The sequence below is a fragment of the Narcine bancroftii genome, chromosome 8 (genome assembly GCF_036971445.1).
Source record: "Narcine bancroftii isolate sNarBan1 chromosome 8, sNarBan1.hap1, whole genome shotgun sequence".
NCBI lineage: Eukaryota > Metazoa > Chordata > Chondrichthyes > Torpediniformes > Narcinidae > Narcine > Narcine bancroftii.
Window position 1 is genome coordinate 76,464,520 of NC_091476.1, and position 286,747 is coordinate 76,751,266.

Below are 286,747 nucleotides of genomic sequence, written 5' to 3' on the forward strand. Positions count from 1 at the left end.
CCAAGCACCCACCACAGAAAGTCGGCCAGTCACCAAACACCCACCGCAGCAACGTGGCCCATCCCAAAGCACCCAACACAGTAATGTGGTAACAAGGCCTATCCACACGCATCCAACACTCTAACATGGCCAATCGCCAAACACAGAAAACAGTAACACGGGCAATCCCCAAACAGTCACCACAGTAATGCATACACTCCACAAACATCCAACATGGTAATACAACCAATCTACACACATCCAACACTCTACTGCAGCCAAGCCACAAACACCCAACACAGTAACGCAGCCAATACCCAAACACCCAATACGGTAATCCGGTCAATCAGCAAACACACAACATGGTAATGCAGCCAATACCAAAACACCCAACACAGTAACGAGGCCAATACCCAAACACAAAACATTGTAATGCAGCCAATCCCCAAACACCCAACAAAGCAACATGGCCAATACCCAAACACCCACCGTCGCAACGCGCCAATCCCCAAACACCCAACATGATAATGCAGCCAAACCCCAACACACAACACGATAATGTGGCCATTCGCCAAGCACCCACCTCAGAAAGGCGGTCAGTCACCAAACACACACCGCAGCAACGTGGCCCATCCCAAAACACCCAACACAGTAATGTGGTAACAAGGCCTATCCACACACATCCAACACTCTAACATGGCCAATCGCCAAACACAGAAAACAGTAACGCGGACAATCCCCAAACACCCAACATGGTAACGCGACCACTCCCCAAACACACACCACAGTAACGTGACCAGTCACCAAACACCCACCGCAGTAACATGGTCAGTCCCCAAGCACACAACATGGTAATACATCCAATCTACACACATCCAACACTCTACCACGACCAATCCCAAACACCCAATACAGTGACGCGGCCAATCCCCAAACACCAAACATGGTAATGCGGCCGCTCCCCAAACACCCACCACAGTAATGCAGCCAATCCCCAAACACACTCCACATTAATGCAGCTAATCCCCAAACACCCAACATGGTAATGCGGCCAATCCCCAAACACCCAACACATTAATGCGGCCAATTCCCAAACACCCAACACAGTAATGCAGCCATTCCCCAAACACCCAACATGGTAACGCAGACAATTCCCAAACACCGAACATGGTAATGCAGCCAATCCCCAAACACACACCACATTAATGCAGCCAATCCCAAAACACCTAACACAGTAATGCGACCAATCCCCAAACGCCCACCACAGTAACGCAGCCAATCCACAATCACCCAACATGGTAACACAGCTAATCCCCAAACACCCAAAACGGTAACGCGGTCAATCTCCAAATACCCAACATGCTAACGTGGCAAATCCCCAAACACCCTATACTATAACGCAGCCAATCCCCAAACACCCAACATGGTAACGTAGCCAATCCCCAAACACCCAACACAGTAATGCGGCAAATTCCCAAACACAAAAATCAAACATCATGAAAGATGCAGAGTTTCCGAGCCATTAAGCTACACTGTTTGACGAGTACATTTAATGAGTGAGAACAAATTTACCCTGACTGTAAATATCGGAACAGGCCCCCTTCACCAAGTTAATTAAGCCCCGACTGGTATTTAAGACTTTGAGCAGATCAGGAATGTTTTACGTTGGGGATTGACATCACCGGTGGTCTCTGCACATAAAGCTGGATTTGGAAGCCAACGAGGCAGACAGGGCACCATCGATTTGTCATTTGCAAAGACTTCCCTGGGTTTGTGGGGTGAGGAAAGGAGTTTGGCAGACCTGAAAGCTTAGTCTGCACTTCCTGATTGACCTCCTATCCAGGCAGTGTTTGATGTTGTCATTCTCACAGTGTGTATTCAAGTTGACTGTTATTCGATTGTACAAGTACAAACCGACAAAATAGCATTCTCTGATCCTCAGTACAAAACAAGCAGACACACACCTAGATGTAACCTTCATATACAGACACACAGTATGTACACAGGACAAGTATCTATCTATACAAATAAATATTGTTTCGTGAATATGAGAGTCTCGGAGGATCAGTGCAAGCAGTTCCTTTGGTCATTCAGCGTTCTCACTGCCCGTGGGAAGAAGCTGTTCCTCAGCCTGGTGGTGCTGGCTCTGATCCTCCTGGATCTCTTCCCCGGTGGAAGCAGCTGGAAGATGCCATGTGCAAGAGGTGGAAGGGTCCTCAATGATTTTTCACGCCCTCCTCAGACAGCGATCCTGGTAGATCACGTCGATGGGGGGAGGATGGAGACCCCAGTGACCCTCTCTTCCACTCTTATGGTCCTGTGGATTGACCTCTGATCCATTTCTCTGCAGCAACCGTCCCCACACCATGACACAGCTAGCCAGGACACTCTCGATAGAGCCCCTGTAGAAGGTTAACTTGATGGTGGCCGGTAGCCTCATCCGACTCAGTCTTCTCAGGAACTGCAGTCCCTGTTGAGCCTTCCTGACAAGTGAGGAGATGTTGAGGGTCCTCGATAGATCACTAGTGAAGTGAATTCCGAGGAACTTGGCGTCTCTGCTATCTTCACCACAGAATTGTTGATTTGTGGTGGAGGGTGATCGTCCCTGGCCTTAGTAGTATGTATATGGTGATCCTTCAGTTTGAAGAAGACACGCTGTTGTGCAGTTTATCTGTGTACACGAAAGGACCTTGCAGTCCCCGTCACTGTGCAGAGTCTAGCACAACGGGGGCACTGGAGGTCCGTGGTTGTAATAACCATGGCTGCTGCTTTGTGATGCCGTTCACGGCCTAGCACCAGTTTTTGGCAGCGCCCGGGTTCAAAACTGGTGTTGGCTTCATCGGCTCGCCAATGAGATCTCTCAGCAGCGGCAGCTTCTAGCTCTCTTGGCTGGATGTCACAATAGTGGAGGGTTTCCTTCACAACCTCTTTATAGCACTTGTGGATGACCTCGAGGCCCCCTTCCTATCTGCAGTTTACTTTAGAGCAACTGGCGGGGCCTAATATGGTCGCCCATACTGATGACATGTCTCACCCACCACATCTGGGCTCTGGTGATCAGCGACTCGATGCTGGTGGAGCTTGCGTGACCCAAGACACGGTCTTGCCAACAGATGCCAAGGATGGAACAGAGGCTGCGCATGTGGAATTTCTCCAGTTGTTTGATGTGTCATCGGTGAGAATCCAGGTCTCACATCCATGTCGGAGAGAAGGGATGACCACAGCTCTGGAGACTTCCAGCTTTGTGGAGATGCGGACGTTGTGTTGATTGAGCACTCTGGTACGCAGCCTCCCCAGAGCCTGGCTGGCCTTGCTGATCCAGGAGTCAATTTCTTTGTCCAAAGACCCAAGATGATGCTCCCCAAGTATCTGAAGCTGTTTCCATTTGTCGGCTTGGTGTCGTCAGCAGTGATTTTTTTGGTTCTGTGATGCTGGTGTTTGGCACGGACTGATGGAGAACCTCAATCTTGATGGTCAGGACAAAGAGTGGAGTAGCGTCTGAGAATTTGTTCAGTATTGACTGTAGACCAGGGGTTCTCAAAATTTTTCTTTCCACTCACATCCCACTTTAAGTCATCCCTGTGCCATCAGTGTTCTGTGATCGGTAAGATGGTCTGTGGGTGGTAAGAAAAAGTTTGAAAACCACCGTTTTAATCATCCCTGGTTTCAGAACTCCAAGAGAAATGGGCCAATGACAATTTTTCTCAAGCAAAATATTTCAGTAACAATCGGGTCTAGAGCAGTGATTCTCAACCTTCCCTTCCCACTCACACCCCAACTTAAGCAACTCCTTACTAATCACAGAGAACTGAAAGTGGGGCGTGAGTGGCAAGTTTAAGGTTGAGAACCACTGCTGTATTGAAGGGCCAAATGGCCAACTTCAGGCTATTTTCCCATGTATTCCAATCAAGATACAAATGACCACAGAACCACTCCTCTCTATCATTCATGTTCCCTGCTTCTCTCTCCTCTCTCTCACGCTTTTTCTCTCCCCTTTCCTTGACTCACTCCTACTCATTGTTCCACTCCTCCTCCTCGCTGTCTCTCAGCTAACCAGTTTCTTCCCCTGTGTACACCTCCGCAGCCCAGAATCTGTGGTTCTGTGTTCAAAATTTGGTTGAGTGAAAGTCTGCCGCTGAAATTGGTATAAAAACACACAGAGGAGGCCAGCTGGTCTCGTAGCACCTGCAGCAGGTAAACCATGTGTCGGGCCTAAGCCCCTCCACAAGGTCTGAGTAAAAAGCAGGCAGGCGTCTGGGTAAAGACTGGGGAGAGAAAGGGGGTAGAATGGGAGGGGTAGTGGTCCAGACCAACAGACACAAGGAGATAGTGAGGATTTAGGGTTCAGGGTTCATTCGATCTGCCGTTATCTATCTCGTGATAACCGTCCCAACATCTCACTTTTATTTACATCAGATATCTGTCTCCTTGTCTGGTGAGTGACACTTACGGTATAATATTTAATAATGACTTCCCTCAGGAGCCTGGGAGGTTGAGATTTTTTTTAAACCCAACTGCTCAATTTGAGAAAAAATTTTGTTGCGGCCTCAGTTCCCCAGAGCGAGATTCATTAGGCAGCAATGGAAAGTCAGCAGTTTAACATAAACCATCATTTAACCTCCATAATACAATTATATCTGACATCTTACAGTTCAAACAGACAGACTTCGCCAACTCAATATCGAGCGGGCAAGAGATACTCACACACACACACTCTCGCACACACACACTCACTCACACACACACACACACACACTCACACACACTCACACAAACTCACACACTCACACACACACTCACACACAAACATACACACTCACACACACTCACTCACACACACTCTCTCACACACACTCTCTCACACACACACACTCACTCACATACACTCTCACACACACACACACTCATACACACTCTCACACACACACTCACACACCCACTCACTCACACACACACTCACACACACATTCACACTCACACACCTTCACACACCCACACACAAACACTCAACACACCCACAGACACACACGCACATGCTCACACATAAAATGCACACACACATACACACAAACAGGTACAAACACATACACACACACAAACACTCACACACAAACACACACACTCACACACACACTCACTCACACACACTCACACACACTCTCTCACACACACACACTCACACACACACACACACTCTCACACACACACACACACTCATACACTCACTCACACACACACTCACACACACATTCACACTCACACACCTTCACACACCCACACACAAACACTCAACACACCCACAGACACACACGCACATGCTCACACATAAAATGCACACACACATACACACAAACAGGTACAAACACATACACACACACAAACACTCACACACAAACACACACACTCACACACACACTCACTCACACACACTCACACACACTCTCTCACACACACACTCACACACACACTCACACACACACACTCACACACACACTCACACACACACACACACACTCTCACACACACACACACTCATACACACTCTCACACACACACTCACACACCCACTCACACACCCACTCACTCACACACACACTCACACACACATTCACACTCACACACCTTCACACACCCACACACAAACACTCAACACACCCACAGACACACACGCACATGCTCACACATAAAATGCACACACACATACACACAAACAGGTACAAACACACAAACACACACACAAACACACACACACCCACACACACTCTCACACACACTCTCACACACACTCTCACACACACTCTCACACACACTCTCACACACACACACTCACACACACTCACACTCACACACTCATACACATGCAGGAACCACAAATACAGGCGTGCACAGACACAGGTGTGATGCAGACTGGAATGTGTGCAATTCCTGCCGTATGCAAACATGATGAGTTCACAAACACATGACATTTTCACACATGCTCATACACATAGACTTGTGGCATAGAGATCTATCCCAGTCAACATGAAAGGGAGGAGAGGAGGGGGAATGAGGAAGCGGAAGAGAGGAGGTAGGAGAAAGGAGGGGAGGAAAGGTGTGGGTCAGAGAAAGAGTGTGAAGGGAGGAGAGGAGGGGGGATGAAGGGTGGAAGAGGTGGGAGAGGGGATGGGAGAGAGAGAAGTGAGGGGGTGAGAGAGGGAGCGGTGAGTGGGAGGGTGGGGGTGAGATAGAGGGAGGGTGAGTTGGAGAGAAAGAGAGGAAGCAATAGAGAGAAGGTGGGAGTGAGAGAGAGAGGGTGAGATAGTGAGAGGGGGTGAGAGATAGAGAGAAATCAGGGAGGGTGGAGGGACATAGTAAAGACAGGGCCCACTCGAGAGGCCAACCCCAATGATGATGTGCTTGTGAAGCTCAGGACTCCTTACATCCAACTTAGTTCAGGGCGCCTCTTCCCACCCACCACTCCCCTGTTCACACAACTGGTCAGGGAGCTGAGAGAGCAGGGGAACTCTCCCAACCATTCAGGAATCTGAATCCTCACCCACACACAGATCTTCCCAGATAATGACTCCCCCTCCCCTCCTGATCCCCCAATAAACACTGGATTGTGCACCTCTGGCTTTCTCTTCCTGAAGTCAACAACCTGCGGGAGGTGGATCTGCAGAATTCTCCATCCCAGAGGGATTCTCCATCACAAAGGGTGCTGGAGGATGTCATTGGGAGGGGTTCAATGAGCAGTGAGATAATCACTATGCCAACCTTGCCATCCATCTATGCCAAACTTGTTGCCCATCATGCCAACTTTGCCGTCCATCTAGGGCAACCTTGTTGCCCATCCATGCCAACCTCATTGCCCATCAACACCAACCTTGTTGCCCATCTATGCCAACCTTGCTGTCCATCTACACCAACTGTTCCACCCACAGAATAAATTGAGAGTGTCTTGGTAGGGGAGACATTGAGGTGTTGCCACCAATGGGGGCATCTTGAACAAGAGGATATTCTTTTCTTTCTTTGGCTTGGCTTCACGGATGAAGATTTATGGAGAGGTATGTCCACATCTGCTGCAAGCTCATTGGTGACTGACAAGTCTGATGCGGGACAGGCAGGCACAGTTGCAGCGGTTGCAAGGGAAAATTGGTTGGTTGGGGTTGGGTGTTGGGTTTTTCCTCCTTTGCCTTTTGTCAGTGAGGTGGGCTCTGTGGTCTTCTTCAAAGGAGGTTGCTGCGCGCTGAACTGTGAGGCACCAAGATGCACGGATGGAGGTGATATCAGCCCACTGGATATAATGTCAAGGCAAAGGGCCGATCTTTCCAAACTGACCCTTGGAGATTTTGGATTACGGTCACGATGAGGAATTCTCTGCCCTGAGATTGGAGGATGCTGGATTATTACATATGATGAAGGTAAATATTTGAAGGATTGAGAAATTGAAGGTTTTGTGAAACTGGTACTAAAGAGGGGATAAGGCTGGTATAGATCTACCATGACCACATTGACTGGAAAGGCAGTCTGTTCTGCTCCTGCTCCCAGTTTTGTGCTTTGAACATTGGCTGATCGACAGCAAACAGAGAGTGGGAATGAAGGGATCCTATTCTGGTCGGCGACCTGTTACCAGTGGTGTTCCGTAGGGGTCGGTGTTGGAGCCACTTCTCTTGACATTGTATAAATGCTCCTCAGAACTGTGTGCTCCTGACCCACAATGGAATCACCAGGTCCAGCTCCAACAGAGTCATTGAGTTTGTAGATGGCATGACCATCGTTGGCCTCGTCAGCAGCAACGATGAGTCGCGCTACAAAGGTGAGGTGGAAAATCTCGTGATGTGGTGGAGAGTAATGATGTGGACAAGACCAAGGAGATGATTATGGACTTCAGGAGGACCAGGGACGACCACCCTCCACTACACATCAACAACTCTGTGGTGGAGAGAGTGGAGACACCACATTCCTTGGAGTTCACTTCATTACTGACCTATTGTGAACACTCAACATCTCCTCACTTGTCGGGAAGGAGCAACAGTGACTGCACTACCTGAGAAGACCAGCCACCATCACGTCAACCTTCTACAGGAGCTCTTTCGGGAGCGTCCTGGCCGGCTGCATCATGGTGTGGGGACGGTTGCTGCAGAGAAGTGGATCGGAGGTCAATCCACAAGAGTGGCAGAGAGGGTCACTGGGGTCTCTCTCTCCACCCCACCCCCCCCCCCATTGACATGATCTACCGGGATCATTGTCTGAAGAGGGCATGCAAAATTATTGAGGACCCCTTCAACCTTGCACATGCCATCTTCCAGCTGCTCCCATTGGGGGAAGAGATACAGGAGGATCAGAGCCAGCACCACCAGGCTAAGTTTCTTCCCACGGGCAGTGAGAATGCTGAACAACCAAAGGAACTGCTCACACTGACCCTCCAAGACCTTCATATTCATTTATTTTTCTGTATAGATGAATACTTGTCCTGCGTATGTATTATGTGTTTGTGCATGTGTTATGTCTGGGTGTGTGTCTGCGTGTTTTACATCGAGGACCGGAGAATGCTGTTCCATCAGGTTGTACTGTATAATCGGATGATAATAAACTGGACTTAACTTGAGCAGATCCACAGATTTCATCCTGAACTCAGTGCTCATGACCCCATGCCCACCCTTTCCTCCTCCCCCGGCCCTGGCAGGCTGGGATCCTCTCAATCCACAGGGGTCTCTCCCCAACCCGAGAACGGCGGGCCTGCCTGACAACAGGGTCTTTGGAGCAGGCCTTGTCTCACTGCCCCCGCGAGCATTCCCATGGAGTAACAGCTGTCGACTGATGCATCCCTGGGACATATGTATCTCAGTGCCAAGTATTCTTCAAAAAATAATATTTTTGAATATATTTTGACAGCCAGTCTCCATCTGTCCACCCAGAGATACTTGCGTAAGAATTACACCATCTCTGCATCTTCTTCAGGATCTTCCTCCATCCACTCATTGTTTCCCACCTCCCCCACTCTCCTGCGCCAGCCCTCCCCACACCCCCACCCCCATTTTGGGATCTTGCTGTGCAACGGTTGGTGTCTCCTGTGTTGATTTCCTCTCAGCAACTGGAGGGGGTGGTGGGGTTTGCGTCATCGGAGAGGCAGGGTGGGCTAAGGCCATCAGACATTCAGGCCATTTGGCCCATCGGATCTGCCATCATCCATCATCCATCGTCCCACTCAGCCCCACTCCCTGTAACCCTGTCAGGCTTAAATGCACCCATCAATCTCAGTCCCACGGCTGCCTGTGGTGAAAATTTCCCTCTGGCTAAAGAAATCGTTCTGCATCCCTGTTTTAAATTGACGTCCTGTTATCCAGAAGTTGTGGTGGACTCCCCAACCATGGGAAACATCCTTATCCAGGCCTTTCACCATCAATGACCCCCCCCATCCCTCGATACCCCATTGAGTACAATCATTCCTCATACACTAACCCTGGTATCGTTATAGTAAAATCTTATCTGCACCCTCCACAATGCTGGCATGCTCTTTCTCAAATACCGTGCCTAAAGCTGAACACAGTCCTTTGCGTGAGGACTCACCAGCGTCCTGTTGAGTCTCATCATCACCCCCTTGCTCTTCTACCTTGCCCCTCTGGAACAGGACGCCATCGCTGCATTCGCCTTCATCACCACTGACTCAGCCTGGAGTTGTGATGGGTGGAGAGAGGGTTGGCCAGACGATCAGATCTACTATGGACTGGTGCACCTGAAGATGGCACCAATTACACAGCAAACAAAACCCAATAATATTTCCAATCAATTTACGCCAGAACCGATGATGCATCTCGATTATATTTTGTCACTCTCGATGAAAATAGAAGGCAAATAAATCAAATAGTCACTGCCAATTGTTGGAACACTCTGCATTGATGCAGTCCATGCTAATGAGGTTCTTACCCATGCAAATAAACACTTCACAGATGCAAATGAGCACTTTACTCCAGCAAATTAACACTTTCTGCATGCAAATGAGACTCTTGCCCATGCAAATGAATATTTTACCCATGCAAATGAGCATCTCGCACATGCAAATTAATACTTTGCCTATGCTAATGTGTACTTTGTCACTGTGATGAGTGCTTTAACCATGCAGATGAGCACCTCAGCCATGCACATGAGCACTTTGCACATGCAAATGAGCACTCCCATGCATATTTGCATAATGAATATGCAAATTGTGGCTTGCTGCAAGCCAATGGATGTAGGGAGGTGAAAGCAGAGACCAGGGACCTGCCCTGCCACGTTGAAGACATGTTTAATCGCTGGTCAGGTGAGCTGGCATCGTTGTCAGCAGCGGAGACAGTGGTGATCAGTTCCAAGAGCTGAGAGCAAGAGAAATCTATCAGATTGTCAAATGCTTTTTAATAGCCTCAAAAGATCAGCAAAATGCAAATCGGAATAAAATTGAAAATTTGAAAAACGCTATCAAGGCTCCAAGGCCATCTCAAAAATCTCAGACAAAGCAAAAATCCCATTCACAGCTTATCACCCTGCTGGGCAGGGGAGGAGCAAGCAGAGACTCGCAGAAACTTCCTGAGAGCACATCCATCAAGACCGGCATGCCTCCCGCCCTCCCGATCTCAGGGGTCTGAGGGTGGCTGTCTTCTTCGGCTGGCAAGCAGGCGCCCTGTTGCGAACACCTCCCCAGACGCCTCATTCCAGGCATTACATTCTAGTCGCCTCTCCACACCTGGACACCTCGCCCTGGAATGAAAATGTCCCAACTCTGGTCTGACGGGGGCTGGCACCACCCTGATCTAGATCGGACTGGGCAGCCTGCAGGACCATGGACAGCTCCATGGGCTAGAATCTGCTGCCCCCTGGAGGAAGCTCTGCTCTGCTGTGATCTGCAGTGATCATTTACCCACAAGGCAGGGTGCCCGTGTTGGAGGGGAGAGGGTGCATTGGGCATTTATCCACAGGGGTGCCCCTAAAGGGGAGATGGTACAGTCGAAATTTTCCCACAGGGCAGGGTGCCCGTGCAGGGAAGAGGGTGCAGAGAAAATTCTCACAATGATGCAGAGGAGACCACTCAGCCCACCAGGTTCATGTCCCCCCCCCCCCCCAGGGCATGATCCCATCAGTTCCTTCCTTCCATTCCTTTCCCAATAGTCCCCCTACTTATTCTCTCTCAGTCCATCAAACCAACCCCCACCCCCACCATATTCTTCTGATCACCGAGCATAACACCTGCCCTCACCTTTGGATATTTATGATCAAAGGGCCATTTGGCCCATCAAGTCATGGTAATCCCATCAATCCAGATCAACATTCAACATCACCTTCCCCTCAAAACTGATCAGCAAACTCCAAGACCTGGGACTCAATGCCCCACAGTATAATGCCTTCACCTCCAGACCACAGTCAGTGAGGGATCGGTGAGAACATCTCCTCCACAATCTCCATCAGTACTGGGGCTGCGTTCTTAGCCCCCTGCTCTACTCATATTACACCTTCGACGGTGCAGTTCGGGTAGACAACACTGCCATCAACAGATTTGCTGACGATATCACAGCACATTGAAATCCCTGGGAGTCACTATCTCAGGGGATATTTCCTGGACTCAACACTCTAATGGCATCGTGAAAAAAGCCCTTCAGTGCCTTTACATCCTCAGGAGTTTGCAGAGGTTCGGTACGACTGGAAACCCTGGCAAATTTCTCCAGAGGTGCGGTGGAACATGCGCTGACCGACTTCATCGCGGTCTGGTGCAGGAGACACTGATACCAAAAGGTGGTGGACACAGCCCAGGACATCACAGGCAAAACCCTCCCCTCCATCAAGACCATCTGTGGGGAACGCTGCCGTCGGAAAGCAGCAGTGATCATCAAGGACCCACCCCACCTGGCACACGGTCTGCTCTCGCTGCTGCCATCAAGAAAGAGGTCTAGGGGCCACAAGACTGACACCACCAGGTTCAGGAACAGCTGTTCCCCCTCCACCATCAGACTCCTCAACAATAAACTCAATCAGGGACTCTGACTTGTGCACTTGATGGATTATAGAAGATTTATTTTCTGCATTACACAGTCAGTTGACATTTCTCTCATTTGTATACAAATCTTTTCTTCAGTAGTTTTTGTTGCTCTACCAATAAGTGATGAATCTGCCTGACTCACAGAGAAAAGAACCTCAGGGACGCATGTGATGTGTGTGTACTCTGACAATAACTGAGACTTGCCCCGCCCCCACACTCCACTCCCACCATCTCCACTCTGATTCAACCCCTCGGCCAGACATCCCAGAGCAGGAAGACTATTTCCAATGGCTGATTAAACTACAGACCCCTCCCCCCACCCACCCACCCCCACCGCTCGTCTCTGGGGCATGGGAGAACACCAGAGCACTCAGGGGATAACCTGTGAGGACTCGGGTGGGGGGGGGCGTGAAAACTCCGTGCAGACAGCGCCGGAAGTGGGGATCGAACATCCGGGAAGACCATGGCCCTGCCTGCTGCACCACTTCATCGGCAGACTATGGCAAGATTAAAATGCAGTAAACAGCCTTGACAGCCATCAAGACAGGCGTCAATAGGTCTGTTTCAGGCAGACTCACTCTGAATATAATCAGGCAAAGCAATTTCAGCTCAGAAACCACGCTGGTTTAATTCACAGCAACATCTTAATTGCATTTATAAAGCACTTTTCCACCTCTTTACAAGGTCTCAAGGCCCTTGGGACTATTGATCAGCCGAGATGTGTTGCAAACACACCTACTGGCGCAAGAGCTCAGATCCATGGACATTGAGGAGAAACTGGGGAAGGGGGAGAACAGAGGAGGTGGTGAGCAGATGGACAGGGAAGACTGATGTCGCAGATGGAGAGAGAGAGAGCTATATCCACTGGTGGAGGGGGTCAGGGGGACGGGGAATGGGATGGGACGGTGCAGAGGGAGCTTCACTCTGTCTGACCCTGGGAGTGTGTGATGGGACAGTGCAGAGGGAGCTTCACTCTGTGTCTGACCCTGGGAGTGTGTGATGGGACGGTGCGGAAGGAGCTTCACTCTGTGACTGACTCTGGGAGTGTGTGACGTGTCGGTGCGGAGGGAGCTTCACTCTGTGTCTGACCCCGGGAGTGTGTGATGGGTCAGTGCGGAGGGAGCTTCACTCTGTGTCTGACCCCGGGAGTATGTGACAGGACAGTGCGGAGGGAGCTTCACTCTGGGCCTGACCCCGGGAGTGTGTGGCCCTGTGATGTTCATGTGCTGACGGGTGGAGATGAGAACTGTGATCTGAGTGAATCTCCTGAAGAGTTTTCATTTCAGTTCGGATTCTGCACTAGGATTGATTGAGTTATGAACAGTATCGGATACTGGTGAGCCTCCTGGTGAATGGGACTGGTTGGAGGTTAAACATTGCAGCCTCCAACGGTTTTGCTTGGACTTCTTTTTCTGAGCCAAGTGCCGCCAATTATTTTGCAAGGATGGGGACTCACCCAGTCTGGGCTGAGGCTGTAATGAAGTGTTTGATGGATGGTTCAATCCGTTAACCCTTCAGTGCCTCTCTGAGGAGTCTGAACTCCCGCTCCCATCAGAGGGGCTGGTTGGGAATATCAGCCTTCAGACCTGGAGATGGGGCACGAAGAAGGGAATCCACCCCTGCTCCATCCCACAGCATGGTGCTCTCCCCACACCACCTTCCCCCCCTTACCACCTCTCCTTCCCCACCCCTCCCTCCTCATCCCCTCCCTCCTCACCTCCCCTTTAACCATCCATCCTCACCCCCTCCCTCCTCACTCCCAACCCTCTCACCACCTCCCTCTTCATCATCACTCCCTCCACAGCCCCTCCCTCCTCACCACCCCCCGTCCTCAGAGTCAATGTAGAAAGGTTGTTCCCCATGGTGGGAGAGTCCAGGACAAGGGGCACAGCCTCCAGATTGAAGGGCGTCCACTCAGAACAGAGACGCGGAGGAATTTCTTCAGCCGGAGGGAGGTGAATCTGTGGAATTTGTTGCCATGGGTGGTTGTGAAGACCGGGTCATTTAAGACAGAGATGACAGGTTCTTGATCAGCTAGGGCATCAAATGATATGGAGAGAAGGCCAGGCAGTGGGGCTGAATGGGGAAATGGATCAGCTCATGATTGAGTGGTGGGGTAGACTCGATGGGCCTATTTCTGCTCCTATGTCTTCTGGGATCGCAGGTGGGGTCTGATCTGTCCAGTTCACAGCCGTTTTTTACCTTCCCATTGTCTCGACCCCCTCGCTAGTGGCCTCTCCCTCCACGTCTCCACAACTCGTGGCGTAAATGTTTACAGCAACTGCTTTTTCTGACTGTACGTTCTGCTAAATGCCCCTTGACATCAGGTTTGCACTTGCAGAACACGCTACTTCACAAAATCAAAATGTTGCAACAAAAGACCCTCAGCCCCCCCACCTCCTCCATCCCTGCTGTCTCCTCACCCCCCCCCCCCCCCACCGTTTCATCTCGAACTGACCATTTCTCTCCACAGATGCTACTCATCTCACATTTACCACTTTGACAGTGCGGCTCGGGACGACAACACCGCCATCGACAGATTTGTTGGTGATACCAATGGGAGGGGGTTGGATATAAAGGGGCCGTGAGCCAGCAAACAGGAGGGAGGCTGAAAACGAGGCCAAATGTTGAACCAACAACAACCTCGCACTCAAGGAGCTGATTGTTGACTCCAGGAAGGGAAAACCAGAGTTGAACGATCCACTGATTGTTGGGAATCAGAGATGGGGAGGTTGAGCACATTTAAGGTGGGAGTCACCATCTCGGAGGATCTTTCCTGGACCCAACACACTAATGGCATCATGAAGAAAGTACGTCAGCACTTCTACTTCCTCAGGAGTTTGCGGGGGTTCAGTACGACTTCAGAAACCCTGGCAAATTTCTACAGAGATGCGGTGGAAAGTGCGCTGACCAGCTGCATCACGGTCTGGTGCGGGGGACACCGATACCCCTGAGTGTAAAGCCCTGCAAAAGGTAGTGGACACAGCCCAGGGCATCACAGGCAAAACTCTCCCCACCATCGAGAACATCTACAGGGAATGCTATCTTCGAGAGCAGCTGTGATCATCGAGGACCCACCCCACCCGGCACATGCTCTGTTCTCGCTGCTGCCATCAGGAAAGAGGCCTAGGGGCCACAAGACTCACACCACCAGGTTCAGGAACAGCTGCTCCCCCTCCACCATCAGACTCCTCAACAACAAACTCAATCGGGAACTCGTTTACGGACTCTGACTTGTAAACGTTATTGATTTCTCTCTCTGATTTAGCGTAGTCAGTTTGTTTACATTTCTTTACCCGTTTACACGTGTACGTTGTGTAGTTTCTTTATGCACTGCCAATAAGTGGTAATTCTCCCTGGCCCGCAGGGAACAGAACCTCAGGGTTGTACGTGATCTATGTACGGACTGGCAATAAATCTGAACTGTCTGTTCGTGCAGGTCTGGGCTCTACCTGCACCTCTGCTGCCACCTGCTGCCCTCTTGAGATGATGCAAGAATTAAAACTCTCCTGCTTCTCGTAGACACCAGGGGTTTACAAATTAGATAGTAACACGAGTTTAACCTGCCTATTTGCAGGTTATCTACCCATGTGCAGGCCAATGAATGGGTGGAATTTTTTTTTAAACTGCACGGGTCGGCAATCCCTCTCGGAGGTGGATTGCCGACCCGTGTACACGCACCCTGTAGCAGTCACTGGTCTATTTGTGAGCGATCCTGGCTGCCCGGGTAGAACATGACGGCAGCGCTTGTGTGCAATGGTCGTCAGGCTCCACTCCATCGAGGACGTTGACATGAGGCAGGGTCTCTACCCCCCCATCCAGGCCCTCCCCTCTTCACTCTGCCCTCACCGGGAACGGGGTCCAGGAGCTTGAAGACGAGCACCCAGCGGCACAAGGACAGCTTCTTCCCCTCCGCCATCAGATTCCTGAATGGACAACGACCCCCAGAGACGGCCTAACTCTCTCTTTTCTTGCACCAATTTTAATTTTACATGTAATTTATAGTAATTTGTACACCTGTGAAGATGCTGCTAAACAACGAATTTCGTGACGTGGTCACAACAATAAATTCTGATTCTGATTGTGTTGAAGGGAACGCAGAGGGAAAAATGAAGAGATTCTATCATTCAATTAGAGAGACGGACCCCAGGGAAACAGGCCTCCCATCAACACTGACCCCATCTTATCCATCTGCCCGGGTTGGTAACAGGATGTCGAGAACCGTTCTATTGAGCTCCAGCGCACCTCAGGGCTGTGGGCTCAGCCCACTCCTGTTCTCCCCACTGACCCACGACCACGTCGTCCAGTCCAGCTCCAACATGTCATTGGGTTTGCAGATGACACGACCATCGTTGTCCTTGTTGGCAACAACGATGAGTCACGTGACAGAGACGAGGTGGAAAATCTCATGATCTGGAGCGAGAGGAACAACCTGAGTCTCAACGTAGACAAGATGAAGGAGATGATCGGGGACTTGGGGAGGACCAGGGATGACCACCCTCCACTACACATCAACAACTCTGTGGTGGAGAGAGTGGAAACACCAAGTTCCTTGGAGTTCACTTCACTAGTGACCGATTGTGGACCCTCAGCATCTCCTCACTTGTCGGGAAGGTGCAACAGGGACTCCACTTCCTGAGAAGACTGAGTCGGGCGAGACTACCGGCCACCATCACGTCAACCTTCTACAGGAGCTCTATTGAGAGCATCCTGTCCGGCTGCTTCACAGTGTCATTAATATATCTTCACCTCACGTGGTCGCTGAAAGACCGGCCAAGTTCCTCCAGAGTAAAGTGGTTGGACACACACTCGAGATTCCATTGAATGAGAAATAATCTCTCAACTCCAGACAATATTCTAAGGGGCATTAAAGGCTGAATTAGCCTGGGTTGTCGGGACTTGGTCGTGTCAGAATAAGGAGTTCTTGGTTTTGGATGGGGATGAGATGAAAACACCTCAGAATGGCCTGTTGGCAGAACAACCACATTTCAATGTAGACATACATCACTGGTCTTGTAAACTAGGGGTTGTGAGTTTGTTCCTCAGTGTGAGGGCACTGGACAAAGTGGAGACTCTCTGTCTTCCTTACGTTAGACAAAGAATTTCATGTATGTTACATTCTAAATGTAGTTTGACATAACAATAATGGAACCATTACCTTTAAAAGTCTTTCCTTTTGAAAATAATTCATTGTGAATGTAGTGGTACTCCACCAGCCTACTGCAGGGGAAAACCTCTGTACCTGCAGGAGTGTAAAAGGACAGGACAACACCTGTCCGTCTGTCAATCAGTCAGCCTGAAGAGATCAAGCCCCACCTGGGCGGGTGTCAATCACCCTCCGGGATAGAAGCCTGCGCCGGCCGGCCTCCTGAAGCCTCACTCAGAGTTGCAGCAGCTACAGCCAGCCTGGCTCTGTGGAAGTCTTTGTGGATTAAAGCCTGTTGTACAGTCTTTATCTTTGTGTGTGTCTGATTCTGGCTAACAGGGCACCACAGTGAATAAAGTCTATTTTTTTGTTTTTAAAAAAAAAGTACAAATCACCAAATGGAGCTACAGAAGTTCTCCTTCAGTGAATCTTTGTCTGTCTTGGGGCAGGGGAACATGACCCAGTCCTCATCGAGGGCTCAGCAGTGGAGAGGGTCAACGACTTCATATTCCTGGGTGTCAACATCAAGGATCTATCCTGGAGTCTCCGTGTCGATGTGATAATGAAGAAGGCTCAAAGCAGCTATAGTTTGTCACCAAAGACTCTCGAGAACTTCTACAGCCAGCTGCACTGTCTGGTATGGAGGTGCCAATGAAGGCTACAGGGGCCTGTGGTCACGGCCTGCTCCATCACAGGGACCAGACTCCACTACATCGAGGACGTCTACAAGAGGCAGTGAGTCTCTATCCTCAAGGACCCCCCACCACCCAGGCTGTGCTCTCTTCACTCTGCTAGATGCAGGAGACTGAAGATGAGTACCCAGTGGCACAAGGATGGCTTCTTCCCCTCTGCCATCAGATTCCTGAACGGGCAACGATCCCCAGACACGGCCTCACTTTCTCTGTTTTTGTACCAATTTATTTATGTTCCATTTTGTTATGAGCCCAGAGGACCCCAAACATCAACAGCAATAGATATTCACCAAAACAAATGGTTACTTAAACAAAAGTTGCTTTTAATGATCTTTAAACATGAAAACAGAATCAAACTTTAACTTATCACGATTGACTTAACCTAACTTGACCCCCTTCTAATTCTAAGCTCACGTGTATGTAATGTGTGTGTGTAAGTTCAGAAAAGTTCTTTGGTTAACAGTCCAATCTCACTTCTCATTCCTCCAAATTCTCTGGTTACAGGCAATTCTTATACTGTGCACAGAATTTAACATTTATAAAGTTCACCAGGTTTTGGTGCTTGAAAGGTAAATGGTTACTGCTCAGGAAGGTTCTTGTCAGTTTTCAGAGAGCGATTTGTTGTTCCAGGACTCCCACAACTGACTGTTTTTTAATCAGCCACTTCAGTGACTTGCTGACTAAACTTTCTCCCTCAGGGTTCTCCAGATGATCACCTCTTTCTTTCAGGTCACCACAGAGTTCCTTTTTGTTTCTCTTATTCCAAGTGAAACATGAGACAGCCAGTCCTCTCCTCTTGCATGAACCACAAGGGCTTTGACCAGGCTGAACTAACCCATCTTACAGAATGGGGTTTTGCGCAAGCTTGCTAGCTTGTCCTGTTCCATTCCCAGCTGCTGCTGACTGTAGAACTGATCTCTGTGTGTGTGTGTCTCTCTCTCTGAGAGAAAAGCCTGTTTGACTCTCCCTGCTTGCAAAACCACATGGCTCTCTTAGAACAGCAAGTTCCCCTCCAGACAGAAAGTGGTTCCAACAAGTTCTTTCATCTGTTGCCTTTTTGTAAACAACAATCCATTAGGAAGCCTCTTGGGCACTCTCCAAAGCTTCTGCAAAGGTTGTTGGCCCCGATATGTCTAGCATGAGCAGAGCTCCAGTATTTTAAGATCTGTTTTCTTTCAAAGACTGAGATGGGCAAGGGTACTAGCCATCATTCTATCAGCTTTCTATAGGAGCTTGATCAAGAGTGTCCAGGCTGGCTACATCACAGTGTGATATGGTTACTTTAGAGCACTGGATCAGAGGTCAATCCACAAGACCAGAGAGCAGCAGAGAGGATCGCTGGGTTGCCCTCCCCTACATTGTGGGATTTACAGGGTTCATTAATTATAGAGGGTTCATAAAAACCAAAGAGGACCCATACCACCCTGTACACAGTATCTTCCAGCTACTGTCATTGGGGAAAAGATGCAGGAGTATCAGGGCCAGAACCACCAGGTTAAAAAATAGCATCTTCCCATGGGCAGTGAGATTGCTGAATGACCTGCTAAAACATTTCTCTGTGGCTCTAGTATTTGTTAAGAATATTTATTTTAACTTGGAGATCCGACTCTAGTCTTAGTATTGAACAATGGAACAAGGAGATGCAAAGTTGTGTTCCCCTGGTGAAAATAACTTATAGTCTTAGAAACAAATACAGCACCTTCCATAAGATCTGGCAGCCGTACATGCACTATAGGCACCTGGCGGCGATTGGTTTCCCTGTCTCCTGCTGCAGCTTCCTCTCCCCTGCACTAATCCCAATCAAGGAAAGTCGAGAATGAGCACTGGCCCAGAGGCCCCCCATTGAGGTGTGACAGTCACTGCCCTTTATTTATTATTTATTTTATTAATGCTAATGTTTTGTTGATGATAGTAGTGTGAGTGAATCGTCTTGTTTTACATGATGGGGAGGGGGGTTGATAGAGACAAGGGCTTGTCATTAGATTCACTAGTCTGATATCAGGGATGGAAGGACTTGCATATGAAGAAAGGTTGAATAGACTAGGCTTGTATTCTCTAGAATTTAGAAGATTTTAGGGGATCTTATAGAATCATATGAAATTCTTAAGGGATGAGACAGACTGGATGCAGGAAGGTTGTTTCCAATGCTGGGAAAAACCAGAAGGTCACAGTTTAAGGATAGGGGAAAGTTTTTTAGGATTGAGATGAGGAAAAATTTCTTCTCTCAGAGGGTGGTGGATCTGTGGAATTCTTTGCCACAGGAAGTAGTTGAGGCCGGTTCCTTGTCGATGTTTAAGAGTAGGTTAGATTTGGCCCTTGTGGCTAAGGGGATCAAGGGGTATGGGGAGAAGGCAGGAACCGGGTACTGATCAGCCATGATCATATTGAATGGCGGTGTAGGCTTGAAGGGCCAAATGGCCTCCTCCTGCACCTTTTCTCTATGTTTCTATGTCATAAAGAAAATGAACATATGGGATTGTGATTGTACAAGCTTGTGTGAAAATATGAATAAAATATTTTTTATGAATATTTATTATAATATATGTACATATATCATTTGTTAAGCGTATACAGAGCCGTTGTCATACCCACACTCCTGTTCGGCTCCGAATCATGGGTCCTCTACCGGCACCACCTACGGCTCCTAGAACGCTTCCACCAGCGTTGTCTCCGCTCCATCCTCAACATCCATTGGAGCGCTTTCATCCCTAACGTCGAAGTACTCGAGATGGCAGAGGTCGACAGCATCGAGTCCACGCTGCTGAAGATCCAGCTGCGCTGGATGGGTCACGTCTCCAGAATGGAGGACCATCGCCTTCCCAAGATCGTGTTATTTGGCGAGCTCTCCACTGGCCACCGTGACAGAGGTGCACCAAAGAAAAGGTACAAGGACTGCCTAAAGAAATCTCTTGGTGCCTGCCACATTGACCACCGCCAGTGGGCTGATAACGCCTCAAACCGTGCATCTTGACGCCTCACAGTTTGGCGGGCAGCAACCTCCTTTGAAGAAGACCGCAGAGCCCACCTCACTGACAAAAGGCAAAGGAGGAAAAACCCAACACCCAACCCCAACCAACCAATTTTCCCCTGCAACCGTGTCTGCCTGTCCCGCATCGGACTTGTCAGCCACAAACGAGCCTGCAGCTGACGTGGACTTTTTACCCCCTCCATAAATCTTCGTCCACGAAGCCAAGCCAAAGAAAAAAAGTATGTGTGATTTGCATCATGAACCAGAGAATGCTGTTTCATTTCATCAGATTGCATTGGTACAATGGATGACAAATGAACTTGAATCTGAACTCCTGGTTCCTGCAGTCATGCATTCATCTGTTTTAAGGTGTTTGTACACTAAAATACCTGCCCCAATGTAGGGCACGACTAGTACCCACAGAGACAAGCGGAGGAAACGATACACAGAAGAACCCGGGTATAGGAATGGCGGAAAGGGAGAGGTGGCCTAGGACCATGGGGGAGGAGTCATAGGATATGGGTCATCCAAGGGCGGACCAGCTCCACATATACAACGGACAATGATAACTATATACAATGGAGGAAACATATCACCACACCCAATTTATCTCCCAAAAACAGATATACAATACAATTTATAAAAATGTTTGCTCCTCGACACGGCCGCAAACAACGACCTTGGGGATAAATCCTTATCCAGTTGCTGATGAATTAATTTGGAGGAGTTTTGGGCTTGGAGAGACCTTGGGGAAATGCCCACCCTAAGCCTGGCCACTGGGGACAGGAAGTGGGGATCCAGACGACGTCCGGTCCGAGAAAGCGCCCTATTCCCGGCGCAGGCGGCCCTCCCCCCCGCGTGACCGCGCGGTCTCCAGGAAGTGACGACACTGCTATGGCCGTCCGCGATGTGGGGCTTCTTTTCCCGGGATCCGGTGAAGGATTTTCCCTTCGAAACGGGTGGCGACGCCGAGGCCGCGGCCGGACTGTGGCGGCTGCACCGTGGAAAGAGGAAGGTGAGAGGCCGCGGGCCAAGGCCCCGAGCTCGAGTGGGGCGGCGGCGGCTGACGTGGCCTCACCGGCGGGACGGAGGAGGGTGGGCCGAAGGACCTTCAAATCCCCCCCTTCCCCAGAGGGGACCCTTCAGCCCCCCCCTTCCCCAGAGGGGACCCTTCAGCCCCCCCCTTCCCCAGAGGGGACCCTTCAGCCCCCCCCTTCCCCAGAGGGGACCCTTCAGCCCCCCCCTTCCCCAGAGGGGACCCTTCAGCCCCCCCCCCTTCCCCAGAGGGGACCCTTCAGCCCCCCCCCTTCCCCAGAGGGGACCCTTCAGCCCCCCCCTTCCCCAGAGGGGACCCTTCAGCCCCCCCCCCCTTCCCCAGAGGGGACCCTTCAGCCCCCCCCTTCCCCAGAGGGGACCCTTCAGCCCCCCCCTTCCCCAGAGGGGACCCTTCAGCCCCCCCCCTTCCCCAGAGGGGACCCTTCAGCCCCCCCCCTTCCCCAGAGGGGACCCTTCAGCCCCCCCCCTTCCCCAGAGGGGACCCTTCAGCCCCCCCCTTCCCCAGAGGGGACCCTTCAGCCCCCCCCCCTTCCCCAGAGGGGACCCTTCAGCCCCCCCCCCTTCCCCAGAGGGGACCCTTCAGCCCCCCTTCCCCAGAGGGGACCCTTCAGCCCCCCCCCTTCCCCAGAGGGGACCCTTCAGCCCCCCCCTTCCCCAGAGGGGACCCTTCAGCCCCCCCTTCCCCAGAGGGGACCCTTCAGCCCCCCCCTTCCCCAGAGGGGACCCTTCAGCCCCCCCCTTCCCCAGAGGGGACCCTTCAGCCCCCCCCTTCCCCAGAGGGGACCCTTCAGCCCCCCCTTCCCCAGAGGGGATCCTTCAGCCCCCCCCTTCCCCAGAGGGGACCCTTCAGCCCCCCCCCTTCCCCAGAGGGGACCCTTCAGCCCCCCCCTTCCCCAGAGGGGACCCTTCAGCCCCCCCCTTCCCCAGAGGGGACCCTTCAGCCCCCCCCTTCCCCAAAAGGGACCCCAGCCCCCCCCCTTCCCCAGAGGGGACCCTTCAGCCCCCCCCTTCCCCAGAGGGGACCCTTCAGCCCCCCCCCTTCCCCAGAGGGGACCCTTCAGCCCCCCCCCTTCCCCAGAGGGGACCCTTCAGCCCCCCCCCCTTCCCCAGAGGGGACCCTTCAGCCCCCCCCCCTTCCCCAGAGGGGACCCTTCAGCCCCCCCCTTCCCCAGAGGGGACCCTTCAGCCCCCCCATCCCCAGAGGGGACCCTTCAGCCCCCCCATCCCCAGAGGGGACCCTTCCCCTCTCCCTCTCCCTCCCCCTCCCCTTCCCCTCTCCCTCCCCTTCCCCTCTCCCTCCCCTCTCCCTCTCCCTCCCCCTCCCCCAAGGCCGCAGCTCATTCCAATACCCGCAGCGGTTTCTTCCCCCCCCCCCCCCCGCCAGCTGCTCCCTGCCCTCCCTCCATTTGCCTCCTCCACTCCCCTTGTTGACCTCGAGGCCCAAAACATCATTAATATGTCTTTACCTCCTCTGGACACTGCGAGACTGGCCGAGTTCCTCCAGCGTCTCGGTGTTTTTGACCACCGACACGTGCTTTGGTGCTTCACTCCCTTCCCCTCCCCCTCCAGGGTACCCATGAGCCGGTGTCCGTCTTCACGTATGAAGTCAAGCCTAACTCTGAGGACCAGACGCAGGTGGCGAAAGCCGCATTCAAGCGGCTGAAGACCCTGCGGCACCCGAACATCCTCTCCTTCGTGGATGGGTTGGAGGTGAGTGGCTGTTCTTGTACGGGGCTAATCTCTAAGGGGGGGGAGACGAGGAGAAGCAGGTAAGCAGAGGGGCGGCTCGGCTGTGTTGCCGACGAACAACATTAAATCATTTGAAAGAGGTGACAGGATCAGAAGCGATCGAATCATTTTGGGATGAGTTTAAAAAATAGGAAGGGTAGAAGGAGATTTTAGAGAAAGATTTACAACGTGTTTCGACGGAAGATAAAAAAAAAGACGTCGATTTGAAATGACAGTACGATTCGTTACAAACGTATCATTTGGAAAGCTTTTACAGAGGACTTGGAGTTAGGGGAGAGAGCTAGCTCTCTGGGGAGAGAGCTAACCCTATAAAGACTTAGCATGCCAGTTAAAAATGAAACCAGCATCTTGAACAATAAATGCTATTCGGCATCGTTCGAGGGTTACATATAAACCTGGAGATTAATGATGAGTTTTGTAAGTTCTAGGAGAAATTGTATGCGTCTGAGGTAGTGCAAGATGAGGATGAATTTGAAGAATTTTTATCTGGTTTAACCTTGCCCTCTTTAAATGATAAGGATGTTAAAGAATTGGATGCTTGTTTTAATGGTAAAGAATTAGCAGATGCACTTTGAACTATGTCGGGTGATAAATCTCCAAGTGATGATAAATTTTATAAGGAACTTCAAGATTTACTAGTCCCTTTGATGATTGAGATTCAAGATCAGACGGGGAAAACTAGTTCTTTTCTGGACTACTTTTCTAAAGCAATTATTACTGATAGGGATCCTTTGAAGGTGCGGTCTTATAGACCTATTCCTTTGTTAAATGTGGATTATAAAATAGCAGCCAAGGTTCTAGCTAATAGACTGTCTAACTGTTTACCTGATCTGGTTCAGGTCGATCAGGCAGGTTTTATTAAGAACCGTTATTCAGCAGACAATGTGGTCAAATTGATTTCTTTAATTAATATTTCTCGGAAGCAATCTGACCAACGGATGGTCATTTGTTTGCTGAAAAGGCCTTTGATCGAGCTGAATGGAGTTTTTTGTTTTTGGAAAAGTTTAACTTTGGGCTTCTTTTTACTGATTGGATTAAGGCTTTGTATAAAAATCCCACTGCAGGAGTGGTGACAAATGGGCAGATGTCTCTGCCTTTTACATTATCTAGATCAAACAGATAGGAGTGCCTTTTGTCACCAGCTCTGCTTCCATTGGTCATTGAACCTTTGGCGCAGATGATTAGGGCAGGATAGTCCTATTAAAGGTATTAAGGTGAATTCTGATGAATATAAGATAAACAGAAATGGGAAGGGTGAAAAGAGACTGGCTGTTATACAGTACAAGTCCAAAATATCCGGATACCAGAGGTACGGACCACCCGAGAAACTGGACCCTCAAACTTTTTAAATTTAGCAGTTTTTTGTGTGCGTAAGCACCACAGTTGCACAGTGGTCACAAGCACCCAGGCTTGTTAACTTTATTTTTCTTTATAACTGCTTGTTTTGATAAATGTCAGGGGTGTGCTGCTGTTTGTGGGAGCCACGTCTCCAGCATCACAAGTATTGAGCTGTGAAGCAGTTTCAGGAGCTTTGAACGTGCCTTCCATGTTTGCACCTGAGCTCGTTTTCCTGTGGCTCTGATCTGCTTTCCGCCTGCAGGGTCAAAGTTGGTCTTTGCTGCAAGTGGACTGATTCACCATGAGGGAGTTTGTGGAGTTAGAACGTAGAACACTACAGCAAAGGACAGACCCTTTGGCCTCAATGTTGTGGTGGTTTATACATATGTACCTACTAAAAAAAAAACTAAACCCTCCCTACCCTATAACCTTCGATTTTCCTTCCATCCATGGGCCTGTCTAAGAGTCTCTTTAATGCCCCTAATGTTCTAGCCTTCTCCACCACCCCTAGCAAGGCATTCCAGGCCCCCAAAACTCTGTAAAAACACTTACCCCTTGACCTCTCCCCTAAACTTCCCTCCCTTCACTTTGTACAGATCTCCTCTGGTGTTTGCTATTCCCGCCCTGGGAAACAGGTGCTGACATTTAATTTTCTAATTTCAACTTTATTGTCATCTGATTATACAATCCGACGGAACAGCGTTCTCCGGACCTCAGTGCAAAGCACACAGACACACACTCAGACATAACACATACACACAAGACAAGTGTATACAATAAAATCCCTGTTATCCAGAATTCAAGCAACCAGCAAAAAAAAATGGAAAATAAAATTTAAAAATAAAAATAAATTAAGAATAGAATAACAGATAACAAAATACGTAAGTTTAAAATTGTAAACATAGGTTGATGTATTACTTCAGAGAACATCTGTGATGAAGATGGGAGCAAACATCCAGCCAGCAGCCAGTGGAGACCTTGGTCAGGCTCTACTCATAGGAGCTGTTTGGATAAAGTCGTATGAAACAGTGATGGCCTCGCCCAGGATGAAGAGCAGGTCGATGCCGCTCGCTGTTGGGGCATCTCTCTTAAAGTGTCTCCTTTTCCCTGCTCAGTCGCCCCAGTCAGAGGCTTCATCTGTAAACTGGCGGAGGGGGGGGTTAATTATCTATTGTTGGTCTTTTGGGCAGCTCCGTGGAGGGGGAGGAACCTGCAGATGCAGCAACGGTTAAATGTTTTCAAAGAATGTGACTGAAAATCAAGTAAAATGCTTTAAGGTTTATATATTCATGCAGGTGAAGTTTGTTCAGTGTAAGGGCAGTCTAGTATTTTTGTCTTTTAAACTATTTTTAATGCAACTGGAAAATACATTTATCTGGCATCTACCAATCCTTTAGGTGCTGGATACCCTAATGTACGTATATATAAAAATAAATACTGTTTAATATTCCAAAACCAATCCCAGTGAGTGATGGCATTCTCACCGTGAGTTGAGCAGTGAGCATGGGTGGGAATCTCTTACCCTGCTCCTTCCCCAGCTGACAGGTGCCTTTCTGTGATGGGGGTGGAGCCAGGGAAGCCTCAGGGCATTGATTGGCCGTGCCTCAGCGCGAGTAACTGCCTCTGCCTTGACTTCACAGACCGAGAAATGCCTGTACGTGGTGACGGAGCCTGTCACGCCCCTTGGCGCCTACTTGAAAGCCAAAGAGGCAGTGGGTGAGCTGAGTGAACTCGAGATCTCCTGGGGCCTGCATCAGATTGTGGTAAGGTCACAAAGCTCTCTGATCCTTGCCTCTCTCAACATGGACTCTCGTCCAACCCACGAGCCTGTGCTGTCCAAGGCACCCATCTTGTTCACTCCAGTGTCATGAATCGCGTAAAGGAAATTTGGAAGTGCAGCAGGTCATCAAGTGGGACATTGGCCTTCATTGCTTGGGGGTGGGGTTGGATTTAGGAGCAGGGAGGTCCTGGTGAAGCCACATCTGGAGAACTGACTGCAGTTCTGGTCTCCTTACTCGAAGAAGGACGGACTGGCTTTGGAGATGATGCAGAGGAGGTTCACCAGGTTGATTCCAGGGAGGAGGGAGTTGGCCTATGAGGAGAGATTGAGTCGTCTGGGACTGTACTCACTGGAATTTAGGAGAGGTGATCTTATTTAAAAAAATATTTAAAATGATGAAAGGCAAAGATAAGATAGAGGTGGGTAAGTTGTTCCCATGGGGTGGGGTGGGGGGGGTGGGGGAGACCAGAATAAAGAGACATGGCCTCAAGATCCGGGGAGTAGATTTCTCCCAGGGTCAGGGGAAAATCTGTGGAATTCGCTGCCCATTGAAGCAGTGGAGGCAACAATAAATATATTTTTGAAGACCAATTTGGATAGTTTTCTACATTGTCAAGGAATTAAGGGATGTGGGGAAAAGGCAGGTCGGTGGAGATGAGCTTCTGATCAAATCAGCCATGATCTCATTGAATGGCGGGGCAGGCTTGACAGGCCAAATGGCCGACTCTTGCTCCTATTTCTTATGTTTGGGGTTCTCCACAGAGAGGGGCTGAGTACATGCAAACCTTTTGTTTACTGGGACCAACATAGGGTTTAACATCACCTCCTGTCTCGCAGAAAGCCTTGAGTTTCCTTGTGAACGACTGCAACCTGATCCACAACAATGTGTGCAGAGCAGCGGTGTTCGTGGACCGAGCAGGAGAGTGGAAGCTGGGCGGTCTTGATTACATGTACATGGCGCAGGGGGAGATGCCCCAGCCATCAAAAGGCATCCCAGAGCTTGACATGTACAACCCGCCAGAGAAGACGGACACAGGTGCTGGCAAAGGGGATGGGGAGAAATGGTAAGTTCGTACGGGGAGCTGCAGCCACCCTGTGTCTGGAGTCAAATGGGCTGCTTGGGACCCTGGATGATAGTGAAAGAACAGGTGTAGGAGCAAGTGAAATGATAAGTCCAAGTCAGCATGGTTTCCTTAAAGGAAAATCATGCCTGACAAACCTGCTGCAATGTTTTGAAAAGATCACAAGTAGGACAGACAGGGAGGATGCTGTGGATGTTGTGTATTTGGACTTTCAAAAGGCCTTTGACAAGATGCTACTGATAAGGCTGCCCATGGAATTACAGAAAGGGTACTCGCATGGCCAGTACCAACACTGGCTGGTAAAGGCATCCTGTTCTGGTTGGCTACCAGTTACCAGTGGTGTTCTGCAGGGGCCGGTGTTGGGGCCACTTGTTTTACATTGTATACTAATGAATTGGATTGAGGAATTAATGGGTTTGTGGTTAAATTTGCAGAAGAAACCAAAATAGGTGGTTGGGGCGGTGGGGCCGCGGCCACGGGGCGGTGGGGCCGCGGCCACGGGGCGGTGGGGCTGCAGAGAGATGAGGTAAACGAGCAAAAGGGGCAGATGAGCTACAATGTCCGGAAGTGTCCAGTCATGCACCTTGGAAGAAGAAATAGATGGGCCAAATATTATTTGGATGGGGAGAAAATTCAGAGGTGCAATGGGACCTGGGAGTCCTCGTGCAGGATCCCCTGAAGGGTGACACAGGTTGAGTCGGGGGTGAAGGAGGTGAATACAATGTTGACGTTCATTTCTAGTGGTGCAGGGATCAGTACTAGGACCATTGTTATTTGTTGTCTATATCAATGATCTGGATGATAATGTGGGAAATTGGATCAGCGAGTTTGCAGATGACACTAAGATTGGAGGCGTTGTGGACGGTGGGGAAGGTTTTCAAATTTTGCAGAGGGATCTGGACCAGCTGGAAAAATGGCAGATGGAATTTAATGCAGACGAGTGTGAGGGGTTGCATTTTGGAGGGACAAACTAAGAAAGGACGTACATGGTGAACAGTCGGGCACTGAGGAGTGCGGTAGAACAGAGGGATCTGGGAATACAGATATATAATTTCCTGAAAATGGTGTCACAGGTGGACAGAGTTGTCGAGAGAGCTTTTGGCACATTGGCCTTCATAAATCAAAGTATTGAGTCCAGGAGTTGGGATGTTGTGGTAAAGTTGTACAAGACATTGGTGAGGCCAGATTTGGAGAATTGTATGGAGTTTTGGTCACCAAACTACAGGAAAGATCTCAATAAGATAGAACGAGGGCAGAGAAGATTTACTAGGATGTTGCCCGGACTTCAGGAACTGAGTTACAGGGAAAGGTTGAATAGGTACGGACTTTATTCCCTGGACCGTAGAAGAATGAGGGGAGATTTGATTGAGGAGTTTAAAATTATGAGGGGGACAGACAGAGTAAATGTAGGTCGGCTTTTCCCACTGAGGGTGGGTGAGATATAAACCAGAGGATGTGGGTTAAGGGTGAAAGAGGAGAAGTTTAGGGGGAACGACTTCACACAGAGAGAGGTGGGGGTGTGGAACGAGCTGAGATGGTGAATGTAGGCTCAATTTTAACATTCAGGGAGAATTTGGATAGGTCCGTGGATGGAAGGGGGATGGACAGGGTGCAGATCAGTGGGACGGGGCAGAAGAATAGTTCAGCATAGAGTAGAAGGGTTGAAGGGTCTGTTTCTATGCTGGAAAGTTTTATGGTTCTATCTGCAACCCGCCTCAGTGGTGTCCGCAGAGACAAGGGAACTGTTGGCTTTATCCTCTTCTCCAGCTGTCTATGTTATGGCCTACTTCTGTTGTTGCTCTGACTCAGACATGGAGGTCTTGACCAGTTTCTTCCTTCAGGTCAGCTGACATGTGGCGCTTGGGATGCCTCATCTGGGAGGTTTTTAACGGCCCGCTGCAGAGACTGTCCTCCCTCCGCTCTCTCGGAAAGGTCAGTGATCATTCTCCCTAACCTGCAGTCTGAATGTCGGGGATGGTTCTGTCCTGGTCTGTAACCTGCAGTCTGAGTGTCGGGGATGGTTCCGTACTAGTCTGTAATCTCACGGGGAGAACGCACATACTCCTTACAGACAATGCAGGATTTGAACCCAGATCGCTGGTGCTGTAACAGCGTTGCGCCTACAGTTACACTATGCGTGCTGTCCACCAGGGGGGATTAAGTTCAGGGGTCGAGACATCATGTTACAACTCCACAAATCTATGGTGAGACCACACCTGGAGTAGTGTGTTCAGTTCTTGTCACCTCATTACAAGGAAAGATGTGGACGCTGTGGAGAGGAAGGCAGAGGAGATTCACCAGGATGTTGTCTGGATTGGGAAACAAGTCTCATGAGGCAAGTTGGCAGAGCTGGGACTTTTCTCTCTTAAGCGAAGAAAGATGAGGGGAGACTTGATAGAGGTCGACAAGATTCTGAGAGGCGTAGACAGGGTGGACGGCCAGTGCCTGTTTCCCAGGGCAGGATTAGCAAACACCAGAGGACGTCAGTACAAAGTGAAGGGAGGGAAGTGTTTTTACATAGAGAGTTGTGGGGGCCTGGAATGCCTTGCCGGGGATGGGGTGGAGGCTGGAACATTGGGGGCATTTAAGAGACTCTTAGACAGATGCAAGGAGGGATGAAAAATCAAGAGTTTTGAGGTCAGGAGTGTTTAGTTTCTTTTTTTGTAGGTATCTATGGGTCAGCACAACATCATGCACTGAAGGGCCTTTACTGGGCTGTGTATGGGAATGAAAACATGGGTGGTGGCCCTAGTTCTGTTTAATGGTATCAATCGAAGGCTCGTGTTTGGTGGGGGGTGGGGCAAGACTCCAGGTTCACATGACCAATCCCTTTTTCTTTGGACATTTGACATGGAATGTTATCTGTGCAGGATCTGGAGTTGTTGGCTTCATGCGGGGTTGGTGGCCAGGAGGTGCTTCTCAATCATTCCTCTCCCTTCCCTTTCAGATCCCCAAGTCGCTTGTTCCACATTACTGTGAGCTGGTTGGAGCCAATCCCAAAATAAGACCAAACCCAGCCAAATTTCTGCAGAATTGCCGAAAGCCCAGTGGTTTCATGAACAACAGTTTCGTTGAAACCAACCTATTCTTGGAGGAGATTCAGGTCAGTCAGATTTCAGATTTATTGTCAGAGTACAGACATGACATCACATACAACCCTGATAGCGTTCTGTCATGAGAGAGTGGGGCAGTGAGATCAGTGTGGGAACTGATACAGTGCTGTTGGGGAGAGAGTGGGATCAGTTTGGGGACTGGTACAGGGCTGTAGGATATCTGAACTCTATTACGTATTACCTTATGGAACCATGGACAAAAAAACTTTTGGAGTTTTGATCTTTTCGGATTTGGGGTATTTGGATAGGGGGTACAAAACCTGTATTACACAAAATTCACTTTGGTTTATTGTAAGGCAGGCAAATTCTCCATCAGCAGAAATTGCCTGAAAGTGCCTCTTTCGGTCAGAAAAAGAGAGTTCCCCAGATTCACCGGTTGGTAGTGTAAAAACAAACTACAGAACAAATAAACAAATAAAGGCATGTAAACAAACTGCAATACAGAGAGGAAAAAAAATCAATTGAGTGCACGAGTCAGAGTCCATAAATGAGTCCCTGATTGAACTTGTCGTAGAGGAGTCTGACGGTGGAGGGGTAGTAGCTGTTCCAGAACCTAGTAGTTGGAGTCCTGTGGCTCCTGCACTTATTTCCTAACGGCAGCGGCGAGAACAGAGCATGTGCTGGGTGGGGTGGATCCTTGATGATCACTGCTGCTCTCCAACGGCAGTGTTTCCCATAGATGTTCTTGATGGTGGGGAGGATTTTACATGTGAAGTCCTGGCCTGCCTCCACTATCTTTTGGAGGGCTTTACGCTCAGGGGTATTGGTATCCCCGAACCAGACCATGATGCAACCAGTCAGCACAAACTTGTTGCTCTGGCCAGTAGTGGCGATGTCCATGGAGATCTCACTGGCCTGAGGATAGCTCTTACACCCTGGTTGTGTGATGGAGCCCTGTGCAGGTATATGACCTGATAGGCAGTGGAAGTACTGAAGTGGTCAATACAAAGAAGCCGGAGGAACTCGGCCAGTCTCACAGAATCCACAGGAGGTAAAGATATATCACCGAAGTTTCAGGCCTGAGCCCTTCCTCGAGGTAGAAGCAAAGAACAGGAAGGCATCAGAATATTAACGGAAACTGGAGAAGTCGATGTTGACGCCATCCGAATGGATGGAGCACAGACAGAGGATGAGGTGTTGTTCCTCCCATTTGCGGGTGGTCTCAGTCTGGCCATGCATGAGACCACGGAAAGATGTTAGCGAGGGGGTGGGACATGGATTTGAAATGGGTGGCCTCTGGGAGCTCCCCGCCATGACAGTGGACAGAGCCGAGGTCCTCAGTGAAGCCCCACCCTCCAGAATAACATTCCTGTTCATACAATTTTGGGCTCCTTATGTAAGGAAGGATGTGCTGGCGTAGGAGAGGCTTCAGAGATTTACAAGAAAGATTCCTGGAATGAGGGGTTAGCATATGAAGAACGTTGGACTGGACTCATTGGAGTTCAGAAGAATGAGGAGGGACCCCATAGAAGCATTTCCAATGTTGAGAGTCGTGGACAGAGTAGATGTGGGAAGGATGTTTCTCGTGGACGGGGAGTCAAGGGCCCAACTTCAGGACTGAAGGGTGCCCATATAAAACAGAGATGCAGAAGAATTTCTTCAGCTAGAGGGTGGGGAACCTTTGGAATTTGCTACCATGAACGGCTGTGGAGGCCGGGTCGTTGGGTGTATTTAAAGCACAGATTGATAGTTATCTGAATTGTCCAGGGGAGAAGGCAGGGGAGTGGGAATGGATCAGCTCATGGTGGGGCAGACTCAATGGGCAGAATGGCCTACTCCTCTATCTTATGGACTGTTGGTCATTTTCTCTGTGTGTCGTCCCCCCCCCCCCCCCCCAGAGTGACTCTCCTACTGTTAGTGGTCTGTAACTGAGGGACTTCACTTCTCTCTGTGTGCCCCACCCCTCCTCCAGTGACTCTCCTACTGTTAGTGGTCTGTAACTGAGGGACTTCATTTCTCTCTGTGTGCCCTGCCCCTCCTCCAGTGACTCTCCTACTGTTAATGGTCTGTAACTGAGGGACTTCACCTCTCTGTTCCCCCCCAGATCAAGGAGCAGACTGAGCGGCAGAAGTTCTTCTCGCAGCTGAGCTCTCAGCTCGACACTTTCCCCGTGGACTTCTGCAAGCACAAGATCCTCCCGCAGTTGCTGACAGCGTTCGAGTTTGGCGACGTCGGTGCAGTTATCCTCACTCCCCTCTTTAAGGTACGTGCCTGTGTTCTGGGGCAGGGCGCACGTGCAGGAAGTGTAAATGCACCACCTGACAGGATCTGAAATGCAAGCAGCACTGCATTGGCTGTGCATGCCTTCAGAGATGGGGTTATTGCTGCAACGCTGGGCAAAGGTGATATGCTTCCGGGAACTTGGAGGGTGAGAGACGTCGCAGATTTGGTGAAGTTCAAGTTCATCGTCATCCAATTGTACAAGTACAACCTGACGAAACAACATTCTCCAGTCCTCACGCGGACGCACACCCGACATCACACACATACAGACACAAGACACATGCAGGACAAATATACATAAATTAAATTAAAATTGCTTCATAATATTAATTTCCAATCCATTCCAAATCATTAACAGGCATGGTGTTACCCCCGTGTCTGTGTGGGTTTTTCAGGGGGCTCTGGTTTCCTGCACCATTCAAAAAAAATGTACAGGGGTTGCAGGTTGATTTTGGTGGCCTGGTCTCATGGGCCGGAAAGGCCTGTTAGCATGATGAATGTCTATTGTAAATCTAAAATAAATTTAAGTAGTAGTATCTTGGAGAGTGAGTGTGAGCATGGTTCTAACCTTTACTTTCCCACTAACCACAGAGCAGCCATGACTTAGGATGACACAGGGGCTCTGTGGTTAGGAAGGGGTTACTTCAGGTGGTATGTGGTGGCGAACCACTGATCTAGTCGTTGAGCAGCGAAGGAAAAGGAGCCATGCAATGTTTTGGGTGCTAAAATTCGACTGGGACCTTCAGGAACATACAAGCAGTGGGAAAGGAATGGGAACCAGGAAGAATAAAAGGCTGGAAAATCCCAAGGGTTTTTATACAAGCATTAAATGCAGATTGGATTCAGAACCGACCTGGTCGTACTGCACAGAGGGTGGTGGTAATTAAGAGTTCATCTGGTACTCCCCAAGGGTGGTGTTGCCCAAGGATCAGTGCTGGGACCCCGATAGTGACATAAGATCAGTACGTTTGCAGGTGACGTAAAGGTTGCTGGAGTCGTCGACAGTGAGGAGGAATTCGGGGAATGGGCATCGTTGGGTGGGGGTAGGCCTGCAGGTAACCCTGTCCTCTCACTACAGGTAGGCAAGTTCCTCAGCCCAGAGGAATATCAGCAAAAAATCATCCCTGTGGTGGTTAAGATGTTTTCCTCAACGGACAGAGCGATGAGGATTCGTTTGCTTCAGCAGGTGGGTAACTGCTGTTTTTCCCCACCCCACCCTGCTCCTGTCTCCATGGCCAGCCGTGGCTTCACTGCCTGGCTGGCATGCTCTGAGGCTTTAATAGAATGAATGGGGATCTTACAGAAACTTTCAAATGTATGTCAAGAGTCGTGAGGTGATGTTGCAGCCTGACAAATCTCTGGTGAGACCACATTTAGAGTGTTCAGTTCTGGTCACCTCATTACGGAAAGGATGTGGACGCTGTGGAGAGGGACAGAGGAGATTCACCAGGATGTCACCTGGATGGGGGAACAAGTCTCATGAGGCCAAGTTGGCAGAGATGGGATTTTTCTCTCTGGAGCGAAGAAGGACAAGAGGAGACTTGATCGAGGTCGACAAGATTCTGAGAAGCGTAGATTGGGTGGACGGACAGTGCCTGTTTCCCAGGGCAGGAGCAGCAAACACCAGAGGACATCTGTATAAAGTGAAGGGAGGGGAGTTCAAGGGAGACATCAGGGAAAGTCTTTTACACAGAAAGTGGTGGGGGCCTGGAAGGCCTTGCCAGGGGTGGGGGTGGAAGCTGGAACATTAGGGCCATTTAAGAGACTCTTAGACAGACCCATGGATGGAAGGAAAATAGAGGGTTACAGTTTGGGGAGGGCTTAACATCGAACATGACAGTACAGTCAGCCGTCGATGTTGTGCCGGCCCACATGTTCCTACCAAAAATATTAAAACCCTTCAAACCTCATAATCCTCTATTTTTGTTGAGTTCTGTTCTTGATAGAAATACATAGGTCGGCACAACATCGAGGACTCTGTACCATGCTGAGGTGTTCTATGTGTGTCCTTCTTCAATCTCAAAACAAAGATGCGGGAGGAACTCAGCTGATCTCGCAGTGTCCATAGGAGGCAAAGATCCATCACTGACATTTCGGGCCTGAGCCCTTTAAGGTTTCTTTCTCACCGATGCCCTCTAGTTTTGGACTCCCATACCCTGGAAAACAGATGGAGCATTCACTGCATCCATGCTTCTCATCGAAGTGGGTCAACATGAGAAACGGGAGCAGGAGTCCGCCATCTGGAGCTTACTGCACCATCCAGTTGGTTCAGGCCTGACCTAGTCATGAGCTCTGTGGGAGACAGACAAACCCCCTGCCCATCCTCACTCACTAGCCTCAGCATCACCCAGACCCCATCCCAAACTGTATTATCCAAGCTCAGTGACATCCTAGCACACTCCTCCCCATCCTGAACTGGGTAGTGGGGCTCGTCCCCCACCTCCCCATGGCTGGACCTAGTTTGTCACTGATGGTTGTCTCTTCCTGCAGATGGAGCAGTTCATTCAGTACCTCAATGAAGCAACAGTGAACACACAGATCTTCCCCCATGTTGTGCAAGGCTTCATGGACACCAACCCAGCCATCCGCGAGCAGACCGTGAAGGTGGGTGGGGGAGAAAGGAGGGCAAAGGGTCAAGGTGGCTGGGAAGGGGTAGAGACATAGAAGGAGAGAGATGTGGGAGGAGGTGAGGGCAGGGATGTCTGGAGAGTTGGGGGTGACGGGGGCACTGCGTGGAGGGGTAAAGGGAAAGATGGACTGGGAGATGGTGTCGGTGGGAGGCAGATCAGGAGGTGGTGGAGAGGGACAGAGGCAGTGGAGCAGAGGGTGGGACACAGCTGCTCCATCTGACCTGCTGATGCACCCTGGCCTGGGGCATTGGGGAACTGCAGTGGAGCAGAGCAGAGGGGTCCCTCATGGGGACGGGAGGGGAGGGGTCCCGCACCGGGGCGGGGAGGGGTCCCGCACCGGGGCGGGGAGGGGTCCCGCACCGGGGCGGAGGGGAGGGGCCCTGCACTGGGGGAACCGTGGCTGGGTCCTGACGGCTTGTTCTTTCTTCCAGTCGATGCTCCTACTGGCCCCAAAGCTCAGTGACACCAACCTCAATGTGGAGCTGATGAAACACTTTGCCCGTCTGCAGACCAAGGACGAACAGGGCCCGATTCGCTGCAACACCACCGTCTGCCTTGGCAAGATCTCCTGCTATCTCAACACTACTGTAAGTTGGAGCCAGGTGTGAGGTACAGTCTGACCCTGCCCAGAATCTCCACTCCCCTCTGTTCCCTCCCCCTCCTTCTTACACCAGACAGCAAAGTTGCTTGCTGAAACAAATTTGGAGATTATGATAGACAATTTCAAGCTGAACACAAAGATAATTTCAGATTTGCTGAATCATGTCGGAGATTGTAGAAACATTAAATCAATTTTTATTGAATTTAACACATTTAATCACATAACGACGCTGACACATTGTGTTAGTTCAACCGACCTAAAAATGTTTTGCCGCTGATTTTCGTTTGTACTCAGCATCGGATGTTCCTCCTGTCAGTGTCCAACAGTAGTCAGCCGGCACTGACGGATTCCAGTTGTCCTGATCCCGCTTTTCCACGGTCGTAGTGTCCTGGTGAAACCTTTCACTGTGTTCGTCACTGACAGCGCCAAGATCAGCGGGGAAGGAGTCCGAGTGCGAAGGCAGAAAATGAATTTTCAATGTTGCACTTCACGGGTTTTGTCTGCTTGATGTAGGCTTAAAATATGAAAGGAAATCACAAAAATTAGTGATATCTAAAAAAAAAAGGTACTTGATTGGAAATTTTTAAGGTGATCAGCAGCTCAAAATCCATCAAAAACATTCAAAGGTCAGGTGGAGTCACGTGATGGAGTAGTGGCCGGTTGGGGAACTCCAGCCCTCTCCAGAAAAGTAAAAAAAGCCATAACAAAGTGAAAGTAAAAGTGTGGAGAAAATGGCAGCGAAGAAAGAAAAACCAAAAACAACGGGAAGAAAAGAAGAAGGAAGGACGTCGGAGGAGGAAGGTGAAGGCCTTACCAGTACAAGGAGGCCCGCCGTGGAGAGAGAAGCCCGCTCCCTGAGGTCAGTGGAAACCCCGAACTCAGGACTACAAAAATGGCTCACGGAGCCAAACAAAAGTGCGCAACTGCGCATGCGCATGCAAGACAAAAATAACACTGACGGGAGGGGGGGGAAACCAGCTGAGGAGTACATCTCCACAGCTGAAACAGACAACTACAACACAACAGCAAGACTCTCAACAGGAAAACATAGAAAATAACGAGAACAAGAAGGAAGAGAATAAAAATAAGAAATCAAAGAAACAACAAATGACCAACCCAGAGGAAGAAGACCAACACCAAGACACTTCTAATTAAAAATAAGAAGACCAAAAATACCCAACAAAATAAAACAAACAACCCAACAAGAAAACCAGAAGAGACAGAGGTAAAGGACACATCCTGGAGTGGACTCAGAAGAGGAGGAAGAGCACAGAGAAATGGAAGATGAAGGGAAGGGCAAGTACATGGATATATTTTTTTTTAAAGAATATATGGAAACAGTAAAAGAATGGCAATCACAAGAATTCAGTAAAATAAAAAGTACAGAAGAAAATGTGAATAGATTAGAGATGATCATGACAGATATAGGAAAAAGAGTAGACAAGGTGGAAGAACGAGAAACAGCCATAGAAATGGAAGTAGATGACTTAAAAAAGAAATTAGAAGAATCTGATTAAAAAAAGTTAGAGACACAGGAGCTGTTAGCTCAGAAGATAGATATAATGGAAAATTATAATAGAAGAAACAATATAAAGATAGTGGGCCTTAAGGAAGATGAAGAAGGCAAAAATATGAAAGAATTTATAAAAGAATGGATCCCCAGGGTCCTAGGAAGACCAGAATTACAGGAAGAAATGGAAATAGAAAAGGCACACAGAACATTAGCCCCTAACCCACAACCACAACAAAAACCAAGATCCATTCTAGTAAAATTCCTGAGCTTTACGACAAGAGAAAATATATTGGAGAAGGCAGTGAAAAAAAATAAGTGAAGACAAAAAACCACTGGAATACAAGGGTCAAAAATTTTTTTTCTATCCAGATATAAGTTTTGAACTCCTGAAGAAGAGAAAGGAGTTCAATGCAGCAAAAATGACCCTATGGAAAAAAGGTTATAAATTTATGTTAAAATACCCAGCGGTACTTAAAATAGTTATTCCGGGGCAGCAAAGAAAACTATTCTCGGATCCGGAAGAAGCACGAAAATTTGCAGAACAACTACAAAACAGACAGAGAGATTAAGAGATGTAACAAGAACAAAAATGACAACAAACTATATGTATGTGTGTGTATATATATAAGAACTAAGAAGGGAAAGAAAGGGAAGAAAGGAAGTAAGGAGGGAATTAAGAGAGTGACCTTTGTTATATATGAAGATTAAAATCTTTTCTGGGGGGCTGGGTGGGGAAGAATAACAGTCACTGCGAAATCAGTTGACCATTGCGAGCGGATTCACAAATCCAAATGGAGAGGGGAGATGTGGTTGCCCGACAAGGGACAAAGGGCAACTCAGAAAGGGGAGGGACTATTGGGGTTAAAGAAATTTTAGATATGAGAATAGTGGAAATATTTTATGTTTTAGAAATGTTGTCTTATAATGTGTTGAAAGGAAAGATAAACAAAGTGAAATGACTATGTTGAACTATATGACTTTAAATATTAATGGAATACATAACCAAATCAAAAGGAAGAAACTGTTAAATTTACTGAAAAAAGAAAAAAATTGATAAAGCATTCATACAAGAAACACATCTAACTGAAGTGGAACACAAGGAATTAAAGAGAGATTGGATAGGACACGTAACAGCAGCATCATATAATTCAAAAGCCAGAGGAATAGCTATATTAATCAATAAAAATGTACCAATCAAAATAGAAGAGGAAATAATAGATCCAGCAGGGAGATATGTAATGATAAAATGTCAGATATATTCAGAATTTTGGAATTTACTCAATGTATATTCACATAATGAAGAAGATCAAAAATTTATGCAAGATATCTTTTTGAAGATAGCAGATAAGCAAGGGAACATACTAATAGGAGGGGATTTTAACCTTAATTTGGACTCAAACATGGATAAAACTGAAAAAAAAAATAACAGAAAGAACAAAGTAACCAAATGTATAATTAAATCGATGCAAGAAATGCAACTTTTGGATATATGGAGGAAACAACACCCAAAGGAAAAGGAATATTCATATTATTCAGGTAGACATAAAACATACTCAAGGATAGACCTCTTCCTGTTATCAGCCCACATTCAAGGGAGAGTTAGGAAAACGGAATATAAAGCTAGACTATTATCGGACCACTCACCCCTGTTATTGGCAATAGAGCTAGAGGACATCCCACCAAGAATGTATAGATGGAGATTAAACTCCATGCTACTTAAAAGACAGGATTTTAGAGAATTCATTGAACAACAAATTAAAATGTACTTTGAAATAAATACGGAATCAGTGAAAGATAAGTTTATACTTTGGGACGCAATGAAAGCGTTCATCAGAGGGCAAATAATAAGTTATGTAACTAAGATGAAGAAGGACTACAATCAGGAAAAAGAACAGTTGGAAAGGGAAATAACAAATGTAGAAAAATAATTAGCAATAAAGGAAGATACAACTAAAAGAAGAGAATTCACAGATAAAAAAATAAAATATGAAACACTACAAATATATAAGGTGGAGAAGAACATAATGAAGACAAAACAGAAATATTATGAGCTAGGAGAAAAAATGCACAAAATTCTAGCGTGGCAGCTTAAGACAGAACAAACTAAAAGAATGGTACTTGGCATCAAGGAAAAAAGACAAACAAATTACATATAATCCAACGGAGATCAATGAAAACTTCAGGGAATTCTACGAGCAACTATATCAAACTAAAAACAAAGGGAAAGAAGACAAAATAGATGAATTTCTAACTAAAATTGAACTACCGAAATTACAAACAGAGGAGCAAAATAAATTAATAAAACCATTTGAAATAGAAGAATTACAGGAGATTTTAAAAAAACTACTGAACAATAAAACACCAGGAGAGGATGGATTCCCAATAGAATTCTATAAAACATTTAAAGACTTATTAATTCCTCCCCTCCTGGAAGTAATCAACCAGATTGATAAAACACAAAGCATACCAGATTCATGCAAAACAGCAATAACATACCAAAGTCAGGGAAAGATCCACGCACCAGCGTCATATAGACCAATATCTCTACTTAACACAGATTATAAGATAATAACTAAACTATTAGCAAACAGATTGGCCAACTATGTACCAAAAATAGTAAATCTAGACCAAACTGGATTTATTAAAAAAAGACAAACAACAGACAATATCTGTAAATTTATTAACTTATTACACACAAAGGTCTTCAGGAAGCAAGATCGTCGTTGTCCAGTGCGACCATTTCATTCCAGTGGTCATTCTCGTCAACCTCCACTGGACCCTCTCCAATGTCAAAAGCATATTGGGCAGAATAGTTAGCGTGGTGGTTAGCAATGCTGTTTCAGCACCAGCGATCAAGACCGGGGTTCGAATTCCACACTGTCTGAAAGGAGTTTGTATGTTTCCCCCCCGTGCCTGCTTGGGTTTCCTCCAGGGGCCCTACTTTTCTCCACCATCCAAACCAGCTTTCAGGCCGAGGGAAGAGATCACTAGGAGCAGAAGTGGCCCAATCAGCCTACTTTGCCATTCTAATCGTTAGCTGATCCATCCTCTCACAGCCCCATATCCTGGCCTTCACACCAAAACCCTTGGTGCCCTGGCTATCAATCTCTGCCTGTCGACCTCGCTTCCACCGCCGCCCGTGGCAACACATTCCACGACCCTCTGAAGAAATTTTTCTACATCTCTGTTTTAAATTGACGCCCTTTTATCCTGAAGTTCTGTCCTCAAGGATCTGTTCCCAGCGCGCCCCCCCCCCCCACGTGTCCCAGGTTAATGTTCACCAATTGCCCCCACAGACGCGACAGCGGGTCCTCATCTCTGCCTTCTCCCGTGCGATGAAGGACCCCTTCGCTCCGTCCCGGGCCGCCGGGGTGCTGGGGCTGGCCGCCACGCACAATTACTATTCCATCACCGACTGTGCTCACAAGGTGCTCCTGGTGCTGAGTCCACTGACGGCAGACCCTGAGAGGAACGTCCGTGATCAGGTAAGAGCGTGGTGGGGTGGGGGAGGCCGTCATCTGTGGAGGGAGAGAGGGGGGCATCCATGAAGTGGAGGTGGTGTGTGGGCAAAGTCCCCTGGCTGGGGAACTTGGAAGCAGGGGCGAGTAAAACACGAATGTCTGCAGATGCTGTGATTTAAATAAAAACCACACTGCCGGAGAATCTTAGTAGCTCTCGCAGAGTCCTGTTGTATAGCCAACCCGAAACTTAACATTTTCACCTTGACTGTGAAATGTGAACAACCCCGCGCTTGCCACATGGGGTCCATCCGACTGCTGTCGGCTCCGTACAGACTTTAAACGTCCTGTTACAGGATCCAATGGTGGTTGATCTTAAAATATTCAAGTAAGATGTAAACCTTTACTTCTTATTTGTTATTAAAATATTGTGATTTGGCTTAATAGCATCCACTGGTCAGCAATAAGGCCAGATTTTTTTATTGGCGGGGAGGGGGCCTTATACAAAGGGTATCACTCAAAACCAACATTTTGGGTGAAAATTCCAGGGTCGTCCTATACAAGAGCATGTACAGTACTTTATATAGCAAAATAAAAACCCCTGGTATCCAACATTCAAGCAACTGGCAAAATAATCAAGGAAAATAAATTTTATTCAAATAAATAAGAAAATAATTGGTTAAAAACAATATGAAAGTTTTAAATTGTAAACATTTCCTGAAGTGACACATCGACCTATGGTGAAGATGGGAGCAAATATCCAGCCAGCGGAGGCCTTGGTCGGACTTTGCTACATCAATATATAGAGGTAGCAACAAGAGAAGGGCCAGCATTGGGTCTGCTGTGAGGAAATGAGATGGGTCAGGGGACGGAGGTGTGTGTTGGGGAGCATTTGGATCCAGTGATCACAGTTGGTTTCAAAATAATTCTGGAGAAAGACGGGTCTGGACCCAGGGTTGTGATTTTTGATTGGAGAAAGGCTAATTTTGAGATGAGAATGGATTGGGAAGGTGTGGACTGGGATAAATTGTTTTATGGGAAGGATGTAGAAGGAAAATGGAGGGCATTGAAAGGTGACATTTTGAGGGAACAGATGGCATGTTCCTGTCAGGATGAAAGGAAAGGTTAAAGGTATGAGGGAGCCTTATTTTTCGAGGGTTATTGGAAATATAGTTCAGAAAGAGCGGTTTGCAAAAAGTCTAGACAGCATGAAGTAAATGAGGTGTTTGAGGAATAGAAAGAATGTAAGAAGAACCTGAAGAAGGAAATGAGAAAGGTTAAGGGGAGATAGAATGTTGTGTGGTCCTGTAAGGAGAAAATAAATCCAAAGGGATTCTACAGAGGAGCAAAAGGACAGTGAGGAATCAAACTGGTCCCTGAGAGGATGAGAGTGTACGGCTGTTGTGGAGCCAAAGAAGATGAGGGAGATTTTTTCTTCTTCAGTTTTTATTAAGGAGAAGGATATTGATCTGTGTAAGGAAAGGAAAGAAGTGGGGAAGTTCTGGAAACAATAATGATTAAAGAAGAGGAAGTTCTGGTGCTTTTAAGGAAAATAAAGGTGGTTAAGTGCGACAGGACACTTCCCACCTGCCTGGGGGAGTGTGGCTCTCCCAACAGTCCTCGAGAAGCTTGACTCCATCCAAGTGAAAATCCGATCGGCTCTCCGACCACCTCCATTTCCTCCTCTCCCTTCTCTATCCTATGGGTCAAATGCCGCGATGCTGGTCGAGCTGCGGACTTTATGTAGCAGAGATAAAGATACATGAGCAACACTTTGGGGTTGAGCCCTTCGTCAAAGTACAAGCAAAGTGTAGCCAGGCTGGAATGGTCCTTGCTAGAATTCAGAAGGATGAGAGGGGTTGCTACAGAAACAAATCAAATAATGAAAAGAATGGATAAGAGAGAAATGGCCAGTAGGGTGCACAGCCTACTGGATTGAGGACGGAGACGAGGATGAACTCGCAGAGAGTGGCAAGTCTGAGCAATATCCTATCCAAGGAAGTAGTACAGGCTGCCTCATGAAATATCTTCACGGTTAAATAGATTGGTGTGTGGGAGGGGGATTATAGGGAAAAGGCAGGTCAGTGGAGCTAAGTCCATGGCCAATTCAGACATGAATGATGGAGCAGGCTCGAAGGGCCACATGGCCAACTCATGCTCCTGTTTCTTGTAATATTTGAAGGATCAACAAATTGTGGGTTATGGTTTAGACCAGCTTAATGGTGAGTAGACTGGATGTTCCTACCTCAAACACGATGAATGGTTGGGCACTGAGGAGTGCGATGGAACAGAGGGATCTGGGAACACAGGTACATAATTCCCTGAAAGTGGCGTCACAGGTGAACAGGGTTGTAGAAGAGCTTTTGACATCTTGGCCTTCATAAATAGAGTATTGAGTACAGGAACTGGGATGTTATTGTAAAGTTGTATAAGACATTAGTGAGGCTAAATTTGGAGAATTGTGTGCAGTTTTGGTCACCGATCTACAGGAAAGATATCAATAAGATAAAAAGAGGGCAGAGATTTACTAAGATGTTGCCCGGACTTCAGGAACTAAGTTACAGGGAAAGGTTAAACAGGTACGGACTTCCCTGGAGCGTAGGAGAACGAGGGGAGATTTGATGGAGGTGTTTAAAATGATGAGGGGGACAGAGTAAATGTAGGTCGGCTTTTCCCACTGAGGGTGGGTGAGATACAAACCAGAGGACATGAGTTAAGGGCGAAAGGGTAAAAGTTTAGGGAGAACTTCTTCACAAAGAGAGTGATGGGGGTGTGGAACAAGCTGCCAGCTAAAATGGTGAATGTGGGCTTGATTTTAATATTTAAGAGGAGTTTGAACAGTTTTATGGAGGGACGTGGACTGGGCAAAAAAAATAGTTTGGCACAGACTAGAAGGGCCGAAGGGGCCTGTTTCTGTGCTGTAGTGTTCTATGGTTCTAAGACGCCTGAACAAAATGCTGTGGGGGGAGGGGCGGAGCCATCCCACAAGCTATAGGTCGATGAGGGAGGGAGAATAAACAGTGGAAGGGAGGGTTAGAGTTAAAAGGGGCAGGTGAGGGAAGGAGTGGAGGGACAGATGAGGGGAGGGGTGGATAGGTATGAGGAGCTGAGGGAGGGAGGGGTGGATGAGTGGGAGGGATGGTGAGGGAAGGGGTGGAGAGCTGGTGAGAAGGAGACAGTGGGATGGAGAAGTGGGGGGAACGGGGAGCAAGCTGGCAGAAACTGGCGATGTCAATGTTAATCCCGTCTGATTGGAGAGGGCCCACGCTGAATATGAGGTGTTGCTCCTCCCATTACAGGGGGGATGGGGGGGCACCCTGGGGACCAGGTTTCAATTTTGCTAGGTAGGTGGCTCATGCATCTGGTGTCAGGCAAGCAATCTTAGCGAGTTTAAACGTGCAAATTACACGGAGAAGCTTGAAGTGGATTCCTCCAATGTTTCTCCAGGCTTTCAAAGCCATCCGCAGTTTCCTGGCCAAGCTGGAGATGGTTTCGGAGGATCCATCCAAAGTTGGGGAAGTGGGTGAGTACACACGATGCCACCTGTATCTTGTTCACAGGGAGTGTAGGTGTAATTGATATGTCCATGCACGTAACATTACTGGAAGACATGGGGTCAGACTCTGTTGTCATGGGGCTAGTCACAAATTCATTGTTTCGCAGCAGCTGGCTATAAATTAGTCCGAAGAAAAGAAAGTGAGGCCGTGTCTGGGGTTCGTTGTCTGTTCAAGAATCTGATGGTTGGGGGGAGGGGGGGTGTGGAGAGAAGCCGTCCTTGTGCTGCTGGGTGCTTGTCTTCAGGCTCTTGGACCCCCTTCTCGATGGTAGCAGAGTGAAGAGGGCACGGCCTGGGTGGTGAGGAGTCCTTGAGGATAGAGGCTGCTTTCATGAGAGCCCGCCTCATGTCGATTGTCCTGGATGGAGTGAATTCTGTTGGCTGTGATGGTGCAGGCCGAGTTCACTACCCTCTGGTCTTTTCCTGTCCTGAGCATTGGCTCCTTCGTACCAGGCAGTGAAGCAACCAGACAGATTGCTCTCCACGGTCCACCTGTAGAAATCTGCAAAAGCCTTTGGTGACATACTGAATCTTGTCAAACTCCTCACGAAGTATAGCCACTGGCAAGCCTTCTTTGTGACTGCATCAACATAATAGATTTTCAGAGTTGTTGACACTGAGGAATTTGAAGTTCTTGGTGAGCATCTGAGGGACTAGTGAAGAAGAGGAATTGTTAGTAGTTGCTACAGTGGTGACATTGTGTTCCTTGAATGGCTAGTGTGGAAGGTGATAATTCCCCAGGGCCTGGTAGGCTGCTTCTCAGAGTCCCAGAGGAGTTGGCCCTGGAGATAGTGGATGTACCAATAATCGTTCAATTCCCTTGGAATCAAGGGCAACCAGCATTGAGGGAGGGAGAATATAGGAAATTGTAAACCAGTTAGCCTGACTTTAGTCAGGGAAAATGCTGAAACATTGAAGATGTGTTTGGAGGAGTGGCTGGTTTAGTCCAGGCCAGCATGGCTCTCCAAACAGGAAATCGTGCTTGACTGATCTTCTCAAGTTTTGTTGACGACAGTTGATGTATTGGGACTTTTGATAAGGTTTTGCACAACTGATTGGCGTTCACTAAGTTTAGAGAACGTGCTGCAGGAGGTCACGTGATTTTGTTGTCATGTAATGTTACACGATATTTCCCTTAGTCTACCAAAAGGCAGACAAAGATTCACCATCAGCAGAAATTGCCTGGCACCCCTTACAGTCAGAGAAAGAGAAGCAAAAAAGTCCTTCTCTCCCCCCACCCCCACCCCCAAGTCACTAGCCCCTTTTACAGAGCTCAAAAGCCAGGTTTTACCCATCATTCGAGCACTATGTGAAAGATTTGCAAGGTGGATTGGGGTGGGGAAGGGGGGCGGTGGTCCAGACTTGCCCATCTTTGCTCCATCTTGGTAGGTAGTCTCAGCGGTGGAGTGCTCATGGAGCTAGCTTTATTTGGCTCTGTGTGAAGCCAGCTTCCTAAGACAGGTCATATCTACGAGAATACCATGGCTTTGCGGTATAAAGGGAGCCACTGAGTGTCCGTGGATTCACCTCCTGTGCTTCTGCAGCTGCACATTCTTCAGTCCATTCCGTCAGAAACCTGAACCCCAGATCTGAACATCCTACGCGTTCGGGAAGCCTTCAGTGATCTTGGCACCCTCTTACACCCCAGTTCCAATGTCTGGCACCCGTTCAGCCAGTCTCCAGCAGTCCGTGTGTTCTTCAGCCTCAGAGCCCCTCAATGGTCTGCCACCGTGGTCCCGTAGGGTCATCCCCTCCTTGAATGGGGGAGAGATCTCCCTGTTTTCTAGTGCCCTGCGCCAGTCCTCCACTTCCCCAGTCTACAACCCCTCGTGGCCACTGCTGATCACGGGTGCCGCCATTTTGGGCCCAGACCCCACTTAAAACCTGTACGGAGCAGTTGGACACCGCGGGGGAGTGCTGTGTCTCTGCCCCCCCTCCTCTCGGCAGGTTAAAACCACCAGCAGTGGTGCTGTTTTTAAATAGAAATCTGGGTGGCAGAGAGCAGAGTGGGACAAGTGGAACAGATTCAGATCATCAGGCAGTTACTAGAGGGATGGACAAGATTCAGAGCTGGGATGGTATATAATCTCTCTCTGTACCTTCCGGCTTCCTCCCTGGCCGTTGAGGTGTGCACTCTGCCCTGCTGTGTGATGGCACCTTCCCCCTGACTAACCCTCCCTGTGTTCTCTCTCCGATCTGCAGAGAGGGACGTGAACTGTGCCTCGTCGAGCCCGGCCGGTTCCCTGGCCACGGGGTGGGCTGGCTGGGCCGCCACAGGCGTATCCACGCTCACGTCCAAGTTCATGCGGGGAAGCCCAGCCACCGGAGGGCAGACGACTGAAGGCCAGGCCGGCACGGTGCAGGCAACCGGAGCAGCTACTCGAACTGCAGGAGGTAGGGCCCCTGTCTACTCTCTACAGTCTGGGCTTTGGGTCACAGGGATGGGGGGGAGGGGTTTACTCCACATTCACTCCTACCCATTGTATGAGATCCACAAGGCAGTCTGATGGGGTGAACATGGGCCTAGGGACTCTGCGACCCTTCCCCGGAGAGCTAAGGTGGAGGCTCACCCCTGCAGGAGGGAGGGGGAAGGCGTAGTGTGAGCATAGTAAGGGAGGGAGCATTGTGGGCATAGAAGCAGAGGGAGAAAGGGGTGGGAGAAGGAGAAGTGTGGGCATAGGAGCGGGAGACGAGGGAGTGGCAAGAAAGGAGTGTGAACATAGGAGAGGACAGAAGGGCGGTGGAGGGAAACGTTGGCACCCGGGGTGCTGAACAGGGTGGGTGATAGTGATAACTAGGATGCCCTTGTATTGGTAGGTGAGGGGGCCGAGCCACCAGCCACTAGCATGGACGCTGGTCCCTGTGAAGGGTCGGCAGAGGAAGAGGCAGCAGAGAGGTGGGACGACGAGGACTGGGGCAGCCTGGAGGTAGGTACAGAGGGTCACCGGCACCCTTGGGTGGTAGACGGGGTCAGCAGCTCTCAAGGGCAGGAATATGGATTCACCAGCACTCAGGGGTGAGAATGCATTTTCACCAGCACCCATGGGTGTGTACACGGCGTTACCGACATCCTGGAGTGGGAACACAGTTTCTCTGGTACCCTGGTGCTTGTGCGTGGGGTCACTGGCACCCTGGGGTGGAAATGCAAGGTCCCTGGCACCCTGGGGTGGATACACATGTTCACTGGCACCCTGGGGTGGGTGGGAACAATGGGTCACTGGCACCCTGAGGTGGGAGCACAGAGAGGAATGGATGCAGGGTGAGCTTGCTGCTGGGAGGGAGTGGGCTGGTCTCGGGGAGACGAGTGATTTTCCCCCTTCCCATGACCTGCTGCTCTGACTGTGAACAGGAGCCAGAGAAATCGGAGGGGCCACGTGAGAAGGAGGCATGGGACGGAGGTTCAGAGTGGTCATCGGGGAAAAGCAGCAAGAAGAAGCCTTCTGACAGGACGGTGGGTGACTAGTGATGCTGGGCATGTGGGGGAGGGACATGGATGATTTGTAGGCAGATGAGATCAAGGATCTGGGATCATGGTCAGCACAGACTCGTGGGTCGAAAACGGACCCCATGTCCTGCAGCCTCCCCTTGGAACCTGAGCCAGGGTCCTGGCCGTTAGTCCAATCACCTGCAGATTCACGTTCCAACACCACTCATGGTGGGTGCAGGATGCCATCCCCCAGGTTGCTCCCAGTGGGTGCACAGGCACGAAAAATGGCAAATGCCACGTTGGAGCCTTGGGAACACCTCCTTCATGCCAAACATGGTGGCATTCTGGGCCATCTCTAACTGGATGGCTCCACCATGTCATCCACAACTTCCTCTGGTAGCTCTTTCCACGTACAGACCACCCTGGGTGCATTGTCCCACAGGTTCCCCTTAAACTTCAGCCCTCAGTAGCACCCATTCTCAACCTTATGCTATGGCCCCCGCAGGACTCTTTCTCTTCCTGTCTGTCTCTCCCACCCCCTCTAATTTCTCTCTCTCCCTCTTTCCATCTTTCTTTCTCCCTTTCTTTTCATTTCTCTCTCTCTTTCCATCTCTCCTCTCCCTGCCTTGCCTCTCCTCCATCCTGGCTCTTAAACTTTCAATGTCCTTGAGAATCATAATTTTTTTTAAAATGAAATTACTGCACCTCAATGTTTATGGGCCCCTTCCCTGTGGAGCAGCCTTGTTTTGGCTTCTTCTGTACTCCCCACCCAACTATATAAAAATGAAAAAATATTACTGTGAAAACATGGCTTTTACTTAAAATGTGCTGCAGCCCCCAGTAACCTGATAAGAATGGCTGGTCCATAGTCCTGGTAAATAGACCTTCACCCCCCTCAGGCCCTCCTCCACTCAACACTCAGCCTTTCTAAGCTCTCCCTCAGTCCTGGAAACATCCCCTGCAACCCTTCCGATTTCCTGCGGCTGGGCTAGGATGGGCAGCGGCTCTCTGCCAGGGTAGTCCCCGCCCAAGTTGTGAGATGATGGGACAGACTTGCTGCTCTGGCGCTGCGCACCCTGAATGTCTCGTGATGTGGCCACGACCATAACGAGACGAGCAGGGGAGCCGGTCTCCTCAAAGGGAGGAGTTGACATGCTCACTAGAGGGCTAACATTCTCCCCAAAGGGCCCAACATTTATCTCTTTAAAACTGTGATTTGGCTGTTCCTTGTCGACAACTTATGACCCTATTTTCAAGTTTATTGTCATTCGATTGTACATGTAGAAGCTGGCGAAACTGTGTTTTCCAGTCCTCAGTGCAAAACATGACCAGACATAACACACAATGCATATGCAGACAAGTCTTGCCCTTCATGCCCAAGGGGGGGGGGGGGGGGGGGATCTTTCCTCTATAATGACCCGGTTGTTGCAGGGCCTTCACATACAATGTACTCGTTTGCAGGAGGTTATTGCCACTCGGAGCAGTGCAGCAAACCCCGTGGCTTCTGAGTGGGGCTGGGACTTGGAGGAGAGCTGGACGAGTTCGGCCGTCCCATCGCAGGGGTGCACTCCAGCTGGAGAGGGCGGCTGGGATGCTGAATGGGGTAACGAGGTCACTGTGAGTCTGGGCACCGGCCTGAAGGTGAAAGCTCCGTCAGGGCGGCAGGAGACCCGGCTGGCCAGCGAGTACAATTGGGATGGAACAGGCAGTGGGAGAAGGCAGGACTACTTCACCACCATCAATCAAGCACCTGCTGATCAGGTGAATGGGAATGTGTGTCTCTCTTTCCCTCTCCCCACCCCTCTCGTCGCCTTCCCCCCCCCCCCCCCCGCCTCACTCTCAATCACAATTAAACCTACCTTGGAAAAGGAGGCAAAGTACAGGAAGGGATCCCACGTTAGGCTGGGATTTAAGGAGAGATTTTTGAGCCAAGAATGACTTTCCTGCTTTTAAAGAGCCTTTTCAAGGTTTTTTTTTCCATTTTCCATTTGGAGATGCAACTTTCATCTAACAAGAGAAAAAAGTTGTGCATTATTGATCCTATTTTAACCTAACTCTCGGATTGAAGCCCCGTTAGTGGGCTAACAGGTGGATTTGGCACGAAGATCGGTGTCAGGTAAAACACAAAAATCTGCAGACACTACATTGTAGTCAGACCGTACGTGGTAATATTACCAATATTTCAGGCCTGAGCCCTTCCTCAAAGTGTCAGTAAAAAGGAGGCAGGGAATCCATCGTGCACTCATCCCTCCCCACCAATAATCACCTTTTCTGGCACCTTCCCTTGGCTGCACACCACCTCCATCGCTACTATTCAGGACCCCAAACAGTCCTTCCAAGTGAAGCTACACTTCACCTGTGGGTCCGCAGGGGTGGTCTCCTCTACAACAGAGACTGGGCACAGACTCGCTTTGCTGAGCACCTCAGTTAAAAACATCAGTTAAGATTTTTTTCCATTCTGAAGCATCTCCGTTTTCCAAAAGTGGCCGTTGACACAGGAACGACCAAATCTCCGTATCACACTGCGGGTTTAGACAGAATACCTGAAGTGCGCTATTTAAGGAGGATCAACCCGTTGCTCATGGATCTCGTGCATTTCAGTTTAGACCGCAGGCGATCCGTGAAAATAACTAGGGGTCAGGGAAGTAAAATCTCGGAACGGGAATAAGTCTTCATTCTCGATCCAATCTTTTTACACAGACTGCTTTCGGGAAAATTGGTAATAACTTCCTGGAATACAGCGGTTGTGTTTATATTAAAAAAATAATCCTAAGTGACAGGAATTTCCCAGTGGGCAACCACTTTAATTCTATGCCCACACCTGCCTACGGCCTCGTGCACTGTCAAACCAAGACCACCTGTAAATTGGAGAACACTTAATATTCCACTTGGGCCCTCTCATCCGGACAGCATTAACACCAACGTCTCCAGTCTCTGCCAGCCCACTCCCCATCCTTATCTCCTTCACTCTCCATTCAGTTACATTCCCCCTCACCGATTCCCTCCTGCACATGGGGCCATGCTCCTCCTCCCACCCCCCCAAACCAATTTAATTCAGCCTCCTGTCTTCTTTTTCCCATGATGAAGAGCTAAAGTCCGAAATGTTGGTGACATATCATTATCTCTGCTACATAAAACACTATTTGACCTGCTGAGTTTCTCCAGCATTGTGTTTTTACCTGAAGTACAAACCTGGGAAGAAGGGAGGAATTGGCAACAGTGAAAGCAGAGCCACTGGAGGAAAGCAGAGAGACAGAGCTGGACAAAAGGACATGGAAAGATGGGGGTGGGAGGAAGCTAATGTTAATTAGCTTGATGTTAATGCCATCTGGTTGGTGCCCAGGAAGATGAGGTTGGACATTTAGGTGGGGGGGGTGCCTCTTTTGTCAAAAACCTGAAGAATGCAACGGGATGTGACCAGATTAAACAAATGGGCAAAAATAGTAAAGTAGAACATAGACCACTAGGCAGAGTATAGGCCCTTTGCAAACACGGGTCTAAAGTCATCGCAATTTAAGTTAAAACACAAAATGCCAGAGAAACTCAGCAGGTCAAGTAGCGTTCTGTAGCAGAGAAAGATGCATAACAAACGTTTCAGACACCAAGGTATCAAATGCACAAAACTGTGACAGCGCCAGTGATCAGGACTTGACCCGGGTTCCAATCCCACACTGACTGTATGGAGTTTGTACGTTCTCCCCATGTCTACATGGATTTTCTTTGGGAGTTCTGGTTAACTCTCACCCTTCAAACTCATGATCCTAAAGAGCCTGTTTTCATGCTGGCTCAATTTAAACCTCAAGTAATATTTTAAACACCACTTTGTACTGAAAACATTTTGGGTATATCAGCTTTATCAAATTGTGGCATTTCAGAAAGTCGAGGATGCTTGGAATACTGATACTGCTGGCAGCTGGGACACAGAGGAAAACTGGGAGTCTGTGGAGTTCAATCAAGGTTAGTTTTCTGCCTTCCTTGGGCAGCTGGCAATGGAATTGCATAAACTATTTTTGCCAGTTTCTGGGATTGAGTTTTCATATGATTGGACTGTTGTCACGTGGGCTGTACATCATTGGTAGCTGCTGCTGTTCAGCCTGATTTCACACTATTAATGTTCATCAAAATGGAAGCATTCAGCAATGATTGAAGTTCAGCATCTCAGGATTTTCATCGAAATTTGCTATTTATAAAGGAATCTAAAATTGGCCTGGGTTGGGTGTGGTGAATGCTCTGTAGGTCTGGAAAGGTGAGCACAGGCTGAATTTCTAGCAATTACTACAAATATGATCAATGTGGAAACCATGGGGTTGCAAGTTAGTGTCACTAACTGGCAACCGAGCTGGATAGGGTAGAGTTGGGACCATGCAGTAATGGAATTTGCCAAAATGGTTAATTAGATAAGTTAGACTTATTCTCTGTGGAGATTTAACATGGAGGAAGATATTTAAAGGACATTTGGATAGGCACAATATGGAGATACAGCTTTGACAGATGTGATGGACAGGTTAACTTGACATTTCCTTCCCAATTCAGGATTAAGTAAATCTGATCTTGCCCGGAAAAAGCGAGAGGAGAGAAAGAGGGAAATTGAAGCCAAGAGAGCTGAAAGGAAGGTGGCCAAAGGACCATTGAAACTGGGCACCAGAAAATGTGACTGAGCATCCTGTCATTTCCACTGAAGGGACAATTTCCAGATCATTTCCCCATTGTTTTTGGACTTTTAAAAAGCATCTTCTGTTCTATAAAGAAGTTACCTGTGGGTATGTTCTCACAAGTCATTGATGCTTGGAATGACCAAAGCACCTGGTCCAATTGATTAGTTGCATGTTTGCCTATTCTGATTATGGCTTGCTGTAATTTATGATTATGCAGTAAAAGGATACTGAGTAGTTTGCATCTTATTGTAATGCCTAACTAAGCACATACACAGGCACTACCTGCTGTGTATTACATGTGCATTAAATTTCATTGCAGATGTTCTTAAACTTACACAGCAAGTAGAATTCCAAACCTTCAACTGATGTGGCACGTGCCTTCTCTCACGTCACAATAGTAAAGGATAAAGCCAGAACATTTACTCAGTTATTTATTGAAATTTTACAGTCACAGTAAGATTAGCCACAAACAAAAGTGACAACATCTATCTCCTTATCCCTGGGTGAAATTCCACCCCAAAACACTTCAGAATATTGACAGCTTCAGCTCTTCCTTCCAGTGAAGGCCACGATGACAAGTGTAGTTTGAGGGCAGCAGACTTTGAATATTTCAAACTCTCCTTCATGCCAAAACAGCAAATGCTGTGGGGATTTGAACCCCATCCTGGAACCCAGGAGTGCCAACCACCAGCATTTTTTGCTTTTTTGGTGAAATATTCTGAAGGCAAAAGCAAAACCTGAGAAAACAACATTTGTTCTCCCAGTAAAAGAAAACCTGATTGCTGCCTAAACTTCAAATCCTGTAGTTGTCCAAGTCAAGAGAGGGTAGAATTCCAGCAATCTTTGACAAAATAATCCTGCCGAGAATCTGGATGGGTCTCACCAAGCGCTCCAGTCCGAACTTTCCAGTCATGCCTCCCACTACAATGAAATACAAGAAACTACCACACCAACACAAAGGGAGAGACAACCTCAGTACTAGCACAGATTCAGTCTGATCAAAACAGTTACAGACTAATGGCTTAATTAGTTACACATGGTGAATGAATATTCAGCTTACAGATACTGTACAAAGTGCTTGCGTTCATCAGTGGCTGGACTCATGACCATCAGGAATCTGAAAAACTAAGCACAGGCTATTTTCCCCCTCCCTAAAAACCCAATTGAATTTTTCTTGTATAGGAGAAAAGAAGTTTTCAGCACCTGTCCACAGCATTCTCGCTTCAGCAGCAAGGTCTGGAGACCTGAAAAAACTAAGAACAAGACTGTTCCCACCCTAAATCCCTTGAAAAGATTTCTGTAAGATAGTATAAATAAAAATCAGCACCTGGTGCACAAATCCAGTACGTTGCTACAATCGATCTGAGTAAGCAGCATGGAATGGAGATCTGAAAGAACTAAACACAAGAGAGGTTCCCAACCCTAGTCCCCTCAAAAATTGTTGGATTAAAATAGAGCACCTGTTCAGGAAGTCCAGAGTCCTGTAACATTCCATGTCTAAGCAGCAAGTTGCGAGGACCTGAAAGAACTAAAAAACAAGAGTGTTCTCCACCCAAACCCCTTTGAAATGATTTTGATAATAAAGTCAGCACCTGTTTAGTCCAAAGACTACGTTCCATCTAAGCAAGTAGCAGACTGGAGACCTGAAAGAACCAAGAACAAAATTCCCCACCTTGGAAATAGATTGAAAAAAAATCAGAAGAGAATATAGAGCACCGTTCAGCAAGTCCAGCGTGTGGATGTTCTAAGCAACACGAACTGGAGACCTGAAAGAACCAAGAACAAGACTGTCCCCACCCTAAACCCTTTGAAATTGATTTAATTAAAATACTCAGCACCTTCTGGAAGGCTGTCCTCAACGCAGCATATCCACGCAGGGCAATGGACGGAAACCTGAGAAACTACTGTAATACTGTTCCTTTCATCTAAACCCTTTCAGGATTCAGTTGAGCAGCAAAGATGGATATCTGGGGGAAAAAGAAAAGTGCCATGTGACAGCCCTAAGCCCCCACACCCACAATCTGCAGACCAGGGAACCCAAATCACACGTCAACAATTCATACACTTACAAATTCCGTGGGAATGGGAAAAGCATGCAGAATCATCCTTCGTTTGAAGTGACCACAAACACCACTAATTGAGTTTGCTTACCAGATACATACTTTGACATTGAATGCTTTAGGAGCTCACTTCCTAACTTCGGATTCACTACTTTGCTAGTTCACTTGCACGTTCTGAAACTTATTTTCCAAATTATAATTAACTACACCCAAGGTTCAGTGGCATCTTGGAGAAGCATTTGGAATCATGACCTACTGCATTTGGTGAAGGGTGCTGGATCAGCTGTGTATGTTTCAATTTCAAGCTTGTTTCTTGTATCTGCAAAATAAAATCTAAAAAAATCACCCCCCCCCCCACACCTATACATTCAATCTGCATCTTGCAACTTAAACATACCAAGTAAATTTTCAAAACTCTCAGTATACAACTTATCTGTGCAGAAGCGCTCCTGAACCCAACCAACATGCTGAGAAAGTGTAGGATTATAGGACTTGCAACATGTCTTGCAAACAGATCCAACGATCCAAGATATGCAGTCACATGAATAACTCCAGCCACAAATTTATTCCTTTACTTTTCTGAGATTGCCTTAGTCACGTGTAATACCTGAAAAAATTTTAAGGAAGAGAGTCTGGTTCTTCCCTCCCCTCCCCCAGACCACTCAAAACTAACGATTTAACATATCTCCAATGCAAACCTAGTTGCATTCTTATCTTTATTAACTATCCTTTGGCCAAGTACCTAGAATGCATGCAACTAATTTTCAAAGCTAACATCCTAGTGAATATTATAGGTTAATCGTCTAGTTTGAGACCATGCAGCTATGAACCAGCCATTGTTGAAGTTCCAAACAATGAGGCAGAATACTAACTGATATGTTCAATCCAACTTGCAAATAGATTTGTGATTAAAGAGTCAATTGTACAGGGTGAATAGATTAAAGTGCAAGTAACCATGCACATAGAAGCCCAATTCCATGCTATTTTTTATAAACTAGATCAAAGCAGGATATACAACATTGTAGTAAAATTTAAGGGACTTCACTCACAGCTGAATACATTTAAGAGTGAAACTGCTCAGTTGTCTCAATGGTCTTCATTCAAGGACAAACTAAACTGAAATAGATTTGAATGACATTCTATAGTGCATGATACAGTGTTACCTTAATAGACAATCTATTCTGAATCACTGATGTTTTAAATGATTGTGGGTCACTTGCTGAGATTGCAGACAGCTTTAAAATAATCTTGAATAGTTCCACACCAGGAAATAAAGGTTTGTAGCAGCTCATCTGGAAAATAAAATCTTAGAACAACTTTTCCCTATCACCCACTGTTCATGTTAGGAAACAAATTTACCCAATATAATCTTTATTTACAAGGTACACAAATATTCTGCAAGTTACAGCTACGTACATCTCGTTTCCTAGACGCAAAAGGACTGGTCATTCAAACTTGTAAATGACATACAAGATTAAAAAAACCCAATGTCCCAGGAACTTTTTGCTGAGATTTAATGTGCTGTATTCAGCACTGTATTAATTCTGACAGTAATCAGTTGGCTTTCTACGACTACTGAACAGACCAAAATCAATTTTTTAAAATTACTTGATTATTTTGAGAACAAAATGTTGTCATTCTGAATGAGCTTTTCATACCATCACACTGAAAGGATCAGTTCCTGGGTTGCATCACAACTGCCTGGTCGACACATACGAACACCTCATTCCTTTGTATCCTCATTCCTTTGTATCGTGGAAGTTATGCATTTCATTGGATCACTGCAGATGCATCTCCCTGGGTGCCTGCAAAAGTCTAAACAGCACGTGTTCCATCCATCCTAACAATCTGCATATTTCTTCACCTTAAGCAATTGCAGCTTTACAAACTTTGGATCTCTTCCACAATTATTAAGTCTTGTCTAGTTTGCAGTTTTCGAGCAGAAAAATTGGAGGTACAGTCCTGTAACTGACCATCCATCCCCAAGTCAAATTCTTCCTTCCATTTGGCACATATGCAGCATTAGCACATATCAATCTGGAAGACTTGTCCCAATCCTACTGCTTGTTACAAATGCCTTGTGTTCATCCATTAAACCAACTGGTTATTCTACCAAAAGCGAGTTACCTTCAGCTATGTACAAACAAGCGAGGAGAGTAAAAATTACAATTCAGCCTCTGACAATTACAAGACAATGGACTCGCCAGTATGAAGGCTCCAACATTGACATCCTAATTGGTTTTATTGGGGTTTCAACACAACTTCCATCTCCATCATCATGGTTAGGCTTTCGCAGTCAAGATACATTACTGACATCAAGGAGTCTACAGAATCTGTAAGAAAATACTGAGAGAACGTGTTGTATCCCACCCATTGCTTTAATGGGAACATTACAGGGAAAAAAAAATCATAGAAGCAAGAATCAAGGTTTTATACTTCAAAAATTTTAAAAACTTGAGAAGTGAGAAATATTGCTCACACTTAGCTGTGTCTTTGCATCTTGAAAGGTAGAAGTGTAGCAAGAGTAGATGTTGCCTAAATAAAGCTGTTAAACAGCCAAATCATTATATACGGGAGCCCAGATTCATTTTGCAATCAATCTTCTGATCAACAAATTCATGGTTGTTGGGTTCCCAGTAACGGAGCAGAATGTCTTGTCTGAAAAATAAGAACTAGAAACCATTTTGCATCCCAACCCTTCCACAAAACACCACAAAGTTCTATGTAACTTTGGGCTCCAGGCATAAAGCCCACTTTGTAGGTGTGAATGACAGGCATAAAGCCTGTTGAACTGAGAATTCTCTAATCCAGTATGTTGCTGCTACTGCAGGCATCACCTTAAAGATGTTTGCTCATCAGATTACCTGTATTAATGCCATTGACATGCATAATATGTGGAACATCTCAACCAAGGCATAAAGCCCTGCATGATGATCAATTACCCAACAGGCCAGTGCAACGCAGGCTTAAAGCCAAACTGTCACATGACTACCTGACGCACACCACCCCATCCCCAACAATCAGATGTCAAGCCCTTTGTTTCAGTAGGCATAAAGCCTCTCCAGCTTCCACTTAATTAAGCCCAAATGTGTACTTAGCTGTTAAGCAGCAACCTTATGTTGCTCAGCTCGCTTCATGGTGTCCTGAATGCAAGTCATGTACTAAATGTCAGACAACAGGATGAACAAAGCCAGACTTTCCAATCTGAGGCCTCACTTCAGAAGTCCCTAGAAAAGGGCAGCAGACCCTTGGAGCAGAGAAAGCATCCAGTGACTGTTCACACAATGAGCCGCCTGAAAGATAAAACTAGACATTGTTGCCCACCCCAACGGCCCACACTTGTAAGAGGCATCACGGTACTGGGCTCCGAAGATACAAACCAGCCTTGCTCCTCATCTTCGCTCTTCCTATCTGCCTGGATCCTCACTCGCTCCATCATCCTCTCTGCCTCACTTCGCCTTGCTCCGAGGCCTTGTCATCTCGTGTCTACGCCTGGCTCATCACTTCTTCCTGCCTTGCTGTCGGACAGCTTGGTCACAAAAATCTTCACTGATCCTGCCTTGCTGGGTTCCAGATCAACGGCTCGGCTACACATCAGCCTCTCGCTCACACCTACGGACTCGGCAGTCTAACCAATTAGGGCAGCCAACAACTTCAACCATCTCATCTTCCGGCTCCAAACAGCAGGAGGTTGCCACCTGTCCTTCGGCTTCTGAGTCGTGGAAACTTTAAATACAGAGCAGCAGAGGTCACCCCTCAAGGTCCCACCCCGATCCCAAGGGATTGCACCCATTATCCCATCACCTTGTCCAGACCTTCACCCTCCCATGGCCAGTCCAGCCAACCCACATCACTCAGCCTGGAATGCACCCCTGCTAAAACACAGCCATCTTCCTCCCCACCCCCCCCCCCCATTCCTCAGCCACATTAACAGCAGAGGATGGCCATCTCCTTCATAGACAGCAAATAGATTAAGCTCCCCGTACTCAGGGATACTGCGCACTCCCCTCAATCCTCAGCCCAGTTAACAGCTGAGGGTGGCAATGTTTACCCACCCCCCCTCCAAAATAGACAGTAAATGCATTAAGCTCTCAGTAGTCAGGGATCATGACACCCCCCACGCCCAATATGCCCACATCCTCAGCCAGGTTAACAGCCAAGATGCTCCCCATGTAAATAGCTACCCCCCCCCCAATAAAGTGGCCACTATCCTCAAGCCAGTTAACAGCCAGGGATGCACTCCCCCCCCTTCCCCTTCACACCCCCCACAGGTGGGGGCAGCCTCCCATACTCCAGCCCATCGCCCCCCCTTACACACCCTCACCAAGTGGCCACCACTCTTGGGCCGTTTTAACAGCCGAAGATTCGCGCCCCAACAGGGTCCCCACCCCACAAAATGACGGCCGCCACATCTGGGGACAAAATGGCGGACGGACTAAGATGGCGGCGGCGCCCCCTTCCCCCGCCCGCAGTCACCGAACGAACGAACGGTTGGTTGGTCGGTCGGTCGATCGCCCTTCCTCAGTTTCCCCCCTCCCCCGGGCCCTGCGTGAAGGCGACGCTGCCGCCGTCTTGGGCGCCGCCGTCTTGGGCGCCTCCCTCTCTCTCTCGCGCGCTCGCTCTTCCCTCCATGAACTATATCCTACTGCCCGCCCGTCTCTCCCACCGACTGCGCAACAAAGCTCGGGCGGCGCCTTTTATACCCTCCCCGCTTACGTCACTGTATCCCTCCGCTACCAAATAGCCCTTAGCTACAACCCCTATCTTCTGGTGGCCCAACGCCGGCCATCCACCCTCTTTGCACGGAAGGGGGGTGGGAGAGGTTGGCAACCGAGATGTGACACTTTTGCCCTAAAAAAAGCCCCCATCCCCGTATCAGATAAAATCGGGGCGCAAGGTCACGGAGCTGGACGGGGAGTGAGATGTCAACCGCCCCGCGCTGGTTGGAACCGGCTGGACGGATTCAAACGTCGCAGCCCGGCGGTGCGCATGCGTGGCGGCTGTGACGCGGGGGGGGGGGGGGGGAGGTGGTAGGGTGCCGCCGGGATGATTGACAGGTGTGAGTCCTGCAGCAGGGCAGGCTGTACTTTTCCAAAGAATGCATCAAAACAGGGTGGGGAAAGGTCACAAGGACAAAATACAGCAGCAGGCTCCATTTTTCCAACAACCAACTCCACCTGAAAGGAGAAACAGCAATTAAATTCGATCCACAGGAGAGGGAGGGAATGCATTTTTATATTTAAACGCAAACCCACAGCCACTGGGACATGCCATTTTTGCAGCCCACGCCCCATTTACACCCCATTAACTACGCCCCCCCCTGCCCCCCCCCCCCCCCCCCCGTATGTTTCAAAAGGTGGGTAGAAACCAGACACCCCCCCCCCCCCGGGGAAAAAGCCCACAGGGAGAATGTGCAAACTCCTTTCTTGAATCCTGGTCCAGTCCTGACCGCTGGCAGTGTAAAGGCGTTACACTAACCGCCACGCCAACCGTGCTGGCCCATATGCCTACCTAACATATCTGAATTAAGAATAAACAATTTAAAAGACAAAAAGACTTACACTGTCCTTACACTGAACAAACTTCACTTGCACGAATATATAAACCTTAAAGCATTTTACTTGATTTTCAGTCACGTTCTTTGAAAACATTTAACCGTCATTGCATCTGCAGGTTCCTCCCCCTCCTTTGAGCTGCCCAAAAGATGAACAATAACATTATAGATAATTAAACCCACCCGTTTAAAATTAAACGCTTTAGAAAAGTACTAAACCCTACCCCATAACCCACTATTTTCTTTCCATCCCTGTCCCTTCAATGCCCCCAATGTTCCAGCCTCCACCACCACCCCTGACAAAGCCTTCCACGCCCCCACAACTCTCTGTGCAAAAACATTTAACCCTAATGTCTTCCCCTAAACTTCCCTCTCTTCACTTTGTACAGATGTCCCCTGGTGTTTACTGCTCCTGCCCTTGGAAACAGGCGCTGGCCGTCCACCCTATCTACGCTTCTCAGAATCTTGTCGACCTCTATCAAGTCTCCTCTCATTCTTCTTCGCTCTAGAGAGAAAAGTCCCAGCTCTGCCAACCTCAGCTCATGAGACTTGTTCCCCAATCCAGGTGACATCCTGGTAAATCTTCTCTGCTCCCTCTCCACAGCATCCACATCCTCCCTGTAATGAGATGACCTTTGTTCCTCTTTTCTTCAAGAATCTCTGTTTTATATATATTTAAGGAGGCAGCCTCCACCGCTTCCTTGGGCAGAAAATTCTCTGCTCTCTGGGAGAAGTGTAAAGCCCTCCAGAAGGTAGTGGGCACAGCCCAGGACATCTCAGCCAAAATCCTCCTTGCTGTCAGAGAGTAGCAGCGATCATCAAGGACCCACCCCACCCGGCACACATTCTGTTCTCGCTGCTGCCATCAGGAAAGAGGTCTAGGGGCCACAAGACTCGGAGCAGCAGGTTCAGGAACAGCTGCTACCCCTCCACCATTAGACTGCTCAACAACAAACTCAATAAGGGGCTCATTTACAGACTTCGACTTTTTCACATTATTTATAACTGAATATTTTATTCTGTATTGCACAAATTGTTTACATTTCTTTCTTTGCCTTCAGGACCATAAGAGCGGCAGAGAGGATTACTGAAATCTCTCTCCTCTTCCCCACCGCAGACAGCATCTTCCAGCTGCTCCTGTCGGGAAAGAGATCCAGGAGGATCAGAGCCAGCACCAGCAGGCTGAGGACAGCTTCTTCCCACGAGCAGTGAGATCGCTGAATGACCCAAGGAACTGATCACACTCACCCTCCAAGACCCTCATATTCACAAAACAATATTTATTCATTTGTATAGATGAATATTTGTCCTGTATGCGTATGGTTTGTCTGTATGTGTGTTATATATCTGGGTGTGTGTCTGCATGTTTTGCACTGAGGACCAGAGAACGCTCTGACTGTACTTGTACAGTCAGATGACAATAAATATGACTTGAACATCTTTATGCAGCAGAACCCTGTGATATGTGAAATGCAGCCGGACACAGGCTTGGCAGAGGTTTTCTCACCCTGTGGTGGGGGGGGGAATGAGATCACGTGGGAAATCTTGGCAAAGGACTAGCACGCCCACAGCGGGCTGAGAGGCCTCGCCACCTCCTCCCTTCCTCTCCCCATTCTGGTGCTGTCATTGTCATCTTTTCGCTGGGAGCTCCACCCTGGTCAGGAGTGCGTCGGCCAATCACAGCACTCACCGAAATTAGGCAGGTGGTTGCTGTAGAGACCAGTGCGAATCATTCCCTCCCTCCCCCGGGCTCCTACTGTGTTCATGTAAAGGAGGAGGTGGGTTGTGATTGCAGTTTCATGCACAAACTCTGCAACGTTCTTTTTTATTATAATTTTTTATTTAATACTTTACCGTGAACCACGTCAATAACAATATGTACAAACATTCAGAATTAAAATATGCAGACATTTTCATTCCCCCCCCTCCCCTTCTAACTTAAAGCAATAAATGAAAGAGAAAGAAAAACTAACTGAACAATAGAAAAACACAAAAGAAATTGTGTCATCCAAAATAAGAGATGGTTTCTAATATACTCTATGTATGGTTCCCAAATGTGTTCAAATCAAGTATCTTTGAGATTGTAGTTCATTTTTTTCTAATGCAATCCACTTGCTCATTGTTGTGTTTTTAAGGTTGCCTCCATTTTCCACTTTTTCGCTGCTGGGTGAAGAAATTCCTCTCATCTCTGTTTCAAAGGGACATTTTTATATTCCGAGGTTGTGACCTCTGGTCCCAGACACCGCCCCCGCCTCCCCCCCCCCCCCCCCCCCCCACTGGAGGAAACATCCTCCCTTCGTTCACCTTGTCCAAGGCAATCAGTATTCGGATCCTCTCCCCCACCCTCATTCTTTTAAACTCCAACCAGTACAAATCAAGACCCATCCAATGCTCCTCATATTTAAGCACACAGTAACAGGCCCTTCTGGCCCACCCGATTGACCTAAAACGCCCAGTACACTTTGAAGGGTGGGAGGAAACTGGAGCCCACCCCCCCCCCCGGGAAAAACCCATGCAGAAACGGGGAGAACAGACAAACTCCTCACAAACTCCCTGGGTTCCGATTGCTGGCGCTGTAACAGCGTTGCACTAACCGTGCCTCCCAAACATGGACAACAATTTTTTCCAAAAATTTGTTTCCTGAAATAAAACCCAGGGATTATGACGGACAACTTCAAGCTGAACATAAAGAACTTTCCAGATTTGCTGCATCACATAGGAAGTTAGAGAAACTTTGACTGAATTTAACACGTTTAATCGCATAACGACGCTGACATGTTGCGTTAGTTCAACCGACCTAAACATGTTTTGCCACTGATTTTTGTTTGCACTTGGCATCTGATGCCCCTCATGTCAGTGTCCAACAATAATCGGCTGGCACTGACGGATTCCAGTTGCCCTGATACCGCTTTTCCACGGTCGCAATGTCCTGGTGAAACCTTTCACCATGTTCATCACTGATGGCACCGAGATCAGTGGGGAAGGAGTGCGAATTTTCAACAACACGTCGCATTTCACGGTTTTGTCTGCTTGACATGGACTTAAAATATGACAGGAAATCACAAAAACAGGTTATATCTAAAAAACGGTGTGTGATAGGAACTGTTCTCCAATGCCAACACACAAGGATGGTCAAGGGACATGTGGAGGCATGATTAGTGCAAAGCCTTTACAGTACCAGCGATCGGGACCAGGGTTCGAATCCCACGCTGCCTGTAAGGAGTTTGTACATTCGCCCCATGTTTGCATGGGTTCTCCCCGTGGGGGCTCCAGTTTCCTTCAACCATTCAAAACGTACCGTGGGGTGGAGGTTAACGGGGTGTAATTGGGGGGCACAGGTTTAAATTGGCTTCTACCGTGCTGGGTTTCTCTCCACAAGGGCTGTGAGTCTGGAACTTCCTGTCAAGGAAGTGTGACTGGGCTGGGAAGGAACAGCAACTGCCTCTAGTCCCGGCCTCCCCTGAACTTGGGACACGAGGCCTGAAATTCCCTTAGATACGGGTCCCAACCCTGAGCCCACTTCAGCCCCACCTGCTCTGAGTCCTGGCCTGGGCCCTGGACCTTGCTGTGGACTCCAGCCCTGCTCTTGGCCCCCGCCGGCCACCCGCATCCCTCCTGAAATCCGGGGCTGGCAACCTGTGCCGGCCTCCACTCGTTCACCCACTGCCTGGCCCGACGCTCGCTGTCTCTGCAGCTGGACTGTAGCACAAGGTCATGCTCGACAACCGGGATCTGCAGGAGGGCCTGCGAGGCTTTCAAACGGTGCCGGAAGGCCCCAGGCAGCCCCAGTGCTGGCCTGCTTGCACCCTGCACCTGGGCCTCCCCACAGCAACCAGCCTCAGGCTCGGGCCTTCCCCAAGGGTCACTCGCCCAATGGCATGGCCTTGGCCCCAGGCTTTCCTGCTGCCTGCCAGAACCGGCTTCGCTTTGGCCTCCTTCAACCAAAGGTGTCACCGGATGCCTCTCAGGGGCAAGAGGCCCAAATGGATCACTTGGGCCCCCAGCTTGCTCCTTCCGTCCACCAACGTGTGACTCCCACCCAACCGACCTAACGAACCAATCCAGGGCCCCGGGGCCCTCAGTGTGGGTGTCCCATGGAGTGAAAGTGGTCGTCAGCAAGGGCCTCTCCGTCAAGGGCCAGCCGGTCTCCTCCTGGTTGGCCCCACCCTCTGAGCTGAGTGGGCCTGCAGCCTGGCTGACACCAGTGGCATTCGCTGCCTCCCTCAGCAAGGGCCAGTCCCCTCCCTCATCCACAAAGGGCGCCGGTGGGCTGAGGAGCTCGCCCTCCCAAGGGCCTTGGAGCGTCAGGCTTCTCTCATCTGCGACGTGGCCATGCTGAGGGGCCTGGTCCTGTGGCAGAAAGGGCTTCAGGTCAGAAACACACTGAAACACAGGAGCAGGAACGCAGGCGAGAAGGAGAGGTCTCGGGAGTCGGCAAAGTCCGAGAGAGTAAACACACAGAAAAGGTGGAGGAACTTGGCCAGTCTCGCAGCGTCTATAGGAGGTGAAGATTTATCCCCGATGTTTCGAGCCTGAAACCTTCCTCAAATTCTGAGTAAAAAGCAGGCAGGCGTCTGAATAAAGACTGGGGAGAGAAGAAGGGAAGAATGGGAGGGAGAGGGGTCCAGACCGACAGACAAAGTGTTAATTGGAGGTGAGAATTGATTTTGGCTCTGGGAAAGGAGACAGAAGGAAAAGGGGAGAGAGAGAGAGAGAGAAAACTAAAGAAAATGACTGGGAAAGCTTGTGGAGGGGGGGAGTTAATGGAAACAGGGGAAGTTGATGTTAATGCCATCCAGTTGGATGGTGTCCAGACAGAAAATGAAGAATTTACGGATGGTCTCAGTCTGGCCGTGAATGAGACCGTGGACGGACATGTCGGCAAGGGAATGGGACGGGGAATTGAAATGGGAGGCCACTGGGAGATTCCCACTATTGTGGCGGGCAGAGCCGAGTTGCTCAATGAGGTGATCTCCCGGTCTGCACCCAGTTTCTCCGACAGCGGGAGCACCGGATGCAGCCGATGACCCCTGCAGATTCACCAGTGGCACATTGCTTCCCTTGGAAGGACAGTCTGGGGCCCTGAATAGTGGTGAGGGAAATGGTGTGGGGACAGGTGTAGCATCTCCTGTGGTAACAGGGGACAAAAGCTGTGAGGCAGAGAGAGGGGTAGAAGGCAGGAACAGCTCACCCCCAGCAGAGAGATCTAACAGAGGGCACAGATTTAGGGTGAAGGGGCTCCGAAGGGGTCCAAGGACGTGGTGGAGACAGAGACTCTTGACGTGCGGTAGAAGTGGACGGACGGAGGCCCTTCAGTCCAACTCCTGCTTAGTAATTACTGTCTTGCTAGGTTAGCCCTGTAAAACTGAGTTAGTGGGGAGTAACGGGGGTGTTGGGGAGTGACAGGGGTCAGTGGGGAAAGACGGGGCCACTGGGGTGTGACAGGGGGAAGTGGGGAGAGCGCAGCTTGTGGAATTACTTTGGGATTGATGCCTCTGCCCTAGTATGAGCTCTCCAAGTTCAGTGAGGCAGTTATTTTGCCCAACTTTCCATCCTGTTCACCTTGCAAATTCCAGACACTTACGGTGATGTTCTGCAAAGCGTTGATGTCCCACTGTGCTCTGGTCAGCCTTGTGCTCAGATCACTGATGTTCTGGTTGAGACCATTCCTTGCCACCTCCCCATCTGCAGCCTGGAACGGTGAGAGACAGATTAGCAGGCTGGAGTGAACTGCTGAGGCCTCATTGAGGAGTATCCCACTCCACCCCAGCCAGCTCCACCCTCCCACTGACTGAGGAGAGATGCGCGCTCCCACAACCGGAAGCTCGCTCCGCACCTTTGGGGGAAGGTGCTACCAGAGCAAGAAGGAACCTTTTCTTTGGAAGGAAGTTCTCCCCAATATTTTGAACCCCAGGGATAAGCTGGGATCTCGCTGGACATACATTGACCACCATGTTACCCACCCTTGGATACTACCTCCTAAATTCCTGGGTGTCAACATCCCCGAGAATCTGTCTTGGAGCCTCCGGTGTCAATGCAATCACGAAAGAGGCTCGCCAGTGGCTGGACTTTGTGAGGTATCTGAGGCGGTTCTGTATGTCACCGAAGACTCTCGTAAATGTCTACAGCTGGACCGCAGAGAGCATTCTGACCGGTTGCATCACTGCCTGGTTTGGGGGCACCAAGTCTCAGGACAAGAATAAACCCCAGAGGGTTGTGAACTCGGGCTGCGACACCACGGGCACCAGACTCCACTCCACTGAGGACATCGACATGAGTCGGGGTCTTAAAAAAAAGCAGCCTCTATCCTCAAGGATCCCCCACCACCCTGGCCGTGCCATCTTCTCTCTGCATCCATCAGGAAGGAGCCTGAAGACGAGTTCCCAATGGCATAAGGACGGCTTCTTCCCCTCCGCCATCAGATACCTGAACGGACAACGAACCAAAAGCCCCTTTTCCCTGTCCCGGGAATTAACTGGGAAATTACTGGGACTGGGTCCAGTGGAAAAGAGAAGCTATCTGAACGCCAACATCAAATGCGTCATTTCACGCCGGGAATTGACTGCTTCCACCCCTACTCCTATCCCTGGTGTTTGCAGTTGGCGGCGTGCTGATAAAACCAGTGGGAGAGGGACAGCAGGAAGTCACCCATTTCCAGTGGAAGGTCAAAAACTCCGATCCCCTGGGGATGAGTGTGTTCGGTGGAAAAGCCATTAGTGTCCCAGTTAAGGGTGGCCCCAGTGGAAAGGGCTTCCTATCCCGGGACACTGCCCGGCCCATTAACTGGGATCCCAGTGGAGAAGGGGCGAGTGACTCTACCTCACTTTCTCTTCTTTTTCTGTAGTTACAAAATAAGAGAAACCCCTGTAACGCAAAATTCAAGCAACTGGCAAAAAAAAATTGGCGTACACCATTCCACAGAACATGCAGTCTCAAGCAACCAGAAAATGCACTTATCCAGCATCTAACAATCCCCATAGGTGCCGGATGCCAAGGTTTTACTGTATTTATAGCCAATTTTGCAGGTACATTTACTGCTCCCACAAAACTACAAACTTTCTGACATAACATCAATGACAGTCGACTGGAACTGCCAACGGATTGGCCCCCTCCTTCAACACTCACGGTCCGGTTGAGTTTTTGCTCCAGGAATTCGATAGCCTCACGTGTCCGCAGGCTGTCCTGCTCCAGTCTGTGGGAGGGAGCACAAGGTCAGGGTCAGGTGTGCACCATCCCTCTGCAGGGTGGTGATGGCTGACAGGGTGGAGGCAGTTGTGGGGGATGGTGGCAAGGGGCGGGTAGGGGTAGGAGTGGGGGGGCGGGACATAGGGTGGAGGGGAAAGGGGTGAGGGAAGTAGGTCACGGGTGGGGGGAGGGGGTGAGAGGGATTGTCACGGGGTGGAGGGAGGGTCGCAGAGGGGGCGAGGGGAGTGTCATGGGGTGGAGGGAGGACAAGGCGAGGGAGGAGGTTCACGGGACAAGGGGGAGGCAAGGGGAAGGGTGGGGTGGGGGGCCATGGGGGATGGTCATGAGGCAGAGGGTCACGAGTTGGAGGGGAGGGGGTGAGGGGGGATTCATGGTCGGGGGAGGGTGGTGAGGGAGGAGGGTCATGGAGCAGAAGGGGGAGGGTCATAGAGGGTGCGGCCAGGGAGGGTTGCGAGGCAGCAAGGAAGGGTGGGGGTGGGGCCAAAGTCTTGGGGGCCGGGGGAGAGTAGTGGTGGGGAGGGTCCCAGTGGGAGGAGAGGATCATGGTGTGTGTGTGTCTGTCAGCCTTGATTCTCATTGAACCGGTCAGACCTATTCTGAAGACAACACAAGTCTCAAGCAACTGGAAAACTTGCTTATCTGGCATCTACCGATCCCCATAGGTGCCGGATAACAGGGGTTTTACTATATATAAGATATCTGATAAATATTCAGTGGGTTGGTCCTGTAGAAACTGTCCCGGGGCAGTGTTACAGGCAGGGGAAGGTGTGTGCTACAAGGAAATGGTGGATTGAGCCTCTGCTTGTACGGGTACCTGGAGAGCAGCTTCCTGAGGTCGTCCAGCTCCACTCGGACTTGGTGTAGAGCCTCCGGGTATCTGTGGCTGGGGGAGGATTCCGAGCCCCTTCCTGCCGTCCGACAGGAGTCGCAGGCCAGGCCAGGAAGTCCACCCCAGTTCTCCGCTGGGAGGGACCTGCAGGGACACAGCAGCCGGGAGTGGGGAATAAAGGGGATAACCAGTGGGGAGAGGACGAGGAATAAAGGGGTAGGAACGTGGATGGTCAGAGGGATCTGGGGGGTAATTCCATGTCATCGGCAGGGGTCTCGGGAGATGGCCACGGCAATGGCAAGGGTTTGGGAGTGTGTCCATGGCAACACCAGTGTTTGGGAGTGTGTCCATGGCAATACCAGTAGGTAATATCTTGCTATGTGTCCATGGCAACACCAATATGTAATGTCTTAGCGTATGTCCATGGCAACAACAGTAGATGTCTGGGAGCCTGTCCATGGCAATGCCAGAGGTCTGGGAGCATGTCCATGGCAACACCAGAGTCTGGGAGTGTGTCCATGGCAACACCAGGGTTTGGGAGTATGTCCATGGCAACACCAAGGTCTAAGAGTGTGTCCATGGCAATGCCAAATGTCTGGAAGCAGGTCCATGGGAACACCAGGGTCTGGGAGTGTGTCCATGGTAACTCCAGGGTCTGGGAGTGTGTCCATGGCAACACCAGGGTCTAAGAGCGTGTCCATGGAAACGGCAGTGGATAGGGTGATAGAGAAGTTGTACGACATGATCGGGCATCAAGTCCGGACGTTGTCTGTAAAACTTTGGTTCAGCCCCATGTGGGTAGACCTGCTCACAGCATTACAGGAAGGATTCGGAGATCGGTTCACCAAGATGGAGTCTGTCTCACAAAGTCTGAGCGATAAGGAAGTCAGACAACCCTTAATGTATAGCACTGTACAGGCCCTTCGGCCCAGAATTAGGTGTTGGCCCATACCACCACCTCCACAATAACCTGATCGTTCCCACCCGCTCAGCCCATCACCCTGGCTGGGGTGCACTGCTGTCAGGGGACCATGGGCCTTGCGAATCAAGAGTCTATGGGTGAGTGTAAACGCTGGAAGGCTCACAAATTCACAGGGTTCTGGACATAGAGGCCAACGAAGAGAACTCAATCCTGCCAGGGTATGCTTTATTCTGGAATGATAGTGAGCTGTAGTTAAGAGGAGGTTGAGAGAAGAGGATGATGGGGAGAGTTGGCCACTCCTTGTCCCAAAATTTCATTTTCCTGAGAATTTCCCCACATTCCCCGCTCTTTATTCTGGGTTTTCTGCTCCTCGTTGTCAAGAAAAGAGGTACAGACCAAAATTTTGGGCCTGAGCTTCCTCATGAAGATGTGAGCAAAATGAGGTGGTCCTACTGTCTGGGGTGATCTGGGCCAGATGTCATCAGCGATGGGTATTTTAGGGACCCTTCCTTCCCACAGCTGGATTGAGGGAAGGGAGAGGCGAGGGTGTGCTGAAGTCACACGCGAGGGGAGAGGGATAGAGGGTGGAGAAGTGGAGGGGGAGGGTACCGGCATGGAGCAGAGGGACCGATCAGCTCCAGGTTTACAAGGGAAGGGACCAGATTTTCTCAAAAGGGGGTGAGGAGACCATCAAGACCGGGATGACTGTCGGGACTTACTTTGTTCGATGAGGGTCAGTCAACGGCTCCTGAAGACAAAGACATTGGTTACTGGGCCACATCCATCCTTGATCCTATCACCTCATCCCTCCCACCCAGCAAACCACAAGGGTAAAACACAAGTCAGCAGGCACTGTGGGTGAAGTAACAACTCGACACTGGAGAAACTCAGGTCAGACAGTGCACATTATAGAGCAGAGATAAAGATACTTCACTGACGTTTTGGGCTTGTGTCCTTCATCAAGATGAACAAAATGTTGGAGGGGGTGGGGAAAAGAAACAAATCTGTCCGCATCAGTGAACAGGATCTCCCAGTAGCCGACTGCTTCAATTCTGTGCCCCTCTCCCGCACCAGTGTGTCTGTCCACAGCCTCGCGCCGTCAAACCAAGACCACCCGTAAATCAGAAGAGCAACATCTGATTTTCCATCTGGGCCCCTTACCCAGATGGCATTGACATCGACGCCTCCGGTTTCTCCCCGTTCGCCCTTCCTCCAGCTCTCCACCCCTTCCTATCCATTCGCAGAGCCATCCCCCTCCCTCCCCCCCGTTTGCCACTGTGCCCTCCCTCCCTGATCCACCAATTACCCCCTGCTGAGGGCTCGTTCTCCTCCCTCTTGCCCTTCCCCCCCACCACTGTTCAGACACCTGCCGACATTTATTTTCCCCTGCAGCCGCTGCAACCGTGTCTGCCTGTCCCGCATCGGACTTGTCAGCCACAAACGAGCCTGCAGCTGACGTGGACTTTTACCCCCTCCATAAATCTTCGTCCGCGAAGCCAAGCCAAAGAAAGAAAAAGAATATTGTGCAGCATGTGACCTGATGAGTTTCTCCAGCGTCATGTTCTTACTTCAACCAGTTTCAGACTTTGCTGTTTTACCCCTAATCCTCTCTCCTCCAGCCCTCCAACGTGCTGAGAGCCTCCCCCCTGCTGATAGCTAACACATCCCACAGACACCGGAGAGCACGCCCTCTCTTAACACCTCCATCAACCCATCCGAATCCTGGTCTCTCACCTTATCATAGGTACTTCCCTGTGTCCCACCCAATCCTTCCCCCAACCAGGCTGTGCCAAACACTGTTACGGAATCAGCGATCTGGTTTCTAATCTGGCGCTGTCTGTAAGGAGTTTGCACAATCTCTCCGGGTGCGAGGGTGCTCTCTGGGCACTCAGATTTCCTCCGACCCTCCAAAACGTACAAGGGTTGCAGGCCTGTGAATCTAAATCTAACACTTAAATCTTCTCTGCAGCCTGACCTCAAGGATCTCTCTCTAGCCCGGTTCCCACCTGAAACATTGGGGGTACAGGTCACAGGGAGATGTGGGATAGACTGGATGGGCTGAACAGCCAACTACTTTGATGGGGGCCTTTGCCTTGGGACATTCCTTACCTTGCTGCAAGCGACTCCTGCGTGGTAGGTGACTCCTGCCATGGGGGAGGGCTCGTCAGGGCTGGAGCTGGAGTCGGTTGGCCGACCGGGCTTGCTGGAGTGTATGGTCCTCCCCACCCTGCTGGAGAGATCCCCACAGCTGGTAGGAGACACCCCCGGCCCTGGGAGACACTGGCAGGGGTCTTGCTGCTCGCCAGCTCCGTGGCGAAGGTGGGCAGCTGCCGGGTTGGGGTCCGGCCATCCAGGGGCCGCGTCAGCAGGGTCTGAAGGAGCTCTGTAACCTCTGGCCTGACTACCGGATGCTGCCAGTTCTCTCTCCTGCCAGGATCTCCCCTCCATCCCATGCCGGAACCTTGCCCCGCCCTGACAATTCCCTCTCGGCCCCACTTCCGAGGCTGGTTCCAGCTTCTGGTTCAAGGCGCTGAGCTCGGCCGGGCTGAGAACCCGAGTAGTTATCTCATCCAGAAACCGGGAAAACTTCACCTTCTGCAGCACGAACTGCTCCTTGTCTTTGCCGAGCTGAGCTCCCCCCTTGCTGCTTGGACTTTCTTGGTCCAACAGCCCTCTGAGAGGTGCCGGCTCCCCCCTGGGATGGCACCCCTGAGCTGCAGACTTCTCCTCAGCGATCACCTCCACGGACTTGGCTTTCCTCAGGTGCTCAGAGTCAGCACTGACCCTGCCGAGGTTTCTGGGAGCCCGTCGCTGAATGTGCTGGGATCTGGGGCAGGGCACCTCCTTGCCCCACACCCCCTCCTCTCTCTGGCTGCCACCCAGGCTCCTTATGTCCGTCCAGGACCGCGAATGCCTTCTTCCGCCCAAGGGCTCACCCTCGTGACTGACTTCCGAGGAGGAGGAGGAGGAGGACAGAGACGAGGAACCAAACCCTTCTCCTGCCCGGACACTTGCCTTCCCTCCCTCCGACCCTTGCTGGCGCCACAGTCTGGACTGTCTCTCCATCGCCATCCCCCTCTCCCTTCCTGCGTCCCCTCCCCTTCCAATCCCGGTCCCTTTATAGAACCTCTCGCCCAATCACAGCGAGGGACGGAGCCATCCTGCCTCCAATGGACAACAGACTGTGCTCCCGACACCAGGGAACAACCTCCCCCGTTCATCGCCTAACGGGCACATTAAGTGAGTCATGCAAACCACTGCCAATACTCATCAGTTCAGTGAGCCAGCAGCCCAGCACACAAACCTGACTCCAATCACACTTGATGTACTTATTTCAGCAGGGAAGGGTGGCATTTACTCTCCATCCCTCACTGGCCCGTCAGGCCAGTGTGACTCCAATGGAGTTGTGCCTTCAGTGGTCCAGCTCCCTTTTCAGGGGTATTGCAGGATGTGCTTCAAAGACTAGGCCTTGTCAGTGATGTCCATGAACCTGGGAGATGGAAGGCAAGCTCGATCCCCCTCCATCCCACACTCAATCACTCAGTGGAGGGTGGGCTGAAATTGACCCTCTGAATCAGTGCTGCATGCCACTCTGATCAAAGCCCACCCTTCACTGAGTGATTGAGTGTGGGATGGAGAGGGACCGAGCTTGCCTTCCCATCTCCCAGGTTCATGGGCATCACTGGCAAGGCCTAGTCTTTGAAGCACATCCTGCAATACCCCTGAAAAGGGAGCTGGACCACTGAAGGCACAACTCCATTGGAGTCACACAAAGACCTGAACCAGGTCAGAACGGACCAGAGTCACACACAGACCTGTTCAGGGCGGGCTGGAGTCTTATACAGACCCGGACCGGGTCAGGACGGACTGGAGTCACATACAGACCTGGACCGGGTCAGGATGAACTGGAGTCACACAGACCTGGACCAGGTCAGGACAGACTGGAGTCACACACAGACCCAGACCTGTTCAGGGCGGGCTGGAGTCTCAATAGCTCTGGAAAATAGATTGGGAAAGTCTACTTGAATTGGCTCTGAGTCGGAGGAGGTGCTCGGAGAGAGTTGGGCTGTGAGTCGGAGGAGGAGGAGCTTGGAGAAAATGACGAGAAGGTAAGCTATAAAAGTCGGGGGCTTACCAGGGCTTGGGCCTACTTAGTTCGGCTGTGTGTCTGAGGAGGAGCTTGGAGAGAGTCGGGCTGTGAGTCGGAGGAGGAGGAGCTTGGAGAAAGTGACGAGAAGGTAAGCTATAAAAGTCGGGAGCTTACCAGGGCTTGGGCCTACTTGGTTCGGCTGTGAGTCGGAGGAGGAGCTCGGAGAGAGTCGGCCTGTGAGTCGGAGGAGGAGGAGCTCGGGGAAAGTGACGAGAAGGTAAGCTATAAAAGTCGGGGGCTTACCGGGGCTTGGGCCTATTTGGTTCGGCTGAGAGTCGGAGGTGGAGGAGCTTGGTGATAGTGACGAGAAGGTGTGGAGAGCGGCCCGGCGAGTGAGCAACGCGGCGAAGGAGTGGGACTTCCAGGCTTTGGCTCAACTGGCTTAAGCGAAAGCAGGCGAGGAGAAAGGTAAGCAGCATTATTTTAACTCAGTCATGCCTATGGGCTTAGTGCTTTGTACTGGGTGTCAGATGTGGGAACCATGGGTGAGTTCCACCCTTCCAGATAGCCACATCTGCGTCAGGTGCACCGAGATGCAGTTCCTTAAGGACCGAGTTGGGGATCTGGAGCTGCAGCTTGAGGACCTGCGGCTGATAAGGGAGAGTGAGGAGTTAATAGATTCAACTTTCAGGGAGATAGTCACCCGAGACCAGATGTGTCAGGTAAGTGGGTAACTGTCAGGGGAGGAAAGAAAAATGCCTGGAAAATGGAGAGCACACCTGTGACTACTCCTCTCAGCAACAGGTATATTGTGTTGGATGCTGTTGAGGAAGATGACCTGACAGAAGCTGGCCGCAGTGATCAGGTTGATGTCACTGAGCCTGGTATGGTGGTACAAAAGGTAAGAAGGAATGCAGTGGTCATTGGGGACTCCATTGTCAGAGGTACAGACAAGAGATTCTGTGAGCAAGATAGGTATACCCGCATGGTGTGCTGCCTCCCTGGTGCAAGGGTACGGGATATTTCAAATCGAGTCCAGAGTATTCTGAAAGGAGAGGGCAAGCAGCCTGATGTCTTGGTACATGTGGGTACCAATGAGATAGATAAAAAGAGGGAGAAGGTACTAAAAAAGGATTACAGCGAGCTAGGACAGAAACTAAGTAACAGGACCGTCAGGGTGGTGATCTCTGGATTGCTACCTGTGCCAAGTGCAACTGAGGACAAAAATGGAAGGTTAAGACAAATGAATGTGTGGCTGAGGGGCTGGTGTAAAAGACAGGGTTTTGGCTTCTTGGACCATTGGGATCTCTTTTGGGGAAGGCATGACCTTTACAAGAAGGATGGGTTGCACCTAAACCCAAAAGGGATCAATATATTGGCAGCTAGGTTTGGTGCAGCCGTCGGATGCAGTTTAAACTAATTTGGCAGGGGAATGAGAACCTGTATGATAGGGCAAAGGACAGGAAAGATAAAATGGGAAAAGTTGGGTTAGGCAGTGAAAGTAAAAAATCAGAAAGAGCAAGGAGGGTGAAAAAAGCAAATCTGAAGGCTTTATATCTTAATGCAAGAAGCATTCGGAACAAGGTAGATGAATTGGCTGTGGAAATTGAGACAAACAAATATGATTTGATTAGGATTACAGAAACATGGCTGCAAGGTGGGCAAGCCTGGGAACTTAACATCCCAGGGTATACAATATTTAGGAGGGATCGGCAAGAAAGAAAAGGGGGTGGGGTAGCTTTGACGGTGAGAGAAGGGACCGACACAATTGACAGGAAGGATATTAACTCGGAAGATGCGGAATCTATATGGGTAGAACTGAGGAATAGCGAGGGGCAGAAAACGTTAGTGGGGGTGGTATATAGGCCTCCAAATAGTAATGTAGAGGTGAGGGAAGGCATAAAAAGAGAAATTAGAGAAGTGTGCAATAAGGGAACAGCTGTCATCATGGGAGACTTTAATTTACATATAGATTGGACTAGCCAAATTAGTAAAAATACTGAGGAGGAGGAATTCCTTGAATGTTTACGGGAAGGTTATCTAGACTAATATGAGAGGAACCAACTCAGGAGCAGGCCATTTTAGACTGGGTATTATGTAATGAAAAGGGGCTAATCAGCAATGTTGTTGTACGAGGCCCTTTGGGTAGGAGCGATCACAATATGATCGAATTCTCACTCGACATGGAGAGTGAAGAAATTAAAACCGAGACTAAGGTCCTGAATCTAAATAAAAGGAATTATGATGGTATGAGACGGGAGTTGAGTAAGAATGATTGGGTGGTGTTTATGGGGGGGGTTGACGGTGGATAGACAATGGAAAGCATTCAAAGATCTAATGGAAGAATTGCAGAAATTGTTTATACCGGTTTGGCATAAAAATAAACCAAAAAAGGTAACTCAACCGTGGATAACATGGGAAATTAGAGACAGCATTAGGTCCAAAGAGAGAGCATATCAATTGGCCAAAAAAAGTACCAAATCTGAAGATGGGGAACAGTTCAAGATGCAGCAAAGGAGGACAAAGGGATTAATCAAGAGGGTAAAAATAAATTACGAAAGAAAGCTTGCGTCAAACATAAAAACCAACTGCAAAAGCTTTTATAGATATGTCAAGAGGAAAAGATTGGTGAAATCCAGAGTAGGTCCTTTGCAGTCGGAATCAGGGGAATATATTCTTCTTCTTTGGCTTGGCTTCGCGGACGAAGATTTATGGAGGGGGTAAAAAGTCCACGTCAGCTGCAGGCTCGTTTGTGGCTGACAAGTCCGATGCGGGACAGGCAGACACGATTGCAGCGGTTGCAAGGGAAAATTGGTTGGTTGGGGTTGGGTGTTGGGTTTTTCCTCCTTTGCCTTTTGTCAGTGAGGTGGGCTCTGCGGTCTTCTTCAAAGGAGGTTGCTGCCCGCCAAACTGTGAGGCGCCAAGATGCACGGTTTGAGGCGTTATCAGCCCACTGGCGGTGGTCAATGTGGCAGGCACCAAGAGATTTCTTTAGGCAGTCCTTGTACCTTTTCTTTGGTGCACCTCTGTCACGGTGGCCAGTGGAGAGCTCGCCAAATAACACGATCTTGGGAAGGCGATGGTCCTCCATTCTGGAGACGTGACCCATCCAGCGCAGCTGGATCTTCAGCAGCGTGGACTCGATGCTGTCGACCTCTGCCATCTCGAGTACTTCGACGTTAGGGATGAAAGCGCTCCAATGGATGTTGAGGATGGAGCGGAGACAACGCTGGTGGAAGCGTTCTAGGAGCCGTAGGTGGTGCCGGTAGAGGACCCATGATTCGGAGCCGAACAGGAGTGTGGGTATGACAACGGCTCTGTATACGCTTATCTTTGTGAGGTTTTTCAGTTGGTTGTTTTTCCAGACTCTTTTGTGTAGTCTTCCAAAGGCGCTATTTGCCTTGGCGAGTCTGTTGTCTATCTCATTGTAAAAGGATGTAATAGCGGAGCATATGACTAGCAGAGAAGGGATCAGACAGAGTCAACATGGATTTACAAAAGGTAAATCGTGCTTGACAAATCTATTGGAATTCTTTGAGATGGTGACAGGTAAAATAGATGGGGGAGAGCCAGTGGATGTGGTGTACCTGGATTTCCAAAAAGCCTTCGATAAGGTTCCACATAAACGACTGGCATGCAAAATCAAGGCTCATAGGATTGGGGGCAAGGTATTGATGTGGATTGAGAACTGGCTGGCAGATAAAAGACAGAGAGTTGGTATAAATGGCTCATTTTCTGAGTGGCAGGCGGTGACCAGTGGGGTGCCACAAGGGATGTGTAATGGGACCCCAGCTGTTCACAATTTACATTAATGATCTAGATGAGGGGATTGGATGTCATATCTCCAAATTTGCAGACGCCACTAAGCTAGGAGGGGTTGTGTGCACTGAAGAGGGGGTCAGGAAGCTCCAGTGTGATTTGGATAAATTGGGGGACTGGGCAGATACATGGCAAATGCACTACAATGTGGATAAACGTGAGGTTATCCACTTAATACAAACCGGAGGGCAGATTACTATTTGGATGGCAATAGATTGGGAGATGGGGGAGTACAGAGAGACCTAGGGGTTCTTGTGCACCAGTCACTGAAGGCGAGCATGCAGGTACAGCAGGCGGTTAAAAAAGCAAATGGTATGTTGGCCTTCATATCAAGAGGGTTTGAGTATAGGAATAAGAATACCTTACTGCAGCTGTACAGGGCCTTGGTGAGACCACACCTGGAGTATTGTGTGCAGTTTTGGTCGCCTTATCTGAGGAAGGATGTTCTTGCCATGGAGGGAGTGCAAAGGCGATTCACCAGGCTGATACCTGGAATGACAGGAATAACTTATGAGGAAAGATTGCGCAATTTGGGATTGTATTCGCTGGAGTTTAGAAGATTGAGAGGGGATCTCATAGAGACATATAAAATTCTGGCAGGACTGAACAGAATGGATGCGGAAGGGATGTTTCCAAAGGTGGGGGAGTCCAGAACCCGGGGCCATGGTTCGAGGATAATAGGCAAACCATTTAGAACCAAGATGAGGAGGAATTTCTTTACCCAGAGGGTGGTGAATCTGTGGAATTCATTGCCACAGAGAGCAGTAGAGTCAGGTTCATTGAATATATTTAAGAGGGAATTAGATATATTTCTTCAGTATAAGGGAATTAGGGGTTACGGAGAGAAGGCGGGGACAGGGTACTGAACTTTAAGATCAGCCATGATCTCATTGAATGGCAGAGCAGGCTCGAAGGGCCGAATGACCTACTCCTGCTCCTATCTTCTATGTTTGTCCTGACCTGGTCTGGATCTACAAGACTCCAGGGCCTCTAATACAATCAGGCTTGAAATAGTCCAGCCCCATTTTCAGGTCAGACTAGAACCCTGATCTCCAGCTTTTCAAGGCACGATACCACATGGGCACGGAGACCCTTCGTCCTATCGTGTCTGTGACTATTCCAACGATTTCCCAATTCCTAGAGCTTCCACCATGGATTCCTCCCACTGTTTCATTGCAGATTTGTAGTTAAATAAAGCTGTTGTACAATGGTTAAATACACAGAAACCTTCGTGACTCGATGCAGATCAGCTGGAGGCTCTCTACTGACTCTGGTTCACTTTGACAGGCAGCTTGGAGAGAGGTTTCATTGATTACCATGCCCCCATTAAGTCAGAAGTCTGCAGCCTCTCATGCTCAGCCATGTTGCATTTTGTGCCATTAACGTGGCACAAGTGAGGCGTGGGATGAAACTTCACTGTGCGTCTGCATGCTTCTGAGGGAGCTTTCAAACCACAACTTACCCAGGTTGCTGTGGGAAGAGGTTTGGCTGTGATCTTCGAGTCCTCCCTGGCCACAGAGGAGGTGCTGGAGAATGGCAAATGCAGGCCTCTTGTTTCAAAAAGGTAATAGGGAGAATCCTGTGGATTATAGACCATTGAGTTTTATGTCAGTGGTGTGCAAACTATTGGAGATAAGATCTATGAGCATTTGGAGAAGTAGTCTACTCAAGGAATCAGCGTGGCTTTGAGAGGGGTAGGTCTTGCCTTATGAGCCAGAGTTCCTTGAGGAGGTAGCAAATTGATAAAGGCAGGGCGGTAGATGAGATGTACATAGATTTAGCGATGCATTTGACAAAGCTCATGAGGCAAGACCTTCGTTCCATGAGAGACTCGCCCAGAAAGTCATGAGGCAAGGGATCCATGCCACCTTAGCAGGGTGCATACAGAATTGGCTTGCCTGCAGAAAGCAGAGTAGCAGTGGTCGGAAAGGATTCTGCCTGGAAGTCAGTGAATAGTGGAGTTCCGCAGGGATCTGATCTGGGATTCTTGCTCTGTGATTTTTTTTAATGACCTTGACAAAGAAGTGGAAGGATGGGTCAGTAAGTTTGCAGATGATAAAGATTGGGGGAGTTAGTGATGGAAGTTGCCGTTGGTTACAAAAAGATATAGGCAGGATGCAGAATTGGGCAGAGAAGTGGAAAGTGGAGTTCAATCCAAATAAGTGTGAGGTGATGCATTTTGGAAGGTCAAACCTGAAAGTTGAGTTAATGGTCAGATATTTAAGTGTGGAAGAAGGGCAGCCAGACAGGCACAATTCCAATGCCATCTACGAGTTTGCCGATGACACCACAGTTGTTGGCAGAATCACAAACAGCAATGAGGAAGCGTACAGGAGGGAGACAGATCAGCTTGTATCAGGTGTTATAACAACCTCACACTCAACGTCAGCAAAACCAAGGAGATTGTGGACTTCAGGGTAACACGACCCAGTGCTCAAGGGCTGAGTCATAGAGAGGGTCAATAGCATAAAATTCCTGGGTGTCAACATCTCCGAGGATCTGTTCTGATGCCTCCATGTTGATGCAATCGCAAAGAATCTCATATACTTCTACAGGTGTATGTTGGCTGGTGGCATCACTGCCTGGTACAGAGGTGCCAACTCTCAGGACAAGAATAAACTCCAGAGAGTTGTTTAACTTGGCCTGTGACATCACAGGCACCGGACATAGAGGACATCCACATGAGATGGTGTCTTAAGATAGCAGCCTAAAAAACCCCCATCATCCAGTCCATGCCCTCTTCACTCTGCTATCTGGGAAAAGGTCCAGGAGCCTAAAGACAAGCACTTAATGGCACAAGGACAGCTTCTTCCATGTTGCCATCAGATTCCTGAATAATCAATGAAACAAAGACACAGCCTCAATTTTTGTGCAGTTATTTTTATTTGTTACAGCAATGTTGTAAGACGGTTATAATATGAATGTTTGCACTGTGGTGCTGTCACAAAACATTGACTTTCATGACTTGTTCATGACAATAAAATTCTAATCCCTTCAGGTCACCGCACATAGATAGGATAGTTAAGGCGGCCAATGGGATGCTGGCCTTCATTAGTCGGGTGATTGAGTTCATGAGTTGAGAGGTCATGTTGCAGCTCTACAAATCTCTGGAGTATTGTGTTCAGTTCTGGTCGTCTCATTACAGAATGTGGAAGCTGTGGAGAGGGGGGAGAGGAGATTCACCAGGATATTGGCTGGATTGGGAAACAAGTCTCATGAGGTCAGGTTAGCAGAGCTGGGACTTTTCTCTTTGGAGTGAAGGATGAGAGGAGACTTGATCGAGGTTGACAAGATTCTGAGAGGCATTGATAGGGTGGACGGTCAGCGCCTGTTTCCCAGGGCAGGATCAGCAAACACCAGAGGACATCAGTACAGAGTGAAGTTTAGGGAACTTGTCAGGAGTAAAGAATTTTTTTTACAGAATTGTGGGGGCCTGGAATGCCTTGTCCGGGGTAGTGATAGAGGTTGAAACATCGAGGTATTTAAGAGACTCTTAGACAGGCTGATGGCTGGAAGTAAAATAGAGGGTTACGGGGTAGGTAGGGGTATTTTTTTGGTAGGAATATACAAGTCAACACAACACCGAGGGCCAAAAAGCCTGGACTGTGCTGCAGTGTTTCTGTTAACTATCCCAAACGTGCAAACACCATCCAAGGAAACACCTCAGGTCTGGCTTTGTAATCTTAATCATTTCCAGAATGAGGCAAAAGCCAGTGTTCATTGGATGTCGAGGTGGGGTTAAGTAAACTCCTTGAAGCACTTCAGTCCATGTGGAAAGGGCAGGGGGAGGGAGCTCTCCGAAGATTAGATCCAGGGATGATGAAGGAGCAGCAATAATGTTTCCAGATCAGGATGATGCATGAGATAAACTTGCAGGTGATGGTGTTTACCTGAGTGGGAGGGTATAGGAGGCCGGGAGTTACCTGGGCCGGTAATGGCAATGTGTTCTGTAGGCAGCGCTCACTGCAAGCATAGTATGGTGGGGGTGGGGGGAAAGAGTTCCAATCGAGTGGGCTACTTTGACAGCAATATCACAGAGACCTTCAAAATCTGGGAAGCAGAGAACACCCCGCCCCCCCCCCCCCCCATTGAGAAGCAGAAGCAACGACCCTACAGGACGGTGACCACAGCCGCAGTCAGCGAGGGGCTTGGAGGCTGAGGGACCCACACGGGCTACAGGTGACTTGCAGTTGGGGCATCTGCACGGGCTGTTGGAACCAGGGATTGGAGCCGGGATTCCAGCGGGTTCTGAGGGCAAGGGCTCCCTAAGGGGCCTGAGGGTACCGAAGGCTTCCTCACTGAGCTGGAGTTGCCAATGGATTGAACAGGAGTGTGTACAACTGCAGGAAATAGGCCATCTCGGCCCCTCTCGTCCGCACTGATTTAAAGGATCTCCTCTACCCTACCTACCTGCTCCCTGCCCATAACCCTCCAATCCCCTCACAGCCATGCACTCATCCAACCTTCTCTTAAATAACAAAATTGACCCTGCTGCAACCACCTCTTCTGCAACAGTAGAACCAACATCCCCCCTTCTCCAGTGGGTACCTCAATGTATTGCTGCAAAAAACTATCCCGCACATTTTACAAATTCCAATCCATCCAGCCCCTTCACAGAATGCTTTTCCCAATCTATATTAGGAACATTAAAATCCCCCACTAACACAATCCTATGCTCATTACAAATCTCAGGTATTTCCTTATACATTTGCTCCTCGGTGTCTTTTATTTCCTCTCGTTCTGCAAGGTAACACTAATGAAAATCTTTAAGGCAGGCAGAAGGCAATTTCCTGTAATATTACATGTTCTATGCTATTACATGACAGTAATCTTGAAACAACTGCTAATATCCCAGACATTTCCCAAGCAAGACAAAGCAGATCTTAGAGACCCCTCCACCCCCTCCCCGAACCACAGCGATTTCGGGTGGGGGGGGGGGTAAATGAATTGGGTTCCAATCTTCACTCTGGTAACCCAAATTGCCACTTTTCTCACTCAGGTTTCCAAAGGACAAGCAGAAAAGTTATTTGCCACCATTTATTTCTTGCTCATGAATGAATAGGACAACAAACTTTAACCAGCAGTTTTGGCCATAGATCACCTGTGGTAATCCTCAGGCTCTTAACCTGCCCCTTTAAGGTCAGCGACCCAAACAGATCAACACGCTATTTTTAACCGTCCGCGTGCAGAGGATGTTTCCAGACAGGCTTTGAAACAGTGGCAGGGTCATCTTATAAAGCATGCGTGGCATCCGTAACACGGAGATGTCTGTTGCTTATATATACATACATATCAGTGCAGGACACTGCCAGCAGGCTGAGAAAATGTTCATCTCGATTTCCAAATTAAATCTGCACCAGCTAAACTTGGAGGTTTAAAATAACTTGTCACAGAGGTTGTTACATCAACAGGGGCTGGGGATTTCAGTTCAACCACCAAACAGATGCTGACGGAGGAAGGGTTTGGCTTGTCAAATATCTTGATTGCTGGGTGAAGGGTCTCCCCCTCCCTTTGCAGCCCATCTTTGAATTTACAGCAAGTTGTTGATGTGCACATGTTGAGCAGGATCTGCTGCCATGACACAAGTTTCCAGCTCAGAGCAACAAGGATCATGGTTGTTCTGTTGCAGGCTGCGCTCACGCTTCATTCACCTGGTGTGAGCAATACCGGTAGACATCAGCAAGCTTTAGTGGGAGCCCATGCCCACCCACAGACCCACCCTGAGTCAGGCACATAGACCCACGTGTACACTCAGCAAGACACAGGCACAGAGACAGACACAGAGGCCACAGACACCCTGGCAGTGCTGGTCACACACACACACACACATACTTTAAACGATACCCCGATAAATCTATCTGATGGCAAGTTTCCCAGCACTGGATTTCCCCCGACTCTGCTCAGCCATGGTACCCAACTTGTGGCTTTGCCTTACGAAAATGCGCTGGGCACCGCAGCCCATAGGACAAGTCGATCGTGCCACTCAGCAACGAGCCAAAGCCTGACCACGTGCACGCCTTGCATTAGCCAGGAATAAACCCTCAGTGAGCGTCAGTAACGACTAGAGTGGGAGAAACAATATGGGGTGGGTTGCCAAGAACAACAGGCTCTTGTTTCAGGAGGTAATGACCCATTTTGGGATTCCTCATTTTACTGTAGATCAATTTTTCCACTTTGATTTTAAAAAATGCACAATAATTCAGCTTCTTTGATTCCTTCCCACCCCCCCCCCCCAACCCCATAGACTCTCAGAATTAAACAAATTTTCCAGCCTGATGTTTAAATGAAAAACAATCTTTCAAGAATAAAAAGCATGGGCAGAGGTGAGAGCCAGGTCACTTCCTATTGAATTGCTGGCTGGCTCTCACCCACTTCCATGGCTGGCAAGTGTGTGTTTGGGAAGTGGGGGAAAACAAGGGGAAGAGAGAGAAAAGGCAGCTGGTGAAAGGCCCCCAGCAAACCCACCGAGAGCTGAAGTGGGAAACCTCAGCCCTGTTGTGGGCGAATGATGCACCGTAGTTGTTGGAAGCAACTTGCAATTGGTGGTCTCCCACAGAGCCTCGAGGAACGGAAGTTGCAGAGGCCAAATCCAGCACAAGAATCCCCCTCTGTCCTCTGCCATTCCCACAAACACTTGCTGAAGGGTTCTTTACTCCATGATGATCCTGGATCCTGCTGAAGGATCACCGACTCTACTAAATTTAACTTCTTTTTGCATCCCGCATGGGCTCAGTTCTGCACATGGCAGACATGGCTTAAAATCCACGTCACTCCACAAGCAAATCGAAGCGCTCCGCCTCTTCGAAACTAGCGTTCATTTGGGCAGCCCACTCGTCCAGCACACAAGTCTGCAAAACAGAATCGCCGCAGCAACAGTCAGCGGGGCTCCTTGCACGCCGGTTTCCCGGGGGGGGGGGGGGGGGACCAGAGTCGCACGGGAGAACGCAGATTTTAAAGTAGCAACCAAGATATAACACCGAGAACATTCCATGTTACAGTGGCCTCCATAACGTATAATGTTTGGGGCAAAGACACTTTTTTCCTTTATCTTCCCCCGTGCTCCACAACTTACATGTAATTAAAGTGCACATTCAAGGTTATTTGTAGACATTTTGGTTTGACCATGTAGAAATTCCACCCCTGTTTATACATCATCCCCTCATTACAGTGCACCATAATGTTTGGGACACTTGGCTTCACAGGTGTCTGAGTACAAACTTCAACATACCAGAGTGCTGGAATTTCTACACAGTCAAACCAAAATGTCTACAAATAGGTTCGAACAAAATCAGCTCTGTGCATTTTAAATACATGAATTGTTTGATTACAAACTTAAATCTGTGGAGCGCGGGAGCAAATAAAGTAAAAAAAATCCATGTCCCACACATTTTTTTTTATACATTTTTTATTTTTCACACCATAAATCACAATAGCCATGATATACACTTTTTCTTTTTCACACATTTACAGTGACTTTTTCTCCCCCCCCCTCCCTCCTCCCAAGCCACCCCCCCACCCCCCCCCTCATCCATTTTAGGTATACAATCTAGGTTGCATTAATTCAGTCAGACAATGTTGTCATTCAACAAAAATACACCAGAAATTCTACAGAGTCCATTCTTTTCTTTCCTTCTCCTTCCATCAACTTAGGTAATGTTTGTCCCCGGTAGGTTTTCGCTATTGTATTTAATGTAAGGCTCCCATACTTGTTCGAATATTTCAATATTATTTCTTAAACTATATGTTATTTTTTCCAATGGAATATATTTATTCATTTCTATATACCATTGTTGTATTTTCAAATTATCTTCCAATTTCCAGGTTGACATAATACATTTTTTTGCTACGGCTAGGGCTATCTTAACAAATCTTTTTTGTGCATCTTCCAAGTCAATTCCAAATTCTTTATTTTTTATGTTACTTAGGAGAAAGATCTCTGGATTCTTTGGTATATTGTTTTCTGTTATTTTATTTAATATCTGATTGAGATCATCCCAAAATTTTTCTACTCTCTCACATGTCCAGATTGCATGAATTGTTGTTCCCCTTTCTTTTTTTTTACATCGAAAACATCTATCAGATACTGTTGGGTCCCATTTATTTAACTTTTGCGGTGTAATGTATAGTCTGTGTAACCAATTATATTGTATCATACGCAGCCTCGTATTTATTGTATTTCTCATCGTTCCAGAACATAATTTCTCCCATGTTTCCTTTTTTATCTTTATATTTAAATCTTGTTCCCATTTTTGTTTAGTTTTACCATTTGTTTCCTCATTCTCCTTTTCTTGCAGTTTAATATACATATTTGTTATAAATCTTTTGATTAACATTGTATCTGTAATCACATATTCAAGGTTACTTCCCTCTGGTAAACTCAAATTGCTTCCTAATTTATCTTTCAAGTAGGATCTCAGTTGGTAATATGCCAGCGCTGTATCTCCAGTTATATTGTACTTATCTCTCATTTGTTCAAAGGATAAGAATCTACTTCCTGAAAAACAATTTTCTATTCTTTTAATCCCTTTTTTTTCCCATTTTCTAAAGGAAAGGTTGTCTATTGTAAAAGGGAGTAGCTTATTTTGCGTCAATATTAGTTTTGGTATTTGATAATTTGTTTTATTTCTTTCTACATGAATCTTCTTCCATATATTGAGGAGATGGTGTAATACTGGAGAAGTTCTATGTTGTACCAATTTTTCGTCCCATTTATATAATATGTGTTCAGGTATCTTTTCCCCTATTTTATCTAATTCTAGTCTCGTCCAGTCTGGTTTTTCCCTTGTTTGATAAAAATCTGATAGGTACCTTAATTGTGCGGCTCTATAATAATTTTTGAAGTTTGGCAATTGTAAGCCTCCTTGTTTATACCATTCTGTTAATTTATCTAGTGCTATCCTCGGTTTCCCCCCTCTCCATAAAAATTTCCTTATTATTTTCTTTAACTCTTTGAAGAATTTTTCTGTCAGTTGTATTGGCAATGCCTGAAATAAGTATAGTATCCTTGGAAAAATGTTCATTTTAATACAGTTTATCCTTCCTATCAGTGTTAGTGGTAGCTCTTTCCAATGCTCTAAATCGTCCTGTAATTTTTTCATTAGTGGATTGTAATTGAGTTTATATAATTGGCCTAGATTTTTGTTTATTTGCACACCTAGGTATCTTATTGCCTGCATTTGCCATCTGAATGGGGATTCCTCCTTAAATTTTGAGAAATCCGCGTTATTCATAGGCATTGCTTCACTTTTATTTACGTTTATCTTGTATCCCGACACTTCTCCATATTCCTTCAATTTCTTATATAGTTCTTTTATTGATAGTTCTGGTTCTGTTAAGTACACTATCACATCATCCGCAAATAGACTGATTTTATATTCCCTGTCTTTTATTTTTATTCCTTTTATATTATTTTCTATTCTTATCAATTCTGCTAGTGGTTCTATAGCTAGCGCAAACAATAACGGTGATAGTGGGCATCCCTGCCGCGTTGACCTGCTTAAGTTAAATTGCTTTGATACATGTCCATTTACTGTCACTTTCGCTAACGGTCCCTTATATAATGCTTTAATCCAATTAATATACTTCTCCGGTAAACTGAATTTTTGCAATACTTTGAACAAGTAATTCCATTCTACTCTGTCAAAGGCCTTCTCTGCGTCTAAAGCAACTGCTACTGCAGGTGCTTTATTTCCTTCTACTGCATGAATTAAGTTAATAAATTTACAAATATTGTCTGTTGTGCGTCTTTTTTTGATAAATCCAGTTTGGTCTAAATTTACCATTTTCGGTACCTGTTCTGCTAATCTGTTTGCTAATAGTTTAGCTATTATCTTATAATCTGTGTTTAGCAGAGATATTGGTCTATATGACGCTGGTGAGAGTGGATCTTTCCCTTGTTTTAGTATCACTGTAATTATTGCTGTTTTACATGAATCTGGTAAGTTTTGTGTCTCATCAATCTGGTTGATTACATCCAGGAGGGGCGGTATTATTAGATCTTTAAATGTTTTGTAGAATTCTATTGGGAGTCCATCCTCTCCTGGTGTCTTATTATTTGGTAATTTTTTTATTATCTCTTGTATTTCTACTGTTCCAAATGGTTCTGTTAATTTATTTTGTTCCTCTATTTGTAGTTTTGGTAGTTCAATTTTAGTCAAAAATTCATCTATTTTCCCTTCTTTCCCTTCGTTTTCAGTTCGGTATAATTGTTCATAGAATTCTCTGAAGTTTTCCTTAATTTCTTTTGGATTATATGTAATTTGTTTGTCTTTTTTCCTTGTTGCCAATACCATTTTCTTAGTTTGCTCTGTCTTAAGCTGCCATGCTAAGATTTTGTGTGTTTTTTCACCTAGTTCATAATATTTCTGTTTTGTCTTCATTATATTCTTCTCCACCTTATATGTTTGTAATGTTTCATATTTTATTTTTTTATCCGCCAATTCTCTTCTTTTGGTTGTATTTTCCTTTATTGCTAATTTTTTTTCTATGTTTATTATTTCCCTTTCCAACTGCTCTGTTTCCTGATTATAGTCCTTCTTCATCTTGGTTGAATAACTTATTATTTGCCCTCTAATGAATGCTTTCATTGCGTCCCATAGTATAAACTTATCTTCCACTGATTCCGTATTTACTTCAAAGTACATTTTTAATTGTTTTTCAATAAATTCTCTAAAATCCTGTCTTTTAAGTAGCATGGGGTTTAATCTCCATCTATACATTCTTGGAGGGATGTCCTCTAGCTTTACTGTCAGTATTAAGGGTGAATGATCCGATAGCATTCTCGCTTTATATTCTGTTTTTCTTACTCTATCCTGCATACTAGCTGATAACAAAAATAGGTCTATTCTTGAGTATGTTTTATGTCTAGTCGAGTAGTATGAGTATTCCTTTTCTTTTGGGTTTTGTTTCCTCCATATGTCCACAAGTTTCATTTCTTGCATTGATTTAATTATAAATTTGGTTACTTTGTTCTTCCTGTTAATTTTTTTCCCCGTTTTATCCATATTTGGATCCAAATTCAGATTGAAATCCCCTCCTATTAGTATGTTCCCTTGCGTATTAGCTACCTTCAAAAAGATATCTTGCATAAACTTTTGATCTTCTTCGTTAGGTGAATATATATTAAGTAGATTCCAAAGCTCCGAATATATCTAACATTTTATCATAACATATCTCCCTGCTGGATCTATTATTTCCTCTTCTATTTTAAATGGCACATTTTTGCTAATTAATATAGCCACTCCTCTTGCTTTTGAATTATATGATGCTGCTGTTACATGTCCTACCCAATCTCCCTTTAATATCTTGTGCTCCAATTCAGTTAAGTGTGTTTCTTGGACAAATGCTATATCTATTTTTTCCTTTTTCAGTAAATTTAGTAGTTTCTTCCTTTTAATTTGGTTATGTATTCCATTAATATTTAAAGTCATATAGTTTAGCGTAGCCATTTTATATTTTGTTTATCTTCTCTTTCCGTTTTTCCATCATTACCTTTCCTCCTTTTCCATTTCTGTTTTCTTATTTTCAACTCTTTACCAGACAACATTCCTACATAATCCAACATTTTCCTTATTCTCCTATTTCTATCTTCTTTATCCCCAATCTCCCCTTCCCGTCCTGAGTTGTCCTTTATCCCTTGTCGGACAACCACATCTCCCCTCTCCATTTGGATTTGCGAATCCACTCGCAAGCGTCAACTGATTTTGCAGTGACCGCTCTTTTCCCCCACCCAGCCCCCCCCAGAAAAGATTTCACTTTTCATATGTCACAAAGGTCACTCTTTTAATTCCCTCCTTATTCTCTCTATTCCATTACCTTCCCTTATTAATTCTTGTCTATACTATCTATGTTTTCCTCTAATTACAGATACTTTCACGTATGCCCATTGTCTCTATTCACTCTTATACCTCTATACCCGCATACATATCGATCGTGGTCATTTTTACCCTCATTACCCGTCTTCATCCCTCAGTCTCTTTTTGTCTTTACCCACATACATATCAATCGTGATCATTTTTACTCTCATTACCCGTCTTCATCCCTCAGTCTATTTTTGTAATTGTTCTGCAAATTTTCGTGCTTCTTCTGGATCCGAGAACAGTCTGTTTTGTTGTCCTGGCATAAATATTTTCAATACCGCAGGATGCTTCAGTGTAAATTTATATCCTTTCTTCCATAAAATCGCCTTTGCTGTATTGAACTCTTTTCTCTTCTTTAGGAGTTCAAAACTTATATCTGGATAAATGAAGATTTTTTGCTCTTTGTACTCCAGTGGTTTGTTGCCCTCTCTTACTTTTTCCATTGTCTTCTCCAGTACCTTTTCTCTTGTAGTATATCTTAGGAATTTTACTACAATAGATCTTGTTTTTGTTGTGGTTGTGGTTTAGGGGCCAATGCTCTATGTGCCCTTTCTATTTCCATTTCTTGCTGTAGTTCTGGACATCCTAGGGCCTTAGGGATCCACTCTTTTATAAACTCCCTCATATTCTTGCCTTCTTCATCTTCCTTAAGGCCCACTATCTTTATGTTATTTCTTCTGTTATAATTTTCCATTATATCTATTTTTTGGGCTAGTAATTCTTGTGTCTCTTTAGTTTTTTTATTAGATTCCTCCAATTTCTTTTTTAAGTCTTCTACCTCCATTTCTGCTGCTATTGCCCGTTCTTCCATCTTGTCCATTTTTTTCCCCATTTCTGTTAAGGTCATATCCATTTTATTTATTTTCTTTTCTGTGTTGTTTATTCTTCTTCTTAAATCATTGAATTCCTGTGTTTGCCATTCTTTAAATGACTCCATGTATCCTCTAACAAGAGCAAGTATATCCTTTACCTTGCCTTTCCCTTTATCTATTTCAGTGTATTCTTCCTCTTCTTCTTCCTCTGGGTTGGCCATCTGTTGTTTCTTTGTTGCCCTTTCCTCCTCTTCTTTCTTGTTTCTATTGTCTTCTGTGGTCTCTTCTTGCTGCAGGTGTTCTGCAGCTGTCGTTGCCGGCTGTGGAGATCGACTCCCCAGCTGGTCCCCCCTCCCGTCGGTGTGTTTTTTTTCATGCGCAGTTGCGCACTTTTACTCGGCTCTGTGAGCCATTGTTGTAGTTCTTTTTCTACCGACCTGAGGTAGTGGGCTCCTCTCTCCACAGCGGGCTTCTTCGGACAGGTAAGGCCTTCACCTTTTTCCTCCGTTGTCTTCTCTTCCTCTCTTCTTTCCGTTGATTTTGATTTTTCTCCTTTTGTCTCCATCTTCTTTCCACCTTTATACTCACTTTTCTTTAACTTGTATTTCTGTGCCTTTGTATTTTCTCTTGTTTTTCCCGACTTTTCTGGAGAGGGCTGGAGTTCACCGTCCGGCCACTACTCCATCACGTGACTCCTCTCATCCCACACATTATTGAGGTTACTGTATTTTTTGTTAATTCAGCAAGGTTAAAGCAGATTATGAAGAACAACTCCATATTTGGCAAGGACAGCGAATCATTGGGTGAAGGACACAATTCTGATTTACGAATACCATGAGAATTCTAAGAAACATATTCAAAAGAATCCCCATTATCCGGAAACCAAAATAACCAGCAAAAAAAAGGAAAGTAAATACATTTTAAGTAAAAGTTTAAATAACAGTTTAAAATTGTAAAAGTAAATGTTCTCTGAAACAACACTCGACCTCTTGGTGAAGATGGGAGCAAACATTCAGGCTGCGGAGAGCCCCGGTCGTGTTCCGCCCGCAGTAGCTGTTTGAATAAAATGGCAGCGCCCGGGATGAAGAGCCGGCCGATGCCGCTGGGGCAACTCTCTCAACGTGCCTCCCTATCGCTGCCTAGTAGGAGTCTTTTTCTTTATTAGTCTATGTTATGTTTGTGAGGCTTTATCCGTAAACGTTGGGGGAGTGGGGGTTAATTTTGACAGCGGTGTGGTTAGTGTGAGGCCAGCGCCATGCAGTTACAGCGCCAGCGTCCAGGGTTCAAAGTTAAATTCACATTTATGGGAATTACTTGATTAAACTTTACGTTAGTGTATGAGGAACGACTGTCGGCCGTTGGACTGTACTCGATGGGGTTCAGAGGGATGAGGGGGTCTGCATTGATGGATTTTGAACACTGAAAGGCCTGGACAGAGTAGATGTGGTGAGGATGTTTACCACGGTCGGGGAGTCTAGGACAAGGGGGCACAACTTCAGGATAAAAGAACGTCCATTTAAAACAGAGATGCAGAGAAATTTCTTTAGTCAGGATTGTGAGTCTGTGAAATGTTACCATGTACAGCCATGGATGCAAGGTCATTGGGTGTATTTAAGGCAGAGATTGACAGGGTATTTGATTAGTCAAGGCTTTAAGGATTACAGGGGGAAGGCTGGGGAGTGGGAGGATGGATCAGCTCATGATTAGAATGCTGGGACAGATTCAATGGGCCGAATGGACCTACTTCTGCTCCCATATCTTGTGATCCAGTTTTGCCTCACCTCGACCTGAGGGACCTTCCACTTCTTCTTCTTCTTCTTCCCCACGCCAGCTGGCACTCCAGGAATAGCATCCAGCGGCACGTGGGAGGAGGCAGTGGGGGCCAGCGGCTGATCCCTGGGGCTGCCGCGCTTCACCGGCGAGATGGCCGGTAGTGCCTCGGAGGCCAGGAGCCTCTCGAAGCCAAAGAGGGATTGGCGGCCCGGGTGCCACTGGTTTGGAGTGGAGGTGTCGGAGCTGCTGCCCGAGTTGCCGGTCTGGCATCCGAAGGGGCTCAGCCGGCTGTAGGAACGCCGCACCTTCTGGTACATTGGGTCCTGGTCCCCTGGCAGGGGAGTACACAGCAGTGGGTCAGCATCTGAGGTGGTCACCGCCAAGCCCTGTCCTTTGGCACTGTGCGGCCCAGCAGATCCACAGGCGTTTTCTTTTGTGGCCTCAGATAAACCCTGCAATGAAGAGGCAGACGGATGGGTCAGTTAATTTGCAGATGATGCAAAGGTTGGAGGAGTTGTGGATAGTGTAGAAAGTTTAAATTTAAACATAGGGCAAAGTAACAAGCCCTTCTGGCCCATAAGCCCATGCTGCCCAATTATAACCAATCGACTCATATGTTTTAGAAGGGTGGGAGGAGACTGGAGCCCCCAGATGAAACCCACGCAGACACAGGGAGTACATACAATCTGCTTATAGACAGCGGTGGATTCAAACCCGGGTCGCTGGCACTGTAATAGCATTGTGCTAACTGTGCTGTAGTTTGTCATAGGTTAAAAAAGGATACAGACAGGATGCAGAGTTGGGCAGAAAAATGGCAGGTGGAGTTCAGTCTGAATAAGTGCAAGGTGATGCATTTTGGCAGGTCAAGCCAGAAGGTCTGCGTACAGGATTAATAGACAGCTACTTAACAATGTGGAGGAACAGAGGGATCTTGGGGTCCAAATCTATACATCCCTCAAGGTCACCACACATAGGATAGTTAAGAAGGCCTACGGAATGCTGGGCTTCATTAATCAAGGGATTGAATTCAAGAGTCAAGAGGTCATGTTGCACCTCTACAAATCTCTGGTGTTCAGTTCTGGTCACCTCATTACAGGAAGGATATGGAAGCTGTGGAGAGGGGGCAGAGGAGATTCACCAGGAAGTTGTCTGGGTTGGGAAACAAGTCTCATGAGGCAAGGTTAGCAGAGACATAATTCTGAGAGGCACAGACAGGGTGGACGGCCAGCACCTGTTTCCCAGGGCGGGAGCAGCAACACCAGGGGATGTCTGAACAAAGTGAAGGGGGAAAAGTTTAGGGGAGACGTCAGGTGAGTTTTTTTTTACATTGAGAGTTGTGGGGCCTGGAATGCCTTGCTGGTGGGGTGGGGGGGGGGGGGGAAAAAGAGGTGGAGCCTGGTACATTAGGGGCATTTAAGAGACAGATACATGGATGGAAGAAAAATAGAGGGTTATGAGGTAGGAAGGGTTTAATTTTCGTTAGGGAAATACGGGTCAGCATAACATTGTGGGCAAAGGGCCTGTACCATGCTGTAGTGTTCGCTGGTGGCACTGGATGACACCTCTCAGTTTTCCTCCCCACCCCAAACTGGTGCATAATCCATTCCTTTCTACCCCAAGACAGACCATCCCCACAGATATTCACTCCACCTCCCACATCTGCCCAATCAACATAGGGGTTCGTCACCGCCACCCTGACTTCCCCTCTCAAGTGCTTTGCACCTTTTTTTTTTAAATTTTTTAAATTTTTTTCACACCATAAATCACGTTAGCCATGATATACACTTTTTCTTTTTCACACATATACAGTGACTTTTTCTCCCCCCCCTCCCTCCTCCCTCCTCCCAAGCCACCCCCCCACCCCCCCCTCATCCATTTTAGGTATACAATCTAGGTTGCATTAAGCCAGTCAGACAATGTTGTCATTCAACAAAAATACACCAGAAATTCTACTGAGTCCATTCTTTTCTTCTCTTCTCCTTCCATCAACTTAGGTAATGTTTGTTCCCGGTAGGTTTTCGCTATTGTATTTAATGTAAGGCTCCCATACTTGTTCGAATATTTCAATATTATTTCTTAAACTATATGTTATTTTTTCTAATGGAATACATTTATTCATTTCTATATACCATTGTTGTATTTTCAAATTATCTTCCAATTTCCAGGTTGACATAATACATTTTTTTGCAACGGCTAGGGCTATCTTAACAAATCTTTTTTGTGCATCCTCCAAGTCAATTCCAAATTCTTTATTTTTTATGTTACTTAGGAGAAAGATCTCTGGGTTCTTTGGTATATTGTTTTCTGTTATTTTATTTAATATCTGATTGAGATCATCCCAAAATTTTTCTACTTTCTCACATGTCCAGATTGCATGAATTGTTGTTCCCCTTTCTTTTTTACATCGAAAACATCTATCAGATACTGTTGGGTCCCATTTATTTAACTTTTGCGGTGTAATGTATAGTCTGTGTAACCAATTATATTGTATCATGCGTAGCCTCGTATTTATTGTATTTCTCATCGTTCCAGAACATAATTTCTCCCATGTTTCCTTTTTTATCTTTATATTTAAATCTTGTTCCCATTTTTGTTTAGTTTTACCATTTGTTTCCTTATTCTCCTTTTCTTGCAGTTTAATATACATATTTGTTATAAATCTTTTGATTAACATTGTATCTGTAACCACATATTCAAGGTTACTTCCCTCTGGTAAACTCAAGTTGCTTCCTAATTTATCTTTCAAGTAGGATCTCAGTTGGTAATATGCCAGCGCTGTATCTCCAGTTATATTGTACTTATCTCTCATTTGTTCAAAGGATAAGAATCTACTTCCTGAAAAACAATTTTCTATTCTTTTAATCCCTTTTTTTTCCCATTTTCTAAAGGAAAGGTTGTCTATTGTAAAAGGGAGTAGCTTATTTTGCGTCAATATTAGTTTTGGTAATTGATAATTTGTTTTATTTCTTTCTACATGAATCTTTTTCCAAATATTGAGGAGATGGTGTAATACTGAGGAAGTTCTATGTTGTACCAATTTTTCGTCCCATTTATATAATATGTGTTCAGGTATCTTTTCCCCTATTTTATCTAATTCTAATCTCGTCCAGTCTGGTTTTTCCCTTGTTTGATAAAAATCTGATAGGTATCTTAATTGTGCGGCTCTATAATAATTTTTGAAGTTTGGCAGTTGTAAGCCTCCTTGTTTATACCATTCTGTTAATTTATCTAGTGCTATCCTCGGTTTCCCCCCTCTCCATAAAAATTTCCTTATTATTTTCTTTAACTCTTTGAAGAATTTTTCTGTCAGTTGTATTGGCAATGCCTGAAATAAGTATAGTATCCTTGGAAAAATGTTCATTTTAATACAGTTTATCCTTCCTATCAGTGTTAGTGGTAGCTCTTTCCAATGCTCTAAATCGTCCTGTAATTTTTTCATTAGTGGATTGTAATTGAGTTTATATAATTGGCCTAGATTTTTGTTTATTTGTATACCTAGGTATCTTATTGCCTGCATTTGCCATCTGAATGGGGATTCCTTCTTAAATTTTGAGAAATCCGCGTTATTCATAGGCATTGCTTCACTTTTATTTACGTTTATCTTGTATCCCGACACTTCTCCATATTCCTTCAATTTCTTATATAATTCTTTTATTGATAGTTCTGGTTCTGTTAAGTACACTATCACATCATCCGCAAATAGACTGATTTTATATTCCCTGTCTTTTATTTTTATTCCTTTTATATTATTTTCTATTCTTATCAATTCTGCTAGTGGTTCTATAGCTAGCGCAAACAATAACGGTGATAGTGGGCATCCCTGCCGCGTTGACCTGCTTAAGTTAAATTGCTTTGATACATGTCCATTTACTGTCACTTTCGCTAACGGTCCCTTATATAATGCTTTAATCCAATTAATATACTTCTCCGGTAAACTGAATTTTTGCAATACTTTGAACAAGTAATTCCATTCTACTCTGTCAAAGGCCTTCTCTGCGTCTAAAGCAACTGCTACTGCAGGTGCTTTATTTCCTTCTACTGCATGAATTAAGTTAATAAATTTACAAATATTGTCTGTTGTGCGTCTTTTTTTGATAAATCCAGTTTGGTCTAAATTTACCATTTTCGGTACCTGTTCTGCTAATCTGTTTGCTAATAGTTTAGCTATTATCTTATAATCTGTGTTTAGCAGGGATATTGGTCTATATGACGCTGGTGAGAGTGGATCTTTCCCTTGTTTTAGTATCACTGTAATTATTGCTGTTTTACATGAATCTGGTAAGTTTTGTGTCTCATCAATCTGGTTGATTACATCCAGGAGGGGCGGTATTATTAGATCTTTAAATGTTTTGTAGAATTCTATTGGGAGTCCATCCTCTCCTGGTGTCTTATTATTTGGTAATTTTTTTATTATCTCTTGTATTTCTACTGTTCCAAATGGTTCTGTTAATTTATTTTGTTCCTCTATTTGTAGTTTTGGTAGTTCAATTTTAGTCAAAAATTCATCTATTTTCCCTTCTTTCCCTTCATTTTCAGTTCGGTATAATTGTTCATAGAATTCTCTGAAGTTTTCCTTAATTTCTTTCGGATTATATGTAACTTGTTTTTTTTTTTTCCTTGTTGCCAATACCATTTTCTTAGTTTGCTCTGTCTTAAGCTGCCATGCTAAGATTTTGTGTGTTTTTTCACCTAGTTCATAATATTTCTGTTTTGTCTTCATTATATTCTTCTCCATCTTATATGTTTGTAATGTTTCATATTTTATTTTTTTATCTGCCAATTCTCTTCTTTTAGTTGTATCTTCCTTCATTGCTAATTTTTTTACTATGTTTACTATTTCCCTTTCCAACTGCTCTGTTTCCTGATTGTAGTCCTTCTTCATCTTGGTTACATAACTTATTATTTGCCCTCTAATGAATGCTTTCATTGCGTCCCATAGTATAAACTTATCTTCCACTGATTCCGTATTTACTTCAAAATACATTTTTAATTGTTTTTCAATAAATTCTCTAAAATCCTGTCTTTTAAGTAGCATGGGGTTTAATCTCCATCTATACATTCTTGGAGGGATGTCCTCTAGCTTTACTGTCAGTATTAAGGGTGAATGGTCCGATAGCATTCTCGCTTTATATTCTGTTTTTCTTACTCTATCCTGCATACTAGCTGATAACAAAAATAGGTCTATTCTTGAGTATGTTTTATGTCTAGTCGAGTAGTATGAGTATTCCTTTTCTTTTGGGTTTTGTTTCCTCCATATGTCCACAAGTTTCATTTCTTGCATTGATTTAATTATAAATTTGGTTACTTTGTTCTTCCTGTTAATTTTTTTCCCCGTTTTATCCATATTTGGATCCAAATTCAGATTGAAATCCCCTCCTACTAGTATGTTCCCTTGCGTATTAGCTACCTTGAAAAAGATATCTTGCATAAACTTTTGATCTTCTTCGTTAGGTGAATATATATTAAGTAGATTCCAATGCTCTGAATATATCTGACATTTTATCATAGCATATCTCCCTGCTGGATCTATTATTTCCTCTTCTATTTTAAATGGCACATTTTTGCTAATTAATATAGCCACTCCTCTTGCTTTTGAATTATACGATGCTGCTGTTACATGTCCTACCCAATCTCTCTTTAATTTCTTGTGCTCCAATTCAGTTAAGTGTGTTTCTTGAACAAATGCTATATCTATTTTTCCCTTTTTCAGTAAATTTAGTAGTTTCTTCCTTTTAATTTGGTTATGTATTCCATTAATATTTAAAGTCATATAGTTCAGCGTAGCCATTTTATATTTTGTTTATCTTCTCTTTCCGTTTTTCCATCATTACCTTTCCTCCTTTTCCATTTCCGTTTTCTTATTTTCAACTCTTTACAAGACAACATTCCTACAACATCCAACATTTTCCTTATTCTCCTATTTCTATCTTCTTTATCCCCAATCTCCCCTTCCCCTCCTGAGTTGTCCTTTATCCCTTGTCGGACAACCACATCTCCCCTCTCCAATTGGATTTGCGAATCCACTCGCAAGCGTCAACTGATTTAGCAGTGACCGCTATTTTCCCCCACCCAGCCCCCCCAGAAAAGATTTCACTTTTCATATGTCACAAAGGTCACTCTTTTAATTCCCTCCTTATTCTCTCTATTCCATTACCTTCCCTTATTAATTCTTGTCTATACTATCTATATTTTCCTCTAATTACAGATACATTCACGTATGCACCTTGTCTCTTTTCACTCTTATACCTCTTTACCCGCATACATATCAATCGTGGTCATTTTTACCCTCCTTACCCGTCTTCATCCCTCCGTCTATTTTTGTCTTTACCCACATACATATCAATCGTGATCATTTTTACTCTCATTACCCGTCTTCATCCCTCAGTCTATTTTTGTAATTGTTCTGCAAATTTTCGTGCTTCTTCTGGATCCGAGAATAGTCTGTTTTGTTGTCCTGGAATAAATATTTTCAATACCGCAGGATGCTTCAGTATAAATTTATACCCTTTCTTCCATAAAATCGCCTTTGCTGTATTGAACTCCTTTCTCTTCTTTAGGAGTTCAAAACTTATATCTGGATAAATGAAGATTTTTTGCCCTTTATATTCCAGTGGTTTGTTGCCCTCTCTTACTTTTTCCATTGCCTTCTCCAGTACCTTTTCTCTTGTAGTATATCTTAGGAATTTTACTACAATAGATCTTGGTTTTTGTTGTGGTTGTGGTTTAGGGGCCAATGCTCTATGTGCCCTTTCTATTTCCATTTCTTGCTGTAGTTCTGGACATCCTAGGGTCTTAGGGATCCACTCTTTTATAAACTCCCTCATATTCTTGCCTTCTTCATCTTCCTTAAGGCCCACTATCTTTATGTTATTTCTTCTGTTATAATTTTCCATTATATCTATTTTTTGAGCTAGTAGTTCTTGTGTCTCTTTAGTTTTTTTATTAGATTCCTCCAATTTCTTTTTTAAGTCTTCTACCTCCATTTCTGCTGCTACTGCCCGTTCTTCCATCTTGTCCATTTTTTCCCCCATTTCTGTTAAGGTCATATCTATTTTATTCACTTTCTCTTCTGTGTTGTTTATTCTTCTTCTTAAATCATTGAATTCCTGTGTTTGCCATTCTTTAAATGACTCCATGTATCCTCTAACAAGAGAAAGTATATTCTTTACCTTGCCTTTCCCTTCATCTATTTCACTGTATTCTTCCTCTTCTTCTTCCTCTGGGTTGGCCATCTGTTGTTTCTTTGTTGCCCTTTCCTTCTCTTCTTTCTTGTTTTCATTGTTTTCTGTGGTCTCTTCTTGCTGCAGGTGTTCTGCAGCTGTTGTTGCCGGCTGTGGAGATCGACTCCCCAGCTGGTCCCCCCTCCCGTCGGTGTGTTTTTTTTCATGCGCATGCGCGGTTGCGCACTTTTACTCGGCTCTGTGAGCCATTGTTGTAGTTCTTTTTCTCCCGACCTGAGGATGCGGGCTCCTCTCTCCACAGCGGGCTTCTTCGGACAGGTAAGGCCTTCACCTTTTTCCTCCGTTGTCTTCTCTTCCTCTCTTCTTTCCGTTGATTTTGATTTTTCTTTTTTTGTCTCCATCTTCTTTCCACCTTTATACTCACTTTTCTTTAACTTTTATTTCTGTGCCTTTGTATTTTCTCTTGTTTTTCCCGACTTTTCTGGAGAGGGCTGGAGTTCTCCGTCCGGCCACTACTCCATCACGTGACTCCTCCCCTGCTTTGCACCTTAACAAGAGGTGGGAGCCTGTTGCATTGAAACACCCAGAATGCTAACCCTGCAGCAGCCACTGCTGGTCTTGGACCACGTGAGGGATTGTACTCACCCGGGGGCTTCGCCTTGGGGCCGGAGTGGCGTACGCAGCAGGCTGGATGGGAAAGAATTCAGTTAGTTTTGCACCTCAATTTTTGGCAGACAAGTTCATAAGTGAAACAACAGCAGGTCAGTGAAATCTCAGGCATGACAAAGGGCCCAGGCCCGAAAGGTTGGTGACCCTATTACTTCCAATGGCTGCTGCATGGCCCACTCAGTTCCTGCAGCACGTTTGTGTATGACACTTGACCCCAGCATCAGTTGGGATAATGCTGTTACAGCACCGACAACCCAGGTTAGAATCCCGCACTGTCCGTAAGGAGTTTGTACGATCACCTCGTGCCTGTGTGGATTTCCTCCCACTGGTCGATGTATACTGGGGGGAGGGGGTAGGTCAATTGGAAGGCACTGGCTCGTGGGCTGAAAAAAAAAATCTGCAGAATTTCTTGATGAACCCCCTCCTCACTGATACAGACAAGGTTAAATCGTCAGTTGGATCGAGCGGCGACACGGTTTCCCCACACATTCTCTCCACCGGAAACAAAATCCCAACCATTTAACACTTACATTTTTTTGGGGCTTGATCTTCCTCAAAACGATGGAACGCTTGACAAGCGTAACCTGTATGAGAGTAAGTCGCGTCAGTCACGAAAACTCTGATCGGCTCGAGCTGCTGACCTCCACAAGCTAACCCACACTATACTCCTCCATGCAAGAATACCGAAACGCTGGCTCCCCATCCACACAGCCCTCCACCGACACACTGGATCCCCATCAACGAGGCCCTCCATCGACACACTGGCTCCCCATCAACGAGGCCCTCCACCAACACACTGACTCCCCATCAACGCGACCCTCCACAGACACACTGATTCCCCCACAACGGGGCCCTCCACCGACACAATGACTCCCCATCAATGCAGCCCTCCACCAACACACTCCCCCAGAACGGGCCCCTCCACCAACACACTGGCTCCCCAACAATGCAGCCCTCCACCGACACAATGACTCCCCAACACTCCTTGTCCCCCACATGGCCCTTTCTATATCCATTTTTCATTGACCCACCAACTCCCACAACTGCATCGACCATACTTCCTCACATCCAATCCCCTGCAAGGATTCTATTCCTTTCTCTCAATTTCTCCATCTCCGTCAAATCTGCTCCCAAGACGAGGTGTTCCAGCCCAGGTCATCGGAGATGTTCTCCTCCTTCCAAAAACTTGGCTTCCCCTCCACCACCATGAACTCAGCCCTTCCCCACATCATTTCCTACTCATCTGCCGAAGCCCCATCTGACCCAGTCGTAACACAGGATTCCCCTTGACCTCAACTACCACCCCACCAGCCTCCGATTCCAACACATTATCGTCTGTAATTTCCACCACCTGCGACAAGATCCCAACACCAGGACTCATCTTCCCCTCTCCTCCCCTCCCCTTCTATAGGGGCCATTCCCTCACCCACTCCCATTAATCGACCCCCCCGGCACCTTCCCCTGTGGCTGCAGGAAGCGCCACATTTGCGCCCACACCTCACCAAGATTTGGGGCCCCAGACAGCCCTTCCAAGTGAAGCAACACTTCACTTGTGTATCCGCGAGAATGATCTACTGCATCCGGTGCTCCTGTGTGGCCTTCTCTACATCGGAGAGACTGGGAGATCACTGAGCACCTTCACTCTGTCAGCCACTTCAATTCTGCACCCCTCTCCTGCACTGACATGTTTGTCCAAGGCCTCACATACCATCTAACCAAGACCACCCATACATTGGAGGAGCAACACCTAATATTCCATCTGGGTCCTCTCCAACCGGACGGCATTAACATTGACATCTCCGGTCTCTGCCAGCCCAGTCCTCGTTCTCCCTCCCTTCCCCATCCCTGTCTCCTTTTCTCCAACTCTCCACCCACTTCCCTCTCCATTCACAGACATTCTACCCCCCACCTCCCCATTTGCTGCTGTGTCCTCCCTCCCTTATATACCTAGTACCTCCTGCCTGTTGGTCTGTGCTCCTCCTACTGCACACCCCACCATTTTGTTCGAGCTCCTGTCAATATTTGATGAAGGGCTCAAGCCTGAAACGATCTTTACTACATAAAGTTCGCTGTTTGACCTGCTGAGTTTCTCCAGCATCTTTTTTATCGACTGCGTTTTCTTCGGTCTTTGTGGCTGACAGCCGGTTGGATCTTCTTCTTGCTGGTGAAGGCACATCTGAAAGAGCAGCAGTTAAACCGTGACCTCTGGGATCTTCTACTTTCACAAGAAACTTTGAGTGGCGTTACACAGAATAGTCCACATTATTTTCTGGATAGGTACACATTATCCGTGTCCCATTTCCTAGAATAACATACTGCAACTAAATGTTTTCACTGAATTATCAGTCCAGTGTCTTGCTCTTTGAACTGTCCACCACGGCAATGCTTCACGTACAACACTTGTCCGCGTACAACACTTGGGTTTTATTTTCAGAATCTGATTCACGATTACTTTATTGTCACATTTAATAAAACAGGAAATATATAAAGGTGCCAAGTGGTCAGGGAGGGGAGGGTCCAGGCATGTATATGAACATTTGTGTACTTGTGTGTCAGTTTTTTGTTTACAAAAACAAGAGCACAATGTGCATCGAATAATGTGCACAAAGTTGTTTTTGATGCTCAATGCATTTTGCAAAAAAGAGAACATACAGTCCAAGTCAGAAAGAGTGCAACATCTCCCACACTCCCAACCTGCCCCACGTCAAATTTGAAGTGGCTGAGACCCCCCCCACCACCCCATAGAAACAGAGGGGGACAAGTTTCACTTGATCACATTCAACAACTCACAGACAATCTGACATTCACCGTCAGCTGCACTTCACTTCAGCAGGAAATCGGCATTCAGAAACTGCAGGAAAGACATCAATCAGATAGAAATGGGGCCAGAGAAGATTTACTAGGATGTTGCCCGGACTTCAGGGACTGAGTTACAGGGAAAGGTTCAACAGGTACAGACTTTATTCCCTGGAGCGTAGGAGAATGAGGGGAGATTTGATCGAGGGATTTAAAATTATGAGGGGGAGAGAGAGAGTAAATGTAGGTCGGCTTTTCCCACTGTGGGTGGGAGATAAAGATATATTAACGATGTTTCGGGCTTGAGCTTAAAACATCAGTTATATATCTTTACCTCCCATGGACACTGCAAGACCCAAGTTGCTAAAACATTTCTGTTTTAACTACAATCACAGCATCTGCAGACTGGTGCTTCACCCCACAGACACTCAGAGCTCCTGAGTTTCTTTCTCTCGTACTGTAAAGTGATGACACTAATGGCAATTCTTTGTGTAATATTACATATTCTGTACTATTATGTGACAATAAAATTATCTTGACTCTTATCTGCCTTATAGCAGTCAATATTACATGTTCCCAACTATTAAAGGAATCTTCAGATGAAGGGTCCATTCCCCTCAATCCAAGTTCCTCCAGCAGATTTTTTCTAACCCCAGATTCTAGCATCATCGTCTCGTATCTCCAGCCTTTCCCTGTATGGGGACCCAATGGACACTGTCAGAGGGCAGTGACAGACTGAGGGCTGCCTTCTGAAACCAGTGATTCTCAACCTTTTTCTTTCCACTCACATATCACCTTGAGTCAGCACAGAGAACCTATGGCACCCCAGTAAGCTGGGGGGGGGGGGGGGGAAATGGCTCTGTGAATAGAGAGGGAAGGAGGTGGAGAGCTGGATGAAAGGGGAGAGAACGGGCTAGCAGAAACTGGAAACATCCATATTAATGCCCCACTCCCATGCTCACTTGTCTGTCCATGGCCACGTATTATCCCACCAAGACAACCCGTAAATTGGAGGACTGCAAAACCTTTAACTTCCTCCACAGTTCAGAAGCGTTAAATGCAGCCATGGGTGAAGGTTGACAGTCTCAGTGGCCTGCTGTTTTGGTGCGGGACTGGAGCCACACACAATCAATACAGAAGCTTCCCTTCCCCGAACTCACTCAGCTAGGGTTGTTTGTTATTCAGGTGACTTTTGCTGTCTCAGGGTGACAGGTGTGAACCAAGCAAGGAGGACTTTCCAAGATGGGGCTGGACCCACCCCAGTCACAGGTACGACTTCCCCCTGGTTGCCCACAGAAGATTGGAACCTTGTGCCCCCCCTTCAGATCCAGACCGTTCCGGACCGATGAGATCTAGGAGATCCCTCTGGGTGGGGGCGGTGTCCTCCAGCTTGGCTGTCTAGCTGTCATCCACTCCTCCCTGCTTGGCTGGGATAACCAAGTTCAAGGTGAGTGGAGGTAAATTTAGGGGAGACATCAGATTAGGTCCCTTTAGAGTTGTGGGTGCCTGGAATGCCTTGTCAAGGATGGTGGTGGAGGCCGGAACATTAGGGGGCATTTAAGAGACTCTTAATCAGTAGCTCTCCATATTTCACATCACTTCATGGCCTTTTGACTAAGATCAAACATAAAATTTTGCTTTTCACTCACGTCACACCTTAGTAATCCCTAACAAACCAGAGCACTGATTGCAATCTACGCCCTCCCAGGCAATCCCGTGGCACCTACGCCCTCCCAGACCATACTGTTACATTCTATAGCCTCCTACCCCGTCCCATGTCACAATGTGCCACTGCTGCCCTGTGGATAGTGTGCCGTTACTGAAAGTGGGGTGAGTGGGGAGAGAAAGGTGATGAGTTCACGGCTTTCAACGTAAGCGTTGGGAAATCTCTCTCCCAGGCCCTCACTCGGCCCATCTCCTCCCAACTAGCCCTCCGGTGAAGAATGGGGCGGGCCCCGAATGGCCTTTCGAGGTGGCGGACCGTTCGGGCCGACCCGGTACTATCCCCCCTTCCCCGAACGCCTCCCGGGCCCGGGGCAGCCTCACCTCCCACGGTGACCCTCGCCGCCGCCGCCATTCTTCTTTCTCCTTGCCGTCTCCAGGCGCGAACTGGAAGTGGACTTCTAAAACTCCCGCCGCCGATGTGGATTGGCTTGACGTCTGTGACTGACAGCTCGCCGCCCGCCAATAGGCGGCGATTTCCGATTGGTTCATTCCCGAGAGAGTCTTCGCCGTCCGTGGTTGTTTCCAGAAACTCGATTGGCTGAAATCCGCACTGCCTTCACTGTCCATTGATGAGCTCCAATTTCTCATTGACACCGCCTTCACAGTCTATTGATTGGCTGCGTTATCTGATTGACACATCGCCACCAAAATAACCTCCGCAACGTACACGTGTAAACAGATAAAGAACTGTAAACAAACTGACTGCAAAACAGAGTGCACAAGTCAGAGTCCTTTTGCAGGGCTTGATGCTCAGGGGTATTGGTGTCCCCGAAACAGACCGTGATGCAGCCGGTCAGAGCACTTTCCACCACACCTCTGTAGAAATTTGCCAGGGTTTCCGATGTCGTACCGAACCCCCGCAAACTCCTGAGGAAGTAAATGCGCTGATGTGCTTTCTTCATGATGCCATTAGTGTGTTGGGTCCAGGAAAGATCCTCCGAGATGGTGACTCTCACCTTAAATGTGCTCACCCTCCCCATCTCTGATCCCCCAGTGATCACTGGATTGTGCATCTCTGGTTCTCCCTTCCTGAAATCCACAACCATCTCCTTGGGTTTTTTTGGTGACATCGATTGCGAGGTTGTTAAGCCCTGCATAAGGTAGTGGATGCAGCCCAGAGTATCACAGGCAAAATCCTACCTACAAGAACACCTATGGGGAACGCTGCCGTCGGAGAGCATCAGCGAATATCAAGGACCCACCCTGCCCAGCACACACTCTGTTCTCACTCCTGCCATCAGGAAAGAGGTCTAGGGGCCACAGGACTCGCCCCACCAGGTTCAGGACCAGCTGCTCCCCCTTCACCATCAGACTCCTCAATGACAAACTCAATCAGGGACTCATTTACAGACTCTGACTTGTGCATGCACTTTTTTGATTTTTCTCACTCTGTATTGTACAGTCAGTTTGTTTACATCTCTTTATCTGTTTGCATGTGTACGAAGTGTAAGTGGTAATTCTGCCTGGCCCGCAGGGAAAAGAATCTCAGGGTTGCATGTGATGTCACGTAAGGACTCTGGCAATAAGTCTGAAATCTTTACACCCTACGATCGCTGTGAGACCTGCTGAGTTCTTCCAGTGTCTGTAATTTTACTCAGACGAAGCCAGCTCAAGTTGTGCAAGTTTAAATGTATTTGTTGAGCAGGACCTTCGTGCTCTCCTGCCAACAGGTCTATTCTGTAGCAGTGGGAAGAGCATAATTTACAGAGCAGAAGATGTCATAGCATATACATTGGAAAAGCATTTATTGTCACAAAGAAATCTCTGGTGAGACCCCACTTGGAGTATTGTGTTCAGTTCTGGTCACCTCATTACAGGAAGGATGTGGACGCTGTGGAGAGGGGCAGAGGAGATTCACCAGGATGTTGCCTGGATTGGGAAACAAGTCTCATGAGGCCAGGTTGGTAGAGATGGGACTTTTTGCTCTGGAGCGTAGAAGGATGAGAGGAGACTTGATCAAGGTCGACAAGATTCTGAGAGGTGTAGATAGGGTGGATGGCCAGTGTCTGTTTCTTAGTGCGGGATCAGCAAACACTAGAGGATGTCTGTACAAAGTGAAGGGAGGGAAGTTTAGGGGAGACATCAGGGGGGAAGTTTTTTTTACATAGAGTTGTGGGGCCTGGAATGCCTTGCCAGCAGGTGGTGGTGGAGACTGGAACATTGGGGGCATTTAAGAGACTTTTGGACAGTCCGGTGGATGGAAGGAAAATAGAGGGTACTGGGGTAGGGAGGGTTCAGTACTTTTTTCTGGTCGGCAGAACATCGAATGCCAAAGGGCCTGTGCTGTGCTGAAATGCTCTATTAAAAGCAGACCAAAATACTGGAGGAACTCAACCGGTCTTCCAGCACCAATAGGAGACAAAGATTGTTGACATTTCGAGTCTGAAATCTTTTTCAAGGAACGTTCTATGAACATGTCACAAAATTTGTTTGCAGCAGCCGTACTGTTGCAAATATCACTATAAATTCCATTTAAAAAGTAAATCGATTCTTGCAAAAGAGAAAGCGAGGCAGTGTCTGTGATTCACTGTCCATTCAGCTGTTTTTGTGCAGCTGAGAGACTCCAAATTTAGGATTTAGCCAGGAATTCTTTGTACAATATTTATCCCATCTCAGGTCACCATATCATTTCAGTTTGTGGGATCTTGCAGTGCACAACAGAGGGACACACTCGCCTTCCTCTCCCTGCATGGGGAGCCTAGGAACTAAAGTCTCACGGCCCCAAAGTCCGGAGCTCCCTGCCGTGGGCGGGGGAAGGTGTTGGAGGCGGACCCACCCGGAAGAGACGTGGCAGCAGTAGGAGAGGCCAGAGGGAGCGGGGTTCGGGCCGCCGGGGAGACCGAGGCTTCGGGGGAGGCCCGGCCGGGGGGCCATGGGGCTGTGCAAGTGCCCCAAGCGCCGCGTAACCAACCTGTTCTGCTTCGAGCACCGCGTCAACGTGTGCGAGCACTGCCTGATCTCTAAGCACGGCAAGGTAAGGGGGTCCGCCGGGAATGAGGTCCCCCGGCGGGATCCGGATCAGTGGGGGGGATCTGGATCAGAGGGGGGAGGGGTCAGGATCAGAGTTGGGTCCGGATCAGAGTGGCGCCCAGGTGAAGGGATCCTGGTCAGTTGGGGATCTGAATCCGAGTGGTCCCCCGGCAGGGATCTGTATCAGTGTGGTCCCCCACTGAGGATCCAGATCAGTGGTTTCCCCCAGCAGGGATCTAGATCACTGGAGAATACGGACCAATGGGACCCCCGGCAGAGATCCGGATCAGTGAGAGATCTAGAACAATTGTGTCCTCTGCCAGGGATCCGTATCAATGGGGGAGATGGTGCGAATCTTGTTTACAATATAGAACACTACAGCACAGTACAGGGCCTTCGGCCTTTGATGTTGTGCTGACCCATATATTCCTACCAAAAGATACTAAATCCTTTCTACCCTGTAACCCTCTAATTTTCTTCCATCCGTGGGCCTGTCTTCTTTCTTTGGCTTGGCTTCGCGGATGAAGATTTATGGAGGGGGTAAATGTCCACGTCAGCTGCATGCTCGTTTGTGGCTGACAAGTCCGATGCGGGACAGGCAGACACGGTTGCAGGGGAAAATTGGTTGGTTGGGGTTGGGTGTTGGGTTTTTCCTCCATTGTCTTTTGTCAGTGAGGTGGGCTCTGCGGTCTTCTTCAAAGGAGGTTGCTGCCCGCCGAACTGTGAGGCGCCAAGATGTACGGTTTGAGGCGATATCAGCCCACTGGCGGTGGTCAATGTGGCAGGCACCAAGAGATTTCTTTAGGCAGTCCTTGTACCTCTTCTTTGGTGCACCTCTGTCACGGTGGCCAGTGGAGAGCTCGCCATATAACACGATCTTGGGAAGGCGATGGTCCTCCATTCTGGAGACGTGACCCACCCAGCGCAGCTGGATCTTCAGCAGCGTGGACTCGATGCTGTCTAAGAGTCTCTTAAATGCCCCTATTGTTCCAGCCTCCACCACCACCCCCTGGCAAAACATTCCAGGCCCCCACAACTCTTTGTGTAAAAAAAAAAACTTGCCCCTGAACTTCCCTCCCTTCACTTTGTACGGACGTCCGCTGATGTTTGCCTCTCCTGCCCTGGGAAACAGATGCTGGCTGTCCACCCTATCTACGGCTCTCAGAATCTTGTCGACCTCCATCAAGTCTCCTCTCATCCTTCTTCACTCCAGAGAGAAAAGTCCCAGCTCTGCCGACCTTGCCTCTTGAGACTTGTTTCCCAATCCAGGCAACATCCTGGTGAATCTCCTCTGCCCCCTCTCCACAGCGTCCACATCCTTCCTGTAATGAGATGACCAGAACTGAACACAATACTCCAAGTGGGGTCTCACCAGAGATTTGGAGAGTTGCAACATTTGCTTATGTCCAGAATCAATCTCCTGGATTGAGTTAATTGGGAACACACAGTGATTTTGATCATTAGGGATCCAGGTTAATTGCGATCCAGTTCATTCAGAATCCAGCAGTGAAATGGATCATTGGGACTCCAGTGGTGACTTGGTTCATTGGGAATCCAGGAGTAATCCAGTTCATTGGGAATCCAGCTGTGATCTGGTTCATTGGGAATCCAGTTGTGATCTGCTTCATTGGGTATCCAGCTGTGATCCGCTTCATTGGGAATCCAGCACAGTAAAAGTTCTGTGTCGGGGGGGGGGGGGGGTGGGAGTGGGAAGGATAGGCTATGTCACTACCACCTTGAACCTGATTTCCCTGTCTTCCTCCGACAGTGCATCGTCCAATCATACCTCCAGTGGCTCCAGGATAGTGATTACAGTACTAGCTGCCACCTGTGCAATGCCCCGCTCGCAGATGGAGACACTGTCCGGCTGGTTTGTTACGGTGAGTGTGTCCTGCTCCCCACTTCAACATCTGCACCCCCACCCAGTGCTCCTCCCCCTCTTCACTGAGGGATAAGGGGGATGGAATATTGGACATGTTACTGTGACAATACAAATGATCAGTTAGACCAGTGGTGCTCAACCTTTTTTCCCAATTACATACCACCTTAAATAATCTCTTACTTGCCACAGACCACCTATGGCATCCTATGACACAGGTGATCTGTAGTTAGTAGAATCAGAATTTATTGTGAGAAATGTGTAACACAATTTGTTGTTTTTTAGCAGCTTCACAGGGCAAATTATAACTCACCTTACAAAATAAATTTTAAAAAATAGTGCAAGAAAAAGTCAAAGTGTGGCCATGTCTGGGGGTCGTTGCCCGTTCAGGAATCCGATGGCGGAGAGGAAGAAGCTGTCCTTATGCCGCTGGGTGCTCATCTTCAGACTCCTTCCTGAGGGTAGCAGAGTGAAGAGGTCACGGCCTGGGTGGTGGGGGGACCTTGAGGATAGAGGCTGCTTTCTTCAGACACTGCCTCTTGTAGATGTCCTTGATGGAGTGGTCTGGTGCCCGTTATGCCACAGACCGAGTTCACGACGTTAATGTGAGAGTTGGTGCCTCCGTACCAGGCAGTGATGCAACCAGCCAGAATGCTCTCTGCAGTACACCTGTAGAGTCTTCAGTGACGAACCGAATCTCCCTAAACACCTAACAAAGTCTAGCCGCGGGCGAGCCTTCTTCGTGAATGCATCAACACAGAGGACCCAGAACAGATCCTAGAAGATGTTGGTACCCAGGAGTTAAGAAGTTCTTGACCCTCTCCACGACTGACCTCTCGATGAGGACCGAGTCATGTTCCCCCGACTTTCTCCTGAAGTCCACAATCAGTTCCTTGGTTTTGCTGACGTTGAGCGCAAAGTTGTTGATGTGACACCACCTGACGAGCTGATCTTAAATTTAAAATATTTAAATTTAGACATTCAGTACTGTAACAGCCCAATTAACCTACAACCCCCGGTTCATTTCAAATGGTGGGAGGAAACCGGAGGCCTTGGGGAAACCCACACCGACACAGGGACAACATACAAACTCCTTACCGATTTGAATCCCGGTCCCGATTGCTGGCGCTGTAAAGGCTTTACACCAACTGTACCGCCCCCTAATCTCTATCTCCCTCCCGAATGCTTCCTTGTCACCGTCTGTGATTCTGCCTTCGATTGTGATGTCATTGGCAAATTCATAGAGAGCATTTTAATTATGCCTGGCCGCATAGTCGTGGGTGTAGAGTGAGGGATTACAAAGTGGTAGGTTACTGGGAAAAAAAGGTTGAAAACCATTGGATTGGACCATGTCTAAGCACCACTCAGGTTTGGATTCAATCCTGAACCCCTGTGCTGTCAATGTGAGATTTATACGTTCTCCTCCAAACAGTGGGCTGTTTCTGCCCGCCCATCTGACACCCAGGTCACGGAACCTCACATCGGCTAACCACCCATCCAAGGTCCCAAAAGTGGATAACACCTGTCCCCGGTCTTCCGCCTCCCGACGTTCCAAACATGGACCACCTGGTCCTGGCCATCCGAGCTCCCAACGTCCCGAACGTGGACTTACCTCACCTGACCCTGGCCATCTGAGTTCCTGATGTCTTGAATGACACAGGTACTTATCACGGTTGAGTGTTTTACCCATATAAATGTCAACACCAACCACAAAATTTGACAGAAAATATTGGTCCATAAAACTCGACTATTATGTGTGGGGCAAGGTGAGTTTATGGGGTTAATCGTGCGGGGGAAGGTGGGGTGTACGGGGTTAATCGTGCGGATGGGTGGGGTTTACGGGGTTAATCATGCGGGGAAAGTGGAGTTTACGGGGTTAATTGTGCATGGGAAGCTGGGATGTATGGGGTTAATTGCGTGAGGGAAGGTGGGGTTTACGGGGTTAATCATTTGGGGAAGGTGGGGTTGACAGGTTAAATCCGTGAAGAAGGTGGGGTTTACGGGTTAAATGCGTGTGATGGGTTTACGGGGTTAATCGTTTGGGGAAGGTGGGGTTTACAGGTTAAATGCATGGGGAAGGTGGGGTTTATGGGGTTAATCATGTGGGTGAAGGCAGGATTTATGGGTTTAATCGTGTGGGGGAAGGTGGGGTTCATGGGTTAATCATGCAGGTAAGGTGGGGTTTATGGGGTTAATTGCGTGTGGGAAGGTAGGGTGTACAGGGTTAATCATATGAGGGAAGGTGGGTGTACGGGGTTAATCGTGCAGGGAAGGTGGGGTGTATGGGGTTAATTGTGTGGGGGAAGGTGGGGTTTACAGGGTTAATCGTGTGGGGGAAGGTGGGGTTTACAGGGTTAATCGTGTGGGGGTAATGGTGTCGGGTTTAACATGGGGTTAATCATGTTCATCCCCTGTCACTCTGCTGCCCAGACCTTTTCCACTGGTCCTGCCTCAACGGATGGCCGCGCAGCTGCCAAGGAACACAGCCCCGGCAGGCTACCTGTGTCCAACCTGCAGCGGGCCCATCTTCCCGCCCTCCAACATGGTCAGCCTGTGGCCGGCGTGCTGAGGGAGCAACTCGCCACCGTGAACTGGGCTAGAGCTGGGCTCGGCCTCCCACTGGTAATGAATCCACTCGGGGGGAAGGGCAAGAGGAGGGGAGACCCCGTTCCGACATCCTCTGCTCTTCCGGCCCCAGTAGGTCAGCAGCGGGATGAGGAGTGATGGCTGGGAAATGACTTGAGGGGTGGGCTCAGTGAGGGGGGACTGGGTGGCGGGGATGTCTGGAGTGTGACTACAAAATGTCATGGGGGTCAGTTTGTGTGACTCTATGGATGTGTGTTGGGGGCTATGTATGTGTGGGTGAGTGTGCTTAAGCGTGTGTATGTGTTAGTGTGTGTGTCTGTGAGTGTTTTTGCATGTGCGTTGGGGGCTATGTATGTGTGGGTGAGTGTGCTTAAGCGTGTGTATGTGTTAGTGTGTGTGTCTGTGAGTGTTTTTGCATGTGCGTTGGGGGCATGGATGACACTCCTCTGTGTGTTCACAAATGTGCGCGGGTGCATATAGATTGGCTTGCGTATAGAAACCAGAGAGTAGTTGTGGACGGAAAGGATTCTGCCTGGAGGTCAGTGACTAGTGGAGGGGCTGCAGAGATCTGTTCTGGGACCCCCTGCTCATTATGATTTTTATAAATGGCCTGGATGAAGAGGCGGATGGATGGGGCAGTGAGTTTGTGGATGGCATGAAGGTTGGAGGAGTTGTGGATGGAGCTGACGGTTACAAGAGGATATAGACAGGATGCAGAGTTGGGCAGAAAAGTGGCAGATAGAGTTCAATCTGGATCAGTGTGAGGTGATGCATTTTGGAAGGACAAGCCAGAGGCTGAGTACAGGATTAATGGTCAGATGCTTAAGAGTGTGGATGAGCAGAGGGACCTTGGGGTCCAAATCCATACATCCCTCAAGGTCACCGCACAGGTTGATAGGATCCTGGGCTTCATTAGTCAGGGGATTGAGTTGAGGAGTCGAGAGGTCATGTTGGAACTCTACAAATCTCTGGTGAGACCCCACTTGGAGTATTGTGTTCAGTTCTGGTCACCTCATTACAGGAAGGATGTGGAAGCTGTGGATAGGGCACAGAGGAGATCCACCAGGATGTTGCCTGATTGGAGAATGAATCTCATGAGGCAAGGTCGGCAGAGCTGGGACTTTTCTCTCTGGAGCGAAGAAGGATGAGAGGAGACTTGATCGAGGTCAACAAGATTCTGAGAGGCATTGACTGGGTGGACGGACAGCGCCTGTTTCCCAGGCCGGGATCAGCAAACACCAGATGACGTCTGTACAAAGTGAAGGAAGAGAAGTTTAGGGGAAACGTCGGGGATGTTTTTTATACACAAGACATTTGTGGGGGCCTGAATGCCTTGCCAGGGATGGTGGTGGAGGCTGGATTTTAATAGACTCTTGGACAGGTATACTGATGAAAGGAAAATAGAGGGTTACGGGGTACGGAGGGTATAATTTTATTTTGGTAGGAATATATGGGTTAGTACAACATTGTGGGCTGAAGGGCCTGTTCAGTGCTGTAGTGTCTATATATGTATACATGTGCACATGAGTGTGGAGGAGGTGAGTGTGTATGTGTGGAGCACACACACCCACCCCTACCCCTGTGACAGACCAGAGATGAGCCTGGTGCGATGGGCTGAAGGGCCTGTTTTTGTGCACCACTACAGAGATAGAGGGAAGGAGAGGGTAGTGGGTTCTGGGACCCCCCCCTGCCCCCCCAGTTCAGAGTCCCTGTGCTTTCCCCCTCCAGATCGATGAGGAGGAAACCTTGCGGGCCACGAGTCGCTCGACTGCACCGACTGGTCGAGTTTCTCAGGCAAGGCCCGGCTTTGTTTCTCTTGGTGGCTGAGGCTGCTTCTCATGGGGGGGCGGGTAAGAGGCCGCGGGGGGAGGGGAGGTGGGAATGGGGTTAGGGAATGAGATGGGGAAGTGGGTCGGGGGGAGTTGAGATGGAGAGTGGGTCAGGGTGAATGGGTCCAGTGTTTTGATTCAGAGGGTGGGCAGGGACTATAGGTCTGCAGTATGATAAAGGCCCCACCCTCCCATTCAGTGCTCCTCCATCCTCCCCTTCCCATGCCCCTTTGTCCCCCCCCCCCCGTCACTTCTGCATCCCAGTCCCTCTCACCCCCTCCTCTCTGCACCCAATCCTGCTCCTGTCCCTCCTTCTCCAATATGGACCCACTGTCTTCTCCTTTCCCTGCACGCCCTCATCCGGTCCAGGGTAATGCTCCCCCCTGCTCTCTCCAGGGTAATCCTCTGGTTCCCCTCCTCTCCGCATTATCCCCCTCCTCTCTGCATTATCCCCTCCTCTCTGCGTTATCCCCTCCTCTTGACGTTAACTCCCTCCTCTCCGCATTAACTCCCCCTCCGTTAACCCCTCCTCTCCGCATTAACTTCCCCTCCTTGTTAACCCTCTTCTCTCCATATTAACTCCCCCTTCGTGTTAACCCCTCCTCTCCGCGTTAACCCCCTCTCTGCATTAACTCCTCCTCCGTGTTGAACCCCCCCCCGTTAACTCCATGCTCTCCTTGTTAACCCCTTGTTCTCCACACCTTTTCCTTCTCCCCCCCCCCCCCACCCCTTCAGGTAAATACCCCACACCATATCCTGGCCCTGCTGCCCCCAACTCCCAAGTTTAACCTCCTGCACTCTGGAACCCCCTGCAGTTCACAGCACGGATGAGCACATTGCCATGAGCCAAGTGTTTCCCCCGAACGGCGCCATGCAGGAATACAGCACGGCTCCGAAGGACAGCGAGGTGAAGACAGTGCACGCCCACAACACACTTCCCGCCAGTGAATCCATCTCCGTGACTTCAGGTGAGCCTGGGTCCCGTTCACAGGCTGACGGACAGAACACCTCCTGTGTCGGCTGGCAGGGCAATTCTCTCCTCATTCAGTGGAAGGAACCGCCCCTGCCCACCCACTGCTGCCTGCTCTTTTGACAGCAGAGGGTCCCCAACACCCTGGGTTCCCACCCCCTCCCCAGGCACACTTTGTCCTAGACAGAGTTGGTACCAGCCCTCAGCCGGGGAGTTCCATTCATCCTGTCAACCATTACAGCACAGAAACAGGCCCCTTCCCCCCTTCGACTCTCTGCTGAATGATTTTTCTGCCTCATTCGACTGACCTGCCCCCAGTCTATGTCCTTCCACCCCTCACATTATGGACCTGTCCAAATTCTTCTTAAATGTTAAAATTGAGCCCGCGTTCATCACCTCAGCTCATTCCACACCCCCACTGCTCTCTGTGTGAAAATGTTCCTCTGAAATTTTTCCCCTTAATTTTTGTCCTCTGATTTGTATCTCACCTACCCTCAATGGGATAAGCTAACCTACATTTACTTTGTCTGTCCCCCTCATAATTTTAAATCCCTCCATCAAATCTCCCCTCATTCTTCTACACTCCAGGGAATAAAGTCCGAACCTGTTTAACCTTTCCCTGTAACTCAGTTCCTGAAGTATCACTGAGTCTCCAGAATGCCTGCGATCGGCAGGATGAGTAATTCTGTCCAGGCAGGGCTGGTGGGGAATGGGGCAAGCCTCCTGCCCTGTCCGTCCCCAGCAGTTCCCGAGCCCCTCGCTCGCTCTTGGGCCGCACTGGCGGGTAACCTGGCCTCCTCTCCGTAGGCAGCGTGCAGGCCCCTTTGCCCAGGAAGGTGTACGACACCATCATGCGGGATGGGGAAAAGACCTCAGTACTGCAGGTCGACTTCGATGAGGACAAGTATCGACGGCGGCCAGCACTCACCTGGTTCGCACGGTGGTTCAGGTAGGTTGTGGACTCAGGCCGGGTCGTTGAGTGTGGGTCCCAACACACACCTAGCGAGGTCCCACCATGACTGACCCCATACTATGTAATGACCACTTCCTGTCCCTCCATAGACCGAGCGTGACCCCTTCCTGTCCCACACCGAGCATGACTCCTTCCCATCCCACCACACACCAAGCATGATCCCTTCCTGTCCCTTCACACATCGAGCGTGACCCCACTGTGACCAAACCCACGGCCCCCAGGTGTCGAGACACTAAGGGAGGCCCCTCTCCCCATCCCGGCGCATACTCCGAGGGGGCCAGAACCCAAAGGTTGATCTGCTTCTCCATCTTGAGGGTCAGGACACTAAGAAAGACCCCCATCCTGGCTTACACTACTGGGGGTCGGGACACTAAGGAATTCCACCCCCCCACCATCCTGTCACACACTCCTGGGTGTCGGGACCATCCAGCAGACCCCCTCCCCATCCCGTCACACACTCTTGGGTGTCGGGACCTTCCCACCATCCTGTCATATACCCCTAACAAAGGGTTCTCCCTTAGGGTCTGCTACAATGAGACACAGTGTTGATGGTGGCATTGTCCCTTGCCGTGCCCAGACAGTTCTTCCTCCTCCCACCCCTCTCACCGGTCTCCTCCCGCAGGAACACGGCGGGATCGAAGCAACGGCCCCTGTCCCGGCTGCACCGGCTGCTGGTGGTGCTGGTGATCGGCGTCCTGGCTTTCCTCACCCTGGTGGTGGTCATGTCCAGACTAGGACGAGCCTCTGTGGAGAACGACCCCAACTGGGACCTCATGCAGAACCCTCACATCCAGGTGGGGGCTGAGTAGTTCAGGGCCGGGGAGGGGTGGGGTGTGTCAGTGTGCACCCATTCTCCGGGATCTCTCCCCCCGGAGGAAGCAGATAGGAACTTGGCGGGGCTTCAGAGAGGCCGTGATCCCCACCAGTGTCTCCGGAAGGAGTTGAGTGAAGGTTGGCAGGTCGGCGAGGTGGTGGGTCCTGGGTGGTGTCCCGTCCTGTGTGGGAACTCCATCCGGTTCTGCATACAGCATGTCGGCACCTCCCAGGCCCCAGGCAGCTGGTGGTGGAGAACACTATCACCCCTCCAGACAAGTGCACGTGTTCATCCATGCGTGCGTGTGCACACACATTGACAGACACGTGCGCACATGTAGACGTACACACATGCACATGTGTGGATACATGTACACACGTGGAGACGTGGGGGCACACATGTGGAGACACATAGAGACATGCACACACATGGAGATGCGTGATGTCATATGTGTAGACACATGGCACACTTGTGGAGACACGAGACTTGTACATACATGTACACACACACTTGCATATAGACTCAAACATACACAATCACATATAAACACACACTTTCATGCATACACACAAGGTATACACTCATGTATGCAAATATACACATATATATGTACACACAATTACACACGTACACAAACACACACACATAGTTTTCACGAGGCTTGCAGTTGAAAGGTGCCCCTCCCAATGACTGAATTGAGAATCCATGTGTCATGCCCTGTTGGAGGTCCCACCTCCTAGTGACCCAAGCCCCTCGCCTCAGCCTCCGGGAGATAGATGAGGAAGGTCTCCATGACCCCCTAAGGCATAGCCTGACCCCCCCCACAACTGGGGCCTGGACGAGTCACCCACAATTCCACAGGCCACGGGGGTTGACACTCTGAGTCACGGGGAGATGTCCTGAGACTGGGGAGGCTCTGAGGGAAGGGAGATGGGGCAGGGGGAGACACGAGAAGGGGCATTAGAGCAAGTAACACACTTTATCGGCGCCTGCAGACTTTCCTGTTGAACATTATATCGGCATTTGTCTTCACACCTGTTGAACATTATATCGGCATTTGTCTTCACACCCCTCCTGAGCAAGATGGCTCCTTGTCCCACGATCAAAGGCCCGGCCCTCCCGGATTGAGAAAAGCAGTCCGGCGAGACCCTTCCCAGTTTTTGAAGAGGGGGCTTTGTGGCTGGAATTCTCGGTGTGGTCCCACCAGGGTGGAGGCCATCAGTATTTCTCCTCCCGGAACTTTATGACCTCGAGCTCAAACCAGGCTCGTGCTACGAAGACCAGGAGGTTCAGGGCTGGAGGGAGAGATAGGAGGGGGTGAGCGGGGCAGGAAGTGGGGGGGGGGGGCATGTTGTGTCTGCCTCCCATCATCTCGCTCACCCTTCCTGTTACCCCCCTCCTCTCCCACCCACTCCTCATCCCACACTCTCTCTCCCACCTCCTCTGCCCTCTCCCCTCCTCGACCCCTCTTTCTCCCTCTCTCCCCCTCCACTTCCCTCTCCCTGCCTCTTCCTCCCTCTCTCCCCCTCCATTTCCCTCTCCCTGCCTCTTCCTCCCTCTCCCCTTCCTCCTCTCTCTCCACTTCCCTCTCTGCCTCCTCCTCCCTCTCCCTTCTCTCCCCTCCTCTCTCCCTCCTCCTCACTCTTTTCCCCTCCTCTTCCCTCTCTACCCCCTTCCTCCCTCTCTCTCCCCCTTCCTTCCCCCTCTCTCTCCCCCCTTTTCCCCCTCTCCTTTTGCCTCTCTCCATCCCCATGGGCAACCTGGTTGGCGCATCACCATGACAGCACCAGCGATCGGGACTGGGGTTCGAATCCCGCGGTGTCTGTAAAGAGTTTGTACGTTCTCCCTGGGTACCTGGGTTTTCCCCGGGGGGCTCTGGTTTTCTCCCATCATTGAAACGTAGTGGAGGGTTGTAGGTTAATTGTTTGTATTTGGATGTCACGGGCTCGTGGGCCAAAATGTAGGTCTACATTTAAAAAAATTAAATCTCTCTCCCCCTCCCTCTCACCCTTATCTCTCCATTCCCTCTCTCTCCTCTCCCTCTGTTTCTCTCCCCTCACCCTTCCCCTCTCTCCATCCCCATCTCCTCCTTCCCATCTCTCTTCTCCCTCTCTCTCCCCGTCTCTCACCCTTTCCCTCTTTCTCCATCCCCATCTCTCTCTTTCTCCTCCCCACTCATACCCTTCCCCCCTCTCTCTCTATCCCCATTTCTCTACAATCCCCCCCCCCCCCAACAACCCCGCCCCCAGCGGTTCTGGGTTAAATGTGGAGGTTGGGGGGGGATGTGTGATGGGGAATCCACCAGGTCGCCCCCCACCCCACCCCACACTTACCAACGGGGAGTAGAAACAGTGCCAGCGCGCAGAGCCTCCTGGCTCCACTCTGCATAGAGTAAATTACTCCCATCAAAGCCCAGTAAAAGCTTACCACGTGGGACATCTGCAGGGAGACAGAACGGAAGCCCAGGGGGTTACAGCTGGCCTCCGGCCCTCCCGATCCCAGGCAGTGGGGAGCTGCTCGAGGAGTCTGAATTCCTCCGGCCCCCTCTCCCCAGCGCTGAGAGCTGGCAGGGTCCCCGATTCTGTGCAGGGGGCGGTTCATGCCTGAGAAAACCATTGACGGAAAAAGGATACATAAAGTGCAATTCTTTCACCTGTGTGACCTGCGATTTCTGATCATTTATATTTATGAGGTCTTGAATAAAAAAAAACATTCTTTTTCTAATTGCGAGTTAACAAAATTAAAGGTGTTGATGATTGATGTGTGCCTTGGGTCCTCATCTCTGGATCTGTGTCCTGGAACACTGGCTCTTGTATCGATGGATGGTGTCAGGGAATAAAAGGGGGAAACTCTTCTTCCCCCCCCCCCCAACTCCTGAGACCCCGCTTTCCGGAGGAAGAACCTGCCAACTCCAGGGGCCCACCCCTCCGGGTCTGGGGGAGGACGCTGGAGGAACTCAGCAGGTCAGACAGCGTACAATATATCACAGAGATAAAGGTAGATCACCAGCGTTTTGGGCTTGAGCCCTTCATCAAGGTGTGAGCAAAATGTCAGTAGGTGCCCGATCGAAGTGGTGGGGGAGGATCACGGTTCCACGGGGGGGGGGGGGGGGATAAGGGAGGGAAGGAGGGCACAGCAGCAAACGGGGGGAGGGGGGCAGACTGTGAATGGGGAGGAAAAGGGGCGGAAAGCTGGAGGGAAGGAGAGAGAGGGACAGAGAATGGGGAGGAAAAGGGGCGGAGAGCTGGAGGGAAGGAGACAGAGGGACGGAATGGAGAGGGGGTCAGCAGAAACCAGATATGTCGGTGTCAATGCTGTCCGGTTGGAGAGGGCCCACACAGGACATGAGGTGTTGCTCTTCCCACCTGCGCGTGGTCCTGGTTCGACAGAGCATGAGGCTGTAGACAGACATGTCGGCGTGGGAGGGGGACGCAGAATTGAGATGGGTGGCTACTGGAAGATCCCCATCACTGATGCGGACAGAGCGAGCATGCTCAATGAACCCTTGATGAAGGCCTCCAGCCCAAAATGTTGCTACATAAGGGCACTGTTTGACCTGCTGAATTTCTCCAGCACTGATGTGCTTTTTTTTTGCTCAACGTGGCGATCTCCCAGTCTTAGCCCCGTCTCTCCGATGTTGAGGAGACCACAACAGGAGCACCGGATGCAGTAGACGACTCCCATCAGACCTGCAAGGGAGATTGTTCGGGAGCCCTGAATGGTGGTGGGAGAGGAGGTGTGGGCACTAGTGTGGCACTTCCTACAGGGGAGGGTGCCAAGGGGGCGATCAGTGGGAAGGGGCCTACCTGTCCGGGACTAGGAAATTGTGTGTCTGGATCAAGCCACTGGCTATGTGGTGTTTGCACGCTCTCCCTGTGACCCGGGTGCTCTGGTCTCTACATCCCAAAGACGTGCAGGGCCGTTGGGTCATAGATGGGTGAGGGGTAGAATCTGGGAAAAGTTAGTGGCAATATAAGAGAGAATAGGATACAGGGATTGTTCAGTGGGCCAGCACAGTCGATGGGCTGAATGGCCAGTGGTCTAAGCTATATGAATTACTACATGTCAGGGGTATAGGAGGAATATTGAGAGAATGGAACTGGAGTGCAGAGGATAGCTGGGCACGATGGTGCATATCGGGTGACCAACCTTGCATACAGCACAGTCCAGGCCCTTCAGCCCTTGCTGATGTTGTGCTGACCCATATATTTCTACCAAAAAAGAAAATACTGAACCCTCCTTACCCTGGAACCCTCCATTTTTCTTCCATCCAGGTGCCTAAGAGTCTCTTGAATGCCCCTAATGTTACAGCCTTCACCACCACCCCTGACAAGGCATTCCAGGCCCCCCCCCACCCCGACGTCTCCCTTAAACTTCTCTCCCTTCACTTTGTAAAAATGTCCTCTGGTGTTACTCCTGCCCTGGGAAACAGGCACCTCTCAGGATCTTGCCAACCTCTATCAAGTCTCCTCATCCTACGCTCCAAAGAGAAAATACTTGTTTTTTTTTTGTTTTTTTTTAAATTTTTCACAGAGAAAATACTTGTTTAACGTAAGAGCTATTTATGATAAACTTCAGAAGTTGAAGAGCCTCAAGACACAAAAAAATTACATACATGTTTACTTTTGTATGCATATTTTGTTACAAAGAATGTCACTTAAATATTAAGATTATACACGTACCTAATAATATTTATTCATGGATGTAGTCTTTAAATGGCTAATTTGCGTTCATTTCAACAGTCAAAAAGTACACATACTGTGTAAACGTGTGTAACAGTCGAATTTAGTGGACCAATTATTTTAGGGTAAATTTAGGTCTATTCCATACAAACTACTTTTGACTGTGGTAAGTAGATTTAAATTTAGATTTGAAGTTTATTGTCAGAGTACATACAAGACATCCCACACAATCCTGAGATTCACACCGAACCCCTGGAAACTCCTGAGGAAGTAGAGGGGCTGACCTGCTTTCTTCACACTGACATTGGTGTGTTGGGTCCAGGAAAGATCTTCCAAGGACTTAAATGTGCTCACTCTCTCCACCTCTGATCCCCCAGTGATCACTGGATAGTGCACCTCGGGCTTTCCCTTCCTGAAGTCAACAATCAGCTCCTCTACGTCAGAGAGACTGGGCGCAGGCTTGGAGGTTGCCTCGTTGAGCACCTCGGCTCTGTCCACCGCAACAGCATGGATCTCCCATTTCAATTCCCCATCCCGTTCCCTTGCCAGCGTGTCTGTCCATGGTCTCGTGCACTGCCAAACTGAGACCACCCCCCCCCCAAACAAATTGGAGGAATCTTCCATCTGGGCTCCCTCCAACTTGATGGCATCAACATTGACTTCTCTGACTTTCTTAACCCCCAGCTGCGTCTCTCTCTCTCCCTTTTCCCTGTCCCCTTTCGCAGAGACATGATCAGTTCTCGCCTCATCCCTTATCCCATTAACACCCTTTGTTGGTCTGTACTCCTCCCCCAGTTGGCACTATGCTGAGATTTCCTGTTTTCTGTTCATTCTGCCTCAGGCCTGAATCGCCTTTGCCTCCCTGGATGCTGTGAGACCAGATGGGTACCACCAGCAGTTCGCAGTGTTTTTACTACAATAACAGTATCTGCAGATTTCCATGTTTCACTCTTTTTTTTCCAACAATCAGCTCCTTGGTTTTGGATCACGGTTTGGTTTGCCAGTGTCACTTGAGGCGTTGGGAGCTCCGATGGGCGGGTGGCCAGGGCCTCGGCAAGAGTACCCGGTCAGGGCATCAGGAGCTCGGACGGGCAGGCAACAGGGAGCTCGACTGTGCGAGCAGCTGGGGCATCAGGAGCTTGGAGGCTCTGGTTTCCTCCCACTGTTTCAAACCGTACCGGGGGTTGAAGGTCAATTGAATGTAATTGGGCAGCACAGGGCTCGTGGGCCTGTATCTCTACATTTAAAACATCTCCGTGAGCCACACATTCATGTCAAAGAGCCAAGTGCAGATGGGGTGCCAGCACAGGCCCGACGAGCGAACAGCCTCCTGGGACTTACCAGCAGGGCAATGGTGAATGGGTAGCTGGAGTTCTGGACTGATTCCGTCAGCAGATGGGACAAGATGTCGGTACTGAGGATGACCAGGTGCAGAAAGCAGAAGAGCAACGACAAGGTGATGAAGCCCTTCTTCCTCTCGATGTGCAGAGACCAGACCCGCTGCCTCCAGCTGGCCGGCTGCAGGTCAGACCTCTCAGAGCGGATGCCAATGGCATAGGTCCAGGGTGGCTTGCTTATCCCTTTCCCCTCCCTGTCCATCACTCGGGGGCTCCCAGCCGTGAGCTCAACCCCACCAGTGTTTCCGCAGCAACCGGAACCTCGCCATGGAACCATTGGGTTTGTGATGTGCCACCTCTCCCCTGGTAGCGTGTGGCAGTTAGATTTACATTTGGATTCAGATTTATTGACAAGAGTCCATACATGACATCATGTACAGCCCTGAGGTTCTTTTCCCTGTGGGCCAGGCAGAATTACCACCTATTGGTAGAGCAAAAAAAAACTGTCCACAACCTACACATGTAAACAGATAAATGTAAACAAACTGACTGTGCATAACAGAGGAAAAAAAATCAATAAAGTGCACATCAGAGTCCGTAAACGAGTCTCTGATTGAGTGCGTCGTTGAGGAGTCTGATGGTGGAGGGGTAGCAGCTGTTCCTGAACCTGGTGGTGCGAGTCCTGTGGCCCCCTAAACCTATTTCTTAATGGCAGCAGCGAGAACAGAGCATGTGCTGGGTGAGGTGGGTCCTGATGATCGCTTCTGTTCTTCGACGGCAGTGTTCCCCATAGATGTTCTCGACGGAGGGGAGGGCTTTGCTTGTGATGTCCTGGGCTGTGTCCACTACCTTTTGCAGGGCTTTATGTTCAGGGGTATTGGTGTCCTGATACCAGACCGTGATGCAGCCGGTCAGCACATTTTCCACCGCACCTCTGTAGAAATTTGCCAGGGTTTCCGATGTTGTATCGAACCCCCGCAAATTCCTGAGGAAGAAGAGGCGCTGACCTGCTTTCTTTACGATGCCATTAGTGTATTGGGTCCAGGAAAGATCCTCTGAGATAGTGACTCTCAAATGTGCTCACGCTCTCCACCTAATCCCCCAGTGATCACTGGATCGTGCACCTCTGGTTTTCCCTTCCTTGGTTTTGGTGACGTTGAGTGTGAGGTTGTTGTAGGTGCACCAGTCGGCCCAGTTTCCAACCATCCTCCTGTTTACTGACTTAGGGTTAGGACTGGTTCTAACCTTTCTAACTGCAGAGCACCAATGGCATAGGAGAGTATAGAATGGTATAGGAGGGCAGAGGTGCACCTTCAGTTAAGGTGGTAATGCGAGTGGAAAATAAAGATTGAGAACCACTGTTAGGCAATTCAAAATGACTGGACAAACTGGAAAAGCTTAGCACCCTCCTCATAGAACACGACAGCACAGTACAGGCCCTTCAGCCCACAATATTGTGCAGATCCATATACTGTATTCCCACAAAAAAAAACACCCAAACCCTCCTTATCCCGTGGTCCTCAACGTTTCTGCCTTCCATGTGCCTTGTTCCTGTGGGAAGAAGCTGTTCCTCAGCCTGGTGGTGCTGGCTCTGATCCTCCTGGATCTCTTCCCCGACGGGAGCAGCTGGAAGATGTTGTCTGCGGGGTGGAAAGATCCCTCCATGATTCAGGCAATGGGTGGGGGGGGGGGGGGGATCCTCTCTGCCGCTCTTATGGTCCTGTGGATTGACCTCCGATCCATTTCTCTGCAGCAAACGTCCCCACACGGTGATGCAGCCGACCAGGACACTCTTGATACAATTCCTGTAGAAAGTTGACGTGATGGTGGCCGGTAGCCTCGCTCGAATCAAGTCTTTTCAGGAAGTAGCTGCTACCCTCGGCCAATCCCATTTACCCCCATTCGGTCCACAGCACACCCCTCCTCCACCCCCCCTCCCCGGCTTGAAGGGGTACCAGGTATCGGAACCGGGATGTGAGAGGGCTTCCGGATCGCGCCGGAGGTTCGGACCCGGAGCCCGGGCAGCCGATGGATCGAACCGGACTCGGCGGTGGCGGCGGGAGCGCTGGAGGTGACTCAGTGGATTGGGGAGGGGCCTCTCCTTCTCTGACCGGACAGGTCGCGGGGCGGTTTCCACCGATGGCGAATTCCGGCCGAAACTTCGTGCAATGTTACATGGACTACATTACAGGATAAAGTAGCGCAGCCTTCCCTCCTTCCTGCTGCAGATCCGGCCTGTGCACACCGTTGCAATGATTGCAGAGCCAGCATGGGCCATTCTGCCCGTCTTCCCTGCTACTATCTGCCGCCCAGGCGCTCCCAGCGGCCTTGGCGTCACGTTTGCAGCGTCTGCGGGGTTTTGGCTCTTCAACAAGAGCTTTATTGTTCCCGGTCGTTGCGGCTGGAACTTTATTGTCCCCGGCGATGGCGGCGGCAGCGGGACCCGGGCCCGGGGCGGGGGGGACGGGGACCGGCGGGAAGCGCCGCCCACACGGCATGCTGCGGCTCTACTACGGACTGGAGGGCGCCGGCGGGCCGCGGGCCGAGCCGCTCGATCCCGGGGACATCGACGGGCCGCACTTCCAGGCCGAGGCCTATCTCAGCAAGGTGGGGTGGGGGCGGGGGCAGGGGGGTAGACAAGGGACCGGGATAGGAGAGTGGACAGGGGACCAGGGGGTGGGGAGAGGAGACGGGGGGAGAGAGCTGCAGAGGACCAAGGGGAGGGGAGACAAAGGGGGGGGGGGTTTAACAGGGAATGGGGAGACGAGGGGGGGGGGAGAGAGGGAGGGAGGGGGAGAAGGAGGGAAGGAAAGGGGAGAGGGAGGGGTAAGGGGGAGATGTTGGGGAGAGGGAAAGGGAGGGGGAGGGAAGAAAGGGGAGAGGGAGGGAAGAAAGGGGAGAGGGAGGGAAGAAAGGGGAGAGGGAGGGAAGAAAGGGGAGAGGGAGGGAAGAAAGGGGAGAGGGAGGGAAGAAAGGGGAGAGGGAGGGTAGAAAGGGGAGAGGGAGGGTAGAAAGGGGAGAGGGAGGGTAGAAAGGGGAGAGGGAGGGCAGAAAGGGGAGAGGGAGGAAGGAAGGGGAGAGGGAGGGTAGAAAGGGGAGAGGGAGGGTAGAAAGGGGAGAGGGAGGGTAGAAAGGGGAGAGGGAGGGTAGAAAGGGGAGAGGGAGGGTAGAAAGGGGAGAGGGAGGGAGGAAGGAAGGGGAGGGAGGGAGGGAAGGAAGGGGAGAGGGAGGGAGGAAGGAAGGGGGAGAGGGAGGGGAGGAAGGAAGGGGAGAGGGAGGGAGAGGGAGGGGAGAGGGAGGGAGAGGGAGGAGAGGAGGGAGGGAGGGAGAGGGAGGAGGGAGAGGGAGGGAGGGGAGGGAGGGAGGGAGGGGAGAGGGAGGGAGGGAGGGAGAGGGAGGGAGGGAGGGGAGAGGGAGGGAGGGAGGGGAGAGGGAGGGAGGGAGGGGAGAGGGAGGGGAGGGAGGGGAGAGGGAGGGAGGGAGGGGAGAGGGAGGGGAGGGAGGGGAGAGGGAGGGAGGGAGGGAGAGAGAGGGAGGGAGGGGAGAGAGAGGGAGGGAGGGGAGAGAGAGGGAGGGAGGGGGAGAGAGGGAGGGGGAGAGAGGGAGGGAGGGGAGAGGGAGGGAGGGAGGGGAGAGGGAGGGAGGGAGGGAGGGGAGAGGGAGGGAGGGAGGGAGGGGAGAGAGAGGGAGGGAGGGAGAGAGAGGGAGGGAGGGGAGAGAGAGAGAGGGAGGGGAGAGAGGGAGGGAGAGAGAGGGGAGGAGGGAGGGAGAGGGAGGGAGGGAGGGAGGGAGAGGGAGGGAGGGAGGGAGAGGGAGGGAGGGAGAGGGAGGGAGGGAGAGGGAGGGAGGAGAGGGAGGGAGGGGAGAGGGAGGGAGGGAGGGGAGGGAGGGAGGGGAGAGGGAGGGAGGGAGGGGAGAGGGAGGGAGGGAGGGGAGAGGGAGGGAGGGGAGAGGGAGGGAGGGGAGAGGGAGGGAGGGGAGAGGGAGGGAGGGAGGGGAGAGAGAGGGAGGGAGGGGAGAGAGAGGGAGGGAGGGGAGAGGGAGAGAGGGAGGGGAGAGGGAGAGAGGGAGGGGAGAGGGAGAGAGGGAGGGGAGAGGAGAGAGGGAGGGGAAGGGAGGGAGGGAGAGGGAGGGAGGGAGGGAGAGGGAGGGAGAGGGAGGGAGGGGAGAGGGAGGGAGGGAGGGGAGAGGGAGGGAGGGAGGGAGGGGAGAGGGAGGGAGGGAGGGGAGAGGGAGGAGGGAGGGGAGAGAGAGGGAGGGAGGGGAGAGAGAGGGAGGGAGGGGAGAAGAAGGGGGCTAGAGAGGAGGAGTATTGGTCACAATTCTGGTCATGCCACAGGAAGGATGTGACGGGTATAGAGTAAGTGCAGATACCCCAGGGTGTTACTGAATGGAGGGCTGGGGGGAGGAGAGATTGGACGGGCTGGGGGGAGGAGAGATTGGACGGGCTGGGGGGAGTTGAGATTGGACGGGCTGGGGGGAGTTGAGATTGGACGGGCTGGGGGGAGTTGAGATTGGACGGGCTGGGGGGAGTTGAGATTGGACGGGCTGGGGGGAGTTGAGATTGGACGGGCTGGGGGGAGTTGAGATTGGACGGGCTGGGGGGAGTTGAGATTGGACGGGCTGGGGGGAGTTGAGATTGGACGGGCTGGGGGGAGTTGAGATTGGACGGGCTGGGGGGAGGAGAGATTGGACGGGCTGGGGGGAGGAGAGATTGGACGGGCTGGGGGGGAGGAGAGATTGGACGGGCTGGGGGAGGAGAGATTGGACGGGCTGGGGGGAGGAGAGATTGGACGGGCTGGGGGGAGGAGAGATTGGACGGGCTGGGGGGAGGAGAGATTGGACGGGCTGGGGGGAGGAGAGATTGGACGGGCTGGGGGGAGGAGAGATTGGACGGGCTGGGGGGAGGAGAGATTGGACGGGCTGGGGGGAGGAGACATTGACGGGCTGGGGGGAGGAGGACATTGGACGGGCTGGGGGGAGGAGACATTGGACGGGCTGGGGGGAGGAGACATTGGACGGGCTGGGGGGAGGAGACATTGGACGGGCCTGGGGGGAGGAGGACATTGGACGGGCTGGGGGGAGGAGACATTGGACGGGCTGGGGGGAGGAGACATTGGACGGGCTGGGGGGAGGAGACATTGGACGGGCTGGGGGGAGGAGACATTGGACGGGCTGGGGGGAGGAGACATTGGACGGGCTGGGGGGAGGAGACATTGGACGGGCTGGGGGGAGGAGACATTGGACGGGCTGGGGGGAGGAGACATTGGACGGGCTGGGGGGAGGAGACATTGGACGGGCTGGGGGGAGGAGACATTGGACGGGCTGGGGGGAGGAGACATTGGACGGGCTGGGGGGAGGAGACATTGGGACGGGCTGGGGGGAGGAGACATTGGACGGGCTGGGGGGGAGGAGACATTGGACGGGCTGGGGGGAGGAGACATTGGACGGGCTGGGGGAGGAGACATTGGACGGGCTGGGGGGAGGAGACATTGGACGGGCTGGGGGGAGGAGACATTGGACGGGCTGGGGGGAGGAGACATTGGACGGGCTGGGGGGAGGAGACATTGGACGGGCTGGGGGGAGGAGACATTGGACGGGCTGGGGGGAGGAGACATTGGACGGGCTGGGGGGAGGAGACATTGGACGGGCTGGGGGGAGGAGGACATTGGACGGGCTGGGGGGAGGAGACATTGGACGGGCTGGGGGGAGGAGACATTGGACGGGCTGGGGGAGGAGACATTGGACGGGCTGGGTTTGTTCTCATTGGAATGTAGGAGGCTGAGGGGGTGATGTGATTGGGCTTCATCAATAATGAGAAACATCAAAAGAGAGGATAGTCTTTACCCTGGGCAGGGGAATGGAGAAAGAAAAGGGACAGAGGGGAGAAATTTAAAGGAGATCTGAGGGGGAGGTTTCTTCACACAAAGGGGGGGGGGGGTCTGGAGCAGACTGTCTGAGGAGCTGGTGGAGATAAAACATTTCACCACAGAAACAAACCTTTCTAGTCTGTGCCAAATTATTTTTCTGCCTACTCCCACTGATCTGCCGCCAATCCAGACCCCTCCCATCCATTGACCTGTCCAAATTCTTCTTCAGTGTTAAAATTGAGGTTGCATTCACCACCTCAGCTTTTTCCATATTCCCACCACTCTCTGTGTGTGAAGAAGTTCCCCTAAACTTTTCCCCTTTCACCCTTAACTCACATCCTCTGGTTTGTATCTCACCCACCCTCAGTGGGAAAAGCCGACCTACATTTACTCTGTTCCCCTCATAATTTTAAATCCCTCCATCAAATCTCCCCTCATTCTTCTACATTCCAGGGAATAAAGTCAGTACCTGTTTAACCTTTCCCCGTAACTCAGTTCCTGAAGTCCGGGCAACATCCTAGTAAATCTTCTCTGCCCTCTTTCTATATTATTGATACCTTTCCTGTCTTTCGGTGATCAAAACTGCACACAATTCTCCAAATTTGGTCTCACCAATGTCTGACGCAACTTTACCATAACATCCCAACTCCTGGACTCAATACTTTGATTTATGAAGGTCAAGATGCCAAAAGCTCTCTGAACAACCCTGTCCACCTGTGATGCCACTTTCAGGGAATTATGTATCTGTATTCGCAGCTCCCTCTATTCTACCGCACTCCTCAGTGCCCGTCCATTTACCATGTACGTCCTTTCTTGGTTTGTCCTTCCACAGTATAGCACCTCACACTCGTCTGCATTAAACTCCATCGGCCATTTTTCAGCCCATTTTTCTCATTGTCCAGATGAGTTGAATGACAACCTTAAAAAGGCACTTGGACATGGATGGGTGAGGAGAAAATGGGTCCACTGCAGGCATCACAGACAGTGTGGATGAGATTGGCTGAACGGCCTGTTCCTGTGCCTGTATGGATCTGGCTGGATACTGAGTGGTTGAATAAGGTGGAGGAAGACAAGGTGACAAGATGTAGGAGCAGAGGTCACCCCATCGAGTCTGTCCTGCCATTGTAATCCTGAGCCGATCCATCCTCCCACTCAGCCCCACTCCCCGGCCTTCTCCCTGTAACCCTTGGTTCCCTGACTGGTCAAATACCTTGATGAAGAAGAGGAGTCATGTGATGGAGTAGTGGCCGGACGGTGAACTCCAGCCCTCTCCAGAAAAGTCGGAAAAAACAAAGGAAAACACAAAGGCACAAAAATAAAAATTAAAGTAAAGTGAGTATAAAGGTGGAAAGAAGATGGCGACGAAAAAAGAAAAATCGAAACCAACGGTAAGAAGAGAGGAAGAGAAGACAACGGAAGAAGAAGGAGAAGGCCTTACCTGTTCTAAGAGGCCCGCGGTGGAGAGAGAAACCCGCTCCCTTAGGTCGGTGGAGGGTGGACTACAAAAATGGCTTGCTGAGCCGAGTAAAAGTGCACAACCAAAAAACACACCGACGGGAGGGGTGACCAGCTGGGGAGTCGATCTCCACAGCCGGCAATGACAGCTGCAGAACAGCTGCAGCAAGAGGAGAACATAGAAGACAACGAAAACAAGAAAGAAGAGAAGAAAAGGACAACAAAGAAACAACAGATGGCCAACCAAGAGGAGGAAGAGTACAGTGAAATAGAAGAAGAAGGGAAAGGCAAGACAAAGGATATACTTTCTCTTATTAAAGAATACATGGAGTCATTTAAAGAATGGCAAGTGCAAGAATTTAATGATTTAAGAAGAAGAATAAACAATACAGAAGAGAAAATGAATAAAATAGATATGACCTCATGAGAAATGGGAAAAAGAATGGACAAGGTGGAAGAATGAGAAGCAGCAGTAGAAATGGAGGTAGAGGACTTAAAAAAGAAATTAGAGGAATCTAATAAAAAAGTTAAAGAGACACAAGAGCTGTTAGCTCAGAAAATAGATATAATGGAAAATTATAACAGAAGAAATAACATAAAGATAGTGGGCCTTAAGGAAGTTGAAGAAGGCAAGAATATGAGAGAGTTTATAAAAGATTGGATCCCTAGGATCCTAGGATGTCCAGAACTACAGCAAGAAATGGAAATAGAAAGGGCACATAGAGCATTGGCCTTTAAACCACAACCACAACAAAAGCCAAGATCTATTTTAGTAAAATTCCTAAGATATACTACAAGAGAAAAGGTACTGGAGAAAACAATGGAAAAAGTAAGAGAGGACAACAAGCCACTGGAGTACAAAGGGCAAAAAATCTTCATTTATCCAGATATAAGTTTTGAACTCCTGAAGAAGAGAAAGGAGTTCATTACAGCAAAGGCGATTTTATGGAAGAAAGGGTATAAATTTATACTAAAGCATCCAGCGGTATTGAAAATATTTATTCCAGGACAGCAAAACAGACTATTCTCGGATCCAGAGGAAGCACGAAAATTTACAGAACAATTACAAAATAGACTGAGAGATGAAGACGTGTAACGAGAGTACAAAAGACTGCGAACTAAAAAGACACATAAGTTTTCAACTCCTGAAGAAGAGGAAGGAGTTCAATACAGCGAAAACGATCTTATGAAAAAAAACTATTCTCGGATCTAGAGGAAGCAAGGAAATTTGCAGAACAACTACAAAACAAACAGAGAGATGAAGACATGTAATAAGAGTAAAAATGACCACGATTTATATGTAAAGAGGTATATGTGTGTATATGTATAGTGTGCATACATGAATGTATCCGTATTTAGAGGAAAATATAGAGTATAGACAAGAATTAATAAGGGAAGGAAATGGAATAGAGGGAATAAGGAGGGAATTAAAAGAGTGACCTTTGTTACATATGAAAAGTGAAATCTTTTCTGAGGGGGCTGGGTGGGGAGGAGTTACGGTCACTGCAAAATCAGCTGACGCTTGCGAGTGAATTCGCAAATCCAAATGGAGAGGGGAGATGTGGTTGTCCGACAAGGGATAAAGGACAACTCAGGAGGGGAAGGGGAGATTGGGGCTAAAGAAGTTTTAAATAGGAGAATAAGGAAAATGTTTGATGTTTTAGGAATGTTGTCTTATAAAGGGTTCAAAACAAGAAAACAGAAATGGATAAGAAGGAAAGGTAATGATGGAGAAACGGAAAGGGAAGATAAACAAAGTATAAAATGGCTACGTTGAACTATATGACTTAAAATATTAATGGAATACATAACCAAATTAAAAGGAAGAAACTGCTAAATTTACTGAAAAAAGAAAAAATTGATATAGCATTTGTGCAAGAAACACATTTAACTGAATTGGAGCACAAGAAATTAAAGAAGAGATTGGGTAGGACACGTAACAGCAGCATCGTATAATTCAAAAGCAAGAGGAGTAGCTATATTAATTAGTAAAAATGTGCCATTTAAAATAGAAGAGGAAATAATAGATCCAGCAGGGAGATATGTAATGATAAAATGTCAGATATATTCGGAGTTTTGGAATCTACTCAATGTATATTCATCTAACGAAGAAGATCAAAAGTTTATGCAAGATATCTTTTTGAAGATAGCAGATACGCAAGGGAACATATTAATAGGAGGGGGATTTCAACCTGAATTTGGATTCAAACATGGACAAAACTGGGAAAAAAATTAACAGAAAGAACAAAGTAACCAAATTTATAATTAAATCAATGGAAGAAATGCAACTTTTGGATATATGGAGGAAACAACAGCCAAAGGAAAAGGAATATTCATATTACTCGGCTAGACATAAAACATACTCAAGAATAGACCTATTTTTGTTATCAGCTCGTATGCAAGATAGAGTAAGAAAAACAGAATATAAAGCTAGAATACTATCGGACCATTCACCCTTAATATTGACAGTAAAGCTAGAGGACATCCCTCCAAGAATGTATAGATGGAGATTAAACCCCATGTTACTTAAAAAGCAGGATTTTAGAGAATTCATTGAAAGACAAATTAAAATGTATTTTGAAATAAATACGAAATCAGTGAAAGATAAGTTTATACTATGGGATGCAATGAAAGCATTCATTAGAGGGCAAATAATAAGTTATGTAACCAAGATGAAAAAGGACTATAATCAGGAAACAGAACAGTTGGAAAGGGAAATAGTAAATATAGAAAAAGAATTAGCAATGAAGAAAGATACAACTAAAAGAAGAGAATTGGTGGATAAAAAAAATAAAATATGAAACACTACAAACATATAAGGTGGAGAAGAATATAATGAAGACAAAACAGAAATATTATGAACTAGGGGAAAAAACGCACAAAATCCTAGTATGGCAGCTTAAGACAGAACAAGCTAAGAAAATGGTATTGGCATCAAGGAAAAAAGACAAACAAATTACATATAATCCAAAAAAAATTAAGGAAAACTTTAGAGAATTCTATGAACAATTATACCGAACTGAAAACGAAGGGAAAGAAGGGAAAATAGATGAATTTCTAACTAAAATTGAACTACCAAAACTACAAATAGAGGAACAAAATAACAGTGCCATTTGGAATAGTAGAAATACAAGAGATAATAAAAAAAATTACCAAATAATAAGACACCAGGAGAGGATGGATTCCCAATAGAATTCTATAAAACATTTAAAGACTTATTAATTCCGCCCCTCCTGGAAGTAATCAACCAGATTGATAAAACACAAAGCTTACCAGATTCATGTAAAACAGCAATAATTACAGTAATACTAAAGCAAGGGAAAGATCCACTCACACCAGCGTCATATAGACCAATATCTTTACTTAACACAGATTATAAGATAATAGCTAAATTATTAGCAAACAGATTAGCAGAGTATGTACTGAAAATGGTAAATCTAGACCAAACTGGATTTATCAAAAAAAGACGCACAACAGACAATATTTGTAAATTTATTAACTTAATTCATGCAGTAAAAGGGAATAAAGCACCAACAGTAGCAGTTGCTTTAGACGCAGAGAAGGCCTTTGACAGAGCGGAATGGAATTATTTGTTCAAAGTATTGCAAAAATTCAGTTTACCGGAGAAGTATATTAATTTGATTAAAGCATTATATAAGGGACCATTAGCGAAAGTGACAGTAAATGGACATGTATCAAAGCAATTTAACTTAAGCAGGTCAACACGGCAGGGATGCCCACTATCACCTTTATTGTTTGCGTTAGCTATAGAACCACTAGCAGAATTGATAAGAACAGAAAATAATATAAAAGGGATAAAAATAAAAGACAAGGAATATAAAATCAGTTTATTTGCGGATGATGTTATAGTATACTTAACAGAACCAGAACTATCAATAAAAGAATTATATAAGAAATTGAAGGAATATGGAGAAGTGTCAGGTTACAAGATCAACGTAAATAAAAGTGAAGCAATGCCTATGAATAATGCGGATTTCTCAAAATTTAAGAAGGTATCACCATTTAGATGGCAAATGCAAGCAATAAGATACCTAGGTGTACAAATAAATAAAAATCTCGGCCAACTATATAAACTCAATTATTATCCACTAATGGAAAAAATTACAGGACGATTTAGAGCATTGGAAAGATTTACCACTAACACTAATAGGAAGGATAAACTGTATTAAAATGAACATTTTTCCAAGGATATTATACCTATTTCAGGCATTGCCAATTCAACTGACAGAGAAATTCTTCAAGGAGTTAAAGAAAATAATAAGGAAATTTTTATTGAAAGCGGGGAAACCGAGGATAGCACTAGATAAATTAACAGAATGGTATAAACAAGGAGGCTTACAACTGCCAAACTTTAAAAATTGTTATAGAGCCGCACAATTAAGATACCTATCAGATTTTTATCAAACAAGGGAAAAGCCAGATTGGACTAGATTAGAATTAGATAAAATAGGGGAAAAGATACCTGAACACATATTATATAAATGGGATGAAAAATTGGTACAAAATAGAAGTTCTCCAGTATTACATCATCTGCTCAATATTTGGAAGAAGATTCATGTAGAAAGGAATAAAACAAATTACCAAATTACCAAAACTAATACTGACGAAAAATCAGCTAATCCCTTTTACAATAGATAACCTTTCCTTTAGAGAATGGGAGAAAAAAGGGATTAAAAGAATAGAAAATTGTTTTTCAGGAAATAGATTATTATCCTTTGAGCAAATGAAAGATAAATACAATATAACTCAAGATACAGCGCTGGCATATTACCAATTGAGATCCTACTTGAAGGATAAATTAGGAAGCAGTTTGAGTTTGCCAGAGGGAAGTAACTTTGAATATGTGATTACAGATACAATGATAATCAAAAGATTTATAACAAATATGTATATTAAACTGCAAGAAAAGGAGAATGAGGAAACAAATGGTAAAACTAAACAAAAATGGGAACAGGATTTAAATATAAAGATAAAAAAGGAAACATGGGAGAAGTTATGTTCTGGAACGATGAGAAATGCAAAAAATACAAGGTTACGTATGATACAATATCACTTGATACACAGGCTATACATTACACCTCAAAAGTTAAATAAATGGGACCCAACAGTATCTGATAGATGTTTTCGATGTAAAAAAGAAATGGGAACAACAATTCATGCAATCTGGACATGTGAGAAAGTAGAAAAATTTTGGGAAGATCTAAATCTGATATTAAATAAAATAACAGAAAACAATATACCAAAGAATCCAGAGATCTTCCTCCTAAGTAACATAAAAAACAAAGAATTTGGACTTGATTTGGATGGTGCACAAAAAAGATTTGTTAGGATAGCCCTAGCTGTAGCAAAAAAATGTATTATGGCAGCCTGGAAATTAGAAGATAACTTGAGAATACAACAATGGTATATAGAAATGAATAAATGTATTCCATTAGAAAAAATAACATATAGTTTAAGAAATAATATTGAAATATTCGAACAAATATGGGAGCCTTACATGAAACACAATAGCGAAAACCTACCGGGGACAACCACTACCTAAGTTAACGGAAAGAAAAGGAAATGAAAAGAATGGACTCAGTGGAATTTCTGGTGTATTTTTATTGAATGACAACATTGTCTGACTGGTTTAATGTATCCTAGATTTTGTACCTTAAATGGATGGGAGGGGGGAGGAGGGAGGGGGGGGGGGGAGAAAATGGCATTGTATATGTGTGAAAAGGAAAAAGTGTGTATCATGGTTAATGTGATTTATGGTGTGAAAAATAAAAAATTTAAAAAAAATTTCCTTGATGAAGAGCTCAAGCCCGTAATGTTGAAGGCAGCACAGTTAAGTTGGTGGTTAGCACAATGCTGTTATGGCTGCAGTGATGGCATTCGAATCCGGTGCTGTCTGTAGGTTTTCCCTGTGTCTGTCTGGGTTTTCCCTGGGGGCTCTGGTTTCCTCCCACCATTCAAAACATACCGGGATTGTAGGTCAATTGACTGTAATTGGGTGGCACAGACTCGTGGGCCAAAAGGGCCTGTTACCATGCTGGATGTCTGAATTTAAATTAAAAATTTAAATGATCTTTGCTCCATAAAGGACACTGTTTGACCAGCTGAGTTTCTCCAGCTTTGTGCTTTTACTTCGCCCACAGCACATGCAGACCTTAGTGTGTTTTACACCTGTCAATCTCTGCCTTAAATACACCCAACGACCTCACTTCCAATTTATGGTGTGAAAAATAAAAAATTTTTAAAAAAAAACCGACCTCACTTCCACAGCCACAGGTTCCACAGACTCACGACCCTCTGGCTCAAGACATTTCTCCACATCTCTGTTTTTAAATTGATGCCCTTTTATCCTGCAGTTATGGTGGACTCCCCTACCATGGGCAACAACTTTGCCACATCTGCACCATCCAGGCCTTTCAGCATTTGAAATGTCCCTATGAGAGTGGGGCTCATCCTGTATTCCAACAAGTACAGTCCAAGAGCTGACAGTCACTCCTTGTATATTAACCCTTTCCTGGTATTGTTCTGGTAAGTCTTTCCAATGCCAGCACGTCTTTTCTCCAAGACTTTGGTAGCTTATTAATTCCCTCAAAGCCGGTTCTGATGAAGGATTGTTAGCCTGAAACCTTGCTTCTGCTTGCTGCTAAGACACTACTTGACCTGCCCGCTGTTCCCGCCACCGACTGTTCTCGAATCTGATTATCTTTGCTCTTTGACAGCTGCGGAAAGAATGTACGCTGGTCGAGCTGATGGACAGCGAGAAGGAGATGGTGAAGCATATCCGGGCTCTAGATAGCGACATGCAGACGCTGGTGTACGAAAACTACAACAAGTTTATATCTGCCACAGGTAGGAAAGGGGTGGAGAGTCCGCGATGCTGTAAGACCTTGCGGTGGGGCAGTTCCATGACCCTGTGGGTGGAGATCCTCGCAGTAGGAATCGTCCGAGGTTTCGGTGGGTGGGCTTGGAGTGAATCAATTGCTTTGGGTTCTGAGCTGGCAACCGACAGCCTTGCCGAGGATCGATCTCAGTCGGGGTGTGGGGTGGGGGGAGAGAAGTGGGCAATGCAAGGTAAATTCTCCTGGAAAGAGGAACTCACCTAACTGGGGGAGATCTCAATAAGATGGAAAGGCAGAGAAGATTTACTTTGCCTGGATGTTGCCTGGACTTCAGGAACTGAATTACAGGGAAAGGTTAAACAGGTGAGGACTTTATTCCTTGGAGTGCAGAAGAATGAGGGGAGATTTGATGGAGGGATTTAAAATTATGAGAGGGACAGACAGTAAATATAGGTCGGCTTTTCCCCACTGAGGGTGGGTGACATATAAACCAGAGGACACGGGTTAAGGGAGAAAGGGGAAAAGTTTAAGGGGAACTTCTTCACACAGAGAGCGGTGGGGGTGTGGAACGAGCTGAAGTGGTGAATGTGGGTTTGATTTTAATATTTGAGAAGAATTTGGACGGGTACTTGGATGGGAGGGGTATGGACTGGGTTCAGATCAGTGGGACTCAGGAGACTATTAGTTCGGCATAGATTAGAAGGGACGAAGGGGCCTGTGTCTGTTCTCTATGGGAGGGTTTGATGAGGGAATTGGGCCACCTTTTGAAGGGCACACTCCCCCACTTTGTGCGAAGTCTGGATGAACATGTGCCATGAAATTTGTTGTGAGGAGGGGGGAGACGAGGTGGATGCTGCATGGTGGGTGGGGTGAGGTGGGGGAAGACGGGCCAGATACTTTGTGGGGAGTGGGGGGGGGTGGGGAGGGGGGAAATGAGCTGGATGAGGGGATTAGGAGGGAGGGGATAGGCCAGATACTGCATGGAAAGGGAGGGTGAGTTGAGTTGGATGCTGTGTTGAGGTGGGGAGAGAGAGGCCGTATGCTGTGTTGAGGTGGGGGGTGAGGGGGGGGAGACAGGCCGAATGCTGAGTTGGGGGGGGAGGTTTGAGATGGGCCGAGTGTTGTGGGTGAGCAGATCCCCAACCCCCTGCCCCTTGTCCATCTGCAGACACCATCAGGAAGATGAAGAATGACTTCCGGAAGATGGAGGACGAAATGGACTGCCTGACCACCAACATGACAGCCATCACCGAGTTCAGCGCTCGCATCAGCAACACGCTACAGGATCAACACCAGCAGATCACCAAGCTCTCAGGTAACCCCCACCCCACCCCGGGGGTGAGAGAGAAACTAGGGGTCCCGTCAACTCTCCCCAATCCCCACTGCTAACCTCCTCGCCCACACACTATAAACCAGGGTGGCCACATACAGAAAAATATGAGGGGTCGTGGGCCAAATAATATTAGGCCTTGAAATTTTCAGCCAAAATTACGTTGAGAAAACCTTGTGTACCATCAGAAATTCATTTTCTATAAAAATAACTACACAATACTGGAAAACCGCAATGCTGCAGAACTTCAGCTGGCCGTACAGCCAACTTTATAAAATCCTTCCCTCTGCCTGCATCAGTGACTGGGATCTCCCAGTGGCCAACCACTTTGATTCCATGCCCACTCTCGCATCTGTCCATGGCCTCGTGGACTATCCCACCAAGACCACCCCTAAATTGGAGGAACTCCTAATATTCTGTCTGGGCCCTCTCCAACTGGACAGCATGAATGCCCACTTCCTGTTCTCCCTCCCTCCCCCATTCCTTTCCTCCAGCTGTCCAGCCCCCTTCCCTGTCCATTCACAGAACCATCCCCCCTCCCCCTGTTTGCTGCTGTGGCCTCCCTCCCTGATCCATCTCTTACCCCCTGCCTGGGGGTCCATACTCCTCTCCCCTGCCCCTCCCACCCACCATTTTGTTCGGCCGACATTTTGCTCATCCCTTGATGAAGGGCTCAAGCCCAAAATGTTGGTGATTACCTTGATCTCTATAGAGGACATGGTTTGACCTGCTGAGTTTCTTCACCATCGTGTTTTTACTTCACCCACGGGGTCTGCGGACTTTTGTGCTTAACTTTTAACTGTACAACACAACTGAACAGTTTAACTGCTGATACAGTAGTTTATTCATGTGCTTACATGTTACAGTCGGCATGTTAATTTAAATACAATAAAACTTCAAAACTTCAAAACTTTTGTTTGAAAAGCAATGCAAAATAAAAAGCTGGGTGCAAAATAAGAACAGGAGAAAAGATCAAGAAAGGGACCAGGCCTTCTCCAACTTCCCTCCACAACTCTCAGTGAATGCAGACCATGGCCCAAGCGTCCACCTTAATGATTATGTTGCAATGTGTAAATCTGTAGCCAGGTTAGTAAAGTTAACAGGTTCCTTGTGAATCAAACAAACCCACTTCTGTGAAAAAGTATTCATTTTCCCACCGTATTTGGTGTTTGGCACTCTCATCTTTTCGGTTCTGCCATGTTTAATCATCTGAGGTAAACGTTTCTTTTTTGAACTGAGGTAAACAGTTTTTTGAAACAAAGGAAAATGTTTTCATTGATGAGAGAGAGTCAACATGGATAGGCTTTTTAAAATTAAGAGTAGGGGATATTCAAACCAGAGGCCATGGTTTGAGATTGCAGGGGGAAAATTATGAGGGGAAATTTCTTTTTTTTTTTTTTTTTTTTTTAAATTTTTTATTTTTCACACCATAAATCACAATAGCCATGATATACACTTTTTCTTTTCCACACATTTACAGTGACTTTTTCTCCCTCCCCCCTCCCTCCTCCCAAGCCACCCCCCCATCCCCCCCCCCCTCTCATCCATTTTAGTTATACAATCTAGGTTGCATTAATTCAGTTAGACAATGTTGTCATTCAACAAAAATACACCAGAAATTCTACTGAGTCCATTCTTTTCTTCTCTTCTCCTTCCATCAACTTAGGTAATGTTTGTTCCCGGTAGGTTTTCGCTATTGTATTTAATGTAAGGCTCCCATACTTGTTCGAATATTTCAATATTATTTCTTAAACTATATGTTATTTTTTCTAATGGAATACATTTATTCATTTCTATATACCATTGTTGTATTTTCAAATTATCTTCCAATTTCCAGGTTGACATAATACATTTTTTTGCTACAGCTAGGGCTATCTTAACAAATCTTTTTTGTGCATCCTCCAAGTCAATTCCAAATTCTTTATTTTTTATGTTACTTAGGAGAAAGATCTCTGGATTCTTTGGTATATTGTTTTCAGTTATTTTATTTAATATCTGATTGAGATCATCCCAAAATTTTTCTACTCTCTCACATGTCCAGATTGCATGAATTGTTGTTCCCCTTTCTTTTTTACATCGAAAACATCTATCAGCTACTGTTGGGTCCCATTTATTTAACTTTTGCGGTGTAATGTATAGTCTGTGTAACCAATTATATTGTATCATACGCAGCCTCGTATTTATTGTATTTCTCATCGTTCCAGAGCATAACTTCTCCCATGTTTCCTTTTTTATCTTTATATTTAAATCTTGTTCCCATTTTTGTTTAGTTTTACCATTTGTTTCCTCATTTTCCTTTTCTTGCAGTTTAATATACATATTTTTTATAAATCTTTTGATTAACATTGTATCTGTAATCACATATTCAAGGTTACTTCCCTCTGGTAAACTCAAGTTGCTTCCTAATTTATCTTTCAAGTAGGATCTCAGTTGGTAATATGCCAGCGCTGTATCTCCCGTTATATTGTACTTATCTCTCATTTGTTCAAAGGATAAGAATCTACTTCCTGAAAAACAATTTTCTATTCTTTTAATGAGGGGAAATTTCTTCACGCAAAGGGTGGTTGGGATGTGGAATAAGCTTCCAGCAGAGGTGGTTGAAGCAAGGAGGTTATTTACATTTAAGGAAAGACTGGATAATTACATGGAGGGGAGAGGATTGGAAGGGTATGGACCAGGTGCTGGTCAGTGGCACGAGGAGGGTGGGGATTTGTTCTGGCATGGACTCATAGGGCCAAACTGGCCTGTTCTGTGCTGTATATGGTGATATGAGAATCATTGCAACGGTTGGTCTAGTAGTTGTTCAAAATGGCAGCAACGTCTAGTGTTGAAACTAATGTACACACTTTATTGTTCGAGATGCCAAAAATCTGGACCCCCCCCCCCCCCCACCCGAGATTCTGGGCTTCGCGAAAACTCTCAAACTTTTTAAATTTAGTGTGTGTGTGAGAGCACCACAGATTCACAGAAGTTGTGGAAATTAATGGAAAGAAAATGGTTTTGTTGATGTTTGTATTTTATACGGAAAAAATGTACCTGTTTGTCTCCTCTTTGTTGTCCTTAAATCTGAATTTTAGAAGTATTGCCCAAGAATCTGGACTTGCCCAATCCCCGAGCTGTCCGATTCGAACGGGCCGTATTCCATTTTATTTTTAAAATTCTCACTGGGCCACTTAAATTCTCGCAGTTGGCCTGGGGCAGTTGTTTGGCCACCCCTGCAACAGGGGTGCAGATAGTCTTTTACCCAGGACAGGGGAAAGGAGAACCCAGGGGCACGAATTTCCAGGGAGAGAGGGTTGAGATTTAAAGGGGATTTGAGGGGCCAGTGTCTTCACACAGAGGGAGGTTGGGGTGGAGGGGGGATCCCAGGTGATGGAGGAGGGGGTGATTGTAAAGCTCCATGGATCGGAAAGGTGCAGAGAGATGCAGGTACAGTGCAAGCAAACAGGATAGTCAACACGAGAGGGGCTGAAGGGGCTGTTTCCATTGTTGTGGAGTCCAGAGGACCCTGAAACTCAGCAGCAATAAATATTCACCACGACAAAGGGTTACTTAAACAAAAGTTGCTTTTAATTATCTTTTTTTTAAACTTTTTATTTTTCACACTATAAACCACATTGATCAAGATACATACATTTTTGTTTTCAAATATATACAGTGTCGTTTTCTCCCCCCCCTCTCTTCCCATCCCACCCTCCCTACCTCCCCTCCCATTCATTTAAAGTTCAGAATCTAAGATACATTAAACCCGTCAAACAATGTTGTCACTCAATAAAAATAAATAAGAAGTTCCACTGAGTCAATTCTTTTCATTTCCTTCTCCTTCTGTCATTTTAGGTGGTAGATGTCCCCGGTAGGTTTTCTCTATTGTGTTTCATATATGGCTCCCATATTTGTTCAAATATTGTAATATTATTTCTTAAATTATATGTTATTTTTTCAAGTGGAATACATTTATTCATTTCTATATACCATTGTTGTATTCTCAAGTTATCTTCTAATTTCCAGGCTGCCATAATACATTTTTTTGCTACACCTACAGCTAGGGCTATCCTAACAAATCTTTTTTGTGCACCATTCAAATCAAGTCCAAATTCTTTGTTTTTTATGTTACTTAGGAGGAAGATCTCTGGGTCTTTTAGTATATTGCTTTTTGTGATTTTATTTAATATCTGATTTAGATCTTCCCAAAATTTTTTCACTTTCTCACATGTCCAAATTGCACGAATTGTTGTTCCCATTTCCTTTTTACAACGAAAACATGTGTCAGATACTATTGGGTCCCATTTATTTAAATTTTGAGGTGTAATGTATAGCCTGTGTATCCAGTTATATTGTATCATACGTAACCTCGTGTTTATTGTATTTCTCATAGTTCCAGAGCATAACTTCTCCCATGCTTCCTTCTTTATCTTTATGTTTAAATCTTGTTCCCATTTTTGTTTAGTTTTACCATTTGTTTCCTCATTCTCCTTTTCTTGCAGTTTAATATACATATTTGTTATAAATTTTTTGATTATCATTGTGTCTGTAATCACATATTCCAAATTACTTCCCTCTGGTAAGTTCAGACTGCTTCCCAATTTGTCCTTCAAGTAGGATTTCAGTTGGTAGTATGCCAACACTGTATTTTGAGTTATATTATATTTATCCTTCATTTGTTCAAAGGATAGTAATTTATTTCCTGAAAAGCAATTTTCTATTCTTTTGATCCCTTTTTTTCTCCCATTGTCTAAAGGAAAGGTTATCTATTGTAAAAGGGATTATCTGATTTTTCGTCAGTATTAGTTTTGGTAATTTGGTAATTTGTTTTATTCCTTTCTACATGAATCTTCTTCCAAATATTGAGCAGATGATGTAATACTGGAGAATTCCTACGTTGTACCAATTTTTCATCCCATTTATATAATATATGTTCAGATATCTTCTCCCCTATTTTATATAGTTCTAATCTAGTCCAATCTGGCTTTTCCCTTGTTTGATAAAAATCTGATAGGTATCTTAATTGTGCGGCTCTATAATAATTTTTAAAGTTTGGCAGTTGTAAGCCTCCTTGTTTAACCATTCTGCCAATTTATCTAGTGCTATCCTCGGTTTCCCCCCTTTCCATAAAAATTTCCTTATTATTTTCTTTAACTCCTTGAAGAATTTCTCCGTCAAGTGTATTGGCAATGCCTGAAATAGGTATTGTATCCTTGGGGAAAATGTTCATTTTAATACAGTTTATCCTTCCGATTAGTGTTAGTGGTAAGTCTTTTTTTTTTTTAATTTTTTTTATTTTTCACACCATAAATCACATTAGCCATGATATACACAATTTCTTTTTCACACATATACAGTGACTTTTTCTCCCCCCCCCCTTTCCTCCCAAACCACCCCCCCACCCCCCCTCTCATCCATTTTAGGTATACAATCTAGGTTGCATTAATCCAGTCAGACAATGTTGTCATTCAACAAAATTACACCAGAAATTCTACTGAGTCCATTCTTTTCTTTCCTTCTCCTTCCATCAACTTAGGTAATGTTTGTCCCCGGTAGGTTTTCGCTATTGTATTTAATGTAAGGCTCCTATACTTGTTCGAATATTTCAATATTATTTCTTAACCAATATGTTATTTTTTCTAATGGAATACATTTATTCATTTAAATTTGGTAGTTTATTCCTTTTAATTTGGTTATGTATTCCATTAATATTTAAAGACATATAGTTCAGCGTAGCCCTTTTATATTTTGTTTATCTTCTCTTTCCGTTTTTCCATCATTACCTTTCCTCCTTTTCCATTTCTGTTTTCTTATTTTCAACTCTTTATAAGACAACATTCCTACAACATCCAACATTTTCCTTATTCTCCTATTTCTATCTTATTTATTCCCAATCTCCCATTCACCTCCTGAGTTGTCCTTTATCCCTTGTCGGACAACCACATCTCCCCTCTCCATTTGGATTTGCGAATCCACTCGCAAGCGTCAACTGATTTTGCAGTGACCGCTATTTCCCCCCACCCCGCCTCCCCCAGAAAAGATTTCACTTTTCATATGTCACAAAGGTCACTCTTTTAATTCCCTCCTTATTCTCTCTATTCCATTACCTTCCCTTATTAATTCTTGTCTATACTATCTATATTTTCCTCTAAGTACAGATACATTCACGTATGCTCCTTGTCTCTATTCACTCTTATACCTCTTTACCCGCATACATATCAATCGTGATCATTTTTACTCTCATTACCCGTCTTCATCCCTCAGTCTATTTTTGTCTTTACCCACATACATATCACTTGTGATCATCTTAACTCTCATTACCCGTCTTCCTCCCTCAGTCTATTTTTGTAATTGTTCTGCAAATTTTCGTGCTTCTTCTGGATCCGAGAATAGTCTGTTTTGTTGTCCTGGAATAAATATTTTCAATACCGCTGGATGCTTTAGTATAAATTTATACCCTTTCTTCCATAAAATCGCCTTTGCTGTATTGAACTCTTTTCTCTTCTTTAGGAGTTCAAAACTTATATCTGGATAAATGAAGATTTTTTGCCCTTTATACTCCAGTGGTTTGTTGCCCTCTCTTACTTTTTCCATTGTCTTCTCCAGTACCTTTTCTCTTGTAGTATATCTTAGGAATTTTACTACAATAGATCTTGGTTTTTGTTGTGGTTGTGGTTTAGAGGCCAATACTCTATGTGCCCTTTCTATTTCCAATTCTTGCTGTAGTTCTGGACATCCTAGGGTCTTAGGGATCCACTCTTTTATAAACTCCCTCATATTCTTGCCTTCTTCATCTTCCTTAAGGCCCACTATCTTTATGTTATTTCTTCTGTTATGGTTTTCCATTGTATCTATTTTTTGAGCTAGTAGTTCTTGTGTCTCTTTAGTTTTTTTATTAGATTTCTCCAATTTCTTTTTTAAGTCTTCTACCTCCATTTCTGCTGCTACTGCCCGCTCTTCCATCTTGTCCATTTTCTTTCCCATTTCTGTTAAGGTCATCTCCATTTTATTTATTTTCTCTTCTGTGTTGTTTATTCTTTTTCTTAAATCCTTAAATTCCTGTGTTTGCCATTCTTTAAATGATTCCATGTATCCTCTAATAAGAGCAAGTATATCCTTTACCTTGCCTCTCTTTTCTTCTTCTATTTCACCATACTCTTCCTCTTCTTCTTCCTCTGGGTTGGCCATCTGTTGTTTCTTTGTTGCCCTTTCCTCCTCTTCTTTCTTGTTTCTGTTGTCTTCTGTGGTCTCTTCTTGCTGCAGGTGTTCTGCAGCTGTCGTTGCCGGCTGTGGAGATCGACTCCCCAGCTGGTCCCCCCTCCCGTCGGTGTGTTTTTTTTCATTCGCATCGCGCATGCGCGAAACTTCGCGCATGCGCGGTTGCGCACTTTTGTTCGGCTCTGCGAGCCATTTTTGTAGTCCATTATTTACCGACCTGAGGGAGCGGGTTTCTCTCTCCGCAGCGGGCCTCTTCGGACAGGTAAGGCCTTCACCTTTTTCCTCCTTTGTCTTCTCTTCCTCTCTTCTTACCGTTGCTTTCGACTTTTCTTTTTTTGTCGCCATCTTCTTTCCACCTTTATACTCACTTTTCTGTAACTTTTATTTCTGTGCCTTTGTGTTTTCTCTTGTTTTTCCCGACTTTTCTGGAGAGGGCTGGAGTTCACCGTCCGGCCACTACTCCATCACGTGACTCCCCCCAGTGGTAAGTCTTTTCAATGCTCTAAGATGTCCTGTAATTTTTTTCTTTAGTGTATAATAATTGAGTTTATATAGATGGCCGAGGTTTTTATTTATTTGTATACGTAGGTATCGTATTGCTTGCATTTGCCATCTGAATGGTGATTCTTTCTTAAATTTTGAGAAATCCGCATTATTCATTGGCATTGCTTCACTTTTATTTGCGTTAATCTTGTAACCCGACACTTCTCCATATTCCTTCAATTTCTTATGTAATTCTTTTATTGATATTTCTGGTTCTGTTAAGTATACTATAACGTCATCTGCAAATAAACTGATTTTATATTCCTTGTCTTTTATTTTTATCCTTTTTATTTTATTTTCTGTTCTTATCAATTCTGCTAGTGGTTCTATAGCTAACGCGAACAATAAGGGTGATAGTGGGCATCCTTGCCTTGTTGATCTGCTTAAGTTAAATTGCTTTGATATATATCTATTTACTGTCACTTTCGCCAATGGCCCCTTATATAATGCTTTAATCCAATTAATATACTTCTCTGGTAAACTGAATTTTTGTAATACTTTGAATAAATAATTCCATTCTACTCTGTCAAAGGCCTTCTCTGCGTCTAAAGCAACTGCTACTGTTGGAGCTTTATTCCCTTCTACTGCATGAATTAAGTTAATAAATTTACAAATATTGCCTGTTGTGCGTCTTTTTTTGATAAATCCAGTTTGGTCTAGGTTTACCATTTTCAGTACATACTCTGCTAATCTGTTTGCTAATAGTTTAGCTATTATCTTATAATCTGTGTTAAGTAAAGATATTGGTCTATATGACGCTGGTGCGAGTGGATCTTTCCCCGTCTTTGGTATTACTGTAATTATTGCTGTTTTGCACGAATCTGGTAAGCTTTGTGTTTTATCAATCTAGTTGATTACTTCCAGGAGGGGAGGAATTAATAAATCTTTAAATGTTTTATAGAATTCTATTGGGAATCCATCCTCTTCTGGTGTTTTATTATTCGGTAGTATTTTTTATTATCTCTTGTATTTCTACTATTTCAAATGGTTCTGTTAATTTATTTTGTTCCTCTGTTTGTAATTTTGGTAGTTCAATTTTAGTTAAAAATTCATCTATTTTGTCTTCTTTCCCTTCGTTTTCAGTTTGGTATAATTGTCCGTAGAATTCTCTTAAGTTTTAATTAAGCTCCATTTGATGATATGTGATTTGTTTGTCTTTTTTCCTTGATGCCAATACCATTCTCTTAGTTTGTTCTGTCTTAAGCTGCCATGCTAGAATTTTGTGCGTTTTTTCCCCTAGTTCATAATATTTCTGTTTTGTCTTCATTGTTTCTTCTCCACCTTATATGTTTGTAGTGTTTCATATTTTATTTTTTTATCTGCCAATTCTCTTCTTTTAGTTGTATCTTCCTTCATTGCTAAATCTTTTTCTATTTTTACTATTTCCCTTTTCAACTGCTCCGTTTCCTGATTGTAGTCCTTCTTCATCTTGGTTACATAGCTTATTATTTGCCCTCTGATGAACGCTTTCATTGCATCCCATAGTATAAACTTATCTTTCACTGATTCCGTATTTATTTCAAAGTACATTTTAATTTGTCTTTCAATGAATTCTCTAAAATCCTGCCTTTTAAGTAGCATGGAGTTTAATCTCCATCTATACATTCTTGGAGGGATGTCCTCTAACTCTGTTGTCAATATCAGGGGTGAGTGGTCCGATAATATTCTAGCTTTATATTCCGTTTTTCTTACTCTGTCTTGCATACGAGCTGATAACAGGAATAGGTCTATTCTTGAGTATGTTTTATGTCTACCCGAATAATATGAATATTCCTTTTCCTTTGGGTGTTGTTTCCTCCATATATCCAAAAGTTGCATTTCTTGCATCGATTTAATTATAAATTTGGTTACTTTGTTCTTTCTGTTAATTTTTTTCCCAGTTTTATCCATGTTTGAATCCAAATTAAGGTTGAAATCCCCTCCTATTAGTATGTTCCCTTGCGTGTCTGCTATCTTCAAAAAAAATCTTGCATAAATTTTTGATCTTCTTCGTTAGGTGAATATACATTGAGTAAATTCCAAAACTCCGAATATATCTGACATTTTATCATTACATATCTCCCTGCTGGGTCTATTATTTCCTCTTCTATTTTAATTGGTACATATTTACTGATTAATATAGCTACTCCTCTAGCTTTTGAATTATATGACGCTGCTGTTACATGTCCTACCCAATCTCTCTTTAATTTCTTGTGCTCCATTTCAGTTAAATGTGTTTCTTGCAAGAATGCTATATCAATTTTTTCTTTTTTCAGTAAATTTAGCCCTTTTGATTTGGTTATGTATTCCGTTAATATTTAAAGTCATATAGTTCAACGTAGCCATTTCATACTTTGTTTATCTTTCCTTTCTGTTTCCTCATCATCACCTTTCCTTCTTATCCATTTCTGCTTTCTTGTTTTGAACACTTTATAAGACAACATTTCTAAAACATCAAACATTTCCCTTATTCTCCTATCTAAAATTTCTTTAACCCCACTATCCCCTCCCCTTCCTGAGTTGCCCTTTATCCCTTGTCGGGCAACCACATCTCTCCTCTCCATTTGGATTTGCGAATTCACTCGCAAGCGTCAACTGATTTCGCAGTGACTGTAACTCTACCCCACGCAGCCCCCCCCAGAAAAGTTTTCAATTTTCATATATAACAAAGGTCACTCTCTTAATTCCCTCCTTACTTCCTCTCTTCCCTTTCTTTCCCTTATTAATTCTTATCTATACTCTATATATTTCCTTTAAATATGGATACACTCATGTACACACATATATACATACACACACACACACACACACACATATATATATATATATATATATATATATAAAATAAAAAATATATATATACACCCGTATGCACACATACATATAGTTCGTGGTCATTTTTGCTCTTGTTACATGTCTTCATCTCTCTGTCTGTCTTGTAGTTCTGCAAATTTTCTTGCTTCCTCCAGATCCGAGAATAGTCTGTTTTGCTGCCCTGGAATAACTATTTTAAGTACCGCTGGGTACTTTAGCATAAATTTATATCCTTTTTTCCATAGGATCGCTTTTGCTGTATTAAACTCCTTTCTCTTCTTCAGGAGTTCAAAACTTATATCTGGATAGAAAAAATTTTTTTGACCTTTGTATTCCAGTGGCTTTTTGTCTTCTCTTATTTTCTTCATTGCTTTCTCCAATATATTTTCTCTCGTTGTATATATTAGGAATTTTACTAAAATGGATCTTGGTTTTTGTTGTGGCTGTGGTTTAGGGGCTAGTGTTCTATGTGCCCTTTCTATTTCCATTTCTTCCTGTAATTCTGGTCTTCCTAGGACCCTGGGGATCCAATCTTTTATTAATTCTTTCATATCTTTGCCTTCTTCATCTTCCTTAAGGCCCACTATCTTTATATTATTTCTTCTATTATAATTTTCCATTATGTCTATCTTCTGAGCTTGTGTCTCTTTAACTTTTTTATCAGATTCTTCTAATTTCTTTTTTAAGTCCTCTACTTCCATTTCTACCGCTGTTTCTCTTTCTTCCACCTTGTCCACTCTTTTTCATATATCTGACATGACCATCTCTATTCTATTCATTTTTTCTTCTGCACTTTTAATTCTTTTTATTTCACTAAATTCTTGTAATTGCCATTCTTTTACTGATTCCATATATTCTTTAAAAAAAAATATCCATTGTCTTGCCTTTCCCTTCTTCTTCCATTTCTGTATGTTCTTCTTCTTCTTCCTCTGGGTTGGTCATCTGTTGTTTACTTGTTTTCTTTTTACTCTCTTCTTGTTCTTGTTGTTTTCTATGTTCTCTTCCTGTTGTTGTGTTGCAGCTGTCATCCTCAGTTGTGGAGATCGACTCCTCAGCTGGTCCCCCTTCCCGTCAGTGTTTTTTTTTCATGTGCATCGCGCATGCGCGAGGAGTCGCGGTTGCGCACTTTTACTTGGCTCTGCGAGCAATTTTTGTAGTCCCGAACTCGGGACTTCCACTGACCTGAGGGAGCGGGTTTCTCTCTCAGCGGCGGGCCTCCTTGGACAGGTAAGGCCTTCACCTTCTTCTTCCGACGTTCTTTCTTCTTCCCTTCTTCCCGTTGCTTTCGACTTTTCTTTCTTCGCTGCCATTTTCTTCCCACCTTTACTTTCATTTTGTTTTAATTTTTATGTTTGTGCCTTTGTGTTTTGTGTGTTTTGTAAAAACTTTTCCGGAGAGGGCTGGAGTTTCCCTACCGGCCACTACTCCATCACGTGACTCCCTCCGCTTTTAATTATCTTTGAACATGAAAATAGAATCAAACTTATCTCTATTGACTCACTTAACCCCCTCCTAATTCTAAGTGCATGTGTGTGTAGATTCAGAAAAGTTCTTTGGTTCACAGCCAATTTCACTGGTTGCAGGCAATTCTTCTCTGCACAGAATTTAACATTTATAAAGTTCACCAGGCTTTGGTGCTTTAACACGTAAATGGTTACCACTCAGGAAGGTTCCTGTAGGTTTGCAGAGAGAGTTTTCTTGATCCAGGACATCCACAACTGATTCCTCTTTAATCGGCCACTTCAGTGTCTTGCTGACGAAACTTGCCCCTTCAATGATCACCTCTTTCTTTCAGGTCTCCACAGAATCTTTTTGTTTCCTCTATTCCAAGGGAAACACCAGACGGCCAATCCTCTCCTCCTGCATGAGCCAGAAGGGTTTTGACAGCTTGTCCTGTCCCAATCTCAGCTACTGGCTGTAACACTCTGGAATCAAAGTGTGTGTGTGTGTGTGTGTGTGTGTGTGTGTGTGTGTGTGTGTGTGTGTGTGTGTGTGTGTGTGAGTGTGTGTGAGTGTGTGATGTATATGTGTGTGTGTGATATGTGTGTGTGTGATGTGTGTGTGGGTGTGTGATGTGTGGGTGTGTGTGTGTGAAATGTGTGTGATGTGTGTGTGTGATGTGTGTGTGATGTGTGTGTGATATGTATGTGTGATGTGTGTGTGATGTGTGTGTGTGTGATGTGTGTGATGTGTGTGTGTGTGATGTGTGTGTGTGATGTGTGTGTGATGTGTTGGTGTGATGTGTGTGTGGGTGTGATGTGTGGGTGTGTGTGTGTGAAATGTGTGTGATGTGTGTGTGATGTGTGGGTGTGATGAGTGTGTGTGAGTGTGATGTATATGTGTGTGTGATGTGTGTGTGTGTGTGATGTGTGTGTGATGTGTGTGTGTGATTTGTGTGTGATGTGTATGTGTGTGTGTGTGATGTGTGTGTTTGTGATGTGTGTGCGGGTGTGTGATGTGTGGGTGTGTGTGAAATGTGTGTGATGTGTGATGTGTGATGTGCGTGAGATGTGTGTGTGATGTGCGTGTGATGTGTGTGTGATGTGTATGTGTGTGTGATGTGTGTATGTGTGATGTGTGATGTGTGTGTGTGATGTGTGTGTGTGATGTGTGTGTGTGATGTGTGTGTGTGATGTGTGTGTGTGTGATGTGTGTGTGATGTGTGTGTGTGATGTGTGTGTGATGTGTGTGTGTGATGTGTGTTTGTGATGTGTGTGCGGGTGTGTGATGTGTGGGTGTGTGTGAAATGTGTGTGATGTGTGAAATGTGTGTGATGTGTGATGTGTGTGATGTGCGTGATGTGTGTGTGATGTGTGTGTGATGTGCGTGTGATGTGTGTGTGATGTGTATGTGTGTGTGATGTGTGTATGTGTGATGTGTGATGTGTGTGTGTGATGTGTGTGTGTGTGATGTGTGTGTGTGATGTGTGTGTGTGTGATGTTTGTGTGTGTGTGTGTGTGTGTGTGTGTGTGTGTGTGTGTTGCCTGCCTGCCTGCAAATATCACATGGCCCTCCAGACAGAGCTGTTTTCCAGATAGAGCTGCTACTGCCTGTTGTTACATTTGTTGCCTTTTGCAAACAACACCCCATCATTGTAATCTCTGAGCACTCTTGCAAAAGCTCTGTGTTTTAAAGTGTTTGTGTGTGACCTGCTCTAACAAATCTTTCCCAATTCATCTCCCAAACATCTCTATATACTCTGTCACACCATGCTGTGCGCTCCTGCATTCCAGGTGTGCACACGTTGCTGCGCAAACTGCAGTTCCTGTTCGAGCTCCCGGGTCGGCTGAACAAGTGCATCGAGCTGGAGGCGTACGGGCAGGCGGTACGTTACTACAGCAAGGCCCGCACCGTGCTCGTCCAGTACCAGCACATGCCCTCCTTCCAGGGCATCCACGACGACTGCCGCAAGATCATGTCCAATCTTGCCCACAAGCTGAGGATCCAGTTCAGGTATGGCTGGCTGCCCGCTCTTCCTCGCTGGGGATTGGGGGGGGGGGGGGGGGGTCATGGGCTGTCTTCACTCGCAGCTGCGGAGACCGGGATTCCATTCCCACCTTCGCCGCTGTCTGCATCGCAGTGTCTGGGGAAAACACAAGGGACCAGAGACACTGGAATCGGAGGCCAAAAGTAAACTGCTCAGAGAAACCTCGGCAGCATCCATAGGGGAATTGAGGGACGGCACAATTAGTGCGATGCTGTTACAGCACCGGCAACTCTGGGTTCGGATCCCACGCTGTCTGTAAGGGGTTTGTATCTTCTCCCTGTGTTTGCGTGGGTTTCCTCCAGGGGCTCCAGTTTCCTCCCACTATTCAAAATGTTCTGTGGGTTGTAGGTTAATTGGGCAGCATGGGCTCATGGGCTGAAAGGGCTTATTACTGTGCATCTAAATTTAAATACATTTTGAAATAATGGTCCTCTGGTTTGCATCTCACCTGCCCTCAGCAGATTCTTTGCTCCCTGTGATTGAGTTGGTTTGCCCTGGTTGCTCCAGCCCACATCCATGGGTTGGCGGGGTCACAGGCCCCCAGAGTGCATGGGCAAGTGGGGGAAAAGGGTCTTGCAGGGTCGTTGACAGGAATAAAAGCACAGAACGTTGGAAACAGTCATCAGGTCAGGCAGCGTCTGTGGAAGGAGAATCTCTTTTGCAAAAAGAGTGAAATGCAAAAGCCTGCAGCCGCTGTGATTGGAAAATAAAACTTCCGAGATGCTGGAGAAAGTCAGCCAGTCTCGCACCATCCACAGGAGGTAAAGATAGATCACCGACGTGTCGGGCCTGAGCTCACCCTCAAAGTATGAGCAAAAAACAAGAGTAAAACACGAAAATGTGCAGACACTGTTATTGATGTAAAAAGACGATACTAGACAAACGCAGCAAGTCAAACAGTGTCCTTTATACAGCAGAGATAAAGATACAGAACCAACATTTTGGTACCTTTTGCTCATTCCTTGATAAAGGGCTCAAGCCTGAAATGTTCATTCTGATATCTTGATCTTAGCTGTATTAAGCACATCGTTAGACCTGCTGAGTTTCTCCAGCGTCATGTTTTCACTTGTGAGTAAACAGTAAGGCAGGTGCCTATATTAAAAGGATGGAGAGAATGGGAAGGGGGAAGGAGTACAGGCCAGCCGGCACATGGCTGGGGCACGTGAGGGAGGAAAGGCGGGCATGTAGCAGCAGAAGCGAGTCTGTCTGAGAACGTGGTCATAGATGGGGAACAGTGAGAGAGACCCCTGCCCAACAGAACTCCCTTCGCAGAGAGAACTTGTTCAGGGTAGGGATTTCGCAGTGGAGCAACTGAACGCAGTGAGACGCAAAATGCCGCAGACGGTGCGATTGTAGTAAAAATACAGGAGGATCTCAGCCGGTCTCGCAGCGTCCACAGGAGGTAAAGAGATATATATTTTGAATGTTTTATTTTTTGATTTTCAAAGACTCATAAATTCAGACAACTTTCTTTCATCACATGTATAACATACAGAGTCCATTTTACCCCTCCCTACCCCCTACCTTCATTCTTTCTCCCCATCTGCTCAGTAATCTCCCATATCCTCTTTCAACAGCCCAGACCGTACTCTGGCCACTTCAATGACTTTTAACTTAAAACTTGCTTCATACTTCATGATAACACCCACCTTCTGGCCATGTCCAACAGCTCAGTCAATGTGACACCAACTCAGTCAACACACATATTTTTGGGGGAGGGGGTCATCTTAGTCACCCAATGTACGATGAAGTTCAGGCTGAAATTGGGGACTGTCTTACACGCTGAAATATACGGTATCTTTCTGTGGACGCTGTGAGATCGGTCGAGTCCCTCCGCCCTTCACTGTGTGTCGCAGCGTGTTTCACCCAGGGCCCTCCCTCCTGTACTGCAGGGACAGCGGTTCGAGCGCCAAGGCGCTGGCGGAGTGCGTGGAGCTGCTGCTGGAGCTGGAGGAGCCGGCAGAGGAGCTGTGCGACGAGTTCCTGTCCCACGCCCAGTGCCGGCTGGCCGCGGACCTGGCCGAGCTGGAGGCCGAGCTGGGTCAGACGCCCCCCTCCTCCGACATCCTGGAGTTCGTGGACAGGGGCTGCGGCGGCTTCATCAGCAACACCTGCCTGGTGATCGCCTCCTACCAAGGTCTGTTCGTGCACCGGCCAGCGGCAGGGGGCCTGGATCTGGCACCCATGGCCAGTGCCAAGCTGCAGGACTTCGTGGGGCAGCTGGCGGGCCGCTACTTCGAGCTGGTGGAGGCCAGGATTGGGGCTGAGCGGGGGGTGGGCGACAACTCGCTGCTGGTGAGGGGGCTGGACCGCTTCCATCGCCGGCTACAGGCCTTGGTCAAGCTGCTGCCTGCCTCGGGGCTGGGTGCCCAAGGCACGGAGATTGTGGCACGTGCCGCCAGGGAGCGGATCCGCCAGTACCTGCGGGCGCTGTGCGGATTCTTCTCCGACTGCCTGACGGACGTGCGCCAGTCGCTGGCGCTGCCCCGGCTGCTGGGCAAGGAGGCCGGCGGCCTGGCTGACATGCTGGCCAACCTGTCCGCCTCCATTCTCAACCAGATCAAATCAGTTCTGGCCTCCGTTCACCTCTTCATCGCCAAAGACATCACCTTCTCCAACAAGCCCTTCTTCAAGGTGAGCCCCCTCTGATGCAGGGTTCTGCAGCTCCCCAAACTCCATCCACTCTGACCAGGGTTCTCAGGCTCCCTGAACCCACCAGTTCTGACCAGGGGTCTGCACGTGTCCCCACCATCTTATCCCCACCGCCCTCCCCCCTCATCCCCACCGCCCTCCCCCTCATCCCCACCGCCCTCCCCCCTCATCCCCACCGCCCTCCCCCCTCATCCCCACCGCCCTCCCCCCTCATCCCCACCGCCCTCCCTCCTCATTCCCACCGCGCCTCCCTCCTCCTCGTCCTCATCACCCCCCCTTCGTCCCCACTCCCCCCTCCCCTTCGTTACCATTACCCCTCCTACCCTACCCTCCCTCCACAATCCCCTCCCCTCCCTGTCTCCAACTCCCACCCACCGATCCTATCATTCCCTCCTACCCTCCCCTCCCTGTCTGTCTGTACCCCCCACCCCAAGGACCCACCATCCAGTCCGATTTCCATGACCCGTTCCCCCTCACCACCCCTGTCCACACGATCCCCTCCCCTCCCTGTCCCCACACTCTCCCAAAGCCCCTCCATTCCACCCCCTGACCCCACCATCCCCTCCCATTCTATCCCCAATCCCCCACTACCCAACCCCTCCCCCCAACCCCATCATCTCGTCCCACTCAGGTTTCCACATGCCCCCACTCCCCCATCGCCCTCTGAGGACTGAACCCCTCCCCCCCCACCCTTGTGCAGCTGCTGACATTCTGCGCCGTCCTCTCTTGGCAGGGGGAGTTCTGCAGCCAGGGTGTCCGGGAGGGCCTTGTTGTGGCCTTCATCAGGCACATCTGCTTGACGGCGCGGCAGTTCTGCGAGACGGTGGGGGAGAAGAGCGCCGTCCCAGCCGGCCTGCTGCTCCTCCTGAGTCGCCTCTGCCTGGACTACGAGACCTCCACCATTAGCTACATCCTCACACTGACCGACGAGCAGTTCCTGGGGCAGGTGAGAGCAGCCCACCTCCCAACCAAGACACCAAGGGTGGTTGGACAGATGGACCTGGGGGGGGTTCAAGTCCCTGAAAGTAGGTTGATTGGGCATAGGGCATGCTTGTCTTCAGAGGTCAGGGCACAGAACGTAGAACGCTACAGCACAGAGCAGGCCCTTCGGCCCTCAATGTTGTGCTGGCCCATATATATCTTTTAAAAAATCCTAAACCCTTCCTACCCTGTAACCCTCTATTTTTCTTCCATCCATGGGCCTGTCTAAACATCTCTCAAATTCCCCTAATGTTCCAGCCACCATCACCACCTCTGGCAAGGCATTCCAGGTCCCCACATCTCTCTGTGTAAAGAAAACACCCCTGATGTCTCCCCTAAACTTCCCTCCCCTCACTTTGTACAGACGTCCTCTGGTGTTTGCTACTCCTGCCCTGGGAAACAGGCGCTGGCCGTCCACCCTGTCTGTGCCTCTCAGAATTTTGTCAACCTCGATCAAGTCTCTTCTCATCCTTCTTCGCTCCAGAGAGAAAAGTCCCAGTTCTCCCAACCTCGCCTATGAGACTTGTTTCCCAATCCAGGCAACATCCTGGTGAATCTCTTCTGCCCCTTCTCCACAGCATCCACATCCTCCCTGTAATGAGGTGGAACGTAACACTGCATCGATGGCTTGGCCACACACTGCAGAAAGTGATGCCACTGGGGAGTGCAGAGAGTTGGGAGTTAAAATGAGAGGCAGCGATGTCTGGGGCATAGGAGGCTGAGGGAGGACATCGTAGAGGTTCTTGAACACGAGAGGGGCATGGATAAGGAAGATGTCATGATTATGGCAGGGAATGGTCAGAATGGAGTTGTCGGGGGCAAGTGCCTGTGTCTTTTCATGCCAGGCTTTTGCCTGGATTGGAGGGAGGGAGCTTCACTCTATGTCTGTCCCCAGGACTGTGTGATGGGACGGTGCGGAGGGAGCATAACTCTGCGTCTGACCCCGGGAGAGTGTGATGGGATGGTGTGGAGGGAGTTTCACTCTGTGTCTGACCCCAGGAGAGTGTGATGGGACAGTGCGGAGGGAGGTTCACTCTGTGTCTGTCCCTGGAAGTGTGTAATGGGATGGTGTGGAGGGAGCTTCACTCTGTGTCCGACCCTGGGAGAATGTGATGGGATCGTGCGCGGGGATCTTCACTCTGTGTCTGACCCCGGGAGTGTGTGATGGGACAGTTCGCTGTGTGTCTGACCCCGGGAGAATGTGATAGAACAGTGCAGAGGGAGCTTCACTCTGTGTCTGACCCCAGGAGTGTGTGATGGGACGGTGTGGAGGGAAATTCACTCTGTGTCTGACCCCGGGAGAGTGTGATAGAACAGTGCGGAGGGAGCTTCACTCTGTGTCTGTCCCCGGGAGTGTGTGATGGGACGGTGTGGAAGGAGATTCACTCTGTGTCTGACCCTAGGAGTGTGTGATGGGACAGTGTGGTGGGAGCTTCACTCTGTGTCTGACCCCAGGAGTGTGTGATGGGACAGTGCGGAGGGAGCTTCACTCTGTGTCTAACCCCGGGAATGTGTGAAGAGATGGTGCGGAGGGAGCTTCACTCTGTGTCTAACCCCGGGAATGTGTGAAGAGATGGTGCGGAGGGAGCTTCACTCTGTGTCTAACCCCGGGAATGTGTGAAGAGATGGTGCGGAGGGAGCTTCACTCTGTGTCTGACCCCGGGAATGTGTGATGGGATGGTGCGAAGGGAGCTTCACTCTGTGTCTGACCCCGGGAGAGTGTGATAGAACAGTGCGGAGGGAGCTTCACTCTGTGTCTGCCCCCGGGAGTGTATGATGGGACGGTGTGGAGGGAGATTCACTCTGTGTCTGACCCCGAAAGAGTGTGATGGGACAGTGTGGAGGGAGCTTCACTCTGCGTCTGACCCCGGGAATATGTGATGGGATGGTGCGGAGGGAGCTTCACTCTGTGTCTGACTCCGAGAGAGTGTGATGGGACAGTGCGGAGGGAGCTTCACTCTGTGTCTGACCCCGGGAGTGCATGAAGGGATGGTGCAGAGGGACCAATGCTCTGCTGCTGACCCTGGGACCGTGTCCTGCTTCTCCTTCCCCCACTGCAGGACTATTCCACATTGACCCCAGTGACCGCGTTGTGCGCTGATGCCCGAGAATCAGCCCAGAAGCTGCTGAACCACTACGTGAAGGTACAGGGCCTGAATGTGTCCCAGATGCTGCGCAAGAGCGTAGAGACGCGGGACTGGATCAACACCATCGAGCCCCGCAACGTGCGGGCGGTCATGAAGAGGGTGGTGGAAGACATCACCTCTATCGACGTACAGGTGAGGCCACAGAGGAACATTATCCCATGTCCAACCCATCACACTCCCTGAGGGAAACTGAAACGGGCCCGTTCCCTGCACAGCTGACCTCATGTTCCCCTGGGATGTTGGGGTGGTTGTTCCCCAGGTTTTTCCCATGCTCCGTGGAGCCTCCAGGTCCCGGCCTCGGTCAGTCGTTGGCTACAGTGCGTACTTTATAGAGCAAAGATAAAGATACACAACAAACATTTCGGGCCTGAGCCCTTCGTCAAATATGAAATGTAGGCAGGTGGCTGAAGCATCTTGCACATGCAGTTCCGTCATGCGTAATCCTGCTGCATGCAGTTCAGTCACACGCAATCCCACATGCAGTTCCGTCATGCGTAATCCTGCTGCATGCAGTTCAGTCACACGCAATCCCACATGCAATTCCGTCATGCGTAATCCCGCTGCATGCAGTCCAGTCACATGTAATCCCTCCACATGCAGTTCTGTCACGCGTAATCCCTCCACTTGCAGTCCCATCACGTGTAATCTCGCTGTAAGCAGTCCCGTCAAGCGTAATCTCACCACATTGCTGTCCCATCACGTGTGATCCCGCCACACGTGTAACCTTTGCGTGTATTCCTGTGTAGGTTGGACAGCTGTACGAGGAAGGGGTGCGGAAGGCCCACAGCAGCGACTCCAGCAAGAGAACCTTCTCCGTGTACAGCAGCTCCCGACAACAAGCACGCTACGCCCCCAGTTACACGCCCAGGTAAGCTGACAGTGGGGAGATGAGATGGACATACCCAGCCACTGATTCCCTCTGCATTGGGAACAGGTTGAACGCTCGTCCCAGGCTCCACTATGTCCTGGTTCCGACCCTGCCTGTACTTCCGCCTGTCTCGTTACCTCTACACACCCAAGGAGCTGATTCATTGCCCTGATCTTGAACAATCCTGGAGGTAGGAAAGAAGAGCAGTTGGAATCTACACAGCCCTTTGAACCTCCTCACCAGGTCCTGATGAACCGACAGATGGGCCCTGGGAGTGTGCAATAGGATGGTGCAGAGGGAGCTTCACTTTGGGTCCAACCCCAGGAGTTTGTTATGGAACAGTGCAAAGGGAGATTCACTCTGTATCTAATCCGGGAGTGTGGTGGTACAGTGTGGAGGTTGCCTCACCCTGAGCCCAACTCCAGGAACTTGTGTGATGGCCCATCAAACCTGCTGCATCTCCACCATGCCCATATCCTGAGGAACCGACCGAGGGACCTACCCCCTTCCTCAACCCACCAATGAGTTCCCCTTCCACAGCCGATGCCCCAACCGTTTACCCAGCCCTGGCAGTGACGGCTGCAGGTCTCTCTGTGCCTGAACTGTTAGCAGCCCCACATACCTGTACTGATTCTGTGGAGGAGGCCCATGATTCCAGCTGTGCCTCCCTGGCCCCGGGGTTCAGTCCTTTCTTTCTCCTTGCAGTGCTCCGATGGACACCAACCTCCTGAGCAACATTCAGAAGCTGTTCTCTGAGAGGATCGACATCTTCAGCGCCGTCGAGTTCAATAAGGTGAGCCCTGGTTGGCCAGCAGGTAGTCGATGGGCTGAACGACCTGTTTACGCACTGCATGTTCAACTCCCAGTCTCAGTGGGTCAAGCCACAGGGCCTCATGCTCCAGGGTTACGCGGGGTGGTCGCAGCTGTTAGACCCCAACCTGGCGTGTTGCTGGGGAAAGCAGTGGTCCTGTACCCATGTCCTCTGGCCTAGTGTTCATTCCCTGACCAGTTACCAACGAACTGATCCAGCGGCTTCTCGCGGGGGCACAAGCCGAGTGCCACATATCGACAGCGGTGCTGAAGCGCTTTAAGAATGTCAGAAATAGGAGCAGGAGCTGGCCATTTGGCCCATTGAACCTGCTCCACCATTCAATTAGATCATGGCTGATCTGATGATGGGCTCATCTCCACCGACCTGCCTTTTCCCCATATCCCTTAATTCCCCAACAATGTAAAAATCTCTCCAACCTTGCCTTAAATATATTTACTGAGGTCGTCTCCACTGCTTCAATGGGCAGCGAATTCCACAGATTCCCCACTCTTTGGGAGAAGCAGTTCCTCTTCAACTCCGTCCTAAATCTACTCCCCTGGATCTTGAGGCCATGTCCCCTCGTTCTGGTCTCCCATGGGAACAACTTCTATCGGATCTCTGGCTTTCAGTATTTTATACATTTCTATCAGATCCCATCTCAGTCTAAATCCCAGCGAGTCCAGTCCCAGACGACTCGATCTCTCCTCATAGGTCAAACCCCTCCTCCCGGGAATCAACCTGGTGAACCTCCTCTGCACCGTCTCCAAAGCCAGTCCGTCCTTCCTTGGGGCACCAGGGCTCCAGCTGTGGCCTCACTGAGGGGGTGGAGGGGGGTGGTTTACACAATGGTGCATTCTCCCTGCCCTGTGTTGTTCGGGTTTGTGTGGGTCCCACAGGTTAAGAACTAGACCAAAGTTGAGGTACAAAGCACATGTTTATTTCAAGGTGGAAATGGAACAACAGGTTTGATATGTTAGGCAAACCTCTATATATATATACACACACACACAGAATGAACTGGTACATACAACTATCAGGGAAAAAATCACTCCGATGCCCCACCACCCCTCGACTCAGTGCAGGCACGGCTCTATGCTACAAGGGACACTAATTAAATGCTCCCAACCCTTTTAACAGTGCACACCTTACCAACAGTTTCTCCAGCACCCTTCCACATTTCTAGGGCTGAAGTGAAGCAGGGTGGTCGTTCCCAAGCTGGCAAAAGAGGGAGAACAAAGAGCACATGGTACCTTTCTAGTGCTGGAGGGACAAGCCCACATCATTTACTGGGGGCTAATAGCTCAGTGGCAGGAGGGTGAATCTAATTACAGCAGCCAATGGCCCAAGTACAGGCAGGCTGGAGAGTCCAGTCCAGGTAATTTACATGTGCCTAACAGCAAGGTGTGCACTAATGGGTGGGGCAGAACCAAACCTTGATTGGCAGCTGGTGTATCCTCTGACTCGGTGGGGGGGGGGGGGGGCGGCAGTGCTGTCACATGACACCCACAACCCTTTCCAATACTCTGTGCCTAGATACTGGAGGCTGGCCACCCACCTTCAGGGATTCCTGGCTCCATACCCACCCCCCCCCCCCAACAGCTAATGCTTCTCCCTCACCTCTCCCCAGGTTTCCGTCCTGACAGGCATCATCAAGATCAGCCTGAAGACCTTCCTGGAGTGCGTGCGCCTACGTTCCTTCGGGCGCTATGGTCTGCAGCAGATTCAGGTAGACTGCCAGTACCTGCAGCTGTACCTGTGGCGCTTTGCCTCTGACGAGAACCTGGTGCATTTCCTGCTGGACGAGATTGTGGGCAGCACTGCTCACCGCTGCCTGGATCCCATCACCATGGAGCAGAGCGTCATCGAGGTCATCTGCGAGAGGGGCTGACCCCTCCCCGTCATGAGGAGGGTGGGAGGGATTGTGGGCAGGCAGGCTGACAGCTTGGGTCCAGGAAACCGGTGAGCATGGTCAGCTCTTCCAGTCTGCCTCGCCATTCTGGCCCTGCAACTCCCAATAGCTTCCTCATCCCTGTCCCCGAAACTTTGTCCAAAGGTTCAGCCTCAATGGCATGAACTCATGGAGTTTGTGCTTGATAACGTAGGGCTCTGATGTTGCATTGCTCTCCCCCCCCCACCTAAGTCTGCTGCCTCAGTGTTCCTGGTGTGACAACTCTGCCCCATCTCTCAGGTTCTGGAGCACCTTAACACTACTCCAATCTGCTGTTTAACTAGCGATTGTTAAAACTTGGTGGTGGCTCCAATCCCTGAACAGAAGAATTCCTCCACATTGAATCCCCTGCAAGAGAGACCTCTTCGGATGGGTTCACCTACCTTCCTTCCTCCACAGCCCCACCTGTCCTGGTTAATCCTGCCGATCGCTGCTCTTCCTCCCCGAGTTGCCAGTAACCAGCTCCCACCTTCACCAAAACCCTCTTGCTGCCCAGAAAGTGGTGTTTCCCTTCATCCTCTCTTGGCTGTGGATTGGGGAGGGTTCCTGTCTGTTGGTTTGGCAAAGAACCTGTGTTCAACTGCACTTTAGAGAGACTTACTGTTGTAAATACCAGATTGTGGACCTTACATTTATGTGTATAAACGTGGTGATGAAATAAATCTGTAGTAAGTCCTCAGTGTTTAACATTTATTTTTGTGACCTGCTGTCAATAATTATTAGACAAATTTTTTCAAAAGGTTTACTTCCTGAAAACAAAATTGGGGATTATGATGGACAACTTCAAGCTGAACACAGAGGGGAGGAGTCATGTGATGGAGTCGTGGCCGGTCGGGGAACTCCAGCTCTCTCCGGAAAAGTAAAAAAAACACAGTGAAAAAACAAAGGCACAAACACAAAAACCAAAATAAAGTGAAAATAAAGGTGTGGAGAAAATGGCAGCGAAAAAAGAAAAGCCAAAAGCAACGGGAAGAAGAGAAGAAGAAAGGACGTCGGAAGAAGAAGGTGAAGGCCTTACCTGTCTGAGGAGGCCCGCCACGGAGAGAGAAACCTGCTCCCTAAGGTCAGTTGAAGCCCCGAAATTGGGACTACAAAAATGGCTCACGGAGCCAAACAAAAGTGCGCAACCGTGCATGCGCGAGGAGTCGCGCATGCGCGATGCACAAGTCAAAAATAACACTGACGGGAGGGGGGACCAGCTGAGGAGTCGATCTCCACAGCTGAAATTGACAACCACAACAAAGCAGCAAGAGGAAAACAGAAATTAACGAGAACAAGAAAGAAGAGAGTAAAAAGAAATCAAAGAAACAACAGATGACCAACCCAGAGAAAGAAGACCAGCATCAAGATACTTCTAGTAAAAATAAGAAGACCAAAAATACCCAACAAAATAAAACAAACAAACCAACAAGAAAACCAGAAGAGACAGAGGTAAAGGACACAGATCCTGGAATGGACGAAGAAGAAGAAGAAGAGGAAGAACACAGAGAAATGGAAGATAAAGGGAAGGGCAAGACAATGGATATATTTGTTTTTAAAGAATATATGGAATCAGTAAAAGAATGGCAGTCACAAGAATTCAGTGAAATAAAAAGAAGAGTAAAAAGTACAGAAGAAAAAATGAATAGATTAGAGATGATCATGACAGATATAGGAAAAAGAGTAGACAAGGTGGAAGAACGAGAAACAGCCGTTGAAATGGAAGTAGAGGACTTAAAAAAGAAATTAGAAGAATTTGATAAAAAAGTTAAAGTGACACAAGAGCTGTTAGCTCAGAAGATAGATATAATGGAAAATTGTAATAGAAGAAACAATATAAAGATAGTGGGCCTTAAGGAAGATGAAGAAGGCAACAATATGAGAGAATTTATAAAAGAATGGATCCCCAGGGTTCTAGGAAGACCAGAATTACAGTAAGAAATGGAAATAGAAAGGGCACACAAAACATTAGCCCCTAAACCACAACCACAACAAAAACCAAGATCCATTCTAGTAAAATTCCTAAGATATACAACAAGAGAAAATATATTGGAGAAAGCCATGAGGAAAATAAGAGAAGACAAAAAAACCACTGGAATACAAAGGTCAAAAATTTTTTTTCTATCCAGATATAAGTTTTGAACTCCTGAAGAAGAGGAAGGAGTGTAATACAGCAAAAACGATCCTATGGAAAAAAGGATATAAATTTATGCTAAAGTACCCAGCGGTACTTAAAATAGTTATTCCAGGGCAGCAAAACAGAATATTCTCGGATCCCGAGGAATTATTTATTCAAAGTACTACAAAAATTCAGCTTACCAGAGAAATATATTAATTGGATTAAAGCATTATATAAGGGGCCATTGGCGAAAATGACAGTAAATGGATATATATCAAAACAATTTAACTTAAGCAGATCAACAAGACAGGGATGCCCACTATCGCCCTTATTGTTCGCGTTAGCTATAGAACCACTAGCAGAATTGATAAGAACAGAAAATAAAACAAAAGGGATAAAAATAAAAGACAAGGAATATAAAATCAGACTATTTGCAGATGACGTTATAGTATACTTAGCAGAACCAGAAATATCAATAAAAGAATTACATAGGAAATTGAAGGAATATGGAGAAGTGTTGGGGTACAAGATTAACGCAAATAAAAGTGAAGTAATGCCAACGAATAATGCGGATTTCTCAAAATTTAAGAAAGAATCACCATTCAGATGGCAAATGCAAGCAATGCGATACCTAGGTATACAAATAAATAAAAACCTCGGCCATCTATATAAGCTCAATTATTATCCACTAATGAAAAAATTACAAGACGACTTAGAGCATTGGAAAGACTTACCACTAACACTGATAGGAAGGATAAACTGTATTAAAATGAACATTTTCCCAAGGATACAATACCGTGTTATATGGCGAGCTCTCCACTGGCCACCGTGACAGAGGTGCACCAAAGAAAAGGTACAAGGACTGCCTAAAGAAATCTCTTGGTGCCTGCCACATTCACCACCGCCAGTGGGCTGATAACGCCTCAAACCGTGCATCTTGGCGCCTCCTTTGAAGAAGACCGCAGAGCCCACCTCACTGACAAAAGGCAAAGGAGGAAAAACCCAACACCCAACCCCAACCAACCAGTTTTCCCCTGCAACCGTGTCTGCCTGTCCCGCATCGGACTTGTCAGCCACAAACGAGCCTGCAGCTGACGTGGACTTTTTACCCCCTCCATAAATCTTCGTCCGCGAAGCCAAGCCAAAGAGAAGAGAACAATACCTATTTCAGACATTACCAATACGCTTAACAGAGAAATTCTTCAAGGAGTTAAAGAAAATAATAAGGAAATTTTTATGGAAAGGGGGGAAACTGAGGATAGCACTAGATAAATTAACAGAATGGTATAAACAAGGAGGCTTACAACTACCAAACTTTAAAAGTTATTGTAGAGCGCACAATTAAGATACCTATCAGATTTTTATCAAACAAGGGAAAAGCCAGATTGGACTAGATTAGAACTAGATAAAATAGGGGAGAAGATACCTGAACATATATTATATAAATGGGATGAAAAATTGGTACAATGTAGGAATTCTCCAGTATTGCATCATCTGCTCAACATTTGGAAGAAGATTCATGTAGAAAGGAATAAAACAAATTACCAACTACTAAAATTAATACTGATGCAAAATCAGCTAATCCCTTTTACAATAGATTACCTTTCCTTTAGAGAATGGGAGAAAAAAGGGATCAAAAGAATAGAAAATTGTTTTTCAGGAAATAAATTATTATCCTTTGAACAAATGAAGGGTAAATATAATATAACTCATGATACAGTGTTGGCATACTACCAACTGAAATCCTACTTGAAGGACAAACTGGGAGGCAGTCTGAGGTTACCAGAGGGAAGTAATGTTGAATATGTGATTACAGACAATGATAATCAAAAAAATTTGTAACAAATATGTATATTAAACTACAAGAAAAGGAGAATGAGGAAACAAATGGTAAAACTAAAGAAAAATGGGAACAAGATCTAAACATAAAGATAAAGAATGAAACATGAGAGAAGTTATGCTCCGGAACTATGAGAAATACAATAAACACGAGGTTACGTATGATACAATATAACTGGATACACAGGCTATACATTACACCTCAAAAGTTAAATAAATGGGGCCCAACAGTATCTGACAGATGTTTTCACTGTAAAAAAGAAATGGGAACAACAATTCATGCAATATGGACATGTGAGAAAGTGAAAATTTTTTGGGAAGATCTAAACCAGATATTAAATAAAATCACAAAAAGCAATATACCAAAAAACCCAGAGATCTTCCTCCTAAGTAACATAAAAAACAAAGAATTTGGACTCGATTTGGATGGAGCACAAAAAAGATTTGTTATGATAGCCCTAGCTGTAGCAAAAAAAATGTATTATGTCAACCTGGAAATTAGAAGATAACTTGAGAATACATCAATGGTATATAGAAATGAATAAATGTATTCCATTAGAAAAAATAACCTATAATTTAAGAAATAACATTACAATATTTGAACAAATATGGGAGCCATACATGAAACACAATAGAGAAAACCTACCGTGGACATCTACCACCTAAAATGACAGAAGGAGAAGAGAATGAAAAGAACTGACTCAGTGGAATTTCTTGTTTATTTTTATTGAGTGACAACATTGTTTGACGGGTTTAATGTATCTTAGATTCTGAACTTTAAATAAATGGGAGGGGAGGTAGGGAGGGAAGGAGGGAAGGGGGGGAGAAAACGACACTGTATATATTTAAGAAGGAAAATGTATGTATCTTGATCAATATGGTTTATAGTGTGAAAAATTAAAAAATTTTAAAAAAGGCTGAACACAGAGGTAATTTCAGATTTGCTGTATCATGTCGGAATTTGGAAAAACATTACATTAACATTTATTTAGCATGGTTAATCACAAGAATGCTGACACATTGCATTAGTTCATCCAACCTAAAAATGTTTTGCCACTGATTTTTGTTTGTACTCAACATCCGATGCCTCTCATGTCAGTGTCTAACAATTATCAATTATTAATCTTATCAGGTTAGTTGTCAGTGTCCAGATGTGAGATCTCGTACAGCCCTGAGGTTCATTTTCCTGTGGGCCAGGCAGAATTACCACTTATTGGTAGTGCAAAAAAAAAACTGTCCTCAACATACACGTGTAAACAGATAAAGAAATGTAAACAAACTGACTGTGCAAAACAGAGAGAGAAATCAATAAGGTGCTCGTAAATGAGTCCCTGATTGAGTTTGTCATTGAGGATTCTGATGGTGGAGGGGTAGTAGCTGTTCCTGAACCTGGTGGTGCAAGTCTTGTGGCATCGAGACCTCTTTCCTGATGGCAGCAGCGAGAACAGAGCATGTGCTGGGTGGTGTGGGTCCTTGAACATCCCTGTAGATGGTGGGGAGGGTTTTGCCTGTGATGCTCTGGGCTGGTGTCCCCATACCAGACTGATGCAGCCAGTCTGCAGCCGGTCAACACCCTTACCAGCATACATCTGTAGAAATTTGCCAGGGCGTCGTACCAGTCGGCCAGCATTGATGGATTCCTTTTCTTTTTTTTTTAATTTTTTATTTTTCACACCATAAATCACATTAGCCATTATATACACTATTTCTTTTTCACACATATACAGTGACTTTTTCTACCCCCCCTCTTTCCTCCCAAACCACCCCCCCCCCCTCATCCATTTTAGGTATACAATCTAGGTTGCGTTAAGCCAGTCAGACAATGTTGTCATTCAACAAAATTACACCAGAAATTCTACTGAGTCCATTCTTTTCTTTCCTTCTCCTTCCATCAACTCAGGTAATGTTTGTCCCCGGTAGGTTTTCGCTATTGTATTTAATGTAAGGCTCCTATACTTGTTCGAATATTTCAATATTATTTTTTAACCTATATGTTATTTTTTCTAATGGAATACATTTATTCATTTAAATTTAGTAGTTTCTTCCTTTTAATTTGGTTATGTATTCCATTAATATTTAAAGACATATAGATCAGCGTAGCCCTTTTATATTTTGTTTATCTTCTCTTTCCGTTTTTCCATCATTACCTTTCCTCCTTTTCCATTTCTGTTTTCTTATTTTCAACTCTTTATAAGACAACATTCCTACAACATCCAACATTTTCCTTATTCTCCTATTTCTATCTTATTTATCCCCAATCTCCCCTTCACCTCCTGAGTTGTCCTTTATCCCTTGTCGGACAACCACATCTCCCCTCTCCATTTGGATTTGCGAATCCACTCGCAAGCGTCAACTGATTTTGCAGTGACCGCTATTTCCCCCCACCCCGCCTCCCCCAGAAAAGATTTCACTTTTCATATGTCACAAAGGTCACTCTTTTAATTCCCTCCTTATTCTCTCTATTCCTTTACCTTCCCTTATTAATTCTTGTCTATACTATCTATATTTTCCTCTAAGTACAGATACATTCATGTATGCTCATTGTCTCTATTCACTCTTATACCTCTTTACCCGCATACATATCAATCGTGATCATTTTTACTCTCATTACCCGTCTTCATCCCTCAGTCTATTTTTGTCTTTACCCACATACATATCAATCGTGATCATTTTAACTCTCATTACCCGTCTTCCTCCCTCAGTCTATTTTTGTAATTGTTCTGCAAATTTTCGTGCTTCTTCTGGATCCGAGAATAGTCTGTTTTGTTGTCCTGGAATAAATATTTTCAATACCGCTGGATGCTTTAGTATAAATTTATACCCTTTCTTCCATAAAATCGCCTTTGCTGTATTGAACTCTTTTCTCTTCTTTAGGAGTTCAAAACTTATATCTGGATAAATGAAGATTTTTTGCCCTTTATACTCCAGTGGTTTGTTGCCCTCTCTTACTTTTTCCATTGTCTTCTCCAGTACCTTTTCTCTTGTAGTATATCTTAGGAATTTTACTACAATAGATCTTGGTTTTTGTTGTGGTTGTGGTTTAGAGGCCAATACTCTATGTGCCCTTTCTATTTCCATTTCTTGCTGTAGTTCTGGACATCCTAGGGTCTTAGGGATCCACTCTTTTATAAACTCCCTCATATTCTTGCCTTCTTCATCTTCCTTAAGGCCCACTATCTTTATGTTATTTCTTCTGTTATGGTTTTCCATTGTATCTATTTTTTGAGCTAGTAGTTCTTGTGTCTCTTTAGTTTTTTTATTAGATTTCTCCAATTTCTTTTTTAAGTCTTCTACCTCCATTTCTGCTGCTACTGCCCGTTCTTCCATCTTGTCCATTTTCTTTCCCATTTCTGTTAAGGTCATCTCCATTTTATTTATTTTCTCTTCTGTGTTGTTTATTCTTTTTCTTAAATCCTTAAATTCCTGTGTTTGCCATTCTTTAAATGACTCCATGTATCCTTTAATAAGAGCAAGTATATCCTTTACCTTGCCTTTCTTTTCTTCTTCTATTTCCCTGTACTCTTCCTCTTCCTCTTCATCTTCTTCCTCTGGGTTGACCATCTGTTGTTTCTTTGGTGCCCTTTCCTCCTCTTCTTTCTTGTTTCTATTGTCTTCTGTGTTCTCTTCTTGCTGCAGGTGTTCTGCAGCTGTCGTTGCCGGCTGTGGAGATCGACTCCCCAGCTGGTCTCCCCTCCCGTCGGTGTGTTTTTTTTCATTCACATGCGCGGTTGCGCACTTTTACTCGGCTCTGCGAGCCATTTTTGTAGTCCATTATTTACCGACCTGAGGGAGCGGGTTTCTCTCTCCGCAGCGGGCCTCTTCGGACAGGTAAGGCCTTCACCTTTTTCCTCCTTTGTCTTCTCTTCCTCTCTTCTTACCGTTGCTTTCGATTTTTCTTTTTTTGTCGCCATCTTCTTTCCACCTTTATACTCACTTTTCTGTAACTTTTATTTCTGTGCCTTTGTGTTTTCTTTTGTTTTTCCCGACTTTTCTGGAGAGGGCTGGAGTTCACCGTCCGGCCACTACTCCATCACGTGACTCCTTCGATGGATTCCTTTTCCATGGTCGCAATGACCTGGTGAATCCAGTCACTGACGGTAGCAAGATCAGTGGGGAAGGAGTCCAAGTGTGAATGCAGAAAATGAATTTTCAGTGACACGTTGCACCTCATGGTTTTGTCTGCTTGAAGCATGTTGTCATTCAGCTGGATGTAGTTTGTTGCGAAGAAAATTCTTAACATCTCTAAATGCCTTTCATGCCTCAGACAGCTGAGTGCATGCCCAGGCTTGGTTGGACTTGCCAAAACAGCTGGTTTTGAGGGCAATGTACTAGATGCAGGAAATCACAGGTAGGTTTTATTTTAAAAACGGTACATGATAGAAAAATTTTATTTTCGTGATCAGCAGCTTAAAATCCATAAAATACACCCAAAAGTGTTCAGGAAGTTTGATGCCCAATGTAATTGGGATGGGGAAGGGCGAGAGACACCTTGAAACCACTGCAGTCTAACTGAGGGATGATGCTCCAAGGATATCCCAACGTCAATGTCACAGTCAAAATGTGGATGGTGGAGGAACTCAGCCAGTCTCACAGCGTCCATGGGAGGTAAATATATATCTCCGACGTTTCAGGCCTGTGACCTTCCTCAAGGTGCAAGCAAAAAGCAAGGCAGGTGTCTGAATTAAAGGCTGCGGAAGAGAAAGGGGGAAGAATGGGAGGGGGATATGATGTCTGGTACCTGGTTTGGGTAGGGGGAGGTTCATGGGGTTGGGGTGGGAAATGGGAGAAGTGGTGGGTGTATGGGGGGTGTGAGGTGTGGGTGGGATGGATGGGAGTGGTGGGTGTGATGTGTGGGTGGGGGGTATGCGTGGGAGTGGGGGGGATGGTGTGGCTGGGGGTGTGTGGGTGGGAGTTTGGGGTGTTAAGTGAGGGTTGGGGTGTGAGGTGTGGGTGGGGGTGTATGAGGTGTGGGTGAGGATGGGTGGATTGGGGGTGTGAGGTGGGTGGGGATGGGTGGTGGAAGTGAGGTTTGTGGGTGGGAATGGGAGAGTGAGGGTGTGTGGGTGGGGGGGGTGAGGGGTGGTTTGGGGAGTGGGGGTGAGGGTGGGGGGTGTGGGTGGGGATGGATGGGTGGGTGTGGCTAGGGGTGGGTGTGGCTAGGGGTGTGTGGGTAGGAGTTTGGGGTGTGAGATGTTGGTGGGTGGGGGGTGTGGGTGAGGATGGGTGGATTGGGGGTGTGAGGGGTGGGGATGGGTGGTTGGGAGTGAGGTGTGTGGATGAGGATGGGTGGATTGGGGGTGTGAGGGGTGGGGATGGGTGGGTTGGAGTGAGGTGCGTGGATGAGGATGGGTGGGTTGGGGGTGTGAATGGGGTGTGGGTGGGAGTGGGGTGGGGATGGGTGGGTGGAAGTGGGGTATTAAGGATGGGGAGGGAAATGTGGGTGGGGTGTGTGTGGCTGGGGGTGTGTGGATGGGAGTTTGGGGTGTGGTGTGGGTGGGTGTGGGATGTGGGTGAGGATGGGTGGATTGGGGGTGTGAGGGGTGTGGATGAGGATGGGTGGATTGGGGGTGTGAATGGGGTGTGGGTGGGTGGGTGTGGGTGGGGGTGGGTGGGTGGGAGTGGGGTATTAAGAATGGGGGAGTGGGAGATGTGGGTGGGGTGTGTGTGGGTGGGAATGGGGGGTGTGGGGTGAGGATGGGTGGATTGGGGGTGTGAGGTGTGGGTGGGGATGGGGGTTGTGGGGTGGGGGTGTGTGAGGTGTGGGTGGGAGTGGGTGTGAGTGGGATGTTGGTGGGCGTGGGGGGGTGTGAGGTGTGGGTAGGGATGGGTGGATGGTGTGTGGGTGGGGGTTCCGTGACGACTCTGATTCATTGACATTCGGTGTATTGATGTGGATGAAAGGGGCGGGACGTCAATGTTGTCCACCACTGATTGGCGCACGCAAAAAGAAAAACGTCTACGCCGCGTCCATTGGCTGCCCGCCAGTCGCCTTGTGGCGCCTCTCGAGTTCGATTGGCCGGCGGGAATGGTTACATTGTGGCGACACTGCGCAGGCGCAGTGTGGGCGCAACACGGAGAGAGGCGAGTCCTGCTTCCCCGGTTACATCCACCGGGTGAGACTTGGACTTCGACCCTCCCCCCCGCACCAACCCCTTCCTGGACTCTTCTCTCTGCCTGTCGCTTGGCCAACGATCCGGTTAGAAGGTAATCCTTCCACCCAATGCAGAGGGGGAGGTTTGTCTTCCCTGTTCCCCCAACCTCCTGTGTCAGGACGGAGCGATTCTCTGACCCGGGACGAGTCGAAGCGTCAAACCTCATCCCGCAGTTTGGCTTTTATAAACCACAAAATCTGTTGTAAGGCAAACCAGAATCAGAATGTACATGTCCCAAAATCTTGGGCCCAGAGGCCGCGCCATTGGCTCCTTTAACAGGCTGCTCAAAGCCTGTACGGGGCAGATAAGAAGGGGGTACCACACAGTTGGACCCCGCGGGGGAGCGCTGTGTCTCCGCTCCCCACTCTCAGCGAGTCCGCACCAGTCCGTGCCCAACTCTTACTCTGCCCAACTCTTACTCTGCCCAGTCCCGCTGACCTGCATCGGTCTACACACCTCCATGGACCTGTCCAAATTCTTCTTAAATGTTAAAAATTAGCCCACGTTCACCACCTCAGCTCGTTCCCCCCAAACTTTTCCCCTTTCACCCTTAACCCATGTCCTCTGGTTTGTATCTCACCCACCCTCAGTGGGGATAAAGCCGACCTACATTTACTCTGTCTGTCCCCTTCATAATTTTAAATACCTCCATCAAATTTCCACTCATTCTACACTCCAGGGAATAAAGTCTGAACCTGTTTAACCTTTCCCTGTAACTCAGTTCCTGACGTCCATGCAACATCCTAATAAAGCTTCTCTACCCTCTTTCTATCTGATTGATAATTCGGTGACTAAAACTGCACACAATTCCCCAAATTTGGCCTCACCAATGTCTTGTACAACTTTACTAGAACATCCCAGCTCCTGTGCTCAATACTTTGATTTATGAAGGCCAATATGCCAAAAGCTCTCTCTACAACCCTGTCCACCAGTGATGCCACTTTCAGGGAATTATGTATCTGTATTCCCAGCTCCCTCTTCTACCGCACTCCTCAGTGCCCGACCGTTCACCATTTACGTCCTTTCTTGGTTTGTCCTTCCAAACTGCAACACCTCACCCTTGTCTGCATTAAATTCTATCGACCATTTTTCTGGTCTTCTCAGGAAGTGCTGTCACTGTTGAACCTTCCTGACAAGGGAGATGTGTGTCCATGAAAGGTCACTAGTTTAAATTTAAATTGAATTTGATTTAGATATAGAGCAATGTAACAGGCCCTTCTGTCCCACGAGCCTGTGCCGCGCAATTACACCCAATTAACTTACAACCCCTGCACATTTCCAGCAGTGGGAGGAAACTGGAGCCCCCGGGGAGAACGTACAAACTCCTCACAGACAGTGTGGGATCCGAACCCTGGTCCTGATGACTGGCGCAATAACAGCATTGTGGTGACTCCCATACCCCTGAGCACAACACACAGAGGGAACTCCGAGGAGTAATGTGTCATGGGTTTGCTGGGCACTGTCCACAGGTAATCGTCTGGGCACCCTGTCCCTGCTGTTGGAGCCCTGGCACTGAGCTCCCCATCGCAACGGCACAGGAGCAGCTCATCCCCAGAGACAGCGGCGGGACACGACCAGATCCAGAGATGAGCAGCAAGGTCAAGGTATCCAGAACCATGGAGCTGGAGTTCGGAGGCCTCCTGGGTAATGGTCAGATGGGGGTAGGGCTGGGTTCTGGGGGAGTGGAGGAAATGGGTTCGAGAGAAGGGAGTGGAACATCTCAGTGGGCCGAATGGCCTCTTTTATTAAAAGGGAATCCATGCAGGACAGGGGAACCTTCAGATTTACTGTCAGAGACCATACGTGACATCACATACAACCCTGAGGTTCCTTTTTCCCCATGGGCCAGGCAGAATGACCACTTACTGGTAGAGCAAAAAAAAGTAGCCACAACATACACATAAGCAAACTGTGTAATACAGAGAGACGAGTCAGAGTCCTTAAATGACTCCCCGATTGAGTTTGTCGTTGAGGAGTCTGATGGAGGGGGAGCAGCTGTTCCTGAACCTGGTGGTGCGAGACTTGTGGCCCCGATACCTCTTTCCTGATGGCAGCAGCAAGAACAGAGTGTGTGCTGGGTGGGGTGGATCCTTGACGATCGCTGCTCTCCCAACGCCAGCGTTCCCCGTAGACATTCTTGACTGGTGGGGAGGATTTTGCCTGTGATGTCCTGGGCTGTGTCCACTACCTTTTGCAGGGCTTTACACTCAGGGTTATCGGTGTCCCCGAACCAGACTGTGATGCAGCCGGTCAGCACACTTTCCCCACACCTCTGTAGAAATTCACCAGGGTTTCTGATGTTGTACCAAACCCTTGCAAATTCCCAAGGAAGTAGAGGCGCTGATGTGCTTTCTTCACGATGCCATTAGTGTGTTGGGCCCAGGAAAGATCCTCCAAGATAGTGACTCCCAGGGACTTAAATTTGCTCACCCTCTCTCCACAGATGCTGCTCGACCCGAGTTCCAGCCCCTGCAGACTTTTGCATTGGAAAAACTTCGCACTATCCAGACCAGTCAACTTGTGTTTCAATATAATAAGCATGCAATGTTAAAAAAAAAAGTTTAGTTGGAGCAGTGCAGAGGGGTAGCATCGTTTTAGCAAGGGGGGCATTCAAGAGTCTGATAACCACAAGGTTTTTCACCCTTGAGAATTTTCTGCCAGATGGGAAAAGAAGGAGAGGGTTCTTTAACAGGCCACTCTGGAGAACACCACTCTGGAGAAACTCAGCAGGTCACACAGTAAAGATAAAGATACAAAACCTTTGTTTTGGGCTTCAGGCCTTCATCAAGGTGTGATACCTTGATTGGACGTTCCTTGATGAAGGGCTGATGCCTGAAACGTTGGTGTATAAAGTCCGCTGCATGATCTGCTGAGTTTCTCTTGCAGAATGTTTTTAATTCTGCCACGGTTTAACTGGGCAGCGGGGAGGTGTGGCAGAGTTGACATGATTCCTTTACCTGTTCATTGCTCTGCTCCTCCTCTGCCCAGGTGCACTGCTGCTGCCCGCCCTGCTGCCATGCACCATGCTCTACCTGCTGATCGCCTGCCGCAGCGAGGCGGCCAGCGTCCTCAGCGTTTCCTTCCCTCTGCCCGCTATGGGCCAGCTCTGGGACCCCCAGGCCCTACTCCTCGTCCTCGCCTGGCTTGGCTTCCAGGGGCTGCTGTACCTGCTGCCTCTGGGTAAGGTAGGTACGGCACCGTTGACCGATCGTCGAGCGGCTATGCAACCCATCCAAATGCTCACCGGGGCACAACCTGTAGAGGTTGGCGAGAGTCCTTGGTGACGTACCAAATCATTTGGATGGGTTCAGAGAGACAAGGACCAAACACACATGGGACAGCACAGATGAGATGGGATGAAGGGTCTGTCTTCATCTAGCAAGTCCATGTAACTATTGTGTATAAAGGTGTTCTCAATCATCAAGCCTAACATGGGAACTGTGATTAAACTGGACAATAATTTTTATTTATGAGGTTTGCTTCCTGAAAACAAATTGGTGATTATGATCGACAACTTCCAGCTGAACACAAAGATTATTTCAGATTTTCTGCAACACTTAGGACATTGGAGAAACATTAACTTTTATTGAATGTTTAATCGCATAATGACGCTGACACGTTGCATTAGTTCAACCGACCTAAACATGTTTTGCTGCTGATTTTCGTTTGTACTCAGCATCTGATGCCCCTCCTGTCAGTCTCCAACAATAGTTGCTCAGAACTGACGGATTCCAGTTGCCCTGATCCTGCTTTTCCACAGTCGCAATGTTCTGGGGAAACATTTCACCGTGTTCATCACCAACAGTGCCGAGATCAGTGGGGAAGGAGTCCAAGTGCGAATTTTCAATGACACGTCGCACTCCACGGTTTTGTTCTCTTGACGTAGACTTAAAATATGACAGGAAATCACAAAAATAGGTTATTTCTAAACAACGGTACGTGATAAAATGTTCAGGGGATTTTCATGATCAGCAGCTTAAAATCCACCCCAAATTCTTCAGGAAGCTACATCATCACTTTATCGAGAGTCGATTTCACCCTACATCCCCTCCTCAAGTACTCAGACTTCCACAGCCTTCAAGGGAGAGGCTTCCCGAGAAAATCCGGAGGGTTGCAGGCGTGAGGGATGGAAGGGATGGCACAGCATTGTGGGCTGAAGGGCTGGTACTGTGCTGCACTGATCTCTCGCCATTAAATGGGCAGCCCCTCTAGAATGACAGAGATAGGAGCAGGAGTTGACCATTAGGCCCTTCGAGCCTGCCCTGCCATTCAAGGCTGATCTGATGATGGGCTCATCTCCACCCACCTGCTCTTTCCCCATATCCCTTAACTCCCCGACGATGTAAAAATCTACCAAACCTTAAATCTATTTACTGAGGTCGCCCCCCACTGCTTCAATGGGCAGCGAATTCCACCCTCTGGGAAAAGCAGTTCCTCCTCATCTCCGTCCTAAATCTACTCCCCTGGATCTTGAGGCCATGTCCCCTCGTTCTGGTCTCCCCCACCCATGGGAACAACCCACCGACCTCGATCTTATCTCATCTCATGCCTTTCACATCAGTCCACGTGTAACTAACATGTTCCCTGTACTGGAGTAACATGCCAGTCTGCGTGTGACTGTCCTGTCCAGCACCATGGTAACATGCCAGACAACACGTGAATCCAGTATTGGGGTAACACGCCAGTCTGCATGTAACTATTCTGTCCCCGTACCAGGGTAACACGTCAGTCAGCATGTGACTGTCCTGTCTAGCACCATGGTAACACACCAATCCACATGTGAATCCCTGTAGCAGAGTAACACGCCAGTCCACATGTAACTAACCTGTCCCCTGTACCAGAGTAACATGCCAGTCCACATGTGACTGTCCCGTCCAGCACCGTGGTAACACGCCAGTCCAAATATGAATCCTGTACCGGGGTAACACACCAGTCCACGTGTAACTAACCTGTCCCCTGTACTGGAGTAACATGCCAGTCCATGTGTGACTGACCCATCCTGTACTGTGGTAACATGCCAGTCCACGTGTAGCTAACCTGTCCCCTGTACCGGAGTAACACGCCAGTCCACATGTGACTCACTCGTCCTGTATTGGAGTAACACGCCAGTCCACACATGACTGACCCATCCTGTATCGGAGTAACACGCCAGTCCACCTCTGCCGGTCTGATGCCTTCCTGCTACTGGCATCTGTACCTTGACTGTTGTTCGTCTGTCCCCACAGGTCACACAGGGCATGCCGCTCCATGATGGCACCAGGCTCTCCTACCGGATTAACGGTAGGTTTTGGATGTCATGTGTGACGTGCCCCCGTGATCGTGTGCAGCCTGTGAACGCAAAGCGGGTTTCCCGTCTGGGTCATGCAAGGGGAGCTGTCTGCATGGGTGCCTTCAGTTTCTCCCCCCCCCCATGCAGGCGATGGCTGCATTGGTGCCCCTGCCCCCAGCACCCAGTGAGTGCAGTTGCCAGAATGGGATGGTGCTGTGAGGTTGCCTCAAGCCCCTCTCCCAATGGTGGGGAGGGAGCTGCACAGGTGCGTGCAGGGTGGGGGAGGCCGCTGCTGGTGTATGGCTGTCTCTTGTCCCTGTGCAGGGGAGGGGAGCTGCACGAGTGGCTGTCTCTGGTCTCTGGTCTGGTTGGGTGCTGCTCTGGTGCCGCTGTTCCCCCCCCACCCCCCCCCCCCCCCCGCCTCCACATGCCTTGGGTAATGGTCTCTCCTTTCATCCTGCAGGTCTGCATGCACTAGTGATCACCGCCCTCCTGGCTGCAGTCGGCATCTCTTGCGGACTACGCCTGAGCTACGTCCACGACCGGTGCATCCAGCTGTCCGTCGCCGCCACCATTGCCTCCTTCGTGCTGAGTGCCTTCCTCTACACCCGGTCGCTGTTTGTCCCAGAGTCTGCCCTGGCGCCCGGCGGCAACTCAGGTTGGTACCAGGCCGTGGAACCCAGACACAGGCCCTTTGGCCCTCATCGATGTGCTGACCAAAAATAACTAACCCCTCCCTACCGCATAACCCTCTATTTTCCTTCCGTCCATGGGCCTGTCTAAGAGCCACTTAAATGTCCCTAGTGTTCCAGCCTCCACCCCTATCAAGGCATTCCAGGGCCCCACAACTCTTTGCGTTAAAAAAAAACTTACCCCTGATGTCTCCCTTCAACTTCACTTTGAACAGATGTCCTCTGGTCTTTGCTGCTCCCGCCCTGGGAAACGGGTGCTGGCCGTCCACCTTATCTATGCCTCTCAGAATCTTTAAAATTTAGACATACAGTTCAGTAACAGGCCCTTCTGGCCCATGAGCCCGTGCTGCCCAATTACACCCTATTAACCTACACCCCCGATACGTTTCAAATGGTGGGAGGAAACCAGAGCCCACCAGGGAAGACTCAAGCAGTCACAGAGAGAATGGACCAACGCTTTACAGACAGTGCGGGATTCGAATCCGGGTCCCAATTGCTGGTGCTAACCATATCACCCATCTTGTCGACCTCGATTATATCTCCTCTCATCCTTCTTCACTCCAGAGAAAAAAGTCCCAGCCCTGTTAGCCTTGCCTCATGAGACTTGTTTCCAAATCCAGGCAACATCCTGGTAAATTTCCAATCCAGGTGACATCCTGGTGAATCTCTTCTGCCCCCTCTCCACAGCGTCCACATCCTTCCTGTAATGAAGTGACCAGAACTGAACACGTTACTCCAAGTGGAAATTGTAGAGTTGCAACAAGACCTCTCGACTTTTGAACTCAATCTCCCGACTAATGAAGCCAGCGTTCCATTGTCCTTCTTAACTATCCTATCAACCTGAATCGTATCCGGGCGAATCCCGCCTGGTTGTGCAAGCTCCACACAGACGGGGGGTGGGTGGGGATTGAATCAATGTACCCTCTGCTGCTTGGGTTCTGGGGGTAGAGGGGTGCAAGCTGACCCAGTGCGGCTGTTGGTCTGGCCCCCTCTGAATGCACCTACCCCTGCAGCTGACCCAAGGCCACTGGGAAGTGGGTACTGAGACTATGGGCGTAAATAACCTCAGGGCACCATCCCCCCCCGCCCCTACTCCTCTGCCATCAGGCAACCTGGTCTACGACTTCTTCATCGGCCATGAACTAAACCCTCGGATTGGAACCTTTGACCTCAAGTACTTCTGCGAACTCCGACCGGGACTGATCGGCTGGGTGAGTGGCAGGGTGGTCCATGAGCATGAGATTCACCCCCCTCCCCCCACCTCGCCCCTGCCTGTCCCCAATCCCTGGAGAGGGGGTGGAAGAGATTCCAGGGATTGTGAGCTCGCTTCCCCCGCCCTTTCCCCATCAGAACCAGAGCGCTTATCTGACATGGACACCGTGATTGTAGTAAACACACGGAAATGCTGGAGGAACTCGGCCGGTCTCGCAGCATCTGTCGGAGGTAATGATACATCATCGACCTTTCGGGCCTGAGCATCTGGTGCTCCCATTGTGGTCTCCTCTACATCAGAGAGACAGGACACAGTCTGGGAGTGGTCACTTCACTGAGCACCTCGGCTCCGACCACCACAGTAGCGCAGATCTCCCTGTGGCCGCCCATTTCAATTCCCCGTCCTGTTCCCTCTCTGAGTGTCCGTCCGTGGCCTTGAGCACAGCCAGGCTGAGACCACCTGCAAATTGGAGGAACAACCCCTCATCTTCTGTCTGGGCCCCCTCCAACCAGATGGCATTAATATCGACTTCTCAGGTTTCCATTAGAATCCATCCCTGCTTCTTTCCCCCAGCGCACACGCGTTCTCTCTCTCTCTCCCTTTTCCCTCTGTCTCCTTCCCAGAGCCAAAATCAATTCTCACCTCTCCTCTTATTAGATCCAATTAACACCTTATGTCGGTCTGGACCCCTCCCCCTCCCATTCTTCCCCCTTTCTCTCCCCAGTCTTTATCCAGACACCTGCCTGGTTTTTGTTTACACCTTGAGGAGGGGCCCAGGCCCTAAACGTCAGTGATGTATCTTTACCTCCCACGGATGCCGAGAGACTGGCCAAGTTCCTGCAGCCTTTCTGTGTGTTTACCCCCTTTCCCGATTCCTGGAGAAGGGGTGGAAGAGATTCCAGGGATGCGGAGTTTCAGTTCTGTGGATGGACAGGAGCAGATTAATCCATTGGGGTTGGGGAAAGAGGATCAGGACAAGGGGCTGGGGGCAAGGAGGTCAGGGTGAGGGGTCTGGGTGTCGGGGTGAGGGGTTGGGATGTCTTGGTGAGGAGTAAGGGATCTGGGTGTCAGGATGAGGGGACTGGGTGACAGGATGAAGAGTCAGGGTGAGGGGTGTCAGGGTGAAGGGTCTGGGAGATGGGGACAGGGGGAGGGGTGTGATGGTGAAGGGTCTGGGTGACGGGGACAGGTGTGAGGGTGAAAGGTCCGGGTGTGCTGATCGGGGCTTGGCCGGGATCTCTGCGGGTGGAGGGTCTCGCGACGAGAGGGGTGTTGACCGTGTGATTCTGGCTCCAGCTGATCATTGACCTGGCGATGCTGATGAAGGAGTGGGAGACACAGGGAAGCCCATCTCTGGCCATGCTGCTGGTGAATGCCTTCCAGCTCCTCTATGTGCTGGACGCATTGTGGCACGAGGTGAGAGACCGGGTTTATGACCGTCTGACTGCACTTAAATCGTACACAGAAAAAATAATTTCCTCGTCATTACGTTTACGTAGAGTTACTTATGTGACTGTTCTGAACTTGGGTCGATTTTTGCCTGAGACATATAGACAATTCCAGATTCTTTTGGGGAAAAATAGGGGGTTGACCTTTCCATGAGATTGACCTTTGCACGAGTGTGTCAGGTCATTTAAAATAAATATAAATACCTTGGGGTGATTTACTCAGTTACAGGATACCGCACATCAATCTCACAGCCTGCGGTGTTACAACGGCAGTGATACGGGGTTCGAATCCTGCGCTGTCTGTAAGGAGTTTGTACGCTCTCCCCGTGTCTGCGTGGGTTTCCCCCAGGGGCTCTGGTTTCCTCCCACCCTTCAAAAGCGTACTGGGGATTGTAGATTAATTGGGTGGCGTGGGCCGGAAGGGCCTGTTACTGAGCTGTATGTCTATCTACATTTTAAAAAAAGTAATCAATTGGCAGCTGCTCCCTGTACCCTGAGAGAGTTACTTCTTCAGGGGAGAGCAGAGTCCAGAATCACTGTCAGAATTTATTGTCGTGAATGTGTCACGAATTTTGTTGTTTTGCAGCAGCTTCAGATGCCAATATCGCTGTAAATTACATTAAAAAATTCGTGCAAAAGCAGAGAAAGTGAGGCCGTGTCTGGGGGTCGTGGCCTGTTCAGGAATCTGATGGCGGAAGGGAAGATGCTGTCCTTGTGCTGCTGGGTGCTCGTCTTCAGGCTCCTGGATCTTTTCCCCAATGGTAGCAGAGTGAAGAGGACTTGGCCTGGGTGGCGGGGGGTCCTTGAGGATAGAGAATCACTGCATCTTGTAGACACCCTCGATGGAGTGGAGTCTGCTGCCCATGATGGTGCAGGCCGAGTTCACAACCCTCTGGAATTATTTCCTGTTCTGTGTATTGGCACCTTTGTACCAGGCAGTGATGCAAATGGTCAGAACACTCTCCACCGTCCACATGTAGTCTTTGGTGACATCTTGAATCTCCTCAAACATAACTCGTGAAGGCTCGCCACTGGCGAGCCTTCTTTATCGACATGGAAGCTCCAGGATGGATCCTCGGATATGTTGACCCCCAGAAATTTTAAGTTCTTGACTCTCTCCACGACTGAGTCCTCGATGAGGACTGGGTCGTGATCCCCGACTTCCTCCTAAAGTCCACAATCAGCTCCTTGGTTTTGCTGACGTTGAGCACGAGGTTGTGACACCACCCGACGAGCTGATCTATCTCCCTTGTTGCGGAGAAAGAATCAACTACTGACACCAGGGTAATGCTTTGGAAGAGTTTTATTAGCAAGATATCTTAGAGAGTATGCTCAGCACCCAGCCTGGGCTTGCTCTGCTCACAGCCAGTTTTAACAAAGTTTATGTACAATAAATGGCAGTGCCTTCCTTCATGTGGCTTCCTGTTGTTGTCAACCTGACAATAGTTTATCATTGTCAATATTTGACAATAACTTAATCATTGTTTCACAGAATTCCAAAGCTTATCATGTCTGCAGATAAATTGCACTTTGAGGTTCCCTGCCTCCACTTAAGCAATATGCAACTGACTCTTGTGTGTTCTTGTAAGCAACTTATGGGTTAACCCTTAACCCTTTGTGTTCAGATTTTCCTCCACATCCCTCCCGAACACTTCCTCATCACTCTCTGTGATTCTGTTGATGACTGTGACATCATCGGCAAATTTGTAGATAGGATTGGGATTGTGCCTGGCTGCACAGTCGCGGATGTAGAGTGAGTAGAGCAGTGGGCTAAGCACATATCCTTGGGGTGCGTCCATGCTGATATCAGTGAGGAGGAGACGTTGTTTCCAATCCGCATTGACAATGGTCTTCTGATAAGGGAGCATGGAAGGTGGAGGCTGCCCTGTGAACCATCCCTGCTCCTGCCCTGGGATCCCGCTGTTTTGAGGCCAACCGAGCGATTACCTTGTTTAACCGACTGGCTTCTCGGCCACCCCTCCCACAGGAAGCCGTGCTGACCACCATGGACATTGTGAACGATGGCTTCGGCTTCATGCTGGCCTTCGGAGACCTGTCCTGGGTCCCGTTCACGTACAGCCTGCAGGCCCATTTTCTGGTGGGACATCCACAGGAGCTGCCCATCCCTGCAGTGGTCACCATCGTCCTTCTCAACGGTAAGTGTGTCAAACCCCCCCTCCTGAAACTGCTGTGGGTAGGGGAGATACAAACCAGAGGACATGGATTAAGGGTGAAAGGGGGAAGGTTTAGGGGAACAGAGCATGGTGGGGGTGTGGAATGAGCTGAAGTGGTGAATGTGGGCTCAATTTTAACATTGAAGAAGAATTTAGACGGGTCCATGGATAGACGGGGTATGGACTGGGGCAGGTCAGTGGGACAAGGCAGGATAATAGTTCAACGCAGACCAGCAATGTTCCATGGCTCTAATGTTCCAGAACCTCTTCCACTCTTTGACTTTGGCGCCATCTCCCGCTCCAGTCCCCTGAGGTCTCAAGCTCTGCCACACTGAGATTTGACCGATCTTGGCGGCTGAACCTCAGCAAAAGAAATTTCTCCCCATCTCTGTGCTCAATTCTCCAACTGTTGCAGGAACAAACATCTTGATTGTTGATTCTGGAGATGAGGAGGATAGGGTAGGTTTGAGGAGTGGCCTTGGGCAGTTTACAAGTGGGGGGGGGGTGGTGAGGGGCTTTTTGTCCTGTAATAATGCATTTAAAATATAACATACATGATATACCTAGCTTTTAGAACATTGAACACTACAGCACAGTGCAGGCCCTTTCGCCCTCGATGTTGTGCCAATCCATGTATTCCATAATAAAACCCTCCCTACTCATGTAACCCTGTATTTTCCTTCCATCCGTGTGTCTAAGAGTCTCATAAATTCCCCCACATGTTCCAGCCTCCACCACAACCCCCTAGCAAGCCATTCCAGGCCCCCACAACTCTCTGTGTAAAAAAAAACTTACCCCTGACGTCTTCCCTAAACTTCCAGTCTAATCTTGCCTCAGAAGATATTTTCCAATCCTGGTGAATCTCTTCCTCTTCTCCACAACTTCCCCATCCTTCCTATAATGAGGTGACCAGAACTGAACACAATACTCCAAGTGGGGTCTCACCGGAGATTTGTAGAGTTGCAACGTGATCTCTCGACTCCTGAACTCAATCCTCTGACTAATGAAGCCCAGTGTCCCATCGGCCTTCTTAACTATCCTATCAACCTGCCGTAAGGCAGACAAAGATTTGGCCTGAGCCTTCCTTGGCGCTCCAATTGCCCATGGATTTGCCCCCAGCACCCCCACAGCCACCCAGACTCCTGTTCAATCCATTGGCCACCGGGGCTCCAGATCTGACACAGTCAGGGAGCCTTTGGCACCCAAGGCCCTTTGGGAGGGTGTTTCCACTGGCAGGGAAACGAGAACAAGGGGACTCAGCCTCAAGATTTGGGATGGAGATGCAGGGGAACTGCTTCTCCCAGAGAATTTGTGAAATTCTCTGCCTCATTAAAGGTATTTAAGACACAAGGATTTTTGAAGAATGGGGGGGAGGGGGGAAACAAAGGATTCTGGAGAAGTGGGGGGGGGAGTGGAGTTGTGTCCATGGCCAGATCCGCGGGGAACCCATTGGATGGCGGAACAGGCTTGGATGGTCGACTCCCAGTCCTGATGACGCTTCTGTGTCTTGCACTTGGTCAGGAGTTGGGCCCTCTCCCGCTGCGACCCTTCCACACCAGAATTCCCAGTGAGGTCGCCTCCCCATCGTTAACTCCGGAGAAGCCAGTGCCCACCACCCTTGGAAGGAGTCTGGGGAAGCCTGGCCCATGCCCTCCGTTGGCTGGCCGCTGGACTCCTCCCCGGCACACGGGGTGTGGTCCTATGAAGACCTGGAGGAGCCCATGCTGACGGTGGCACCTGACATCTATGGCGGTGGAGGCATCTTGGCCAGAGTTTTAATGAGTTGGTTTTGCCTGCAGCCCTGGGGTACTACATCTTCCGCAGTGCCAACTCGCAGAAGAACACTTTCCGCAGGAACCCCAGCGATCCAAGGGTGGCGGGTAGGTAACCGGCGCCTTGACGGGGGCGGAGTGGGGGATGTGTGAAGGAGCAGGGATGCTGGATGAGGGAGGGGAGGATTGACAGAGGGAGGAGGAGGGTCCAGAATGATAAGGTGAGGGGAGGTGGAGAAGATGGGAGGGGGAGAGGAGGATTAGAGGAGGATGGAGGGGTGTAGGACTGGGGAAGAAGTGGGAATGCCGGATGAGGGGAGGGCAGAAGGAAGGAGGTAGAAAGAAGGATGGAAGGGGAGGTGCCAGAGGGAAGGGGGTAGGGGAAGATAAAGGGGAGGGGATATGCCTATGAAGCCAGAGTGGTGGCGTCCCTGATCTGCGCCGTGACCTCCCTGATCTGTACTGTTCCTCCCTGTGCCATCTTCAGGACTGGAGACCATTCCCACGGCGACCGGGAGGCAGCTGCTGGTGTCGGGATGGTGGGGCCTGGTGAGGCATCCGAACTACTTGGGTGACCTGGTCATGGCTCTGGCCTGGTCCCTGCCCTGTGGTGAGTGGAGAAAGGCTGGATCCCCGAAGTACGGTATTCAAGCCCTCTGAGTTAGGGGTGTGTGTTCTTCCCCCCACCCCCACTCCAAGGTACAGTTCCCATGGTGGGTACCCGAGGAGGGGCCACTCCTGGGCACAAGGGCTGCTTGCAGTGCCCAATCCTGCCCCCCCCGACCCCTTCCCCACCTCTCCCTCCACCGAGTTGGACTGCCCTTAACTTCCCCTGGATGCTGTGCGACCTGCTGAGTTTCTCGTATGCTATCCCAGACCATGGCATCCTCCTCCCAAGGCCCTGACCCGGGATATCAAAGTGTCCCTCTCGCTCACACCCTCCTTTGCTCCCTCCGCAGGTGTGGCCCACGCCCTCCCTTACTTCTACGTGACTTACTTCACTGCCCTGCTGATCCACCGGGAAGCCAGAGACGAGCACCAGTGCCGTAAGAAGTATGGCTCGGCGTGGAATGCCTACTGCAGCCGCGTCCCCTACCGCATCTTCCCGTACCTGTACTGACAGGGGCCGCTGCAAAAAGGGTCTATTTTCTCCGGGTTGCCTCCCCCCCCCCACCCCACCCACCGCATTCCCCACCCATGTTTCCTCTCTGTCCCCAAGCGCTTTGGGGATGGTCAACTCTAGTGGACTCACCCATGGACAGAGTCCAGTCAGGCAGCCGCCCCCTGGTACAGATATACCCCCCCACCCCCCACCTTCTCCGATGCAGGCCAACCATGTGGCACCGGTTCACGATGCAGATCAGAGCCTGAACCTGGAGTACCTAGTTCGGTTCCACACTTGAAGCAACGCTCGGGAGTCTGCAGACACTGTGATTGCAGCAAAGAGTCTTGGAGGTGGGGAGGGGGGTGGTTGGGGACTCTCTTTTGCTTAATGGTTGGAGTAGCACCAAGGACCGGGGTTCGAGTCCCACGCTGACTGTAAGGAGTTTGCATGTCCTTCCCAAGTCTGCATGGGTTTTCCGTGGGGGCGGGGGTTCCGGTTTCCTCCCACCGGGCTGTTGGTTAATTAGGTGACATGGCTTGTGGGTCAAAATGGCCTGTTACTGGGCAGTGCAAATAAACTTTAAAAATTAATAAAATTCTCTTTCTCGGACTGGAAGAGGCGCCTCAGGCAATTTCTGACATTGGTGAATCTTATGGCAGACGAAGACAAACTTCACATGACAGAGAGGCCAGTCTCACACTGTCTATAGGAGGTAATGATGTCTGTTGGTCTGGACCCCATCCCCCTCCCATTCTTCCCCCTTACTCTTCCCAGTCTTTATTCAGATGCTTTTTGCTCGGACCTCGAGGAAGGGCTCAGGCCCGGAAAGTCGGTGATAGATCTTCACCTCCTGTGGATGCTGCGAGACTGACTGGGTCCCTCCGGCCTTCTGCGTGTTTTTACCACACTTGGTCTGAACCGGATTTGATGGGGGGGGGTGGGGGGTGGGGGGTTGGGGTGGGGGGGAAGAAAAGGTGTGACTGACAGATTCGATGAAAACCTTTGTATTTTACTCTGGAGTTGGGCATCACTGACGTGAGCTGGCATCGAGTCAAGGTTATTGTCATCCGATTGTACAAGTCCAACCTGATGAAACAGCGTTCTCCGGTCCTTGGTGTAAAACATGCAGACACACACCCAGATATAGTACACATACAGACACAGTACACATGCAGGACAAGTATTCATCTATACAAATAAATATTGTTTCGTGAATATGAGAGCCTCGGAGGGTGAGTGTGAGCAGTTCCTTGGGTCGTTCAACATTCTCATTGCCCGTGGGAAGAAGCTGTTCCTCAGCCTGGTGGTGCTGGCTCTGATCCTCCTGGATCTCTTCCCCGATGGGAGCAAGGGCTGCTTTGACCCGGGTGGCATCAACAACTGAGCTGACAAATGCTTTAAAATTTTAAAATCGTGTCAGGATTTATCTCCCACATGCTGACATGTAAGGAATGGAATTATTGGGTAGGAAAGCCAAGAAAAAGAATCTTTTTCCCTCAGTGGTGCAGGCTGAGTTAACAACCCGCTGTAGTTTATTCTTGTCCTGAGAGTTGGCGTCTCCGTACCAGGCAGTGATGCAACCAGCCAGCCACGGTACACCTGTAGAAATTTCCAGAAGTTTTCGGTGACATATCGAATCTCCTAAAACTCCTCACCAAGTCTATCCACTGGCAGGCCTTCTTCGTGATGGTATCGACATGGAAGCTCCAGGACAGATCCTTGGAGGTGTTGACACCCAGGAATTTGAAGCTCTTAACCCTCTCCAGTGCTGATCCCTTGATGAGGATTGGGCTGTGTTCCCCTGGCTTCCCCTCCCACGAAGTCCACAATCAGACCAGAGGACCTAGGGTTGTTTTCCTTGGGGTGAAACTCAATGGTCTGCAGACACTGGGCTTGTTGTAAAAACACAGAAGTGTTGGAGGAACGCAGTCTTGCAGTGACCCTAGGAGAAGGGGAGGTGACTGATGGAGCAGAAACTCAATAGAGATAGATTTGTTGGAGGGGCTTCTGCTTCAGAGGAATGGTAATGTGGGTTTTAACCACCCAGGAGACCAGCACTTAAGACACGACACAAATGAAGGTATTCCTATGATAATCAGGGTGATGCGGATTTAAGGTTCAGGGCAAGATATTCAGGGTTATGCAGGGGAGAACAATTTACCCAACACTGGGTTATAAAATGGAATTTGTTCATGATACGCAGATTGGATTGTGGATACAATCAATGGAAATTTGTTCAGTGCACACGGACTTTAACCTTGCTGCAGTGGCTTTAGAGGTGGGGGGGGGGTAGGAGTGGTGGAAGGTGATATCTCCGCAGCCAGCCTGGGCCAAATGAGATAGGGAGGAAGGTAAAAGTGAGGTGGGAGTTTCATCTACTCGAGTTGAGAGGTCATGTTGCAACTCTAAAAATCTCTGGTGAGACCCCATTTGGAGTATTGTGTTCAGTTCTGGTCACCTCATTATAGGAAGGACGGGGACGCTGTGGAGAGGAGGCAGAGGAGATTCACCAGGATATTGCCTGGATTGGAGAACAAGTTTCTCTCTGGAGCAAAGAAGGATATTTAATAGAAGTCGACAAGATTCTGAGAGGCATAGACAGGGTGGACGGTCAGCGCCTGTTTCCCAGGGCGGGATTGGCAAACACCAGAGGACGTCTGTACAAAGTGAAGGGAGGGAAGTTTAAGGGAGACGTCAGGGGTAGAAGAGTTCTGGGGGCCTGGAATGCCTTGCCGGGGGTGGTGGTGGAGGCTGGAACATTAGGGGCATTTAAGAGACTCTTAGGGATAGAAGAGAAATAGAAGGTTAGGGGGTAGGGAGGGTTTAGATTATTGATATTGGTGGGCACAACATTGTGGGCCAAAGGGCCTGTTTTGAGCTGGAATGTTCTACGCCAAAAGACCTTCTGTATTATCGAGCACCCATTCTCAGTGATGGCCCTGGGGGCCACAGTGGGCAGTAAAACATCAGGAGAGACTGCAGGGTTATGTCACAGGGAAACTCCAGGGAGGTGTTAGATTGGGTTATTGGGTCATCATGACCCTTGGGGCCGAAGGGCCTGGACTGTGCTGTAGATTTGAATGTTCTTTGTATTTATGCTTGGAAGCGGTGCTCTCCGTCCTGTTTCAGGGCTGTCTCCTCCACCTGTTGGCCCCATAGCTGTTTGTGGGATCTTGCTGTGCACCCTACAGCCGGCTTTGCTGGTGGCCAGGGCTGCGCACGCTCCACTCCCGCGCTGAGCGCCGGCCCAGCACATGCGCAGCGCCGACCGCCCCGCCGGGGGTACTCTCCGTCTGCGCACGGCCGGCTCGACGCATGCGCGGTACCTCCCTCTGTGATGGCGGCGGTGGGTCGGAGCGGGTTGCTGAGGGTCGTCCGCGTCGCTGCGCTGCGGCCTCAGGTACCCGGGGTGGGTCTCACCGTGGTGGGGGAGGGGGTTGGAACGCGACCGGGGAGTGATCTCGGATCCTGGTGATGGGGGTGGGGGGAAGTGTCAGGCCCCAGGGTAGGGAGGTGGGGGGTGGGGTTGGGTGGTCAGACCCTGGGAAGGAGGAGGGTCAGACCCGGGGGGGGCGGTGTTCAGACTTGGAGGTGGGGAGGAAGGTTGTGGGAGGAGTGTCAGGCCCCAGGGGAGGTGGGGGGGGGTTGGTATGTTGGTATGTGGAGCCTAAGACACTGGGGACGGGTGAAGTGTCAGACCTGGTTGGGGGAGGGGTAGGGTGAAGTCAGACCCTGGGAAGGAGGAGTGTCAGACCTCGAGGGGGATTCAGACCTGGAAGTGAGAATGGGGGTTGGGGAATTCAGACCTGGGGGTGGGGAGGGAGTTTCAGACCTGGAGATGGAGAGGGGAGTTATGGGCAGAGTGTAATGGGGGGGGGGGGGGCAGTGGTATGGGGAGCCTAAGGCACGGGGGAGGGATGAAGTGTCAGACCTGGTTGGGGGGGTGGGGGGATAGGTTGAAGTCAGACCCTGGGAGGGAGCAGTGTCAGACCTTGAGGGGGATTCAGACCTGGAGGTGGGTTGGGGGATTCAGACATGAGTGACAGGGTCAGAGACAGAGAGTGGGGCTGGGTTGAGGCACAAGGAATGCGTGGCACCCTTGATATTGTGTTGCTGTGTTCCTTGACGTAATCTTTCCGTAGCATTACAGGGTGAAACGTAACAGTCTGTACACCCTGTGATTATTGCCGGTCTTGGCGCGTCGATAGGATGGAAAGATGCATGACAGTAGGAGACAGAAAAGGGAAGGGGGAGAGAGGGAGAAATATCATCATATTAAATTAATACCTTTCCTCTGTTGGTCTGAACCCCTCCCCCTCCACTCTTTCCTTCTCCCCAGCTTTTTGCTTATAACTTGAGGAAGGGCTCAGGCCTGATACGTTGGTGATATATCTTTACCTCCAATGGTCGCTGCGAAACCGGCTGAGTTCCTCCAGCATCTCTGTGTTTTAATGCCCTTGCCATGGATCCCTGAGCGTGAATGTTCCTGGCCAGGCAGTAGAATAAACTTGGCATGGGACCTTTGGCAATGTCCACATAGGGTTCATTAGATGTCTTCAAGTTTATTTGTCATCCCATTCCAACATAACAGTGTGAAACTCCTGTACAGGCATCTCTCTCTCTCTCTCTCTCTCTCTCTCTCTCTCTCACAGATACACACACAATATGTATATTAAAATAAATCTTATTGATAAATAGGAGAGTCATGGTGAATTGTGGTGGTTCACTGTTCTTAGCATCCTTGGGAAGAAGCTGTTCCTCAGCCTGGTGGTGGTGCTGGCTCTGATCCTCCTGTATCTCTTCCCTGATGGGAGCAGCTGAAAGATGCTGTGTGCGGGGCGGGTGGGGGGGGGGGGGGGGACCTCAATGATTTTGCGCGCCCTCTTCAGACAACAAACCCGATAGATCACGTCGATAGAGGGACTTCAATGACCCTCTCTGCCACTCTTATGGTACTGGATTGACCTCCGATCCATTTCTCTGCAGCAACCGTCTTCACATGGTGACGCAGCCAGACAGGACGCTCTCGATAGAGCTCCTGGGGAAGATTGATGTGATGGAGGCTGGTAGCCTCGCCCGACTCAGTCTTCTCAGGGTGCAGTCGCTGTTGCTCCTTCCTGACAAGTGAGGAGATGTTGAGGGTCCACAATGTCACTACTTTGTCCACTGTGGATTGTATCCATGGGCAATGAGAGTAAAACGTGAAGCCTGCAGACACTGTGATTGCAGTAAAAACAGAAATGTTGGTGGAACTCGGCCAGTCTTCCAGTGTAAAGATATCTAACCAATGTTCCTGGCCTGAACCCTTCTTCAAGGTATGAGCAAAAAGCAGACAGGGGCCTGAATTAAAAGATTGGTGAAAAGGGAAGAATGGGAGGGGGAGGGGTCCAGACCAACGGACAAAAGGTGTTAATTGGATACAATAAGAGGAGAGGTGAGAGGAAGGTGGGAGTTGATTGGGGGAAGGGGTAGTTTTTGACTCTTTGAAAGGAGGCAGAAAGGAAAAGGGAGAGAGAGAGGAAAAGCAGATGGGGGGGGGTGGGATTTTATGGAAACTAACATTAATGTCATTGGTTGGAAGGTGTCCAGATGGAAGATGAGGTGTTGTCCCTCCAATTTGCGGGTGGTCTCAGTCTGGCAGTGCATGAGACCACGGACAGATATGTTGACAAGGGGAATTGAAATGGGTGGGGACTGGGAGATCTGCGCTTTTGTGGCGGACAGAGCCAAGGTGGTCAACTGGACTGCGCCCAGTCTCTCTGATGTCGAGGAGACCACAATGGGAGCCCTCAGTTTCCCAATGCACATTGGTAATGGCAGCACTTATCTGCTGCCAAAGCATGCTCAGAAAATTGGCTCCTCTGCGCAACCACACCAGCAAGGTCTGAACACTTTGTCCATGGACTTTACGTGACAATTTCTGGAAAACTTCTTCATGGGGAGCATGTTCATCAGGAGAACACGAACAAGTCCTCCTTGGTGTCAACATCTCTGAGGATCTGTCCTGGAGCCTCCATTTTGATGCAATCATGAAGAAGGCTCACCAGCGGCTAGACTTCATGAGTTGTTTGAAGAGATTTGGTTTGTCACTGAAGGCTCTTGAAAACTTCTACAGGTGTACTGTGGAGAGCATTTTGTCTGGTTGCATCACCGTCTGCGACATCACTCCATCAAGGACATCTACAAGGGTAGGTGTCTGAAGCCTCTAACCTCACCACCCAGGCCGTGCCCTCTTCACTCTGCTACCATCAGGAAGGAGGGATACAGGAGCCTGAAGATGAATACCCAGCGGGACAAGGACAGCTTCTTCCTCTCCATCAACAGATTCCTGAACTGGTCATGAGCCCCCAGACACGGCCTCACTTTGACTCTTAATTTTGAAATGTATTTTATGGATATATTTACACTGTGATGCTGGCACAAAACGATGAATTTTGTAACATGCTTGTGACAATAAATTCTGATGTTCCATCTCTTTCCTAGAATTACTGCAACACTTCAAGTTCTAACTCCACGTATCCAGGGATTGTCGAATCAACGGAAGAATTCAAGTTTGTGGAAAGATTGATTCCACCCACCACCGTGCCAGTTCCTCCAAAGCATGACCACTATCCAACCCCGTCGGGATGGTGTCCGCCTAAAGGTCTGTTTTATTTGATGCCTACTCTTCCACAGTACTTCAGCGGTTACCACTCTGTGAATTTCTTTGTTGGGGACTTCTGTACCCCACACTTCATTTTCTCACTGCACTTCTCTTGTTCAACCCAAGATCCACTGCGTGGTGCGCCCTGTGGCCTATCTCTCTCCCTCTGATTTAAATCTCGAAAGCCACTCGAGCCTTTGCACCACTTTCCTCCCCTTCTTCTCTCCAGTTACCACTGTTAGTGCAGTGGTTTAATGCCATTACAACGGCAGCGACCCGGGTTCGAATCTGGTGCTGTCTGTACAGAGTTTGTACGATATCCCCATGTCTGCGCGGGATTTCCGCAGGTGCTCCGGTTTCCTCCCATGTTCCAAAGACATACAGGCCTGGTAGTTTAATTGGGTGGATTTGGGTGCACGGGCTTTTATCTCCAAAGTTAAAAAATAATCCTGTTAATCTAATCACCACTCCATCTTTAAAACCACCTCCAACCATTGCCAGCTCCCTTCCTGAATTGGTATCTGTGAAGGACCTTGTGATATTTTCTGTCCTTAAGCCTAGATAAAAAGTTATCTGGCTTTTAAACCAAGGCAAACCTTGTTCAGGAATGCTTGATTCTGCTCATGTCCTCTGTTTTCATGCTTCTGACTACTCTGCCAGGAATTATAATGTTACATTTTCAAAGTGCCCATCTTCTTGATTTTTGATTTCAGATCGGATAGATACTATATATTGTCATGTAATAAAATATCAATTGCCTTTAAGGCAGACAAAGTTTCACCACGAGCATTGCCTGACGACCCTTACATTCAGAGAAAGAGAAGCAAAGAGAGTCGTGTGTTCCCCCCCCACCGAGTCGCTGAGTGTCTGTGGATTCACCTCCAGTGCTCCCCAGCCTCACAGACTTCTGTTCAATCCGAACCTCCGACATGATCAGGAAGTCTCCAACGCTTGAAGCCCCTTTGGGAGCCTTTCTTGCCTTCACGCTCTCGAATCCCAGTTCTGATAGCTGGTTCCTTTAAGCCAGTCTCTGCAGCCTTTGACGTCACGCCACTGGCAGTCTGTAGCTGCGATTCACCCGCTGCCTGCGTGTGTCCTTCAGCTGCAGGGCCCCGTGCTGGTCCGCCGCTGTGCTCAATGTCCTTCGGGTCATCTCCTCCGCCTCCTTCTGTGGGGTGTGTTCACCAGTCTCCTGCTCTCCCGGAGTCTGTGCAAGCCCCTGATAGCAGCTGCCGAACACAGATACTGCCATCTTAGGCGCAGACCCCGCTGTTGTGGGACTTTAAGTAACACACCATCGGCTCCTTTAACAAGCTTATACAGAGTCGTCAGCCATCGGACTGGGCTATGGAGCAGTGCTGTGCCCCCACTCCCACTCTCCCTGGGTCCACATCAGCGGCAGCACAGCCGTTACAACAGCTCTCAAAGTGACACCATTTTAATTTTTGAACTTTGTTTTCCTCTTAATGTTAATGCAAATGTTAAGATCAAATGCTGCCATTATCGGGATCAGTCCTGCAACTGCTCCCTGTGAACCTTTTTGTGTGGATCCAAACATCCAAAGCGTCCCAAGAGTATGGCAAACCGTTAGTGAGCTGTCTGCATGCACGCGGAACTAGGCTTTTCGCTCTGTCAATGAGGCAATTCAACTGACAATGGGTAATGAGTCTTCCATCTTTCCAGATCCACTTCCTGACTTGCCATACCTCGTCCGCCGTTCCCGCATGCACAACATTCCCGTTTACACGGACATCACCCACGGCAACAGGAAGATGACTGTCATTCGGAAAATAGAGGGAGACATTTGGGTATGTGATTATTTTGTTTGAGTTGTAAACTTAAATCTGTGTGTGATAAATGCAGTAAAATCCTCATTATCAAGCAACTGGCAAAAAAAAGGTAAAAAATACGAGAGTTTAAAATTGCTACGCCTCGTTGTTGGTTCACGCAATCTCATGCAACTGGCAAATTCACTTATCCGGTATCTACCAATCCCCAGAAGTAAAAACGCAAAATTCTGTGGTCACCATGGTTGTAGTAAAAACACAGTACTGGAGAAACTCAGTAGGTCAAACCGTGTACTTCCTATCGCAAAGATAATGGTGCATCACCAACGTTTCGGGCTTGAGCCCTTCGTCAAGGGATGGGCAAAATATCGACTGGTGGGGGGGAGCACAGTCCCACAGGCAGGGGGTAATAGGTGGATAATGGAGGGGGGTCACAGTGGCAAACGTGGAGGGGGGGCGGCTCTGTGAATGGAGGGAAGAAGATGGAAGGAGGGGGAATGGGGAGCGGTGAGCCCTTCATCAAGGTATGGAAAAACGTTCTCTCAGCTTCTCCAGCATGGTGTATTTACTTCGACCAGTTATAGGACCCACTTGTCCCCTTCCCACGTGGCAGAAGACACACAAGATTGCATCGTGTTCTTACATCCACCGATCCCCATGGGTGCCGGATGCCAGGAAGTTTTGCTGCTTCAGATTTCCTCACCTGAATGATCCAAACAAATGTGGTTATTCCCCTTCCTTCTGGAAAAGCGATTTCTTTTCCACATTGGGGGTGGGGGAGGGGTCCGCAGTGAACAGCAAGGGGCTTTGCAACCTTCCACTGCTACAGCCGGGGTCGATTCTGTTCCCAAGTGCCATCTATTCACCGTTAACGTATTTGACCTAGGACAGGGTTGGCCAAACCGCGGCTTGTGACCCACATGTGGCTGGCTCATTGACATATAATGTGCGCCTTGTGGGAATACGTTGGCTGAATCAGGAATCGTACGTGCCGCACGTTATATGTCAAAGAGCCACCTATGACAACGGACTCATACCTAGGCCCTGGCCGCCCTCCCATCCGAGCTCCCGATGTCTCAGGCGCCCTCACATCCGAGCTCCCGATGTCCCAGGCGCCTTCCCAACCGAACTCCCGATGTCGCAGGCGCCCTCCCATCCGAGGTCCCGATGTCCCAGGCGTCCTCCCAACCGAACTCCTGATGTCCCAGCCGCCCTCACATCTGAGCTCCCAACTGCCCGCCCATCCGAGCTCTCGATGTTCCACATCTGAGCTCCCAACTGCCCACCCATCCAAGCTCCAGGCTGCCCTACCATCCGAGCTCCCGACACCCCAACTGCAGACTCACTACCTGGTCCCAGCCGCTCGCTCACCCATCCCAGTTCCTGACACCCTGAACGACGCAGGGACTTAGTGCAGTCAAAAGTAGAATGCATATAAAGTTGGACCTCCTAAATTTTACCCTAAAATTTGGTCCAGAAAATTTGACTATTGCATGCATAGTTATGGTATGTGTGTACTTTATGATTATTGAAACTAATACAAATTAGTAGGTGGGGGGGGTAACACGGTTGGCGAGATGGTTAGCGCAACGCTATTACAGTGCCAGCGATCGGGACTAGAGTTCGAATCCCATGCTGTCTGTAAGGAGTTTGCATGTTCACCCCATGTCTCTGGGTTTTCCCCAGGGGCTCCGTTTTCCTCCCACTGTTCAAAATGTACCGGGGGTTGTAGGGTAATTGGGCAGCATGGGCTCCTCGGGCCTGTTTCTGTGCTGTATGTCTACATTTTTAAAAATATATAAATTTTAAAAACTACATACATGAATAAATATTATTACGTACATGTATTTCTCAATATTTATCTAAATTTTTTGTAGCAAATTGTGTAGGTAAAAGTAAAAACGCGTATGTGATATTTTTGCATGCCTTGTGGCTTTCCAACATGTGGCTCATACGTTAGGTATGATTATGTCACTCCTGTGAGAAGTGGCTAGCTGGTCAAGTATTTCTGTATTTTAACTCCTCTGGTGCTTTCTTGTTTTTGTCAGATGCTCGACAAGGATGTGAAAGAATTCCTCGCGCAGGTCACAGGCAAGATGCCCCTGACACAGGTCAATGAGGTGACAAGGAGCCTACGCGTTAAAGGTTACTTTGACAAAGAGCTGAAAACATGGCTCCTGGAGAAAGGCTTCTAAGACTTGTGAGTGGATTCACAAGTTGTGTTTGAAAGATGCACTGAAGTTGTTTGACTAAAATAAAATTGTACCGTTGAAATATCACGGTGACCGGCCCATTAAAAGTACTCTTATTGTTAATTTTGAAACCGATGATGAACTCACTGTAACTTGAGGAAATTATTGGTGTTAAAATAGGAGCTGTCAAGCAAGACCTGAATGGATGTGGCAAACCGAATACTAACGGGCCCTGGCAAAATGTAACCAACAGACCCTGTTTACGTTACAGCCCCGTGTTCTGATTTGGCACTGTCTCATGGGTTTCGGTGAAGAGTCTCATCAGGCAGCGTTGGGGGTCCTGGCAGCCATTTTAGGTTTGTCCACATAATTGGCAGGTAGGAGTTCAGTAGGATATGGGCCAAATCAAGTCAAGTTTATTGTCATCCGAATGCACAAGTACAACCCGGCGAAACAACGTTCTCCAGTCCTCGGTGCAAAACACGCAGACACACACCAAGACATAACCCACATACAGACAAATAATAAATATGCAAGACAATATTCATCTATATAAATATTGTTTCATAAATATGAGTCTCGGAGGGTGAGTGTGAGCAGTTCCTTTTGTTTGTTCAGTATTTTCACCGCCTGTGGGAAGAATCTGTTCCTCATCCTGGTGGTTCTGGCTCTGATCCTCCTGTATCTCTTCCCCAACGGAAGGAGCTGAAAGATACTTGTGCAGGGTGGAAGGGGCCTTCAGTGATTTTGTGCACCCTCTTCAGACAACAATCGCGGTAGATCACATCAATGGAGGGACTTCAATGACCCTCTCTGCTACTCTTATGGTACTGGACTGACCTCCAATTCATTTCTCTGCAGCAACAGTCCCCACACTGTGATGCAGCCAGCCAGGATGCTCTCAATAGAACTCTGTAGAAGGTTGACATGATGGTGGCCGGTCGCCTCGCCCGACTCAGTCTTCTCAGGAACTGCAGTCGCTGTTGCACCTTCCTGACAAGATGTTGAGTGTCCACGATAGGTCACTAGTGAAGTGAACTCCAAGGACCTTGGTGTCTCCACTCTCTCCACCACAGAGTTCTTGATATGTAGTGGTGGGTGGTCGTCCCTGGTCCTCCTGAAGTCCCCGATCATCTCCTTCATCTTGTCCACATTGAGACTCTGATTGTTCCTCTCGCCCCAGATCATGAGATTTCCCACCTTTTCTCTGTCGCACGACTCATCGTTGTTGCCGACAAAGCCAACAACAGTCGTATCATCTGCAAACTTGAAGACACAGTTGGAGCTGGATCTGATGAAACTGTCGTGGGTCAGTAGCACGAGCAGGAGCAAGCCCAGACCACCAATTTGGTGGGCATGGACAAGTTGGGCAGAAGTCTTTAATGGTGACTGTGAGTGTTGTTAACTGTCCACCACTGTGCAATGCAGCATTCCGAATACAGGAAAATCCCAGAATTCAAGCAACCGGAAAATAAATCAGTAAAAGATACAAAAGTTTCAAAATGCCCCCTCCCCCCCCCCCCCCCCAGTGGTCATTTCGCCAATCCAGGCAACACCCAATCTCAAACAACTGGAAAATTCACTTATCCGGCATCTGCCAATCCCCACAGGTGCCAGATACTGTGGATGTTACTGTATCTGGAGGAGTAAAGAGCATCAGCGACCAGCTACATCAGTAAGTGTACTGATGACATCATGGCTCGCTCTATTCAGAAGCCAGGGATGTCTGCAGGGGTTCCTGTGCCATTCAGGAACTGAGACGCTGCCTTCAGAATGGGCGGGCGATAAGGTAGCCCCGGCTATTGCAAGAGCCAAGCTGTCTAAGGCCATCAGGGAAGCAAAGCATGCGCATGCCCATTGCATTCACAGTCCTGTCCTGGACAACAAAGACACGCAGCGCATGTGGAAGGCCATCCAAGACATCAACAAGCATCTGCCTTGGGGAGTCACGTGATGGAGTAGTGGCCGGTCAGGGAACTCTAGCCCTCTCCGGAAAAGTTTTAAAAAAACACACAAAGGCACAAACATAAAAATTAAAACAAAGTGAAAGTAAAGGTGGGAAGAAAATGGCAGCGAAGAAGAAAAGTCAAAAGCAACGGGAAGAAGAGAAGAAGAAAGAACGTCAGAAGAAGAAGGTGAAGGCCTTACCTGTCCGAGGAGGCCCGCCGCGGAGAGAGAAGCCCGCTCCCTCAGGTCAGTGGAAGTCCTGAGCTCGGGACGACAAAAATGGCTCGCGGAGCCAAGTAAAAGTGCACAACCACGCATGAAAAAAAAAACACTGACGGGAGGGGGGACCAGCTGAGGAGTCGATTTCCACAGCTGAGGATGACAGCTGCAACACAACAACAGGAAGAGAACATAGAAAATAACGAGAACAAGAAAGGAGAGTAAAAAGAAAACAAGGAAACAACAGATGACCAACCTAGAGGAAGAAGAAGAACATAAAGAAATGGCAGAAGAAGGGAAAGGCAAGACAATGGATATTTTTTTTAAAGAATATATGGAATCAGTAAAAGAATGGCAATTACAAGAATTTAGTGAAATAAAAAGAAGAATTAAAAGTGCAGAAGAAAAAATGAATAGAATAGAGATAGTCATGTCAGATATAGGAAAAAGAGTGGACAAGGTGGAAGAAAGAGAAACAGCCGTAGAAATGGAAGTAGAGGACTTAAAAAAGAAATTAGAAGAATCTGATAAAAAAGTTAAAGAGACACAAGAGCTGTTAGCTCAGAAGATAGATATAATGGAAAATTATAATAGAAGAAATAATATAAAGATAGTGGGCCTTAAGATGAAAAAGGCAAGAATATGAGAGAATTTGTAAAAGATTGGATCCCCAGGGTCCTAGGAAGACCAGAATTACAGGAAGAAATGGAAATAGAAAGGGCACATAGAACACTAGCCCCTAAACCACAGCCACAACAAAAACCAAGATCCATTTTAGTAAAATTCCTAATATATACAACAAGAGAAAATATATTGGAGAAAGCAATGAAGAAAATAAAAGAAGACAAAAAGCCACTGGAATACAAAGGTCAAAAAATTTTTTTCTATCCAGATATAAGTTTTGAACTCCTGAAGAAGAGAAAGGAATTTAATACAGCAAAAGCGATCCTATGGAAAAAAGGATATAAATTTATGCTAAAGTACCCAGCGGTAGTTAAAATAGTTATTCCAGGGCAGCAAAACAGACTATTCTCGGATCCGGAGGAAGCACGAAAATTTGCAGAACAACTACAAGACAGACAGAGAGATGAAGTCATGTAACGAGAGCAAAAATGACCACGAACTATGTGTGTATATGGGTATATATATATATATATATATGTGTGTGTGTGTATGTATATATGTGTGTACATGAGTGTATCTGTATTTAAAGGAAAATATATAGAGTATAGATAAGAATTAATAAGGGAAAGAAAGGGAAGAGAGGAAGTAAGGAGGGAATTAAGAGAGTGACCTTTGTTATATATGAAAATTGAAATCTTTTCTAGGGGAGCTGGGTGGGGAGGAGTTACGGTCACTGCGAAATCAGTTGATGCTTGCGAGTGAATTCGCAAATCCAAATGGAGAGGGGAGATGTGGTTGCCCAACAAGGGATAAAGGGCAACTCAGGAAGGGGAGGGGATAGTGGGGTTAAAGAAATTTTAGATAGGAGAATAAGGGAAATGTTTGATGTTTTAGAAATGTTGTCTTATAAAGTGTTCAAAGCAAGAAAGCAGAAATGGATAAGAAGGAAAGGTGATGATGAAGAAACGGAAAGGAAAGATAAACAAAGTATGAAATGGCTACGTTGAACTATATGACTTTAAATTTTAACGGAATACATAACCAAATCAAAAGGAAGAAACTGCTAAATTTACTGAAAAAAAAAATTGATATAGCATTCGTGCAAGAAACACATTTAACTGAAATGGAGCACAAGAAATTAAAGAGAGATTGGGTAGGACATGTAACAGCAGCGTCATATAATTCAAAAGCTATAGGAGTAGCTATATTAATCAGTAAAAATGTACCAATTAAAATAGAAGAGGAAATAATAGATCCAGCAGGGAGATATGTAATGATAAAATGTCAGATATATTCGGAGTTTTGGAATCTACTCAATGTATATTCACCTAACGAAGAAGATCAAAAATTTATACAAGATATTTTTTTTAAGATAGCAGACACGCAAGGGAACATACTAATAGGAGGGGATTTCAACCTTAATTTGGATTCAAACATGGATAAAACTGGGAAAAAAATTAACAGAAAGAACAAAGTAACCAAATTTATAATTAAATCGATGCAAGAAATGCAACTTTTGGATATATGGAGGAAACAACACCCAAAGGAAAAGGAATATTCATATTATTCGGGTAGACATAAAACATACTCAAGAATAGACCTATTCCTGTTATCAGCTCGTATGCAAGACAGAGTAAGAAAAACAGAATATAAAGCTAGAATATTATCGGACCATTCACCCCTGATATTGACAATAGAGTTAGAGGACATCCCTCCAAGAATGTATAGATGGAGATTAAACTCCATGCTACTTAAAAGGCAGGATTTTAGAGAATTAATTGAAAGACAAATTAAAATGTACTTTGAAATAAATACGGAATCAGTGAAAGATAAGTTTATACTATGGGACGCAATGAAAGCGTTCATCAGAGGGCAAATAATAAGTTATGTAACCAAGATGAAGAAGGACTACAATCAGGAAACAGAGCAGTTGGAAAGGGAAATAGTAGAAATGGAAAAAGAATAGGCAATGAAGGAAGACACAACTAAAAGAAGAGAATTGGCAGATAAAAAAATAAAATATGAAACACTACAAACATATAAGGTGGAGAAGAACATAATGAAGACAAAACAGAAATATTATGAGCTAGGAGAAAAAACGCACAAAATTCTAGCATGGCAGCTTAAGACAGAACAAACTAAGAGAATGGTTTAGGCATCAAGGAAAAAAGAAAAACATATCACATATAATCCAACGGAGATTAATGAAAACTTCAGAGAATTCTACGAACAATTATACCAAACTGAAAACGAAGGGAAAGAAGACAAAATAGATGAATTTTTAACTAAAATTGAACTACCAAAATTACAAATAGAGGAACAAAATAAATTAACAGAACCATTTGAAATAGTAGAAATACAAGAGATAATAAAAAAACTACCAAATAATAAAACACCAGGAGAGGATGGATTCCCAATAGAATTCTATAAAACATTTAAAGATTTATTAATTCCTCCCCTCCTGGAAGTAATCAACCAGATTGATAAAACACAAAGCTTATCGGATTCATGCAAAACAGCAATAATTACAGTAATACCAAAGACAGGGAAAGATCCACTTGCACCAGCGTCATATAGACCAATATCTTTACTTAACACAGATTATAAGATAATAGCTAAACTATTAGCAAACAGATTAGCCGACTGTGTACCAAAAATAGTAAATCTAGACCAAACTGGATTTATTAAAAAAAGACGAACAACAGACAATATTTGTAAATTTATTAACTTAATTCATGCAGTAGGAGGGAATAAAGCTCCAACAGTAGCAGTTGCTTTAGACACAGAGAAGGCCTTTGACAGAGTAGAATGGAATTATTTATTCAAAGTATTACAAAAATTCAGTTTAATTCAGTATATTAATTGGATTAAAGCATTATATAAGGGGCCATTGGCCATTGGCGAAAGTGACAGTAAATGGATATATATCAAAGCAATTTAACTTAAGCAGATCAACAAGGCAGGGATGCCCACTATCACCCTTATTGCTTGCGTTAGCTATAGAACCACTAGCAGAATTGATAAGAACAGAAAATAAAATAAAAGGGATAAATGTAAAAGACAAGGAATATAAAATCAGTTTATTTGCAGATGACGTTATAGTATACTTAACAGAACCAGAAATATCAATAAAAGAATTACATAAGAAATTGAAGGAATATGGAGAAGTGTCGGGTTACAAGATTAACGCAAATAAAAGTGAAGCAATGCCAATGAATAATGCGGATTTCTCAAAATTTAAGAAAGAATCACCATTCAGATGGCAAATGCAAGCAATACGATCCCTTGGTATACAAATAAATAAAAACCTCGGCCATCTATATAAACTCAATTATTATCCACTAATGAAAAAATTACAGGACGACTTAGAGCATTGGAAAGACTTACCACTAACACTAATAGGAAGAATAAACTATATTAAAATGAACATTTTCCCAAGGATACAATACCTATTTCAGGCATTGCCAATACACTTGACGGAGAAATTCTTAAGGAGTTAAAGAAAATAATAAGGAAATTTTTATGGAAAGGGGGAAACTGAGGATAGCACTAGATAAATTAACAGAATGGCATAAACAAGGAGGCTTACAACAGTCAAACTTTAAAAATTATTATAGAGCCGTACAATTGAGATACCTATCAGATTTTTATCAAATAAGGGAAAAGCCAGATTGGACTAGATTAGAACTAGATAAAATAGGGGAGAAGATACCTGAACATATATTATATAAATGGGATGAAAAATTGGTACAACGTAGGAATTCTCCAGTCTTACATCATCTGCTCAATATTTGGAAGAAGATTCATGTAGAAAGGAATAAAACAAATTACCAATTACCAAAACTAATACTGACGCAAAATCAGCTAATCCCTTTTACAATAGATAACCTTTCCTTTAGAGAATGGGAGAAAAAAGGGATCAAAAGAATAGAAAATTGCTTTTCAGGAAATTAATTACTATCCTTTGAACAAATGAAGGATAAATATAATATAACTCAAAATACAGTGTTGGCATACTACCAACTGAAATCCTACTTGAAGGACAAATTGGGAAGCAGTCTGAACTTACCAGAGGGAAGTAATTTGGAATATGTGATTACAGACACAACGATAATCAAAAAATTTATAACAAATATGTATATTAAGCTGCAAGAAAAGGAGAATGAGGAAACAAATGGTAAAACTAAACAAAAATGGGAACAAGATTTAAACATAAAGATAAAGAAGGAAGCATGGGAGAAGTTGTGCTCTGGAACTATGAGAAATACGATAAACACGAGGTTACGTATGATACAATATAACTGGATACACAGGCTATACATTACACCTCAAAAGTTAAATAAATGGGACCCAAAAGTATCTGACATATGTTTTCGCTGTAAAAAGGAAATGGGAACAACAATTCATGCAATTTGGACATGTGAGAAAGTGAAAAATTTTGGGAAGATCTAAACCAGATATTAAATAAAATCACAAAAAGCAATATGCCAAAAAACCCAGAGATCTTCCTCCTAAGTAACATAAAAAACAAAGAATTTGGACTTGATTTGGATGGTGCACAAAAAAGATTTGTTAGGATAGCCCTAGCTGTAGCAAAAAAATGTATTATGGCAGCCTGGAAATTAGAAGATAACTTGAGAATACAACAATGGTATATAGAAATTAATAAATGTATTCCACTAGAAAAAATAACATATAATTTAAGAAATAATATTACAATATTTGAACAAATATGGGAGCCATACATGAAGCACAATAGAGAAAACCTACCGGGGACATCTACCACCTAAAATGACAGAAGGAGAAGGAAATGAAAAGAATTGACTCAGTGGAACTTCTTGTTTATTTTTATTGAGTGACAACATTGTTTGATGGGTTTAATGTATCTTAGATTCTGAACTTTAAATGAATGGGAGGGGAGGTAGGGAGGGTGGGATGGGAAGAGGGATGGGGGGAGAAAATGACACTATATATTTGAAAAGAAAAATGTATGTATCTTGATCAATGTGGTTTATAGTGTGAGAAATAAAAAAATATTAAAAAAAACAAGCATCTGCCTGTGCTGGTGAGGCCTCCCTCCCAGACGCACTGAACAACTTTGCCCGATGTGGCGGTGAAGAAGACCACCTCTCCTCCAAATGACCAGGTACTGTGTCTTATAGTGGCCGATGTGAGGAGAGTGTTGGGCAAGGTCAACCCACGGAAGGCTGCTGGACCGGATAACCTTCCCAGCAGAGTGCTTGGGAGACATGCGTCTCAGCTGGCAGATGTTCTCACTGACTTCTTTAACGTCTCCCTGAGAAGCACCGTGGTCCCAACGTGCTTCAAAGCTGCCACCATTGTCCCCGTGCCAAAGAGGTCATCTGTGTCCTGCCTCAATGACGACCGCCCTGTTGCACTCAGGTCTACTGTCATGAAGGGCTTCTAGAGGCTCGTCATGAGGCACATAAAGCTCCTGATGCCCCTGTCACTAGACACCCTACAGTTTGCATACCCAACCGCTCTACAGACGATGCCATCACCACCACCCTACACCCAGTCCTCACCCACCTGGAAAATAAGGACTCATATGCTCGAATGGTGTTCAGTTCAGCATTCAACACAATTATAGTACCTGATAGGGAAGTTGAACTTGCTGGTCTAAACACCTCCCTCTGCAATTGGATTCGGTTACCTGTCAGGGGAACCTCAGGCAGTCCGGATCAGTAACAGCATCTCCTAGACCATCACACTGAGTGCAGCACCCCCATCCCCCCCCCACCCCCCCCAGGGCTGTGTGCTTAGTTCACTGCTTTTCACTCTGCTAACCCACAACTGTGCAGCTAAACACAGCTTGAACCACATCATCAAGTTCGCTGATGACACGGCCGTGGTGGGGATGATCAGTGAGAATGAAGAGTCATTGTACAGAGATGAAGTGCAGTCACTAACCGACTGGCGCTAAGCCAACAACCTGTATCTGAACATTAATAAAACAAAGGAGATGGTTGTCGGCTTCAGGAATCACTCTCCGCTGACCATTGACGGCTCTACAGTTGAGGTTGTCAAGAGGATCAAGTTCCCTGGAGGGCACTTGGTGTAGAACCTCACCTGGTCCCTCAACACTGACTCCATAGCCAAGAAAGCCCAGCAGCGCCTCGACTTCTTGTGAAGGCTAAGGAAAGCCCATTTCCCATCCCCCATCCTCACTACATCCTATAGAGGATGTAGCGAGAGCATCCTGTTCAACTGTATCCCCGCCTGGTTTGGAAGCTATACCTCCTCAGACCACAGGACCCTGCAGAGGATGATGAAGTCAGCGGGAAAGATCATTGGGGCCTCTCTTTCCACCATGACGGACGTCGACAACACTCGATGCAGGTGAAAGGCAATAAAGATTGTGAAGGTCTCCACACACCCCTCACGTAAACTGTTCTCCCTTCTGCCATCTGGTAGGAGGTACCATAGCACTCGGTCCCTGACGTCCAGATTGGGCAACAGTTTTTTACCCCCAAGCCATAAGACTTCCGAACTCCCAGAACATTTGTGGATAGTGGATCGTGGACATTTACTATACACTTGTTAATATTTTAACTTCTATTTATGTAAATCTGCTCCGTGGTCCTAGAGAAACGCTATCTCGTCTTTACCGTGTGAGCTTAGTCTCTGTGTCATTTTTCGCCTTGAAGCGCGCGTAGAAGTCATTCAAAGCATCGGGAGGGAGTTATCCCTGGCACAAGCAGCTGATGGGTCTTTGTGGTTGGTGATGGCACGGATGGCTTCCCGCTGTCCCGGAAGTGACTGAATCCTCTGGGAATGAGCCCTCTTTGCCTCCCTGAAGGCATTGGACAGCTTGGCTCTTGCGTTGGTCAAGACTACCTTGTTGCTCACTCTCAAGGCCAAGTCTTCTCTGCCCTCTCTCAAACTTATTGATCTTTCCTGTAGTTTGGTATCCAAAACTGCTCACAATTTTGTAAATTTGGCCTCTCCAATGTCTTGTACAACTTTACCATAACATCCTGATTCCTGTACTCAATACTTCGATTTATGAAGGCCAAGATGCCAAAAGCTCTCTCTACAACCCTGTCTATCTGTGACGCCACTTTTAGGGAATTATATACCTGTATTCCCAGATCCCTCTGTTCTACCACACTCCTCAGTGCCCAACCATTCACCGTGTACGTCCTTTCGTGGTTTGTACTTCCAAAATGCAACACCTTAAACACCTCCTTATTCGTATTGGTTTTATTAGAAAGACTTCATCTGTAAACCTGGGGGGGGGTGTTAAATTATGACCGTGGCGTGGTTAACCTAGCGGATAGCACAGTGCTGTTACACCGCCAGCAGCGGGAGTTCGTATTTAAATTTTGTAAGTTGAAGGAATTACCCAATTAAAGCGAACTTTACATTTAATTTTTAACATTTAGACATATCATGGTAACAAACCCTTTGGTCCATGAGCCCATGCCACCTAATTACGCCCAATTAACCAATAGTTCCTGATATTTTTTTGAAGGTTGGGAGGAGAAAACCCACGAAGACACAGGGAGAATTTGTACAAGCTCCTTACAGGCAGCATGGGATTCAAACCCTGGTCCCGATTGCACTAACCACTATCCAACCTTGCCACTGCTTTGCAACACAATTTTTTTCAAATTACTTTACATTTCACACTTCCTTTCGACTTTTAAGTGGTGTATTCTTAATGCAGGTGTATTGTAAGGGTGTGTCTCAGGCTACCGGAAAATTTGCATATCCGGCAGCTGCAATCCATGTAGGTGCTGGATACCAGGGATTTTACTGTAATTGGCAGCACAGATTTAAATGGCCGGAATTGGCTTCTACCATGCTGTAAATTAAAAAAAAATATCCTTGGTACACAACAGCATGAAGGGAGGAGCTGGTTGGCTGCGAGTTCTTCATGATTAAACAGTCTCCATGTTCAACAAAGCACAACTTTCAAACACTGACCATCCTGTAAGATGGCTATAAAACACACTGTTAGTTACTGGAATAACTTCCAATCAAATACCAATGTACTCGAATGAAAGTCGACTTTTGAGGACCTTTTATTTAAACATTAACTTGACAGGGTTGACTATTATATGGATACTGCTTTTGACTAGTGTTTTTGAGTGAATGGGCGGCTGAGGTGCAAGTCCACGTTCAGAGTTAGGTGATGAGTCAGCGTACAGGAGGGAGATTGAAAACTGGGCCAAATGGTGTACCAACAGCAACCTCGCGCTCAATGTCATCAAAACCAAGGAGCTGATTGTGGACTTCAGGAAGGGAAAACCAGAGGTGTACGATCCAGTGACCACTGGGGGATCACAGGAGAAGAGGGTGAGCACATTCAAGTTCTTGAATGTCACTATCTCAGAGGATCTTTCCTGGACCAAACTCACCAATGGCATCATGAAGAAAGCACGTCAGCCCCTCTACTTCCTCAGTAGTTTGCGGAAGATCAGTACGACATCAGAAACCCTGGCAAATTTATACACGTGTGGGGGTAAGTGTGCTGACCAGCTGCATCATGGTCTGGTATGGGGACACCAATACCCCCAAGCATAAAGCCCTGCAAGAGGTCATGGACACAGCCCAGGATAACACCGATAAAACCAACCCCAACATCAAGAATGTGTACAGGGAACGCTGCTGTCAGAGATCCACACCACTCAGCACACGCTCTGTTCTTGCTGCTGTCATCAGGAAAGAGGTCTAGGGGCCATAAGACTCATACCACCAGGTTCAGGAACAGCTGCTACCCCTCCACCATCAGACTCCTCAACGACAAACTCAATCAGGGACTCATTTACGGACTCTGACTTGTGCACTTTATTGATTTTTTAAAATTCTCTCTGTATTGCACAGTCAGTTTGTTACCTGTTTACATGTGTACAATTTTTTTTGCACTAACAATTAGTGGTAATTCTGCCTGGCCCGCAGGCAAAAGAACCTCAGGGCTGTATGTGATGTCATGTATGTACTCTGACAACAAATCTGAATCTCTGATGGCCAGGCAGCGGGACGTGAATCACTTTCAAGGCAACAGGAGCTCTGATGGGTGGGCAGCCGGGACATGGGTTCATGTTTAGGGCGTTGGGAGCTCCGATGGGCGGGTAGCCGAGGCCAAGCCGTGAGTTCACGACCAAGGCGTTGAGAGCTCCGGCCTGCGAGCAGCCGGGGCTGGGGTGAGTGACTAGGGTCTACCTTTACACAAGATGCAGGGAAAATTCTAGACCTTTTGGACAAAAATTGGAGGATGACTTTTGCATGTTTTCGGCTTTTACACGAGTATACACAGTATATGTGCAGTGTCTGGCTTTTGTGTCAAAGAGTTCAGTCGAAAGACCCGAAGTATTAATTTCTGCTGCGTCCTGAACAACGGGAGGATTTCAACAATTCTGTTATTTTTATTTCAGCTTTCCAACTTAATTTTGTCTACGTTAATGAGGCTAGAGGGGCCGAGAAGCCCTGTTTCCGGACTGTAATGGTTATATGGTAATGCAGAGGACGAAGATGTTTCCAGTATGAGATTGGTTAAGCACTCTGCTTCAGCAGTGATATCTCAGTATCGTGAAGGGGAATGTCTTCTCTCTTTGCCTTTTTGAGTTGTTTGGCACACTTCTTCATTCTGAGCGAGAACAAAAAACGCACACGGATCAGAGATCAGGAGAACACTTCATCATCACCGAACTGCCTTCCCTGATGGAAATTACTCTAAGGAAACTGGCAAGATCATACCCGAACAGATTCACAGTCAGGCTTATTGTCTCCCGTCCGTCGAGAACATCTACAGGGGGACGCTGCCGTCGGAGAGCAGCAGCGATCATCAAGGATCCACCCCGCCCAGCACATGCTCTGTTCTCGCTGCTGCCATCAGGAAAGAGGTCCAGGGGCCACAAGACTCGCACCAGCAGGTTCAGGAACAGCTGCTCCCCCTCCACCATCAGACTCCTTGACGACAAACTCAATCAGGGACTCTGACTTGTGTACTTAATTTTTTCCTCTCTGTAATGAACAGTTTACATTTCTTTATTGATGTGTGTGTTGTGTATTTTTGCACACCCAATTACTGGGAATTCTGCCTGGTCCGCAAGATTGTATGTCTGTCACGTATGTAGTCTGACAATAAATCTGAAATCTAAATATTATCGTGAACTCGTATTGTGAAATTTGTTGTTTTGGGCAGCAGTACTGTGCAAAATTACATAAGACACAGGCGCTGAAATGGGCCATTCAGCCCATTGAGTCTTCCCTGCCATTTAATCATCTAATGCATTTCTCCACTCATCCCCTCTTCTCCCCATAGCCATTGATGCCCTGGCGAATCAAGAACCTGTCAACCTCTGCCTTAAATGCATCCAATGACCTGAGAGATTTAACAAAAAAAAACTAGTGCATCGCAGTGCAGACAATTCATATAATAAAACCACCACCTTACAACAAGAAATCAAAATAGTGCACGAAAAGTCAAAGTGAGGCCGTGTCTGGGGGTCGTTGGCAATTCAGGAATCTGATGGGGGAGGGAAATTTTTGTTTCACTGGGGGCTAATCTTCAGGCTCCTGGACCTTCTTCCCAATGGTAGCAGTGTGAAGAGGGCACAGACTGGGTGCTGGGTTCTTGAGGATAGAGGCTGCTTTATTAAAACACCACCTCTTGTAGATGTCCTCGATGGCGTCAAGTCTGGTGTCCGTGATGTCGCAGGCCACACATACACACACACACACACACACACACACACACACACACGTTGTGTCCGTGATGTCACAGGCCACACACACACACACACACACACACACACACATACACACGTTGTGTCCGTGATGTCACAGGCCACACACACACACACACACACACACACACACACACATACACACGTGTCCGTGATGTCACAGGCCACACACACACACACACACACACACACACACACACACGTTGTGTCCGTGATGTCACAGGCCACACACACACACACACACATTGTGTCCGTGATGTCACAGGCCACACACACACACACACACACACACAAGTTGTGTCCGTGATGTCGCAGGCCACACACACACACACACACACGTTGTGTCCGTGATGTCGCAGGCCACACACACACACACACACACACACACACACACACACACACACACACGCACGTTGTGTCCGTGATGTCTCAGGCCACACACACACACACACACACACACACACTTTGTGTCCGTGATGTCGCAGGCCACACACACACACACACACACACACACACACACACACTTTGTGTCCGTGATGTCGCAGGCCACACACACACACACATACACACACACACACACACACATTGTGTCCGTGATGTCGCAGGCCACACACACACACACACACACACACACACACACACACACACACACACACGTTGTGTCCGTGATGTCGCAGGCCACACACACACACACACACACACACACTTTGTGTCCGTGATGTCGATGGCCACACACACACACACACACACACTTTGTGTCCGTGATGTCGCAGGCCACACACACACACACACACACACACACACACACACACACACACACACACACACACACACACACACACACACATGTTGTGTCCGTGATGTTGCAGGCCCCACACATGTTGCTGAAACTGGTGCATTCTGTTTACAAGAGCCTGGCTTTCTTTGGAGATTTAAAGGTGGTGCAGAAAGTTCTGAGGGGCCCAGGCAAGGTGAGAAGGAGGAACCAGGATCCTTTCGCAGAGAAGTCAGTAAATTGGGGCCATTTTTTGGTTAGCTGGTGGCAGGATTAGAGACAAGTTTCAGAACATATTTAACGTTCATCAGTCCTTGTAAGTGGGGGAGACACAGAAAACAAGAGCTGTGAAGTTAGATTGACCTTGTTTGGATTTTTTTGTTGGCACAGATACATTGAGCTGAGGGTTGGCATTGGATGCAATGGGTAGGGGTTGGGATGGATACAATAGGCTGAGGGATGGCATGGATACAATGGGTTGGGGTTGGGACAGATACAATGGGCTGAGGCTTGGCACAGATATAATGGGGTGGTTGGCATGGATACATGGGCTGAGGGTTGGCATGGATACAGTAGCCTGAGGGTTGGCATGGATACAGTAGCCTGAGAGTTGGCATGGATACAATGGGCTGGTTGTCACAGATTCAATGGGCTGGTTGGCATTGGATCCAATGGGCTGAGGATTGGCACAGATACAATGGGTGGAATGGCCTCCAGCACTGTGTATTTTTCTGCTCTCCCTGATTACCATTAACCTTAGCAGCCATCCGATAGCAGGAAACCAGCTGTCACATCCATGTGGGTGTCAGGCCATCAGTCTCAGCACTGTTTCTCTCATATCCCCCGTTAATTTGGCTTTGACGAACTGCTTGACCTGCATCCAGTCCCAGGTGGGCAGAGGTTTCCCAGAGCTCTGCACATGGTCTTGGTCCCATCCACAACCTTCAACCCTCTCTGTGGCCCGTTGAATTAGTCTGTGATGCTGACCTGTTCCTTCCACCTGCGTTTTCTCGCCTGGCTTGTTTCACTGAGGCAGGGTGCAGAGCTAGAATTATCGGACAGGGTCTAGGTGTAGGATTCCTGGGGGTCAACATCTCTGAGGATCTGTCCTGGGACCTCCATGCCAATGCAATCATGAAGAAGGCCCACCGGGATCTAGACTTTGAGAAGCTTGAGGAGATTCGGTATGTCCCCAAAAACCCTTGCACACTTCTACAGGTGCTCCGTGGAGAACTTTCGGGCTGGTGGCATCATTGTCTGGTATGGAGGGAGAGGAAAAGACTACAGAGGGTTGGGAATGGCCTGTGACATCACGGGCAGCAGTCTCCACCCCATCGAGGACGTCTACAAGAGGCGGGTTCTGAAGAAAGCAGCCTCTATCCTCAAGGACCCCCCACCACCCAGGCTGTATCCTCTTCACTTTGCTCCTATACGGAAGGAGCTGCAGGAGCCTGAAGACGAGCACCCAGTGGCACAAGGACAGCTTCTTCCCTTCCGCCATCAGATTCCTGAACAGGCAACGACCCCCAGACACTGCCACAATTTCTCTCCTTTTGCATTTACTTATTTATTTTTAAAATGTAATTTGTAGCAAAACAACAAATTTCGACATGTGTTCATGATTCTGAAGCCTGTAATAGCCGACCTTGAATGCTTTGCCAGAAGTTCCCGTCTTTTAAATCGAACCCCCAATCATTATAAACGTTTGCCAGTACAAACCTGCGTTCTAATTCCTCGATGGTGTCTGGTAAGGGGATGTTCCTCGTCTCCAGCAGGCTGATGGCAACGATTCCGGCTAACACGGCTATCCCACCGTAAGTGGCTGTGGGCAGAAAAGGTACGTAATCGCCGATCAGCCTTATAATTGGCGCCATGAAGGCACCCACCCGGGAAGCCAAACTTGTCATTCCTAGTGCGGTCTGCCTGAAAGGAAAGATCATCTCAGTGAGCCAGTTGGTTAAGTAGTCCGCGCAATCATCAGATCACACAGCACAGAAACAGACACGTTCATTTGAAGGTGAATTCTCATGTAGATAGGTTGGTGAAGAAAGCTTTTGGTATGCTGGCCTTCATAAATCATAGCATAGAATATAGGAGCTGGGAGGTGATGTTGAGACTGTTCAAAGCATTGGTGAGGCCAAGTTTGGAGTATTGTGTGCAGTTCTGGTCTCCAGATTATAGGAAGGATATCAATAAGGTAGAGAGGGTTCAGAGAAGGTTTACTAAAATGTTGCCTGGATTGCAGTATCTAGAATATGGAGAAAGATTGAGTAGACTGGGCCTTTGTTCATTGGAACGTAGAAGGTTGAGGGGGGATTTGATAGAGGTGTTTAAAATTATGAGTGGAGTAGATAGAGTAGATGTGAATAGGCTCTTTCCCCTTGAGGGTTGGAGAGATTGGAACGAGGGGTCATAGGGTTAGGGGGCAAAAGTTTAGAAGTAACATGAGAGGGGGCTTCTTCACTCAGAGAGGGGTGGCTGAGTGGAATTATCTTCCGGAAGAGGTGGTTGCAGCAGGGCCAGTTTTGTCATTCAAGAGGAGGTTGAATGAGTGCATGGGTGTGAAGGGGTTGGAGGGTTATGGGCAGGGAGCAAGTAGGTGGGACTAGAGGAGATCACTGAAATCGGTGCAGGCTAGAGGGGCCGAGAAGCCTTGTTTCCGGACTGTAATGGTTATATGGTAATAGCATGAATCTTCCAGTGGCTACCCATTTGAATCCCCCCATCCCCAATTCCCTGCTAACATGTCTGTCCCTGCTATCAAGCACCACCAAACTAAGACCAGCCACAAATGGGAGGAACAACACCTCATCTTCCATCTGGGCTCCCTCCAGTAGTATGACATCAACATAGTCTTCCCTGGTTTCTGTTAAACTCCTCCCTCCCCCTGTCTCCTTTCCTCCCTCTCTCTCTTTTCCCTTTTTCCTCTGTCTCCTTTCACAGAGCTAACCTCAATTCTTGATTTTCCTCTTATCATGTCCATTTAGCACTTTTTGTTGGTCTGGACTCATCCCTCCCCCCCCCCATTCTTCCCCCTTTCTCCAGACACCTTCCTGCTTTTTTTGCTTCTACCTTGAGGAATATCGGGAATGTATCTTTACCTCCTGTGGATGCTGCGTGACCGGCAGAGTTCTTCCAGCGTTTGTTTGGTTTTTACTGCAATCACAGTGTGTCCATGCTTTTGTGTTTCTCTCCATTGTCAAGTTTATTGTTGTCTGATTGTAGAAGTACAACCCGATGGAATAGTGTTCTCTGGTCCTTGGTGCAAAACACGCAGACACACACCCAGACATAATACGCATACAGACACACAATACATATGCAGGACAAGTATTTATCTATACAAATAAATAAAAATTGTTTAATAAATATGAGACTCTTGGAGGGTCAGTGTGAGGAGTTCCTTTGGTTGTCCAGCGTTCTCACTGCCCGTGGGAAGAAGCTCTTCCATCACTAGACGCTGGAAACATTTCATAAAGGTGGTGCTGGTTCTGATCCTCCTGGATCTCTTCCCAGACCGAAGGTGCCATGTGCAGGGGGGGTGGGGGGGAAAGGGTCCTCAATGATTTTGCGCACCTTCTTCAGACAACAATCCCAGTACATCATGTCGAGCGGGTGTGGGGAGGGTGCAAGGGAAAGACTCTTATGGTCTTGTGGATTGACCTCTGATCCATTTCTCTGCAGCATCCGTGCCTGGACTGTGAAGCAGCCAGAGCTCCTGTAGAATGTTGACGTGATGGTGGCTGGTAGCCTCGCCTGACTCAGTCTTCTCAGGAACTGCATTCCTGTTGCACCTTCCCGACAAGTGAGGAGATGTTGAGTGTCCACAATTGGTCACTAGTGAAGTGAACTCCAAGGAATTTGGTGTCTCCACCACAGAGTTGTTGATGTATAGTGGAGGGTGGTCGTCCCTGGTCCTCCTGAAGTCCCCAATCATCTCCTTCATCTTGTCTACGTGGAGACTCCGATTGTTCCTTTTGCACCAGATCACGAGATTTCCCACCTCGTCTCTGTAGTGCGACTCATCGTTGTTGTTGACGAGGTCAACGACAGTCGCGTCAACTCCAAACCCAATGACCCTGTTGGATCTGGATCTGGTGATGCAGCCCTGAGGTGCACCGGTGCTCGACGTTCTGCTCCCAACCCAGACAGTCTGTGGTCTTTCTGTTAGGAAGTCCAGACTCCAGTTACAGAGAGGTTATGACCCAGCGAGGACAGATTCTCCACCAGCCGCTGGGGAATGATCATATTAAACGCTGAGCTGGTCAATGAACAGCAGCCTAGTATATGAAGCATCGTTCTCCAGGTGGGCCAGGACGGAGTGAAGCGACAGGGCTATAACATCATCTGTGGAACAGTTTCTTCTATAGGCAAATTGAAAGGAGTCCAGCATCTCTGGGAGATGCTCTTTGATACATTCCATCACTATAGACGCTGGAAACATTTCATAAAGGTGGAGGTCAGTGCCATGGGGTGGTAATGGTAATGGTGGAGGTCAGTGCCATGGGGTGGTAATGGTAATGGTAGAGGTCAGTGCCATGGGGTGGTAATGGAAATGGTGGAGGTCAGTGCCATGGGGTGATAATGGAAATGATGGAGGTCAGTGCCATGGGGTGGTAATGGTAATGGTGGAGGTCAGTGCCATGGGGTGGTAATGGAAATGATGGAGGTCAGTGCCATGGGGTGGTAATGGTAATGGTGAAGGTCAGTGCCATGGGGTGGTAATGGTAATGGTGGAGGTCAGTGCCATGGGGTAGTAATGGTAATGGTAGAGGTCAGTGCCATGGGGTGGTAATGGAAATGGTGGAGGTCAGTGCCATGGGGTGATAATGGAAATGATGGAGGTCAGTGCCATGGGGTGGTAATGGTAATGGTGGAGGTCAGTGCCATGGGGTGGTAATGGAAATGATGGAGGTCAGTGCCATGGGGTGGTAATGGTAATGGTGAAGGTCAGTGCCATGGGGTGGTAATGGTAATGGTGAAGGTCAGTGCCATGGGGTGGTAATGGTGAAGGTCAATGTCATGGGATGGTAATGGTGGTCAGTGCCATGGGGTGGTAATGGTGGAGGTCAGTGCCATGGGGTGATAGTCATGTAAGCCTGTAAGAGCGTCTGCAGACCCAGGGATTGTAGTTGACTGGTTTGTTAACAACAAATAATCAGTAGTGTGCAACGTGGAACAGGTTACGTTCTGTTTAGTCCTTGATTTATGCAGAAAGAAATTGGAGCTGGAGTGGGGGAAGCATGGAAACACCACACAGACAGCACCCAAGGTCCCAATCAAACCCGGGACGGAGCTGCGAGGCACCGGTGCTGTCTGGTGGGCCAACCCTCCACCCTTCTTATTGAGTAAAGCCTACCGAGATTGGTGCGGCCCAGCCAAATCAGTGATGGATGTGACGGGGATACCCACCTGATCACGGTCGGGAAGAATTCTGCTGTGTGCAGGTAAGCACAGGCATAGGCTGCAGCCAGACTGCCCTTCCCCACCGCTGCCAGTGCAGTGTGTAAGGTCTGCATTTCTGTAAGAGAGATGGGGCAAGAGAAATGTCAGTCTCTGGCTGAAATGTATCACCTTGGCATCTATTAATCAGATCTGAAAATAGCAAATATAGTAAACCCCCCCCCCCCCCCCCCCCACCGTATCCAGCACACATGTGGTTTGGTAGATGCCAAATAAATTAATTTTCCGGATGCTTGAGACTTACTCTTGCAATGCCTGCATTAAGAATAAGCAGTTTAAAAGACAAAAGGACTAGACTGTACTTTCACTGAACAAACTTCACTTGCATGAATATATCATGGAATAGGTGCCCTGTGGTTGGTAAGGAGTTACTTATAGTGGTACGTGAGCAGAAAGAGAAAAGGTTGAGAACCCCTGGTGTAACCTATTTCTTTGTGATTTCCTGTTATATTTTCTCTATTGGTACATTGCCCACCAAGCTAGCTGTTTGAGTCAGTCCAAGCATGCCTGGGCATGCACTCAGTGCAGGTTTGAAGACCTGCTAGAGATGCCGGATAAAAATCACAGGGAAGGTATTTAGTCGTTCATTGTCATCCAATTGTCTAAGTACAACCTGACAAAACAGCGGGTACAAAAACACACAGACATAACACACATGCAGGGACACAATACATATGCAGGACAAGTATTTCATCGATATACAAAAATAAACAAATAAATGTTGTTTCGCGACTATGAGAGTCTCAGATGGTTAATGTGAGCAGTTCTTCTGGTCGTTCCGCGCTCTCACTGCCTGTGGAAATGCTGAACAATCTACCGCTCCTGCTAAATATTAAAACTGTCACAGGTAGATAGGGTTTGGAAGATTTGCTTTCATAAAGCAAAGTACTGAGTCCAGGAGTTGGGATGTTATGGTAAAGTTGTATAAGACATTGGTGAGGCCAAATTTAGAGGATTGGGTGCAGTTTTGGTCATCAAACTACAGGACATACATGGTGAATAGTCGGGCACTGAGGAGTGTGGTAGAACAGAGGGATCTGGGGACACAGATACATAATTCCCTCAAAGTGGCGTCACAGAGAGGAGTCACGTGATGGAGTAGTGGCCGGACGGTGAACTCCAGCCCTCTCCAGAAAAGTCAGAAAAAACAAAGCAAAACACAAAGGCACAAAAATAAAAATCAAAGTAAAGTGAATATAAAGGTGGAAAGAAGATGGCGATGAAAAAAGAAAAGTCGAAACCAACGGTAAGAAGAGAGGAAGAGAAGACAACGGAAGATGAAGGAAAAGGCCATACCTGTTCGAAGAGGCCCGCGGTGGAGAGAGAAACCCGCTCCCTCAGGTCGGTAGAAAGTGGACTACAAAAATGGCTCGCTGAGCCGAGTAAAAGTGCGCAACTGTGCATGCGCGACTCCTCGCGCATGCGCGATGCGCATGAAAAAAAACACACCGACGGGAGGGGTGACCAGCTGGGGAGTCGATCTCCACAGCCGGCAATGACAGCTGCAGAACACCTGCAGCAAGAGGAGAACATAGAAGACAACGAAAACAAGAAAGAAGAGAAGAAAAGGGCCACAAAGAAACAACAGAGGCCAACCCAGAGGAAGAAGAAGAGGAAGAGGAAGAGTACAGTGAAATAGAAGAAGAAGGGAAAGGCAAGATAAAGGATATACTTTCTCTTATTAAAGAATACATGGAGTCATTTAAAGAATGGCAAGCGCAAGAATTTAATGATTTAAGAAGAAGAATAAACAATACAGAGGAGAAAATGAATAAAATAGATATGACCTTATCAGAAATGGGAAAAAGAATGGACAAGGTGGAAGAACGAGAAGCAGCAGTAGAAATGGAGGTAGAGGACTTAAAAAAGAAATTAGAGGAATCTAATAAAAAAGTTAAAGAGACACAAGAGCTGTTAGCTCAGAAAATAGATATAATGGAAAATTATAACAGAAGAAATAACATAAAGATAGTGGGCCTTAAGGAAGATGAAGAAGGCAAGAATATGAGAGAGTTTATAAAAGATTGGATCCCTAGGATCCTAGGATGTCCAGAACTACAGCAAGAAATGGAAATAGAAAGGGCACATAGAGCATTGGCCTTTAAACCACAATCACAACGAAAGCCAAGATCTGTTTTAGTAAAATTCCTAAGATATACTACGAGAAAAGATACTGGAGAAAACAATGGAAAAAGTAAGAGAGGACAATAAGCCACTGGAGTACAAAGGGCAAAAAATCTTCATTTATCCAGATATAAGTTTTGAACTCCTGAAGAAGAGAAAGGAGTCCAATACAGCAGAGGCGATTTTATGGAAGAAAGGATATCAATTTATACTAAAGCATCCAGCGGTATTGAAAATATTTATTCCAGGACAACAAAACAGACTATTCTCGGATCCAGAGGAAGCACGAAAATTTGCAGAACAATTACAAAATAGACTGAGAGATAAAGACGTGTAACGAGAGTACAAAAGACTGCGAACTAAAAAGACATAAGTTTTGAACTCCTGAAGAAGAGGAAGGAGTTCAAAACATCGAAAACGATCTTATGGAAAAAAACTATTCTTGGATCCAGAGGAAGCAAGGAAATTTGCAGAACAACTACAAAACAAACAGAGAGATGAAGACATGTAAATAAGAGTAAAAATGACCACGATTTATATGTATGTGGGTAAAGAGGTATATGTGTGTATATGTATAATGTGCATGCATGAATGTATCCGTATTTAGAGGAAAATATAGATAGTATAGACAAGAATTAATAAGGGAAGGAAAAGGAATAGAGGGAATAAGGAGGGAATTAAAAGAGTGACCTTTGTCACATATGAAAAGTGAAATCTTTTCTGGGGGTGGGGCTGGGTGGGGGGGTGTTACGGTCACTGCAAAATCAGCTGATGCTTGTGAGTGAATTCGCAAATCCAAATGGAAAGGGGAGATGTGGTTGTCCGACAAGGGATAAAGGACAACTCAGAAGGGGAAGGGGGGATTGGGGCTAAAGAAGTTTTAAATAGGAGAATAAGGAAAATGTTTGATGTTTTAGGAATGTTGTCTTATAAAGTGTTCAAAACAAGAAAACAGAAATGGATAAGAAGGAAAGGTAATGATGGAGAAACGGAAAGGGAAGATAAACAAAGTATAAAATGGCTACGTTGAACTATATGACTTTAAATATTAATGGAATACATAACCAAATTAAAAGGAAGAAACTGCTAAATTTACTGAAAAAAGAAAAAATTGATATAGCATTTGTGCAAGAAACACATTTAACTGAATTGGAGCATAAGAAATTAAAGAGAGATTGGGTAGGACACGTAACAACAGCATCGTATAATTCAAAAGCAAGAGGAGTAGCTATATTAATTAGTAAAAATGTGCCATTTAAAATAGATGAGGAAATAATAGATCCAGCAGGGAGATATGTAATGATAAAATGTCAGATATATTCGGAGTTTTGGAATCTACTCAATGTATATTCACCTAACGAAGAAGATCAAAAGTTTATGCAAGATATCTTTTTGAAGATAGCAGATACGCAGGGGAACATATTAATAGGAGGGGATTTCAACCTGAATTTGGATTCAAATATGGACAAAACTGGGAAAAAAATTAACAGAAAGAACAAAGTAACCAAATTTATAATTAAATCGATGGAAGAAATGCAACTTTTGGATATATGGAGGAAACAACACCCAAAGGAAAAGGAATATTCATATTACTCGGCTAGACATAAAACATACTCAAGAATAGATCTATTTTTGTTATCAGCTCGTATGCAAGATAGAGTAAAAAAACCAGAATATAAAGCTAGAATACTATCGGACCATTCACCCTTAATATTGACAGTAAAGTTAGAGGACATCCCTCCAAGAATGTATCTTCTTTCTTTGGCTTGGCTTCGCGGACGAAGATTTATGAAGGGGGTAAAAAGTCCACGTCAGCTGCAGGCTCGTTTGTGGCTGACAAGTCCGATGCGGGACAGGCAGACACGATTGCAGCGGTTGCAAGGGAAAATTGGTTGGTTGGGGTTGGGTGTTGGGTTTTTCCTCCTTTGCCTTTTGTCAGTGAGGTGGGCTCTGCGGTCTTCTTCAAAGGAGGTTGCTGCCCGCCAAACTGTGAGGCGCCAAGATGCACGGTTTGAGGCGCACATTAGGGTTAGGGTTAGGGTTGGAGATTTAAACCCCATGTTACTTAAAAGGCAGGATTTTAGAGAATTTATTGAAAAACAAATTAAAATGTATTTTTAAATAAATACGGAATCAGTGGAAGATAAGTTTATACTATGGGATGCAATGAAAGCATTCATTAGAGGGCAAATAATAAGTTATGTAACCAAGATGAAGAAGGACTATAATCAGGAAACAGAGCAGTTGGAAAGGGAAATAGTAAATATAGAAAAAGAATTAGTAATGAAGGAAGATATCACTAAAAGAAGAGAATTGGCGGATAAAAAAATAAAATATGAAACACTACAAACATATAAGGTGGAGAAAAATATTATGAAGACAAAACAGAAATATTATGAACTAGGTGAAAAAACGCACAAAATCCTAGCATGGCAGCTTAAGACAGAACAAGTTAAGAAAATGGTATTGGCATCAAGGAAAAAAGACAAACAAATTACATATAATCCAAAAGAAATTAAGGAAAACTTTAGAGAATTCTATGAACAATTATACCGAACTGAAAACGAAGGGAAAGAAGGGAAAATAGATGAATTTTTGACTAAAATTGAACTACCAAAACTACAAATAGAGGAACAAAATAAATTAACAGAGCCATTTGGAATAGTAGAAATACAAGAGATAATAAAAAAATTACCAAATAATAAGACACCAGGAGAGGATGGATTCCCAATGGAATTCTATAAAACATTTAAAGACTTATTAATTCCGCCCCTCCTGGAAGTAATCAACCAGATTGATAAAATGCAAAGCTTACCAGATTCATGTAAAACAGCAATAATTACAGTAATACTAAAGCAAGGGAAAGATCCACTCACACCAGCGTCATATAGACCAATATCTTTACTTAACACAGATTATAAGATTATAGCTAAATTATTAGCAAACAGATTAGCAGAGTATGTACCGAAACTGGATTTATCAAAAAAAGACGCACAACAGACAATATTTGTAAATTTATTAACTTAATTCATGCAGTAGAAGGGAATAAAGCACCAACAATAGCAGTTGCTTTAGACGCAGAGAAGGCCTTTGACAGAGTAGAATGGAATTATTTGTTCAAAGTATTGCAAAAATTTAGTTTACCGGAGAAGTATATTAATTGGATTAAAGCATTATATAAGGGACCATTAGCGAAAGTGACAGTAAATGGACATGTATCAAAGCAATTTAACTTAAGCAGGTCAACACGACAGGGATGCCCACTATCACCTTTATTATTTGCGTTAGCTATAGAACCACTAGCAGAATTGATAAGAACAGAAAATAATATAAAAGGGATAAAAATAAAAGACAAGGAATATAAAATCAGTTTATTTGCAGATGATGTTATAGTATACTTAACAGAACCAGAACTATCAATAAAAGAATTACATAAGAAATTGAAGGAATATGGAGAAGTGTCGGGTTACAAGATCAACGTAAATAAAAGTGAAGCAATGCCTATGAATGATGCGGATTTTTCAAAATTTAAGAAAGAATCACCATTTAGATGGCAAATGCAAGCAATAAGATACCTAGGTGTACAAATAAACAAAAATCTCGGCCAACTATATAAACTCAATTATTATCCACTAATGAAAAAATTACAGGATGATTTAGAGCATTGGAAAGATTTACCATTAACACTAATAGGAAGGATAAACTGTATTAAAATGAACATTTTTCCAAGGATATTATACCTATTTCAGGCATTGCCAATACAACTGACAGAGAAATTCTTCAAGGAGTTAAAGAAAATAATCAGGAAATTTTTATGGAAAGGGGGGAAACCGAGGATAGCACTAGATAAATTAACAGAATGGTATAAACAAGGAGGCTTACAACTGCCAAACTTTAAAAATTATTATAGAGCCGCACAATTAAGATACCTATCAGATTTTTATCAAACAAGGGAAAAGCCAGATTGGACGAGATTAGAATTAGATAAAATAGGGGAAAAGACACCTGAACACATATTATATAAATGGGATGAAAAATTGGTACAACATAGAAGTTCTCCAGTATTACATCATCTACTCAATATTTGGAAGAAGATTCATGTAGAAAGAAATAAAACAAATTATCAATTGCCAAAACTAATATTGACGCAAAACAAGTTACTCCCTTTTACAATAGACAACCTTTCCTTTAGAGAATGGGAGAAAAAAGGGATTAAAAGAATAGAAAATTGTTTTTCAGGAAATAGATTATTATCCTTTGAACAAATGAAAGATAAATACAATATAACTCAAGATACAGCACTGGCATATTACCAATTGAGATCCTACTTGAAGGATAAATTAGGAAGCAGTTTGAGTTTGCCAGCGGGAAGTAACTTTGAATATGTGATTACAGATACAATGATAATCAAAAGATTTATAACAAATATGTATATTAAACTGCAAGAAAAGGAGAATGAGGAAACAAGTGGTAAAACTAAACAAAAATGGGAACAGGATTTAAATATAAAGATAAAAAAGGAAACATGGGAGAAGTTATGCTCTGGAACGATGAGAAATACAATAAATACGAGGTTACGTATGATACAATATAACTGGATACACAGGCTATACATTACACCTCAAAAGTTAAATAAATGGGACCCAACAGTATCTGATAGATGTTTTCGATGTAAAAAAGAAATGGGAACAACAATTCATGCAATCTGGACATGTGAGAAAGTAGAAAAATTTTGGGAAGATCTAAATCGGATATTAAATAAAATAACAGAAAACAATATACCAAAGAATCCAGAGATCTTTCTCCTAAGTAACATAAAAAACAAAGAATTTGGAATTGATTTGGAGGATGCACAAAAAAGATTTGTTAAGATAGCTCTAGCCGTAGCAAAAAAATGTATTGTGTCAACCTGGAAATCGGAAGATAATTTGAAAATACAACAATGGTATATAGAAATGAATAAATGTATTCCATTAGAAAAAATAACATATAGTTTAAGAAATAATATTGAAATATTCGAACAAATATGGGAGCCTTATATTAAACACAATAGCGAAAACCTACCGGGGACAATCACTACCTAAGTTAACGGAAGGAAAAGGAAATGAAAAGAATGGACTCAGTGGAATTTCTGGTGTATTTTTATTGAATGACAACATTGTCTGACTGGTTTAATGTATCCTAGATTTTATACCTTAAATGGACGGGAGGGGGGAGGTGGGGAGGGTGGGAGGGGAGGAGGGGGGGGGGGGGAAGAAAATGAAATTGTATATGTGTGAAAAGGAAAAAATGTGTATCATGGTTAATGTGATTTATGGTGTGAAAAATAAAAAATTATTTAAAAAAAAAGTGGCGTCACAGGTGGACAGGGTTGTAGAGAGAGCTTTTGGCAAATTGGCCTTCATAAATCAAAAGTATTGAGTCCAGGAGTTGGGATGATGTGGTAAAGTTGTACAAGACATTGGTGAGGTCAAATTTGGAGAATTGTGTGCAGTTTTGGTCACCGAATGATAGGAAAGATATCAATAGGATGGAAAGAGCGCTATATTATTGGAAGTTTGTTGGCTACTGTCAATGCCAGGTATCGATCAGCTGTAGCTCGCCCCACAGAAATTGCACCAGTATAAACCCAAGCTTTAGGTGTGGGATAGAGGTTAGTTCCTTCTTTCATTCTACCCGGCTCTGCACGAAAGTGAGACCTTTCTGGTGTGACCTTTGTGATGTAAGATGTCTTCTGGGGAACTTTACAAGTGCGGGTAGATCGCTAACTAAATCCACAGAAATCGCCTGATGTGTTGGCCAGGAAATATACAGCAGTGACATGGAAATCTGACTCCCCTCTCCTCAGAAATGAACAGCTGCATTCCCCATGAAAAGGTCACATGCAGTCTTAGGAGGGGATATACCCCGCTTTCTAAAAATCTGGCAGCCCGAGTTAGAGCATATAGGTACCTCACTGGTGCCACCATAGGGTTCCGATCTCTACTGGCTAGCCCGCAGACTTCTGTACTGATTTTAATGTGGTACTATCATGTCTCCGTGTCTTTCACTGTACACACTGACGATGTGATTTGTCTGCTTCTTCAATTTTTCCTTCTGTTTAATTGGACATGCAGAGGGAAGGAGTTGGAGGGAGGGGTGTTCTTGATGTTTTACTTTTTGTATGGCTATTGATTGTTAAATATATTTAAAATGATGTAAAAGATTACAAAAAATATAGGATAGAAGGAGCGCAGAGAAGATTTATGAGGATGTTGCCCGGACTTTGGGAACTGAGTTACAGGAAAAGGTTATTCCCTGGAGTAGAGCAGAACGAGGGGAGATTTGATGGAGGTGTTTAAAATGATGAGGGCAACAGACAGTGTAAATGTAGGTCAGCTTTTTCCACTGAGGGTCACTGAGGTACAAACCAGAGGATATGGGTTATTGGTGAAAGGGGAAAGGTTTAGGGGGAACTTCTTCATGTAGAGAGCGGTGGGGTGTGGAATGAGCTGAAGTGGTGAATACGGGGTCAATTTTAACCTTTTTTTTTAAGAAGTACATGGATGGGAGGGCTGTGGACTGGGTGCAGGTCAGTGTGACAAGGGAGTAAAATGGTTCGGCACAGACCAGAAGGGCCAAATGGGCCTGTTTCTGTGCTGTAATGTTCCGTGGGTCTAATTACTGGGATGAAGAGAATTAGCCGTGAATGATTAGTTCCACCCGAAGTTTCAGTGACTTGTTTCAGCATTGCCAGGTGCAGGTGCTGACCGGCCTCAGTGCAGGGCACGTTTTGGAAATTGAAGCCTCAGCCTGCTTCCACACAGAGCTCCATATCGTTCGGATGCTGGGGTGACCTGTACAAGGCAACTCACTCCCCACCCAGCTGAGATTTCGATTGGTCAAGAAAAAAAACGAAAGCGTAATTCCTTACCTTTCGGGATGAAGATATTTATTAATATAATGATCCCCGCCAGGATGAAGGAGGAACTTTGTGTGAAGCATCTGCCCATGTAGTTCAAGAGGAGGAAGGTGATGAATTGGGCGGGGATGTCAACTGCTCCAAATATGACCTGGATGAGGTAAATGTTGGCTCCGAATCCTTGCAGATCTATCGACAACCCATAATACGAGAAGCCCAATGCAAACCTGTGGTGCGGGTAGGAGGAGGGAAGGGTGGAATGAACCCAGTTGCAACAGGCGATTAGCCCACCGCGACCCACACATCTTGGCACGTGGAAGGAAACCAGAGCAGGGGAGGGGAGGGTGAAACTCACGCAGTCACAGAGCGGGAAAACTCCACTCAGGCAGCGCCGGAGATGGGGGATTGAACTGGGGGGTTGATGGAATTGAGAGGCAGCAGTACTGAGAACTTGTCCACTGTCACATATCCAGGCCTTTAACCCAATTAATTTATGCTTCAAGAGAGTGAAACACGAAAGTCTTCAGACGCATTTATTGTAGTAAAAACACATTTAATTAGGGGATTGAATTAAAAAGTAGCAAGGTCACATTGCAGCTCTGTAAATCTCTGGTGAGACCACACGGGGGATTGTGTTCAGTTCTGGTCACCTCATTACAGGGAGGATGTGGACACTGTGGAGAGGGGGCAGAGGAGATTCACCAGGATGTTGCCTGGATTGGGAAACAAATCTCATGAGGTGAGGTCGGCAGAGCTGGGACTTTTCTCTCTGGAGCGAAGAAGGATGAGAGGAGACTTGATAGAGGTCAACAAGATTCTGAGAGGCGTAGACATGGTGGACAGCCAACGCCTGTTTCCCAGGGTGGGATCAGCAAACACCAGAGGATGTTTGTACAAAGTGAAGGGAGGGAAGTTTAGGGGAGATGTCAGGGGGAAGTTTTTTTTTACATAGAGAGTTGTGGGGGCCTGGATTGCCTTGCCGGGGGTGGGTTGGAGGCTGAAATATTGGGGGCATTTAAGAGACTCTTAGATAGGGACATAGATGAAAGAGAAATCAAGGGTTACGGAGTAGGGAGGGTATAGGTTTTATATTGGAAAATATGGGTCTGCACAACATTAAAGGCCGAAGGGCCTGTACTGTGCTGTGATATTCTACAAAGCTGGAGAAACTCAGCAACTCAGAAACCCTTGCGGCCCATAGGCCCATGCCGCCCAATTAACCTACAACCCCCGTACGCTTTGAACGGTTGGAGGAAACCAGAGCCCCCGCAGACACGGGGAGATTGTGCCAACTCCTTACAGACAGCACGGGATTCAGACCTTGGTCCCGGTCGCTGACACCGTAACAATGTGGCACTAACCTCTACATGAACTGTTCCGTCCTTTAAAATATTCTTCCTGTTTACAAGTAGCAACTTACCAAACAAACGTGCTAGAGAAGGTTAATCTACGTATTTCAGGGGTCCGGAAGAGATCTAACAAACTGTAAGATTCTCTGACATTTGACAGATCTTCCTCCATTTTCAGTCTGAGGATCTGTAGAACAGACAGGATAAATTGAATTGGCCGCATTTCATTCATCTCGCTGCACCTCTCATCCTGACGTACAAAAATGGGGCAGCACCTCCTGGAATTCTGAACTAGCAGCAGGATTTTGGCGTCTCCCCCTGTCTGCTTGAGGCACCTTTGCCCCAGGAAGAAATTAAATCCATCAGTAGAAGTCCAACAATCCAGCATTCCGTTGTTCAGAAACCCTGTTGACCTGGCAAATGGCTCCAGTCAACTGGAGTCTCGGAGGCAAATAGGGATGACTGTAATGAGATGCTCCTGGCTCGGACTTGTTGGGATTTAGGGGAATGGCGGGGGTGGGGGGGGTGGAGGAATCTCATTAAAACATTTTGAATGTTAACAGAGTCAATGTAGAAAGGTTGTTTCCCTTGGTGGGATGGCCCAGGACAAGAGGGCACAACGTCAGGATTGAAGAGTGTCCACTGAGAACAGGAATTTCTTGAGCTAGAGGGTCATTGGGTATATTTAAGGCAGAAATTGATAGGTTCTTGATAAGCCAGGACATTACAGGTTATGGGGAAATGGTGGGGAAGATTTGATGGGCTGAATGGCCTAGTTCTGCTTCAATGTCTTATGATGTTATGGTCTTATGGTTTTGAGAGGTTGGTCATGGCCAGAATTAACGAACCTCAGAAAAGACCTGAACCCACTATAAATACCGACCACCTCAACCGTTCTACCACAGCAGATGCAATCTCACTGGCTCTCCATATAGCTCTGGACAACAGTAGCACCTACATCAGGCTGCTCTTTGTTGACTATGGCTCATCTTTCAACACCATCCACCCTCAGTGCTGGTCGACAACCCTGGGCCTTTGGAACCCCCCCCACCCCGCAACTGGATCCTTCACTTCCTCATTGGAAGACCACAGTCAGTACCAATCGGAAAAAATGTCTCCTCCTCACTGTTGATCAACACAGACGCACCTCAAAGGGTGAGTGGTGGGCGTGCGGAACGAGCTGCCAGCTGAAGTGGTGAATGCAGACTTAATTTGAACATTTGAGAAGAATTTGGCCAGGTTCATGGATGGGAGGGTATGGAGGGATATGGAGTGGGTGCAGGTCAGTGGAACTAGGCAGAAAAATGGTCCATCACAGACTAGAAGGGCCAAAGGTCCCTGTTTCTATGCTGTAATGTTCTGTGACATTAAATTTTCACCAAAATCAATCTTTTCTGATTCACAGCGCATAATATTGTTAACCAGGATCTGTCAATCCATTCATGACATCAAAATGATAGAAAAGAGTGTACCTCGAGGTGGACGTCAACACAGTAATAACACACGACAACGCTGGAGGAACTTGGCTGGTCTCACAGCGTCCGCAGCAGGTAAAGATATATTATCGACCTTTCAGGGCTGAGCCCTTCTTCAAGGTATGAGCAAAGACTGAAGATAGGCCAGGGGAGGCGACCAGACCAACAAAAGGCATTAGTTGGGTAAGGGAAGAGGAGAGGTGGGAATTGATATTGGTCCTGTGAAAGGAGACAGGGAAAAGGGGAGAGAGAGGTAGAGTTAGAGAGATAGAAGGAGGGAGGGAGAGGGAGGGCAGGAGGGGGAGAGAGGGAGGACGGGAGGGGAAGAGATGAGAGAGGGATGGAGGGGAAGAGAGAGAAGGAGGGCAGGAGGAGATGAAAGAGAGGGGGGGGGAGAGAGACAGAGAGATAGTCCCCCTCTATGCTGGCACTGATAAAATACCCAAGGGTTAGAAGTTGCTTCAGCAATGAAATGATTCATATGTTAAAAACAGATAAAACTAGCTCTGAATTGTGTTGAAGAGTATTTTGGGATTTTATTTGGGGAACCTGGTGTTTAAGCCACCTCGGTACCTGGACAAAGCACTGATATAAGTGATCAATTTTAGTAGGGTTTAAAAAAAAACACGTAATAACACCACCTAATCAAATCATGGACCTTACCATGAGTTCATTTATTCACTAATATCATGAGTTAAGAGAAAGGAGGAGTAAAACTCGAGAATCCGCAGACTCCATGGTTGTCGTAACAACACGATGCTGGAGAAACTCAGCAGGTCTCGCAGCGAACTTTATGCAGCAGAACCAATATTTCGGGCTTGAGCCCTTCGTCAAGGGATGAGCAAAATGTCGGTAGGCCCCCAGGCAAAATGGTGGGGGGAGGGAGAGGGGCAGGTGGAGGAGCACGGTCCCACGGGGAGGGGGATCAGGGAGGGAGGGCACAGCAGCAAATAGGGGGAGGGGGGACACCTCTGTGAATGGGGAGGGAAGGGGGTGGAGAGCTGGAGGGAAGGCGACAGAGGGATGGAGTAAAAGTCTGCAAACCTGGTGATTGAAGGCGGGGGAACAAATCTCTCCGCATCAGTGACAGGGATCTCCCACCGATTTCAGTTCTGCGCCCCACTCCTGCCTCGACGTGTTGGTCCACGGCCTTGTGCACGGTCGACATGGTGAGAGGGATGGTGGGTGGGTGGGAAGGGGCAGGCGAGTGGGAAACCATTTTAAATTTGCACTTACTTCAATGGTGAGCGCCTCCCCCTCCGCCTCCTTGCCGTTGAGTCTGGCCACCTTCTTGAGCTCTTTCAGGGCAGCATCAGCCTTGTCATTCATGATCAGCCATCGGGCAGACTCAGACAGCCACCTTGAGAGGAGCAGTACAATAATGAACCAGGGGAACTGCCTCCAGGAAGCCTTCATGGGGAGAACCAAGAAGGAGTCCCTAACCCAATCTCCTTCGCTCTTTGTTTGACATGAAGATCGGAGGCGTTGTGGACAGTGAGGGAGATTTTCAAATCTGGACCAGCTGGAAAATGGCTGATGGAATTTAATGCAGACAAGTGTGAGGTGTTGCATTTTGGAAGGACAAACCAAGAAAGGATGTACGCGGTGAACGGTCAGGACACTGAGGAGTGGGGTAGAACAGAGAGATCTGGGAATACAGATACATCATTCCCTGAAAGTGGCATCACAGGTGGACAGGGTTGTGGAGAGAGCTTTTGGCATCTTGGCCTTCATAAATCAAAGTATTGAGTCCAGGAGCTGGGATGTTGTGGTCAAGTTGTACAAGACCTTGGTGAGGCCAAATTTGGAGAATTGTGTGCAGTTTTGGTTACTGAACAACAGGAAAGATATCAATCAGATAGAAAGAGGGCAGAGAAGATTTACTCAGATGTTGCCTAGTTGTAATTCAGGTTATGGGGAAATGGTGGGGAACTGAATTACAGGGAAAGGTTAAACTTTATTTCCTGGAGCGTAGAAGAATGAAGGGAAATTTGATCGAGGTGTTTAAAATTATGAGGGGGACAGACAGAGTAAATGTAGACAGGCTTTTCCCACTGAGGGTGGGTGAGATACAAACCAGAGGACATGGGTTAAGAGTGAAAGGGGAAAAGTTTAGGGGGAACTTCTTCCCACAGAGAGTGGTGGAGGTGTGGAATGAGATGAAGTGGTGAATGTGGGCTCAATTTTAACACTGAAGAAGAATTTGGACAGGTACAGGGATGGGAGGGGTATGGAGGGCTGTGGTCTGGGGGAAGATCAGTGGGGTTAATAGTTTGACACAGACTAGAAGGGCTGAATGAGCTGTTTCTGTGCTGTCACGTTCGATGATGGAATGGCGGAACAGACTCGATGGGCTAAATAGCCAACTTCTGCCGCTGTATTTATGGTCTTAGTGCAGCACAGAAAGAGGCTATTCAGCCCTTCGGAGCTGGGCTGGCTTTTGGCACAACCATCCCATCGCCCACACTTCTTTCCCTGCCCAACTTAGCTTGACCAAGGGGCCATATTTTTACAGTCACTCCCCCTCCCCTCCCCCCCCCACCCCCCGAACTGATATTTGGGACATTTGAGGCCAGGAAAAAGTCCAGAGTTGGATCACTCCTTTGCTCACACGCCTGTCTAAGGAAGGAGAGACATTTACCATGAGTAGAGGAAGACGAGAAGAAAGGGCAGGGTCACTGCACACTGAAGCCAATGCCAGTCTCGAACACAGAAAGCCACACCAGCAAGCAGCAGTTGACCAAATGTATAAACATAATTCATGCAAGTGATGACAGAGGTCCTCGTTCGAGTCGGGATCAATTCCAAGACTGCAGGTGAACGAAAGGACAATCAGCATTCCTGAGAAACTCCGCGCTGCAGAATGAAAGACAAGCCTTTCCCTCAGCGCACGCTCTGGATGGGGACCCGCCTCTCAGATGTTGCCCACAGCTACCTCACAAAATGGGTTTCCATCCCAGCACCGGGTATTGCTGGAACAGACAGCATCTATTGCCCATCCCCAGCTACCCCTTGGGAAGGTGAGCTGCTGCCATCCGTGTGGGGAAGGGGGTGAGATCCCTCATTGAACTGTGTGGGGAATGGGGCGAGATCCCTCATTGAACCGTATGGGGAATGGAGAGAAATCCCTCATTGAATCATGCGGGGAATGGGGAAAGATCCCTCATTGAACTGTGTGGGGAATGGGGAGAGATTCCTCATTGAACCGTGTGGGGAATAGAGAGAGATCCCTCATTGAACCGTGTGGGGAATGGGGAGAGATCCCTCATTGAACTGCTGCTATCCGTGTGGGGAAGGGGTCCCAGGACTTAGACCCAGCCACAAGGTGTGAAACAGTGCATTTAGGGGGTTTGAAGGGGAACTGGCAGAGGTTGTTGATGCCATAATCCTTCTGCCTGACCCTTCTTGGTAGTGGTCACCATGGGCTGGTGCTTTGCTGTGGGAGACAGTAACTGTCATGCATTTGCCGATGATCCAGGATTGGGGTCAAATTCTACAACTTCATTTCGCCCTCTTTTTTTTGTCTGGAACAGAATGGGCCATTTCTTCCCAGGTATGTTACTTTTACACTGGGGTAAAGATTCCGATTGTCTAACTTATCTTCTGAGTTCCCTCTGGAAAGTACAACACTCCACTGTCCTCAGCAGTTTCTATAGAATAACTTCCAGGATCGTGGTCTGAAGAGGGTGGGCAAAATCATCGAGGACCCCTTCCACCCTGCACACAGCATCTTTCAGGGGAAGAGATGCAGGAGGATCAGAACCAGCACCACCAGGCTGAGGAACAGCTTCTTCCCACGGGCAGGGAGAACACTGAACGACCCAAGGAACTGTTCACCCTCACCCTCCGAGACCCTCATATGCATGAATCAAAATTTATTTGTACGTATGAATACTTGTCCTGTATACATATTGTGTGTCTGTATGTGTATTATTGTCTGGGTGGGTGTCTGCGTGTTTTGCACCAAGGACCGGAAAACGCTGTTTCGTACTTGTGCAATCGAATGACAATAAACTTGACTTGACCAGACTATCTTGGACTTGGCCTTTTTACTCCTTCTGTGTGTTCCAATCAGTCTCCCCAAGGGATATTTTTAATTTTTAGAGGAGGTTTACTCACCATAAAAGTAGGTGTTGCCTAGGACCCCTGACAACGCCATTCCGCAGAGAAATCTCCCAAAGCAGAAGAGAGGGAAGGAAGGGGAGAACATGCCACAGATTCCGGACACGGCCAGCTGGAAGCTGGACCAGAGCAGGAGATTCCGGCGACCGTACCTGGCATTAGTAAACACGCAGTAAACACCCAACAAGGAAACCCTCACAATGACACACTCATTAATTTAGACATGCAATAAAACCCCTTGGTATCCGGCACCTATGGGAATTGGTAGACGCCGGATAAGTGTGTTTTCTTGTTGCTTGAGACTGGCTCTTACAATGTCTAACTAATACACCTTCATTAAGAATAAACAGTTCAAAAGACAAAAATACGGTCCTTACACTGAACAAACTTCACCTGCATGAATATATAATCCTTAAAGCATTTTACTCGATTTTCAGTCATATTCTTTGAAAACATTTAACCGTCGCTGCATCTGCAGGTTCCTTCCCCTCCACAGGGCCACCCGAAAGACCAACAACAGATAATTAAACCCCCCCCCCCCCCCCATCAAGTTTACAGATGAAGCCTCTGACTGGGGCTAACCGAGCAGGGATAAAGAGACACTTTATGAGAGTTGCCCCAATGGTGGGTGGCATCAACCCGCTCTTCAACTTGGGCAAGGCTGTCGCTGTTTCACACAACTTTATCGAAACAGCTGCTACGAGCAAGGCCTCCGCTGGCTGGATATTTGCTCCCATCTTCACCACAGGCCGACGTGTCACTTTGGGGAACATTTACAATTTTAACCTTACATGTGTTTTTATTGTTTTATTCTTAATTTTTTTAAATGTATTTTCCTCGATTTTTTTTGCTGGATGCTTGAATTCTGGATACCAGGGGTTCGACTGTACATCCAGCACGGTAACAGACCCTTCCGGCCCATGAGCCCATTCCGCCCAATTTACACCCAAATGACCTACTCCCAGTACGTTTCGAATGGTGGGGGGAAACCGGAGCCCGGGGAAAAACCCACGCAGACACGGGGAAAATGTGCAAACTTCATACAGACAACGCAGGATTCGAACCCCGGTCGCTGGCGCTGTAACAGCATGGTGCCAACAACGCTAAAATTTAAAAATAAATGTGGATGCTGGAGGCCTAAAATAAAAGAAGAAACTGGTGGAAACTCACAGAGGCAGTGCAGGCAGATCCAGAACCAGTCAGCCATTGAAGGGTCTCAGGCTTTCTCCTACCACAGATGCTGCCTAGCCAGCTGAGTGCTTCCTGCATTTTCTTTGTGCATCCCTTATCTCACTGGCTCACCTCGACAGCAAAGATGCATACATCTGGATGCTGTTTATTGACCACAGTTTGGCATTTAACACCATCATCCCCCTCAAAACTGATCAGCAGATTCCTAGGCTTCACTGTGTAATTGGATCCTGGATTTCCTCACCTCCAGACCACAGTCAGTGAGGATCGGTGAGAATGTCTCCACAATCTCCATCAGTGCCCCTGTGGGGCACCACAGGGCTGTGTTCTTAGCCCCTGCTCTACTCACGTTACACCTTTGACGTGGCTCAGGATGACAACACCGCCATCAACAGATTCGCTGGCTGTACCACGGGAGGGTTTATATATATAGGGGCCATGAGCCAGCAAACAGGAGGGAGGCTGAAAATGTGGCCAAATGGTGCACCAACAACAACCTCGCACTCAACGTCACCAAAACCAAGGAGCTGGTTGTGGACCAGGAAGGGATAACCAGAGGTGAACGATCCAGTGATCACTTGGAGATCAGAGTTGGGGAAGGTGAGCACATTTAAATCCTTGGGAGTCACCATCTGGGAGGATCTTTCCTGGACCCAACACACTAATGGCATCGTGAAGAAAGCCCATGAGCACCTCTACTTCCTCAGGAGTTTGCGGAGGTTCAGTATGACATCTACAGAGGTGTGGGGAAAGTGTGCTGACTGGCTGCATCATGGTCTGGTGCGGGGGACACCGATACCCCCTGATTGTAAAGCCCTACAAAAAGTAGTGGACACAGCCCAGGACATCACAGGCAAAACCCTCCCCCCCACCGTCGAGAACATCTACGGGGAATGCACCCCGCCCAGCACACGCTCTGTTCTCACTGATGCCATCAGTAAAGAGGTCAAGGGGCCACAAGACTCACACCATCAGGTTCAGGACCACCTGCTCCCCCTCTTCCATCAGACTCCTCAACGACAAACTCAATCAGGGACTCATTTATGGACACTTTATTGATTTCTCTCTCTCTGTTTTGCACAGTCAGTTTGTTTACATTTATCTGTTTGCACGTGTAGGTTGTGGACATTTTTTTTTTGCTCTACAAATATGTGGTAATTCTGCCTGGCCAGCAGGGAACAGAACCTCAGGGTTATACGTGATGTCACATATGTACTCTGACAATAAATCTGTAATCAATGACTGGCATAGTAGTGGTTCGCAACCTTTTTCTTTCCACTTTAAGTAATTGGTGCTCTGTGGTTAGTAAGGGGTTGATTAAGGTGATGTGTGGGTGGGAAGGGAAGGTTGAGAATCACTGGTTCAGACCCAATTGTTAATGAAATATTTTGCTTGAGAAAAATTGTCATTGGCCCATTTCCCTTGGAGTTCTGAAATCGAGCTCATAACGAGTTAATGAAGTACGATTAAAACAGTGGCTTTCAAACTTTTTCTTTCCACCCACATCCCACCTTAAGGAATCCCTTACTAATCACAGAGCACCGATGGCACAGGGATTCCTTAAAGTGGGATGTAAGTGGGAAGAAAAAGATTGAGAACCACTGGGCTAAAGATGGGTGTTGTTCCCATGGGTGGGGGAGACCAGAACGAAGGGATATGGCCTCAAGATCCAGGGGAGTAGATTTAGGATGGAGATGAGGAGGAACTACTTTTCCCAGAGGGCGGGGAATCTGTGGAATTCACTGCCCATTGAAGCAGTGGAGGCGACCTCAGTAAATATATTTAAGGCAAGGTTGGATAGATTTTTTACATCATCAGGGAATTAATGGATATGGGGAAAAGGCAGGTCAGTGAAGATGAGCCTCTCGTCAGATCAGCCATGATCTCATTGGCGGAGCAGGCTCGACGGGCTGAATGGACAACACCCGCTCCGGTTTCTGTCTGCCTCTACAGAATCGGTGAGCTTTCCATGTTTATTAACTTTCTTCATCTGATGCAGATATTGAGGATTTGGAAAGACAATAGAGGAGAATCAGAGGATTGATGCAGAGGCTTAGAATAACCAGAGAGGGTCAAAAGCCTGGATCTTGACACATGAAATGTGTTGATGAGGAGGCAATGGCCCATGGACATCTGGACTGTGTGTTTAAGGATCAGTGACTTCATGTAGATCGGAGGGGAAGGAGCAGAAAGCTCAGGCAGAAATGACCTGTAAGCAGAAAATAAGGTTACATATTAAATCCAGACATTGTGCTGGAAGAACTCAGGAGGTCACAGGAGAAGAGAGTTCAATGAATTTTCATGAGAGCTGAGAAAGATTATGTCGGCGACAGATTCGCCATCAGCAGATATTGCCTGGCGCCCCTTACAGACAGAGAAAGAGAAGCAAAAGAGAATCTTCCCAGAGTCACCAAGCATCAGTGGATTTGCCTCCAGTCTCTGCAGCCACGCCGGCTTCAGTCTGGACCACCGGCAGCCCAAGCTCCAGATCTGAACCTCTGAACCTCTGACACAATCAGGAGCCCTCAGTGCCCCGGTTCTGGTACCTGGTAACCCCTTCAGCCAGTCTCCAGCCGTCCGCAGCCTGTGGAAAGTCCCTTGACGGCGGTCACCAGTGGACCCGCTACCTACGTGGGTTCCTCACGTCGAGTCACTGCCAGCGCGCCCACCACCTGTGTGTTCCTCAGCCTCAGTGCCCCGTGCTGATCCACCACTGTGGTTACCATCCCATGGGTCTGCTTCTCCTTCTCCCTGTCTTCAGGCACCTTGTGCCAGTCCTCTCTTCCGAGTCTGCACCCCTCGTGGCTTTTATAGATGATAGGTGCTGGAATAGGCCAATTAGCCCTTCGAGCCAGCACCGCCATTCATTGGATCATGGCTGATCTTTCCCTTTCAATAACCAATCCCAGCCTTATCCCCATAACCCTTAACTCCCCTGCCCACAAGAGCCTTATCCAACTCTCTCTTAAATCTATCCAACGAATCTGCCCCCACTACTCTCTGGGTAAAAAAAATTCTCCTCATTTCTGTCTTAAGTGGACTTCCCTGTATTCTTAAACGATGCCCTCTGATCCTAGTCTCTCCCATCATTGGGAACATGTGCTCTGATTTCACTGTGCTCTGATTTCACCCTGTCAAGCCCTTTGATAATCCTAAATTATCTCCCCTCATCCTTCTAAACTCCATCGCATATAATCCAAGTCTTTCTAACCTATCCGTATATGACAAACCTGCCATCCCGGGAACTAACCTTGTCAACCTGCACTGCACTCCCTCCATAGCAAATATGTCCTTTCTTAGATATGGGGACCAGAACTGGACGCAATACTCCAGGGGAGATATCACCAGTGCCCTGTACAACTGCAGGAGGGCTTCTCTACTCCTATACTCCAATCCCCTCTTTATGAAAGCCAACATTCCATTCAGCTTCTTCACCGCTTGCTGAACCTGCACGCTAGTTTTCAATGACTGGTGAACAAGTATGCCCAGATCCCTTTGCCTTACCCCACTCCCTAGCTTAACTCCATTTAAATAATATTCTGCTCTCATGTTTCTGCCTCCAAAATGGTCAACCTCACATTAAACTTCATCTGCCTTCTTTCCGCCCACTCCCCTAAACTATCCAAGTCCCCTTGCAATTTCCTGACATCCTCCTTGCTCTTCACACTCCTACCCAGTTTAGTGTCATCTGCGAATTTGCCTATGTAGTTTATCCCCTCATCCAAATCATTTACATAAATGATAAACAACTGAGGGCCCAACACCAACCCCTGTGGGAGCTCACTCGTCACATCCTGCCATCCAGAAAATGACCCGTTTATCCCAACCCTTTGTTTCTATTTCTCACCAACTATCTATCCATGACAGCACCCTACCCCCGATACCATGCTCCTTGATTTTGCTAACTAGCCTCCTGTGTGGGACCTTATCAAAGGCTTTCTGAAAGTCCAAGTACACCACATCTACTGGCTCTCCCAAGTCCACCCTCCTTGTTACGTCCTTGATTCAAGCAAGATTTCCCTTTAACGATCCCATACTGACCAGCACCGATACTATTATTCCTTCCTAAGGGTTCAACTATTTCTCCTTTAATGATGGATTCCAATATCTTCCCCACCACCGACGTCAGGCTGACCGGTCTATAATTTCCCTTAATCTCTCTCCCTCCCTTCTTAAAAAGTGGTACTACATCAGCCACTCTCCAGTCTGCAAGCACTTCCCCAGAATCTAAAGAACTTTGGAAAATGTCAACCAGTGCTTCTACAATTTCCAGAGCAACCTCTCAAGGGCTCAATTTTGGCCCTAACCAATTTCTTCCTTTTAACTTATCTGAAGAAACTGTTCCTTATCCCACTTTATATTACTTGCCAATTTGCCCTTGTACTTCATTTTCCCCTCCTGAATGACTTTCTTATTTTCTCTGTTTTTTTTTAAAGGCTTCCCAATCCTCTAACCTCCCACTCTGCTTTGCCATCTTATACTTATTTCTTTTAGACCTGATACTGCACTTGATCTCCTTTGTCAGCCACGACTACCATTTGCTCTTTGTAGAGCCTTTCCTCCTCTTTGGAATGAATCTATTCTGAATCCTGTGAAAAATGTCTAGAAATACCTGCCATTTTTGCCCAGTTGTCCTCCCAGCTAGAACGTCCTTCCATTTTATTTTGGCTCGCTCCTCCCCATAGCTGTACTCCCTTATTCAGCTGTAGCACTAATGTTTCTGACTTTCCTTTTGCAGAATAAAAGTAATCATATTATGGTCACTATTACCTAATGGCTCCCCTACCTCAAGGACCCTTATTAACTCCACGTCATTGGACAGTATCAAGTCCAGAATCGACTTCCCCCTGGTAGGTACCATCACAAGCTGCTCCAAGAATGTATCTCGGAGACATTCAATAAACTCCCACACCTACTTGATTTTCCCAGTCCACTTGGAAGTTGAAGTCACCCATAACGACTGTATCACTTCTACTCTGCCATGCCATTCTTAATTCTTTATTTATTTATTTATACTGATTCCCACATCTGAGCTACTGTTTGGAGGTCTGGATTTAACCCCCATTATGGTTCTTCTGCCTTTGCAATTTCTCAACTCTATCCAAACAGACTCTACTCCACCTGATTCAATGTCTTTCCTTTCCATCGCCTGAATTTCATTCTTCACCAACGGAGCCACTCCACCTCCTCTACCTAACTTTCTGTCTTTTTGATAGTAAGTATACCCTGGAACATTAATTTCCCAATCCTGTCCATCCTGCAGCCATGTCTCCGTTACTCCAATAACATCATAACCTCCAATGTCCATTTGCGTCTCAAGCTCCTCCATTTTTTTCCTTATACTCCGTGCATTCATAGACAATACCTTGAAACTGTACCACCCTGCTCTCTCCAATTTGCTACCTGACACCCTCTCTGAAACTCTCCTATCCCTCTTTGCTCCCTCCAGCTTTGAGATTTCACTGACTATTGGAACTACCCCTAAGTTCTCCTTCCTATCCATTTCCCTATGTCTGGTTCCCCTCCCCCTGCCAATTCAGTTTAAAACATATCCAAAAGCATTATTAAACCTTGTTGCAAGTATATTGGTCCTTTTTGGATTTAGGGGCAACCCATCCTTCCTGTAGAGGTCATGTCTCCCCCAGAAGAGATCCCAATGATCCATAAACCTGAAATTTTGCACCCTGCACCAATTCTCCAGCCAAACATTTAACTTTCTGATTTTTTTCTTTTTTTCCCCTTCCCGCACCGGTAGCAACCCTGAGATTATGACCTTTGAGGACCTGCTTTTTAATCTCTGTCCTAGCTCATGGTACTCCCTCTTCAGGATCTCCTCTCTTAATTTGTCAATGTCATTGGTACCCACGTGTACCAGGATGTCTGGCAGCTCACACATTCCTCTCCGAAAACCATGAACCCTGTTCGGGATATCCTGCACTCTGGCTCCCAGAAGGCAACATACCATGCAGGAATACTTGTCAGGTGCGCAGAACCTTCTGTCTGTTCCCCTGATGGTGGAATCCCCAATGACCACCTTGTCCCTCTTCCTTCCATTCTGCACCACTGGCTCCCTTGATCTAATCTCAGACTGGCCATCTTTCCCAAAATCAACCAAAACAATATATTTGTTGCTAAGAGGAGTAGCCACTGGCATGCTCTCCATTGACTGAACTACCTTCGTCCCACCCTTGACAGTAGTCCACTTACCTGACTCCCCCAATATGGGGGTAACTACTTCTCGAAAGTCATGTCAGTAACTTCCTCACTTTCCCTGATGAGCAGTTGGTCCTCAAGCTGGAGTTCCAGATCACAAACCCGGCTTCTAAAGAACTTCGCCTCGTTGCACTTGGCACAGACATGGCCACTTGGGAGGGAGGAATTCTCTCCCATGGTTCCCACATCTGGCAGCTTGAGTAGGGTATTAACCCCACAGGCATGGTTCAGCTCTTTAATGGAAAACTGACCTATGAAGGGTAATAAGAAAGCCCACCTTTCTCCTCACCGGCTTTCGTCAAAGCCTGGAAGTCCCACTCCTTGCTTACTGCTCCCTAACATCTACCCTCCTTTTATTGACCAATTGACCTATTAACCAATTAATTAAATAAACCTGGCCCAGTAAAAGCCCTTAGAATAATACCTCTTACCTGCTCACCCTTCCTCTGCTCCCTCGAGTGTTCGATCATGCCCCGTTCAGAGCCTTTTTATTTTTATCTGAAACATGGTGTCCCAACTCTTGAACTCAATGCCCTGTCTGATGACAGCAAGCATGCAGAAATCTTTCTTCACCACCCTGAATAACAATCATGACCTTCTTCATGGAATTATGTACCTGTTCCTTTCAACAGTAGAACTGTTAGTTTGAGTTCTAGATCCAGAAACTTACTTGTCGGACAGACTGCCCAGTACAATGGCCCCGATCAGCAGGCCGGCCATGTAGATTGACTGCGCCATCCTCTTCAGGCTTTTCTGACCACACACCAGGTCCCACTGCCAACACAAGGACAGGGCGGACAGTCAGTGTGAGAATATCTGCAATATTTATTGAATGTCCAGATGCTGAAATTTCAAAAATACGGAAGGTTCTCAGCTTTATTCTTTCTGCTCATGCACCACCTTAGGTAATCCGACAGAGCAGCTATGCCACAGGTGGTATGTGAGTGGAAAGAACAAGGTTGAGAACCACTGGCCTAAGGCAAAGGAAACAAACAGGGGACTCATAACAGTTGGTGGAGAGGAATGAGAGTCCGACAATGAGGTGTTAGCAGTACTTCACCTCATTGTCCTCAAAACCAATTCCATTCCTGATGACCAACGTCACCAATCCAGTCCTCCCATCTACCAATGTCACCCACCCAGTCCTATCTACCATCGCCGACCGAGTCCTCCTACCTACCAACGTCACCAACCCAGTCCTCCCATCTACCGACGTCACCGACCCAGTTCTCCCGTCTACCAACATCACCGTCCAATCCTACCATCTACCAATGTCACCAACCCAGTTCTCCCACCAACCAATGTCACCGACCCAATCCCACCATCTACTAATGTCACTAACCCAGTCCTCCCATCTACCAACATCACCGACCGAGTCCTCCCATCTACAAACATCACTGACCCAGTTCTCCCATCTATCAATGTCACCCACCCAGTCCTCCTATCTACTGTCACTGACCGAGTCCTCCCATCTACATCACCGACCGAGTCCTCCCATCTACCAACATCACCGACCCAGTCCTCCCACCTACCAATGTCACTGACCCAGATCTCCCATCTACCAATATGCCCAACCCAATCCCACCATCTACTAACGTCACCAACCCAGTCTTCCCATCTACCAACGTCACCGAACGAGTCCTCCCATCTACCAAGTCACCAACCCAATTCTCCCAACTACCAACATTACCCACCCAGTCCTCCCATCTACCAACATCACCGACCCAGTCCTCCCACCTACCAATGTCACTGACCCAGATCTCCCATCTACCAATATGCCCAACCCAATCCCACCATCTACTAATGTCATCAACCCAGTCCTCCCATCTACCAATGTCACCAACCCAGTTCTCCCATCTACCAATGTCACCCACCCAGTCCTATCTACCATCGCCGACCAAGTCCTCCCAGCTACCAACGTCACCGACCTAATCCTGCCATCTACTAACGTCACCAACCCAGTCTTCCCATCTACCAACGTCACCGAACGAGTCCTCCCATCTACCAAGTCACCAACCCAATTCTCCCAACTACCAACATTACCCACCCAGTCCTCCTATCTACCAACATCACCCACCCAGTTCTCCCACCTACCCTCATCACTGACCCAGTTCTCCTATCTACCAGCGCCACCGACCCAATCCTCCCATCTACCAATGCCACCAACCCAGTTCTCCCATCTACCAACATCACCCACCCAGTTCTCCCACCTACCATCGTCACCGACCCAGTTCTCCCACCTATCAATGTCAATGACCCAGTTCTCCCATCTCCCACCCAGTTCTCCCACCTACCAACGTCACCGACCCAATTTCCTCCCTCCACCAATGTCACCGATCCAGTTCTCCCTCCACTGATGTCACCGACCCAGTACCCCTCCACCGACGTCACCGACTCAGTTTCCCCTCCACTGACGTCACCGACCAAGTATCCCCTCCACCGACATCACCAACTCAGTTTCCCCTCCACTGACGTCACCGACCCAGTTCCCCTTCACTGACATCACCAACTCAGTTCCCCCTCCACCAACGTCACCGACCTAGTTCCCCCCTCCACCAATGCCACCAACCCAGTTTCCCCCTCCACCAACGTCACCGACCTAGTCCTCCCATCTTCTGCCGTCTCCAAGTGTCTACCTGGGGCAGGGGAGTCTAGAACTAGAAGCCCAGGTTGCACGCGTGAAACCTGCAAGAAGTGGAAGAGGTGGATTTTTCACATAGACCATGGTGGATATCTGGAACGGACTGCTCGGGGAGGTGGTGAAGGCAGATACAATTACAGCGTTTAAATCCCTTTCAGACAGGTGCGTAGATGGGAGAGCCATTTGGGCCGAGTGGGAGGATGGATCAGCTCATGATTAGAATGGTTCTATATAGTGTGATTGCAGGTAGAAGAGACTGGTGCAGAAAGCACGGTGGTTGGCTTGGATAAGGTGGTCCGTGCAGAAGTGGAATGAAGAGGAGTGAAACGGTGACACAGCCCGTGTTTGCTGATGGAGGTGTGGTTCTGGCCTTGCCCTATGTTTACAGTGTCTCACCTGTGGCCTTTACTATGCTAACACGTGAAGGGCCAACCTACACAGTGGTTTTAGATGGGATTCCCCAGGCACACATGAGTCAGTTTGTATCAAGATCAAGAATTAAGAATCCTTAATTGTCATGTAATAAAGAAAGTGCAGAATAATATAGGATTTACTTCCACCTGCTGTAAGGCAGACAGATTTGCCGTCGGCAGAAATTGCCTGAAGTGCCTCTTACAATTGGAGAAAGAGAAGCAAAAGAGAGTCTGTGTCACTAGCCCGGACCCTGAAGCTACAAATACAATGGACCATCCTACCTCTGTCACAATGGTGGCCGTGAACTGGGACCGGTCGTACACCCATCCGTCGGCGCATGGCTGCGTGTCGGGCTGATCAGACCAGTTCCCCCACGTCCCGTTGGCAGCCAGGAGCTGCCACTGCGGTGCTGTGTACATGCGGCACTTGTCCGGGCGCCCATCCTGGTCCAGGGGCACGAAGGCCCGGAGAAGGTCCCGGCCCAGCGGCTCCTCCCCGGTGGCGTTGAGGTACCCGGAGGTGTTGGCGTCCAGCCGCACTCTACACCGGTGGTCAGGCACGGCCGCCACGAAGTTCTGCAGCAGGTTGTGGCTGGCCATGAACAAAGATGGGACCGTCAGTAGGACGACGTGGATGACTTGGAACTTCCCAAAGCCTCCAACAGTCTCCAGGAGATCGGCAAAGCCCATGGTGGCAGAATGCTAGCAGAGAGATGGTTAACTGCAGAGAGACTGTTTGTGTTGAGTCTGCTTACTTACAGTGTGTCCTTGAACATTGATATATTGTTCACAAGTGGGAACCTTAATGAGTTCATAAGTTATATCCAGATGTAGAAGACGCCCTTCTTAGTAATCTATCTGGAACATCTCTACACAAAGTACCTGCATTTACAAAGATCGTTAGCTTTTACCACCAATCTGTAAGAAATAGTTATTATTTTATTTACAATTGAGACACGCAGCAGGTTAACAGGCCATGAGTCCAAAATCCGGACCTCGGCCACTCTCGGCTTCTGTGTGCATGCATTGTGTGTGTGTGTGAATCATGTGCGCACATTGCACACGTGTGTCATGACCACGACTGGATGGTAAGTCCAAGGTCGGGGCATCAGTAGCTCAGATGGGCGGGCAGCCAGGGCCAAGGTAAGAGTTAATGGTCAGGGGGATGGTGGGGGGGGGGGGGAAGGTTGGGAGCTTGGATGAGTGGGCGGCCGAGACTGGGTGGTAAGTCCAAGGTTGGAACATCAGGAGCTCGGATGGGTGAGTGGCTGGGAACAAGGCAGGAGACTAGGGTCGACTTTTACATGCAATATCTGGAAAATACCAGATTTTTGCTCCAAAAATAAGGGTCAACTTTTACATGGTATCAATTTATACACGTATACATACAGTAAATACCTTTCGTTGTCCTGGATCACACTATAATTTTGTCACAGTAGGTTTACAAGGACAGAGGTCCACAGCCTAAATCTAACTCTGGTCAACATTTTTTCAAGAAAACTGGGGTTTCCGATGGACAACTTCAAGCTGAATACAAGGACCGTTTCAGATTTGCTGAATCACGTAGGAAGTTAGAGAAATGCTAAATTCACTTGAATTTAGCCTGTTTAATCGTATCGAGTCCCTCCGAGCCGAGCTCTCAAGTTGACTGCACTCGTGGCACAATAAATGTGAGGAGCCCAGGGTTTGTCTTGGTCACAACTGAAGTAGTAGTCATAGCCTTTCTTAATAAACGCAGTCACGCTGCCTCAAGTGTAAACTCGCCACAAATGGAACAGGATGTATTGCGGCTGTTGCAACGTTGATGAGACGTTTCTCCTCTATTGGATCCTCCTGAAGACAATAAATTCTATTGTTAAGGACACTCACTGAGCTATTGCCTAAGGAACGTGTGCATCAACATGTGTTCAATCTTTATCAATGTAATACACAGCATCTAGATGTGAGCTGCTTCTATAGCCTGTCTGCATCTATCCTGATTAAACATGCCCAGGCCTACATTTGCATACCACCTGCATTGAGTGAATGCCCAGCCAGTCTTGGACTGACCCAAACAGCTTGGTTTATGGGCAATATACTAGTAGACTTAAAATATGACAGGAAATCACAAAAAATAGGTTGTATTGTATAAAAATAGGTTATATATGTTAAAGATTATATAATGGAGCGGCTTGGTTAGTGAAGTAGTCAGCGTAATGCTGTTATAGCACCAGCGATCGGGACTAGGGTTCGAATCCCATGCTGTCTGTAAGGAGTTTGCATGTTCTCCTCATGTCTGCTTGGGTTTTCCCTGGGGGCTCCGGTTTCCTCCCACAGTACAAAATGTACTGGGGGTGTAGGTTAATTGCATGTAATTGGAGTATCGTGTGCAGTTTTGGTCAAAGGCAGAGAAGATTTATGAGGATGTTGCCTGGACTTCAGAAACTGAGTCACAGGGAAAGGTTAAGCAGGTACGGACTTTATTCCCTGGAGCGTAGAAGAAAGAGGGGAGATTTGATCAAAGTATTTAAAATAATGAGGGGATCCAGTGATACTCAACTTTTTTCTTTCCACTCATATCCCACTTTAAGTAATCCCTGTGCCATTGAGGCTCTGTGATCAGTAAGGGGTTGCTTAAGGTGGGATGTGGGTGGGAAAAAAAATGTTTGAAAACCACTGTTTTAATAGTACTTCATTGACTTGTTATGTGCATCGTTTCAGAACTCCAAAGGAAATTGACCAATGACAAATTTTCTCAAGCAAAATATTTCAGTAACAATCAGGTCTAGAGCAGTGATTTTCAACCTTCTCTTCCCACTCACATCCCACCTTAAACAACCCCTTACTAATCACAAAGAACTGATGGCACAGGGATTAGTTAAAGTGGGATGTGAGTGAAAAGAAAAAGGTTGAGAACCACAGAGTAAATGTAGGTCGGCTTTTTCCACTGAGGGTGGATGATATACAAACCAGAGAACATGGGTTAAGGGTGAAAGTTTAGGGGAATCACGAGGGGGAACTGCATGGTGGGGCTGTGGAATGAGCTGCCAGCTGAAGTGGTGAAGTGGTCAATGTTAACATTGAAGAAGAATTTGGACAGGTCCATGGATGGGAGGGGGTATGGAGGGCTATGGACTGGGTGCAGGTCAGTGGGACTAGGGAGAATAATAGTTCAGCACAGACTAGAAGGGCTGAAGGGCATGTTTCTGTTCTGTATGGTTTTATGGGCAACACGAGCTTAAGGGCCAGAATGGCCTTTTACTGTCCTGTATGTCTAAGTTTTTAAAAAAAAAATTAAAATCAAGAAAAATGGTACGTGATCAGTAGCCCAAATTGTATAAAATACACTCAAAAGTGTTTAGGAAGCAAATTTTTCATTGTCCAGTGTTATAGGCCCCAACCCATCTATTCTCAATCATCGCTCTCACTGATGCCCAGCTTGGATGTCACCAGGACCACGTGACTCGACCCTACAGTTCATCACAATGGGACTAATCTGAACCTCTCAGGCCCTGGATTCGAGGCTGTCTAGAGTTTGAACATTTTCTCCTCAACCCGGTAAAACCTAAGATGCAGGAGCAGAAATAGGCTGTTCAGCCGATCGTGTCTGCCCCACCATTCAATCATGAGCTGATCCATTTCCCCACTCAGACCCACTGCCCGGCCTTCTCCCCATACGCTGATCAAGAACCTGTTGATCTCTGCCTTAAATACACCCAATGACCCAGCCTCCAAAACCGCCCTCGACCACAAATTCCACAGATTCACTGCCCTCCGACTGAAGAAATTCCTCCGCGTCTCTGCTTTAAGCGAACGCCCTTCACTGGTGAAGTTGTGCCCTCTTGTCCTGGACTCTCCCACTATGGGGGAACAACCTTTCTACATCTAATCCATCCGCGCCTTTCAACATTCGAAATGCTTCAATGAGATCCCACCCCCACTCCCAATTCTCCTAAATTCCAACGAGTCCAGTCCAAGAGCCGTCAAAAGCTCAGCGTATAATAACCCTGGCAAGACAGGATAGGCCGTCTCACGTCGTGATACTTGCAGACTTCCTCCATTGGTTTTGTCCCGACAGTTGAGTCTTTCCCCTGCAGTGGACCAAGAAGTCCTGATGTACCTGCCACAGACGTCCCCCATCAGTGGTGGCCCAGTTAGTGCTGCTTCAGCCAAGAAGGTGAAAGGTTGGATGTTGGCATTACCTCCCCACGTGAGGGGTTCAGGAGAAGGTCAGACGAAGGAACAAGGGGGATGTACTCACGGTAATCTGGAAGAAGAACTTGGTCTTCATGGGTTTAGAATAGTTGTCTCCAACCTTCCCTCCCCACCCCCCCCCCCCCCCCCCCCACTGCTGGTCAAGTTGACATTGTGCTCCTCCAACGCTCTCTCAGTTACCCTAATGCCCACCCCCCTGATGCTGGTCCTGTCTAGGTTGTTTATAAAAATCTCAAAGAGCTGGGGTCCCAGAACAGATCCCTGTGGAACGCCACTAGTCGCCGACCTCCAGGCAGAATCCTTCCCGTCCACTGCTACTCTCTGCTTTCTACGTAGAAGCCAGTTTGAAATCCACATGGCCAAGGTTCCATGGATCCCAGATCACCACAGTCCGGGGCCCCAAAGAGGCCTTTCAAGTGAAGCAACACCTTTGTGTGTCCGTGGGAATGATTGACTGCATTCGGCACTCCCGCTGTGGCCGTTCCTACATCGGAGAGACTGGGTGCAGACTGGGAGATCGCTGAGTGCCTTTGCTCTGTCCACACCAGTGACTTCCCAGTAGCCGACCATTTCAGTTCTGCGTATCATTCCCACACATCTGGTCCACGGCCTCACGCACTATCCCACCAAGACCACCTGTAAGTTGGAGGAATACCACCTGATTTTCCGTCCCTCCAACCCTAACATCGATTTTTTTCTGGTTTCTGTAACTTGCTCCCCTCTCCCCCTCCCCCTGATCGCTGCTGTCCCTCCCTCCCTTCTCCACCGATCACCTGCCTTGGCACCACACCTCCCTCCCGCCTTACTCTATTATTTGGATGCCTGCCAGCATTTTTCCACTCTTTGATGAAGGTCTCAAGCCCAAAATGTTGGTGATGTATTTTCACCTTTGCTGCATTAAGTGCAGTTTGACCTGCTGAGTTTCTCCAATGTCGTGGTTTTACTTCGGCGACTTTCTGAATGAATCTCTCAGAGGAGGGACCTTGTCAAATGCACTCCTACTGATGCTGCTCAGCCCTCTCCTACCCCGAAATCCACCACCAGATTGTGCATTGGTCCTCATTCCGACCGCCTCACGTGTGTTTACTGCAATGTCGCCAAGATTTGTGGGCTGGTGTTGTTAGAAGTGGCTGGCCGGATAGGCTGGGACTTTTCTCCCTTGGCTGGAGACTCAAGGAGAGTGCCTCGTCAAGGTTTATAAGATCAGAGGGGCACATATTTTTTTTTCTCCAGGGTAGGGGAGGCTAAAGGTTGGAGGGTATTGATTTAAATGAGGTGAGAAGGGGGGTACGTACCACACTGGGGGACCCCATCGGGTGGGGGGGGGGGTAACACTCCAAAATGATCATCTATAAAATGTTTGTTCAGTGTTTCAGAAGAAATTAATTATTTTTAATGAAAATATCCCCGTTGTTAGTTATAACAACAAAAACATTTTTCGTCAGCCCAGTTTCCATGGATCAATAGACCAATGAGGGTAGAACTCTATTTCCATTTACATTTCAAACCTTCTACTGCACTCTGGACAGAGCGGTCATTATTACCCAATGATAATGATGCTTCGAATCGTGGTTCTGTCTGCATGGTCGCCAGAAAGCACTTGTTTTGTTGCTGCCGGTGTTTTTTTACAGTCGCTGCTTCTTTTAGGTGTCCTGGTGTTTTTGCTACAATATTGTGGTCATTAATCTTTGTGAACCATTTCCGAGTAATGTTAGTGCCAAAATCTTGCACTAATTCTGGATGGTCCGGTACACGAGGAGGTCCATGGGGGAGGCGGTAACACCATGAGTTACCCACCGGGTGACACCGATCCTAGTGACGCCACTGAGAAGGATATAAGGGGCTCAAGCAGCCGTTATCAACCTTGTTCGGCTAATCCCCCCCCCCCCCCCCACTTGGAGATCTGCTCAAAGTTTAAAGACCCTCTTCCTTGTGAAGCAGGCAAGGTTTGGTTTCTTCTGCCTTCTCCCGACTGTATGGAAGATATTGAGGTGAAACAAGCAAGTTTAGCTGTGGGCTGTGGGCCCCCATTGAGGAATGGTTGACAGAGGGTGGTGGGGGTGTGGAAGGAGCCGCCAGAACGAAGTTTCGCGAGTCGCCGCAAGATGTGCAGGATTTGCTCATGGAGCGGCTGCTGTTGACGAGCATGGTGTTGGTACGCAGCAGGAGGTTGCTTCACATTCCCCCAGGGCAGCGAGAGTACTGAACAACCAGAGGAACTACTCACATGAACCATCTCAGATTCTCATATTCGCGAGTCAACATTTATTTATTTATGGGTATCGATGAAATACTCGCCCTGCATGTGTACAGTGTGTTATGTCTGTGTGTTTTTATGCCTGCTGTTTTGTTGGGTTGTACTTGGACAATCGGATGACAATGAACTTGACTTAAATACCTTCCCTGCGATTTTATCTGGCATCTCTAGCAGGTCTTCAAACCTGCACTGAATGCGTGCTCAGGTATGCTTGGACTGACCGAAACAGCTAGCTTAGTGGGCAATGTACCAGGAGAGAAAATATAGCAGGAAATCACAAAGAAATAGGTTACATCAGGGGTTCTCAACCTTTTCTCTTCCCACTCACGTACCACTTTCAGTAACTCTTTACCAACCGCAGGGCACCTATGCCATTGATGCCCTGTGGTTAGGAAGGTGGTATGTGAATATGTTGAGAACTAAATGACCTGCCCTCAGATGACAGCCCTCCATACCCCTCCCACCCACTGTGTCCCATAAGAAGAGGGGGAGGGAAAGGCCTGATAATTGGTGGTCTCTTGCTGGGATCCTCTGCTCTCAGTTACTGGCTGCCCAGCACACACCCACCAGGGAAGTGTCCACCTCAATCTACTCTGGATTGAATCACTCTAAGTGGGAAAACTGCACTCCAAAGTGCATAGCTGGGATGTGTCAAGTCCTCGGACACAGACTCAGGAACTTTTCAATGATTCCCCCTGAAATCCATGTACGGTAAATCCACCGAATTCAAGCAACTGGCAAAAAAACAATCGTATGGGGGATTGTAGGTTTAATTGGGCAGCTGGAAGGGCCTGTAACTGTGCAGTAAGTCTAAATTAAAAATTAAATTAAAGACTTGTCCTGTATAGGAACTGGGAGGTGATGTTCAGACTGCTCAAGGCATTGGTGAGGCCAAGTTTGGAGTATTGTGTGCAGTTCTGGCCCCCAAATTAGAGGAAGGATATCAATAAGGTTGAGAGAATGCAGAGAAGATTTACTAAAGTGTTGCCTGGATTGCAGTATCTTGAATATGGAGAAAGATTGAGTAGACTGGGCCTTTGTTCATTGGAGTGTACAAGGTTGAGGCGGGATTTGATAGAGGTATATAAAATTATGAAGGGAATAGATAGAGTAGATGTGAATAGGCTTTTTCCCCTGAAGGTAGGGGAGATTGGAATGAGGGGTCATAAGTTAAGGGTTGGGGGCAAAAGTTTAGAAGTAACATGAGTGAAAACTTCTTCACTGGAGGAGTGGGGTGGCCATGTGGAATGACCTTCCTGAAGAGGTGGGTGCAGCAGGGTCAGTTTTGTCATTTAAGAGGAGGTTGGATGAGTACATGGATGTGAGGGGGTTGGAGGGTTATGGGCAGGGAGCAGATAGGGGGGACTAGTGGAGTTCATTTAAATCGGTGCAAACTAGAGGGGCCGAGATGGCCTGTTTCCATACTGTAATTGTTATATGGTTATGTATTGCATTGTGTGTTATGTCTGGGTGTGTGTCTGCATGTTTTTCACTGAGGACCAGAGAACACTGTTTCATTGGGTAGGACTTGTACTATTGGTTGACAGTCAACTTGAACTTGAGAAGTGAGAGTGGACGTGAGAGAGAATATGTTCATTTTATTTACATCGCAGTAGAAGCTGATTCCAGCCATTTAGTCCCGGGAGGTGAGGTGGGGACCGGAACCAATGAGAATCCTCCAGTTGGAGCTAGCACGGACAGCAAGCAGAATGGCCTACCATGCAGTGAGGACGTAGCCGACATGGAGTTTACTCTGCTCCTCGCGGCACTGAGAGAACTGCTCAAGAAGACGTTCATAGCGTAGTGACCTTGAACCTGCCCTGGGAACGAACTCAGGCAGAACAGCCGCAGCGAAAATCTGGATCAGCAGTAACTGAATCCAGGCGAGTCCCTGGGTCAATCTTGGGCAGTTTACCACTGGCCTTTATTAAGGGAGAAGTTAATTCTTGTTAAAATTTGCACAAAGATGGTAATCAACCTGAATTTCAGTCGTTGCCCTGGTAGTCTTGTGTTTAACAGCACTTTGGAAACATTCTGATTTGAGTGTGCTTTATTCATTGTTTTACACAAAGAGAAACAGGAACACAGGCCATTTGGCCTGTCCATCCTGTCAATGCAATCACGGCCGATCTGCCTTCCAGTGGCCATAGGCTCTGACAGAGTCTTGAGGGGGGGTAGCGTGCGGTTAAACTGTCTGCTTCATCAGGTGAACCTGGGTCTCCTGCAGCGGAATCTCAGCCGCCTTCGGTTTCTTGCTCCTTTTCAAGCCCACCTTTGGCCTGGACGGAGATAATCTGCAGAGAGCAGCAATTAGAAGCCATTCCGTGTCTCCCAATTCCCCCCTCCCCACCTTCCCCCGGCCCCCGGGAGGGCTGTGTCCACAGGAGGCCAGCCGCAATGATCCAGAAGAAAGAGTGTTCACGGTGGGGGGGGGGGGGTAGATGAATGGCGCTCATTTTGACTGGCAAGAGGGGCCTAGTGGCCTCCTTATCTGTAAGCGCCTCGATCTGTGATCGTCTGGCCTAGAAAAAGGCCCTTCGGCCCTCTACATCTGTGCTTGTCAGTTGACACCCATCCATCACAAGCCCCCGCTTCCAACACATCATCCTCCACCTATAACGTGGTCCCACCATTAGACACATCTTGTCCTCTCCCCCTTCCATAGGCACCATTCCCTCTGTGCCTCCCTCAATCACCTTGCCCCCATGGCCGCAGGAAAATCCACCCTTGCCCCCAACACCTCCTCCCTCACCACCATTCGGGGCCCAAAACAGTGCGTCCCAAGTGAAGCAACACTTCGCTTATGTTCATCAACTACGTCTGGTGCTTCCGTGGTGGCCGTCTCTACATTGGGGAGACTGGGGCACAGGCTGGGAGATCACTTCGCCGAGCACCTTTGCTCTGTCCACGTCAGTGAGAAGGATCTCCCAGTGGCCAATTCTGCACCCCACTCCCATGTTCATGTCTGTCCATGGCCTTGCGTACCATCCCACCAAGACCACCCGTAAATTGGAGGAGCAACGCCTCCTATTCCATCTGGTCTATGCCAGCCGCTCCCTGCTCTCCCTCCCTCCCCCGTCCCTCAATCTCCAGCTCTCCACCCCCTTCCCTTTCCATTCACAGAGTCGTTCCCCCCTCCCTCTGTTTGCTCCCTCCCTATGGGACCGTGCTCCTCCGCCCAACCATTTTGTTTGGGCGCCTGCCTCCATTTTGCTCAGCGTGATGGCAATCTATGGCTGGATTGAATAAGGTGGAGGGACACAAGGTGACAAGTCGGCTCATCAAGTCTGCCCCCGCCTTTCTAATCATGAGCTGATCGAAGCACCCCCACTCACCCCACTCCCTGACTTTCTCCCGTAATCCTTGGCACCCTGTTTAGTCAAATACCATGATGAAGGGCTCAAGCCCGAAACATTGGTTCTGCTTCTTTATCTTTGCTCTATAACATACATTGCGTGACCTGCTGAGTTTCTCCAGCGTCGTGTTTTTACTTCAACTACGGGGTCCATGGACGCTCATGTTTTACTTCATGTTAACCCCCTCTCCTAGCATGTCCCATTGCCTCCTGTTCTGGAGGCATTCAAGTGCCTGTTCAGACTGCCAGTGACTCTGCCTCCACCACGGTCTCTGACAGCTTGTTCCAAACGCTCTGGGTGAGAAAGATCCCCTCTTTCCCCCTTATACTAAATACAGGGCCTTTACATTTGAGCTCAAGGAGTCGGCCATCTGGCCCATCAAGCCTGTTGCTCCATCTGGAGCCGATCTGGGCCATGGACTTGGCTCCACTTACCTGCCTGTTGCCCCACAATCCCCCCTACGATTCAAAAGTCAACCCACGTGGGTCTGGTGTGCATTGAATGAGGGCAGCCTCCACTGCTTCCTTGCACAGGGAATTCCACAGATTCACCAGGCAAAGGGGTTCCTCTCCATCTCCATTCTCAACCTACTGCAGTTCTAGGGTGAAACACAATCGGCGGTAGGCACTGTGATTGTAGTTAAAAACACCAAAATGTTGGAGGACCTCGCTGCGTCCGTGAGATTTACAAAGATATCTTGCCAACGTTTTGGACCTTGATGAAGGGCTCAGGGCCAAGACGTCGGCGATATCTCTTCATAAATCCTTTAGATGCTGAAGAGATCGGCTAAGGTCCTCACAACGTTCCGGCGACGTCCAGTTCTAGTCTCACCTGCTGGTGGAAACAACCTCCCGACTTTGATCTTAGCTGTTCCTTTTCTGTGAGATTCTTCCCTTCACCCTTCTAATCATTATGGGCTGCGTTGTGGACGGTGGGGGAGGTTTTCAAAGCTCGCAGAGGGATCTGGACCAGCTGGAAAAGTGGCCGATGGAATTTAATGCAGACAAGTGTTGCGTTTGGAAGGATAAACCAAGAAAGGACATGCACAGTAAACGGTTGGGCACTAAGGACTATGGTAGAACAGAGGGATCTGGGAATACAGATACATAATTCCCTGAAAGTGGCATCACAGGTGGACAGGGTTGTAGAGAGAGCTTTTGGCATATTGACCTTCATAAATCAAAGTATTGAGTACAGGAGCTGGGATATTACAGTAAAGTTGTACAAGACATTGGTGAGGCCAAATTTGGAGAATTGTGTGCAGTTTTGGTCACCGGACTACAGGAAAGATATGAATCAGATAGAAAGAGGGCAGAGAAGATTTACTAGGACGTTGCCTGGACGTCAGGAACTGAGTTACAACGAAAGGTTAAACAGGTATGGACTTTATTCCCTGGAGCATAGAAGACTGAGGGGAGATTTGATGGAGGAATTTAAAATTATGAGGGGGACAGTCAGTAAATGTAGGTCGGATTTTCCCACTGGGGGGGAGGTGAGATACAAACCAGAAGTCATGGGTTAAGGGTGAAAGGGGAAATGTTTAGGGGGAACTTCTTCACACAGAGAGTGGTGGGGGTGTGAAATGAGCTGAAGTGGTGAATGTGGGCTCAATTTTAACATTTAAGAAAAATTTAGACAAGTACGTGGATGGGAGGGGTATGGAGGACTATGAAGGTGCAGGTCACTGGGACAAGGCAGAATAATAGTTCAGCTCAGATTAGAAGGGCCGAATGGCCTGTCTCTGTGCTGCAATGTTCTATCTCCAATGGGTATAGTCCCAGATGACTCAATCTACATTTCCTACCTCTCCTGTTGGGGGATTGTTCCCTGCACTCCCTGATCTCAGCTCCTTATAAAATCCCCATTATCTGGAATTCAAGCAACCAAGAGCCCTCAAACAACCAGCAAACAAAATAGTGAAAAATAAATAGGTAAAAAAAATGAAAGTGTAAAACCGACACCCCCAGCGGTCAGTACGCCAATCCATGCAACACTCAATCTCAAGCAACCAGCAAATTCACTTACCCGGTATCTACCAATTGCCACAGGTGCAGGTTTTACTGCACTTGGACACAGCCCCATTCATGTCTCCTCTCCAGTTCCCTACTTGGGGCCCATCCCAGCTAAAGTCCTGGGTGAATCTCCTTGTAATCTTTTGCTAGAGTGTGGGGTTGAGATCAGCACAGTATTGTCATGGGGATGTTGTCACCCCTATTGTGTATGATGGTGAGATCCTTTCAACGTGAACACTTGAATGATACAAACCGGTTCTCCACATCCTTGATGGTTTCTGGTAATGGAATCTTCAGCGTCTCCAGAAGGAAGCAGGCTGTTATTCCAGCAGTCACTGCCATCCCACCGTAGATGGTCAGTGGCAGGATGGGAATGAAGTCTCCGCTCATCCGGATGATGGGTGCTACCATGGCTCCAAAGCGGGCCATGGTGCTCACGAGCCCCAGTCCCGTCTGCCTGCGGGGAGACACATGGAAGTGAAGAGGAAAGTTCTGAAAGGTCTCAAACCGGGAACTCTACTACCCGTGGCAACCTCCTACTGAGGCATACAGACGAATTTAATCTTCAACCTGAAAACCTGTCTCCCAGATGCAGAGACCCGGGAGCCCTCATACAGGATGGCCTGAAGGTCGAGCCGGTGGGTGAAGGAGGCTAATGCGATGCTGGCATTTATCTCGAGAGGATAGGGCGACATAGGCTGTTGCAGTGACCGGGACTGGAGTTCGAATCCGGCGCTGTCTGTAAGGAGTTTGTACGTTCTCCCTGTGTCTGCGTGGGGGTCTCCAGTTTCCTCCCACCATCCAAATGTACCAGGGGCTGTAGATTAATTGGGTGGCACGGGCTCATGGGCCAGAAGGGCCTGTTACCATGATATATGTCCATGTTTTTAAAAAAATGAAAATTTAAAGGAATAGAACAGCAGGGAAGTGATGTCGAGGGCTTTTTAGGCCCGGGTGGGACCTCATGTGGAGAATTGTAAGCAGTTTTGGGCTCCTCGTTTGTGCTGATGTTGGAGAGGGTTCGGAGGAGGTTCACAAGGATGATTCCGGGAATGAGAGGGTTATATGAAGAGCACTTAACGGTTCTTGGCCGTCAGTTAATAAAAGACAAAATGTGAGACAAAGTGGATATTGATTTGGAATCCGGACTGGATGGACTTGGAGCATTTCGAAGAAAGAGGCACTAACGTCAAGAACCCCGAGGCCGCGGAAGTGGTAAGCCTTGCTAAAGGATTCCTTCTGTGTGCTTTGAACACAAACTGCCACTTGTCCTTTGAGGTCTGCTCTGGTTTTCGAATTATTGTTCGGCAAGTTGATGTCTGAGAGTGTGACGGGGCGGCTGAATAGATAAGATGGCAGCTGCCGCTGGAGGAGCTGTGCGTCGAGGAGGCGAAGCTCACGGAACTAGAGGAAGAACGGTATAAAACGGTATAAAAATCCCACGGAAGGAACGCAAACACCACCAGCCATTTGGAAGGTGTGCCACAAGATGGTGGTGTGGAGGACGGACAATCCAAAATGGAGGCAAAGTCAGATATTAAGGTGACATCTGACATACAGGATCAATGGATCATTCGGAGAAAAAAAGAGGTTCAAAATTGGTCGGCTCAAAGTGTCAACGAGATAGTGAGTTTGACTCTCGATGAGTCGTGGGAGCAGCGGTTCAGGACTGAAGGCTACTTCCCCCCAGCAGAGGCCTTGAGCCCCTCAGCCGTCAAGTCATTCCCCCACCCCCAGCAGTTGAGTCTGTAGACTTTGCGGCCTCTTTGCGGCATTCCCCAAATTTCAACATCCCACTCCCCATGTTCCCATCTCCATCCTCATCTGCTCGGCACCTTCTCGGGGAGGGGTTCCTGTAGGACCTGGTCTGGAGGGCTGCAGCTGTGCTGCTATCTTGGACAGAGATATCTATCCTAAAGAGAAAATCCCAGAAAGATTCATTCGGACGACACCAACTGCGTGTCTGATATGATCTCCGGAGAAAATGCAGATGATATATAACCATATAACAATTCTTCTTTGGCTTGGCTTTGCGGACGAAGATTTATGGAGGGGGTAAATGTCCAGGTCAGCTGCAGGCTCGTTTGTGGCTGACAAGTCCGATGCGGGACAGGCAGACACGGTTGCAGCGGTTGCAGGGGAAAATTGGTTGGTTGGGGTTGGGTGTTGGGTTTTTCCTCCTTTGCCTTTTGTCAGTGAGGTGATCTCTGCGGTCTTCTTCAAAGGAGGTTGCTGCCCGCCGAACTGTGAGGCGCCAAGATGCACGGTTTGAGGCGATATCAGCCCACTGGCGGTGGTCAATGTGGTAGGCACCAAGAGATTTCTTTAGGCAGTCCTTGTACCTTTTCTTTGGTGCACCTCTGTCACGGTGGCCAGTGGAGAGCTCGCCATATAACATGATCTTGGGAAGGCGATGGTCCTCCATTCTGGAGACGTGACCCACCCAGCGCAGCTGGATCTTCAGCAGCGTGGACTCGATGCTGTCAACCTCTGCCATCTCGAGTACTTCGACGTTAGGGATGAAAGCGCTCCAATGAATGTTGAGGATGGAGCGGAGACAACGCTACAGCTCAGAAAAAGGCCATTACAACCCCTCTAGTCTGCACTGATTTAATCCTGGAATGAAATGGTACTTTGCACACCATGGGGTTTTGCATCCACGAGAAACAAAAATACTTTGTGTGCTGTTTGATTGTGGAGCAACTGTTCGGGGAGCTTCTCTAAACTTTCAACCCTGACGGGGTCCTGACTTGACCAGCATGTTAACTAGATTCTGTAGAGAACCTGCAGAAGTTGAAGCGATGTTTCACCAGGTCAAAAGTACCAAATGAAGACCACGACTTGTTATGATTCCTTTGGTGGTCTGATGGAGACTGCGGACAGAACGTGGTGGAATGCAGAAGGACAGGGCACCCTTTGGAAGCGACCATCACCGAATTGTGCCAAATTTGCCTCTGGAAGTGCACTGAGGACAATGTGGAACAATTTAGCTCTCCAGCTATGGGCAGTAACTTCCATGTGGATGACGGTCCCAGTTCCTCAGCTACAGAAGCTTTTTATCGTGAATTAAAGGGAGCTGTTTGAAAGGAGGTTTTTCCCACACCTGAAAGAGAGAGAGGACAGAAAAAATGAAGGATTTGGACATCCTTCCTGAGAGGGTGTTAGGTGTGTTCAGTCTGACGGTTTTAAGTTCAAAATCATTTTCTCACAAGAAGGTAATTTGGCCAACAGCCAGTTTGATATCTGATCCTCGAGGAGTATTGGCGCCTGTTGTTCTGACTGCCAAGAAGGTCCCACAAAATTTGTGTGGGAAGAAGGTTTGGTTGGGGTGATGCGACACCATTGCACGGGAGTGGATGTGTTGGATTCAGAATCTGTAAGGCTCCAAGATGGACAACCCCCCCCCCTCCCCGCCCCACCAATCTTGGAATGGTGATGCCTGCTCAGTTGCATCATTTTGCTGATGCAGGTGAGGACGGTTGGGGAACTGTTAGTTACGTGTAACTGCATGGCAGCCAGGATCAGGCACATTGTGGGCTTGCAGTAGGGGAGGCCAGAGGGGCTTCATTGCAACCAGCCACTTTTCCCACGAACGGAGTACAGACACAATGCTGAAAAGAGAGTTGCAGAAGGAACAAAAGAGCTCTGTATTTTTGGACCGATAGCATCTCTCTGCCCAAATACCACAAGGTTTCGAGCTTCCGTGGCCAACAGAATCACTGAAATTGATGAAGTCTCGCGCCCAATGCAACGGAGGTGGGTTTTAATGCAGTTAATGGTCCTGCTGATACAGGCTTCCCGAGGTTTAAAAGTCAAGACCTTTCTGGAGAATGAAATATGGACGTCTGGACCTTGATTTCATCCTCAGCCTCAAAAGGAGTGGCCTCAAAATCCTGATAAAAAAGGACGCTGAAATCAGACTGCAAAAGTGGTTCAGATAATGTCTGAACAAGTGGATTCAGTTCTCCACTTAATCCATGACTTCTCACCCTGGATGGTTGGAAAGAGGCGCCAGTGTGCAAGCAGGTACAGTTTCTAACGGAAAAGATGGGTCAAAGCTTATCTTCCACTGTGGCAGCAGCAACAGAAATGGTTCGAGATTGGACGTAATTTCACCGGAGGGGATGTTGCACCTCAAAATTCCAGCCCCCTCCACCAACACCCTCACCCTCCCACCTATCAACCACTTCCCTCCTCCTCCAACCCCATCCCACCCCCTCCCCTCCCACCCCAACACCCACCCCTACCTCTCCCTTCCCCCTACCTCCAGCCCCCTTCTCTAGCCCCACCCCAACCCCTTCCTCCCACCCCCAGCTCCCTCCTCTAGCCCTCTCCCCTCCCACCCCAAAAACCCTTCCTCCCACTCCAACCCCCTCTGCCTGCTCCCACCCACTCACCCTCCCACCCCCAACCCCTTCCTCACCCCCAGCCCCCTCCACCAACTCCCACCCCCAACCCCTTCCTCACCCCCAGCCCCCTCCACCAACTCCCACCCCCAACCCCTTCCCTTACCCCCAGTCCCCTCCCAGCCCACCCCGGCCCCCTCCTCGCCCACAGCCCCCTCCCACCCCAACCCCTTCCACCTCCAGTCCCCTCCTCTTGTCCCCCAGTCCCCTCCTCTTGTCCCCCAGTCCCCTCCTCTTGTCCCCCAGTCCCCTCCTCTTGTCCCCCAGTCCCCTCCTCTTATCCCCCAGTCCCCTCCTCTTGTCCCCCAGCCCCCTCCACCAACCCCCACCCCCAACCCCTTCCTCCCCACCCACCCCCACCACATGAGGCGGCTGATCGGTTGCAGAGCCTGGAGAGATACTCACCGGACTACCGTTGGGTACATTTCGCCAGCGTGAATGTAGCAGCAGCTGAATGAGGCGGCAAGAAAGGCCTTCCCAAAGGCAGCGAACGATGTTCGTAGGGTTTGCATCTCTGGAGGGGAACAGAGGAGATGGTGGGGCAGTTTAAAACTGCACGACATCATGGAACATTACAGCACAGAAACAGACCCTTCAGCCCTTCCAGTCTGTGCAAACTATTACTCTGCCCAGTCCCACTGACCTGCACCCAGCCCATAGGACAGGGGTGGCCAAACCCGGCTTTTTGATACGAATGTGCGGCTCGTGGAAAGGTGGTGGCTGAGACCGGAATCGGACGAGCTAATGCGCACAGCGGGAGTTTTAGTGGGATCGCGTGATTGTGGCAGGCAGTGAAATTAGTGGATCCTGGCCACCCGCCCGTCCGAGCTCCCGTCGCCCTGACCGCGAACTCTCGCCTGTCCAGGCTCCCCGACCGTGGACTCTCACCTCGACCCCAGATCTCCCAATGCCCCAAGCCGCACAGACTATCTCCTTGGCGGTGGCCACCCTTCTGATCTCCCGATGGCAGTACCTTCGCAGGTACTTACTGCGGTCAAAAAGTAGCGTGCGTGTAATAGTCGACCCCCTAAACCTTACCCTAAAAATTAGTCCCCGAAATTCGATTATTACACGTGTATGAGTTCTTCATAATTAGAAACGTAGAAAACCCACAGGTCAGCACAGGCCCTTCGGCCCACAAAGTCCCTCCCGCAGAAATTACTCGGCTGTCCCAGAGCCCTCGATTTTTCGAAGCTCCACGCCCCCATTCAAAAGTGTCTTAAAGGACCCCATCGTATCCGCCCGTTCCACGCACCCACCACTCCCTACCCCCCACATCTCCTCTGTCTCAACTCCCTAGCACCTTTAACCTATGTCCTCTTGTGGCAAATGTTTAAACTCGTGCAAATGATCAGTTAACATATACGAATAATTATTACGTACAGGTATAGCTTAAATATTTCGATAATTTTTTGTGACAGTTTGTGAACGTCAGAGTGAAAACGTTCATGTAATATTTTTTTCATGGCTTGCGGCTCTCCAACATCTGGAGTTTATCGTATGTGGCTCTAGCGTTGAGGAGGTTTGGTCACCATCACGAGCGAAGGCTGCCCAGTCCTGGAGATTGAACCTGGCTGTAGATTCCCACACAAGAGCAGACGTTCTCTCAGCACTCACCCCCCCCCCCCCCACCCCCGCCGAGACCTCGCAGGATGCCCTCCGCGGATAGACCCCTACCTATTGGGATGAAGGCGTTGGCCACGAGCGTGCTCCCTGCCAGAATGAGGGAGCAGCTCTGCGTGAACCGCCTGCCGATCAGGCTGAGGGCGAAGAAAGCAAACAACTTTGCGGGGATGTCAACTGCTCCGAAGATGAGTTGGATGAGGTAGATGTTGACTCCGAACCCTTGCAGGTCTATCGACAACCCATAGTACGCGAAGCTCGTTGAAAACCTGTTGAAGAGGAATGCGGTGCAATGAAAGCAAAATTAAAGACCCCTGTTATCCAGAATTCAAGTAACTGACAGCCTCATGCAACCAGCAAAAAAAAAAATTGGCAGAAAACAGATAGGAACAAATCCGGGTTTTAAATTGGTGCGCCTCCATTAATTCACCAATCACGCTACACACAATCTCAAAACCGGAAAATTCACTTATCCGGCTCCTACCAATCCCCATGGGTATTTACTGTAGATTTACTGTATTTCTATAGGAACGCGTTTCGGTTGAAGGCCAGCAAGCTCTCACCAGCAGAAAGCCACGGGGGACAGCCCTTCCAATCTGGTGATAGGCAACACAGTGACGCAGCGGGTAGTGCTGCTATCTCACCTTCTGAGGACCCTGATCTGGTCCTGACCTCCACGGTGCTGTCCATGTGGAGCTTGCAGATTCTCTCCAGTGAGCGCGAATTGAGGAAAGGGAGGGATTGCTAATCAGTCGCTGTAGATCGCCCCCAGGATGTAAGTGGTAGAATCTGGACGTGTAGGGGAGTAAAAATCGGATGAGTGCAATTGAGGTAGTATGGACAGTGGGCTGAAGGGCCTGTTTCTCTGCTAAAAGATTGTGACCCTGTAAAGGGGTGATGAACCGAGTCTATTTTCCCAATACATACCAAATTTATGGACCTATTCGGTGACCCCAGCTGCAATCCTCAAGTTTATTGTCATCCAATTGTACAAATACAACCCAATGGAACAGTGTTCTCTGGTCCTCAGTGCAAAACACGCAGACACACAGCCAGACACAACACGTACAGACACACAATACATACACAGGACAAGTATTTCATCTATACTGATAAATATTGTTTAATGAATATAAGGGTCTCGGAGGGTCAGTGCGAGCAGTTCCTTGGGTCGTTCAGCATTCTCACTGTCTGCGGGAAGAAGCTGTTCCTCAGCTCGGTGGTGCTAGCTCTGATCCTCTTGGATCTCTTCCCCGAAGGGAGCAGCTGAAAGATGCTGCTCGCGGGATGGGGAAGGGGTCCTCAGCGATTTTGTGTGCCCTCTTCAGATGATGATGATCCTGGTAGATCATTAAATGTCACAACAGGACAGAGATCCAGCGACCTTAAGCCCTTAGTCTTAGTCAACCCAAGTCCGCCTGTAAACTGATTTTCCATCTGGGCGCTCTCCAACATTAACATTGACGTCTCTGGTTTCTCCCCGTTCCCCCTCCCTTCATCTCCTTCCCTCTCCATTCACAGAGCCATCCCCCTTTTCCCTGTTTGCTGCTGTACCCTCCCTCCCTGATCCACCAATTAACCCCTGCCTGTGGGTCTATGATCCTCCTCCTGGCCCCTCCCCCCACTATTTAGTTCAGACACCTGCCAAGATTTTGCTCACCCCTTGATGAAGGACTCAAGCTGAAACATTAGTTCTGTGTCTTTATCTTTGCTGTATAAAGTTCATTGCTGAGTTTCTCCAGCATCCTGTTGTTACTTGCACCCTTAGTTTATCAGGCGTGGTTCCATTACAGTTAGAAGCGGAAAATCTTGTGATCTGGTGCGAGAGGAACAACCTGAGACCCAACGTGGACAAGATGAAGGAGATGTTCGGGAATATCAGGTGGACCAGGGTTGACCACCCTCCACTACACATCAACAACTCTGTGGTGGAGAGAGGGGAGACACCAAGTTCCTCAGATTTCCTACTGACCTATCGTGGACTCTCAACATCTCCTCACTTGTCAGGAAGGCGCAACAGGGACTGCACTTCCTGAGAGGACTGAGTTGGGCGAGGCTACTGGCCACCATCACGTCAACCTTCTACAGGAGCCTCTATCGAGAGCGTCCTGGTCGGCTGCGTCACGGTGTGGGGACGGTTGCTGCAGAGAAATGGATCGGAGGTCAATCCACATGACCATAAGAGTGGCAGAGAGGATCACTGGAGTCTCCCTCTCTCCCCCCCCCCCCCACCATTGACGTGATCGACTGGGATTGTTGTCTGAGGAGGGTGTGAAAAATCATTCAGGACCCCTTCCACCTCCTGCACACGGCATCTTCCAGCTGCTCCCGTCGGGGAAGAAATCCAGGAGGATCAGAGCCAGCACCAGCAGGCTGAGGAACAGCTTCTTCCCACGGGCAATGAGAATGCTGAACGATCAAAGGAACTGCTCTCACTGACCCTCTGAGACCCTCATATTTCACAAAACAAAACACTTATTTATCTGTATATATGAAATACTTGTCCTGTGTGTGTACTGTGAGTCAGTATGTGTGTTATATCTGAGTGTGTGTCTGTGTGTTTTGCACCGAGGACCAGAGAATGCTGTTTCGTCGGGTTAACAATCTATTTGACTTGATTTGAACTACTTAAACTCTGTCCCATGTCGGCCATTGGCTGCCTCCCGCATGTGACCCTAAAGCTGACCTTGCCCTTGACTGGACTCCTGGGTGTCACCTCCCGTGAGCCACACACAGTGACAGGCCCCATCAAAGTCCATGTAGACATGGCACCACACACATGCAGTAAGTACAAACGTGTATAAAAATGTGAAAATAAATATTGTTGAACAAATAGTAGAGTCTTATTTTATTTTAATTTTCTTAAACATTTTAAAAATTTTAAATTAAAAAAATTAATTTAATTTTAAAATTTATATTTTAAATGTGGACACACGCGCGGATACAGGCCCTTCTGGCCCACGAGCCCCTGCCGCCAAATTAACTTACAACCCCCGGTACATTTCGAATGGTGGGAGGAAACAGGAGCTCCAGGGGAAAACCTACACAGACATGGGGAGAACGTACAAACTCCTTACAGACAGTGCGGGACTGGAACCCCGGTTCCAATTGCTGGTGCTGTAACACCATTGCACTGACCGCTTCGCCAACCATGCCACCCAGTCTCCGAGTCTCGGAGGGTTTGTATGAGGATTTCATTGAGGATTAGCTCATGGGCACGAGTGTTTTCCCAACTCCCATTTCTCCATCCCTAAAACATTCTGGCTTGACAGTGATGGGCCTCCTGCTGTGACCTCCCCAGAAGGGTGGGGCGATCGCATCAAGGATCTTCAAAGGCCAGTCAGGGAACAGTGCCTGATTCAAAATTCCAAGTTACAATGGGACTTTGGGAGTCTTTGTGCAGGATTCCCGAAAGGTTAACCTCCAGGCTGAGTCGGTGGTGAAGAAGGTGAATGCAATGTTGGCATTCATATCTAGAGGGATAGGATACAAGAGCAGGGATGCAATTCCCTGGTCAAGAGTAGGAAATTATGGGAGCAACACTTCCAACAATTATTTTCTGATGCTTCATCTTCTCTATGTGCCCGTCACTCATTACTACAAATTAAAGTAGTCCATCAAGCTTACTTCTCCAATGTTCAGTTGGCTAAATTCTATTCTAATACAGTACAATGCTAATTATCTGAGATCAGATTCTCCAAAATACTCATTCGTCCAAAAAACTTTTTGGGAGCAAAACTGACCAGGGACCTTGGGCCTGGTAGTGGCGACAGCAGACCTTGGGTACCTGGTGGTGGCATCAGTGGACCTCAGGTTCCTGGCAGCGGCAGCAGCGGACATTGGGCTCCCGGTGGCGGCAACAGTGGGGACCTCAAGCTCCCAGGCAGGAGCATAGCCCTCAGACTCCCCGCATGAGGGGGGCCTCGGTGGGGAGGAGTCAGTGATCAGCAGTGACCAGCATTATTTTGGTGAGAATTAAACATTATTTTAATGCTTAAAAAGCCTTCCCTTTTTGTTTGTTGTTGTTTAAACACTGTTACAAGTGATTTGCTGTCGCTAATGGGCTGTTTTTTGAAAATGGCTGGTTCTCCAAAAAAAAACGTTTATCCGACATAGGCCTGGTCCCGATCATTCTGGATAATCATAGGCCTTGTCCCGACCATTCCGGATAATCAAAGGCCTGTTCCCGACCATTCCGGATAATCATAGGCCTGGTCCCGACCTTTCCGGGTAATCGGAGTTGTATTTCTTCAGATTGTGATAGACGTATGACTGAAGAAAGTTCATTGTTTCATGTGTTTAGGTCCAGTCCTCCTTCCATCTACTGGGAAAGTATTTGTCGTATTAATTTGATGCAATATAATGTGGATAAATGTGAGGTGATCACTTTGGAGATAAGAACAGGAAAGAGGACTATTATCTAAATGGTATCTGTTTAGGAAAAGGGGAGATGCAGAGAGACTTGCACACATGCATGTAATGCGCACACCTACCCAATGCTTGCACGCTTGTGTGCTCACACACATGCAAAAGCCGAGAATTTTCGAGAGGTTGAGATTCTCAGGTGAACCAGATTTCTGGACTTTACATTTGTCCAGTGCCCTCTTGCAGTGGATCGTGGAACCTCCCCCCTCCTGTTCATCCCGCCGTCCTTGGGTACGGCAACTCCAAGACAGCAAAGAGGTTCATTTACCAAATTATCATGGTGCAGCAGGCTATCCTCCTCATGACAGGGGTCCGGAACAGATCTGACACTCTTTGATTCTTGCTCTGAGTCTGATCATTCTCCATGTTTGCCTTGATAATCTGTGGGCCACACACGATGAACATGTCATTGCTCAGAAGGAGAGAGCCGACACAGACAACATTGGGCATGCCAACATTTATTGCCCATCCCTGTCAGCCCCCACCCCCCAAGCTCTGAGGGACACGTCCCTATTGGGAGTCTTTTTACAAGCCCATTAACTACCTGGACTACACTTCCTCACACCCAGTCCCTTGCAAGGATTCCATTCCCTTCTCCCGATTTCTCTGTCTCCGCTGCATCTGTTCCCAAGATGAGGTCTTCCAGTCCAGATCATCGGAAATGATTGCCTTTTTCCACAAACGTGGTTTCCCCTCCATCACCAGCATCTCAGCCCTCACCCACATCTCCTCCATTTCCCGCTCATCTGCCCTGACCCCCCCTCTGCCCCCAGACGCAACACAGGATTCCCCTTGCCCTCACCTACCACCCCATAAACCTCCACACCCAACACATTATCATCCGTAATTTCTGCCACCTACACATGCTCCCACCACCAGACACATCTCTGCCTTCCACAGGGACCTCTCCCTCCATGGCTCCCTCATCCACTCCTCCCTCCCACCAGTTGCCGCTTGGGTTTCTCCCCTGGTTTCCTCCTACTTCTGACTCTCACCCATTCGATCTCCCGATGCCCCGACTGTGGATCTTCACCTCAACCACCTGCCCAGTCGAGCTCTTGACGCCCCAACTGTCCACCTATCTGATTCCCCTGACGTCCCAACCACGGATCTTTGCCCTGACCGCCCATCCATCCGAGCTCCCAATGACCTGACTATGGACCCTCATTCCGGCCGCCTTCCCACCAAAACTCCTGACACCCTGAACCATCTGGACATCTCAGCTTCCCACGCTTTGAACGACACAGATTCCTACCACAGTCAAAGGTTTGACCCATGTAAAAGTTGACCCCCCCCACCAAAATTTCACCAGAAAAAAATTGGACCAAATAATTAGACAATCCCACAGGTTTATACAGTAGATGATTTTCTCTCTTGGAAATGGATGGCCATCTGCCCACATCCATTCTGAATGCAGAGGACTGAACGAGGAGATTGAAACACCAGCTCTGTTAACATCTAATGGGCCAGTCAGGCAGAGTACCGTCTGGGGGCTTACTTCGATGGTGAGCTTCTCCGCCTCTGCCTCCTTGCCGTTAATCTTTGCCACCCTCTTGAGCTGTTTCAGAGCCACGTCAGCCTTGCCATTGATGATGAGCCAGCGGGCAGACTCTGAGAACCACCTGTGGGAGAGGGATCACGGTTACAGGAAAGCCCAAGCAAGCAGAGTTGTGGCGGGAGCTTCAGCAGCGAACGAAGGGATGCAACGCGTTCTGACACCTTGCTTGGCACAGGCCACAGCGAGAGTACTGCGTACTCCAGCCGCGTGTGACTCTGGCCTTCACGCTATTGGAAGGACATGATTTCACTGGCGATTAATATCCTGCAGTGGAGTCAAGTTTATCATCATCCGATTGTACAACTTCAACCTGACGAAACAGTGTTCTTCGGGGCAAAACCTCAGACACACACCCAGACAAAACACACAATATATGTGCAGGACAAGTATTTAATTTTTAATGTGGACATCAGCACAGTAACAGGCCCTTCCGGCTCATGTGCCCATGCCACCCATTAACCTACAATCCCCGTACGTTCTTTGAACAATGGGAGGAAAACGGAGCCCCCGGGGAAAACCCACACAGACACGGAGAGAACAGACAAAATCCTTACAGACAATGGGATTCAAACCTGGGTCGTTTGTGCTGTGACAGTGTTGCAAGAACTACTATGCTAACTGTCTGAAAAACACAACAGGGACTGCACTTCCTGAGAAGACTGAGTCGGGTGAGGCTACCGGCCACCATCGTGTCAACCTTCTACAGGAGCTCTATCGAGAGCGTCTTGGCCGGCTGCATCACAGTGTGGCTGCAGAGAAATGGATCAGAGGCTGATCTACAGGACCATAAAAACGGCAGAGAGGATCACTGGGGTCTCCCCCCCCCCCCTCCATTGATGGGATTGTTGTTTGAGAGAGCGCGCAAAATCATTGAAGACCTCTTTGCCCCCACCCCCCGCACACAGCATCTTCCAGATGCTCCCGTCGGGGAAGAGATCCAGGAGGATCAGAGCCAGCACCACCAGGCTGAGGAACAGCTTCTTCCCACGGGCAGGGAGAATGTTGAACAACCAAAGGAACTGCTCACGCTGACCCTCATATTCACGAAACAATATTTATTTGTAGGTATGACTACATGCCCTGCAGACCACAATGCTACATAGAACATTCTAGTACATACAGGCCCTTCAGCCCATGATGTTATGCCAACCTATATGTAGTATACCAAAATAAAAATACTTAACCCTCCCTACCCTGTAACCCTCTATTTTCTTTCCATCCATTCGTCTGCCTGAAATGCCCCCAATGTTCCAGCCTCCTCAACCACCCCTTGTCAAGGCCTTCCAGGACCCCACAACTCTCTGTGTAAACAAATTTACCCCCTGACATTTTCCCTAAACTTTTCTCCCTTCACTTTGTATGGATGTCCTCTGGTGTTTGCTGCTCCTGCCCTGGGAAACAGGCGCCCACCCTGTCTACGCCTCTCAGAATCTTGTCAACCTCTAACAGTCTCCTCTCATCCTTCCTCACTACAGAGAGAAAAGTCCCAGCTCGGTTCATAGGACATTCCCCAATCCAGGAAGCATCCTGGTGAATCTCCTCTGCCCCCTCTCCGTAGCCTCCACATCCTTCCTGTAATGAGGTGGCCAGAACTGGACACAATACTCTACGTGGGGTCTGACCAGAGCTGGCGTTAGTTGCTTCTTGGGATTTTAATGGAAATCACATTGCCTGTCATTTACATTTTCTCTAGCATTTTTCAGTATTGCCCCTAGGTTCAGTTAGACTAATGTAGATTACAGATCGACTCTCAATGCAAGTCGAGTGCCGTTTGACTTTACCAGGAGTAGAAGAAGAAGAAAAAGAATGGTGCGGACACTGTGAGGTGGAGCCAGCGCCAATCTTGGATCCAGTAGGCTAAGCCGGTGAGAAGCAGTTGACCAAAGGTGTAAAAGAAATTGGTGATCATCAAAATCTGAGTCCGTACTCTGGTTGGAATCCATTCGACCTCTGCACAGAGAGTAGAGAGGGACACCATTAATCAAAGCAGGATGTGCTGCTCTCGTCAGCTGGCAAATAGATAAGCACCAGACCCCTTGCTCACGGGGACAGGACTCTGGGTGAGGACATGATGACAGTTGGTAGGTCTCGACCAAAGCGCCACGGGCCTTGTTCATCCATGCGGCCACCGTCCAAACCTGGCCCAGAATGCCCCCCTGGGCTGGCGTGGGCAGGGTGGGATGAAAAGGCCCAGTGACTCCGCAGGGATGGAAGAGGGAAAGGAGAGGGAGGGAGGGGCAGAGAGGGGAGTAAGTCACAAAACTTTGCAGGCGCCGTGATTGAAGTAACAACAACGCTGGAGAAACTCAGCAGGATACACAGTGAATACGTAGCAGAAATAAGGATACAGAACCAGTGTTTCAGGCTTTAGCCCTTATTATAAATTTAAATGTAGGCGTTCAGCATGGTAACAGGCCCTTCCAGCCCACGAGCCCGGGCCGCCCAATTATACCCAATTAACCTACAACCCCTGCTACGTTTTGAAGGGTGGGAGAAAACCAGAGTTCCCGGGGAAAACCCACGCAGACGCGGGGGAAATGTGCAAACTCCTCACAGACAGCATTGGATTCGAACCCCAGTCACAATCTCCACCAGCTACAACAGCGTCTCACTATGCCCACCGTGCCGCCCTTCATCAAGGCGTTGTGAGGAGCGCAGACCCACAGGCAGGAGGTAATGGGTGGATGGGGGAAGGGTACAGCAGCAAACGGGGAGGGGGGGACGGCTCTGTGAATGGTGGGCGGAGAGCTGGAGGGAAGGGATGGGGGAACGGGAAGCGGTTTGGCAGAAACCGGAGATGTCAATGTCAATGCCATCTGGTTGGAGAGGGCCCGGACAGAAAATAAGGTGCTGCGCCTCCCATTTGCTCTTGGCTTGACAGTGCATGAGGCCATGGACGGACATGTCGACACGGGGGTGGTTGACCACTGGGAGATCCGCGACATCTGGTTGGAGAGTGCATCCAGAGAGAGAGGGAAGTGGGAAAGAATGAGAATTGGGGCCATGAAGCCAACAGGCCCTGCGCTGGTCTGATGCACAGATTCGCCACTTTGAGACCGCCATTTGAAAAGCTCTGGATGGGGGGGGTGGGTGCCAACGTTTGGTAATGTCCTTGGAGTGCTTGTCTACCTTGGGTTGGCCTGGGGCTTGCGGAGTGCAGTGAGGGGGTCTGCTCTAATCAGGGAACTGTCTTTTACTCACTGAGAGAGAATCCGTTGATCATGATGCCTGACATCGCCATTCCCGTGAGAAACCTCCAGAAGCAGAAGAGAGGGAAGGAAGGAGCGAAGGTTCCGCACGTTCCAGACACAGCCAGCTGGAGTTGGGACCACAGCAGGAGAGTCCGGCGGCCGTACCTACAAAAAGAAGCCCTGGGTAAGCATTAAGGGAGCAACACCTCTTGCTGCAACAGGATTACACAACAATGTAAGTGATTGACCAGCCGTTGCATTGTCCTTTCTGCTGACATGTTTAATGTTTGAGAAGTTGTGTGATGTTTAATGGGTGTTGTACAAGAGTCGGAAAGTTTAAGCAACTGTTGTGAAGCAGCAATAAACTGCTTCATTCAGTGTTATATTTTATCTGGAGGGGTTGTCAACTGCATCCGGAGCTCCCGCTATGGTCTGCCCTATATCGGAGAGTCTGGACGCAGACTGAGATATCGAGCACCTTCGGTCCATCTGTCACAGTGGAAAACCTACAGCACAATACAGGCCCTTCAGTCCACAAAGCTGAGCCAAGCATGTCCCTACCTTTGAAATTACTCGGCTTTCCCAGAGCCCTCTGTTTTTCTACGTTCTATGCACCAATCCAAAAGGACCCTCACTTCTACTGTTGCCGGCTGCCTGTTCCACGCACCCGTCACTCCTTGCGAAAAGAAACATACCCCCGACATCTTCTCTGTCCCTTCCTCCCACTCCAGCGCCTTCAACCCGTGTCCTCTTGCAGTCACCATTTCGGCCCTGGAGGGGAAAAAGCCTTTTATGATCCCATGCGATCAATGCCTCTCATCTTCTGATACCCCTCTGTCAGGTCACCTGTTGCCCTCCGCCGCTCCAAGGAGAAAAGGCAATAATGGGAATCTCCCAGTGGCCACCCATGTCAATTCCCCCTCTGGCATGTCTGTCCATGACCTCTCAATTAAGGACACCTGCAAATTGGAGGAACGTCACTTTATATTCTGACTTAGCAGTCTCCAACTCATGCCATTAATATCAACTCCAATTTCCATTAATGCCCCTCCCCACCCTCCCCTGGACTCTCTCTTTCAATTTCCTGCCCCTTTCCCTTGCCAACGTGTCCATCCTTGGTCTCGTGCACGGCCAGATGGAGACCATCTGCACATTGGAGGAACAACCCCACATCTTCCAACTGGGCTCCCTCCAACCGGGCGGCATTAACGTCGACTTTCCCAGTTTCCATTAAGCCGCCCCACCCCCAATTTTCTTCCTCCATCACCTTTCCTCCAGCTCTCTCCCCTTTTCCCTCTGTCTCCTTTCCCAGAGCCAAAATCAATTCTCCCCTCTCCTCTTATCATCTCCATTTGACACCTTTTGTTGGTTCACTCTATCTACACCTCTCAGAATCTTGTCAACCTCTATCAAGTCTCCTCTCATCTTTCTTCTCTCCAGAGAGAAAAGTCCCAGGTCTGCCAACCTCGCCTCATGAGACTTGTTTCCCAATCCAGGCAATATCCTGGTGAATCACCTCTACCCCCTCTCCACAGTGTCCCCATCCTTCCTGTAATGAGTTGACCAGAACTGAACACAATACCCCAAGTGGGGTCTCACCAGAGATTTGGAGAGTTGCAATATGAGCTCTCGACTCCTGGACTCAATCCCCCGACTAATGAAATAAGAACACGTCGCTGGAGAAACTTAGCAGGTCACACAGCAAATTTTATAGAGGAGGGATAAAGCTACAGAACCAACGTTTCAGGCTTGAGCCCTTCATCAAGGGGTGAGCAAATTGTTGGCAGGCACCCGAACAAAATGGTGGGTGAGTGGGGCAGGGGGAGGATCACGGTCTCACGGGCAGGCGGTCATCGGTGGATCAGGGAGGGAGGGTTCTGTGAATGGAGAGGAAGGGGAACGGGGAGTGGGCTAGCAGAAACCGGAGACGGCGGTTAATGTCGTCTGATTGTGGAAGGTCCAGACGGAAAATCAGATGTTCCACTAATTTACAAGTGGTCTTGGTGGGGCAGTACATGAGGCCGGGAGGCATGTCAGCGTGGGAGAGGGGCACGGAATTGAAGTGGAGATCCCCGTCACTGATGCAGACAGAACAAAGGTGCTCGGCGAAGTGACCTCCCAGCCTGCGCCCAGTCACCCCGATGCAGAAATGGCCACAACGGGAGCACCAGATGCAGTCAGTAGATAACCCCCACAGATAAACAGAGACATCCCCCTCCCCTTGTTTGCTGTTGTGCCCTCCCTCCCTCATCAACCTGCATCCAGTCTCTGAAGCCCACCTGATTAACAGAATCATAAGACCATGAGATATAGGAGCAGAAGCTGGTGATTCGGTCCATCAAGTCTGTCCCTCCATTCCATCATGAGCTGATCCATTCTCAGCCCCACTCCCCTGCCTTCTCTCCATAGCCTTTGATGCCCTGACTATTCAGATACCTATAAATCTCTGCCTTAAACACACCCAAAGACCCGGCCTCCACAATGGCCTGTCGCAGCAAATTCCAGTACCCCGCCTTCTGGCTGAAGAAATTCCTCTGCATCTCTGTTTTAAACGGGTGCCCTTCAATCCTGAAGTTGTGACCTCTTGTCCGGGACTCCCCAACCATGGGAAACAACTTTGCTACATCTACTCTGTCCAGGCCTTTCAACATTCTAGAATCTTCTATGAGGTTCCCCCTCTTCATCTTCTGAACTCCAGTCCAAGATCCATCAAGCATTCCTCATGTGCCAAACCCTTCATTCCAGGAATCATCTTTGTGAGTCTTCTCTGCACTCTCTCCAGCACTAGCTCATCCTCTCTTAAATAAGGAGGCCAAAACTCCCCAGTACCCAAAGTGAGGCCTCACCAGCACCTTATATCACATCCATGCTCTTGTATCTTCTCCCTCTAGATATGAATGGCAAAACTGCATTCACCTTCTTCATCCCCGACTCAACCTGGAGATTGACCATCAGGCAGTGGCGTCCTACTTCCCCCCTGCCCCTGGTCAAGGAGGGAAGTAACTGAGGGAACCTTTTTCTAAATTTTCTCCTTTTTCTAAATTTTCTCCTTTTCCTTTAATTACTGCTTCATTCTCAAAAAACGCCATCGATCTCGGTTCACGAAGACTAACGACAACAATAGTGGCGGCGGAGTCAATTGTATTATTTAAGAAAAGGTTGGACAGGTATATGGATGAGAAGAAGATGGAGGGTTATGGGCATTGTGCAGGGAGGTGGGACTAGAAAGGGGTGTTTGGTTCGGTGCGGACTAGAAGGGCCTAATGGCCTGTTTCCGTGCTGTAATTGTTATGTTATATATGTTATGTTAATATTGTAGCGAAAACACCAGGACATTTGGCAGAAGCAGCGATTGTAAGAACACCGGCAGCAACAAAAACAACAGCGCTTGCTGGTGGCCATGCTGGTGATTCAGAGCGTCGTTGTTGTTGGGGAATTTCGACCACTCTGGCCGGAGCACAGAATGTAAATGAGCTTCGTCGGTCTATTGATCCATGGAAACCGGGCTGACAAAAAAAAATGTTTTTGTTGTTATAGCTAACGACAGGGATATTTTTATAAAAAATAATAAATTTCTGCTGAAACACTGAACAAACATTTATAGACCATAATTTTGGTGTCACCCCCTCTTCTCCCCCCCCACCCCCACCCCCGGTGGTGTTACCCGACGCGGTCCTCACCCTCCCTAATGACACCAGTGGGATCCTGCGTGAGGACTTTTGTCCTCCATCCAAGTCTCCCTGCAGCCTCTCCTTTTCCTCCTCACTACCTGCCCCCTCCACCTATCTTGGTAGCAGCTGAAAACTTAAGCCACAATCCAGATAATTAAAATACGCCTGCCTGTTGATAGTGGTACGGTCAGAGCTGCGGTTTGCTGTCTCAGCGCCAGTGACTAGGTCCAGGGTTCGAACCCGACGCCGTCTGTCAGGAGTTCCTCCCACTGTTCAAAACGTACCGGGGGGTTGTAGGTTAATTAGGCGGCGCGGGTCGTGGGCCGGAAGGGCCTGTTTCCACGCTGCATGTCATGTTAAAAAGATGCCCTTGACATGGGAACTTTGAATGAGATGGCCGGCTAGCCATTCCATAATTGGATAAGAGCAGACCGTGAATCACCGTCTGGGATCGGCTTACTTGTCGGACAGTCTGCCCAGGACGATGGCCCCGATCAACAGGCCGGCCATGTAAATCAACTGCACCATCCTCTTCAGGGTCTTCTGACCGCACACCAGGTCCCACTGCCAACACAAGGACAGGGCGGACAGTCACCCCATGAACCATTGAACGACTACAGCCTTCAGCCCTCTTGTCTGTGCCAAAACTTTTTCTTGCCTAGCCCCCTGCACCCAGTCCATACCCCTCCCGTCCATGGACCTGTCCAAATTCTTCAATGTGAAAACTGGGTCAACACTTCAGCTCGTTCTCCATTCCCTCCACTCTCTGTGTTGAGGTTCCCCCTAAACTTTTCTCCTTTCACCCTTAACCCACGTCCTCTGGTTTGTATCTCACCCACCCTCAGTGGGAAAAGCCGACCTACATTTACTCTGTCTGCCCCCTCATCATTTTAAACACCCCCATCAAATCTCCCCTCCATCTTCTCCGCTCACTGGGCTCCAGAGTCCCAACCTTTCCCTGTAACTCAGTCCCTGAAGTCCGCGCAACATCCTAATAACATTTCTCTGCCTTCTCTCTATCTCAGTGATCTCTCTCCTGTAGTTGGGCGACGAGAAAGTCCTTCAGTCTTGAGCTAGACAGGACACCCAGCCCCTACCTCTGTCACGATGGTGGCCGTGAACTGGGACCGGTCGTACACCCAGCCCTCGATGCACGGCTGCGTGTCCGGCTGCTCCGACCCGTTGCCCCACGTCCAGTTGGCGGCCAGGAGCTGCCACTGCGGTGCTGTGTACATGCGGCATTTGTCCGGCCGCCCGTCCTGGTCCAGGGGCACGAACACACGCAGAAGGTCCTGGCCCAGCGGTTCCTGCCCGGTAGCGTTGGCGTCCGGCCGCACCCTGCACCGGTGGTCGGGCACTGCCGCCACGAAGTTCTGCAGCAGGTTGTGACTGGACATGAACAGCGCTGGGGTGACCAGCAGTGCGATGTGGAGGGCTTGGTATCTCCCCAACCCTCCGACCATTTCCAGCAGGTCTCCGAAAGCCATCTCTGCCGGGCTTGGGACGGTGAGATCTTGCGCTGGGAGAGAGGTGGACGGAGGAGGGGGCGCCTTCAACCGCGCCCCTGTCATGAGGATTCCCGTCCAGCAATGTTTAACATGGCCATTTAATCATTCCCGACCCATCAACTAAGTTTAAGGGTTGGGAGATGCGTGTCCCGGGGGGTGGGGACGGTCTCAGAGGGTGCGAGCCCGTGTTGACATTCAGGGGATGGGAGAGAGGGAGCGGGGAGGGGGGGGGGGGAATGAAGAGAAACAGAAAGAAAGAGAAGGGGGGGGGGGAAAGAGAGGGAGAGGGGGAGAGAGAGAGACCCTGGAGGGAGAGGGAGCAAAAGCGGGGGGGAGGGAAAAAGCAGAAACAGGGGGAGAGAGAAAAATACAGAGGGGAAAGAAAGAGAGAGGGAGAGAGAAACAGAGAGAAGAGGCCATTGAACACCATGTGAGGTGATGCATTTTGGAAGGACAAACCAGGAGGCTGAGGACAGGGTTAATTGTCGGTTATTTAAGAATGTGGAGGAATCTTGGGGACCAAATCCAAACATCCCTCAAGGTCACTGCTCAGATTCATGGGATAGTTACGAAGGCCAATGGGACACTGAGCTTCATTAGTCGGGGGATTGAGTCCAGGAGTTGAGAGGTCACATTGCAACTCTCCAAATCTCTGGTAAGACCCCACTTGGAGAATTGTGTTCAGTTCTGGTCACCTCATTACAGGAAGGATGTGGACGCTGTGGAGAGGGGGCAGAGGAGATTCACCAGGGATGTTGCCTGGAGTGAAAAATATGTCATATGAGGGGAGGTTACTGTGATGTTTTTTTGATCACAATAAAGAGGCTTGTGTTCTTTTTAAAACAACTAGATTTATTAACTAAATAACCAGCCCTAAAGAGAGAACATACGCATGCCAGACCTCAAGTGGAGGCATCCATCTTTGATCTACCCAAGATGCAATATTCCCCAGATGCTACACACTCCGCCTCTGACTCCTCCTCGCGATAGCACTCTATCACTACATCCCCTTTCCTTGAGACGTTTCATAAAATATTATACATTAATACAGTTTTCTTTCATTTCAAGTTCAACACAAACATTAATGTGAATGTCAGCAGCACAACTGTTGAAGTGTGCACTTCTTATATAGATTCAGTCTGTCAGGTGCTTCGACAACTTGTGTGGATCTTCTTAACACAGGTGCTTGTGTCGGCTCTGCTGGACAATTTCTGTTGAGCATGGGTGGTGTTTCCTTTGTTTCTGTGCAGACTGGATCTCCTGCATCTGTCTGTTCCTGCAATGTCTCTGGTGTTTTCAGCAAGCTTTTTTGATTCCTCCTCAGTATTTGATCCTCCTCTGTTCTGACAGTGTAGGACCTTGGATTTACTTCTCCCAGAACAGTAATCTTTTTGTCCCAAGTGTTGGAATCTCTGAGACTCACTGTGTCATGTTGGGCCAGTGGCCCTAAGCTTCTCGCTGACTTTTGCCTCTCTTGCAGATGCTTTTGTTTCCGTTTGACATCTCGGTTCTCATTTGGGTCTGCAGAGTAGGAAAGTGCGGTGCGTAGTCTACATCCCATCAGAAGCTCAGTGGGTGACCTGCCATGTTCAAGTGGTGAAGCTCTGTAACTCAGTAGAGCCAGACATGGATCTGAGTCACTGTCTAGTGCTTTCTTGAGCAACTGTTTAACTATGTGAACTCCTTTCTCTGGTTTGCCATTTGACTGTGGATACAGAAGACATGTTGAAAATCATACTCTTCTGCAAAGTTCTGGAATTTCCTTCAGCTGTAGAGTGGTCCATCGTCACTGTAGACAATTTGAGGAATTCCATGTCTTGCAAAGATCAATTTCATTTATTGGATCACACAAGCAGCAGACGTGCTAGAAAGCAGCACAATCTCCAGATAGATAACCACTAACCAGCAAGTAATTCTTTCCATCCATGTGGAACAGATCAGTCCCAACTTCCTGCTGTGGTTCCACTGGTACATCAGTTATTATCATGGGTTCCTTTGTCTGTTTTGCCTGATGTTTCTAACAGGTCTCACAGCTTGAAACCATCCTGTCAATGTCAGCATTTATCCCTGGCCAATATACAGCAGTTCTGATCCTCCTCTTGCATTTTTCCATTCCAAGGTGCCCCTCAATCACCCATTTCAGCATCTCTTGTTGCAGTGATTGAGGAAAGATAATTCTGCTCTGTCTGAGTAGAAGCCCATTGACAACATTCAGCTCAGTTCTGATGTTGTCATGTGGCTGGCATTCACCTGTAGGCCATCCTACATTCAGATACTTGATGACCTTCTGTAGAACTGTGTTCTTTTCTGTTTCAGCTACGATCAGCTTGGATTTCATGTCAGATACAGGAAGAGATTCAGTGATCAGGTTCACGTGGAGATTCACATCCGTCCCTGTGGAACTCTCATTGTGTGCTTCACTGTGTGTCATTGCCTTGGATAATGCATCAGCCAACATAATAAGGTTAAAACCTTGTGCTTCTTTGATTTTTGTTAATTTTGTGCCTTTCCGTTTAAGGAATTGCTGTTGGAAATATTACCATGACATCATATGTCATAATATCCAAGCAGATGGGGAGTTTGTATCTCATTCTTTGAAGAATATTGAGCTCAAGATACTTTTTGAATCTATCTTGATTTCATCTCGTTTATTTTTTATATATGTTTGGAGTTGAATATCGTTATCATTATACAGTATAAGCTTTGTTTACTCATCATATAAAAATCTCATTGTGAAGTTATGCAAAATATTTATTTGTTACAGTTGCAACAATGAAGTATGATTTATTGGATTAATAAGGTTGTAATTCAAAATATCGTTGCTTACGTTTCTGTGAAGATGACATTTTGAAATAGTAAAAGTTGGAGTTATAAGGAGTTTTTAAACTCTCCATATTTTCTCTGCTGATATCGACTGTTAATGTGCACATTGTGTGTTTCCTCTGTGCACAGCAGCACCTGGCTGTTTCTTCCATGCCTGGTACCATGTGATGTTTCTTTTATTACAACAAAGAAACTTGGATTCTTTTTAAAACAACTAGATTTTTTTGGAATGTTTTATTTATTAATTTAAAAACTCAAACAATTTCCAGTAATCATTCAGAAATTACAGTTTTCAATTGTATACAAAATTTGCCATTGAGTGTGAACCATTTTTCCCCCTCCTTCCCCCCGCCCACACTCAACAGACCACAGTTATGCACAACCATCAAGATACCCACAACAAAGGTAGGGAATGCATCAGGGATTTATCAAGCCCGACAGCCGGCACCTAGACTTTACTTGATTGGGAGGCCAATCAATGGAGCATTGTGTGCAGTTCTGGTCTCCAAATTATAGGCAGGACATCAATAAGGTTGAGAGGGTGCAGAGAAGATTTACAAAAATGTTGCCTGCATTGCAGTATCTAAAATATGGAGAAAGATTGAGTAGACTGGGTCTTTATACATTGGAGTGTAGAAGGTTGAGAGGGGATTTGATAGAGGTATATAAAATTATGAAGGGAATAGATAGAGTAGATGTGAATATGCTCTTTCTCCTGAGGGCAGGGGAGATTTGACAAGGGGTCATAAGTTAAGAGTTAGGGGGCAAAACTTTAGGAGTACATGAGAGGAAGCTTCTTCACTCAGAGAGTGAGTGGAATGACCTTCCGGAAGAGGTAGTTGCGGCAGGGTCAATTCTGTCATTTAAGAGAAACTTGTCCGTGAACTACTCTTTGCAGATGATGCCGCTTTAGTTGCCCATTCAGAGCCAGCTCTTCAGCGCTTGACGTCCTGCTTTGCGGAAACTGCCAAAATGTTTGGCCTGGAAGTCAGCCTGAAGAAAACTGAGGTCCTCCATCAGCCAGCTCCCCACCATGACTACCAGCCCCCCCACATCTCCATCGGGCACACAAAACTCAAAACGGTCAACCAGTTTACCTATCTCGGCTGCACCATTTCATCAGATGCAAGGATCGACAATGAGATAGACAACAGACTCGCCAAGGCAAATAGCGCCTTTGGAAGACTACACAAAAGAGTCTGGAAAAACAACCAACTGAAAAACCTCACAAAGATAAGCGTATACAGAGCCGTTGTCATACCCACACTCCTGTTCGGCTCCGAATCATGGGTCCTCTACCGGCACCACCTACGGCTCCTAGAACGCTTCCACCAGCGTTGTCTCCGCTCCATCCTCAACATCCATTGGAGCGCTCACACCCCTAACGTCGAGGTACTCGAGATGGCAGAGGTCGACAGCATCGAGTCCACGCTGCTGAAGATCCAGCTGCGCTGGATGGGTCACGTCTCCAGAATGGAGGACCATCGCCTTCCCAAGATCGTATTATATGGCGAGCTCTCCACTGGCCACCGTGACAGAGGTGCACCAAAGAAAAGGTACAAGGACTGCCTAAAGAAATCTCTTGGTGCCTGCCACATTGACCACCGCCAGTGGGCTGATAACGCCTCAAACCGTGCATCTTGGCGCCTCACAGTTTGGCGGGCAGCAGCCTCCTTTGAAGAAGACCGCAGAGCCCACCTCACTGACAAAAGGCAAAGGAGGAAAAACCCAACACCCAACCCCAACCAACCAATTTTCCCTTGCAACCGCTGCAATCGTGTCTGCCTGTCCCGCATCGGACTGGTCAGCCACAAACGAGCCTGCAGCTGACGTGGACTTTTTACCCCCTCCATAAATCTTCGTCCGCGAAGCCAAGCCAAAGAAAGAAAAAAGAAAAAAGATGAGTATGTGAGGGGGTGTGAGGGGGTTGGAAGGTTATGGGCAAGGAGCGGGTAGGTGGGGCTAGTGGAGTTTTACGTAAATCGGTGTGGACTAGAAGGGCTGATATGGCCTGTTTGCGTACTGTAAATTGTTATATGTTTATATGGTTATGTCAGAGTCTGTAAATGAGTCCGTGATTGAGTTTGCATTTGAGGAGTCTGATGGTGGAGAGGGAGCAGCCATTCCTGAACTGGGTGGTGGTCGTCTTGTGGCCCCCTACACTCCACCATCACCCCCTGGCAAGGCCTTCCAGGCCCCCATAACTCTCTGTGTTTAAAAAAAACCTCCCATGATGTCTCCCCTAAACTTTCCTCCCTTCACTTTGAACAGACGTCCCCTGGTGTTTGCTGATCCCGCCCCACCACACCCAGCCCCTCGGTCAGTCGAAGGATAGATGGGGGAGGCAGGGCAGCATGTTACACAGATCCACACTATGTCTATGTTCCTATAAAATTTAAATTTGGTTGCCAAAATTTTTAGGAAAATTTTATATTTTTCCCTGAAGTTCCTAGTGATTTTCTCCACAGTGAGAGTCAGATTTTCAGGGAACCGCTATACACTTCCTGGCCATTGCCAATGCAATCATTGGATTTGTAATTTGGATAGCCTCATCTTTAAACTTTATGTCCATCATGTTTCCCCTAAAGGAGCAGTTCTGGGTCCTGTGGGAATTCTTTACCTATGATTCTTTTTTTCTATGACTTGGCCTAAATCCACCCAGAAGGGTCTCACCTTGCTACACGTTCAGGTTGAGGGCACAAAGATTCCTCATCTGAAGCATCTGGGATTTCTGGTTTGGCCTTATTCAATGTTTGTGGTGTCAAATATAGCCGGAGGAGAAAGTTATACCACACCAGCCTATACCGCGCATTAATAATCACAGTCACGCTGCCCTGACACAGATCTGACCCACACCACTCATCAATTGTTGTTCCCAAGTCTGACTCCCACCTTTGCCTCGATTTGTTCAGGGGCTTCCACTTGGAGTAAGAAGTGCGTTGCCGAGATTAACTTCCCTGTGATCCCCTTTCGAATCATGGTCGCACATTGGGAAGGTCATGGATGGGCCCCATGTGTCCCTCAAAGAAAATATCTGAAAGTAGCAGAGGAACGTCCAATTGGACAAGTCATATTTATTTCTGAGTTGCTCAAATGACATTAGCTGCCACGCTTGTCACTGTCTTTGATAAACCCGATTTCCCCCCCCTTTCGGCACCAGGTGTCCAGGATCTTCTTGTCTATTGTCAATGTGACTAATCTATGCGGAGTCAGGGGTGTTTTTTGGGAACAACTCCACTTTAGACCCAATATATTGATTAATTTTGTTCCATATAAAACTATGTGTTTTAAACAACTAGATTTATTAACTAAACAACCAGCACTAAGGATCGAATATATACATGCCAGAGCTCATCTACCCAAGATGCTACATATTCTGTCTCCAACTCCCCCTGGTGGTAGCAGTCTATCACTACAGTTAACAGGGCTGGGACTTTTCTCTTTGTAGCGTAGAAGGATGAGAGGGGATTTAATAGATGTTGACAAGATTCTGAGAGGCATAGACAGGGTGGACGGCCAGCGCCTGTTTCCCAAGGTGAGATCAGCAAAACCAGGGGACGTCTGTACAAAGTGAAGGGAGGGAAGGTTAGGGGAGACGTCAGGGGGTTGTTTTTTTAACACAGAGAGTCATGGGGGCCTGGAAGGCCTTGCCAGGGGGTGGTGGTGGAGTGTAGGGGCCACAAGACGCCCACCACCCAGTTCAGGAATGTCTGCTCCCCCTCCACCATCAGACTCCTCAACAGCAAACTCAACACGGACTCATTTACAGACTCTGACTTATAACCATATAACAATTTACAATACGCAAACAGGCCATATCGGCCCTTTTAGTCCACACCAATTTACGTTGAAACTCCACTAGCCCCACCTACCCATACCCTGCCCATAACCCTCTCATACCCCCTCACATACTCATCTAACCTCTTCTTAAATGACAGAATTGGCCCTGCCGCAACTACCTCTTCCGGAAGGTCATTCCACTCACTCTCTGAGTAAAGAAGCTTCCTCTCATGTTACTCCTAAAGTTTTTCCCCCTAACTCTTAACTTATAACCCCTTGTTCCAATCTCCCCTACCCTCAGAGGAAAGAGCATATTCACATCTACTCTATCTATTCCCTTCATAATTTTATATACCTCTATCAAATCCCCCCTGCAACCTTCTACGCTCTAATGTATAAAGACCCAGTCTACTCAATCTTTCTCCGTTTTTTAGATACTGCAATGCAGGCAACATTTTAGTAAATCTTTTCTGCACCCTCTCAACCTTATTGATATCCTTCCTCTAATTTTGAGACAGAACTGCACACAATGCTCCAAACTTGGCCTCACCAATGCCTTGAACAGTCTCAACTTCACCTCCCAGCTCCTATATTCTATGCTATGATTTATGAAGGCCAGCATACCAAAAGCTTTCTTCACCACCCTATCTACATGGGAATCCACCTTCACAAAGAACAATGAACCATTACTCCAAGATCTCTCTGTTCCTCAATGCTCCCCCTTCACATCCTCTTTTGGTTATTCCTCCCAAAATTAAGCCCCTCACACTTATCTGCATTAAACTCCATCTGCCACCTTTCAGCCCACCATTCCAAACAGTCCAAATCCTTCTGTAGTCCAAAAAAACCCTGCTTTCTATCCACAACTCCCCCTATTTTTGTATCAACACCGAATTGACCATCCCATCATCCACATCATCACTTGTGCACTTTATCGATATTTTTCCTCTCTGTGTTGCACAGTCAGTTTGTTTACATTTCTTTACTGTGTACATTGAATCAGTTTTAGTTTGCACTACCAATAAGTAGTAATTCTGCCTGGCCCACAGGGTTGTATGTGATGTCTTGTACGTACTCTGACAATAACTCTGAACTCTTAAAGTCCATAATAAGAGCAGTTGCTAACCAATTTTATTGTTTATAATTGCAGGTGTTGACACATTACCAGATATCTTCTGCAAATATTGACACACGAATCAAGTAACAGGAGAAAGGGCCACTTCTCTTCCCTAAACCCATTCCCTACGGTTCCTCCAAGGTCTAGAAGCCCATTCATCCATCTCTCTCTGTTTCCAATGTATAGCTGAGTCTCCACAACCCTCCAGGAGGGGTGGGGCTGGGCGAATTTCTAAGGTTCTGTTTTCTCCCTTTGTTTATGTAATTTTGAATGTTCTGTCTTGATAAAAAATTCAGTCCCGAAATGCTGACTGATCATTTCTCCCCATGGAAGCTGTGTCTGATCTTGTTGAGTTGTTCCACCAATTCTTCTGTCTGAGAAAGATTCCAGCTCAGTCCCAAACGACAGACTCCTCACCCTGAGACTGAGACTGGTTCTCGACCCCCTGGGTCAAAGTCCATAACCCCCCCCAGAATCCAGCCTGTGGGGGCCTTCATGGTTCTCACAGATGATACTGGGAATGAAAAGGTTCATCGAGGTGAGCCTCGCGGTCAGTGCAGCGCTGTTACAGCACTAGCGATCGGGACCAGGATTCGAATGCCGTGCTGCCTGGAAGGAGTTTGTACGTTTTCCCCATTGTCTGCGTGGGGTCCCTGGTCTCATCCCTCTGTTCAAAACTGTACTGGGGATTGTAGGCCATTTGGGTTAATTGGGTGGCACGGGCTTGTGGGCCGGAAGGGCTTGTTACCGTGCTGTATGTCTAAATTTAAAATTAAAATGTAAATAATGTTTCGAGGAACATTTGACAGATCTTGGTCTGAACTCATTAGGATTTAGGGAATAAGGAGGGGTCTCATTGAAACATTTGGAATGTTGAAAGGTGTGGATAGAGTCGATGTAGAAAGGTTGCTCTCCACAGTGGGAGAGTCCAGAACAAGAAGGCACAAACTCAGGATTGAAGGGCGACCACTTAGAACAGAGACATGGAGGAATTTCTTCAGCCGGAGGGTGGTGAATTTGTGGAATTTATGGCCACACGTGATTGTGGAGGCCAGGTCATTGGGTGCATTTAAGGCAGAGATCGATAGGTTCTTGATTAGCCAGGTTATGGGGAAAAGACCGGGCAGTGGGGCTGAGTGGGAGAATGGATCAGCTCATGATTGAATGATAGGGAAGACTTGATGGGCTGAATGGCCCATTTCTGCTCTTGTGTCTTATGTAAGATCTCCTCTCCTTCTTCTAAACTCCAGAGATTACAGTCCCAGACAACACAATCTTTCCCCATAAGTCAAATCCACCATCCCCGGAACCAGTCTTGGGAATCCTAGATCTCTTGCATTCCCCACAGTTCAACAATCTCATTTTCCAGATGACAGTAGTGGTAATCCATATAGCTAAAAAGGCATCAAAGGTCTGAAGTGCCATAGTTGTTGTAAAATGCAGAAATGGTGGAGGAACTCAGCCAGTCAGATTTTGAATTGTTAAAGGTTGGTTTGCGGGTGCAGCAGGTTGTCGAGAAGGCAGATGGAACGTTGGCCTTCGTTGCTGGAGGGACTAAATTTAAGAGCAGGGAGGTCCTGCTGCAACTGGACAAGGTCCTGATGAGGCCACATCTGGAGAACTACATGCAGATCTGGTCTCCTTACTCGAGGAAGGATGGACTGGCTTTGGAAATGGTGCAGAGGAGGTTCACCAGGCTGATTCCAGAGATGAGGGGGTTGGCCTATGAGGAGAGATTGAGTCATCTGGGACTGGACTCACTGGGATTTAGAAGAATGAAAGGGGATCTTATAGAAACATAAAAAATTCTGAAAGGCTTAGATAAGATAGAGGTCAGTAAGTTGTTCCCATGGATGGGGAAGACCAGATCTAGGGGGATGTAGCCTCAAGATCAAGGGTAGATTTAGGACTGAGATGAGGAGGAACTACTTTTCCCAGAGGGTGGGGAATCTGTGGAATTCGCTGCCCATTGAAGCAGTGGAAGGGACCTCAGTAAATAGATTTAAGACAAGGTTGGAGAGATTTTTACATCATGGGGGAATTAAGGGATATGGGGAAAAGGCAGGTGGGTGGAGATGAGCCCATCATCAGATCAGCCATTGAACGGTGGAGCAGTCTCAATGGGCTGAATGGAGGAACAACACGAGGAAATATTATTCTGCCCAGTCCCACTGACCTGCACCCAGTCCACACCCCTCCCATCCACGGACCTGTCCAAATTCTTCTTCAATATTAAAACTGAGACCGCGTTCACCACCTCACCTCATTCCACACCCCCTCTGCTCTCTGTGTGAAGAAGTTCTCCTGAAACCTTTCCCCTTTCACCCTGGGCTCCCTCCAAGTGAACTCTGTCTCTCTTTCCTTCCCTTCCCCGCACCCCCCCCCCCCCCACCGACTCCTTACATGGAGCCAACACCAATTCTCACCTCTCCTCTCCTCTTATCCTAACAAACTAACACCTTGTGTCTGTCGGTCTGGACCCCTCCCCCTCCCATTCTTCCCCCTTTCTCTCCCCAGTCTTTAATGTAGATGCCTGCCTGCACTTTGCTCACACCGCGAGGAAGGGCTCAAGCCCTTTATCTTCACCCCCTGCGGACGCTGTGAGACCGGCCGAGTTCCTCCAGCGTTTCCGTATGTTTACTTTAAAGAAAAACTGAGCTGGAATCTTTCTCAGACAGAAGAATTGGTGGAAGAACTCAGCAAGGTCAGACGCAGCTTCCATGGGGAGAAATGATCAGTCAGCGTTTCGGGACTGAATTTTTTATCAAGACAGAACATTCAAAATTACATAAACAAAGGGAGAAAACAGTACCTTAGAACATTACAGCACAGCAAACAGGCCCTTTGGCCCTTCTGTGCAGAACTATTATTCTGCCCAGTCCCACTGACCTGCACCCAGTCCACACCCCTCCCATCCACGGACCTGTCCAAATTCTTCTTCAATGTTAAAACTGAGACCGCGTTCACCACCTCACCTCATTCCACACCCCCACCACTCTCTGTGTGAAGAAGTTCTCCTGAAACCTTTCCCCTTTCACCCTTAACCCATGGCCTCTGGTTTATATCTCACCCCCTCCCCCCTCAGTGGGAAAAGACGGCCTACATTTAATCTGTCTGTCCCCCTCATAATTTTAAACACCTCGATCAAATCTCTCTTCATTCTTCTACGCTCCAGGGAATAAAGTCTGTACCTGTTGAACCTTTCCCTGTAACTCAGTTCCTGAAGTCCGGGCAACATCCTAGTAAATCTTCTCTGCCCTCTTTCTATCTTATTGATATCTTTCCTGTAGTTCGGTGACTAAAACTGCATATAATTCTCCAAATTTGGAATGGACTGGGTGCATGTTAGTGAGACTAGGCAGAACAATAGTTCAGCACAGACTAGAAGGGCTGAAGGGCCTACTTTCTGCTCTGTAATGTTCTATGGTTCTATATCTCGGTCCCAGGGTCAGGCATGCCCGCCCCCATGGCCAGCTCCGGAGTCTGGCTGGCGTTGGGGGCCAGAGCTGGTAAAGACTCCAAGTGAAGCTGGTCAGACCCAGACAAACGGGGCTTCATTCACCTCTCCCAAAGCCGCATCATCTCGGAATCACCCTATCTTGGGTATCCCCTGTGCCCCAGTTGGAGTGGAAAGGCCACTGCCTCTCAAAGAGGGCTATTCTGCGGCAGAGGGAGTGGATTGCGTGGGATAGATCTCTGGGGTTGGGCAGAATGGCCCCCATTTGTGTCAATATGTTCCGATATCCGGCACAAGGAATGCACCAAGCATTGGGCAAGGGTGGAGAAGATGACAAGAAACAAAAGCATATGGAGGCCATTCAGCCCCCTGGCACTTCCTGCTGTTCCTGGGCGTCACGGGTGGACGTCGCAGAGGCTGAGTTTACACTGATCAGATTTCCTGTTCCATGAGGGCGATTTGTACTCCTTGCTTCAGGTTCCCATCGTTCTTCTGCACCTTCCCCTGCCTTCCTCTGAAAACAAGCACAGGTCACAAATGTTCAGAATGGCAATGTGGTTTCCTTAATTAAAGCGCCTGTCGGGTCAATGGGAAACCCCGGGTTCGAATCCCAGCGGAGCCTAGTACTGAGGTGATCTATCTCAGTTATTCGTGGTGGTAGGAATCCGCGCAGTCTGTATGGAGTGTTCTCCCCATGCCTGTCTGGGGGCTCTGGTTTCCTCCCACCATTCAAATAGTATCGGGGGTTGTAGGTTAATTGGGGGTAAAACACAGTATTGGGGTTAAGTGAAACTCAGCAGGTCCAGACAGGGCCTTTATGTGGGAAAGGTGAAGATACATCAACATTTCAGGCCTGAGCCCTTCGTCAAGGGGTGGGGAAGCATGAGAGATGTCCGAACAAAAGGGGGAGGGGGTGTGGGAAACGATAGGTGGAGGGAAGAGGGCACCACAGGAAGGAGGGGGAGGAGTCTAGGGTTAGGTGGAGAGAGAAAGGAACTGGAATAATTAGTTAAAGGGAGGGGAAGGTGGGGGGGGGGGAAGGCTAATTTGGTGTAATTGGGAGGCACGGGCTCACGGGCCAGTCCCGTTACTGTGATGTATGTCTGTAAAGGTTAAAAATTTTAATGTACTTTCATTTCGAGAAATAAGGAATTTGCTGACAATCCAGTGGCCAATGAAGGGAACTGTGCCCAGGTTTGCCACTTCCTCAGATGTCTACCGGCAGGCATGGAGATACAAAGAACCTCTTCCCCCCGCCCCCCCCCCCCCCACCACCCTCCACCCTCTGGCACCCTTGTGACGTTGGCCGTGCGAGACCAGCAGGTTTGCTGGACCACTGCTTGTCTTTCACTGGTATTAATGCAACATGAACAATCTTCCAATGAAGCCATTGAGTTTAATGGGACCGGTTTCAGCTGTAGGCCCAGCACACTTCCCTGTTAATCCTTGTCCCTACCAGGAACTAGGCATCTACACAGAGCAATGTGGTTCATTCCCTGAAAGGAATAATATTAGCAAAATGCTCTCAAATGGGACATGAACGCTCCATGAACTCCCCTGCAGTTTGATCACCTTTCTGGACCAA

The 286,747-nt window shown here is 47.6% G+C and overlaps 10 protein-coding genes across 20 annotated transcripts in view; 5 read left to right on the forward strand and 5 right to left on the reverse strand.

Moving 5' to 3' along the window:
* The first annotated feature begins 21,646 nt into the window (after window positions 1-21,646).
* On the forward strand, window positions 21,647-53,186 carry scyl1 (SCY1-like, kinase-like 1). 2 transcript variants are annotated; one of them, XM_069894258.1, is made up of 18 exons: window positions 21,647-21,786; window positions 23,397-23,537; window positions 26,555-26,677; window positions 27,532-27,758; window positions 29,618-29,708; window positions 30,724-30,879; window positions 32,934-33,092; window positions 34,191-34,298; window positions 35,603-35,716; window positions 36,174-36,329; window positions 41,153-41,341; window positions 44,762-44,837; window positions 47,073-47,264; window positions 47,688-47,797; window positions 48,220-48,321; window positions 49,759-50,058; window positions 52,173-52,254; window positions 52,831-53,186. In XM_069894258.1, exons 1-18 carry the CDS (start codon window positions 21,679-21,681, stop codon window positions 52,953-52,955), a joined length of 2,559 nt encoding a protein of 852 aa, XP_069750359.1. In that variant the 5' UTR covers window positions 21,647-21,678; the 3' UTR covers window positions 52,956-53,186. The 2 variants fall into 2 exon arrangements, with proteins under 2 accessions (XP_069750359.1, XP_069750360.1); XM_069894259.1 differs by lacking the exon at window positions 48,220-48,321.
* A 9,721-nt stretch (window positions 53,187-62,907) lies between these two features.
* LOC138742047 (uncharacterized) lies at window positions 62,908-69,181 on the reverse strand. The gene is made up of 5 exons (XM_069896240.1): window positions 68,996-69,181; window positions 68,587-68,843; window positions 67,692-67,758; window positions 66,151-66,258; window positions 62,908-64,916 (listed from the first exon to the last, which is right to left on the reverse strand). Exons 1-5 carry the CDS (start codon window positions 69,179-69,181, stop codon window positions 64,011-64,013), a joined length of 1,524 nt encoding a protein of 507 aa, XP_069752341.1. The 3' UTR covers window positions 62,908-64,010.
* Window positions 69,182-81,501: 12,320 nt separating this feature from the next.
* cdca5 (cell division cycle associated 5) lies at window positions 81,502-104,648 on the reverse strand. 5 transcript variants are annotated; one of them, XR_011343212.1, is made up of 7 exons: window positions 104,568-104,648; window positions 101,804-101,901; window positions 100,256-100,309; window positions 99,702-99,743; window positions 91,884-92,327; window positions 83,898-84,280; window positions 81,502-83,083 (listed from the first exon to the last, which is right to left on the reverse strand). XR_011343212.1 is itself a non-coding variant. In XM_069894260.1 (6 exons), the coding sequence occupies exons 1-6, from the start codon at window positions 104,596-104,598 to the stop codon at window positions 84,200-84,202; spliced, it is 750 nt and encodes a 249-aa protein (XP_069750361.1). In that variant the 5' UTR covers window positions 104,599-104,648; the 3' UTR covers window positions 81,502-84,199. The 5 variants fall into 5 exon arrangements, 4 of the variants coding, with proteins under 4 accessions (XP_069750361.1, XP_069750363.1, XP_069750364.1 ...); XM_069894260.1 differs by having other exon boundaries at window positions 81,502-84,280; XM_069894262.1 differs by lacking the exon at window positions 99,702-99,743 and having other exon boundaries at window positions 81,502-84,280.
* Window positions 104,649-107,003: 2,355 nt separating this feature from the next.
* Window positions 107,004-117,296, forward strand: zfpl1 (zinc finger protein-like 1). The gene is given in 10 exon segments (XM_069894265.1): window positions 107,004-107,220; window positions 108,985-109,096; window positions 111,526-111,549; window positions 111,552-111,641; window positions 111,644-111,717; window positions 113,410-113,475; window positions 114,326-114,345; window positions 114,348-114,478; window positions 115,288-115,429; window positions 116,076-117,296. Coding segments are annotated over 10 exon segments (948 nt in total). The 5' UTR covers window positions 107,004-107,118; the 3' UTR covers window positions 116,263-117,296.
* Window positions 117,297-124,185: 6,889 nt separating this feature from the next.
* Window positions 124,186-161,903, forward strand: vps51 (VPS51 subunit of GARP complex). 3 transcript variants are annotated; one of them, XM_069894266.1, is made up of 10 exons: window positions 124,186-124,357; window positions 136,349-136,478; window positions 137,637-137,783; window positions 151,568-151,787; window positions 153,714-154,455; window positions 155,207-155,419; window positions 157,515-157,733; window positions 158,348-158,469; window positions 159,175-159,262; window positions 160,908-161,903. In XM_069894266.1, exons 2-10 carry the CDS (start codon window positions 136,379-136,381, stop codon window positions 161,166-161,168), a joined length of 2,112 nt encoding a protein of 703 aa, XP_069750367.1. In that variant the 5' UTR covers window positions 124,186-124,357; window positions 136,349-136,378; the 3' UTR covers window positions 161,169-161,903. The 3 variants fall into 3 exon arrangements, with proteins under 3 accessions (XP_069750367.1, XP_069750369.1, XP_069750368.1); XM_069894268.1 differs by lacking the exon at window positions 124,186-124,357 and adding an exon at window positions 124,655-124,893; XM_069894267.1 differs by lacking the exon at window positions 124,186-124,357 and adding an exon at window positions 130,438-130,919.
* A 9,379-nt stretch (window positions 161,904-171,282) lies between these two features.
* On the forward strand, window positions 171,283-185,605 carry tm7sf2 (transmembrane 7 superfamily member 2). 2 transcript variants are annotated; one of them, XM_069894269.1, is made up of 11 exons: window positions 171,283-171,369; window positions 172,787-172,961; window positions 174,306-174,502; window positions 176,543-176,597; window positions 177,050-177,244; window positions 178,386-178,489; window positions 179,788-179,907; window positions 181,927-182,095; window positions 183,913-183,993; window positions 184,373-184,495; window positions 184,845-185,605. In XM_069894269.1, the coding sequence occupies exons 2-11, from the start codon at window positions 172,904-172,906 to the stop codon at window positions 185,003-185,005; spliced, it is 1,263 nt and encodes a 420-aa protein (XP_069750370.1). In that variant the 5' UTR covers window positions 171,283-171,369; window positions 172,787-172,903; the 3' UTR covers window positions 185,006-185,605. The 2 variants fall into 2 exon arrangements, with proteins under 2 accessions (XP_069750370.1, XP_069750371.1); XM_069894270.1 differs by having other exon boundaries at window positions 172,787-172,921.
* A 2,677-nt stretch (window positions 185,606-188,282) lies between these two features.
* On the forward strand, window positions 188,283-195,719 carry mrpl49 (mitochondrial ribosomal protein L49). Its single transcript, XM_069894272.1, has 4 exons — window positions 188,283-188,390; window positions 191,474-191,633; window positions 193,317-193,441; window positions 195,469-195,719. The coding sequence occupies exons 1-4, from the start codon at window positions 188,328-188,330 to the stop codon at window positions 195,613-195,615; spliced, it is 495 nt and encodes a 164-aa protein (XP_069750373.1). The 5' UTR covers window positions 188,283-188,327; the 3' UTR covers window positions 195,616-195,719.
* A 12,057-nt stretch (window positions 195,720-207,776) lies between these two features.
* On the reverse strand, window positions 207,777-242,474 carry LOC138740933 (solute carrier family 22 member 6-A-like). Of its 2 annotated transcripts, none has more exons than XM_069894273.1 (10): window positions 242,067-242,474; window positions 239,401-239,504; window positions 231,324-231,478; window positions 229,846-230,014; window positions 228,441-228,564; window positions 225,801-225,916; window positions 224,393-224,607; window positions 215,305-215,413; window positions 211,612-211,815; window positions 207,777-208,015 (listed from the first exon to the last, which is right to left on the reverse strand). In XM_069894273.1, the coding sequence occupies exons 1-10, from the start codon at window positions 242,472-242,474 to the stop codon at window positions 207,922-207,924; spliced, it is 1,698 nt and encodes a 565-aa protein (XP_069750374.1). In that variant the 3' UTR covers window positions 207,777-207,921. The 2 variants fall into 2 exon arrangements, with proteins under 2 accessions (XP_069750374.1, XP_069750375.1); XM_069894274.1 differs by having other exon boundaries at window positions 207,777-208,008; window positions 211,608-211,815.
* An 11,354-nt stretch (window positions 242,475-253,828) lies between these two features.
* On the reverse strand, window positions 253,829-273,964 carry LOC138742048 (solute carrier family 22 member 6-A-like). Its single transcript, XM_069896242.1, has 9 exons — window positions 273,575-273,964; window positions 272,938-273,041; window positions 268,817-268,971; window positions 267,397-267,565; window positions 265,556-265,679; window positions 264,326-264,438; window positions 259,687-259,901; window positions 258,415-258,523; window positions 253,829-254,060 (listed from the first exon to the last, which is right to left on the reverse strand). The coding sequence occupies exons 1-9, from the start codon at window positions 273,962-273,964 to the stop codon at window positions 253,829-253,831; spliced, it is 1,611 nt and encodes a 536-aa protein (XP_069752343.1).
* Window positions 273,965-281,697: 7,733 nt separating this feature from the next.
* The window catches only part of LOC138740934 (solute carrier family 22 member 6-A-like), a 41,659-nt gene continuing 36,609 nt past the window's right edge, over window positions 281,698-286,747 (reverse strand). For both annotated transcript variants that reach the window (XM_069894275.1, XM_069894276.1), the window contains exon 11: window positions 281,698-285,676. In XM_069894275.1, the coding sequence (XP_069750376.1) occupies window positions 285,595-285,676 (82 nt within the window). In that variant the 3' untranslated portion in view covers window positions 281,698-285,594. The remainder of the gene's footprint in view (window positions 285,677-286,747) is intronic.

What these genes read in the sequence shown, in the direction of transcription:
- cdca5 (XM_069894260.1), bottom strand. Translation starts at nt 104,598, where the DNA reads ATGGCGGCGGCGGCGAGGGTCACCGTGGGAG. An exon ending in ATGCTGGAGAAACTCAGCAG is followed by an intron (nt 100,310 to 101,803) that starts GTCAAACAGCGA and finishes ACTCTCATACAG; the next exon opens with GTTACGCTTGTCAAGCGTTC. An exon ending in GGAAGGTCCCTCAGGTCGAG is followed by an intron (nt 84,281 to 91,883) that starts GTGAGGCAAAAC and finishes TCTGTTTTGCAG; the next exon opens with ACTTGTGTGCTGGACGAGTG.
- tm7sf2 (XM_069894269.1), top strand. Translation starts at nt 172,904, where the DNA reads ATGAGCAGCAAGGTCAAGGTATCCAGAACCATGGAGCTGGAGTTCGGA. An exon ending in GCTCTCCTACCGGATTAACG is followed by an intron (nt 176,598 to 177,049) that starts GTAGGTTTTGGA and finishes TTCATCCTGCAG; the next exon opens with GTCTGCATGCACTAGTGATC. An exon ending in GGCCTGGTCCCTGCCCTGTG is followed by an intron (nt 184,496 to 184,844) that starts GTGAGTGGAGAA and finishes CTCCCTCCGCAG; the next exon opens with GTGTGGCCCACGCCCTCCCT.
- vps51 (XM_069894268.1), top strand. Translation starts at nt 124,711, where the DNA reads ATGGCGGCGGCAGCGGGACCCGGGCCCGGGGCGGGGGGGACGGGGACC. An exon ending in GCAGATCACCAAGCTCTCAG is followed by an intron (nt 137,784 to 151,567) that starts GTAACCCCCACC and finishes CCTGCATTCCAG; the next exon opens with GTGTGCACACGTTGCTGCGC. An exon ending in TCACCTCTATCGACGTACAG is followed by an intron (nt 157,734 to 158,347) that starts GTGAGGCCACAG and finishes ATTCCTGTGTAG; the next exon opens with GTTGGACAGCTGTACGAGGA.
- scyl1 (XM_069894258.1), top strand. Translation starts at nt 21,679, where the DNA reads ATGTGGGGCTTCTTTTCCCGGGATCCGGTGAAGGATTTTCCCTTCGAA. An exon ending in AAAGGGGATGGGGAGAAATG is followed by an intron (nt 27,759 to 29,617) that starts GTAAGTTCGTAC and finishes TTCTTCCTTCAG; the next exon opens with GTCAGCTGACATGTGGCGCT. An exon ending in CCCTCCGCTCTCTCGGAAAG is followed by an intron (nt 29,709 to 30,723) that starts GTCAGTGATCAT and finishes CTTCCCTTTCAG; the next exon opens with ATCCCCAAGTCGCTTGTTCC.
- LOC138742048 (XM_069896242.1), bottom strand. Translation starts at nt 273,964, where the DNA reads ATGGCTTTCGGAGACCTGCTGGAAATGGTCGGAGGGTTGGGGAGATAC. An exon ending in CGGAGAAGCTCACCATCGAA is followed by an intron (nt 264,439 to 265,555) that starts GTAAGCCCCCAG and finishes TGTGGCCCACAG; the next exon opens with ATTATCAAGGCAAACATGGA. An exon ending in CAACGCCTTCATCCCAATAG is followed by an intron (nt 258,524 to 259,686) that starts GTAGGGGTCTAT and finishes GTTCCCCTCCAG; the next exon opens with AGATGCAAACCCTACGAACA.
- LOC138740933 (XM_069894273.1), bottom strand. Translation starts at nt 242,474, where the DNA reads ATGGGCTTTGCCGATCTCCTGGAGACTGTTGGAGGCTTTGGGAAGTTC. An exon ending in CGGCCACCATTGTGACAGAG is followed by an intron (nt 239,505 to 242,066) that starts GTAGGATGGTCC and finishes TTGTGTTGGCAG; the next exon opens with TGGGACCTGGTGTGTGGTCA. An exon ending in AGGCAACACCTACTTTTATG is followed by an intron (nt 230,015 to 231,323) that starts GTGAGTAAACCT and finishes GTTCACCTGCAG; the next exon opens with TCTTGGAATTGATCCCGACT.
- LOC138742047 (XM_069896240.1), bottom strand. Translation starts at nt 69,181, where the DNA reads ATGGACACACTCTTAGACCTTGGTGTTGCCATGGACATACTCCCAAAC. An exon ending in CTAAGACATTACATATTGGT is followed by an intron (nt 68,844 to 68,995) that starts GTTGCCATGGAC and finishes ATTACCCCCCAG; the next exon opens with ATCCCTCTGACCATCCACGT. An exon ending in CTCAGGAAGCTGCTCTCCAG is followed by an intron (nt 67,759 to 68,586) that starts GTACCCGTACAA and finishes TCCCTCCCACAG; the next exon opens with ACTGGAGCAGGACAGCCTGC.
- mrpl49 (XM_069894272.1), top strand. Translation starts at nt 188,328, where the DNA reads ATGGCGGCGGTGGGTCGGAGCGGGTTGCTGAGGGTCGTCCGCGTCGCT. An exon ending in TCGCTGCGCTGCGGCCTCAG is followed by an intron (nt 188,391 to 191,473) that starts GTACCCGGGGTG and finishes TCTCTTTCCTAG; the next exon opens with AATTACTGCAACACTTCAAG. An exon ending in AAATAGAGGGAGACATTTGG is followed by an intron (nt 193,442 to 195,468) that starts GTATGTGATTAT and finishes TGTTTTTGTCAG; the next exon opens with ATGCTCGACAAGGATGTGAA.